The 275,553-nt window shown below is 48.3% G+C and overlaps 8 protein-coding genes across 14 annotated transcripts in view; 4 read left to right on the forward strand and 4 right to left on the reverse strand.

The window, feature by feature from the left end:
• Nucleotides 1-52,680: 52,680 nt before the first annotated feature.
• LOC122391905 (RWD domain-containing protein 1-like) lies at nt 52,681-57,573 on the reverse strand. 3 transcript variants are annotated; one of them, XM_043386240.1, is made up of 6 exons: nt 57,300-57,573; nt 55,800-55,884; nt 55,229-55,428; nt 54,630-54,773; nt 53,877-54,072; nt 52,681-53,406 (listed from the first exon to the last, which is right to left on the reverse strand). In XM_043386240.1, the coding sequence occupies exons 2-6, from the start codon at nt 55,876-55,878 to the stop codon at nt 53,315-53,317; spliced, it is 711 nt and encodes a 236-aa protein (XP_043242175.1). In that variant the 5' UTR covers nt 55,879-55,884; nt 57,300-57,573; the 3' UTR covers nt 52,681-53,314. The 3 variants fall into 3 exon arrangements, with proteins under 3 accessions (XP_043242175.1, XP_043242176.1, XP_043242174.1); XM_043386241.1 differs by lacking the exon at nt 57,300-57,573 and adding an exon at nt 56,414-56,448; XM_043386239.1 differs by lacking the exon at nt 57,300-57,573 and adding an exon at nt 56,179-56,338.
• Nucleotides 57,574-71,720: 14,147 nt separating this feature from the next.
• Nucleotides 71,721-101,329, forward strand: LOC122391914 (gamma-aminobutyric acid receptor subunit rho-2-like). The gene is made up of 9 exons (XM_043386255.1): nt 71,721-71,853; nt 91,394-91,530; nt 94,426-94,496; nt 94,757-94,992; nt 96,035-96,117; nt 96,503-96,649; nt 96,914-97,115; nt 97,708-97,915; nt 101,159-101,329. The coding sequence occupies exons 1-9, from the start codon at nt 71,807-71,809 to the stop codon at nt 101,327-101,329; spliced, it is 1,302 nt and encodes a 433-aa protein (XP_043242190.1). The 5' UTR covers nt 71,721-71,806.
• Nucleotides 101,330-104,275: 2,946 nt separating this feature from the next.
• On the reverse strand, nt 104,276-118,967 carry LOC122391907 (solute carrier family 22 member 5-like). The gene is made up of 13 exons (XM_043386242.1): nt 118,853-118,967; nt 118,302-118,474; nt 117,694-117,919; nt 115,199-115,302; nt 114,304-114,458; nt 113,850-114,018; nt 110,282-110,402; nt 106,889-107,001; nt 106,302-106,436; nt 105,986-106,068; nt 105,614-105,795; nt 105,022-105,158; nt 104,276-104,723 (listed from the first exon to the last, which is right to left on the reverse strand). Exons 2-13 carry the CDS (start codon nt 118,442-118,444, stop codon nt 104,579-104,581), a joined length of 1,713 nt encoding a protein of 570 aa, XP_043242177.1. The 5' UTR covers nt 118,445-118,474; nt 118,853-118,967; the 3' UTR covers nt 104,276-104,578.
• An 874-nt stretch (nt 118,968-119,841) lies between these two features.
• LOC122391908 (organic cation transporter protein-like) lies at nt 119,842-127,082 on the forward strand. Of its 2 annotated transcripts, none has more exons than XM_043386243.1 (13): nt 119,842-120,003; nt 121,678-121,893; nt 122,125-122,350; nt 122,559-122,662; nt 123,164-123,318; nt 123,695-123,863; nt 124,199-124,319; nt 124,501-124,607; nt 124,876-125,010; nt 125,503-125,582; nt 125,784-125,971; nt 126,331-126,467; nt 126,715-127,082. In XM_043386243.1, exons 2-13 carry the CDS (start codon nt 121,751-121,753, stop codon nt 126,857-126,859), a joined length of 1,710 nt encoding a protein of 569 aa, XP_043242178.1. In that variant the 5' UTR covers nt 119,842-120,003; nt 121,678-121,750; the 3' UTR covers nt 126,860-127,082. The 2 variants fall into 2 exon arrangements, with proteins under 2 accessions (XP_043242178.1, XP_043242180.1); XM_043386245.1 differs by having other exon boundaries at nt 119,860-120,003; nt 121,681-121,893.
• Nucleotides 127,083-128,140: 1,058 nt separating this feature from the next.
• LOC122391909 (2-oxoglutarate-dependent dioxygenase citB-like) lies at nt 128,141-132,010 on the reverse strand. The gene is made up of 6 exons (XM_043386246.1): nt 131,533-132,010; nt 131,083-131,204; nt 129,497-129,615; nt 129,071-129,266; nt 128,635-128,857; nt 128,141-128,472 (listed from the first exon to the last, which is right to left on the reverse strand). Exons 1-6 carry the CDS (start codon nt 131,931-131,933, stop codon nt 128,292-128,294), a joined length of 1,242 nt encoding a protein of 413 aa, XP_043242181.1. The 5' UTR covers nt 131,934-132,010; the 3' UTR covers nt 128,141-128,291.
• Nucleotides 132,011-134,582: 2,572 nt separating this feature from the next.
• LOC122391911 (heat shock protein 70 B2-like) lies at nt 134,583-136,976 on the forward strand. Its single transcript, XM_043386251.1, has one exon. It carries the CDS (start codon nt 134,698-134,700, stop codon nt 136,576-136,578), a length of 1,881 nt encoding a protein of 626 aa, XP_043242186.1. The 5' UTR covers nt 134,583-134,697; the 3' UTR covers nt 136,579-136,976.
• A 133-nt stretch (nt 136,977-137,109) lies between these two features.
• Nucleotides 137,110-194,882, reverse strand: LOC122391910 (mucin-5AC-like). Of its 4 annotated transcripts, none has more exons than XM_043386248.1 (18): nt 194,810-194,882; nt 191,667-191,811; nt 159,655-159,826; nt 159,163-159,372; nt 158,390-158,600; nt 155,728-155,822; nt 150,911-151,277; nt 150,464-150,510; nt 148,177-148,404; nt 147,307-147,759; nt 146,866-146,949; nt 145,259-145,362; nt 140,904-141,129; nt 140,099-140,228; nt 139,568-139,730; nt 139,281-139,425; nt 138,911-139,109; nt 137,110-138,597 (listed from the first exon to the last, which is right to left on the reverse strand). In XM_043386248.1, the coding sequence occupies exons 2-18, from the start codon at nt 191,704-191,706 to the stop codon at nt 138,466-138,468; spliced, it is 3,006 nt and encodes a 1,001-aa protein (XP_043242183.1). In that variant the 5' UTR covers nt 191,707-191,811; nt 194,810-194,882; the 3' UTR covers nt 137,110-138,465. The 4 variants fall into 4 exon arrangements, with proteins under 4 accessions (XP_043242183.1, XP_043242182.1, XP_043242184.1 ...); XM_043386247.1 differs by lacking the exon at nt 140,904-141,129 and adding an exon at nt 144,393-144,618 and having other exon boundaries at nt 194,810-194,881; XM_043386249.1 differs by lacking the exon at nt 148,177-148,404 and having other exon boundaries at nt 194,810-194,881.
• A 42,879-nt stretch (nt 194,883-237,761) lies between these two features.
• The window catches only part of LOC122391921, a 68,432-nt gene continuing 30,640 nt past the window's right edge, over nt 237,762-275,553 (forward strand). Inside the window, exons 1-2 of the mRNA XM_043386262.1 lie at nt 237,762-237,914; nt 260,929-261,011. Coding sequence (XP_043242197.1) covers nt 260,960-261,011 — 52 coding nt within the window. The 5' untranslated portion in view covers nt 237,762-237,914; nt 260,929-260,959. The remainder of the gene's footprint in view (nt 237,915-260,928; nt 261,012-275,553) is intronic.

A 275,553-nucleotide genomic window follows, 5' to 3' on the forward strand; every position in this document is an offset into this window, starting at 1 on the left:
GTGCTATGAGGTTATCGGTGGAGCCAACAAATAACTAAATGCACTTACTTTTATTTAAATAAAAGTAAGTGCATTTAGTTATTTGTTGGCTCCACCGATAACCTCATAACACTTGGTGATGCTATACCACCAGGCACAATAGCCGATGAGGCTTCCATGTAGTGATCTGATGGCAACGACTATGCATACGTGGCATCATTGTAAATTCGTCAATTGCTATGCCTAGTTATGGAGTTGTGATCGTACGAGAATAATAAAGCTTAATCCGGCAGGCGGTGGGCCTACCAGCCACCTTCCGCGCGGTGGGGGGGGGGCACTTTTTTGCCCCCCCCCCCGTATCTCCGAAACTACTGGACGGATCCGGAAAATTCAAACGGCGTTCGATAGCCCTGTCAAATTTGTCGAAGGAAACCAAATTTCATTGACCTCGGGGTCACCGATGACGTCACAGGTCAGGTCAAAGATAAAATGTTTCACCGTTCACGGGGCTTCTAAGTAAAGCGCTATAACACAGAGTAAAACGCTTTTTGTCGAAAATCAGCGGTAAGGCGTCAGTTGTCTAGTACATATGTTGCTATTAGAGGTCACTGGTCATACCAGGTCAGGTCACAGGTCAGGTCACCAAAGGTCACCAAAGGTCACCACATGAGCCCAACTTTACTAAGGTTATGCGATGCATGTTTTATGGCCAGTTTTTCATTTCCAACTCAATGGTGTTGGTTATAAGACCATCAGGTACGGTTTACGTCACTTTCTGGTGGAGGTCAGGTCAAGGTCAGGTCAAAAAAGGTCAAATTTCAAAGTTGATATTTTTGCATAAAATGGGTATCGATTCGATGCAGCTCGTCACGGGGAGTCTAATGGTGGTCTTTGTTTTGCGCTACGAGGTCTAGAATTGCTAAAAATTGAGTTTGAAAATTTGACGTCATCAATTTTGGACAGTTTTTTTCGCTATAACTTGGCCAAAAAAAGAGGTATCGATCTCAAATTTGGTATGTAGGTAGAAGGCGGTAGGGGCTATCACATATATTCCGGTTTTGTCGAAATTCAAAAAACTTGTTGGATTTTTTGGCTATTATATTCAAAAAATCTATTTTTGATTTTTGGGGGTCAAAATCCAAAAAATTCGAAAAACCGAAATAGCAGTTTTGTAGCCCTTTTGATTCTACACCTTTTATGTCAACAACATTTTTCTATATCTCTAAAGCTGTAGGCCTGACAGCTCTTCACGCGAAACCTTTTTTGGGGTCGAAAATGGCAAAAATGACGTCACTCTGACGTCATTAGCGGCCAACCTATCATAGCCTTTGGAAAAATTTTTGGTCACCATGTGCGCTAGCTGCTCCCGGGAGGGTACCGAAAGTTTGGTGACGATCGGCGCAGCGGTTCTCGAGATATATCGAAAAAAACTAAAGGGGGGGGGCAAAAAAATGCCCCCCCCCCACCGCCTGGAAGGTTAATGCATATGCGTGCTTCTTTTTACTCGGTTTGCCACTCCACGTCAATTCCGCTCTCCAGAGTTTGTGACAGGCCATTTCACAAACAGCAGTTGGCCCAACGCAAACATTTACATTAGCATGATCCGTCAGAAGGGGATCATCCTGATATCCCAGTCGGTGGCGACCGAAACTCAGCAGCACGCAGCACACACAGGCACATTCAACACGTCAGTAACAGAAGCACAGGACAACACTGTTTGTCCAACTCCAAACCCAACAGTTGCTGGGTAGTGGTGGTGACAGAAAATAGCCCAGTTTATAAAACTGAAACCGCCCACATACCGACGGCCGTTCTGAGTTTTCGCGGTAGTGAGTCACGATCCAAAGCATTAACTAATTAACGTTCATGCATCGGCGTCGTCCGTCGCTGACAATTAGCGGATGCCCGAGTAATTTCCCGAAAGTAACCTTTTAATTACGTCGGCCCGTCTTTACTGCAACGGTGCCGTGCCGTTGCTCCGTCGACTTTGGTGGAGAAGTGGCGCATATTGCGGGCCAGAGCTGCATAATTAACGGACACCATACGGTATGAGTGGCCACTTCGAATAAGTTCGCCGAGCTGCTGCGTAAAACATGCGTTCACGTTCCGTCCTTCATCTATTGCTGTATACCATATTTCCTGTGATCCCTATCCATAACCCCACCTGTCGATGATCTGTATATTAAAACAGTAGCACTCTAAATGAGAAACACACCCTGTCAAGATTTAAAGGTATTATCAGGGTTTTTTCCGAAATTTCGGAGTTACTCAGTGAAACGTGTAGAAGAAGGTGGCTGAGGCCCCAATCCGAAGTCATTCGTCTCAAAATTGCCTAATTTTCAAATGGTGGGCCTCCAAAGTTGATCCGTCTGCCAGCCAGTACCTGGAGGAGGCAGTACCAAGTACTCGGATACATTTCCCTATAAGTCCATAGGCTTAACACTAGCTAGAGACTTCTAGAGATATTTTTTATGCCAGATAAGGCCGTCGCATACCAGATAAGGCCGCAACGGCCGTTCAACGTTACGTGGGGAAATGGGAGAAATCTAAAGACTTTTTTTCTCTGACGTCTCCACTCCAATATCTCTAGCGCAACTGGCAAGCGTTGTTAGCATTGGCTCGTGTCGTCGTAAATAAGATTTGTTTGACGTATATTCCGTAAGTTGAGTGTGTTGTTGCAATTTCTGAGGCTGTATGAGTTGGACGGAATGGCGCCATCCCGCCATGTGCGAAATATGTGCGAAACAAAGCTGTTCCTATTCATATTTGAATGTTCAAGACTTGTGGGCTTTGTAGCCAGTGCGTGTAGCTTCTAGATATCCTGTGGGTTATCAAAATAATTAAAAAATTATGTTGTGTGCTTTCAAACTAAGCTCATCCCGAGTGTAATTCAAGAATGTCTTAGTTCAAGCAATTTAACTTGAAAGTGATATAGCTCCAGCAATGAAGAAGCTTGGATGGAACGTTGAATCAAAGTTACCTATCATTTGTAATGCAAATGTTAATGCTAAGTGCTGAACGTTACCAATAATTCGAGACATCCGTTGTAAGATGTATGACGCAGATCAACTTTGATCAAGTGAAGAAAATAGATTTCAGATGAAATAATGTCAATGTTCAAGGCTGAGCGACTGGCAGATTTCGGAGTGAGCACGAGTGACCTTGAGACATTCTGTTTCTGTAGGTACTCAAAATAAATAAATTATCATGTTGTGTGCTTTGAGGTTAAGTGTTATCAGTGGTGCTTCATGGTTGTGCTTTGTTGGTGGTGTATGGGCATATTTTGAGCACATTGCAGCATGATATTGGTGGTGTGGTGTAAAGCAACTGATCTCCGCAGACTTTGCACTTACTTGCAAAGCCTGCGGACTGACTTTGCAGACTGGCTGACAATGAGCAATGCATTGCTGACTGATATCATTTATTCTGTGTTTGTAGCACAAAGTACAGAAGTGGCACATACATTGTTACTTTGAAAACCTGATATGAATTTGATGTAGAAAATTGGTGGCTGACGTTGAGTCCTTACGTATTGTGAGTAGTGTACAGCTGGTGCATTGAGCACAGACTTGAGACCAGTGACGTTTGTATCAGTAGACTGTGTTTGAGTCTACTTATATGGGTAGTCATAAAGCAGGCGTCACACTTCTTTTTGCAACCAAGGAGAAGCGCTATACCCAGAGTTGCTTTGTCATCCAACCTTACCCAACCAAACCTAACCTTACCTACAACCTAACCTACAGCGCCTCTCTTCGTTCGTTCATGGTTGCAAAAAAAAAAACAAGTGTGACGCCTGCTATACTACTACCCTTATATGGCCTTGGTTTGAGTGTGGTGACCGAGTAAGCTGGTGTGTATAGCCATGCAATAAGTGTTTTGAAATATATTTTTGGGACAGTATTGAAATGGTGTGTTTTGGCCATCTGGCATGGATGATGGAAAGCCACTAACTCAACTTTAGGAACGCTTCTTCATTATGCTCATCTAAGGCACAATCATCTATTTTCTCTTTGCAAGGATTGATTACTAATTCACTGTCAATTATAACCTGGTCCAGAAGGTTTCGCTGGGCCACACGGTTCATACAGATTCATCCACAGTGCTCAGCAGTGCATGTTTTCAGATTTCAACAGACTGTAATTGTTTCTGTATGTACATATGCATCATGCAAGGGTACAACAGATGCGGTATTTGGTAAGCAGTTGGCAGCAAGGTGGTGTTTGTACTTATTGGCAGAACCAGTTGAGCAGGACTAAAACTATCCTAGTTTCTCTCCAATTTACTCAGATCCGTCTCAACATATTGAACATATTGAAAGCGTCCATCCATGAAGATGTCTGCATGTATACTCATTTCCGAGAAGGCACGCTCGTCGCTCATCCATTGCCGAGCAGGCACGTGCGTGCCCATCGCCGGCGCGCATTAGCGCGCGTCCATGGCTGGGGCGCACGCGCGCGGCCATGGCCGGCATGCACGCGCGCGCGCCCATCGTCGGCACGCAAGCGCGCGCGCGTCCATAGCCGGCGCGCGCGCCGCGTCCTTACCCGGCGAGAACGCCGCGTCCGTACCCGGCGCGCACCCGCGCGCGTCCACAGCCGGCACTGACAGACCCTGACCGACGGGCGTGCTGCCGTCGGCGGTCCTGACAGATGGGCGGCGGGCCTGGCTCCCGCAGCTCCGGCAGCGGGCGGCAGCCATGGTCGGCATACACGCGCGCGCGCCCATCGTCGGCACGCAAGCGCGCGCGCGTCCATAGCCGGCGCGCACCCGCGCGCGTCCATAGCCGGCGCGCACCCGCGCGCGTCCATAGCCGGCGCGCACCCGTACCTGGCGCGCACCCGCGCGCGTCCGTACCCGGCCCGCACCCGCGCGCGTCCACTGCCGGCACTGACAGACCCTGACAGACGGGCGTGCTGCCGTCGGCGGTCCTGACAGATGGGCGGCGGGCCCGGCTCCCGCACCTCCGGCAGCGGGCGGCAGCTCCGGTGACTGTTCCGGCAGCTCCGGCAGCGAGCGGCGTCTCCGGCAGCGCTCAGCAGCGGCGCCAAGCAGCAGCAGCGGCTGAGCCAACAGGCGGCCGCGGAGGCACGCCCCCCCCCGCCCCCCCCCCCCCCCTTTGCACATTGTTCGTCCATGGAGATGTCTGCAAGCACGACCATTGTTGAGAAGGCACGTGCATCCATGGCTGAGCACTGAGCAGGCACGTGCGACCCCTTTGCACATTGTTCATCCATACATATCAATATAATTTACCTTATTGATTAGTGTGAGTCTTGCAAAATCTTAAACTCAGAAATACCACAAGGCAGGCTGCCTGGGTGAGTTGCTAATATGAACATAATGAACATTATACATTAGTGCAGTACCTAAAAGTATCCATGCTGTGTGAAGGACTTGGCCCTCACGTTCATTCGTTTGGTGATTGCACATGGTGGCATGTGTACCAATTGTTCTCCCTAACCCTTCTTACAACTTTGACTAGCAAGTAGAAGCTGGCAAAATGCAAGGAGCTTACAAAGCATGCTTATATGTAGATAACTGAGGATGATTCTCTCAATTGAAGCATGATCCACACTCAGCAGCTTCTTCTGTTCTGTTCCACAAACTAAAACTGAAATGACTCAATTTTCCTCAAAATATATTCATTTCTCACTCATAAACAACAAAAATATACATTAAGTAGGTACCAGGGCAATAAAAAACATACAAGTTACATTTTTTTCATGTACAGTCCTTTCACAGCAACAATATGTAGAAACGCACCAAGACGTTCACGGAGAGCCCACCCATAACAAACTATAGTTGAAGCCAGGGCTCTGCTGCAGCAGCAGGGGTGACGTACAGGGCACAGAGGTCATGTCACATCATGTTGTACAACCTGTTGTTCGAAAAAACAGATCAACATTGATTTTGAAAAACTGTAGCGCTTTCTTCAGTCACTTAGGTAAGCTTTCTCGCAAGACGTTACATTAGATTCACCACTCTTGACAAAATAATCAGATTGAAACTTAGCTCTTGTGCCTGATGCACTTACATTTCAATTTATTGAAATAAAACACTCAAATTTACCCTTGAAAATTGTTGACATTTAAATGATATTAACATCAAGATTTTGATGATCAGCAAACAAGCTGTTCAAATCACACCCATATAATAATTTTGGCAATGTTGATAACTCTTGCTGTCTTATTGAAAAGCAAATCTTCAATTTGTTCATATCCAAATCCAATGCCAAGCACTGAAATCTTGTTGCAAGGCCCTAAAAACAACAGACAAAAACAAAACAGTCTTGTGGAAATCGCCAGTGCGGTGCGGCGGCCTTGGCGAAATTTCCCAAGGCTGCTCTTTGTTTACATTTTAGCGATGGGCCAACTTGGCCGCCCAAGTACTTGTTTTGCGTGAGTAAGTACAATTTTGTCAATTTTGAAACGGCTATATCTCGCAAATTTTGGTACCGATTTACATTTTATGCATATCTTTAGAATCGGCAGAGTCTGGGGAGTTCATTGATTGGAAATTTATGCCGATTCCTTTCAATTTTTAAACCCTGATAATCCCTTTAAGCACGCCATGAATTTCGGCCTGCTTTCACCGCTCGTCAGCCGCCGCGCTGCTCCGCCGTTCGGTCGTCCTCGCAGCTCCAGCGCGGAGCGCACCTCTGCAGGCTGCAGCCGCCCGCTATGTTTTGGCGCCACTGAAGGGCAAAAACGCCCATCCGGCCCACAAAAAGGCTGGCGACGGGTCTGGCGGGCAGCTTCCCGTCGAGCGGGGGAGGGGGAGGAGGGGAGGGGAGGGTGTGTACGCGTTGGAGCGCCGGTCACTGGCGGTCTTTGTTCAGCCCCTCCCCTTCAGTTCCCTGCTCTCGAAATTGCAGACACAAGAGCTGCAATATCCCGGCATACTGACTACTTACCAAGAGCTTAGTGCTTCATGGATGCTGTACGGATATTGATGAGGTAAGTGATAACGCAGGAGTGGTGGCTCTGCATATTAGAGTAGGTTCTTATCAATGGGATGATATGCAGGTGTTCTATGGTCAGTGGTGACAAGGGTGAATGACTCCCGTAATTTCTGAATCTTCTTTTGCAAGCCTTCATAATTTTGACTGATTTACCGCACTGCATCACAACACCTCAGAGGCCCGCCGCAACTCTCCTCGCCTGCTCGTTCTATTCAGCCACACTTCTGAGGCTATGAATAACTCGCCTCAGTCGGGGGTGGCGGGGCAGGGGGCGGAGGGCGGGGTGTCTCTGCGTGCCCGTCGGCGCCTCGCCAGCCACCGTACACAAACACTGTCAGTGCACCGACGACAGCGACATACGCGACAGTCGACCTCCGGGGGAGCGGGGGAGGGGGGGGGGAAGTCGAGGACGCCAGCCGCGAACCACCTGACCTCTGGTGACCTCTCACGTGCCCAGCAGCGGCCGGACGTGACCGTCAGACAGTGCCGCGGTACGCCAGAGTCGTGCCCCACGCGGCCTCCGCGCCGGTGCTATCCCCACTGTCACCTGATTGCTGCCAGTTCGGTCACCTTAGACCGTCCCATTGTCGCATAGCTAACAGTCAGGCTGCTCTTGTTTCCTACATTATGACCACGTGACTGGTCCACTTGTGGATTTATTGAACTGGCGCTGATCCCTGCAGCGGCTTGGCTGGGCCGATTCCCGCAATGCCTAATCGTGTCGCAGCTGACTGCAATCCTGATGTTCAGCTGGCAGAGAGACGACCAGAACACTTGAAATCCAGATGGATGGCTTTGTCGGAAGGAGCATGCATTTCTAGCTGAAGCTTGCAGATGTATCAGGAGATAGAGGCGGTAGGCGGTAGAGGAAGCAGCAGCACTCCTGCATGCTAGCGTCAGCAGCAGCATGTGTAGCAGCAGCAGCAGCAGCAGCAGCAGAAGGTGAGCGAGTCACGGCTAAATATTTACAGTACCGTCTGGTTCGACTGCCAAGCGTCGGTCCCGGCCCGTCGGTCCCGGCCCGTCGGCTTCAGGTCAGGTGCGGCTGACACACCAAAGGAGGCTGGGCCGGACTCCAAATAGGCCGGTTTAACCCGCGCCCCGTAGGGCTACCGGCGGACCCTACCACCCGTAGGGGGGGGGGGGCGTTTCGGCCCCCCCCTAAGATCTCGGAAAGTTACCGGCCGATTTTCAAAATTCAAACGGCGTTCGATAGCCCCACGCGGGAACTACCTTGTGACCAAATTTCATTGACCTAGGTCAAACCGATGACGTCACAGGTCAGGTCAAAGGTCAGATTTTCACCGTTCACAGGCAATTCAAGAAATGTGCTGTGAAAGCGAGTAAATTGGTATTTTATTGAAAACCATCGATGGTACATTGTTCGTCAAACACATACTTTGCTATCTGAGGTCACTGATACCAGGTCAGGTCACAGCGAGGTCAGGTCACCGGGGGTCACAATATGAATGTGTCGTGTGATACATGTTTTATGGTCCATTTTACATGACAAATGCGATTATGTGGGTTAGGCAGCCTTTGGGGCCAGCCTAGGTCACGTTTTTGTGAAGGTCAGGTCAAGGTCAGGTCAAATTAGGTCAAATTTCAAAGTTGAAATTTTTGCATAAAATGGGTATCGATTCGATGCAGCTCGTCACGGGAAGTCTAATGGTGGTCTTCGTTTTGCTCTACGAGTTCTAGAATTGCCAAAAATTGAGTTTGAAAATTTGACGTCATCATTTTTGAACAGTTTTTTCGCTATAACTTGGCCAAAAAACGAGGTATCGATCTGAAATTTGGTATGTAGATAGAAGACGGTAGGCACTATCACATATATTCCGGTTTTTTCGAAACTCAAAAAACTTTTTGGATTTTTTGGCGAATAAATCCAAAAAAAAAATGCTTTTTTGATTTTTGGGGGTCAAAACTCAAAAATTTCAAAAATTCGAGATAGCAGTTTTGTAGCCCTGTCAATTCTACACCTTTTATGTCTTGATCATTTTTCTGTATCTTCAAAGCTGTAGTCCTGACAGGTCTTCTCGCGAAGGTCTTTTTTCGGTCGAAAATGACAGAACATGACGTCACTCTGACGTCATTTGTGGCCAACCTATCATAGCCTCTGGAAAATTTTTTGGTCACAATGTGTAAAATTGATGCCCGGAGGAGTCCTGAAAGTTTGGTGGCGATATCTCCAGCCGTTTAGGAGATATCGACCGAAAAGGACAGGGGGGCCGTTTCGGCCCCCCCCCCTACGGGGCGCGGGTTAACGCAAACAGGTAATTAACCAGGAAACGATCGGTATGCCAACTTTTGAAAATGCTTCATTATTGATTTAGGGATGGCGTTGCAAAATGGATGACTGAACGGAAACATCTTCTGTTGCCTGATTATAACTTGAAACAGCATGCAGTTACTGGCATATCCGCAGCAGATTTGCAAAATATGTCCACTATTCGTTGTGTTGGTCATCAAATCTGTTGCTAATTACGAAGAGCAGCCGATAAAGAAAAAAGTGAGGAATCACCTTGCAATTCATTTCTCGTTGAATTTAGATCGGGACAGCTATCTCGGATAAACAACTCCCTGCCCAACTGCAGCAATGGGGAAGCCATGCGAAATGTGCCGTCTTCCACGCAAGCCAAACAGCGCTCTAAACAGCATTTCAGTCACACGTCGCCCTAAATACTCGTTCCGCCAAACAACGGGCCGGTTTACGGCTGAGCTAAACAATTTCCAGGAGCGGCATTCGGCCAAACAAGCCAAGCGGCGGGCGTCGCTCGGCATTGCAGTCACCTCGCCGGCGCGGCGGCCCGGAGGCGATCGGACGGCTTTATCAGGCCCCGACAGGCCCGGCGGCGCGCATATCAGCCCCTTCTGAGGACGACAATCTCCTGGAACTGGCGCATTAGGCAAGCATGAGCCGCTGCGTCGTGATCTGATGCAGCTCAAAACGGAACGAAATATCGCTGACATGTTCTGTGTACCGAGAAGCCCTATTGGACGCGGAGCAGCTGGTAGTGTGGATGGCCGACGCTGCAGCGGCTGTCGACTTGAGGCATTGGCGACCACCAACCGTCATACAGTTGTCCGTGGCCTGAAAGTGGCTTGCAAAAACCCACTAAAACGAGCCGCACTATAATCCTCCCTGCCGACACAGGGCAGCTATACCCAACGGCAATAGTTACGGTATTCACTACTCACGCTGTGATGACACAGACAACAGTGGCTTAGTCTTGATGACGTCAACGCATCATGGCGGAAAAGGAGATTGTGGTTAAACCGCTTGTGGTTTGCGTGTCTCGTTATTGGGCTTACCGCACTGAAGGATTAGGCTCGACCAGGTCTTCGCCACCAGCTAGACCCAGACCACTAGGCAGCCACCAGTTGGAGCCACCAGAGCAGACGGGCTGGCAGTCAGCGCAGGAAGCTCCGAATAGCCACTGCTGAACGCATTAGTACGCGCTGAAAGCGAGATTAAACATTGGCAAACACAAAAACGGCCGGCGCGCGCGGCGCTCGCGGTCGGACGGGTGTGAGGGGTGTGTGAGAAGCTCACCGCCGACTGGTGAATGGATCACCGGCCTGGTTTCCGACGGCAGCAGGGATATTTCACCGGGAGACCTGAGATGAGCCGTATCACTTGCCGGTCTGCCACTGCCTGGTGCACATAACCAACATGTAAGCCATGGCAAAGCGTAATGTGGACGCTACAGACCATGATTCACTGCGCTTGATGATTGCCCGCAAAAACAAAGCGGATGCTCTCATGAGAATACAGTGACACGCAAAAAGGATTTGTGTAAACCTACGTCATCATGCTACCCTTTTGTTTGTGTGATATGATTACGTGACGCTTCCGGCGACTTATTTTGAGACGCTATGAAACGGAAACGACTCAACAGCTGTTCGAAACAAACGTTCAGGAAGAATGGCTAGAACGAAAAAGCGCCGCTAAGAGGGGTGAGCCCGATGAGGGGTGTAGAGGGGTGTAGAGAGGGAGTTAGCTTACAACGGACGGAGTTCCAACGGAATTCCAACAGACAGACAAACAGGAGGCAGACAGGCCAGGCAGTATTCAAATATATGGAACATTGATTGCGAAAATAAGACACTCTCATCCATGCATTTGTCTGGTTCTCTTGTTTCTGTTAACCCGCGCCCTGATGGGGGGGGGGCATTTTGCCCCCCCCCCCTGTGGTTTTTCTTAACCCGCGCCGTGCTGGGGGGGGCGTTTTTACGCCCCCCCCTCAGGTTTTTCGCGAATATCTCAAAAACGGCGGCGCGCAGCGCCGCCGTTTTTGGTACACGTGTTCCTACATCATTTCCGCACATGTTGTGAAAATTTCAGACCTAGGCCGTTCAAGGTCAGGTCACCAGGTCACGTCAAGTGACCTTACCTCAGAAAAAGTTCAAAGGCTCGCTATAGCTACACCGACTGAACGATCACTTTGAAACTTTCAGCGATTGATATGAGTAACAGTATGTATAAAATGTATATCTCGGATTTTTGATATCTGTGACCTAAGGTCAGGTCAATTTTGCGACCTCTCCATTATAAGTCAATGGGAGAAAATTGAAATGCGCCTCTTTTGGACGAATATCGTTCAAAACGCTCTCAAACATCGGTTCATAGGTAAACATGACACACTGAATAGGAAAAATGCACCAGTGACCCCTCTGTGTGCCCCTGAGGTCATCTCAGGTCATGATTGGTCGCCAGCAGTTTTTTGGCTATAACTTTTGATAGAGACGTGCTAGAGCGGTGAAAACACGTCAGATGTGTTCAGCTCGACGATACGGATCGACTGATATGCAACATGACCCTTTTCGGTCAGGTCATGACCTTGACCTGAGGTCAAATTTTCAAAATGACCTTTCAAGGTCAACGAATAGTTCATTCGACGCGTCTCGACGAGAGGAACACGATGCTGGCAAAAGTAATGTCATGGCGCTTATGAGTCAAAAGTTATTGACGAAAAAACGTTTTTCGTAAAAACGGCTATTTTTGGAGTTTTTGCCCTCTGGAGGCTAAACCGTTGACCTGAGGTCAAATCTGAGAACATTATTCAGAAAGGTCTGTAAAAGGGCTATCGAATGCGCTTTTCCGCGGCGCTGTAGCTCTATCGGTTCCCGAGATAGCCGTTGGCAGTTTCCAAAATGTTGAAATAGTCAACATTTTACCTTTGGTGACCTCTGGTGACCTGACCTTTGACCTGACCCAAAAAATGACCGAAGTGTTTTCGTCCTTATTTTTGACGCTCTTTCGATTGCCGCTTACCGCGTGTCGCTACGTGGCCCAGGAGCCGAGTTAGACGGGGGGGCGTGAAAACGCCCCCCCCCCCCAGCACTCGGCGGAAAGTTCAGGCCACCAGCACGGCGCGGGTTAAATAGCGAGAAAACGGCGGCGCACCGCCAAATTTTGGGTTCCTTACCGGGCATCAATTTGACACCTTCACATAAAATTTCAAGTCACAGGTCACCTCAGGTCAGGAGTTATTAAGGTCAAACTGAGGTCATGTTCGAGTAAAAATGAGCAAAAAACATGACATCTTGAAACGCTCACCAATTCTACAGTTAACAAGCAATTTTAAAGTTCTTTATGTGGTTGTGTAGAGAAAAGACGGCGCTATAAAACTGCTATCTCGGATTTTCGAAATTTTGGGATTTTAACCCTCAAAAATAAAAAAAAAATGATTTTTTAAAGAAAAATTCCAAAAAATTTCCAAAAAATTTCGAATTTCGAAAAAACCGGAATATATGTGATAGTCCCTGTGCTCTTCGATATACATACCAAATTTTAGATCGATACCTCTTTTTTTGGCCAAGTTATAGCGAAAAAAAACTGTTAAAAATTGATGACGTCAAATTTTTGAACTCAATTTTTAGCAATTCTAGACCACGTAGCGCAAAACGGAGACCACCATTGAACTCCCCGTGACGAGCTGCATGGAATCGATACCCATTTTATGCAAAAATATCAACTTTGAAATTTGACCTAATTTGACCTGACCTTGACCTGACCTTGACCTGACCTTGACCAAAACGTGACCTAAGCTGGCCCTAAAGTCTGTCTGACCCACATAATCGCATTTGTCATGTAAAATGGACCATAAACATGTATCACACGACATTTTTCATATTGTGACCCCCAGTGACCTGACCTCTGTGACCTGACCTGGTATCAGTGACCTCAAATAGCAAAATATGTGTTTGGAGAACATTTCCCCATCGATGATTTTCAATGAAATGCATTTTACTCGATTTTACAACGCATTTCTTGAAATGCCTGTAAACGGTGAAAATTCGACCTTTGACCTGACCTGTGACGTCATCGGTTTAACCGAGGTCAATGAAATTGGGTCACAAGGTAGTTCCCCGTTGGGGCTATCCAACGCCGTTTACCGCTTGTCGCTATGTTGCGTGGTTCTCGAGATCTTAGGGGGGGGGCAAAATGCCCCCCCCCCCATCAGACCGCGTTGCTCGGCAGACCCCATCTGGGCGCGGGTTAATTGATGATCAGTTCATTTGCCAGCCGAATTCTAACAGATAACACTCCTGTGCTCGAATAAATGCAATGCCTTCTGTGGATTACATGGTATGTCCTGCGGAACAATTGCACACACATGTCTCAGTTGATGCCAAAAACGCATGATGTCTATCGCCAAACGTGTTTCATTTTCCTGCATAACGATTAGCATTCCATCAAACCTATCCGTGCAGAAACGTTGTTCAACTCTCTTCAATCGGTAGCTGTTCTAGCTGCTGATTAAATCCTCAGGATACAGTACAGGTCATTTTGACGTTGCTTTCATAATGCTTTTGGTGGCATCGTGTGACAGCTGATTCATTTGCTTTCGGGTCATAGGGAAACCCGAAAAAGAGACAGTTGACCCGATAAAGCTTCCGATATTGCAGGTTTTTTGACATGCCATTGTTTTGCCATGCATTATCGATGATATTTAAATGCGTTGTCAGTTTGAACAGCTGAAACTACCGATAGCCACTGAGATTCAATGCAATCAAAATAGTGTTTTATTCAGCCGCTAGTAGACACCATCGAGCTTATTTGCTTTTTCTCACAGATATTTTGTCCAAGTGTCCAAGTACCTATACATACAGTCTTAAAGGGCACTTAAATAGAAGTCCCTTTATATAGTCCAATAATTTCACCGGAATTTGCCAAAACAAGCCTGACACAGAACAGAAATGCATTTTTGAATAGGTATATGTACAGGGTTCCAGAATTAAACAGATTCAAATTTATACCTAATAGTACCTATGCGATGAGGAGAGTAGGAAAGCCAACTTTGCTGCCATCACCGTCAAAATAAAACGACGCCCTTCCCCTTCGTGACTACCCCTAGATGCCTCTGCTCCTCCCCGTGGTCATGCGGCGGCTCCTCAACTGATCTGAGTCTGACCATGGCTGCAGACCGCAAGTCGAAAGAGCCGACGCCCAGACGACGACCGCAGATAGCGAAATGCAAATTGGAAGTTGTCGCGGCGGACGTACGACTGTGACTCTTTCGACGGTGTGGTGAGCTGGATCGAAGATGAAAATCTATCCGGAAGCGGCTGGATTGCAGTTTAGATAAGGCGAGACCTGACCAGCCCACACTTACCGCCTGGATATCTAATGCATGCCAAGCTAGCGGAAAATCTATATGATGATGTGAGGCTGGTTTGATTATTACAAAGTCCTAAATTAAGCAGTTGCCGCCAGGACAGCTGATGCATTCACGTATTCGTGGACTTACGTGTATAGGACCATACATATAGGACCATAGAGATCTTGACATGTCTAATAGCTTGACACGAAAATTCTGGTCTTCACGTGGATTGTGGAGACAAGTCAATGTATTGTCTAAGGATGCAATAGGATGCCATAGGATGCAAAGGATACAATAGCTCTAGTGGCGGAACACCTCCAATTAAGGGGAGGGGAGGGGGGGGGGGGCACTGCCGACTTTTGGTCCCATTCTTTCCATGCAACGCCCATAGGGCTAATGTTAAAATGCCAAAATCAAAGGGGGGCACGGTGCCCCGGTGCCCTCCCCGTTCCGTCGCCTATGAAGCCAATGTATTGTCTAAGGATGCAATAGGATGCAGTAGGATACAAAGGATACAATAGCTGTTGGAACTTGGAATTAGGTCATTCTATTCTATATGTTTCCCACTGGCAACTGATCCGGGCTGTGGCTATGTCCAGAAAGGTCTAGCATTTACAGCGCTACTCGTTAATTCTAGTTTCAGCCAGATGAGCGACGAGCCAATAACAATCGGGCCCAATTCATACCGTCCCAGCCTCGACAGCCAGTCTCGTATTGTCGAGCCGCCATTTCCCCTCAATTGAACTCTGACAAACGACATCGAGGCACATTCCTTAAAACTCTCAACGAATCTTGAGAGCTGAGCTCACGGCTCTGGCTGCAATGGACTGGTAGCGCAGATGCGCGGATAAATGTGGCGCATTTTAGCGCCAAAAGACGAGCGCTGATCACCTTCCGAAGCGGCGGCCCACAGCGCTTCAACAGCGTCTAACACAGCCGGGCTGGCACGGCGATAGGCAAGACCTTATGAATGGCTTTCACTTCTCACTGTTACGTAAGACACGCTGTTATAGGTGAGTTTGGTGAGTTGTGGAGTGTGGATGCTGAGCTTCAGCGATCCTCGTTTCGTCAGATGAACTGCGTGAATCAGACGTTAGCGATGGTCTTACTGTATGTGAGCTAAGCTGTGAAAACAGGGCGCTAGCTTTAAAGGCTTGCGATATGATGAATCGAGGAGTCCAGCACTAGCTTACATATGTTCCGAGTGGCTGCCAGATAAGCCGTGTGAACGGTGCCAGTGGCTGTGTGATGAGCTGTGTGAACCAAACACTAGTCATATAGTTGAGTGGCTGGCAGCCGGCGCTCTGGTTTATCTATCGGGCCCCATCGGAGGCAGAGCGGCAGAGATGCGCCTCATTGAACCGGCCAATGGTCGGAGAAGAGGCTTTTTACGGAAACATTCAGTGACTCGCAACGGTTCGTGCTAGCATGGTGTTCGATGGGACTCATTCATTGTGCCAACTGTTATTTTCGGCAAAGGGGACTTAGTGCACATGTAGAAAACGTTATACAACACGGTGTTCGTCAAAATATTTCAGCAGCTTTCCTGCACTTTCGATTCAGCATTTTATGATCATATGATATTGTCTCTTTCCCCTTCGAATGCAACATACATTAGCTACAATAATCCTACAAAGCAAATGGATTGTATTTATATGTGAGCACATAATTGCCATTTTCATCTTTACATCTCCGCTGATCCCACAAGTCCTAGCAGTTTTTCGCCTTCTAGAACTTGGCTATTTCCACCATGATTAGATGTCGGAAAGCATTAATGCTTACTGGAACCTCTTTGCAACGGCGGCCCGAACTTATCGAGACGTTATTTCCATCGTGATTAGAAGTCGAAAAACATCAATGACAAATGCAGCCTCTTTGCAACGGTGCTGGCCTCAGCCTATCGAGATAACTACCAGCGCTCCCGGAACCAGTTGTAAATTGAGTGTTTGCTGTTTACTGCTCCTTGATCAAACACTCTCCGAGTCTCTCGCTAGTGTAGATACTGTCTTGGGACTTGGAGTACCGGCGGATATTCACTCGCCTTTATTGGCACGAGACAGCGATGATTGATTCATTATTGGGTTACAGCGGCTTGTTAGCATGAATTACAGTAGCCAGCTGTGAATTCCCATTAGAGGGGCATCCGAGCGGACAACCCGATAAATTGAAATTAAATCCGACGACTCTGGCTCGTTGCAGGACGCCTGGGACTGCGCGATACAGTATTTAAATCAATAATGCAGCAATGTCTATGAAACAGATGACTTCGTCCATATCGTATTGGTAGATAAGTCGGATCGCTTTGTAAGTTTGTACTTTTCCATATATGTCAAAATTTCAAGATAACTTTTATAGGAATTAATATTTTTATCGTGCATGTCATCGTTGTTGTGTGATGGTTTGTAGCAAACTGAGTGGTTTTTATTTGGTTAAATCGCGCCATTAATCTAGTGATTAACCCTCGCCCATGTAGGGGGGGGGGTTGGTGCAACCCCCCCCCCTGAGGTTTTTCGGAAATAGTGCAAAAACGGCGGCGCGCAGCGCCGCCAAATTTTGGGTACCTTATGGGGCAAACCTTGCGCATCTTTTGATAAAAAATTTGACCGGTTCATGTCAGGTCACGGAGTTATGACGTCACAAAGGGAACAGCCTCCGGCCGGATTTTCACAAACTGAGTGCCAAAGCCCGAGGTTTCCTGCCGGTGGTACGGACATCGGTTGATGGATCGTGATGAAACTTCCCATGCATGTTGGGGCAAGTATTGGCTATCATATGGTATAAGAAACTTGACCGGGTCAGGTCAGGTCACGGAGCTATGACGTCACAAGAGGAACAGCGTCCGGTACTATTTTTGAAAAGCGCCCGAACCACTATTTTGCTAATTCTTGTCACCTCAATGGGAATATGCAGCAATATTAGCTTCTATAGGGAGCAAATGGACCTCCCAAATCCAAAAATACAATCAGATTTCAAAAAATTAAATTTTGATTTTTCGAATTTCTGCCGCCGACTGTGACCTTGCCGACTTCCGGCGCTCCCAACGCGCCATTTTTAGAGCTAGGGAAACGAAATACATACCAAACGATAGAGAATTGATCAAGGAACACGATAGTGAAGGTTTCAAGTCGATATCTCCCACCGTTTTGCCGCAATCGCCGCGGAATGTTGAAAAAAGTCTATTTTTTCGGAAAATTTGACCTTTGACGGGTCATAAGTAGGTCAAATGTTGACCTAGGACCAAAAAATATACCACCAATCGCGAGATCTCGGCGAGAGCAATCCGTTGGTCTTTCCGCTAAGCTCTACGACGCTCCGTTTTCAAACGCCAAGGGGGGGTCGCACCAACCCCCCCCCCTGCATGGGCGAAGGTGGCAGATCGCCGTTTACGGGCGAGGGTTAACCCAAGAGGTACAGAGTCTGCCGTTTTGGCCGTTGATGCCGCTATACCGCCCCTCCCCCGTCTACCAGGCCCGGTGTGTTCGACTCGCACCTTTGACCGTAGTCAGGGGCCGCCGAACGTGCTCAAAGCTCGGCACGGTTCATCACAGCTCTTCCGGCGGTTAGTCAGGCAGTGGGGAGGGGGAGGGGAGTAGAGGGTAGGGCCACCCCACTGAACTCTATAATGTGGAATGCGCATCGGCCGCCAGATGGTGTCCAACGGTGCCGCCATGTTGCGCAGACCAGGAAGCGGCCGCCGCCTGTGTTGGGGAATAGGGAATTCGGGACCTCGATTTACGTTTGCGGTCGCTGCATCCGTTACGTTCAAGCTATGTGGACACGGAACCCGGCATCTTACGCAGAATTGAGTGGAGAACAAGATGAAATCCTAAAATATCCTCAGTTACAAGGAACTAATACGTTAAACCCTTATAAGTCAATGGGGAAATATGAAAAATGCTATTTTGGCGCCGAGAATGATCTGAAACTATCTTAAGCATATAGAATCATGATTTCATGCACTCCTTGCAAGGTTCTATGCTTCATATTTGCATTGTTGCCCTTGCGTGACGTCATTTGTGACGTCACAAGGGTCACAATTTTTCTTCAATAACTCCCGATCAAATTGAGCTAGCGAGTCGGGAAAGCCACCAATGGACTCAGGAAGACCTGCCGAATCGAATGATATGCGACATGACCTCTTTCGACCAACTTTGTGACCTGGTGGTGCTGACCTGACCTTGACCTGAGGTCAACACCCTAAGTTGACCTGACCCGAACAAAAAGTATATCACTCGATGCGCCTGAGCTAGCTGAACACGATGATGCCAAAATCGCGGCTCTACGGCCATTTTTGGCGAAGTTATTTACCAAAAACCGAACCCGTGCCTTAGATCACTTGACCTGACCTCAGAGGTCACCGGTTGACCTGAGACCTTTAAAGCGGGTTCCTACCAGTCACTCTGCATTATACTTTGCCGCATACGACCACTTTACCGCTTAATTCTAGTTAAATTAGCGGCGCATTTGCGAGGTGGGTTGAATCAACCCCCTCGACCGGGGCAAATGGAGGTCTGGCGACTAAATTTGAGGAATTCTGAAGATACGATCGTGTTCCCCACTCAATTCTGCGTAAGATGCCGGGCTCCGTATCAACGTAACTTGATCGTAACGGATACGGCGGCCGCAAACGTAAATCGAGGTCCCGAATTCCCTATTCCTCAACACAGGCGGCAGCCGGTTCCTGGTCTGCGCAATATGGCCGCCACCGTTAGACACTACGGCCAATAGGGTTGAAGCGGCAGTGCTCCCCTGTGGGCCACCCACAGAGGCAGACGCAGACCCGGTAGAACGGACGGAACAGTCAACCGGTTCCTGTAGAGCGATAGATCAAATTGAGGAGCGGAACTTAAATAGGACATGAATGAAAGGGACGGCATGCTTGTCGGAAAGAGGGAGGATAGGTGCAGTCGCGACGTTTACAGTTATATGGTACGTAAACATTCAACGTCTTGATCAAATGATTTACCAAAAATGCTTCTTGGATTTCCTTTCGAATTCCTTGATGGCATCAACCGATGCCCACAAGTCGGTCAGCTAAAGCTTAGTCCAATGCAGTGCTGAGCAGGACAGTTGAGGTCGTGCCACGGCTGACAGTGGATGAGTGGAGCCTCCGTGCCGACCCCCGACCTGCAAACGGTATCGGGGACTAGCGAACACCGGGGCAGCGATGGGGTGATCTGCTGATACTGACATGCAGCAGCTTCGCCTGATCTGCTCATGCAGAGCCTAGGTGTTCAGGTATATGTATGGGGAAAACATAGATGCTTCATACCTGGGACCTTAGTACTGTGCTTAACTGGCAGCGCACGAAAGGCCACCTATTTTCAAGTTAAGGACTTTGGTAATATATGTAGAGCGTGAATAACTCATCCTCGCAAGGAATATTCAGTTGCAATAGTAAATGTCCTCCGTTTCTCTTCGTTGCAGGGGTCGGGCCATTACAACTTAGGGATGAATGAATTGCCTATGACAGACGGAGACTGGGGTCATGAATAGCACAAGGACAGGTTAATTGTCACCTCGGTCACCGCTGGGTCATTGTGTATGGGTGTGGATGATGTAAATGCGCGTCAACTTCGACCGTCGGTACCGCAGTTCGGTAACCGCCTACTTTATTTAAATACAAAGTAAGAATTTCTCCATTTCAGTTGCAGTGGCTAAAGTATGCTTCTATTCAAATCAATGTCAACGCATTAAATTCACAACCGAATTCAGTATAATTATATAAAGACCTTCAAGTCTCTTCCTTATGCATTTATTTTAACAGCAGGCAATGTCCCCTAACGACGCTATAAAATTGGCCAACTCATAGTCAGCCGGTGTCCGGCTGCCTCCCACGTTTTCCGGGCCCAGCACTGCCAAATTGGGCGGCAGGACCGGTTCTGGCCCACCTGGACCGACCGCTGCTGCCGCCTCCGCGCCGCTATCACACATACAGATGACGTCACTGCAGAGGCATCCAGTGACGTCAGACGGTGATGCAGCGCGGTAGAGCGGAAGGAACCAAACAGACAGATTATGATAACTAACTATACCTGCATGGTCACTGGTCAGTCACAATTTCGTTGTCGTCCTTGTGGATTTAGTCTACATAATCGGTCATGCAAATTGCACAATGCACATGCCTCGGATGCAGATGACGTCGATATTGATTGGAAAATCATATTTTTTTCCTCTCCCTATCTCTCCCCCCCCCCCTCTCTCTCTCTCTCTCTCTCTCTCTCTCTCTCTCTCTCTCTCTCTCTCTCTCTCTCTCTCTCTCTCTCTCCCACCCCTCCCTAGGCCGTCAGCACCACTCAACACCCCGCAGTGGCGACCCGCATGCTCGGCCAAGGCCGCGCTCCACTGTCAGCCTACCGCCCTGTCGCCTCGCCCTGCCGCGCTGTCGTTCTCGTTCACAGAGGAATGTGACTGTCCACACAGCACGACACCTACTGCCAACCCCCGCCTGACATAGTGACTGAGACTGTACACCTGCAGGCTGACACAAGGGAGGTGTCTCATCGGGACTCTCGAGCGATGCAGGCCGCGCGGTGAAATGAGAAGGCTGCGGCGAGGTCTGGCGGGATGCAACTGTCAAAAACAGTGACTCTCTTTGATGCATACCGTCCGGCACACCTGTGGTGGTGCCGTAAGGAGTAGCGCCCTCGTACGCCGCCGTGTGTGTGGGGAATGTCAAGGAGGGGAAGGCCGGCAGCGGAGGGTGTGGTCCATTCAGGCGAGCTGTTCAAACCGCCAGTGGTGTTGACATTGCGTGACGTGCCCGCTGATCAGATCCGAAGGCTTTCAGCAGTGACCTTCAGACTGCGAGCGTGCGACGAATGCGCTTCGGGAGGGCGCCGCCGGTAGGTTACTGGTGAACGTAATGATGCAACACTCAGGACTTACGTGTATATCAATGAATTGCTATTGCCAATATAAATTAGGTAAACGTGCATAAACACACTTAATGGAAATAAGCCACGACACCATTAGTGATGTTCGGATACTGTCACCGGCGCTCAGCAGAGAGCAGCATTGCCAGCGTCTCTGCGTTCTCGTCTCTGCCCGCTCGCATCCCAAAGACTCTGCGCCCAGCACCGGGGCACAATTTCACTCAGTTTACGCGCAGTTGGCTACCAATTAACCGACCTAAATCCTATTAGAATACAATTTCGCAACCATTAAATCGCTTCGTTAGCAGACAAATAGGACTGGCGCCTCTGCGAACTGCGGGCCTTAACCTTCCTAACGCATGATTGGACAGCTGCTATGTAACTTTACGGGATTAACGTTCAGATTTGCGATAAATTACCAGCTTCTTGAAAAGCAAGGATTCTTAGTAGGCTCCAGACGGGGTTTAAATTATGTTACGTCCGTACATGCAAATGTTTGTTTGCTACTGGGAAACATGCACTATGCAGGAAGTGGCTTTGAACGTACTTGTTTGACATAAAAAGGAAGCCTTTTCAAGATGGTTAAATCGGACATTTGATTGTTATGTATCTTCAATTTATATGCTTCATTAATCATTACGTCGTCATGAACTTCATAAGAAAATGATGATGTGTGCCAGGACTTGATAAGTTTAGTGCACACTCTTGAATGTTTATTTATATGTAATTTTTTACGAAGAATGAAAGTCGGTTTATATAATTTTCATATTTTCAAACAGTTTGCAACTAATCGTCCCTGCTCGCGAGACATAGAGGAGAAAGATTAGAGGAATGCCTGGTGCTCCACTGCTAGCACACAGCGTCGATCGCCACTATCGCGTTCAATTAACCCGGCTGGGGATGGTGTGTATTGGCCCAGGGCAAACTGCGCCGGGTAAACTACACATTTCCGCCTGGATCGGTCAATCTGCACTCGGCACCAGTCACAATTGCCAATAGGGCGGGCCGCTATCCCTAGGGAAGGGGGGGGGCTCAAGGGGGGCCGTCACAGGGGCTACGATGGGCCCTCATGTTTCCCAGAACCCTCCCGTATTATATTTCCGGGTGTTTGGGCTCGTTTAGATCCACACTTTCCGTAGGCACAACTTCAGAAAGGTTCCAGAAAGGGATCTGCACAACCGTAAGCCTGCAGCTGCCGAACGATTGACTCCTAACATGGAGGTCGAGACTTGTGGCTGTCTGACGTTTGAGTCAGCCGTCAGCCGTCCTTGAGTCTAAAGTGAGCGAGCGCGTCAAGACGCTATGGGAGTGGAAGGGACAGAAAAGGACGTATCCTCATGCGTCATCCGTGTGGTGTTATCCGTCGTTCCCCGCGTTAGTGGGGCAGGAGCGCTGCTCTTCAACTGTCCGAGGGCTGATCCAAGGATTGGGGCCGTTTCAGACTGTTTGAGCCGCGCAGAGCTGGGTCGACTCAGTGTGTGACATCAGCCATCATCACATGGGTCCCGACCAACTCCCAGGCTAGTTTGGCAGTTGGAGGCACTTTAGGCAGCATCAGTGTGCCTTTAAAAAATCATTCGTGCTGTTACTTCGTCACATGTTAGGAACAGCCTGATCACTTTGGCTCGCAAGATGCTTTGGCGAGATAACCTGGCTTTAGAAACTGATTGGTAATATTTTTTGCATAAAGCATCGATTGCAGACTTGTCAGGGAATGGTCACGCTTGTCAGGAACTGTTCGACAGAGCCTGAGATCTAAACAAGTGAAATGGAAATTTGGCATAACTCATCACCATCCCGTAGTGGGATGCATTTGAAATCCATGACCATAAATAGAACAGTCCAATCTATAGAGTCTGAGTCCTCAGAGTGTCCTCATTCACTCACAGCCGACGATGCTACTGAGACAGTTGTGGCAGTTTGACACGACCTCTCAGAAGTTGGCCGACGGGTGTGTCTGCTCTGACCTGCCCGTCGGCTGGTCGGCCCGCCAACAGGGGTCATCCATAACCTGGCCTGTCATGGGGCGCCGTTCTGCCCACATTTCCGACCCTAGATCATGGAGCCGATGACGGTGCAAATCAAACTCTGTCCACCACCCCGTGTATCAGGCGAACTCGTCCATAATGAAGGGGAGACCGAGGGCCGCGCTCTGGGTCACAGCCCGGCCGGCATAGTTGGCTGCGGCGCCGGCAGACGGTAGCACATCGCGGCGTGAAATGGCGCCCCGGAGACCATCAGACCACTTATTGGCACCTCATTAGTTTTGCCGTCTAACAGATGACGCAATTACTGGGTGCCATGAGATGGTTCGGCCGAGCCGGCTCCACTCGATGCATCATTGTGATGCAGCTCGGCACCGTTCTCTGTCGGTCACCGCCGTCAATTTGTAGACCTGTGAACCGGACGATTGCACTCGATACGTCAACAGTAATCTGCGGCGCAGCATTTACTCATTTAATCGGTTCACTGATGACCACCCGGAGAAGCTTCAAATACACTGCGGGAGTTATACGGTATGATTCATTACCTCAATGAAAAAGATACGGCTCGATAAGTTCTAGCTCAATACGGGCCGAGCATCCATTCAATGCTTCAGTTCCCTATACCTACATATAGGACATAGGTACAGGTCCATGTTTCAACCACCGCCTGTCGTACTTACAAGAAATTCGTAAGGGGATCTGTAAAAAGCTGCACACGGACGATGGTTAACTAAATCTAGCATAAATTCACCGAACCGTCCCAGACAATTAGGCACTAAGTACCTATCTCACAAGTTTGGTATCGTAACTATGGCATCAGCGTATTCACATCAATTCCTTCTATTCCATAACCCATCCACCCGCCAGCGGCACCACACACAGTAAACGGACAACTGAACCAGGACATCTGAACCAAGAACAACTGAACCAGTAAAACTGAATTAGAGACAATCGAACGAGGGACAACTGAACCAGTGACAAATGCCAACTGAACCAGTGACAACCAGTGTCAACTGAGCCAGAGAATAACTGAACCAGTGGACACACACGCTGCACTAGCGTGCACGGGTGACGTCAATGATGTCTGCTCATGACGTCACTGGGGGTCATCTCTAATGAACGCCGTCCGTTCGGCTTATGAGTCGGCTCGATACTGTGGCCCAGATTGGGCCGAGATTGGTTCGATTTGTCATCATGTCGATGATGCGGACGGCCGGCTCAGCGACGCACGGCCCTCCTCGGGATCACGGGATAGGGGGCGATACGGGGGGGGGGCGTCCGATGACCGGGGGATATTACTGCGCGGTGCCCCGGTAATTACACGCCAAAGACGCTACACACCACTGATAATTAGCCTCTAGCCAATAATTAGGCTTGCAGTGGACATGGTCTCCGCAAAAATATAATGATTGGATATGATTGAAATAACAGTCTCGAAATAAGTCATATATGACCATGTCTATTATCTAAGCTAAGATGTAATTCAAAACAAATACCCACAAGCCTTCCTACTTAGGTACACATAGCTTTTGTTCACACTTGCACAAATAAATCCTTGTGGATTCTGTCCTATAGGCTATAGCTGCACGAATAATATGAAACAAAATGAATAACCTTAAAAAAAGAACAAAATGCATTTATTCTTCATGAGTGAGGAGGAAGCAATTGCTCAAAAGCGAACCAGCCTAACCGTTGTGAGCACTTCAGGTGGGCCCGCTGACGGCTGCGTCGCGGTCCTGCCGACAGCGGAGCACAATGCAGCTAAATTGCGAAGCCGGCGCGCCGCGGCTCATCAGCGATGCGACTGAAGGCTCCGAGACACTCGCCAGTCGGGCCGGCGGCGCGCACAATGGCGCGTAATGATAATTGTCTCGGCCTCTTTTTGCCCGCGGGCGAACAAAGACCGAGGCGGGCAGGCCGGATGGCCGGCGCCCGATTCAAGTGGAGCGTCCGGACAGTTTGGAAGAGGGCCGCTCCGACGCTCCGAATTCTCAACGGCACAACAATCAGCGGATTTTAATGATGCCGGTATGGTAGAGAAGAAGTCCTTCCAAAGATGATGAGCTTGAAGCACATTGGGAAGAGCACTAATGGTTAGTCACTCACATCGCATTACATAGGCCTTCCTGTCCATTGGTCAATCATTTACGTCTCAAGGGAAGGCCGCACAGTTTGGCCAAATTATAATCAGCGATTCATGTCCCATGATACAGGGCACAAACCCTAATATCCCGTCCCTTCTAATCGTCAACCGTCCTCCGTCCTACGAGGCAGCATTACTCGTTCCATGATCTGGGTCTTCCCTCCACTGAACTGGGTCTGGATTGGATCTATCTGATCCATCCCATGATCCGGGTCTCGCTGTCCCGCTCTCCGGCTCTGGCCGTCGCTCGCGCCGCCCGCAATCCGCCGCCGCCGGTGGCGCGCTCAATTTGTCAGCCTGTCCGACCACCGCGCCGCCGCCAATTTGCCGAATTGGGTCCGAGAGTAAATCAAAGATGGTCCATCCACTATCGGCTGGAAGGCTGCGGTGCCGGCTCCAACGTGGGTCTCATGCGCCCGGACCGCCTCTTCGGCCGGGCTCCGCCGCGACCGTCGGCACTGCGCCGGCTGTTTCGGGGTGCCACGATCGGTAGGTACCGATCGACCTCAGCCAGTGGTCAATGCTCTTGGCAGCACGGCATTGACAGATCGTAGACTAACGGCGGATGACAATTATATGCTGTGAGTCCTATAGCACGACTTACTCTTTAAACGAACTCAACAAAATGGAACTTTAGAAGAACGACGATTTGGATGTACATAGAAGCGGAATTGTCAAAATAAATGCTACGCCCATCACGGGGCTCTTATTGTTGTCTCCCTTCGTGCTGTCACATGATCTTTTATGTATGGTGACCTTGCAGACAGTGGTCAGTGACACTGATTCAAAAAGTTGAGGCAACAGAGAGAACCAAATTCGACCAGTACGCCATCGCCTCCTCGGGTACACCTCCCGGGGTTGCTGTCGCTTCTGCTGCTGATTCAGAGCACAAACTTCGGGACAGGGGTGCAGCCAGCGGTCCTCGCTGCCTCCCTTCTCAGGAGCGCCGGTCAGCGGGCATCTGACAAACGACCGTCATCCATTGCCGCCAGCAATCATGCTGGCACGGACGTTCAGTATTCGAGACGGCGGGGATACCCGGATGGCCCGAAGGAATGTGAGTCGCCTCAGTCATCTGTGAGCCACACGGCAGTCATATGTGAGCCGCACGGCAGTCAAATGTGAGCTGACTGACAGTCATTTGTGAGTAGCCGGACAGTCACATATGAGCTGCATGACAGTGATATGTAAGCACTAAGCTGCCTGACAGTCATATGTGAGCTAGTCCTTGCAGTCGCAGGCCACCAGTTGACTGGAGGCTGTGCCGCTCATTACGCCGAGTTGTCTATCAACGCAAGGAGCGTCAGGGCACAGTGGCAGGGTATGTCACTTAGCGTTTCTGATGGGTGACAAAGCAATGAGCTCACCATTCAAATCCACTGGTGACCTATGAGAAATATAGTTCAATTTTGCGGTCACCTTGACCTATCCGTTCCTACAATAGCACTGTAATAGCATCCCATAATAGCATGTAGCACTGCAATAGCATTCATAGCACTGTATTTTGCATCCGTCATTCCGCAATGAAAGACAGCCAAACTTTGCCTGTTTAAAACGCAAAGCGTTTCTAATTCCATCACATGCAGTGCAAATAAAGCACCAGAACGACTAAAATGCATTATGTAGCAGTTCCAATTTGACCGTTTAGGCGGCGTCATCCATCGTCTTCATCGTCTTTGTGCGGACAGCGACTGCTAATAGCCGTCAGTTTCATCACAGACTGTGTGCGCACTCAGCCCCGGGCCGGAGACGACATTTGTGCCGTACGCACATCTCGAACTGCGCGTGTCACTGCTGCAGGAGAACAGGGTGTCCGGTGCGCCGCGTGTCTTTTTTTTTTGTAGCTACACCCAGCCAAGATAGCTCACGATACCTAGCCTCGATAAAACTGGGGATGGGGATCAAACGAGGCTGGTTATTGATCACCAACTTCTCATCCCGTCGTCTGATTTGTTAAAATAAAGAGTTGAGTTGAGTCCTCCACATTGCCTCCGTCACATACAAGTTGCATAGGTGTTGAAATCCAAGCTCAGCAGTCAAAATCATTAACGTTTTCACTATCGGTGGCGGTCCAGCAAACACGTCTCACAGGGCATAAAGTGCTCCTGTCTCCTCTCATCCCGCCATTTTTACTATACAACACGTTTTTGATGTTTCCCTGGGAAAAGATTCATGAAACGAAATGAATTATGAAACAAAAAGGAGTCACAATACGTTATCCGGATGTAAGTACCTACCGCTTGCAATTTTCTACGAAAAATACATTAGATGAATTACATCACATTAAAAATGTAAATATAGTATGAATTACAAAAAAAAAACATAAACAAAAAATTAGTTAAACTTGAATTACAAGAGCAGTCCATAAAAGAAAAGCAAACGAAATAGATGTCAGCCATACAGCCGACTGGAGTTGGTTGTCTCACGGACGAGCTGAGTTTCAACTAGCAAACTCCCGTCAGAGACCACTAGACCAAGGCCATCTCCGGTGGGACGACGCCCCAGACACCGGGGCTTCTCGACCGCTTTATTCGCTCTGAGGAATGTCCTCGAACGCCACCGTTCATCACCCATGAAGTAATTGACGCGGTGGTGGCGGTCAACGGCCGCTGAACTGTCGAGAGTTCGAGCGAGCAGGGCGGAAATGACAACCGTCCGGGCGGCGGAGCAGTGACGGACGCAACGAGCCACCGAACGCAAATATCTTGATGACCATAGAAAAATCCTCAGGTTAGACATATCCTGTCCTTTGTCTGTGGGTAAACCATACGATTAGTCATTTTATGCTATCTGCTTTGCAGCGGACGATTTTCAACATTATATCTGCCCAGTTAGACGTCAGGAATCGTCTACCATCGTCGGACGTCGTCCCAGTATGTTGCTCAGCAGTTACCCACTCGCCACTCGCCTTCCGTCCACCTTTCCCCATCCGCCTCTTCCGCTCACACCTCCCCAGCTCTCCCTACCTGGCCGGGCTCGCTGTGAATTCCTCACCCACTCCCGAGTCGCCGGGCGCCGCTCACTCGCCGGGTCACCGAAGCCGGCAGCCCCTCAGCGCAGGATTTAATTCGCGGCTGAACGAGAACGCCTCTGATCTCATCTGGGTTACGAGCGGGGATCGATCAGGCCCGCTGCCGTTGGGCCCGGCTCATGGTGAGCAGTCGTCGCTCACCGCTCGGGGACGGCCCGAGGTGACAGCGGCGACCAATGCAAGATGCCTGACTGCACTACGCACGTCCACCGGGAGAAAGGCTTTCTTGTGTACTGCGGATGCAGGCCCAACGACAAAGGTTTACCACTGATCGACAAGCAGGCAAAATACAACACTCACCAAAACGGGATAAGGACAGTCAACGTCACACGCACACCTGTCATCACTCCCCTGGACCACGCACAGTGTCTAGCTCAAATCTTGCCAAGCATACAGCCAAGCATCGAAATTCGAAGCCTTTCCTGCTCTCGAAATGACTTATAGTTAGGTGTAGGCATGTAACTACGAACAAGAAAGAGCGGATTTTACCAACAGTCAGTTTCCACTTTTCACACCCGTCAGAGCATCATTAATAAGCCGTGTCGACCGGGTTGGGTGCCCACCGCCGACAGCTTCGCACGTTTCGCGCTTCTTTTGCCAGCTCCGATACCAAATCAACGGCAGGCAATCTCGTCGGTGCTGCCATCACAAATGGGCCGCATTAATATCGCATCCAGGAAACTACGCCGGCCCGGCACCGCACTCCAAATGTCGTTAGCTCTGCGGAGTGAGAGAAACGGGCTCTTGGCCAAAGGGCAGCTGCACAACGGATATGAGCGTCGAATCAGGCAGACGACTTTCTGGACTCGCTGCCAAACGATTACGAACAACGAGAGACACAGAATGCAGCATTCATGGATATATGCCTGTCAAAATAGTTCATACTAGGGTGACCCGCGTGCTCCGCAACGCGAAGAAGGGTTATTTTTGCCCCGTGGGTATTGGGTTGGTCTGATAATTCAAAAAAAAAATAAAAGTCTGATAAATCTGATTGATAATTCAAGTTTAACTAATTTTTTGTTTATGTTTTTTTTTGTAATTCATACTATATTTACATTTTTAATGTGATGTAATTCATCTAATGTATTTTTCGTAGAAAATTGCAAGCGGTAGGTACTTACATCCGGATAACGTATTGTGACTCCTTTTTGTTTCATAATTCATTTCGTTTCATGAATCTTTTCCCAGGGAAACATCAAAAACGTGTTGTATAGTAAAAATGGCGGGATGAGAGGAGACAGGAGCACTTTATGCCCTGTGAGACGTGTTTGCTGGACCGCCACCGATAGTGAAAACGTTAATGATTTTGACTGCTGAGCTTGGATTTCAACACCTATGCAACTTGTATGTGACGGAGGCAATGTGGAGGACTCAACTCAACTCTTTATTTTAACAAATCAGACGACGGGATGAGAAGTTGGTGATCAATAACCAGCCTCGTTTGATCCCCATCCCCAGTTTTATCGAGGCTAGGTATCGTGAGCTATCTTGGCTGGGTGTAGCTACAAAAAAAAAAGACACGCGGCGCACCGGACACCCTGTTCTCCTGCAGCAGTGACACGCGCAGTTCGAGATGTGCGTACGGCACAAATGTCGTCTCCGGCCCGGGGCTGAGTGCGCACACAGTCTGTGATGAAACTGACGGCTATTAGCAGTCGCTGTCCGCACAAAGACGATGAAGACGATGGATGACGCCGCCTAAACGGTCAAATTGGAACTGCTACATAATGCATTTTAGTCGTTCTGGTGCTTTATTTGCACTGCATGTGATGGAATTAGAAACGCTTTGCGTTTTAAACAGGCAAAGTTTGGCTGTCTTTCATTGCGGAATGACGGATGCAAAATACAGTGCTATGAATGCTATTGCAGTGCTACATGCTATTATGGGATGCTATTACAGTGCTATTGTAGGAACGGATAGGTCAAGGTGACCGCAAAATTGAACTATATTTCTCATAGGTCACCAGTGGATTTGAATGGTGAGCTCATTGCTTTGTCACCCATCAGAAACGCTAAGTGACATACCCTGCCACTGTGCCCTGACGCTCCTTGCGTTGATAGACAACTCGGCGTAATGAGCGGCACAGCCTCCAGTCAACTGGTGGCCTGCGACTGCAAGGACTAGCTCACATATGACTGTCAGGCAGCTTAGTGCTTACATATCACTGTCATGCAGCTCATATGTGACTGTCCGGCTACTCACAAATGACTGTCAGTCAGCTCACATTTGACTGCCGTGCGGCTCACATATGACTGCCGTGTGGCTCACAGATGACTGAGGCGACTCACATTCCTTCGGGCCATCCGGGTATCCCCGCCGTCTCGAATACTGAACGTCCGTGCCAGCATGATTGCTGGCGGCAATGGATGACGGTCGTTTGTCAGATGCCCGCTGACCGGCGCTCCTGAGAAGGGAGGCAGCGAGGACCGCTGGCTGCACCCCTGTCCCGAAGTTTGTGCTCTGAATCAGCAGCAGAAGCGACAGCAACCCCGGGAGGTGTACCCGAGGAGGCGATGGCGTACTGGTCGAATTTGGTTCTCTCTGTTGCCTCAACTTTTTGAATCAGTGTCACTGACCACTGTCTGCAAGGTCACCATACATAAAAGATCATGTGACAGCACGAAGGGAGACAACAATAAGAGCCCCGTGATGGGCGTAGCATTTATTTTGACAATTCCGCTTCTATGTACATCCAAATCGTCGTTCTTCTAAAGTTCCATTTTGTTGAGTTCGTTTAAAGAGTAAGTCGTGCTATAGGACTCACAGCATATAATTGTCATCCGCCGTTAGTCTACGATCTGTCAATGCCGTGCTGCCAAGAGCATTGACCACTGGCTGAGGTCGATCGGTACCTACCGATCGTGGCACCCCGAAACAGCCGGCGCAGTGCCGACGGTCGCGGCGGAGCCCGGCCGAAGAGGCGGTCCGGGCGCATGAGACCCACGTTGGAGCCGGCACCGCAGCCTTCCAGCCGATAGTGGATGGACCATCTTTGATTTACTCTCGGACCCAATTCGGCAAATTGGCGGCGGCGCGGTGGTCGGACAGGCTGACAAATTGAGCGCGCCACCGGCGGCGGCGGATTGCGGGCGGCGCGAGCGACGGCCAGAGCCGGAGAGCGGGACAGCGAGACCCGGATCATGGGATGGATCAGATAGATCCAATCCAGACCCAGTTCAGTGGAGGGAAGACCCAGATCATGGAACGAGTAATGCTGCCTCGTAGGACGGAGGACGGTTGACGATTAGAAGGGACGGGATATTAGGGTTTGTGCCCTGTATCATGGGACATGAATCGCTGATTATAATTTGGCCAAACTGTGCGGCCTTCCCTTGAGACGTAAATGATTGACCAATGGACAGGAAGGCCTATGTAATGCGATGTGAGTGACTAACCATTAGTGCTCTTCCCAATGTGCTTCAAGCTCATCATCTTTGGAAGGACTTCTTCTCTACCATACCGGCATCATTAAAATCCGCTGATTGTTGTGCCGTTGAGAATTCGGAGCGTCGGAGCGGCCCTCTTCCAAACTGTCCGGACGCTCCACTTGAATCGGGCGCCGGCCATCCGGCCTGCCCGCCTCGGTCTTTGTTCGCCCGCGGGCAAAAAGAGGCCGAGACAATTATCATTACGCGCCATTGTGCGCGCCGCCGGCCCGACTGGCGAGTGTCTCGGAGCCTTCAGTCGCATCGCTGATGAGCCGCGGCGCGCCGGCTTCGCAATTTAGCTGCATTGTGCTCCGCTGTCGGCAGGACCGCGACGCAGCCGTCAGCGGGCCCACCTGAAGTGCTCACAACGGTTAGGCTGGTTCGCTTTTGAGCAATTGCTTCCTCCTCACTCATGAAGAATAAATGCATTTTGTTCTTTTTTTAAGGTTATTCATTTTGTTTCATATTATTCGTGCAGCTATAGCCTATAGGACAGAATCCACAAGGATTTATTTGTGCAAGTGTGAACAAAAGCTATGTGTACCTAAGTAGGAAGGCTTGTGGGTATTTGTTTTGAATTACATCTTAGCTTAGATAATAGACATGGTCATATATGACTTATTTCGAGACTGTTATTTCAATCATATCCAATCATTATATTTTTGCGGAGACCATGTCCACTGCAAGCCTAATTATTGGCTAGAGGCTAATTATCAGTGGTGTGTAGCGTCTTTGGCGTGTAATTACCGGGGCACCGCGCAGTAATATCCCCCGGTCATCGGACGCCCCCCCCCCCCGTATCGCCCCCTATCCCGTGATCCCGAGGAGGGCCGTGCGTCGCTGAGCCGGCCGTCCGCATCATCGACATGATGACAAATCGAACCAATCTCGGCCCAATCTGGGCCACAGTATCGAGCCGACTCATAAGCCGAACGGACGGCGTTCATTAGAGATGACCCCCAGTGACGTCATGAGCAGACATCATTGACGTCACCCGTGCACGCTAGTGCAGCGTGTGTGTCCACTGGTTCAGTTATTCTCTGGCTCAGTTGACACTGGTTGTCACTGGTTCAGTTGGCATTTGTCACTGGTTCAGTTGTCCCTCGTTCGATTGTCTCTAATTCAGTTTTACTGGTTCAGTTGTTCTTGGTTCAGATGTCCTGGTTCAGTTGTCCGTTTACTGTGTGTGGTGCCGCTGGCGGGTGGATGGGTTATGGAATAGAAGGAATTGATGTGAATACGCTGATGCCATAGTTACGATACCAAACTTGTGAGATAGGTACTTAGTGCCTAATTGTCTGGGACGGTTCGGTGAATTTATGCTAGATTTAGTTAACCATCGTCCGTGTGCAGCTTTTTACAGATCCCCTTACGAATTTCTTGTAAGTACGACAGGCGGTGGTTGAAACATGGACCTGTACCTATGTCCTATATGTAGGTATAGGGAACTGAAGCATTGAATGGATGCTCGGCCCGTATTGAGCTAGAACTTATCGAGCCGTATCTTTTTCATTGAGGTAATGAATCATACCGTATAACTCCCGCAGTGTATTTGAAGCTTCTCCGGGTGGTCATCAGTGAACCGATTAAATGAGTAAATGCTGCGCCGCAGATTACTGTTGACGTATCGAGTGCAATCGTCCGGTTCACAGGTCTACAAATTGACGGCGGTGACCGACAGAGAACGGTGCCGAGCTGCATCACAATGATGCATCGAGTGGAGCCGGCTCGGCCGAACCATCTCATGGCACCCAGTAATTGCGTCATCTGTTAGACGGCAAAACTAATGAGGTGCCAATAAGTGGTCTGATGGTCTCCGGGGCGCCATTTCACGCCGCGATGTGCTACCGTCTGCCGGCGCCGCAGCCAACTATGCCGGCCGGGCTGTGACCCAGAGCGCGGCCCTCGGTCTCCCCTTCATTATGGACGAGTTCGCCTGATACACGGGGTGGTGGACAGAGTTTGATTTGCACCGTCATCGGCTCCATGATCTAGGGTCGGAAATGTGGGCAGAACGGCGCCTCATGACAGGCCAGGTTATGGATGACCCCTGTTGGCGGGCCGACCAGCCGACGGGCAGGTCAGAGCAGACACACCCGTCGGCCAACTTCTGAGAGGTCGTGTCAAACTGCCACAACTGTCTCAGTAGCATCGTCCGCGGGAAAGTGAATGAGGACACTCTGAGGACTCAGACTCTATATATTGGACCGTTCTATTTATGGTCATGGATTTCAAATGCATCCCACTACGGGATGGTGATGAGTTATGCCAAATTTCCATTTCACTTGTTTAGATCTCAGGCTCTGTCGAACAGTTCCTGACAAGCGTGACCATTCCCTGGCAAGTCTACAATCGATACTTTATGCAAAAAATATTACCAATCAGTTTCTAAAGCCAGCTTATCTCGCCAAAGCATCTTGCGAGCCAAAGTGATCAGGCCGTTCCTAACATGTGACGAAGTAACAGCACAAATGATTTTTTAAAGGCACACTGATGCTGCTAAAGTGCCTCCAACTGCCAAGCTAGCCTGGGAGTTGGTCGGGACCCATGTGATGATGGCTGATGTCACACACTGGGTCGACCCAGCTCTGCGCGGCTCTGACAGTCTGAAACGGCCCCAATTTCCTTGGATCAGCCCTCGGGACAGTTGAAGAGCAGCGCTCCTACCCCACTAACGCGGGGAACGACGGATAACACCACACGGATGACGCATGAGGATACAGGGTGTCCCATAACTTCCTTCTCACCTAAATTTTTCTTTAAGAGGCTCTCTTATTTAAAGCCTCGCTTAATTTATTTTGTAACTGAGCTTTTGGGGTTGCCATGGCAACTGTGAATGTGCTCCACGGTAACTAATTCGTCTAGACAAAATATTTTTTGCCAGAGAGTTCACTTCCTTTGGAGACGGCTTACGCCGCAACATAGAGGTGTCTGATACGGGAACGTCTCGGTATTTAGACCGCACTGGGCCATTCACGACGGTTGAGGGTGATTGAGGCCATCCAGTATGTAGCCAATGTCTGTCGCTAACTGGACGCACAGTCAACAAGTGACGCCGATGATTTGTCGGGAGTCAATCGCTGCAAGTTTATGCTCTTTTTTGTCAGCTTTCACGAGTGAGCCATGTGGCCAAAACTGTGTGGCGCCAAAATGGCCGTCAAAAAGGTCTTAGCGTTAGAAAGTTGGTAAACAGGCTTTTCAGGATGTATTACCAGCTGTCTAAGAGTATCATTTCGGGGTACCTAACTCAAGGTGACTTAAGCTCTACTTACCGGAGGGCTCAAAACAGTCAAAAACGTCTTAAAATGGCCAAACATGTGTTTCGTTATGCCTGAGGCTAAAAAACTGGAGGGTCGATGACATCAATGTGGTCATCTGGACTACCTAGTCCGTGCTCGAGATAAAACACCCGTCCAAACCCCAAAACGGTCCCATATGGGCGACGGAAAAGGCCTTTGTGTCATCCAGCTTTATTCCTATGCAAAAGGCCAGGGTCACGGTAATGTGGGGTAATATGCGTCCAGACACTGATCACGTTGCGAATGATGCTCTAGAAACAGTCTTGGGACGCAGAATGCTTCTCCAAGAAGATCTAGGAGGAGTTTCAGCTTTCTAGCTTAACTTGAACCGCAAGTATGACCACATTTTTTAGTAGAAAATGGCATCCGGGAGGTCGTAGGCCCATCTTCAAGCCAGACAGTGCATCAGTGCAGGGGTCAAGCAAAGCATAAAAGCAGTGCCAGGAGACTGTGATAGGCGTGTGTGGCAAGATCACATCCCAGGCAACTCATCGGATCCAAATTTCATAAAAATGTGTTGGGAATATTGAAATCGAGGCTCGTCGAAGCGAAGCGGTGTTCCAGCATTGAGGAGCTCACGGCGCATGCCAAGTCAGTCTGGGCTAACTTCAAGCCTGCTATGCTGCCAAACATGCCGGTTGGCATGTCGCAGCATGTATTCATGTGTTTGCTTATGAAATGGGGAGCACATTGAGGGGTTATAAACATATCAAAACGCAATGTACTATGTTTTACATGCAAACAAAAGGTGAGAACGAACTTATGGGACACCCTGTACGTCCTTTTCTGTCCCTTCCACTCCCATAGCGTCTTGACCAGACATATGCTTGGATCCGGAAAAATGGATCTGAGATCCGATCTCATGGATCCCGATCCGAGATCCATTCAGATCATAGATCCAACCCCTCAATTTTGTCGAGAGATCTACTGGGATCATAGATCTGACCCTTTAATTTTGTCGCTATAATAGATCCACTCGGATCATAGATCTGGCTCCCCAATTTTGTCGTGAGATCCATTGGGATCATAGCTCATAGGTGCTCGAAATGTTAACAACTTTCTTTCATAAGAAGTTATGAATACCAAAGTATGGTTAGAAACAAACAATCTTATACAAAGGCCATATTAGTAAAGGCATCCAGTTACATTATACAGAATACAAAATAAAGGAGGCTCATGATGGTCACAACTTGAGAGAATTGAGTGACATGAAGATTGTTCACATACCAACAGAAAAGTTTGCATTAACAATTAACCCGCGCCCCACTGGGGTCTGCGTATAACACGCCCTACTGGGGGGGGGGGGGGCTATTCATAGCCCCCCCCCTCCTAACTCCGAAACTACTGGGCCGATCGTCAAAATTCAAACGGCGTCTGATAGCCCCGGAAAAACTGTCGAGCGAAACCTAATTTCATTGACCTCGAGGTCACCTATGACGTCACAGGTCAGGTAAACGTAAAAATTATTAGCATTTTGGCTTCTTCACGTTTTGGGCTCTGGCCGCCGTCTTACAAGTCAGATCAGGCTCATTTTTGGTTCACGCACTCGTGAACAGATGCTCTAGATACTCTGAGGGTACCAAACTTGTACTTTGATTTTCAGGTCAAGGTCAGGTCATCACAGGTCACGAAAATGTTATATCATCCGTCGGTCACGTGACACATGTTTTATGGTCCATTTAGGCCAAACATTTCGAATTTGATGTCGTCTGTGTCATTCGAGATCATTGTGAGTCAAATTTAGCTTAGGTCAGATCACTTTCAGGTCAAAAAAGGTCAAATTTTGAAGTTAAAATTTTTCAACAAAAAAGGTGTCTATTGGATGCAGTTCGAGCTCCGGAACACGACGGTGCTATTTATATTGGCGTACGATGTCAAATTCGTGCTGAAAAATTGATTTGAAAAATTAATAATTGTTATTTTTTTGCAATAATGCGTATAACTTGGCCATTTTTGAAGATATTTAGCTAAAACTTGCTAGAGTTAGTCATAATAATACGTTCTATCACATATATTCCGTTTTTTTCGAAAAGTCAAAAATTTTTTGAAAAAAAGTAAAAATATAATTTTTGAATTTTATTATATAAAATTTTCAAAATTTTCAAAATTTCGAAAATCCGAGATAGCAGTTTGATAGCGCAGTCTATTCTAAGTCCTCTCATGCAAAGAAATTGGATCTAGCTTAAAAACTGAGCTCTTGGGAGCGATTGCCGTGGTTCAATGTCTTGCGTCGAAATCGGCCGAACATGACGTCACTCTGACGTCATTTCCTGCCGACGTATGGTAGGTACGAAGTTCAAATTTTGACACAAGGTGTCAAATTGATGCAGCCGAACGTACTGAAAGTTTGGCGTCGATACGTCAAGCGGTTTGGAAGTTATTGCAGAAAAACGGGAGGGGGCTATAAATAGCCCCCCCCCCCCAGTGGGGCGCGGGTTAACATAGAGGTAAGTCAAAGTAATGACTAAAGAACAATGCATTACTAGGTAGTAGGTACCTAGGTACCACATCACAATTCATGTTAGAATCTACATAATGATAAGACAATCTTGCATTAGACAACCATGAGGCTTTCCAGTTTCCAGCTAACACAATTGATTGATAAACAATAAAAGATGATACTGACACATGTGGCTTGGTTAGGTAAAGGTATTTCAATCCATTGAAAGAAATATTTGATAAAATAAACTGAGATATAAACAAAAGTATAAAAATATTCAACAGCATGCGGAAGCGATGGGAAGCGAAATATCAATTGGAATGGCCTTGGATATTTACCGTAAAATGATTATTCAGTATCTAAATAGAAGTCGTGACGTCATTTCAAGTAACAAATGAGCTAAGCGTTCTTCCTTCGAGTATAATGAAAATAAATAAAAAATGAAACTGGAAATTCAAAAGTCTGAAGTTTTTTTTCCAAAAGAATGTTCTTTTTTTCTGCCTCACATAATTTTACGATACGATTGTTTGTGAATATCATCTTTGTAGCGATGAATTTTATGACGTAAACGTAAGCTGAAAGCGAGTGTGTACCTTGCATCTTTATTTTATTCACTTTTCAAAAGAATCACAATATCTTACGTCATCAGTTTAAAGGGCCTATTACGGGGAATCTTTTGGAATCATTACGGTTTTAGTCAAATTAAGATTTTTCATTGGTCAAACGATAATGACGTAATAAAACAATATTACCAAAACGTGAGCTGTGAATTTCGTTTGTCTTTTTTGGGAGGCTCTCTCATAACGACAGCACGGCATGGCGCCACACGTGGCACGATGCCAAAAGTAGGTAATCTGAAGAATTTGATGCCATTTTTGAACTTGTAATTTTATTAGGAAAGTATTAGAGGTTGGTTGCTATTCTTACTGAATCGAAATTGTGTTGCACATACTAATAGCTCATACGAACATTCTAGATTGGGTTTTCATACCTGTTAGAAGTGGATTGCTGGATTATTTTAAGCAAAACTGACCTATTTGGCTTCCAGATTTGATTTCATAACATCTGTCCATAGGCGGCGGAACAGGGGGGGGGGGGGTGGCACCAGGGTACAGTGCCCCCCATAGATTTTGGCATTTTAACATTAGCCCTACTGGCGTTGCATGGAAAGAATGGGACCAAAATGAAAATCTGCAGTGCCCCGCTGCCACTGCATCTGTCTGTACTGTTTGTTCATTGAAGTAAAGTGGCTGTAGCTTGTTGATAAGATTGTCATCAGTGCTGTCATGAAAAAGTTACAATTGGTCACAAAGGCCGTTTTCACGACGGAATAGCAGGCATCTATTTGATGCCTGTTTGATCCTTTGGTTCCTCAGGAATTTTAGTAGTTCTTTTTAGTAGGTTTCCCAGCTTTCGAATGAATGGTGCGTTAGTTTGCTATTTTTCTATTAAATATCTTATCGATTTACTTTATCTAAGGATTTATCACTAATCTCAACATAAAGCGTAAGCACAATTATAAAATTATGAAATTATTAAATACTAGTATAATAGTTAAAAAAAGATACTGAGTTGCCACGCTACAAAGAATATATTCATTTATGGCGCACGACAGACATTTAGAAAGCAGCGCCCTGTTTTATTGCACGCTGCTAGCCGCTTCCATTGGGTTTTGCAGGCCGACGTCATTGGTTGTTTCACGTATGATGTCACGCGACTTGTGGCCTATCACGGCTCTTTAATGATCTCCACTAAATGAATGCAACAATGGCCTTTTACGTTGATCTCTGTGGCCATCTGTCTATGGAGCGACCAATATGAAAGTTGGGTGAATTTACCGGGGTTACATGACTATGAGCAAGCAAATGTGTATCAGGAATGGATTTAGGTGGAGAATTGCGCTGGACCATGAGTGCTCGGGCGCTCCCAATTCCACGCCGGTTTGGCTTTTTAGCCGAGACAGACGATGCGGGTCAAGGTCACCGCTGGGGTAACGGTGGATTGGCTGCGCCCGAGCACCCGTAACGCGGCACAATTCTCCATCTATGGATTTTTCTATTCGCTCAGCATTGTGATAGGCGTTCGTAATAGCATTTACTCTGCTCATGTACCTATCCCCGGTTATTTAAAAGAAGTTTTTGTGGGGGGATATCACGGCTATAGGTACTCAGTGGCCCTATTCACGACTTTCAAAGAATGCTCTGATAACTAAATACCGCACAGACCTACTGCATTAGTGAATCTGACAAAAGGTCTGTGGAATTACATACCCCCTCACCACACCCCTAAAAACTCATCCAGTATCCAAAACCACTTTTATCGACTCGCAAAAAAAAAAACACACACACACAAAGCATGGGGCATGTCAGCTCTCAGTTCATTTATCATTGTCTTTACCATGGTTCAATTGCATTGCGCGATTCAAAGCACGTGAGTACCTATATAGTATATGTGTAGAAAATAATACCTACAGCAAAACATCCAAAATTACAAAGGCTACAATGCTTAAAAAGTAGGTTCATCAAGGAAGCCCATTTTAGCTTGCGTGGTGTTGCCAACCATGCGATTCCAACGCGGGCTATTCACAACGTCTGCAAAGGCACGTTAAAAACTGACAAGCCGCCACCGCTGCCACTTATTCAAGATGGTTGATATCGCAGCTTGGGCGTCAGCAGCGCGGCCCACAACGCGTCGGCGCCAGCGCACGCAGCTGTTGGCACTCGGCAGCCGGTGTTTAACGGCCGGCCGGCCCCATGAAGGAGAAGCTCTTGTTGAAGCTTTGTGATCGCCTCATAGCCGCCTTGGATGCCATCTTTCTTGGCAGATCCATCCGTTCAGATGGTACGGTGCAGTCTGGATAAAGGACGAAGTCCAACGCCGCTAACCCCGCGACCGCCACCCCAGAACGTGGCCGCAGACCGAACGGGCGTGAGGGCCGTAAGGGCCACCCCGCCATCCGGTAGGTGGCTGAGCAGCCGGGCGCAGCGGCGCCTGGGCGGCGGCCGCGCTGAGATGAAGTCCCAAACCACCATGTCGCCATCACCGCCATCACCATTGCTGCAGCTGTTCCCAACCGCCTCCATTGCCGCCGTTGTCAGGTGTTGCCAGCAGCGCGCCGCGGGATGGCAGAAGCTCCAGAGTAGCCTCCAGCGCCCCTCTCCGCACGTGTGCAGGTGCTCTGCGGCCGCCGGGTCCGACGTCCAGGCAGAACATGATATTTCCATGCTGCTCCGACGGTGGGCTGGTTTTGTTTGGGCGTTCCTCCACTGTGACGTCGGTCACGCCTGCCCCGGCCAGGGCGCAGAGGCCGACGTCTCACCATCCGGTTGCGGTCCTCAGTCGGGTCGCAACGTGTACCTCTACCGCAGCGTGGAGCGCGCTCCCTCTGGGCAGCGATACAGCCAAACGTAACATGCGGGCGGCTAGCGCTGCGCCGGGCAGCGGACCCATGCCGGGGGTATGCTGGTCTCGGCCATTAGCGGGGTCGTCGGGGCCGAGGCTGTACATACAGCTGGTGACCGCGTGAGCCGCCAATCGAAGCTCACGGCTTATAAGCTCGACGCGGGCATCACACGCCGTCCCGATGGGAGCTCCACGACGCCGCCGCGAACTCCAGCAGCGCGGCTCGCAGCGCGAAGACCGGTACGGACGGCCGGGGCGCAAACGGCGTGCGGGAGTCGCAGGCGACGGAAGACGTTCTGCGGACAGAAAGGGTTGGGCATAAGCTGGTCGGCAGGACACTCTTGAGCCGAGCCTTTGATGTAATTACAGATGATCCAGAAGCATGCACAAAAATTCATGACACACCATTCTCATTTATGTATTTGCTACATATGATATGATATACCAGCTCATGATCAGTGACGCATTCTGGACAATATGTTCTAAAGTGAAGTAACTGAAGTTACAATTGACAGCTTAAAAAAAAACACACGCACACACATTCGATAGCTTATGAGAATAACATGCCTTGTCTGCTTAATGCAGGAAAATATTTTTCACTTTTTTAGAAACAGCAAAACAGTTGCCAACAAGCCATGTCAACTATATAAACAATTTTTATGGAAACTGCTCTAGCTAGCTTAAAGTTTCACAACGTTTCCGGAGCACTGTACCAAAATCAGTTCATGTTACAAGAAAAAAAAAACAGTAATAATGCCTCCTAATTTTGAATGAAATATAGGTATAAGTAATTTGATTTGGGAAGCAACAAATTACCGCACATCATTTTAGCAAAATCACTATTTTCTTCAGCCACCAGATTTTATACAAAACTATAGTAAACTTTATAATCTAGTTTACACAAAACCAAAGCCCCGATTTTAACAAATGTAGATTAAATTTTAACAATTTTAACAAATGTATCGTGGAGAAAATAAAAAGTGTAGATTTGTAAAGCCGGGATATTTCACGGATTATGCACTTTAAGAAATATCTTCACCTTTCTTTGAGCCACCAGCGTTCACCCAAGTTTTACACGAATGTAGTGAACCAGACAATGTGGCAACTCAAAATTGTGGTGGTTTGAGATAATTATGACGGTAAAAGAAAAAGCAACACAAGGTTCCTTACCCTCCCTTTTTCACATGAGTTCAGATGAGGCTTCAACTGTTGCCGACAGCCGACCTGAGGAGCTATAGGGACTTGAGCTTTCCAAAACTCAATTTCTAAGGGCACCGAGCAGTGTTTGGGTTTCACACGTATGCGATCGTAAGTTATATTAAGTTGACAAAGCAAGCAAAGCAAAGCATGATGCCCCGCGCGTCCGCCCGCGACCACGACCCGCGTCCGACTCCCGACCGCCGCGTGACCCGAGGCCCCCGGCGGTCACGTGACCTACCGGCCGGGACTGCAAACGGCCTTCAACACCATTCTTGTATGACGTCATATCCTACTGAGGTGCTGATTGGTCGGAATTAGATACCTGAAGGTAATTATCCCCCGTAGTTATTTTTGTTTCATTGTTTTGCGTGTTTTCTTACATGAAATGTAATTAAAAAAATTGCCATATTCTAATCACCATTAAAACATAACTGAATAGGTATAAAAGAGAACTCGATATATACTTTCCTTGTTTTTAAGAATTCCGGAATTAGATACCCGAGGGAGCAAAGAGGGAGCAAGTTGCCACGCTGATTTGATACCTCATAGTCGAAAGGTGGGCTACTAGAACCGAAATTTGCTGTGTTTGTAAATAAATAGGTGATTTGAGGGCAAAGAATGCCCGGATTTAAACTCCTAAAATTATTTTGAACATAAAATATTTCAGTTTGAGGGATGTTAAGGCCTCAAAGAGTAGGTACTTTTCAGGTACCAAATAGGTTCCTCTGCGAAAGTTCCGTCGTGAAAACGGCTAAAAAGTAGCAATGTGCATGTTCTTGGTTTATTTTAAATGTAGTACAAATGTTGTTCATTTAAATTCAAATTTAATGATGATACCTAATGATTACAACAACCATGTCCACAAGTGACAATTCTCAATTGTATTGCACTGTAAGGTGTACAATTATGTAGGATAAGGGTTTCATTGGCTACATGTTGTCGTGAGATCCATACAGATCATAGGTCCTCCACAAATTTTTGCCCGCTGGATCCACAGAGATCATAGATCCGACCCCTAAATTTTGTCGAGAGATCCATTCAGATCATAGATCCAACCCCTGAATTTTGTCGAGAGATCCACTCGGATCATAGATCCGACCCTTCTATTTTGTCGAGAGATCCACTGAGATCATAGATCCAGCTCTCGGATCCATGCACATGTCTGGTCTTGACGCGCTCGCTCACTTTAGACTCAAGGACGGCTGACGGCTGACTCAAACGTCAGACAGCCACAAGTCTCGACCTCCATGTTAGGAGTCAATCCTTCGGCAGCTGCAGGCTTACGGTTGTGCAGATCCCTTTCTGGAACCTTTCTGAAGTTGTGCCTACGGAAAGTGTGGATCTAAACCAGCCCAAACACCCGGAAATATAATACGGGAGGGTTCTGGGAAACATGAGGGCCCATCGTAGCCCCTGTGACGGCCCCCCTTGAGCCCCCCCCCCTTCCCTAGGGATAGCGGCCCGCCCTATTGGCAATTGTGACTGGTGCCGAGTGCAGATTGACCGATCCAGGCGGAAATGTGTAGTTTACCCGGCGCAGTTTGCCCTGGGCCAATACACACCATCCCCAGCCGGGTTAATTGAACGCGATAGTGGCGATCGACGCTGTGTGATAGCAGTGGAGCACCAGGCATTCCTCTAATCTTTCTCCTCTATGTATGTCTCGTGAGCAGGGACAATTAGTAGCAAACTGTTTGAAAATATGAAAATTATATAAACCGACTTTCATTCTTCGTAAAAAATTACATATAAATAAACATTCAAGAGTGTGCACTAAACTTATCAAGTCCTGGCACACATCATCATTTTCTTATGAAGTTCATGACGACGTAATGATTAATGAAGCATATAAATTGAAGATACATAACAATCAAATGTCCGATTTAACCATCTTGAAAAGGCTTCCTTTTTATGTCAAACAAGTACGTTCAAAGCCACTTCCTGCATAGTGCTTGTTTCCCAGTAGCAAACAAACATTTGCATGTACGGACGTAACATAATTTAAACCCCGTCTGGAGCCTACTAAGAATCCTTGCTTTTCAAGAAGCTGGTAATTTATCGCAAATCTGAACGTTAATCCCGTAAAGTTACATAGCAGCTGTCCAATCATGCGTTAGGAAGGTTAAGGCCCGCAGTTCGCAGAGGCGCCAGTCCTATTTGTCTGCTAACGAAGCGATTTAATGGTTACGAAATTGTATTTTAATAGGATTTAGGTCGGTTAATTGGTAGCCAACTGCGCGTAAACTGAGTGAAATTGTGCCCCGGTGCTGGGCGCAGAGTCTTTGGGATGCGAGCGGGCAGAGACGAGAACGCAGAGACGCTGGCAATGCTGCTGTCTGCTGAGCGCCGGTGACAGTATCCGAACATCACTAATGGTGTCGTAGCTTATTTCCATCAAGTGTGTTTATGCACGTTTACCTAATGTATATTGGCAATAGCAATTCATTGATATACACGTAAGTCCTGATTGTTGCATCATTACGTTCACCAGTAACCTACCGGCGGCGCCCTCCCGAAGCTCAGTCGTCGCACGCTGGCGGTCTGAAGGTCACTGCTGAAAGCCCTCGGATTTTATTTTTAGGTGACCGTTAAACGGAGCGAGTTGAAACAACGCCTATCGGCAAGAGAAATGTACCGCCTCTCATGGAAAAATTGTGAAAAGCTGATTGATCCAAATCAATTGGCTCAACTGATAAATTTTTAATTTATCTCAACACTGCAGGGCTCAACACTGCTGCTAGTGTGCCGGTCGCCGCTTTGGCTGTCCCCACGCGCGTCCCACGTGTGTCAACTAGTGGTTTCGATGTCAGCACAATCGACCTGGATACTTTGTGTGCCACGCTCGCGGTGATGAAACCGTCCAATTCAACAGGAATTGACGGTATTAGCGTGATGATGCTGCAAAAGTTTTTCTTGGGTGTGAGACATGCTCTGCTTGACGTTGTAAACTCGAGCCTTGTCACCGGTACAGTGCCGCACGCCTGGAAGCATGCGCTGGTCACACCCATTCCTAAAGCCGGAATTGCCACCGAACCGTCCGATACTCGACCCATCTCGATTCTGCCAGCAATAATGAAAATTGTCGAGCGCGTTGTACAGGCGCAGCTCATTGCTTATCTCGAGGACAATTGCCTGCTCTCCGATTGTCAACACGGGTACCGTAAATTCCGTTCCACTGAAACCGCACTGCACGTGATCACCGATCTGGCGCTTCACGCTATGGACAACGGCGAGATAAGTATTCTGGTACTTCTCGATTTATCTAAATGTTTTGACGTTGTTCCGCATGACAAGCTGCTAGAAAAGCTGTCTCTCTACGGCATCACTACCAAATGGTTCCGTGACTATTTGGCCGACCACGCGCAGCAGGTGCAGGTACGGTGCGCAGACGGAAGGATGCTACTTTCCGATGAAAAGAGCAATGTGATCGGTGTATACCAGGGCGGCGCCCTCAGTTGTATTCTGTACATGCTGTTTGCGAACGACCTTAGCTTGCATGTGCCGGACGGTGTTAGTGTCGTCCAGTATGCGGACGACACACAACTGATAGTGACAGGCAGAAAGTGTGACTTACCGCAGCTCGTCGCCCGTATGGAGCACGCACTCGACATGTTGTACCAGTGGTTTTGCTTCAACCGGATGAAGCTCAACTCCAAGAAGACGCAGATGTTAGTGCTAGGTACCCCCTCAATGCTGCGCAATGTACCACCTGTGACGTTGACCTTCAATGGAGATGTCATTCCAGACTCAGGAGTAGTTAAAAACCTCGGTGTTCAACTTGACAGGTATCTAAATTTTGAGGCTCAGATAGACAATATGTCCCATAAGTGCGCCGGTATTCTGATAGCCCTAAGTCACGCACGTCACGTCATACCTAGACCTGTGTTAAAGGGCATCACAGAAGCTCTAGTGTTATCCATTGTGCGCTACTGCATGTCGGTGTATGGGTCTTGTACTAGCACACAGCTGCACCGTGTACAGAAGACCATCAATTTCTGCGCACGTGTCGTGACCGGGAAAAGGCGATGTGATCACATCTCGGGTGCCATATCGAGCCTCGGCTGGCTCACGGCCGAACAGTTGGTGGCCTACCATACCTTGTGTGCAGTCGAGCGGACGATGAAGTCAGGTCATCCTGACTTTCTTCTTAAGACTTTCGGACAGCGAGCCCACCAGCGGCATGATCATAACACCAGGCGAGCGGACTCGTTTACCCTTCCGGCCATCCGTGTGGAGGCCGGCAGGCGGCGACTCTGTTACCGCGGTGTGTCGCTGCTGAACGACAGCGGCATTGAGCCTGGCACTTTGTCTTTCCGGGCAGATGCCAGGCTGTTCGCTGGATCTCTCTGATTCACGATATCGTTTCTGGTGCGAGTGTATGCATGGTATGCGAATGTTTGTAGTCATTTCCGTGTGTCTGTTCCAACTTCCCATTGTATTACCATTCAGACGCGAGTAAGTGAAAAGCCATGTAATCGTGGATCTTATTCAAATAAATCTGTTCTGTGTCGATTTGGTCGGTGTCCATTTCGTTCGATTGCTTTTTGACGGCCTAGCATTTTGTAATAAAACAAAAAAGATACACCGCATCGAGGTGCCCGTGTCGTATTATCATGCGTTCTACTTTATAATGATTGGAAAACTGGCTTGATTTTGAGGACCAACGATGAATTTCGCTAAAAATGACAATGTAATGGTTTGGAACATTTACATTTTTAAGAACACTTGATCATCATGCAAAAATGAAGACTGAACCTTGGACAGAATTGAATGCTCTTTCCAACGGTGCCATCTTTAATTGCCAGAGATTTCAGATCATTTAGCAAAACCCGTGTGACTAATAAAGTGGCACAAAATTGACAAACACCATTCTCTCCTGTGATTTGTACCACCTTGATTTGGATCAATCAGCTTTTCACAATTTTTCCATGAGAGGCGGTACATTTCTCTTGCCGATAGGCGTTGTTTCAACTCGCTCCGTTTAACGGTCACCTAAAAATAAAATTAATTCCAAATTCCGTCAAAAACCGCAATTTTTCCCAGAAAAGTATCCTCACGGGTGCACGTGGCACGTGCCATCCTCTGCATCGTACACCATTCGACAGCCCGCTCAATTATCTACACGATGCTGTTTTCCCCGTGCCGGTCGGACCCCTGGTCACCAAGATATTGCACCGGGACCGGAACCGTGTCGGCCAAAATTAGCCGTTTTCGCCCGATTTCGCAAGCCGATTTATACATGTAAAGTCTATGACGCGAATTTGCACTTTTTGAGCCAGCGCCACGCGCTCCCTATCGACCCGATCGAGCCCAGACCCCTCAAAGGCACGTCGCGCATCCTTGATCTATGAGTTGTGCAACTTTCACCGGGCTAGGTGCAACGGCCTGACCTGTAGTCCACGCTGTAGTCCACGCAAAGCACCACCAAGTCGGGACCTCGGTAACGGACAGACGCACCCTCCTCAAATAGTAATATTGATTCAGTCCGCATTCCCAGTATCAGTACACCATCGATCGACTTGAAACCTGCTTACAACAGAACCCCCAGGGCAAGAATCAGTGGCCAGAAACATTCGGGGGGACTCCCAGTCAAAGAATAAAAGTGTCATCTACGGTAGCGATGGACATAATCGCAGCATAAGAAAGGATAGCACATTAACAATAGCCGTTTTGAACTGTAGAAGTATTAGATCGGAAGAAAGGTCAAGAGAGTTTCAAATGTTTGTAAGGGAGCATAATCCTGACGTTATTATGGGGACTGAATCCTGGCTGTCATCGGATATTAGTAACGCTGAAGTGTTCCCACAAATATATGTCACTTACAGAAAGGACCGCTTAGAAAAGGGAGGGGGAGGAGTGTTCATATGCATCAGGGATAACATTGCCAGCTACAGGGAAGATATCAATAATGACGACCAGTGCGAAGCACTTTGGTGTCATATAACTGATAAGTTCCAAAAGCATTACTTACTTTGCTGTTTTTATGACCCACCTAGTGATAGTGATTTATCGTTGTCCCAACTTTTGTGTGCCCTTGAAGAAAAGGCCCGAGAACAAAACACGCGAATCATTATTGGAGGCGATTTCAACCTCCCAGATATAAACTGGAGCCAAATGACGTCGAGGAGTGGAGGCAGGTATCATGCCAAAAGTAATATTTTACTTGACACTCTCAATAACTGTGGATTGGAGCAGTTAGTTCTAGCACCAACCAGGATATCTGAAAACTGTAACTCCACATTAGATTTAGTAATAACAAACGTACCGCAACTAGTGAGTGACATCACAACCTGTATCGGTATTAGTGATCACTTGGCAGTTCTTTTCCAAGTTGATGATGTTTGTCGAAGGCGAAAGGCTAGGAGAGAGGTCAAGCTGTTTGATAAGGCAAATTTTGATCTGATTAATTATCAGTTATATCAGTTATACCTAGGCTTCTGCGATAATGCACCAGGAAGAACGGTAGACGAAAACTGGCTCGAGTTTAAAGCATCTATAAAGCAAGTAGAAAAATGTATCCCAAGTCGTAAAGCCAACACTAGTGCTGACCCCCCGTGGTATAGCCCCGAACTCAGGCGCCTTGATGACAAACAGCGAAAGCTACATCAAAAGGCTAAGGCGTGTAGGCAAGAGGAGTTTTGGCGTAAATACAAAGAACTGAAAAGGGTCGTAAAACGAGCCCATAGGCAAGCAGAAATGAACTATAAAAGGAAGCTTGGTTCCCTGATTAAAGAAAATAGTAAGTGCTTTTGGAAATACGTAAAAACTATGCGCGGTCAAAAAACAGGAATCTCCTCTATTCGGTCTCAAAGTGGTGAACTAGTGGTAGATCCCAGAGGAATAGCCAATGTGTTAAATATGCAGTACAAAAAAGTGTTTTGTGGCTTGAGTGATGCACCTGAAACTGTTCCATCGAACTATCGTGTAACTGAGTCAATGGGGTCTATGCTGCCCGTAGAAATAGACTATAACGGTGTTGTAGGTCTATTAAAGAACATAAACGTAACCAAGGCCCCTGGACCTGACGGCATCTCTGGCGCTATTCTGAAGTATTGTGCCAGGGTTGCTGCAATGTTTTTAAAGATTATATTTGAACAGTCCTTAAGTGCGGGGGATGTGCCCCAAGACTGGCGCAGGGCATCAGTTCACCCAGTTTTTAAAGGTGGTAATTCAAAGCAGCCCGAGAATTACCGTCCAATATCCCTTACTTGCATCTGCTGTAAATTGATGGAGCGCATTTTAACTTGTGCAATCACAACTTATTTAGAAGAAACAAACCTATTTTCGCGGTTTCAGTTTGGATTCCGAAAGCACTTATCGTGTGAGTCACAATTAATAATGTTGTGTCAAGATACTTTCTCGTCACTTGACCAAAAACATAGTGTAGATCTTGCATTTATCGACTTCAGCAAAGCTTTTGACAAAGTGTCACATTACCACCTCTTAAAGAAGCTTGAAACGTACAAGTTAGATAAAAAAGTAATTGATTGGATTAAAGCATTCCTATGTAACAGAAAACAAAGTGTTGTGTTAGATAATTGCCATTCTGACGAGATACAGGTAACGTCAGGAGTTCCGCAGGGAAGTGTACTCGGGCCAATTTTGTTTCTCTTATATATAAATGACTTGCCTGATAGAATTGATTGCTCGATACGCATGTACGCTGATGATGTTGTACTATACACAGATGTTGTAAGTAACATAGACTCTACTCATAAGTTGCAGACAAACCTAGATGCATTATTGCAATGGTGTAAGGATTGGAAAATGTCAGTAAATGTAAATAAATGTGCTATAATGAGAATGTCAAGAAACAAGCGTGCGGCAGTCCCAAAGTACTTTTTCAATAACTCAGCAATTCCAGTAGTAGAAGAGTTCAAATACTTAGGAGTGTTCATTTCGAATACTTGTAGCTGGCAAAGACATATACAGTATGTGGCTAGTAGAGGTAACCAAATGTTAAGATTTGTGAAAAGAAATTTTAAAGGCTGTCCACAAGTAGTAAAAGAAACAGTGTATACATCTTTAGTTAGGCCATTAATAGAATATGCAAGTTGTGTTTGGGATCCCAACGCAGAAGGAATGAAACACAATTTAGAGATGATACAGAGGCGTGCAGCTCGTTTTACCTTGAACGATTACAGTAGGGATAGCAGCGTCACAGATATGTTGTCATCAATTGGCTGGGACACGCTGGAAGCACGACGCAAAGTTGCCAGATTGTGTTTTTTGTTCAAATTGTACCATGGCGAGAGTAGACATGACACTGATAATATTATTCTTAGGCCTAACTACATAGGGAGGAACGATCATCCCAAAAAGATAAGGCGGATACAATCGCGACTACTATCATACCACAATTCGTTCTTTCCTAAAACTATCCGAGAATGGAACCAACTTGATGTAAATTTAGCCGCAATAGAGACGCTTTCTGACTTCAAAGCGATGTTGTAATGTGTGTACTTGTAGTGTATAATGTTGTGTTCGATGTGTATTTGAAAGAGGAGACTCATGCTACGACCAATCCAGACGAATCGAATTTAGTACGATCCGCCGACCATCACCAGGACCTACCAATGGTATTTGTGATGTTTTTCTATGAATACAAATGAATGAATACAGACGTTGACATGTGTCAACAAAGGTCGTGTACCTCAAAGTGTCCCAGTGGAGCTGGAGCACTAAAATGGCACCACAAGACAGGCAGACCCGAAAATATTTCACCATGAACAATTCAATTTATAAAGGTCACGCCATTACTTAGGTAAATTCGTTAACCCGCGCCCCGTAGGGCTACCGGCGGACCCTACCACCCGTAGGGGGGGGGGGGCCGTTTCGCCCCCCCCCCCCTAAGATCTCGGAAAGTTACTGGCCGATTTTCAAAATTCAAACAGCGTACGATAGCCCCACCCGGGAACTACCTTGTGACCAAATTTCATTGACCTAGGTCAAACCGATGACGTCACAGGTCAGGTCAAAGGTCAGATTTTCACCGTTCACAGGCATTTCAAGAAATGTGTTGTTAAATCGAGTAAATTGGTAATTTATTGAAAACCATTGATGGTACATTGTTCGTCAAACACATACTTTGCTATCTGAGGTCACTGATACCAGGTCAGGTCACAGCGAGGTCAGGTCACCGGGGGTCACAATATGAAAGTGTCGTGTGATACATGTTTTATGGTCCATTTTACATGACAAATGCGATTGTGTGGGTTAGGCAGTCTTTGGGGCCAGCCTAGGTCACGTTTTGGTGAAGGTCAGGTCAAGGTCAGGTCAAATTAGGTCAAATTTCAAAGTTGATATTTTTGCATAAAATGGGTATCCATTCGATGCAGCTCGTCGCGGGGAGTCTAATGGTGGTCTTTGTTTTGCTCTACGAGGTCTAGAATTGCCAGAAATTGAGTTTGAAAATTTGACGTCATCATTTTCGAACAGTTTTTTCGCTATAACTTGGCCAAAAAACGAGGTATCGATCTGAAATTTGGTATGTAGATAGTAGACGGTAGTTACTATCACATATATTCCGGTTTTTTCGAAACTCAAAAAAGTTTTTGGATTTTTTGGCTAATATATCCAAAAACTTACTTTTTTTATTTTTGGGGGTCAAAACTAACAAATTTCAAAAATCCGAGATAGCAGTTTTGTAGCCCTGTCAATTCTACACCTTTTATGTCCTGATCATTTTTCTGTATCTTCAAAGCTGTAGGCCTGACAGGTCTTCTCGCGAAGGTCTTTTTTCGGTCGAAAATGACAGAACATGACGTCATTCTGACGTCATTTGTGGTCAACCTATCATAGCCTCTGGAAAATTTTTTGGTCACAATGTGTAAAATTGATGCCCGGAGGGGTCCTGAAAGTTTGGTGGCGATATCTCCAGCCGTTTAGGAGATATCGACTGAAAAGGACAGGGGGGGGGGCGTTTCGCCCCCCCCCCCCTACGGGGCGCGGGTTATTAATTAAATGTTCAGGTACAATACCACGCACAGAACATCAGACATCTTGAACATTGGAGCATGTATCATGCTAAATGCTGAAGGGCCATTGTCAGTAAAAGTAAGTAAGCAAGTAGTATAGAGGTCGAGTAAAAGCAAGTAAATAAGTGGAGTAAAAGGTTCAGTGAACTGTGAAATGCGATATCATCAGCATGCAATGTCAAGAGCTATATAGGTAATGTTACATCACTTTGATTAGACTTTAACTGAAAGCATGGGTGTTATTTTAATTGTCAACTCTTACTTGCATTTGCTAATGAAAGTCATTTGATACGCCAAACCGAAAACACATGAAAAAAGCTGGAAAAAGGTCTGCAATAAAAATACGAGCTCTCGAAAGGATTTCACAAAAATGTATTGAACACTTGAAAATAGCTTTCTGACTCACACAGGTGTCCTACCTAATAGAAAATTATGGAGGATTTACTCCAGCGTGTTCGCTATCGGTGTCCCCCTTCCTCTTACGCGCCACACTCAGCACAAACCATGGTAGACTTTAACCAAAAACAACATCACAAAACGCCGCTGTTACCTTGACGTGAAGCTCCCATGGCCATGAGCTCCTTGACACAGCGACAGCATCGTTCACACACGATAAGGTTCCAAAAATTCAGTGGAACAATCACCCATGTGAAACGTCACCTACAATTACACGGCGGTGCTCAAAACTAAAGCTTCGCTGCACCGCCACCAGGGCGAAATCACAAGGCAGAAACGTACCGAGCAGTCACAGATTTAGACGTCCGCTCTCGTGCATTCGCCGCAGATGTTTATCACTCTGGGATCGATTTCTTGTGTCAGCAGCGGAGCCATTTTTATCAGGTGCAACTGGCTCATTTAACACCGCGGAACAGACATTCGAACGGCATGTTTGGGGCGAAGGAGCTCACCTCCCTTTCCGGCAGAGCAACATGCCGAGCCCAGCTGTAGTTCATAACCTATTGCGTGCACTTACCAAAAGTAAATCACGAATCACTCAACTCGGCCAGTTCGTCGTCCAGGTCCAGATCATCCAGGTCTTGGAAGAGCGACTCGTCGACCTTGACATCTTCCCCAGCTGTAACAGCGACAGTGCGATCGTCAGTACGGGTACACTAAAGTGGCTCTCAGCCGTGGTATTCAGCTTAGGAAATAATAGGCACTACCAAACACAGTGACAAATTACGATCACACAGGAAAACCTGCCTAGTGCCTATGTCAGATTAAGGAAGTGTAATTTGCGTAGCTGAGTGTTTCATATGACATAATGATCACGTAAAAGCTCGTTCATGTATAAGAGTAGCCCAAAAAAGCGCAGGGAAGCTTCGCTGCATTTTTTTTTTTTTTAATTTGAAATAGAAAATATCCTTGTCAATCAAGCAAAAAAGGAAAAAAACTAAGTCTAGCTTGCCAATGATCACCCACGAGTCATATGAATCGACCAGTCATAATGCATACAGCTAGTAAAACATTCACCGGGAATCAATATCCAGCTGCCCGTATCCCAGAGCATCTCAGCGATCAACTGCATCCCATCCTTCCACTTACCGTCCTCAAGGAACTTGATGTCGGAGTTGTCGAGCGTGTTGTCCTTCTGGAAGAGCTCGCGGCCGGACAGCTTGCTGCGCCGCGCCGCCTCCAGTTGGCGCGCCTTCTCGGCCCGTAGCGCGTTTATCTCGCGCTCAAAGTTCTCTTTCCACACGAGAAATGACTCCACCGTCACACGCGTACCCTCGAACCGTTTCTGCAGCAGAGGAAGGGTGTCAGACGGACGGCGGCGACTCAGATGGTCAGACGGCATCTCTTCCCTTATTGGCATTCGAATCCAATGACATTGCCTTGAGTTCATAGCCACTTTAGTGTCACAGCATCGCTGTACAATTCATATTGTAACTTATTTTGTCAGACAACTTAACAGGGCCAAACCGTGGGCATAGCAAGGCAATGGAAACAGCCCAGTCGACTCTGGCCTAAAAAAGAGGCATTAATTGCTACATGGTAAGTGCGAAATAAAACATATTGTACATACTTTATTTCAACAGGTAATATGCTAAATAGTGTACTTAATTGAAGTATACTATACGTATAGGTACACTTTATGGCGTAAATAGTTGACTAACGAAAATAGTTGACTGGCTGCATGCACATCAAATAAGTGTTGAAAACGCTATAACAAAGTGGCACAAATGATATGCAATCTTCCCACTCAATCCTGGGAGGGGGAGCGGAGGCGAAGATGGATTGAGAGCAGAAGTGATGTGGGGTTGGTAGGAGTAAAAGAAATAGGAGGCAAGCACTGACCCGTTCGGCCTCCTCGACCTCGCGCTTAATCCGCTCCGCCTCCTCCTCCTTCCTGCGCTGCAGCTCGTCGCAGTGGCAGTTGAGCCACTCACCAGCCGCCGACACGATTGTGAAGATCATTACCATGCCCACGTTGGCCTCGGCCTAACAACAGACGGCAGTGGGCGGTCAGATACTACGGAATGAACAGCATAGATGAGAGCAAAGTTCGGACCAGTCATAAAGTCATTTGATTTGATGACTGACATTAAGTCATTCGATATTAGTGTGGCATAATAAGGCGTCCGTCTCGTAGCTCGGTGGCAGCGAGTTCGTGGCCAGCGAGTGTCATGTCGCTCGACCCGTTTTTCTATATCGAGCCGGCTGGTCACTCGTGAGAGAGGACCACGCAAGACCGAAGAGGACCCAAGATATTATTTGGTAGAAGCTGTATGTATATTCAACCACTTCTTGAAGACCATTTATTTTACTGAAGTATTTGCATTTGATCAACTATAAAGAAGGTATGGTGATCACTGCTTCAAGGAGCCATGGCCATTTCTTGAACTGAAATAACATGCTGCACCCAAAGGGATATCAACTGCATAGACAATACATACCTCTGCCTGCATCATCTCCATGAGTTGTTCCACCTCCAGAGGTGTACAGTTTTCTGGCTCCTCTAGGATCTCGAGCTGCGGCACCTCGTCTGGGTAGCGTTCTGGACAGGAGATGGCCAACAAACATCGGCAGCCATTCTCTGGTGCCAGGTCATAGTCCTGGCTCTTCACAGTGATCTGGAACTGGCCGGGACCCACCACTGGCAGCGGATTGGTGTCACAGCTATGTCGACTAAAAGATCAACCGAGTACATAGATAACGTTATTGCTGGTGTGCACACATAACTGTAAGCTCAACAGCATGGGCAACAGTCATGAATGGTATCAAATAGGCACCTAAATGCAATGGGATAGGTATACCCAATAGCATGTGTCAAACTTGCGATATTATGTGCAGCATACTAGTGCTAATGTAGCATGAAATGTTTGGCTGTTTGCTAATGTTTGGTCACTCTGCCATTGCACACTTTTCAGCTTATTTTACTGTGATATCTTTTCTCTACTTGCATGTAATGGCATGAGCTATGAGTGACTAGTGGCTAAAAATGCAAGTCATCACAGTATCACTTACCTTCAAGCTCATCTGGATACATTGACTGGAGAACTTCCAGCTCATTAGCCTGTTCTTCGGCATAATTCAAATCCATCATTGAAACCTGCAACGGAAATTGGAAGTGGAGGTGTTTGTGCCAGGTGTGTGCACATATATTGCAAAGACACTGTAGGACTGTAGTCACAACATAAATCACATTTTTTACAAACGCATCATTCAATGGGAAATATATAGTCAGATTTAGGCAGTTCTTCATCCTAAATACCATGGAAACCATTTCTTATTCTAGAAAGGAAAGAAAACTTAGCAACTTCTATGAGAAAAAGGTTTGTTTTAATGGTAACTGTGAAGATGAAGTCCAACTAGTCCAAGTTCATGAAAAAAAAAACAATCTTACCTGACCTAACCTCATGGGTGTCAACTTCCTCAGAGTTGCGGGGGCCCGCTGCAAGGCAACTCCGCCGCTGCCCTTGTGGTGACCTTGACCGGCGCGCCATCTGTTGCAGCTCCAAAGCCAAGCCGGCTGAACCGGTGTGGCATTTGGAAAGCTTGGACACCCACAACTTGGCAGAAATTGACACCTATGCCTAACCTTACCTACTAACCTAAAAACCTTAAACATAGCTACCAACCTACAACCCACACACTTCCCAAGTTCCAACCAACCAACCAACCTTGAACCTACTACCTACCAAGCTACAACCTACCAACTTACAGCCTACCAACCTACAACCTTGAACCTACCATACCACTTGGACTTCATTTTCACATATTCCACTTTAAATGCCTGCCTACCTACACAACTGACAACAGTGTATCTGAAATTTTGGAAGTTAGAGAAGCTTTCTAGAGGTAATGACCCCCGCAGCATCACAAACCGCCTTAATTCTGGACCTGCCTACACTTCTAAGGGCTAAGGCGCTAAGCACTTCCTCATATCAGATTATGGATCATATCTAATTTGAATTCATAAAAATCATCAGCATGTAGGTTCTTAAATAATTAATGATGATTAGTGCCATATCATATGGTTGTCAAATTAATAAAAAACAACAAAACAAAATGTGCCATTTCTGGATTGGAACTCGACATTAACATGCTTTACCTTGGAAAAAGGCAAATTTAAAATTTACTTTAGAACTATAAAGTACAGCCTGAGCTCTGTTCGCACCCTGTTTATTTATCAGCAGGGTGCGACCATGCTACTGCTTCTTGGTTCCTCATTGGTCGAATTCAAGTTGTCTATTCGTTAGACCAATGAGAGGCCAAGCCGCACCAGCAATAACTTCCTTATATGGGGAAAACTGACAGCACGCTGATATAAAAACAGCGACCGAACAGGGCCCTGAATTCTGGAAAGCAATTCCAAGGACACATTTGCTTCCTTATTTCACACTAGGTACCATTCAGCTACTGCTGTTACTTATAGTTACGGCTTATTGAAAGGAAAAAAATCTGCACATTTACTCAGGGAGGTGAGCACGCATGAAGCCAAATAATAACCAGACGTTTACATACCAATCAAAATGAAGCTGAAGCTGACTTTCGAAGCTCTGCTTGCTTGCTTGCTGCCTGCTGGGTTAGGACCGTTAGGACGCTCAGCCCAAGGCCCTATATACCGCTCAGCCTTGAGACCCAGGCGTCCAACGATATACTGCCTTGCGTCCAACAAACTTTCAAAGCCGTAAAAACTGGTAAAAACGATAACAAAATTTTTAAGTTTACTCGCTGCGCTGGTCCGCCTTTTCACACTAAAAACACATGCTAGACGTTCTTGGAGGATCACCGACAATTCCTGTTCAATCGCTATGCCTGTATTAAGCTTTAGCGGGTAAACGAGAATCAACAAATCAGAGCTCAGAAACGGCATGACACTGACAAACGCTGATACCGTCAATCTAGCAGCAGATTTATTCCTCACATACATATATATATATATATATACCTATTTCTATTTACCTATTTAATAGTAGGTGTACTGGAATAGCTATTGTGTATTCCTAGCTGGAATACCTATTTCTCGAGGCCATGTCTAGCCGCAGTGGCGGATCCAGGGGGGGGGGGGGGGGGGAATGGGTATTTGCCCCTCCCAAACGGCATAATTTCAACATTACGCCTATGGACGAGGCATGGAAAGAATTGATAAATTGTTATGGTTTGCCCCCCCCCGCCCCCAAAAAACTCTGAGCTGGATCCGCCTCTGTCTAGCCGTAATCGCGATTCGGCGTATGTCGGCTCACATTAGCCGCGCGTTTGCAAGCTTTTCGTGGTTTCAAACATTCAAACATGTGAATCGATGTTGCTCCCATGCATTAGGGTGGATGTCAAGGTCACCTGAAGGTCAGGTCAGGTCATTGACCTTTGGTGACCTCGGTTCACTTTCTCGAGTTTTACATGTTTCTAGGCTAGTTTTTGGAGCTGAATTCGAATTTAGAAACCATTTGAGCATTTACGAAGTAGTTTTGGTGCCTTTGTAGCATGTTACGAAGCTGTCAGAGCCGGTTGACACCTACTACGAATACCCGTCACGACCCCTACTGGCTGGCCTGACCTGACCTGACCCGACCTGGTCTAAATACTTAAAAACATCATCTGTGATCAAAACTAACACGATATTCGTGATCACCACCCCGAAAACCCCATAGCAGCCACACTTTACGGCTTTCTGACAGGTCCCGATTTTGCGGACTTTTGAGTCATTGACCTGACCTGGAAGGTCAACCAATGACCTACGACCTTGACCCGCGCCCCACTGGGGTCTGCGTATAACGCGCCCTACTGGGGGAGCTCTTCGTAGCCCCCCCCCCCCTCTCCTAGCTCCGAAACTACTGGGCCGATCGTCAAAAGTCAAACGGTGCCCTGGAAAAACTTTCGAGCAAAACCTAATTTCATTGACCTCGAGGTCACCGATGACGTCACAGGTCAGGTCAAAGTAAAAATTATTAGCATTTTGGCTTGTTCAGATTTTGGGCTCTGGCCGCCGTCTTACAAGTCAGATCAGGCTCATTTTTTGTTTACACACTCGTGAACAGATGCTTTAGGGTACCAAACTTGAACTTTGATTTTCAGGTCAGGGTCAGGTCATCACAGTTCATGGAAATCCCCCCCCCCCATGTGGGGGGATGGCATTTGCATTTCCTAGGATGGGAAATGGCATTTGCGGGCGTGGGTTAACCCGCGCGCGCGCCCCTCTGGGCTATTCACTATTCAGCCAGTGGCGGATCCAGGTGGGGGGGGGGGGCAAAATGCGCATTTGCCCCTCCCAAACGGCATAATTTTAACATTACGCCCATGGACGAGGCATGGAAAGAATCAATAAATTGTTATGGTTTGCCCCCCCCCCTAAAAAAAAGATTCTGAGCTGGATCCGCCACTGTATTCAGCCATACGCGCCCTGCTGGGGGGGGGGGGGGCGCCCTCTTGTCTAACTTCCGAGCCGATGGTCGTAGAAAGACGGAGAAAACGGCAATCGAAAGCTCTCAACAAGGCGGATCTTAACCCGCGCCGGGTCGGTGCTCTGAGATTCCGCGCCGGGCCGGGGGCCGGGGACCGGTGTCCGAACACCCCCCTTCTAACTCGGCTCCTGGGCCACGTAGCGACACGCGGTAAGCGGCAATCGAAAGAACGTCCAAAATAAGGACGAAAACACTTGGATCATTTTTTGGGTCAGGTCAAAGGTCAGGTCACCTGAGGTCACCAAAGGTAAAATGTTGACTATTTCAACATTTTGGACACTGCCAATCATGGATGCGGAGTCGGAGCCGGAGCCGGAGCCGGAGCCGCCGGAGCCGGCATATTTTGCCCGGAGCCGGAGCCGGAGCCGGAGCCGTCAAAAAAGGGGGCGACTCCGGCTCCTTTTCTTAAGAGGAAACATAGATAACAGTAGAACAGGAAACAATTATTTACCTAGTTCGGTTTGACAGTACAAGGCGTAAAACAATGTGGTATTCAAAATAGCCTTGTTATACAAATACAGAAGCAACGTGTACCAATCCCATCGCCTTTTTTCTTCCACCCGTATTTAATTGATCTCATGGGGGATGTACTGGGTAGAAGCCGGAGCCGGAGCCGCCGGAGCCGGAGCCGCCGGAGCCGGATCATTTTACTCGGAGCCGGAGCCGGAGCCGGAGCCGCCATGACATTTCACCCGGAGCCGGAGCCGGAGCCGATTTTTTTCTCCGGAGCCGGAGCCGGAGCCGGAGCCGTCTGAAATTTCCACGGCTCCGCATCCCTGCTGCCAATGGCTATCTCGGGAACCGATAAAGCCACAGCGCCGCGGAAAAGCGCATTCGATAGCCCTTTTACAAAACCTTCTGAAGATGTTCTCTGATTTAACCTCAGGTCAACGGTTTAGCCTCCAGAGGGCAAACACTCCAAAAATAGCCGTTTATACGAAAAACGTTCTTTGGGAAATAACTTTTGACTCAAAAGAGCCATGACATTACTTTTGCCAGCATCGTGTTCCTCTCGTCGAGACGCGTCGAATGAACTATAATTTGACTTTGAAAGGTCAACTTAAAAATTTGACCTCCGGTCAAGGTCATGACCTGACCGGAAAAGGTCACGTTGCATATCAGCCGATCCGCAACGTCGAGCCGAACACATCTAAGGTGTTTTCAGCGCTCTAGCACGCCTCTATCAGAAGCTATTAGCGAAAAACTGTTAGATTCTGTTCGTGACCTGAGATGACCTCGGGGACATAACGAGGGGTCACAGTTGCCATTTTCCGGTTCAGTGTGTCAATTTTACATACATCTCGATGTTTGAGAGTGTCTAGAATAGCGTTCGTGGAAAACAGACGCTTTTCAATTTTCTCCCATTGACTTTATAATGGAGAGGCCGCAAAATTGACCTGACCTTAGGTCACCGGTATCAAAATTCCTAGATATAGATTTTATAGATAATGCTGCTCTTATCAATCGCTGAAAGTTTCAAGGCAATCGATCAGTCGGTGTAGCTATGACGAGCATTCTTATTTTTTTCTGAGGTGAGGTCACTTGGCGTGACCTGGTGACCTGACCTAAGGCGACCTGGGTCTGAAATTTTCAAAACACGTGCGGAAAAGATGCACAAACAGGTGTGCCAAAAACGGCGAGATATCAGCGAAAAACCGCAAGGGGGTGTTCAAACACCCCCCCCCCCCGGCCCGGCGCGGGTTAACCCTCGCCCGTATTGGTGTTTTTCCAGCCGCGAACGTATAAGGGCGGGGGGTCCGTTGCCCCCCCCCCCCCACTCCTTGCCGTTTCGCCCCTGATCGAGCTAGAGCTTCGCGGAAAAAAACGAGCGTGTTGCCCGTGACGAGAGGAAGCCGATGATACCCAATTTTAACCCGCGCCCGGCTGGGGTCCTGGATTTCCACGCCCTGCTTGGGGGGGGGGGTGTTTGAACACCCCCCTTCTAACTCGGCTCCTGGACCACGTAGCGATACGCGGAAGGCGGTGTTCGAAAGAGCGTCAAAAATAATGACGAAATCACTTCGGTCAATTTTTTGGTCAGGTCAAAGGTCAGGTCACCAGAGGTCATTGAAGGCAAAATTTCGCCGATTTCCAGGTCGAATGTCGAAAATTTCCAAGAAGCCAACGCAAAACTCGGGAACCAATAGAGCTACAGCGCCGCGGAAAAGCGCATTCGATAGCCCTATTAACGCCCTTTCTGAATGATTCTCTCAGATTTGACCTAACGTCAACGGTTTTGCCTGCAGGGGGCAAAAACTGCAAAAATAGCCGATTTTTTTTCGGAAACAGTTTTTCTGCAATAACTTTTGACCCAAGCCTTGTACGAGCTTACTTTTACCGGCATCGTGTTCCTCTCGTCAAGACCCATCGAATGAACTATAACTTGACCTTGAAAGGTCAACATAAAAATTTGACCTTAGGTCAAGGTCATGACCTGACCGGAAAGGGTCATGTTGCATATCAGTCGATCCGTATCGTCGAGCTGAACACATCTAAGGCGTTTTCATCGCTCTAGCATGCCTCTATCAAAAGTTATTTGCGAAAAACTGTTGGATACCATTCGTGACCTAAGATGACCTCAGGGCATAAACAGGGGTCACGGACACCCTTTTAATGTTCAGTGTGTCTAGGCAACTTGTAATTCAGCGTTTGGGAGTGTTTATAATGTCTTTCGTCCAAAAGAGGCGCATTTCAATTTTCTCCCATTGACTTATAATGGGGAGGTCGCAAAATTGACCTGACCTTAGGTCATCGATATCAAAATTCTGATATATACATTTTGTACATGCTATTGCTCTTAGCAACCGCTGAAAGTTTCAAAGCGATCGGTCATTCGGTGTAGTTATGACAGACATTGAAACTTTTTATGAGGTGAGGTCACTTCAAGTGACCTGGTGACCTGACCTTGAATGACCTTGGTCTGAAGTTTTCACAACATGTGTAGAATTGATGTATGATAAGGTGTACCAAAAACGGTGGCGCTCCGCGCCGCCGTTTTTGGGATATTCGCGAAAAATCACAAGGGGGGGGGTGTTCAAACACCCCCCCCCCAGCAGGGCGCGGGTTAAGGTCCTAGGTCATCGGTTGACCTTCCAGGTCAGGTCAATGACCCAAAAGTCGGGTAAATCGGGACCTGTTAGAAAGTCGTAAAGGGTTGTTGCTCTGGGGTTTTTCGGGGTGCTGATCACGAATATCATGCTAGCTTGGATCACAGATGATGTCTTCATGCATTTAGGCCAGGTCGGGTCAGGTCAGGTCAGGTTAACCAGTACCTAAGGGTATTCGTAGTAGGTGGCAACCGCCTCTGACAGCTTCGTAACATGTTACGAAGGTGCCAAAACTATTTCGTTAATGTTCATATGGTTGCTAAATTCGAATTCAGTTCCAAAAACTGGCCTAGAAACATGTTAAACTCGAAAAAGTGAACCGAGGTCATCAAAGGTTAATGACCTGACCTGACCTTCCGGTGACCTTGACACCCACCCTAACCCGCGCCCCACTGGGGGGGGGGGGGCTATTCATAGCCCCCCTCCCGTTTTTCTGCAATAACTTCCAAACCACTTGACGTATCGACGCCAAACTTTAAGTACATTTGGCTGCATCAATTTGACACCTTGTGTTAAAATTTGAACTTCGTAGCTACCATAGGTCGGCCGGAAATGACGTCAGAGTGACGTCATGTTCGGCAGATTTTGACGCAAAACATTGAACCACGGCAATCGCTCCCAAGAGCTCAGTTTTTAAGCTAGATCCAATTACTTTGCATGAAAGGACTCAGAATTGACTGCACTATCAAACTGCTATCTCGGATTTTAAAAATTTTGAATATTTCGAAAATTTTATATAATAATATTCAAAATTTATATTTTTATATTGTTTTCAATTTTTTTTTGACTTTTCGAAAAAAAACGGAATATATGTGACAGAACGCATGCTTATGACTAACTCTAGCAAGTTTTAGCTAAATATCTTCAAAAATGGCCAAGTTGTACGCATTATTGCAAAAAAAAATCACAATTATTTATTTTTCAAATCAATTTTTCAGTACGTATTTGACATCGTACACCAATATAAATAGCACTATCGTGTTCCTGAGCTCAAACTGCATCCAATAGACACCTTTTTTGTTGAAAAATTTTAACTTCAAAATTTGACCTTTTTTACCTGAAAGTGACCTGACCTAAGCTAAATTCGACTCAAAATGACCTCAAATGACACAGACGACATCAAATTCGAAATCTATGGCTTAATGGACCATAAAACATGTGTCACGTGACCGACGCATGATATAATATTTCCGTGACCTGTGATGACCTGACCCTGACCTGAAAATCAAAGTACAAGTTTGGTACCCTCAGGGTATCTAGAGCATCTATTCACGAGTGTGTAAACCAAAAATGAGCCTGATCTGACTTGTAAGACGGCGGCCAGAGCCCAAAATGTGAACAAGCCGAAATGCTAATAATTTTTACTTTGACCTGACCTGTGGGCTCTGACGTCATCGGTGACCTCGAGGTCAATGAAATTAGGTTTCGCTCGACAGTTTTTCCGGGGCTATCAGACGCCGTTTGAATTTTGACGATCGGCCCAGTAGTTTCGGAGTTGGGAGGGGGGCTATGGAGAGCCCCCCCCCCCCCAGTAGGGCGTGTTATACGCAGACCCCAGTGGGGCGCGGGGTAATGCATGGGAGAAACATCATATCCCATGTTTGAACGCTTAAAACCACGAAAAGACTGCAAACGCGCGGCTAATGCGAGCCGACATAGGTAGTAGGTACGCCGAATCGCGATTCCGGCCAAACATGGTCTCGAAAAGTAGGTCACAGGTCAAAGGTCATTAGGGTCAGGGTCATGACAATTTCAGGGTAGGTGTAAAATTGATTAACCCGCGTGGGGCTGGGGGGGGGGTAAATTCCCCCCCTCTCGCGAATTTTTGCAATATCTCAAAAACGGCGGCCAGTACATTTTCTTACATCAATTTGACACGTTCCCTGAGAACTTGAGCGAAATCCTTCGGATTTTTTTTTTGAGAGAATGACGTTTTAGTGACGTCATGTTCGCCATTTTCGCCTCAAAAACGGCAAAATTTCAAACGCCGCTAACATCTTCATTTTTAAGGGAATCAAGACGTAACAAAAAGGTTACACGTGACTCTACTTTGTCTATCAAAGGGCTATCTCGGTTCTTTGAAAATTTTTGATTTGGGGCCAATTTTTTTCCTAAAAAAAACTGACTTTTTTGGAAAAATAATTATAAATTTAAAATTTTGCGTGTATCGAAAAAACCGGAAAATGTGTCAGGGAAGTGGTCCATGTGCACCTACATAACAATTTTTAGAAGAATCGGTTCAAAAATGTGGGAGTTATTCAAAATTTTATGACGTCACGACACACAAAAATTTTGATGATTTTTTTTTTCGGAAGTTCTAGACCTCGTACGGAAACAAAAATAGCACCATTCGATTCGCCGTGAAAAAACTGCATCACTTAGGCACCTTTTTAGGCCTTAACAACCAATTTCAAAATTTGACCTCACTTGACCTGACCTTGACTTGACCTCGACCTGAAATTCATCCAGATGTGGTCCATATCACCTATTGAGTGTGCCTATTGAATTCTATCAATAAAATGACCCATAAAACATGTGTCGCACATGCCCTTTTCTATATTTTGTTTTTGGTGACCTGACCTGACCTGACCTGACCTGACCTTGACCTTGACCTCTGAATGTTAATGAAATGGGTATCATATGCAAGGAATATTGTCTTGGTAGCCTAAGAACACGTTTTGGACAATCAGTCTCAGTCCATGACTCTATTCTTCGTCAACTACGGTGCAAGGCCGCACTGAAAACTTTTTTACCATTTCCTGAAGGGTAAACCCGCCATAGCATGGTAGCTTGACACACAGACGTTTTTTACCACCTTCCAGATGGTAAATTTTACTCTTTCATGAAGAGTAAACTCGCCAGGGAGGGGTAACATGACACACAGACGTTTTTTACCATCTTCTGAATGGTAAACTCTTTTGATTTACTCTTGTCTAGAGTGTAACATTTTTTGGGTTACACTCTTTGAAAGGGTAAATCTTTAACGGAACCCTTTTTTAGGGAGTAACGCATCATTTACTCTGTGCTTTACCCTCCTACAGAGAGTATATTCTTATGGCCTACCCTTTGTCACATGGTAATGTTTACTCTCTCCTTTAGTGTAAACCCCCCAGAGGATGGTAACAGACCCACAGACGCTTCCTTCAGAAGCTTCACGAAGCTTCTGTTAACCGGAGCTCACCAACTAAAAAAAAAAATGCTTCAAGAGCAACAATGTAGGTATATTTGGCTTCCGTACAAACAATACGAGGGGCACACCAACCATGAACACTGAGAAAAATCCTGACTCCGCATGACACCCCCAGGGGGAGTTCACCAAAACGACACCCCAAAACTCCCAGGTGGTACTCCTCATTACACCCCCTCTAAAATTCTCCATTACACCCCAAAATTTCCCTCGAGAAACTCTGTGTAACTCTCCCTACCGTTTTAGAAAACTCTTCATTACTCTCCTTTACCCTATCAAAACAAACAACATACTCCCTGAAACTCCCTTCCATTACTCTCAATGACTCTCCTACTGCCTCATAATTACTCCCGATTACTCCATTCCATTATTCCCCAAAACTCCGTTTACAGCTTCATGGTATACCTCTTGTTACTCCCCATCAAACTCACCCAAACTTCCCATCACTCCACTCCAGCCCCCCCCCCCGAAAATAAATATTGGACGAATAGCGTAACCACCCAAAGCTCGTGTACCGAAGCACAGATAAAAAATATATTTCAAGAAATGTGTATTCATAGTCCGGGGCGGTGGGAGGCTTAACAAATTGACAAACGCTTTCGACATCCCGCCGCGGCACGCGGATCTCACTCCATATGCTTCACGGTCGCGAGTTTTGATGTTAAGAATCCAAAAGGCGGCCTACCAAAGCAGGAATGCTTGGTCTGGTGGTGCCGCTACCCTACCACCTCCTGGGCCTCGACGAATACTGCGTCTTCTTCGTCCGGCTCTCCTTTCACGATGGTGGGATGGATATTTTGCTGGCCTCCGTTGGCTTCCGACGTGTCTTGCGGGATGCGCTGCAGCCTCTCCAGCTCATCCCCTGCAAAATGTTAATAACCATGAAATTATAGGTAGGGGAAGGAGGGTGAATTGCGCCACCTTAACCCTATTAGTGGCAGGGGGGGGGGTTGTTTTTATCCACCCCTCAGGTTTTTCGGGAATATCTCTGAAACCGCTGAAGCTACGATGCTGAAATTTTCTGACTTTTCCTAAAACTAAATTGGGCACATTCCCTGAAAATTTCAAGTTCATAACTTTACCAGGGGCGGCTCCAGAACACTGGGAATTGGGGGGTCCTATTCGTGAAGCGAGTCATTTGGGCGAAGATCACGATGCTGCACCAGTTTTACGAACAGTGAATGAAAGGTATCATGTGATAACATATACAAAGTTATTGTGCATCCTCTTTTGACACGTTTTTGCTATAATAGGCGGATCCAGGCGTCCAAAAAGGGGGTTATTTTTTACCTCCCAACATAGGTGCCCTGACACCGCCTATGCATGACCAATACAATTTTAGTCGTTCTCTCATAAGAAAATTGTAACATAACAAGACCATTGCCACCCTTTTTAGAAACAGTACCAACAAAAACCTTATTTACTATACTTTTTGTGTACCCCCAATCTCAATGATCTGTATCCGCCTATGATTTTTGAAAATGCATATTTTTAGGATCCATGTGAATTCCTGGTTCATTCTCTATCGATCGGCAAAAGTTGCGTTAAGATTGGTTCAGAAACCTGGCCGTGATAAACAGTCTAAAATGTATCTGCAATTTGCCTTTTTTTACCCCCCTCTACCCCCTATTGACATTTTTTAATTTTTTTTTTTTAGAAATGTAGATCTCGTTGAGCCAAATCAAATGCCGTTTGAATTTTGAAAATCGGCCCGTTAGATCTCGAGATATCAAGGGGGGGGTCGTAAACAGCCCCCCCCCCCTGCCACTAATATGGGGTAGCCAGGAGCCTGCCACTAATAGGGTTAAGAAAAAACGCTAATTGTAAGAAAACCGCTGGATATATAAGCATGCACTGGTAACCACTTCAAAGAGGAACTCATTAGCTACAATTTAAGAGCCTCCCGATCAATTAAGAATGTTTCGTTTGCTTCCGACAGCTGCTTTTTCAGAAACATGCAAAAGGGCGCATTTACCGACAACTGCTGTAAATTGCGCCAGGGGGATGGCGCAATTAGAATCCAATTGCGCCCTATACTTAAACATGGCTAAGCGAATGAGACGGAATGCATACACCCCGGCAGTGTAATGTCATTGCGGCTTACTTAAACATCTATAATGTTAATCAGGCTGGGTAAATAATAAATGTAGATATAAATCGCGATGTTTTTTGCCCAGGTAAATAACTTTACATGTGTCCGTATGTTTGTAAAAGTGCAACGAAAACGTTTTATGTAACCGACGAGATATATGTGAAAGTATGCACCTATACGGTTAAATTTTCAATCGTTTCTCTCAAAATTATTCATTTTCATCGTTTCGACAACTTGTTGACATCAGTTTTTACTTTTTGATCATAGCTGTCACCCCTCACGCCCGAGTCAATGTTGAAAATGCCATATTTTGTCAATTATATCACAAGTTCGCAGCCTAAATGGCAGCTGCATTATAAGTTTGACGAGAGAAATAATTTGCGGACTGGCGACAGCGGGCTGCTCCCCTGCCTGGCATTAAACTTCTTCTTTATTGCAATCAGTTAATGATGCATTCATACTGTCGTGATACAATAGCTACACCATTATTCTATTTGCGCCCCCATGGCGCAATTGCCATGGGCGCAATTAGAATTGAGGTACTTTTCAATAAAAGCGTAGAAGTTTTCATAAATATGCTGAAGGAAGTTTACTGTTTAAGTGAAATATAATGAAAAAATGGTCTTTCTTTCTAAATATCACTCTGAAAATCACACACGTATCACATATTTTTATAGCCAACGGTTCAAAATACTGCAAAAAAGCTAAGAAAACGCCGTAATATCTTTGATGGCGTAATTGAGCCCTGCTGATTGGCTTCGTCGGAGAGCTTGGGCCATAAAATGAACTATCAGGTGATGAAAATGTTGTTTTCGAACACAAAATTATAAACATGCCATTGAATTCGTGGGAATGTTGGTGGGCGCAATTGGTTAGGAGGGCGCAATACACCCACTTTCCCCTACACTTAACATTGCGTGGGAGGAAATGGAGGAGAAAGAAAAAAAGAGAAGGAGGGAAATAATGAAGGAGAAAGGGAGGGAAGGAGGAGAGGGATGAAGGAAGGAAGGAAGGAAAGAAGGAAGGAAGGGAGGAAGAGAGGGAGAAAGAAAGGGAGAGAGAGAGAGGAGGTAAAGAGGGAGTGAGGAAGGAAGCGAGGAAATATGGAAGGAAGAAATGAGGGAGGAGACTGACAGGTAGGCAAATGAGACAAGATGGACGAGACGAGACATACGCGACCTGACGTGTTGGCACTGATACTGCATTTCGGCACATGATGTCAAACTAATGAAAGCAAGAGATTGCAAAGTTAGCATACATTTTTTTAGCACTACAATTTTGATAAAGTTAAGTTTCAGTGAAAGTCTAAAGGGCAAGTTAACAGCCCCCATCTTAGCTGCAGACACAGTAGGGCAATGCTATAAAACGTACCTACTTGAACGCTCAAAAAGTTGAGCAGGTCGCTAAAAATAAGCTAAGGACGTTATACGCTGCATAGGTACCCATGTTAACATTAAAGAACGAAATTCAATTATGGACACTTTCTAAAAACATACAACAATTTAGACAAAATTTATTTAAACATGCTGGTTTGTCGGTGGTTTTCATCATTCATGGGCAGTGGCAGTGGTAGGTAACTGATCTTTTTTATATATAGGGGCTAGGAAAATCAAGGCTTTTATGCCAAGATAGTTTAATTTTCTGGTTCTGCTTTGAAAGCCCTTCAAATTTGATATTTGTCATTGGTATGGATATTAAAATAATTGGGCAATAACAATAGGATCCATGACGTGTAAAGCTTGTGTAATCCTAACTTTCCAATTTATTCGAGGGAAATAATGTATGATATTTGCCAATACCTAGAAACTCAGAGCATGCTGTTTCCGATCTTTATCTCACTCAGGAACAAAACAAATCAATTACCTATCCTTACAGAGACCATTCCAGCCCATCAAGAACATGGGGTTACCATATGTTCTCATCACAGCATTATAACACTTTGCACTATAAAAGCATGATGGAAAATACAGCTAAGCTTACCTTTAAATCCAAAGTAAGGTCCAATTATCCGTCACTGTATAGGTCAGGTCCGTCTAAGTCAACACGCTCTTCACTAACACCTCGCCCGCCGCCCCGCACAACGTGCTGTGTACTACGCGCAAAAGATGGCGGCCACCGCGGCAGCCTCGCGACGTATGCTAAAACCCCTTCGTAACTCCCCTTTTACTCCTGTCGGAACGTTCGGGAAAAGTTTTTCGGGAGTAATGGAGAGTTGCGTCACAGAGTTATGGGGTGTCACACATGGAGTCATTTCGCCATCCATTAAGAACTCTTGAAAACTCTTTCGCAAAATGAGGAAGGCTCGAAGTTACCCTAGAACACACTCAATAACTCTGCTGGAAAGGGAGTTATCAATGGTTTTAAGGAGTTTTCAGGGGAGCATTTTCAAGAGTTTTGACCCATATGGAGTCAATTTTTTTCTCAGTGAACATTGTGAGACTCTTCACTTATTCATACAAATTTATACAAAGCGTTCAGCAATGCACAAGCGGTAAATAAACACCACGATACAACTTGAATGCAATTTGAATATGAATACAAGACATTCAGCGCCCTCATATTGGATTAGGCAGAGCGCACAATATTTGAAGTGAGCGACGGCGTTCCTGGGTGGTCGCCCGTCTGCGTGAGATAATGAGACTGGATCACTACAGTGCAAGGCTTTTTCAAAGTCACCAAAAAAATGCATAAACTTGTAGCATCACAACAAAATTAATGTACGTACTCACAACACTAGGCCACGTGGCCGTGCACGGGGTCCTGTTAACCAGGTCAAATTAGCACCACTCAACGGCACGCAATGCTCTAGCACATCGGTACTTACAATAAAATGTCCACAGAGGCTCTATAGGCGATGAACAACACACAAGCACAATCACCAACGGCCACGCCGCGCGGCACCGACACTGCTCACATCCGCTCTCGGAGACCAACGGCCGAAAACTGACAGATGCGCGCGGCCTTCAAACCGCAAACGGCCGATCTCGTTTCTGATTGGCTGATTGTTTCCATTTCAAATATCATCTTCACGAGGGTAAACAAGATCCACGCATGAAACGACTATCTGTACCCGAGTCACGATACCCAGGAGGAAAGAGTTTTCGTGATGTTCTGGATCGCGAGAGTAATATTGATATTTACATGGTAATAATACTCTTCGCTGGCGAATAAGTTCATATTAACCACGTACCGTTACTATGCACATAATGGTAGCAGCGAGTTACCCTTTCAATATACTATTATCTTGCGGGTTTGATGAAAATGAACTCTCCAGGAGGTAGTAAAAAAGTTTTGAGTGCGATACTGTAGAAACTTGCAATTTGTATCATTGACCTGACCTTGACCTTGACCTTAAACTTTAAATTAAGTACATGTTTTTAGTTGTTCGTGATGAGATCTTTCGATTGGCGTTTGAATTTTCCAAATAGGACCATTAGTTCGGGAGATAACAGGGGGCTAAAATTTACCCCCCCCCCCCCAGCCCCGCGCGTTCGGCTGGAGACCCCAGCCCCGCGCGGGTTAACGCGATGGTACTGAATCTGAAAGTTTCGTCGCGATCTGCCGCTTTTTACGCGAGTTATTCGCGAAAAACCGAGGGGGGGGGGGTCCGTTCGACCCCCCCCCCCCTATACGGGCGAGAGTTAATATGGCCTGCCCTGTACGCATTGCGTAATATGAACATATAGGCCATAGGGCCGAACCAACTCAGGTTCGGCGGTGCTGTAATGCTGCCTAAGGCACACACACATACATGCCCACATCCGCATTGCACGTTTAGGCCGAGTCGGTGTCAGCCAATGGGGTGGCCGACCCCCCCCCCCTTCCCTCCACCGACGCCGTCGCTGACTTGGGCTACTGACCAGGCGACAGGCACCGCCGAGGCAGTGGCTACGCCAGTCCGCGTGCTGCTGCCGACGGCGAGGCGGGACCGGCTGCGACGGGAAGCCCGAGGACGGCGCTGGGACGATCAGCAACAGGGCTGAGGGCACAGCTCTGACGAACAGCGACGGTATCGACGGGCACTGCGAGGAAGGACAACGGACGGCGACGAGAAGAATGTGAACGCCGAGAGCAGTGCACAGCGGATATAACTTAGGCCAGCCTGTTTGATCCAAAAGAGACACAGCAAGCTAGCCTCTTTCCTGCCTAAGGGTGGCGAAGGTGATCGCCTGTCTTAGGTCGCAATGGCGTTCGTCGTTCGCTGTGCCTTCTTGGTGGTTGTTTGGCTCAGGTAGGTGGGGAAGGAGAGGCGTGCCAACGCCACAAATGTGATTTTTTGCCTACGCCGTGCCCCGATGCTGGTAAATGATCATTTAATGATGTGGGAAAACACTTCCTGAACACGCAAGACATATACCTATCGATGGAAGCTATAAGCCCATTCCAAGGCTGCCGAACGTGTCATTAACCCGCGCCGGGCCGGTGCTCCGAGATTCCGCGCCGGGCCGGGGGGGGGGGGTGTCTGAACACCCCCCCCCCCCTTCTAACTCGGCTCCTGGGCCACGTAGCGACACGCAGTAAGCGGCAATAGAAAGAACGTCCAAAATAAGGACGATAACACTTCAGTCATTTTTGGGTCAGGTCAAAGGTCAGGTCACCAGAGGTCACCAGAGGTAAAATGTTGTGAACATTTCAACATTTTGGAAACTGCCGACGGCTATCTCGGGAACCGATAGAGATACAGCGCCGCGGAAAAGCACATTCGATAGCCCTTTTACCGACCTTTCTGAACATTGCTCTCAGATTTGACCTCAGGACAACGGTTTAGCCTCCAGAGGGCAAAAACTCCAAAAATAGCCGTTTTTACGTCGTGTTTTTTCGGCAATAACTTTTGACTCAAAAAGCCATGACATTACTTTTGCCAGCATCGTGTTCATCTCGTCGAGACGCTCGAATGAAGTATAATTTGACCTTGAAAGGTCAACTTGAAAATTTGACCTCAGGTCAAGGTCATGACCTGACCGGAAAAGGACATGCTGCATATCAGTCGATCCGCAACGTCGAGCCCAACACATCTAAGGCGTTTTCAGCGCTCTAGCACGCCTCTATCAGACGTTATTAGCGAAAAACTGTTACATTCTGTTCGTGACCTGATATGACCTCGGGGACATAACGAGGGGTCACAGTTGCCATTTTCCGGTTCAGTGTGTCAGTTTTACCTACATCTCGATGTTTGAGAGTGTCTAGAATAGCGTTCGTGCAAAACAGACGCTGATCAATTTTCTCCCATTGACCTAATGGAGAGGCCGCAAAATTGACCTGACCTTAGGTCACCGATAGCAAAATTCCGAGATATACATTTTATAGATAATGTTGCTCTAATTAATTGCTGAAAGTTTCAAGGCAATCGTTCAGTCGGCGCAGCTATGACGAGCATTCTTTTTTTTTCTGAGGTGAGGTCACTTGGCGTGACCTGGTGACCTGACCTAAGGCGACCTGGGTCTGAACTTTTCACAACATGTGCGGAAAAGATGCACAAGCGCCGCCGTTTTTGATATATCTGCGAAAAACCGCAGAGGGGTGTTCAAACACCCCCCGGACCGGCGCGGGTTAACCCGCGCCCCGTTGGGGTCTGCCGAGCAACGCGCCCTGTTGGGGGGGGGGGGGGGCAATTTGCACCCACCCCCTAAGATCTCGAGAACCACGCAACATAGCGACAAGCAGCACACAGTGTTGGATAGCCCCAACAGGGAACTACTTTGTGACCAAATTTCATTGACCTAGGTTAAACCGATGACGTCACAGGTCAGGTCAGATGTCGAATTTTAGCCATTTACAGGCATTTCAAAAAATGCGTTGTAAAATCGAGTAAAATGCATTTTATTTAAAAATCATCGATGGGGAATTGTTTGTCAAACACATATTTTGCTATTTGAGGTCACTGATACCAGGTTAGGTCACAGAGGTAAGGTCACTGAGGGTCACAATATGAAAATATCATGTGATGCATGTTTTATGGCCCATTTTATATGCCAAATGTGATAATATGGGTCAGGCAGCCTTTTTGGCCTGTTTAGATTATGTTTTGGTGAAGTTTAGGTCAAGGTCAAGTCAAATTAGGTCAAATTTCGAAGTTGATATTTTTGCATAAAATTGGTATCGATTCGATGCAACTCGTAACGGAGCGTTCAATGGGGGTCTTTGTTTCGCGCTGGGTGGTCTAGAACTGATAAAAATGAGTTAAAAAATTTGACGTCATCAATTTTGAACATTTTTTTCGCTATATAACTTGGCCAAAAAGGGAGGTATCGATCTAAAATTTGGTATGTAGATAGAAGAGCGCAGGGAATATTACATGTATTCTGTTTTGTTTTTGTTTTTTTAATTCAAAAAACAACTTTTGGCATTTCTTAGCGTTAAAAAAACATTTTTTTTTACAATTTTGTATTTAAACAAACAATTTTTTTATTTGTGTGAGATAGCAGTTTTGTAGTGCCGTCTTTTCTCTACATGACCATATCATGAACTTTGAAATTACTTTGTGACTGTAGCTTTTGTGAGCGTTTCAAGATTTCATGTTTTTTTCTCATTTTTGCACGAACATGACCTAAGTTTGTCCTCAACAACTCCTGACCTAAGTTGCTCTTCTTATCGTAAATTTCGAGGTGTTTTAGTATAATCATAAAATGCACTTGGAACTTATTGTATCCCTGATGCAATACACGTAGTATTCATTTAGGTATACAACTATACGACTTGAAGTCTCAAAATTTTATTTCCTCGAAATTTCTCATTATCCTCTAAAAAGAAAACATAGCAACAGCGTTCTTTTTTTATTTGAAATGCGTCACTCCTGGGTCAGGCATCACAATGTGCTATTAAATACCAAATTGCCCAAGTGGGCGGTGTTACCCAAGGAGCTGCATTTTTCTTTTTTTAAATCCTTCAATATGGCAGCACGATACAAATTACAAATAGCGCTCGAGCAGAAGCACGAAATGTTTGGATGAGTCCTAATTATGACAAAAAATATTACTTCAGGACTATTGTCTTTCAAATAAGATAATTTTTCTTCTGCTAATTATGCTACAAAATGTAAAAAACGTATTCACGAAACGTAAAATTCGGAATTTCTCACAAATTACCTAAAACACGCGGTGCACTGTCCATACCTGCACATCTGTTGACGTCACGCTGTCAAAAGACAGTCAGCTGTCGCCCAAGGCCTGTTCATATTTCTGATATCGGGTTGGGCGGTGTTCCCCAAAGGGCGGTGCTCCCCCATCTTCCCCTATTCATAGCATGCAACTATTCAGTCGATAGTTGCATGATGGCTTAGGCTTTTCTAAACTGTTATTTGAGATGGATATTTTTTCATTTGGTACGTTCAGTTTTGGTGAGTTTTATCGGGCTGAAAAGAATCAGAAAAGAAAAGAGTTGAAATGGCCCCAGAAAAATGACCAAAACATATTTTCTTAAAAATGAAACTTTGCTTTACATTTATAAGCGACAATTATGACTTTATTGAAAGGATATTGGGGAAAAATAATGGGGAAAGATGTCATCGTGCTTGTCTGTGTTGCAGTAGAAGGAAAGCTTTTGGTTCGTGTCTAGATAAAACCAGACCGGGAGTGGGGCTCGAACTCACGACATCGCATTCAGCTCAGAGGTTACCCAACCTCGACGCTACGAGCACCTATCGCCCCGCGCAGCTTGCTCAGTGTTTCGCGCTTAAGTTCGGCCAAAGTGTCTGACGTCTGTCAAGTCAATGTCAAGAGGCGAAACCCAGAGGTGAATGTCCGTCCCGGTGACTCAGTTGGTAGAGCGTTGGACTCCGTGTGTTGAGAGCGCACGTCCCGGTTGTAGAAGTCCGCGTTCGAAACGCGACGTGTGCTTGACGTTTTTCGGCTTCCTGACGGGTATGGTTGTGGTTGGTGGCAGGCCGCTGTCAGGCGAAGTCAGTGAGGGAACCGGCCGTGCGCGGCTATGGGCGCACGTTAAAATTTTGACTCTAAATTCTGCCATAGACCAGCAATTGCTTGATCGGAGGGTAGAGGGCAGGGCCAACGCAATCGGCTCAGCTTAGCGGGGACTGTGTCCTTGTGATTCCTTCCATTCAAAATGTTCGGGCCAAATTTATGATAAAAAAGGGGGAGCCGAACCAGGGTGGACCGGAGTCTTACACACAATCATGGTCCGACAAAACAGAAGCTAATTTCGGGTCAAATATTTTCATCAACTGATCTTATTGTGTTTTTTTTAGCTTACACGTGTAATTACATTTAGCTTTTTTAATTCGAGACTTCCCGCACAAAATGTGGCATTCGTCCACTTTTCCTCGTCTTCTCTTAGCTACTTGATTTGACCTTATTTACCAGCAACAAAAAAATCTACTGCGTGATAATTATTTGCCCAAGGGCGCCCTACGCAAGAAACGCCAGCCGGTCAAAAAAAAAAAAAAAAACTGGCGAACGATACGATCTTTCTAGTGCTTGAATTATATTCAATGAAAATTTCAGGAGACATAAATAATCTTAATCCTTATAGCTGCTGGTCGCTTGGAGCATTCGCTAGCATTCCATTGCCAGCTGCAATACCAACATCGCATTTGCATTACTTTGGGTGCATCATAGTTGACAGTAGATGATCCGGCCACAGAAAGCCCATGCATCATTATCCTTTCCTTCCAAGCAGCCAAGCTAACCGGCCGCCCGGCCCACCACCGCGATATCAATATGGAACAACGCTGGAGTGCGCCATTTGCCTGCGGCAGTGCCCCACCGCGCCATGGCTGTTTGACAGGTCACCCGCGCCGTGACCTCTCCATCCCCCCCCCCGCCCACTTCCCCATCGGGCCTGCAGCTCGTTAGTGACCTCTCTTTGAATTTGACATGGACTCGACTAAGGCTCAACGCCATCTAGTTACGTCTGGAGATCCTTACTACTGTTAACGCCAGACCCCTTGAGACCCTAATTTTTCGCGATTACTTTTAAATGCGTGAAGGAATTTCAACCAAGCTCAGGACATGGCCGTTTCAAGACAGGCCGAAACTTTTACAATTTAGATATTTTATCGCCATTTCAATATTTCAGGCACTTGTCATTGACTCGTAATGTTAAATTTCGAGCAAGATTTTCATCCGGTGTGTAGAGGCTATCACCAGTCAGTCTGTGATACGTTATGACGTCACAGCTAAGCCCCGCCTCTGTGGTCTTGGCCTGCGGCGGTTTCGGGCCGGCGCGCGGTCACTCTCGCTGTGGCGGGGAGCGGGGACGGGCGACGGTCGAGCGGTGCCGAAAGCCGGCGGAGTTGTGCGTAGCGTCTTGGCTGACAGTGCCCAGAGAGCGACATGATGACTAGGGAGTCATAAATGCTCAATGCGCATTGCTTCTACAATGCTGATATGTTCGCTGATATATTTTTTTATAAGCTGCATATGACGGGCAGATGGCATATAACTGACATAAGGTTAGGAAATATTCACCTGTATTTAAAGCCTATGGCGTTGCAGATAATGCGATAATGGGATGTCGGATGTCACCAAGTAGCTGCCGATTTGTACATCGCTATGCAACCATCGAACAACGCAATAATAAGTTAATTGCCTGAGCTTCACATCATACGGCTCGCTCGTATTTCAAACAGATACCCTACATCGAAAATCGTATTTGTTAGGAATCGTTAACGTTTGTTCGAAGCACGACTGAGTAGTAGGTTGAGGAGTGATGGTCCTCTTGGTCCTATATACAAGAGTCAACAAGAGCCTAACATTTACTTGACCGTCTGCTGCAATTGACTCATAGCACGTGAAGCGTCAGCGAAATTCATAGTCCTTCACAGATGGCAGGGGTGTCGTTTGTACAGAGGCCGCTGATGGGCACGGGTCAATGCCGCAGTCGTGGGCGGAGCCTAATGTCATATGACGTAGAAAGCCTCTATCCAGGATGGAAAAACAGTTAACATTACGAGTCAATGACAAGTGCCTGAAATATTGAAATGGCGATAAAATATCTAAATTGTAAAAGTTTCGGCCTGTCTTGAAACGGCCATGTCCTGAGCTTGGTTGAAATTCCTCCACGCATTTAAAAATAATCGCGAAAAATTAGGGTCTCAAGGGATCTGGCGTTAACAGTAGATCCACTGTGTACGTCAGAAGAACCATGGAGATCGAACACAGCAGCCTACTAAAGGCTCTGGATCGCCGAGCTTATCACGAAGGCCCGAGTCTCCGAGAGCGCATCAACGATTTGCTTGGTACGGCTGCCAATAACGTTTTAATCAAGGCCGTACAGGGTGTCCGGAAATTATTTGCCCTCCATCAACTCGCCGCCATAATTAATAAACAAAGAGCCCCCGGGTCATGGTTTATTTACCGATTTATCCCCTAACCTGTCCCACCCATCCCCTCATCCACTTTGGCATTTCATAGATCAAGATGTCCAGTGTATCCGCGCTGATGTTCAGCCACACCTTTCACAGGTTCCTCTATAGTCCGTTATCTGTGGGAGCTGGCTCAATCTTGCTGAACTCCTCCTTCATGATTTCCCCATAGGATTTCGATTGGCATTAGGACAGAGGATTCGATTTGACTTCCTACTTCATTTCAGTCTTCACTATAACTTCAGCGCGATGACGCTTTGTCAAAGAGTTTCTTCGGTCATAGTAGACACCACGTTCAGGTGCGAGTTATGCCTGCCAAACACTGGGCGGCCCCTGGCGCCTCGCAAGTGTCAAGGTCAGGTGACCGGGTTAGGTCATCTGGCTAACCGACAGAGCTGTGGATAGCCTGAGGCACGGTCTTAGCAAATTTTCAACAGTTTTTAAAGCGCATAGCGGGATTTAGCTGAATGAACAAGGTGCAAATAATTTCCGGACACCCTGTATGTAGGAGGTAGAATGGTTAGCCGTTTGTTTACATCAGTGACCTTGACAGATGACGTCAGCGGGTGTCTACCAATCTTCGCCAATATTAATCTTCCGAGGATTTTATACCCTAAGGCAGTTTGATATTAACCTTTAGGCTCCCTTAGAGCCTAAAAAGATAATTTACTGCACAGCAAAGTCTTAAAAATCGACAAAACCTTGACACCCCGTTAATTAAGTCTGTCTTTGTGTAAAGAAAAGGGCACTCGGGTACCGAATGGAATGTGTTAGATCAGAGTCAGATGACTTTGGGGGGGAAAGGGACTGCCGGTCCGTTACCTTGCATTGTTAGTGCCCCTTGGCCTATACACTTATACAGTAACACAGAAACGTCAGCCAAGGCCCTATGTAGGTAGAGGTACCACTTCAACAACAGCCATATTCCATACTGTCATACCTATGCACAAGGCGCTTCTGAATCTTACGTCCTAACCAATTAACAATCATACCTTCACCTTCAAGGTGTTCGGGTTAAAGAAGGCCACTGGGCCTGAGGATCCCGCTCTCATCGAGCTCGTGAGGATGTACATACTGGACTCTTAGGGGAAGGGGATGTCATACATCTTGTTCTTCCAGTGTTTGTCCAGTCGCGCCTTGAATTGGTTTACCGACGTCGCTGACACCACGGAGTCTGGGAGAGCGTTCCAGTCATTGACTATTCTGGTGCTGAAGGTGTTTCTGCGCACGAGTTTTCTAGCTTGTGGTTTGTCCAGTTTCCAGCGGTGTCCTCTTTTCCGGTCAGACTCGTTCCGTGTCAGAAACTCCTCCGGTGTCAGCGCCATGCCTCCGTGCAGCAGCTGGTACACGGTGATCATGTCTCCTCGGCGGCGGCGATAGAACAGTGAAGGCATTCCGAGGCTATGTAGTCTTTCTGGGTATGGCAAGTGTCTCACGGACGGGACCATTCGGGTCGCCCGGCGCTGAACTCGTTCCAGCCTCTTCTGGTTGCCAATACTGAATGGTCCCCATATCGTGTTTCCGTATTCCAACAACGGCCTGACCATAGCATTAAAAAGCAATGGTAGCGTGGACTCGTTGATGTTCGCAAAAGAGCGTCTCAGTACAGCCAGGGTTTGACGAGCTTTTGACACGGCCACTGATGCCTGTTTCTTGAAGTTCAGGTCGCTGTCGATCACGATCCCAAGGTCCTTTTCCTCGTCGGTCGCTTCAATCGGGGTACCGTGCAGCGTGTAGGTCAGGTTTGGATTTTGGCGGCCAATGTGCATTACCTTGCATTTCGCGACATTGAGCGGAAGCATCCATTTCCGAGACCACTCACCAAGCGCATCGATGTCGGTTTGCAGGCCCACGTCATCCTGGTTGCCCATCATCCGACGGTAAACCTTCGTGTCGTCGGCGAAGAGCTTGATGTGGCTGGAGACTTCCAGGGGCACGTCGTTCACGAAGATCGTGAAGAGGACTGGCCCGAGGACTGAGCCCTGTGGTATGCCGCTGAGGACACTCGTCCATTGCGATTTTGAGCCTTGGATCACGGCCCTTTGTCGACGATCGAGCAAAAAGGCCTTGATCCAGTCAAGAAGTTTGCCTCTGATGCCGTACGCTTGAAGCTTGTGGATCAGTCGACGGTGGGGCACAGAATCGAACGCTTTGGCAAAGTCGAGGTAGGCCACGTCTACCGGGTCGCCGTTCTCCATGGATGCGCTCAGGTGCTCCATCACCTCCATGAGTTGGGAGGTACACGACCTTCGTGGGAGGAATCCATGTTGGGAGCTGTGCAGTATACCGTTTCCACAGAAGTGTTGCAAGAGACTGTCTCGGATAACCGACTCCAGTATTTTCACAGGAATAGCAGTGAGGCTTACAGGACGGTAATTCTCTGGTTTTTGACGGTCTCCCTTTTTAAAGATTGGGATTACCTCACCCGATTTCCAGTCCGGAGGGAGCTCTCCCGCGTCTAGGGAGTTGCCTGGTCTAGGGAGTTGGGTCAGTTGCCTGGTCGCGGCGCCGGTGGCCGCACGCGCCGGTGTACTCTCCGTCTCTGAGCCCCCGTGTGCCTTACTGCCCGTGTTGAGGGTGATTTAGTGTGAGCGAGAGTGAGAGCGAAGGGAGAGCGAGTTAGTGAGTGACTGAGTGTGTTCTCATCGCGCTGGGACTTTATCGACATGCATAGTGATATTCTCCGTCACCTGGTGCTACTTGTGACAACTCGTGCCAGAACCCAAGCGGGCGAAAGGCGCATTTCGAACGTAGGTGCCCGAAAATATAACAACTTACCGCGCGATGTGAGGGGAACTGTGACCATGGCCGGTTTTAAGCGCGCACTGAGGTCCACACTCAGTGACAAATTAACGTGTGATGTGTAGCTGTGCATGTGTTCATCTTGTCACTGTATGAATGTTTCTTTTGTCTTTTACTCACCTTTTATCTTTTACCTTTGACGTGACTCATGAAAAGCCTTATATGCATTGAGGATGCTGTTGAATACATGAGACTGAGACTGAGACTTAGGGACTTTCGAAAAATCGTGCTGAGTGGGCTACTCATAGCGTGTGATGAATCCCGGAGCACGCGAGGGTGGATGGCGTCTGGTCCTGGGGAGCTGTCGGGTCGAAGAGCTGCTAGTTTTTTTTCTCCACTAGCTGAGGAGAGACGTCGACATCTTCCAAAGTGGGTCCTCCCCAGCGGTTCCGCATTGTCGGCGTTGGTTCGTCTCCTTCCTTGGTATAGATGCTCCCGTAGAAGGCACTCAGGACCTCAGCCTTTTCTTGGTTGGTAGAGACGAGCACTCCACGGTCATCCAGGAGGCAGGGCCTCGGCTAGGGAATTTTGACTACTGGGGCAAATCGTCAGTGTGTTGGCGCCCTGCTGGGGGGGGGGGGGGTGTTTGAACACCTGCGGTTTTTCCTGCGTTTTTTTCGCGGATATCTCAAAAAACGGCGGCGCTCCATCATCCATCAATTCTACACGTGTTGTAAAAATTTCAGACCAAGGTCACTCAAGACCAGGACACCAGGTCACTTCAAGTGACCTCACTTCATAAAATGTTTCAATGTATGCCGTAGCTACACCGAGTGACCGATCGCTTTGAAACTTTCAGCGATTGATAAGGGCAACAGCATGTGCAACATTTATATCTCGGAATTTTCATAGCGGTGACCTAAGGTCAGCTCAATTTTGCGACCTCTATTATGGGTCAATGGGAGAAAATTCAAAACCACCTCTTTTGGACGAAAGTCATTCTAAACACTATAAAACACTGTAAGTGACTTTGACACACTGAACATGAAAATAGCACCCGTGACCCTTGTTTATGCCCCTGAGGTCATCTCAGTTCACGAATGGTATCTAGCAGTTTTTCGCGAATAACTTTTGAAAGAGGCATGCTAGAGCGATGAAAACGCCTTAGTTGTGTTTGGCTCAACGATGCAGATCGACTGATATGCAACATGACAATTTCCGGTCAGATCATGACCTTGACCTGAGGTCGAATTTTCAAGTTGACCTTCAAGGTCAAATTGTAGTTAATTTGATGCGTCTTGACGAGAGGAACACGATGTCTGTAAAAGAAAGCTCGTGCAAGGCATGAGTCAAAAGTTATTGTAGAAAAACTGTTCCCGGAAATATCGTATATTTTGTTAGTTTTTGCCCCTTGCAGGCAAAACCGTTTACGTTAGGTCAAATCTAAGAGAAATAACCAGAAAACATGCTAATATGGCTATCAAATGCGCTTTTCCGCGGTGCTGTAGCTCTAATTGGTTCCCGAGTTATGCGTCGGCATCTTGTAAACTGTCGATATTCGACCTGAAAATCGGCGAAATTTGGCATTCACCATGACCTGACCTTTGATCTGACCAAAAAAGTGGCCGAAGTAATTTCGTCATTATTTTTGACGTTTTTTTTCGAACGAAGATGGATTATGGGGTGCAAAAAGATATGTTTGCCAATGCACGCCTATGTTTTTGGGTGGAAATTGAGGGTGCAGCTGCACACCGTGCACTCACTCTTCCGCTGCCCCTGATTTCTTGCCACAAACGTCTTCAACCGCTCCCGAATGAAAGAATGTACGTTAATATTGATATATTCTCATTTTGTGGAGGCTGGGCAAAGCCTGACTACTGCTGGGGCATTCCTCGACTCTACTGGGGCATTTGCCCCAGTAGTTAACCCGCGCCCTGCTGGGGGGTGTTTGAACACCCCCCCTTGTGGTTTTTCGCGAATATCTCAGCGCCGCCGTTTTTTGTACACCTTATCATACATCGATTCTACACATGTTGTGAAAATTTCAGACCAAGGTCATTCAAGGTCAGGTCACCAGGTCACTTGAGGTGACCTCACCTCATAAAAAGTTTCAATGCCTGTCATAGCTACACCGAGTGACTGATCGCTTTGAAACTTTCAGTGATTGCTAAGAGCAATAGCATGTACAAAATGTATATCTCAGAATTTTGATATCGATGACCTAAGGTCAGGTCAATTTTGCGACCTCCCCATTATAAGTCAATGGGAGAAAATTGAAATGCGCCTCTTTTGGACGAAAGACATTATAAACACTCCCAAACACCGAATTACAAGTGGCTTAGACATACTGAACATGAAAATGGTGTCCGTGACCCTTGTATATGCCCTGAGGTCATCTTAGGTCACGAATGGTATCTAACAGTTTTTCGCAAATAATTTTTGATAGAGGCATGCTAGAGCAATGAAAACGCCTTAGATGTGTTCAGCTAGACGATACGGATCGACTGATATGCAACATGACCCTTTCCGGTCAGGTCATGACCTTGACCTGAGGTCAAATTTTCAAGTTGACCTTTCAAGGTCAAGTTATAGTTCATTCGATGCGTCTTGACGAGAGGAACACGATGCCGGTGAAAGTAAGCTCGTACAAGGCTTGGGTCAAAAGTTATTGCAGAAAAACTGTTTCCGAAAAAATCGGCTATTTTTGCAGTTTTTGCCCCCTGCAGGCAAAACCGTTGACGTTAGTGTAGTGTTCACCGCCGTCTCCGGATTCCGATGTATTCTCACAAACTCGCGGTGCAAAACACTAAGGCACTGCCGTGCTGTGCGGCCGGGCGGAGCCTCTCGACTACTGGCTCTGACTGGAGCCGAGCAGGGTGCGGCCGCCTCACACTCGTATTACCGGGGGCCCGATGCCGACGGACACCCGATGCACTAGGTACTCGATACACTACACATTCCCCCCTCTGGCAAAAAAAAAAGGAACAGCATCACTGCGACACGTAGTAGTCCGGTCGTCTACAGGCACGGTCGCTTCGCCTGGGACGCTGCACGCTCACATCGGCGGCGTCCGGCGACGGCTCGCAAGCTGTCTCGGTCGACGGGCGAGAAGCAGCGGCGAGCGAGGTCAGCGGGCCAGCGGCGTCGGCCTCGGAAGTCGTGGCGGTCGACGTGGTCTCGCCGGGCCCAGCGGGGGGAGATGCTGAGGGAGACGCCGGCGCGTATGGGAGACGGGCCAGATGGGCGGCGTTCCAGGTCCGGCCGTCAGCCAGACGGTACGTTGCGGGACCGACGCGCCCAGTGACTCGCACCGGAGACGTGAACCGACAGGACGTCTTCGAGCGGTGTCCCTGCCGTCTCACGCAGACGTAGTCGCCCTCAGTGATGCGCGGCGTCGTCACGCCACGGCGGCGGTCGTAGGACCTCTTGTTGGACTGCTGTCGGCGTCGAACTCGAGACGCCACACTGTCGGCTCCTGGTGTTGATGGCTGAATGACAGGCAGGTTCAGCCTCATCTGTCGTCCATGCAGGAGCTCTGACGGTGACTTCCCAGTTGTCGTGTGTGGGGTGGCTCGATACACCGCCAGGCTCTTGCGTACCTCGTCAATGAACGCTGCTGGTGGACAGTCAGTGATCCACGACTTGAACGTTTTGTTGAAGCGCTCTACGGCGGAGTTGCCTCTAGGCCAGTAGACGGACGATTTGGTGTGCTTCACCCCTCGGGCGGCCAGATACGCAGTGAACTCCCTGCTCGTGAACTGGGGCCCATTGTCCGTCACGATCTCGTCAGGATAGCCCTCTTTGGCCCACACAGTTGACAAGAACTTGATGACGTCTTCAGTCTCAGTCGATGACGTCAGGCAGACTTCCGCCCATTCGCTTCTGTAGTCAATCAGAGTGATGGCGTAACGGGCAGTCGCTGGTGCTCCGTTGATTGGACCAACGATATCCATTCCCAGTTTCGACCAGGCGCGGTCCGGCAGGTCGACTGGCTGCATGGGCGCAGGGCGTGCGCGCTGGGAGAGGACTGCGTCGCTGTGCTGGCAGCGCTCGCAACTTCGGCACAGCTCCTCCACCTCACGGTTGATGCCGGGCCACCACGCCAGATTCCGCAGCGCCTGTTTCATGCGGACGATTCCGTCGTGCGCGCTGTGCGCCAGCTCCAGGTATCTGCGGCGGAGCTGAACGGGCACAACAACTTGTTGGGCTCCTCTCAGGATGACGTCGTCGTTGCGCACCCACAACTCGTGTCTCATCTTGAAGTACGGCTGGACTTCAGCCGGGCAGGCCTTGGCGCTGCTCGGCCAGCCGCGCTTGATCTGATGACGCAGCTGCTGCAGCTCAGGATCAGCAGCTGATGCGGTGCGGACGTCTTGCTCGGTCAGCACGCTCTCTTCATCTGTCAGACGAGCGATCACCTCTTCTTCAGCGGAGCTGTCTCCATGCAGGTCCGCTTCTTCGGGGTGGCCACGGACCATTGTCAGTGAGCATATCTCGCCAGGGTCGGGCTGAGACGGTGGCGGTTCCGGGACTTCTGCGCTCCCAGTGACCGCCAGCTGATCGATTGCCCCACTCGCGGGGTGCAGGTTTACGTCCAACTGCTTCAGCAGGTCCAGTCCCATGACGGCTTCTTCACCGTCGGAATCTATGATGAAGAACTCTGTGTTGGCTCGCCGTCCACGGTAGGTCACCAGCGCTGGCAGCGTGCCAAGCACTTGAAGCTGGTGTCGACCAAAACCGAACAGACGAGCAGACGTTCTATTGAGATGACTGCCTTTGAAGAGACGTCTGGCGATGCCGAGTCCTAAAGCGGACACCGTGGCACCCGTGTCAACTTGCAGATTCACGGTCTGCGTGATACCTGGTACCTCCATCTGTACTTCGCACATCATCTTGTCAGTATTTGGTACGGCGCAGCAGAGAACAGTCAGCTCGTGACACCTTCTGTCGTCGTTCCGTTCACCAGACCAGCAGACCACGGCAAAGTGACCCGTCCGCCCACACTGCCTGCACGTGGCCCCGGTAGCGGGACACCGACCGCGCTCATTGTGCTGGCGCCGACCGCAGCTGGGGCACGTGTCCGGTTGCAGCTGGGCAGGTCCGGGGCGACGGTCGGCTTGCAACTGGGCAGGGGCGGGGCGGCGGTCGTCTTGCCGCCGGGCGGGTCGCCAGGGCCGGCGCCCGCGGCGCTGACGAGCGTCAGATATCTGATGCAGTGACTGCGCTCCGTCGGCGGCGGGCCGCGCCGGCCCGGCCATGGCGGTCGCCTCGCGTCGGGATCGCTCGAATGCCTCGGCGATCTCCAGAACGCGGTCCAAGGTCAGGCCCTTATCCTGCAGAAAACGCTCGCGGAGAATCGGATGCACTGTTGCTTCCACGACTTGGTCACGTATCATTGCGTCTGTCATTTGTCCAAACGAGCAGTTTACTGCCAGGCGGCGCAGCGCCGCCACGTAGTCGGCCGTCGGCTCGTGCGACTCTTGCCGTCGCTGCCGGAAGAAGAACCGCTCCGCGATCACGTTGACCTGAGGTTCAAAAAACTCGGCGAGCTGCCGCTCAGCCGCATGGAACTCGTCTTCGTCTTCTCTCCTCGGCTGGACCGGTAGGGTACGGTACACCCGTTGCGCCTCGGCGCCGACACAGTGCAGAAGGAGAGCCGTCTTCCTCTCCGTGCTGTAGGCCTCACCTCCCAGGGCAGTCAGGTAGTTGTGGAAACTGAAAATCCAGTCACTCCAGGGCAGTGCTGGTTTTCCTGGTCTCGCCAGGAACGGAGTTGGCGGCGACACCCCCTCGACGTTCATCGTCGGTAGTATTGAGGATCTCATCCTCGTCGCCAGATATAGTGTTCACCGCCGTCTCCGGATTCCGATGTATTCTCACAAACTCGCGGTGCAAAACACTAAGGCACTGCCGTGCTGTGCGGCCGGGCGGAGCCTCTCGACTACTGGCTCTGACTGGAGCCGAGCAGGGTGCGGCCGCCTCACACTCGTATTACCGGGGGCCCGATGCCGACGGACACCCGATGCACTAGGTACTCGATACACTACAGTTAGGTCAAATCTGAGAGAATTATTCAGAAAGGGCGTTAATAGGGCTATCGAATGCGCTTTTCCGCGGTGCTGTAGCTCTATTGGTTCCCGAGTTATGCGTTGGCTTCTTGGAAATTTTCGACATTCGACCTGGAAATTGGCGAAATTTTGCCTTCAATGACCTCTGGTGACCTGACCTTTAAACTGACCAAAAAATTGACCGAAGTGATTTCGTCATTATTTTTGACGCTCTTTCGAACACCGCCTTCCGCGTATCGCTACGTGGCCCAGGAGCCGAGTTACAAGGGGGGGGGGGGGGTTCAAACACCCCCCCCCCCCTAGCAGGGCGTGGAAATCCAGGACCCCCAGCCGGGCGCGGGTTAACATGTTAGCCGAGGCCCTGCCAGGAGGTCCTCGACTCGGCACTTTGTTCGGAGTCTAGAACTTGCGTACCCCCAGAACGCCTTGGGGTTCTGCTTCAGGTTTTTGGCCAAGCTGGACTCAAAGCTTTTTCTGAGTTTCCGTGTCAGACTTCTCAGTTCGTTTCTACATCGGGTGAATCTGGCATGATCGATAGGGTCCAGTGTGGTGCAGTATACACCCCACAGTGATTTCTTCTTTTTCCTTGGTTGCATTGCATGACGGTTCATGTAGATGTTTTTGTGGCGCGTTTTTCTGGTTTTGGAGCATTTCTCAGTAGCTTTGGATATAGTGGACTTAACCAGGTATTAGTGGCAGGGGGGGGGGGGTTGTTTTCATCCACCCCTCAGGTTTTTCGGGAATATCTCCGAAACCGCTGAAGCTACGATGCTGAAATTTTCTGACTTTTCCTAAAACTAAATTGGGCACATTCCCTGAAAATTTCAAGTTCATAACTTTACCAGGGGCGGCTCCAGAGCACTGGGAATTGGGGGGTCCTATTCGTGAAGCGAGTCATTTGGGCAAAGATCACGATGCTGATGTATTATAACTGTATGCACCAGTTTAACGAACAGTGAATGAAAGGTATCATGTGATAACATATACAAAGTTATTGTGCATCCTCTTTTGACACGTTTTTGCTATAATAGGCGGATCCAGGCGTCCAAAAAGGGGGGTTATGTTTTACCTCCCAACATAGGTGCCCTGACACCGCCTATGCATGACCAATACAATTGTAGTCGTTCTCTCATAAGAAAATTGTAACATAACAAGACCATTACCACCCTTTTTAGAGACAGTACCAACAAAAACCTTATTTACTATACTTTTTGTGTACCCCCAGTCTCAATGATCTGTATCCGCCTATGATTTTTGAAAATGCATATTTTTAGGATCCATGTGAATTCCTGGTTCATTCTCTATCGATCGGCAAAAGTTGCGTTAAGATTGGTTCAGAAACCTGGCCGTGATAAACAGTCTAAAATGTATCTGCAATTTGCCCGTTTTTACCCCCCTCTACCCCCCTATTGACATTTTTTAATTTTTATTTTTTAGAAATGTAGATCACGTTGAGCGAAATCGAATGCCGTTTGAGTTCTGAAAATCGGCCCGTTAGATCTCGAGATATCGGGGGGGGGGGGTCGTAAACAGCCCCCCCCTGCCACTAATAGGGGTAGCCAGGAGCCTGCCACTAATAGGGTTAAATGCAGTGTAGGCTTCGTCAAGGTGCATTGTATTCAGCTGGCTCCAGTCGTGTGCCTCAAGCATACCCGCCAGGCGGGTATAGTCAGTAACCTTGTGTGGAGGTGGGAGTGACACATCTGAGTAGCATGCCAGGTTGAATCTTAAAGGGACCCTCCCACCTTCAAAAAAGTTTATGAATTGGAATGAAAGTGATGTCGCTCGGTTCAGAAAGAGCGAAAACGAATATCTACCAAATTTCACCGAAAAATATTCACCGGTTTTCAAGATATTAGACTTTTACTTTTGTTTACTTTTTGGGATCTCCGCTGTTCCTAGCGACTTTATTTAAAAGTGCGGCATTTGTTGCGCGCAACGCAGCATATACCACCGCGTGCTACAAAACGTTTTAGTCAAACATTTAACGGACGTTCGAAAGCCTGATGACGTCATCAGATCCCCGTAATGGTTAAGAGATAGGGACCACGCTGGTCCCACCCTGCAAGTAAAGGGAAGAAATTTCTTGAACACCATAAAGCTGCGGGGGTTGCGACCAGGATAAATGGTGGTTTCTGAGCCTGGCCGCAAACTTGGCTATCTCAACTCAAAACTAATGTTAAGGTGGGAGGGTCCCTTTAAAGGTAGTGTGCCAGCTTTCCTGGACCGTATGGAGTTAATGGCCCAGATAAGAAGAACCGGATTTTTAGAACTTATCCATACCTTCAAAACTCATGGAAACGTCTTAAATTCTTCAAATTTTGAGTACCTCAGTGCGAAATTCGCCCCGACGGGTTGTCGGTCGTACCCCAACCACATTTCACACCACTATGAACAATAAATGCACACACTGAAATCGCTATTACCGATAGGCTCATCCAATCAAGTTTCGATAAACCCGTTCATCATCATCTCCTGCGGTTTCGAACACGCCTGTTAGGTGGTGCGGTAGACCGCGCCCAAAGCCAGGGCCCCGGTAACGTGAGGTAGCCGAGTCGGGGCAGCGTGCGCTGACCCAAGCCGGGGCCGCGCGTCCTCCCGGTGTCATGTGATAGCCCGGGGATGCGGTAGACCGCGCCCAAAGCCGCGGCCCCGGCTTGGGTCAGCGCACGCTGCCCCGACTCGGCTACCTCACGTTACCGGGGCCCTGGCTTTGGGCGCGGTCTACCGCAGGTGGCTTCTGCTCATACTTTGTGGTGCGGTGGTGGTGCGTCGGGCCGCGCGCTCTGACTTCGGCCAAGAAAAATGCGTCAGCTGATCATTGTCATTTCTGCCACTTCCATGTGGTGAGATGGGGTCATAACATTAGAGACGGCTGTTTCATATCAATTATTTTACCTAAAATGATATTACAAACCATAAATTAATGTTTGACAGCCAAATTAAAGAAACAATACCAATACAGGCTTACAGTTTAAATTCGACATTGTGTTGTCTACGATTAGACAGCTGATAACTCATTCCCGTACGTCGTAACCCTATAATGACCTTTGCTTATTGTCACATGTGCGCCGCATTCGCGATTGTTGCCGACGCCTGTTTGCAGGTCAGCCCACTACAGTTGTTATACATATCGAAAAACCGATAAACTTTTAGGCGAAAAAAGCACTATTTTAGGCCCATTTTTGATTTTTTTGCGATATTAGGTAAAAACAGAAGCTTCTTATCCTAGGAAAAATAAAATGGGAAATCATTGGAAGGTGGCACACTACCTTTAAGACCACATGGTCACTTCTGTCCAATCCTGGCTGGTATTGGATGTTCCTCACCATACCTTCCTCATTGGTGAAAATGAGATGTAGCACATTTGGTGATTCGCGCAATCGGTATCGAGTTGGATGGTGCACATGCTGGTACAGCAAGCAGTCTTGGACTGTTTCAATGAACTGTTCTACATTCCTACATCCCCAGCGTTGTCCAAAGCAGCGAAGTTATAAATTGATGGGAATTTAAAGCCTGTTGCCAGCCATACCATTGATGGAACAAGGTGGAAAATCGGCGTGACAACCGCCACGCCCACTAAATGGCTGGCTGTAGCCGGACCATATTCTTATGTCCAGACAATGGTCAAACCAATGGAACACCGAGCCGGTCTCCGGCGGGCGGTGATGGTGGCGTTAAGCACCATTTCAGCAGGCCGTTAGCGGACGAACCGGCCCGCCTCGGCTCATTGTACCCCAACCGCCGGAGGGTGCAGTCGACACGGCATGCGCATCGATTGTCGCCACCGCGCCAAGCATGCAGGGCGTCAGGTCATTGGGGGTTTATGGCCGCGGCCGGCGGCCACCGGCACAGTGGACGGTGGCACAAACGAGCGGCGTGCGCTGCCTCTGTCTGCACCGCGCCGCCGCGGACGGATTTTACCGGCCCGCCCCCGGTCGATACTCGAGTGGCTTACCGACAAACTCATGGCACTAATTACCGGCTGCGATTGTCGCACCGTGGATGAGCTAGCTGCAGGATTGCAGGCTGCCACGGACGTCGGTCACACAGTTGCCCGGTGCGTGCGCGCCAATGCTGGCGACGCACGGAATGTCGCGTTCCATGTGTATGAGAGGAAATTGTCACATTTGGACAACAGCGAATACTCACTGAAATACGCACGCCACTGTGGCCTCAGGCACGGACATATGTGCTACAATGCTTCTGACGACTCAGTACATACTTGTTACATCGGTCCGACGTAAAAGGTGATTAAATCCTGAACAATATCCAAGTTCGACATTGGCATAAATGTATCTATAACAGGCCGATGGAACTCCAAAAAGCACAACTTGTCCAGACGGCCACAACAGCCCTGTTATATGACTGATCGGATTTATTTCCTTGTTGTTAGTTTGATTTTGGCCTCATCTGAGTGATAAACCCAGCCAAATCTATAATGAATCTCTTACTAAAACGATAGCAAGTCCGGATGAGATCCCTCGCCTGCCCGGAGCACGTAATCCTGAACACATCCTGTTCAATCCCACGGTGCTAGAAAAATTGCCGCAATCTGGGCTGAATTATCAATATAGGTTAGGGCATGGATAACGACTGCTAGGAATTAACTGGCCCATTGCCCCGTGCCTTCATTTCAGTGGAATGGCATTCAGCTCAACAGCAAGCGACGAATCCCAGCCGGACATCTTCAAGTCATTTCCAACCATCCGGATTAAAAACGCATCGGAAATATTTCCACCAGATTACGATAAAACTGCATTTCCAACGCCTTCAGGTAAGCTCAACGCGTCATGTGGGCAACGCACTTATATTTTTCTATACAATATGCCTAATTTGACCGTACTTAACCCGCGCGGGGCTGGGGGGGTAAATTTTACCCCCCCTCGCGAATTTTTGCAATATCTCAAAAACGGCGGCACGCAGCGCCGCCAAACTTTCAGTACCTTTTCTTACATCAATTTGACACGTTCCCTGAAAATTTGAGCGAAATCGGTCGGAAATTTTTTGAGAAATTAACGTTTTAGTGACGTCATGTTCGCCATTTTCGCCTCAAAAACGGCAAAATTTCAAACGCCGCTAACATCTTCATTTTTAAAGGAATCAAGACGTAACAAAAAAGGTTATACGTAATTCTACTTTGTTTATCCAATGGCAATCTCGGTTTTTTGAAAATTTTGGATTTTTGCCCAAATTTTTCCAAAAAACTGACTTTTTTTGGAAAATAACTATAAAATCCAAAATTTTGAGTGTATCGTAAAAACCGGAATATATAACCCGGTTTACATAGGGTTTGTTGCAAGCTTATATCTCCGTCCGTGATGTTGCAAAAGATGCCAATGGTGCTTAACAATTTACAAAATGATCCCCTCTAAATATTTGAAGACCACTGCAACGAAATTATCGCCAAATTAACGAGCTAGAGCCTCGTCAAATATGCTATGTAAACCGGGTTTATGTCAGAGAAGTGGTCTATGTGCACCCACATGCCAATTTTTAGAAGAATCGGTTCAAAAATGTGGCAGTTATTAAACATTTTATGACGTCACGACACACAAAAATTTTGAAAAATGATTTTTTTTTGGAAGTTGTAGACCTCGTACGGACACAAAAATAGCACCATTCGATTGGCCGTGAAAAACTGCATCAGATAGACACCTTTTTAGGCCTTAAAAAAACCAACTTCAAAATTTGACCTCACTTGACCTGACCTTGACCTGAACTCGACCTGAAATTCATCCAGAGGTGGTCCATATCACTTATTGAGTGTGCCTATTGAATTCTATGAGTAAAATGGCCCATGAAACATGTGTCGCACATGCCCTTTTCTATATTTTGTTTTTGGTGACCTGACCTGACCTGACCTGGCCTTGACCTTGACCTTTGAATGACATTGTATGCAACGAATATTGTCTTGGCAGTCTAAGAAAGAACACGTTTTGGGCAATCAGTCTCAGTCCATTCTTCGGCAACTACGGTGCAGGGCCGATACTGTAGAAACTTGCATTTTGTACCCTTGACCTGACCTTGACCTGACCTCTGACCTACTTAAGCAAAAAAAAAATTGGGCTCTTAAGATCCGCCTTGTTGAGAGCTTTCGATTGCCGTTTTCCCCGTCTTTCTACGACCATTGGTTCGGAATTTAGACAGGGGGGGCAGAATCTGCCCCCCCCCCCCCCCAGCAGGGCGCGTATGGCTGAATAGCCCAGCGGGGCGCGGGTTAACCTTCGGATATGTCAAGCCTCTGATAGCCTGATACTATGCTGACGCAGAAGTGGCAGATGTTTTCTCGTAATGGCATCTTGACGAAATGTTCACTGGAAAAGTCACATGTCCTCTTACGTAGGTAAAGCGTCAACTAAGAAGGCTCCATTATTTTAGTTTCGTGGCATTATCTGCCCATTCTTACCCGAAACATGTTGATAAATTATGAAATGCATTTAAATATATTCGTTTGACTACAAAGACAAGGAAATCTTACATTTTGCAACGTGCAATGGGTATCACTTTTAACATCAAAATACGAGTTATTGTTGTAAGCGTTAACTACCTATTGCCAAATGACTTCCATGTCCTTCGACTTCCTTGGCGCTGCGACTGGCGTTTCTATTTTATAAATTGGACCAGTAGTACTTGAGATCTGCGGGGAGGGGTGAGGGGGTGAGGTGCAGTGGATCACGCGCCACCCCGTTACTCGTAGGGTATCTACTATACATGAGCCTGCTACTAATAGGTTTGACATTCTTCGGCAACTACGGTGCAGGGCCGATACTGTAGAAACTTGCATTTTGTACCCTTGACCTGACCTTGACCTGACCTCTGACCTACTTAAGCAAAAAAAATTGGGCTCTTAAGATCCGCCTTGTTGAGAGCTTTCGATTGCCGTTTTCCCCGTCTTTCTACAACCATTGGTTCGGAATTTAGACAGGGGGGGCAGAATCTGCCCCCCCCCCCCCCCAGCAGGGCGCGTATGGCTGAATAGCCCAGCGGGGCGCGGGTTAACCTTCGGATATGTCAAGCCTCTGATAGCCTGATACTATGCTGACGCAGAAGTGGCAGATGTTTTCTCGTAATGGCATCTTGACGAAATGTTCACTGGAAAAGTCACATGTCCTCTTATGTAGGTAAAGCGTCAACTAAGAAGGCTCCATTATTTTAGTTTCGTGGCATTATCTGCCCATTCTTACTCGAAACATGTTGATAAATTATGAAATGCATTTAAATATATTCGTTTGACTACAAAGACAAGGAAATCTTACATTTTGCAACGTGCAATGGGTATCACTTTTAACATCAAAATACGAGTTATTGTTGTAAGCGTTAACTACCTATTGCCAAATGACTTCCATGTCCTTCGACTTCCTTGGCGCTGCGACTGGCGTTTCTATTTTATAAATTGGACCAGTAGTAGGTACTTGAGATCTGCGGGGAGGGGTGAGGGGGTGAGGTGCAGTGGATCACGCGCCACCCCGTTACTCGTAGGGTATCTACTATACATGAGCCTGCTACTAATAGGTTTGACATATTTTCATGTCTAGCTTATTTTTCTTTCGAGGCATTTTGCAGCTCTTGCAGTTTGTAGCTGCATGTGATAATTTTAATTTTGTTGTCATGTGAAAGCGCTATGTTCATTGAATGCGACAGTGTAACTTACCATCATGTGTCGTTTCAGATGGGAAGCCGATGGTCATCTACTTTCGCTTTAGCTTGGCCAACATCGTCGAGATTGATGAAGCTCGCGGCGTAAGTTGAAAAACTTAGATAGCTGTCCTAATAGCTGAAGTACTCTTTTTAAGAAAATGGTCGTGGTCGGTTCTATGTATAGTAAAAACGAACTTCAAGCTTCACGATGCGCTCTCTTCCTAGTCAATCACACGTAAGCATGTTTCTTAGAATTTAAATACAACTTATTCGAGAAAAAATCCACAATCATGCGTGGTACATTGTGCATACGATTCTATCATGCTCACGGCTGTTCTAAGCCCACCGGTTTGTGCCGCCAGTTCGTGGTGTACCAGGCGTACATGTCTCTGTACTGGAGGGACGAGCGTCTGGTGATGCCGCCGCTGCCGCCCGGCTCCAATGCCTCCAGCGTGCAGCTGGACACGCTGATCCAGCAGCGGCTCTGGGTGCCGGACGTCATGGTCTACAACCTCGAGGAGATGACGCAGTTGGAGATGCTGGGGAAGCTCGGGATGCTCCGGCTGCTCACATCGGGCTATGTCCAGTACGGCATCTAGTGAGTAGTCCACTACAAGGGATGGGGGAATACTGTACACTCATGAGAGACATTCGGAAGAGTTTGGAGTTAGAAAACTCGCTGCGGTAGGTATGTACTAGGTAGGTAGCGGAATGAGAAGGCAGCACTGGCCATAGGCGGCGGAACGGGGAGGGCACCTGGGCACCGAGCCCCCCTTAGATTTTGGCATTTCAACATTAGCCCTATGGGCGTTGCATGGAAAGAATGGGACCAAAAGTCGGCAGTGCCCCCCCCCCCCTTAATTGAAGGTGTTCCGCCGCTACTGGCACCGGCGACAAGGGAGAGAGGATAAAATAGGGGAAGAGCTCGTAGATATCGTCTAGGTGAAAAGAAGATAACATATAACGGGATCAACATGCATAACATATAGATATATAAACAGATATGCACAATACAGATAACGCCTGAAAAGAATTTGGTTAAAGGATGAAAAAGGACGAATGAAAAATAAAAGTATGAACAAATAATGGGAGGGATAAAGTTGTTAGGATAGCAGGTTCAAATTTCGAGGAGAAATATCCTCTTTATTGGCATGGGGTCCAAGTGAAGATGCTGAGGAAGGCTGAAAAACTATAAAGATGGACACGATAAGTTATTGACCGCTTACATTACGTGCTGTGGCCCGTGTATTGTCAATGCTATCAACTTTATTAAGTGGGTGACATCGACGATTAAGTATGTTTGCTTGGTGTTTCACTGAAAGTACACTATACGCTGGTCGCGATATTACCCTTGGCTTCGCTCTAGGTAGCTGCAAGTTCGATTAGAAAGATGTTGTTTATTTCGCTACTTGCAAATGATACCTATGATAACAAGCGCCATAGATGTGCCATAGATAACAGAAAACCCATATATACCAAACGTTATGTAGGGTATAATGTTTTATATTCATTCAGGCTGGCTAGTGCAAATGACATGAACTATATAATTTAGCGTGTCAGCGTGTTATTATAATCAAACGTTATAATTACATAATTTTTTTTAACGGTCTGCTTTGCATTTGACCTGAGCGACCTTTCAGCGCCCGATTGTCAGTGGCCTGCCATATGGACTTCTCTACCTATCCGTTCGACACACAACACTGCTCGCTGAAATTTGGAAGCTGTAAGTGCATCTACCGCTATGTTCGTCCTATCTCGTGATACGTTAGGTAAAACTTTTTTTTGTGCCGTTGGACTGCTTATTATTTCTGATTAGTCATGACTAAGAAACCTGTGATGTACTGGAAGCTAAGATGCAATGGTAATGCTAGCGAACTCCGTGAGACTTTCACCGCTGATGCCATAATGACGAAGCGTATCAAGAAAAAAATCATTGCAATGATTCCAGGATGAACATGTTGAACCATTCGCAAGGGATGGGAGGCAAGTTAGCCACAAGAGGCGAGGGATCTTATTTTCCGAAGCACCGTTTTTCTCTTAGATTAAAACGAAATGCTAGACGCTGGCTAACAAGGCTTACCAATTTTGACCTATACCTACTGTTTCAGACGGTAGTGAACATGAATACATGGAGTACAGGTGGTCTCCCCCGCATACAATGCTGTTCTCTAAGGATACTATGGAGCTCCAGACGTACTACATATCTGTAGCGCGCTCCGGTCCCGAGCTGGGCTGCTCCTCAGCTGGCGGCCAGCGTAAGAAAGGAAAACATTGGGAAGCGGGGGGATGACGGTTGGAGGACAGAGGGTTTAATACATAAAATGGGAACATGAGTATAGCCTAACGGAACGTTATGCACTACATGCAGTACAAAGAAAGAACAGTGTAATTAAATGCAAAGGCATGAAATCCGTATGCATTTCGGTGTCCTAAAGCTTTGTGCTTAGTTTTGTGTATTACTCGTTTGACATCTGAGACACACCCGCCTCACTGTACCGTTGCTCCCTGGCTTCCGGCAGAGTTCTGCTACTCGAACGTTGTGGTGAACGTGACGATGCAGCGCCGCAAGAGCCTGTTCGTGTGGCACATCTTCGTGCCGTGCATCCTGCTGGTGGCCACCTCGTGGCTGAGCATGCTGCTGCCGCCCGACATCATCCCGGGGCGGATGGTGCTCTGCATCACATCCATGCTCGCCATGCTGACCCTCTTCACGTCCAGTCTGTAAGTCAAACGGACTATTGTCCAGTCTGTTAGTCAAGCGGATTGACTCCATGTCCAGTCCGTGAGTGAAACGGACAAACTTATCGTCTAGCCCATAAATGCAGCGGACAGGCTTCTTGTTAGGTCTGTGAGTGAAACAGACTAGACTTTTGTTCAGTATGGGCGTGGGTTGTGTCAGACTTAGCGTCGATGTCAGACTTAGGTTGGCAGGATGTGTGTGGGTGGCGGACGGACTTCACGCCGTATTGACGAGCGTTGACATCGGCGCCGCATTGTGGTCATGTGGCGCTGTTCGCACGGGGCTTTGTTCATGGCGAATGCCGCTGAAGTGGGCACTGGAACAGCGGCCCGGCTATCTGATGACCTCCAGCACGGCAGGTTCGTTGCGTGCCCCATTAGCCGTGGCGCCGCATTTGAACAGGACGCCACACCGCCCAAGCGGATATTTACATGAACCGTGCATTAACCTCGGACCCTTGCCAATCGATTTCCGTGCATAATAGCGAGTTGCGCGAATGAGGGCATGGGACACTGCACTTAGTTGGCAGGGCGTCACACTCTGCTAACGCCGCTGTCTGTCTCCCGTCTCCAGGAAGACGATGGGCGTCTCGTACCTGCGTGCCAGCGACGTGTGGTACGTGGCGTGTCTGCTGTTCGACTTCCTCATCATCCTCGAGTACTCTGTGCTGCTGTGGCTGCAGCGCCGCCGCGAGGAGGGCGAGGCCAAGTGGGGCCAGGTGCAGCCCTTCCCGGCCACGGACGGCACAAAGCTGGTGCGACCCAGCCCCGTCAAACCAAAGGTCAGATTCAAGGGACAGGACAGGGTCACTGCCGCAGTGTGGCCAAATTGGTTTAGCGTTAGGGGGAGGATGTAAAAAAAGTCGTATGAGGATGTCACTATTTTCAAAAAAACTTGTCTTCAGTGTCATTTTAGGTGCAGTTTTTACAAGTTATGTGGAAAAACTATACCTGACGACAAGCTCTGGTGGAAAGTAAAAAAAAAAAAATCAAATATTGTCATCAAAGATGTAAAAAAAAAAAAAACAGCAAGCGCGACAGTACGAGTATGACGGTGCGAATCGTACATTGGAATATTTTTAGTCTTTATTCCTACACTAGGTATGCTTTCACAACAAAAACGTTGTGATAATGTAATTTTAAAATTTCTGAGGATGTCATACTTTTCATTGGGGGTGACTTCCCCCGCAACATCACCAATTTGGCCACACTGGTCACTGGTCAGGGTCGCCACCGACTCTGGGTTCAAGGTCAATGGTCATTAGGAGGTATGTACTGTTGCGAGCTGTACCGCCGCGAGCCTGCTGTCAAAGGTTAGCCTTTCCTATTTCTGTCGTTACAGTTACCATCCGACTTGTCACCTTGAATTTGTAATTTCAGTGTAGCAGTTTCGTTCTCTGTCACAAAACTAGGGCCATTTCCGACGATATTTCCCATTTCACACGCACACGAGGCCACGGTTGCTCCTTTGTCGTCACCAAATGCAGACAAGTCATGACAAGCGAGCATGCATGCTCAAGCGCTTCCACGCACGTACTACTGCTAGCCATGGCTCACTCAAATGCAGTTAGCAGTAGCACGCATGACAATGCTACCACTTGGGACTTAGCTGCCGCTGTTGAGAAGTTGGAGGGACATAGGCGTCAACGGTCCGGTTAATGCCTTTCACAAGGCACTGACGAGTAGAATATTATATCGATCGATCGATACATCAGCTCCGGTTGGCTTTACGTAAGAGTTTGATGATGTTGTCTGGTGTTTACAACCCTCTCATGCATACCGTCCTGGTATGTATGTTGGTAGTTACCAAGTCTAGGACAGCACACCGCCAATTCCCAGTGGTGCAGGGCCATTACCATGGGTTGTGCGCGCTTGTAAGGCACCATTATCTCCCAAATGACCAGACCCGGACTGCAGTATACTGCAATGGCTCGTTTGTCCGAAGTGTGCATTGCAAGCAGAGCTGTCATAGGAACATAACCGTTTTATGGTTCTTTATGGTTTGTAAGGAATGATTGGACTTTCACGAGCCATTTAAATATGCATAAGCTGCCATGGGGTTTCTGCTTCTTTGTATCTAGGTGCTGTTATGGCGGTAAGCAAGGATTCGGCATTTTGATATTTATTTCCGGCCCCGTCCTTCATCAAAGTGTAAGATAGCTATGTTAAGCGAAACAAATGCAACAACACCTTCCCTTTCAATATTTTTTTTTTCTAGCGTTCTAGTTCAGCTTATAATTTGTAACTTGATTCAATGGGAATAGGTCATAACCTCCACTGTTGTCTTCAATTTGACTTTTCAAATCAAAGTGGCTATATATTGCTGGAACATGTCTTTCGGAGGAGTGAAGCAGTTCTCATAGCTACAACACCCAAGAGTTGTAAAAAAATACGTTATCTGAAAATTTGAACGTTTCGGAAGCTGTGACTTTCATTTACGGTCTGCTATCAACCTGAGTGTGGCCTCACGACGATCCTTGTTTGCACATGAGTAGCGTAATGTCGTTTGTATTTGGGTGCGATGAGTGATGACCCACATTAGAGGTCTATAATGGTTATGCATTTTTCTTAGTTTTAATTAGACATCTCATCGAAACACTAAAACAGTTGTCTGGATGTTGAGTTTTATTCGATGCCGCCTCCACACGGCGACGAATTCACCGCTCATTTTTCTACAGAAATGTCTTGCTAATTTAAAAATGTGTCTTTGCCATGTGTGGCCTGAGGGAGGCTATCATACTGCCTTTGTAAACCTTTAATGCCACCACCTTTAGGACCATCAATGCATGTGGTAATGAGCCGACCCTGGGGCGATGTCATGTGCAGTACACGATGGGCGGTAATATTTCAGAGCATGTAAACATGGCCCTCGTCAAAACAGCCCAAAGGTCTGTACATATTATGATACTAATCAGAAGCATGTTGAGCGGAATAGTATTAATTTTATATTATTTCCATGGAATATATTGTGTGTGTGTTGTGTTCATCGTACAGTAGCAGGACAAAACCAATTAGTTTCGTCATATAGAAAAGTGTCTTGACATGAGCATTTGCGTTTTACAAACACGTTTTAAAATTAAATAACAAATTTAATTATATAAACCTATAATGTGTATGTGTAGGATGGTTTTTAGGTAAATGGAATGTTTAACTATTCATATTTTGTATTCGTAGCGGCGATCAACGTGCCTGCATCCGTAAACTGGTGAACGCTCCCGCAGTCTCTGTCTCTGTGTTTTGCGCTTCTTCAGTTTAGTGTCTGTGTTTTTTCTCGCACCCTCAGTCTCGAGCCTATGTGTTACTGCACTCCTTCAGATTCGCGCCTCTGTGGTTGCGCTCTCTCACTCTCGTGTCTCTGTGCTACACCGCTCTCTCACTCTCGTGTCTGTGTTTCTGCGCTTCCTCAGTCCAATGGTGCTATACATATTAGCCGTTTTCACGACGGCCATCTGGTACACATTTGGTGCACATTTGGTGCAGATTAGGTGCAGAACTGGTCAAATTAGGTTCAGTGTAGCCGTTTTCACGACGGCCATCTGGTACACATTTGGTGCACATTTGGTGCAGATTAGGTGCAGAGCTGGTCAGATTAGGTTCAGTGTGTTTCTTAGTAGCTATCAGCTAAGGTTTCACTTATTGCTTAGGTATATGCCTGCTTTGTCATATTATCAGAGAGTATCATCGATTAAAACACTGAAATAAATTCATAAAATAAAGATATTTGCTGTAAAGAGACTAAGTGCAGATTTGGTCAAATTAGGTGCACTCGCCGGATATCCACTGAAAACGGCTATTATAAAGCTCCCTCAGTCTCGTGTTTTCATGTTATCCCGCTCCCTCAGTCTCGTGTCTCTGTGTTATCTCGCTCCCTCAGTCTCGTGTCTCTGTGTTATCCCGCTCCCTGAGTCTCCTGTCTCTGTGTTATCCCGCTCCCTCAGTCTCCTGTCTCTGTGTTATCCCGCTCCCTCAGTCTCGTGTCTCTGTGTTATCCCGCTCCCTCAGTCTCCTGTCTCGTGTGTCCGCAGACGTCGAAGCGGGAGGCGCGCCAGTCGGCTCGGAGTCTGTGGGAGGACCTCCAGGAGCCATCGTACATGGACGAGATCAGTCGCTGGGTGCTGGCCGTCTTCTTCATCATATTTACCATCATCTTCTGGAGCTACTACGCCGCCTCGAAAAGGGAACACAGTGAGCAGTGAGAGCGACTGGCTATGCCAAGTATTTGGAAACACAAGGACAGTATGAAGGCTCTATCGTATTTTCAGCTGCCTGCTTGTCATGCTGATTCGTGATACTATGTAATATGGCTTTAGTGGCTTGCCTTTAACCCTATTAGTGGCAGGGGGGGTTGTTTTTATCCACCCCTCAGGTTTTTCGGGAATATCTCCGAAACCGCTGAAGCTACGATGCTGAAATTTTCTGACTTTTCCTAAAACTAAATTGGGCACATTCCCTGAAAATTTCAAGTTCATAACTTTACCAGGGGCGGCTCCAGAGCACTGGGAATTGGGGGGTCCTATTCGTGAAGCGAGTCATTTGGGCGAAGATCACGATGCTGCACCAGTTTTACGAACAGTGAATGAAAGGTATCATGTGATAACATACATATACAAAGTTATTGTGCATCCTCTTTTGACACGTTTTTGCTATAATAGGCGGATCCAGGCGTCCAAAAAGGGGGGTTATTTTTTACCTCCCAACATAGGTGCCCTGACACCGCCTATGCATGACCAATACAATTTTAGTCGTTCTCTCATAAGAAAATTGTAACATAACAAGACCATTGCCACCCTTTTTAGAAACAGTACCAACAAAAACCTTATTTACTATACTTTTTGTGTACCCCCAATCTCAATGATCTGTATCCGCCTATAATTTTTGAAAATGCATATTTTTAGGATCCATGTGAATTCCTGGTTCATTCTCTATCGATCGGCAAAAGTTGCGTTAAGATTGGTTCAGAAACCTGGCCGTGATAAACAGTCTAAAATGTATCTGCAATTTGCCCTTTTTTACCCCCCTCTACCCCCCTATTGACATTTTTTAAGTTTTTTTTTTTAGAAATGTAGATCTCGTTGAGCCAAATCGAATGCCGTTTGAATTTTGAAAATTGGCCCGTTAGATCTCGAGATATCAAGGGGGGTCGTAAACAGCCCCCCCCCCCTGCCACTAATATGGGGTAGCCAGGAGCCTGCCACTAATAGGGTTAAATGGATCTCAATTGTAATGTGCTGTACATATGATTATTCCATGATTGAAAGATAACCGTGTGTGCTCATGGTAAATTGTTTCACCAGTACTACTACCCTCATGATTCATTCTACATATTTAAATCCAGTTTTAGGCATTAAGAGAAGCATCAGTGTACTTTCATATGCCATTAATTTTTTGATTGTATCAGAAATGTATTTATGAAATGTCAGAATAATATTCTGCCATTGACATGATGTTGTGTATCGCTGTCTATACATGCCAACCCATCGTGCGTTTAATCAGCACCAATCAGGTGCTTAGAGCAGGCATGCATGCCTCGTGCTGTTACTGCACACAGTTATATTCGTGTAAACTGCCACCTCTAAAGAGTTCGTTCTTTATTCGGTGAAGTTTGTACTATCCAAGTTTAGATAATAAATTTCATCAGCATTTTAGCATGCAATTATGAATCTGAAAAATGTTGTTTACCTATAGTCGGCTTGTTGTCACAAATCTATATAAAATAAGGCTTAAACATCTCGTTCTTGCACGTAGGGGCAGTACTGGACCCATTTGCAGGAGCATCCGTACAACAATGGTGCAATTAAGGAGTGTACCTAATGTTCGTATCTGCAAATACCTGTCAAATTGAGATCTACATTCAACACGAAACAGGTGTCCGACATGGTACCATATAGGCACATTGTCAGCCTGATTTCGAACAGTAGTGTTACTGCCATGGTGTCGACTCAACAGCAAGGACATAAAATGTGGCGTGGTTATGAAGCTTAGGCCATATATGAAGCTGGAATGGTTAGTATTTCAGGCGGATGCTGCTTCATAAACGATGAGCCTACTCTCTGAAATATGAATTATTAATATTTTATCGTTACCCATGAAGTTAAATATTTTCAACTGTTTTTTTTTTTTATCAGTGTAAATCAACAAATTGGCGAATGTCCTTTATTTCTACACTTAACTTTGATATAATTTTTATCCTTTTTTTCACTGATGAAGACCTGTGGTTGATATATTTGAAAACTATTCAAATTAATGCATCAAAAACATTATATATCTTGGGAAGGCCATCATATTTAAAATGAATCAGCATTTCTTTACACTAGAAATAATGCCATCCTCTAAAAAACCCTTGACTTTCAGCTAGTATTGCTATGAAGATTTGTATCATTCCCGTGACAGGAAGACCATGTCTGTTTTTTTTTCATGACAGACGGTCTAGCTGCATGGGGTTGCAGTATTACCAAATCTAAAATGATTATTGAAATTAACAAGTATTGCATTACTGTAATAAGATGCTCGACACTGTAGGACGTGTACACATCTATGTTCGACAGATTATATAGTTGCGCTTTTGTGACGCTAGAGTTCAGTGCTGTCGACTCTTGTATGCGGTGTGTGACAACCACCTTTGGAGGACGACCCAGCGAGCACGCAGTCGCCTTTCGCACAGCCGCCTGTATGGAAGCGCTCAACAGGTCCACTGTTTCCGCAGTCCACTGTTTCCGCCTGTGTGTGCCAGCTCGTAACGGGCTCATTGAGAGTGTCGGGCGGCGCGTTTGGTATGTCTATATGACCAGGTCGGACGGCGTAGGGAGCTGTAGAGCCGCCGGCAGCCGGCCGTGGCGACAAAGACCGGCAGTTTGTGACCGGTCACGGTGGCTGGGGCCTCGTGAGCAGCCATTGGACGGCGCCCGCTGGCAGGACCGGCGCACTGGACCGGGCGCCCAGGGTGCAGTTCTGAGAGGCGCACATTGACCCAGTGTGGGCGGCCGGTCGCACTGGGGGCGGCCTGTGAAGGGGCGCGGTCCCGGTGGCGTGATGCTCACCGTGACGCAAACATCGAGCGGTGTCTCCCAGTAATTGGTTCGCCGGGCAGTCCAAACACGGCCGGCCGGCCGAACAATGTGGACACTCCGCGGCACGCTGTCATAGTAATTGCTTCGCTCCTGTATTCAGGCGCGACGTGACGAAGGCGGGAATAATTGTGGTGCAATTTGTCACCACTGGGACCTCTAGGGCGGCACGAGGCGTGCTGCAAACGACTCATTTGCAGACAACGTCCTTATTGAGCCAGCGATGCCTCAGCGAGAACCGCAATAGACCTAACAACACGATTGTTCCTGGCCTAGACAAAGACAAGGGCTCGACCGTCACTGGATGAAGACGTCACAAACAAGGTTCGTGATTAATGAATGCAAGACACTGAATACCAAATTTGTCACTTGGGCCATGTGTCAGACTGTCTTTGAATGTCCTTGGTCGTGGGCGTATCCTTCCGTGTCTGGCAGCTGTATCTGGGGTCCGTCGAACCCTCTGAGCTGTTCCCGTTTTCTCTGCCGACGGGCCACCAGGCACGGGACTGGCAGCAGCGGCTGGCCCCTGCGATGCACATCACATGGGTCACACATGTGGATATGGGTTAGAGTGATTCGGATGGGTAACACTTTTCAATTGCGGATTGCTGAATGCGTGGTGTTCTCGAAAGGAATATCGTAAGATATGGATGCATGATTAAATGAATGTTTTCGCAAATCAAAATGTTAGATATCTCTGGCTCTAACGGCATATCAAGAATAATGAGAAATGAACACCGGATGCAGTTGTGCAGCCGCTTTCGCGCATTATACACCACTCACTGTGAGCGTCCGGGCTCTGACGTATTCAGGCTGTCACTCACCTTCCGAACTGGATGGCCTCGTCGATACTGGTCGGCAGGTCCTGACCACTGGTCTCCGGCAGCAGCATGGTCAGTGCAGCGGCCACCAGACCGGCTACGCCAAATATACACAGAGGAAGGGTGGTGTCGCCCTGACCCTGCAAAAACGGAAAAAAACACGGCCAAATGGTGTGAGTGCCTAAAGCCGCTATCAGCAATCTCGCCCATACATATGCGACTTTTCCGCTCCATATTACCTGTTGACTTACATCGATGAGCTCGCTCACGATTATCAGACAGTAATATAGAAACTTTAAAAGCACGAAGTTACATAACAGCAAAAAATTCCGTCCAAATAAAGCGCGGGTTTCATTTAAGCATTGATGGTATCAAAGCACGAAGTTGTATGTCAGCCAAAAATTCAGCCCAAATTAAGCGCGTTTTTCACTAGCAATGATGGTATCATCTTATTAATTTAGTTGCACGTTTTCATGCCACAAACCTTGGCGTGGTTGATTCCTGCTCCTAAGTGTTTCAGTTATCACCATGTATAAAATATTCAATTAAATGTCCTCCATGGTTATCATTATTTATAAATTCACTGTAAACTTACCAGGTCGGCGATGAAGGGAGCCAGGATGGAGCCGACCCGGCCCGTCGCCGAGGCCACGCCCACCCCGAGCGCGCGCAGGGAGTCGGGGTACAGCTCCGCCGTGTACACGTAGGCCAGCGAGAAGGCTCCCGAGGCGCCGAACTTGCCCAGCAGAGCCAGTGTGGTGGTCAGCCACTCCAACTCTGCCGACATGAACCGGTGGGGAACCATGATCCTCAGATCATACATAGGGTGGATTTTTGAATGGAAATGGGCCTAAACCATTTACAAATGTGACTAAATATGAGCGTTCCTACAGAGACAGGACACCCTACCTAGCACCAAGAAGTCCTGTCACCGACCTGCACAGGCCCGGGCACGGGGCCCACTCACCGTTGCTCGATATGAGGCCGGCGCCGATTGTCCCCAGGCCGCTTAGCGCAAACGAGGAGACAAACATCAGCTTACGACCGAGACTGGCGGCGAGACGGGTAGTTTGTCGGGTCGGAATGTCGCCGGGGTTTTAGCACGACGGGTGAATGTCGGCTGTGGTTTAGCAAGGCAAGAACGGTACCTATCAAAATAATATGAAAACTAAAGCATCTATAAAAATTAATTGTCAAGATTTCCACAGCTACGCTGATGTATGAGATAATTGATGACTGAAGTTATGCATGTTTAGGCCATCAGAGGACACTTATCGACTCACGGGTTGATGAATAGTGAGCAGACTATGTAGGCCGGTATTTCAATGAGCATGGTCAGGATGAAGTTGAGGTAGACGTCGCCAGCCAGGTCGGTGGACACCAGACCCACTCCGTAGTACACCATAGCCACGACCGCCCTATCCAAACCGACACAACAGAAACATCATCTATTGTGAATGTCCAGCAACACTCAAAAGCACAGTTTGTCAGAGCACCATGACAACGGCTCCGCTGCCCTAAGTGCAGTCGTGAGGCCCCGCCACACTCGAGGTGTTGATTCTTGTGACACAACTTCATGGTTACACGCACGTGGTGACAGCTTCATTCTACAAAACATCGCTAGGTCGCTGGGAAGTGCCTTTTCGAGTAAATGCACCGAAGCATCATGGTACACAATGTCGTTGTCGAACACGCACCAACTATCCCTTCGACATTGTTTGAGCTGTCAGCCCTGCACGATATCAGCTTTCCTGGTAGACACAAAGGAATCGGATTACCTATTCCTTTGGGCGCTGCCGTCTGCCGGATTTGGATTGCTGCCCAGAATTACATCGTCCAGTGACTGAAAATTACCATTACGAGTAATTACCATTGCACGGAGAGGATGCAGGCCCGTTTGAGCAGAACTGGTGATTTCAGCACCCTCATGAAGTCAGCCGACGTACCAGAAGGGCGACTGGTGGCGGTTTCGACCTTACTTTCCTGAAAGACAAGCGATCAGATCCAAAACTTGGAGGTTTGTAAATGGATCTCTTATGATGTTTTACGTTCAGAAGCCAAGCATCGGACCTAGCAACGATGTAGGCACTATATAACCCGCGAGTTGCTGGGGGGGGGGCGTTAAACGCCCCCACTTTTTTCGCCGGGCCATAGCATAAAAACGGCGCGCCGCAGGCGCGCCAAATTTTGACTACCTGTAAGGAATTGATTTTAAGTTTATTGTGAGAAAGTTTAAAAAAAAAACGGTTGGAAATTTTTTGAGATATCGAGGTTTTAGTGACGTCATGATTTTTGAGTTTTCGACCAAAAACGGCATATGTTCAAAAAATCATATAAAATCACAGAATAGACATACAGACATGCCGTAAACGTCATTAGACTGCCAATACCATGAACAATCAAATGGCTATCTTCGATTATTGATTATCGTTCCGCATGTTCCAAAATCTTGAACTGAATCTTGGAAATTTCTCGTGACTACTTCACGACCATGATACATGCATTTCTTTAATTGAACTTTTTGAGCCAAACACGTACACATATGATCAAATGAATGTCACCATCGCGTTCTACGCCACAAATTACCCATAAAACATGTGTCACAGGCTGCGAATATCAGTTTTGATTTTCGGGGATGTGTGCCTACCCGGTTGACCTGACCTTGACCCTGACCTATGCTTGACTGACCCCTACATGGAGCTTACACTCTTGTAGGCCTTATATGATGGATTGTGCACCGTTTTGACAGAGTTTATGACGAGAAGCGCCCATTGCGAAGTCCTGAAGTCCATGCTACTGAAAGCCCGATTTCAGGTGTTTGACCTGACCTTGACCCGACCTATGACCTCAAAATTCAACTTAAAAGTACTCATCTGAAGCGTCTCGTTGCGTTCTTTCGTTTGCCGCCTCGTGCGTTTCGCTGCGCCTATTGGTTCTCGAGATATCGGCTGGGGGCGTTTAACGCCCCCCCCCCCTCAGCAAACGGTGTGTGGCGAAATACCCCAGCAACTGCCGGGATAAAGCTGAGACCCTACGCAGCATCTCCCCCGTATCAGGGCTGACACTGACCTGTCTAGTGTCTACTCTGCCTTTGCTGGCACTGATGACACTTGCCCTCACTGGCACGGGTGACACCTATAGAACTGTCGTGGCCGACACCTTATACGGCAGCTCACAGGCCCAACGCCTCACCTGGAATAAGCATTTGTGCGCATAGACGGCGGAACGGGGAGGGCACCGGGGCACCGTGTCCCCTTTGATTTTGGCATTTTAACATTAGCCCTATGGGCGTTGCATGGAAAGAATGGGACCAAAAGTCGGCAGTGCCCCCTCCCCCCCCCCCTTGAAGGTGTTACGCCGCTACTATTTGTGCGATGGCAACAGGGCATGTAACAACACAAAAATTAGTAGACTGCAATGCAAGTAACTGATTAACACAATAATTGTTTTGTCCTAGTAAACGCTTGCGTGTTTATCTTGGTTTTTGATAACGCCAAAGCTAACTGCTCTGCTAATCAAATTCATCAGCGGGCTGCACGTACGGACATAACAAATTGGAAGCCGCTAGCAAACGCTTTCGTAAGCGATCTGCGCAGTTCAAACAATGAAATGTAGCTTGCTTAAAGTTATTTATGGTGTCAAATATGATTGACTGCAATGGGCTTTCTGCAAGCCTCCATTGGATCTATGCTAATTTACCTTGAGAGAAAAGTTTGCTAAGCAATACATATTCCTAATTCCTTGCACTTTTTGTTGGCGGTGATTAGATCAATAATATGTACATCGACTGAATACAATATGGTGCATGCATTATTATGCTGATGATTTTCAACTTGTCCGTATAAGAGAAGTTTGAATAAAAGCGATGTAACACCAATGCAAAACAAGGAGGGGGCTCTGTAAAGGCCCCCATCCCAGTAGTCGCGTTACGGAATAGTCATCCTCATAGCCAATCTGAATACTGAATAGTCAATAGTCAGCCCAGTCATCCTCGGGTTAACCCGCGCCCCAGGGCTATCGGCGGACCCTACCACCCGTAGGGGGGGGGGGGGCGTTTCGGCCCCCCCTAAGATCTCGGAAATTTACCGGCCGATTTTCAAAATTCAAACGGCGTTCGATAGCCCCACCGAAGAACTACCTTGTGACCAAATTTCATTGACCTAGGTCAAACCGATGACGTCACAGGTCAGGTCAAATGTCGGATTTTCACCGTTCACAGGCATTTCAAGAAATGTGTTGTGAACTCGAGTAAATTGGTACGTTATTGAAAACCATCGATGGTACATTGTTCGTCAAACACATACTTCGCTATCTGAGGTCACTGATACCAGGTCAGGTCACAGAGGTCAGGTCACTGGGGGTCACCTGGGGGTCACAATTTGAAAGTATCGTGTGATACATGTTTTATGGTCCATTTTACATGACAAATGCGATTATGTGGATCAGGCAGCCTTTGGGGCCAGCTTTTAAGTTTTAGGTCACGTTTTGGTGAAGGTCAAATTAGGTCAAATTTCAAAGTTGTTATTTTTGCATATAATGGGTATCGATTCGATGCAGCTCGTCACGGGGAGTCTAATAGTGGTCTTTGTTTTGCTCTACGTGGTCTAGAATTGCCACAAATTGAGTTCGAAAATTTGACGTCATCATTTTTGAACAGTTTTTTCGCTATAACTTGGCCAAAAAACAAGATATTGATCTGAAATTTGGTATGTAGATAGAAGACGGTAGGTACTATCACATATATTCCGGGTTTTTTCGAAACTCAAAAAACCGTTTGGATTTTTTGGCAAATATATCCAAACAATTGCTTTTTTGATTTTGGGGGATCAAAACTCAAAAATTCTAAAACTCCGAGATAGCAGTTTGTAGCCCTGTCAATTCTACACCTTTTATGTTCTAATCATTTTTTTTTTTGTATCTCCAAAGCTGTAGGCCTGACAGCTCTTCTCGCGAAGGTCGTTTTTCGGTCGAAAATGGCAGAACATGACGTCATTCTGACGTCATTTGTGGCCAACATATCATAGCTTCTGGAAAAAATTTTTGATCACAATGTGTACAATTGATGCCCGGAGGGATCCTGAAAGTTTAGTGCCGATATCTCTAGCCGTTTAGGAGATATCGACGGAAAAGAAGAGGGGGCCGTTTCGGCCCCCCTCCCCCTACGGGGTGCGGGGTTACTGACTACCTTGTCATGTTCACTGGCATCACAAATAAGTTCACGATGAATTGGGATATAAATCACTTACCTTTCATTTTGAATTACCTGTGCTACAAGATCCTCCGGGAAATCGGTTTTATTCCACTTGGCGATGTTCCTCAGAACGTCTTCAGCCTTCTGTGGCTGGCTGACCGTCAAAAGCCATCGAGGGGACTCTGGGAAAAAGCTGAAAACATGAAAGGTAGATATTGTAGTCTTAAACTGATATCTCTATTTCTAAGCTACATCATTTTGCATATCACCCACCGCAAGTCCGCTCTTTCAGTTATGCATGCTTCCGAACGTGCTTCCGAACGTACCACTCGAGTTGTCTGTTTTTATACGACTACAAGCAAATGGATAGTTGTAGCATCTGAGTCACACCATGCTTCAAAAATTGAGCCTCAAAAACAAGCAGGTGAAATAATGTTACAGGTGGGATACAGATATGACGTTGGCCACATCGTGCCCGGCACCTTTCATATCAAATCGCAAATGACTGACGGTAAGTACTTTTTATAGTTTTGTACTACAAGTAGCTCAATCACTCTTTTTTACCTACCCAAGAAACATCATACCTCTCACGCATTATAGGCCATGGCAAATACGCAATCAGTGGCGGATCCAAGGGGGGGGGGGGTCACATGGGTCATGGCCCCCCCTTGAGGCCCGGGGGCCCAAAGACCTGCCAGGGGCACCACCGGCCTATCAGGGGTATCACAGTCCTGACAGGGGCACCACAGGACCGCCAGGGGCACCACAGGCCTAGCAGGGACACCACGGGCCTGGTGCCCCTGGGCCCTGACAGGACTGTAACGCCCCTGACAAGCCTGAAGTGTCCCCGGCAGGCACGTGGTGCCCCTGACAGGCCTGAGGCGCCCCTGCAAGGCCGGTGGTGCCCCTGGCAGGTATGTGGTGTCCATGGCAGGCCTGTGGTGCCCTTGCTAGGCCTCTGGTGCCCCTGACAGGCTTGTAATGCCCCTGGAAGGACTGTGGTGCCCCTGGGCCCTGACAAGCCTGAGGTGCCCCTGACAGGCCAGTGGTGCCCTTGCTAGGCCTGTGGTGCCCCTGGCAGGCCTCTGGTGTCCCTGACAGGCTTGCGGTGCCCTTGGAAGGACTGTGGTGTCCCTGGGCCCTGACAAGCCTGAGGTGCCCCTGACAGGCCCGTGGTGCCCTTGTTAGGCCTGTGGTGCCCTTGGCAGGTCTCTGGTGCCCTTGCTAGGCCGCTGGTACCCCTGCGCCCGGAGAGGACTGGTGCCCCTGAAAAGTCTGAAGTGCCCCTCGGCAGGCCCGTGGTGCCCCTGACAGGCCCAATGTGTCCCTGCGAGGCCGGTGGTGCCCCTGGCAGACCTCTGGTGCCCCTGGCAGGTCTGTTGTGCCCCTGGCAGGTCTGTGGCGCCCCTGGCAGACCTGTGTTGACTGGTGCCCCTGCTAGGTCGCTGGTGCCCCTCACAGACCTGTGGTGCCCCTGGGCCTTGACAAGCCTGAGATGCCTGGCTATGACAGGCTCGTGGTGCCCCTGATAGACCAGTGGTGCCCTTGCTAGGCCTGTAGTGCCCCTGGCAGGCCTCTGGTGCCCCTGCTACCCCTGCGCCCGGAGAGGACTATGGTGCCCCTGAAAAGCCTGAAGTGCCTCTCGACAACCCCGTGGTGCCCCTGGGCCCTGACAGGCCCAAGTTACCCCTGCGAGGTCGGTGGTGCTCCTGGCAGGCCTCTGGTGCCCCTGGCAGGTCTGTGGTGCCCCTGGCAGGCCTGTGTTGACTGGTGCCCCTGCTAGGCCGCTGGTGCCCCTCACAGGCCTGCGGTGCCCCTGGAAGGACTGTAGTGCCCCTGCCCCTAGAGGTGCTCATGGGCCCAACAGGCCCGTTGTGCCCCTGACAGGCCTGTCGTGTATACTTGCTAGACCTGTGGTGCCCCTGCTTCCTGGCAGGCCTGTGGTGCCCCTGGCGGGCCTGTGGCGCCCCTACAAGGCCATAGGTGCCCCTGACAGGTTTGCGGTGTCCCTGGAAGGACTTTGGTGCCCCTGACAAGCCTGAAGTGTCAAGGACAGACCCTTTAGACGCCAGGGTCAAGTTCGTCGGACTGACAACGATTTGCTTACCTGATAACGTTCCTGGTAAGTACTCACTACTCAGCGTCCACAACATATATACACATAGCACATTCATATATACTTGCTTACAATTGGTAAATGTGGTTGTGGCTAAGAGTTAGCCCGGCAGGCGGTGGGCCTACCAGCCACCTTCCGCGCGGTGGGGGGGGGGGGATTTTTTTGCCCCCCCCCCGTATCTCCGAAACTACTGGACGGATCCGGAAAATTCAAACGGCGTTCGATAGCCCTGTCAAATTTGTCGAAGGAAACCAAATTTCATTGACCTCGGGGTCACCGATGACGTCACAGGTCAGGTCAAAGATAAAATGTTTCACCGTTCACGGGGCTTCTAGGGAAAGCGCTATAACACCGAGTAAAACGCATTTTGTCGAAAATCAGCGATACGGCGTCAGTTGTCTAGTACATATGTTGCTATTAGAGGTCACTGGTCATACCAGGTCAGGTCACAGGTCAGGTCACCAAAGGTCACCAAGGGTCACCACATGAGCCCAACTTTACTAAGGTTATGCGATGCATGTTTTATGGCCAGTTTTTCATTTCCAACTCAATGGTGTTGGTTATAAGACCATCAGGTACGGTTTAGGCCACTTGCTGGTGGAGGTCAGGTCAAGGTCAGGTAAAAAAAGGTCAAATTTCAAAGTTGATATTTTTGCATAAAATGGGTATCGATTCGATGCAGCTCGTCACGGGGAGTCTAATGGTGGTCTTTGTTTTGCGATACGAGGTCAAGAATTGCTAAAAATTGAGTTTGAAAATTTGACATCATCAATTTTGAACAGTTTTTTCGCTATAACTTGGCCAAAAAAAGAGGTATCGATCTCAAATTTGGTATGTGAATAGAAGGCGGTAGGGACTATCACATAGGTTCCGTTTTTTCGAAATTCGAAAACCTTTTTGGATTTTTTGGCTATTATATTCAAAAAATCTATTTTTTTATTTTTTGGGGTCAAGATCCAAAAAATTCGAAAAACCGAAATAGCAGTTTTGTAGCCCTTTTCGATTCCACACCTTTTATATCTGAAACATTTTTCTGTATCTCTAAAGCTGTAGGCCTGACAGCTCCTCCCGCGAAACCTTTTTTTGGGTCGAAAATGGCAAAAATGACGTCACTCTGACGTCATTAGCGGCCAACCTATGATAGCCTTTGGAAAAAATTTTTGTCACCATGTGCGCTAGCTGCTCCCGGGAGGGTACTGAAAGTTTGGTGACGATCGGCGCAGCGGTTCTCGAGATATATTGAAAAAACTAAGGGGGGGGGCAAAAAAATGCCCCTTCCCCACCGCCTGGAAGGTTAAGATACTGACTAAAAATAAAAAATAAAAAGAAAAAAAACTGAAAATGGGGGTACCACCAAAATGAAGTGGACGAAATCCGTTGAGTTTTTAATTTTGGGTATAGGTAGGGGCACCACCTCGATTCATGACCCTCCCCTTGGAGTTTTCCTGGATCCGCCCCTGTACGCAATGCATTTCAATACTAAAGGCGATGCCTTCTTCCCTCTGGGCGAGTCAAATAACTTACAACCAGTAGGAACAGAAGACGAGGATCGGTATGGAGAAGATGAGCTGCATTGTGCTCCAGTCCTTCTCGAAGATCGGAATGACACCAGCCAGCGCCTCGCCGATGGCGAAGAAGGCGTTCATCATGATGCCGCAGGCCGCCCTCATTTCGACGGACGTTATCTCAGTGCCTGAACACATGCGAGAGTGAGGGATGAAACTGACGATATTGAATACAACGCAGGACTTTGAATCATTGAGAATATTGACAGATCTTTTGGAAAGTTGATCCGGTGATATACATAATTGCTGTTTACGTATCGTGCTGAAAGAAGCCCGAATTCAATGAATGTCGTCGATCCATCAAACCATCTGTTTCATATTATGCTCGTCACATCACCCTATGTATCCTGCCGACTCCAATCGCTTGAAACTCATGCTAAGCGGCCGGCGGTGGGTTGCGGCTGAGAACTCACTGAGGACAAACGGGGCCGCAAACAACGGGTACTGGAAGACGGCCACGAAGAAGCGCAGCGTGGCGAAGGTGCCGTAGTTGGGAGAGAAGGCGCCGGCCGTGCTTGCCGCGGCCGTCAGAACCACACAGAGCAGCAGCGTGAAGCGACGTCCGTACCTGACGGGGCGCAGGGCAACGGAGGAAGTGCAGGTGTTCTATGCCACGTGTGATATAAGGTGTGGTGGATCTAAACATTACTCATTCCGCATTACTTAGAGACTGAAGAGCAGTTTGAGTTATTGCGTCTCAAAATACGTTATTTTGGGCTGAAGACCTCTTGACTATGCCCTTGACGAGTTGACATTGAGTGAAACGCTGCTAATAAGGCTTTGACTGTTCTTTGATAGCGTACATTATCAGAGACCGAAGTAGCAGTATGACACGTTTATCTTCCTAGAAAAAAGGGCTCTTTCAGATGAGATAATTGCTCCAGAGCACGTGCTCTTCGTGGCACGTGGGATTTCAAAGGACACCCGAACATGAGCAGAGTGTGGCTGTGCATTACCGGAATGCGTCCGTATCTATCCCCATGGCCCATCAGTGTATATCCAACGGATGTCGCAATATTTTGGTACTCAATCTCAGCTGGATACCTTCCTATCAGACGTGAAACAGGAAGTTCAACGACAGTTGTGGCAACGGCTCAACAACTAAGCATGCTGCGCTGATATGTGCCTACAGATTGTAATGCAAGTACATTGTGCAATGTGCGTAATGTACAAGTTCAGTGGGCGATACTTATAACACTTTGCAGTAAGCGATGGGATTTTGGTTTCACTGAGAGCTCAATGATGCTCACTGGTCAACAGTGGCTCATTGAGGAGATAAGATATGATGCAGAATAAAAGAGAACTCACCGGTCAGCGAGCGCACCACCCAGCACCGAGCCAACGGCCACGCCGACAAAGTAAAGGCTGTTTTCCAGCGGCCACAGGGTTTCACGGTCACAGACCAAGTTAAACTGAAAACACAATAACGTAGTTTTGTAGATAAGATGCAAATGACACTCTGAGATCATTAACCCTCGCCGGCACAGGCCATTTTGCGTCCTTCGACGGCACAAGGGGGGGGGGGGGGGTTGGTACGACCCCCCTCGCGTTTGGCCCCTGATCGAGCTAGAGCTTCGCGGAAAAAACAAGCGTGTTGTCCGTCACGAGAGGAAGCCGATGATACCAAATTTTAAGGTCCTAGGTCATCGGGTGACCTTCCAGGTCAGGTCAATGACCCGAAAACCGGGAAAATCGGGACCTGTTAGAAAGTCGTAAAGTGTGGCTGCTATGTGGTTTTCCGGGGTGCTGATCACGAATATCGTGTTAGTTTTGATCAGAGATGATGTCTTTAAGCATTTAGACCAGGTCGGGTCAGGTCAGGTCAGGTCAACCGGTAGGGGTTGTGACGGGTATTCGTAATACGTGTCAACCGCCTCTGACAGCTTCGTAACATGTTACGAAGGCACCAAAACTACTTCGTAAATGTTCAAATGGTTGCTAAATTCGAATTCAGCTCCAAAAACTAGCCTAAAAACATGTAAAACTCGAAACAGTGAGCCGAGGTTACCCGAGGTCACCAAAGGTCAATGACCTGACCTGACCTTCAGGTGACCTTGACACCCACCCTAATGTATGGAAGCAACATTAACCCGCGCCCCACTGGGTGGGGGGGGGGGGGCTATTCATAGCCCCCCTCCCGTTTTTCTGCAATAACTTCCAAACCGCTTGACGTATCGACGCCAAACTTTCAGTACCTTGGGCTGCATCAATTTGACACCTTGTGTCAAAATATGAACGTCTTAGCTACCATAGATCGGCCGAAAATGACGTCAAAGTGACGTCATGTTCTACCGATTTCGACGCAAAACATTGAACCACAGCAATCGCTCCCAAGAGCTCAGTTTTTAAGCTAGATCCAATTTCTTTCCATGAGAGGACTCTGAATAGACTGCGCCATCAAACTGCTATCTCGGATTTTCGAAATTTTGAAAATGTCGAAAATTTAATATAATAAAATTCAAAATTTATATTTTTACATTTTTTTTCAAAAAGTTTTTGATTTTTAGAAAAAAACGGAATATATGTGATAGAACGCATTATTATGACTAACTCTAGCAAGTTTTAGCTAAATATATTCAAAAATGGCCAAGTTATACGCATTATTGCAAAAAAAAATTCACAATTATTTATTTCTCAAATCAATTTTTCAGCACGTATTTGACATCGTACGCCAATACAAATAGCACCATCGTGTTCCTGAGCTCAAAATGCATCCAATAGATACCTTTTTTGTTGAAAAATTTTAGCTTCAAAATTTGACCTTTTTTATCTGAAAGTGACCTGAACTAAGCTACATTCGACTCAGAATGACCTCGAATGAAACAGACGACATCAAATTCGAAATCTTTGGCCTAAATGGACCATAAAACATGTGTCACGTGACCGACGCATGATATAATATTTTGGTGACCTGTGATGACCTGACCTTGAACTGAAAATCAAAGTACAAGTTTGGTACCCTCAGGGTATCTAGAGCATCTGTTCACGAGTGTGTGAACCAAAAATGAGCCTGATCTGACTTGTAAGACGGCGGCCAGAGCCCAAAACGTGAACAAGCCAAAATGCTAATAATTTTTGCTTTGACCTGACCTGTGACGTCATCGGTGACCTCGAGGTCAATGACATTAGGTTTCGCTCGACAGTTTTTCCGGGGCTATCAGACACCGTTTGAATTTTGACGATCGGCCCAGTAGTTTCGGAGTTAGGAAGGGGGCTATGAAGACCCCCCCCCCCCAGTAGGGCGTGTTATACGCAGACCCCAGTGGGGCGCGGGTTAAATCACATGTTTGAACGTTTGAAACCACGAAAAGCTTGCAAACGCGCGGCTAATGCGAGCCGACATATGCCGAATCGCGATTCCGGCCAAACATGGTCTCGGAAAAGAGGTCACAGGTCAAAGGTCATTTGGGTCAGGGTCATGAAATTTTCAGGGTATGTGTAAAATTGATCAATGCAAGGGTACTGAAAGTTTCGTCACGATCGGCCGCTTTTTACGCGAGTTATTCGCGAAAAACCTTAGGGGGGGTTGCATCACCCCCCCCCCCCTGTGCCGGCGAGGGTTAAAATAAACTGCGCTAGTGGTAAGGGTGCATACTGCTTCCAGACATAAAATTCCTGATTAGCTAGAGGACGTGATGTTTTCTGCTCTGAGAAAGCTAAGACCAAGAACATCCGGAAAACGCACCACATCTGAAAAAACGTCAACGGCAAGAAACAACCCCGTTGGATCAGTACTTTCTTGCAACGATTTATTTATGTTTTTGCAGCGGTGAGAATCGTTTTTTTTTTCATTAACGCCCCACCTCGGACACCACGGTGCTCTCCATGACGGACTTGTCGTACACCCAGCGGGAGCACGACTCTGTCTGGTTGGTGAAGAAGCTGGTGTTGGTGCAGCCCCCGGCAGAAGTGGGCCGGTACCTCTGACAGCGGCTCCACGTGTGGTCGGCGTCCGCCGGCGTGGACCAGCGCAGGAACGGCGCGTCGTAGGTGGCATTGCTGGGGTCCTCGCACTCTTCCACCAGACATCTGCATCATGCATGACACGGCGCGGGTGATATGTTTGAAAGGCAGGCACTGGATCGTATAAGTATATTTGAGCCGGCATGTGTCTCACAGTAATGCATTTCAAATGTATAAGCGCGAAACGCTTGCAAGATTAGGCTGGTGAATCACAACCGTTTCCCACTCTTATTACTCTTACTCTTATCGAATTTCATTACTTTGGCACCCTTCGTAACTACTAACTACTATCTCGTTAGCGGCACACACTGTGCTTTGGTGAGCAAATTAATCTCACTGAAAGGTGTGGAGTATGACCAGAACTTTACAGAGCATATATGTAAATGAAATACACAGAGTGACCGCAGGGCCCTATCTGTCGGCTGCGTTATGTCAACCGTGCCATCACCTGTGCTCCATGAAGAAGGCCGTCCACGAGTAGGCCAAGGTGACCATGCCGCCGACGATGGAAGGCAGGGCGGCCAGCACGTACAACACCTTCTGGTAGCGACCCCAGCCGCCGATCCGCTCCAAAATGGCGTCCACGTCCATCGTGGCGAGCAGCTCGATATATCCAGCAGCCTGGTATATGTAGGCATGGGAGTCGTTGGAACAGAATATACACTGCTCATGTTTTCTTTACGCCTAAATACACTTTGTACATATGAATATGCGTGTATATGGATAGATGCGGCCAAACGTGTATCTATTATGTATGCATGTGCCTGTGTTCGTTCTTAGGTACCTATTTCTTAGGTATATAGAAAACTTTTTATATTTAAAACATTTCCTCTTCGGAAAGATTGAATATATGCTGTGATTTTTACTTCAGTTATGCCTTGGTGCATGCATAATCCTTCGTTTATTTTGGATACCTTGACTATCGTTTTTTTTTCTACAACTTTGACGATGTTACGCTTACCTATACGTCAGCCCCGGTTCCTTTTGAAAGCCGCTTACCTGATTAAGCCCAAGACCATGGACAGTGCAATATCAAACCGCGCTATACCTATGCTATCCTCTTACACCTAAACAGCCAAGGAGCCTCCCGCCACGGCGGTCAACCGAAGAACACTGACCAAACGCTGTGTCAACAGCGCGGCACTACTTGGCGTTCTCGGCCATGTCTTTGACGTAACCGCAGATAGGATAGGAGCCTACGATATTATCGCGAGAAGTATGATGAATGAATGGTCGGCTGTAGGTCATGTGTGTATGCAGTCAGTGTGTGCTGTATAAGTAGGTACAGGGCTCGCCTCTTACTGTGTGGCAGGCATTTTTTTGACAAAACCGAGAACAACTCAAAGGTTAGTCCATCGGTAACTCGGAAATCATAACACTAGGATACACGTGGCCTCAACCTTTGAATTGGTCTCATTATCATACATCCTTTCCCACACCTTTTTCCGTTTCCGATCCGTTTCCGGTTCGTCTTCAGTCCATTTCCGGTCCGTTTTCTGTCCGAACCCGGCCTTTATTATCCTGGTCCTTTTCCTATATCCGCTTCAGCTCCGTTCTTTATTTCGTTTCCGCTCTCTCCGCTCCCTTTCATCTTTGTCCCCGTTCTGTTTCTCGTTTGTATTTGAACAAAATCCTTGTTATTGAAGGGGTTTTATAATTTCTTGCTGTGGTAAATTTGAAAATGTACAATATAGGGGAATTGTACACACTGTTGTACAATTGCGATATTGTAATATTATATTACTGATCTAAACATTACTATTGAACGATTGCGGTTCAAGAACAATACAATAGAACTATAAAATAGGCAATCAATAGAAGTACCTTTCGCGTAAGTAAATCAATTATTAAGTACATAGGTATTAGCAGAGCTAAACACTATTGATCCATCACAATCGTATCAGGCCGTATCTGTAAGCTGCCGTCCTTGTGACGTAGCTGATAAAACCATATGAGCATGACCATTGACCATGCTCTAGAGGTGGCAGATGCCTTGATAAGACCAGCAGTTTGAGGTGGCTTTCGGCTCTATCATGTGACAGTGAATCCTTGTGATATAGCGTCGCGGTGTTTCTAGACGATTGATCGCTTGTTTCGACAATTTGGCCGAAATTGTTATGCTCCTATGCTGCTGGAGACTCATTGAGAAGGTGAGGATCTTATGAATAAGTTTGTAATGTACTTCAATCGATTTTGGCGTCTATATATGTTTTACATTTCCGAGTAAAATGGTTATTTTACGTATATAAAAGCTATCAGACTTCACCCGTTTTCACGACGGTTATCTGATACACATTTGGTCACATTTAATGCGATTTGGTCAAATTGGGTTCATGGGTGCTTCATAGTTATTTTCAGCATGGGTAGAAAATTGGAATAGTTGCTTATATACCGTATTTATTAAATCATCAGACATACTTTCCGATCAAAACATTAACATAACTTCAAACTGTAAAGATATTTGCTCTAAAACGAATTTGGTTAGATTTGGTCTGGCTAAGTGCAATCGCCAGATAGACCGTCGTGAAAATGGCTATTATGATTAGGTTCTGACGGATGCTGCTCATTTCCTTCATTTTTGATGATTTCTTAACACGCGCACCGACGGGGGGGCGGATATCCGCCCCCCTGAGGTTTTTCGCGGATAGCGAGAAAACCGCGGCGCGTAGCGCCGCGAAATTTGGTACGACTATTCTCTCATCAATTTTACACATGGTGTGCAAGTTTAAATCTCCTAACTTTGAAGGTCAGGTCACCAGGTCACTTTGAATGACCCAACCTCAAGTCACTTTTTGCAACTTTGTCACCGTGCCAGAGCTACAGTAGATGTCGGAGGCCTTTGAAAGTCGCAGGATGTTATTAGGTCATTAGTAGCTACAATTTGTGTATCTCGGAATTTTGATGTCGGTGACCTAAGGTCAGGTCAATTTCGCGACCTCCCCATTATAAGTCAATGGGGGAAAAATCAACTTCCTGTTTTTACCACTAAAACGGGTCGGAATGGCCCCATTTACCATACATGACTTCATATACGATCAACCTTCACTACCTTGAGGTCTGTTTTGCTGTTGGGCAGCTGTAAGGTCATGTGACGTCACCAAAGGTTTTTTGCCAATAACTCCGTACAGGAACAAGATACAGCCGCGCAGATGGTTCCATTGTGTTCAGCTCGTCAAGACGCATCGAATGATATGCATGATGACCTCGAGGTCACGTGACCTGAGGTCAACCTTTGACCTTGACCTTTCGAGGTCAACATATATATCATTCGATGCGGATTGACGAGAGGATCACGATGATGCCCTTAGTTTGTTCCTATTATGACTAATTCGAAAGTTATTCGAGAAAAACTCTCTCCTTATCTAGCGCCGCCATTTTGACTTTTTCGACCACTGTGACGTCATCTTTGACCTGACCTGAAAATGACTTTGTAAAAATTGTAGACCTTGTCCGTGCGTACCCGATGCCGTTTACCGCTTGTCGCTATCTTGCTTCGTTCTCGAGATCTCAGGGGGGGGGCGGTCATCCGCCCCCCCCCCCGTCGGTACGAAGTTGGCGCAGACCCCCGTCGGTGCGCGGGTTAAGAGACAATATCCGATAAGGATATTTAACATTACAGAGGATAAGGATGTTATAAAATATGTGCCTGGTATTGTTTGTGCTATGAGTAGTACCTAAGTGGATGTTTGTAGAACAACGTGGCTGCTTTTTAGCAATCGTTCAATGTCGCCATGAAGTTATTGCGGGGCTAGAAATATTCATTCATTCATTTATTCATATTTAATCACCATCGCTCGTTACCTGCTCCGCTGTCCTTACGACAGTAGGGAGGTTGCAGCCGCACTCCCAGCACCAGTCTGCAGGAGTATACCATAACGTGGTCAGCGAGAGTCGACGATGGACGTCGAGGAGGTTTTGGAGAGGATCAACGGCTGGGGCCGCTACCAGAAGGCCGTCTACCTGCTGGCCTGCCTGACGCCCATTTTCGCGGCCACCGTCACTGTCGGCTACTCGTGGACGGGATACATCAGCGACCACAGGTGACGCCCGCTGAACTGCCGAACCGCTGCACTGAACTGGTAAACCGACGCCCGCGCCAGTTTATGTTCAATGCTGTATCGAAATGTATTGTAAAATGTTTTAGGAAAAGTCTTAGCGTCGCAGTGTTCTCCACATTCTATCGATGAAACCAGAATGCCTAAATTTGGTATTGACCATATATTCCAATCCCAACACTCCCCCCCCCCCCCCCCGGTGCTTCCATTGTACAGGTGTCTGGTGGAAGAGTGCGAGGACCCCAGCAATGCCACCTACGACGCGCCGTTCCTGCGCTGGTCCACGCCGGCGGACGCCGACCACACGTGGAGCCGCTGTCAGAGGTACCGGCCCACCTCAGTCGGAGGCTGCACCAACACCAGCTTCTTCACCAACCAGACCGAGTCGTGCTCCCGCTGGGTGTACGACAAGTCCGTCATGGAGAGCACCGTGGTGTCAGAGGTGGGATACTGCAGCTATTTTGAAAGCCCCATTTGGCCTCGTTCTGTTTAAAACTAACATTGGTTGCTAGCTTTTCTGTCTCTATCTATCCTCTGTGTTTTGTGTTTCCAGTCTGACTTGTTCTGTGTGTTTCCAGTTTGGCTGGTGTGTGTTTCCAGTTTGACCTGGAGCGTGTGTTCCCAGTTTGACATGTTCCTTGTGTTTGCAGTTTGACCTGGTCTGCGACAGTGCCAAGCTGCAGCCACTGGTCAGCAGTCTGTTCTTCGTGGGCACAGCGCTCGGCTCCGTCATAAGTGGCTTCGTGGCCGATCGGTGGGTCCACTGTAAAACGGATAAAATCACCTGGATTAAATATGCAACAGTTTTCAGCATGATGCTTTTTCTTCGTTTCTTTTTATTTCGTTTTCCAGTCTTTTTCCTTGATCATTCACTTTTGTTCTCCCGATATCAATCCTGATCGGAGATGGAGAGAAGGAACTCTCCAATTCTGAATCATTTATATCTTATCCGATAGTTCACTGAATATGTAACTATGCATTTATAAATAGGCCTATGCACCTCTTTATGCTATCATTCCACGACACTTGGACAGAAAGTGTCTAAACCAAAACCACACATAAATACTTCTTACCTATATAGTGCTGTATGTGGTACTTTGTGTAGCATGGCCTCAGATACGATTCCTGACTGATGCATGCACATCGTCGTAGCTCAAGTAGCCCCTGTGTTACCTGATGTATGTAGACAGTTCATCCATTTCCAGGTACATACAGCCGTATGTCGTCTGATGTAGCTACTCCATCCCCGCTCCAGGTACGGCCGTATGATAGCTCTGATGTGCAGCATCGTCGGCACGGGTCTGTTCGGCGGCCTCGGCGCCCTGGCCTCCAGCTACGGCACATTCACGGCCATGAGGTTTCTGAGCTCCATTTGTCAGTACGGACTGTTCGGAGTCGCCTTTGTCTGGTGTAAGCGTTCCTCCAATCCAAGAGTTTGTTTTTCTTCTTTAAAGAAAATGTCAGCACTGTTTCTTCTTTGATGGTGTTATCCATAATAGTATTTTAGATTATATTTTATATCAATGACATGAATAAGCCCTATGTGACCTATGATACCTGGCATTTCGATTTTGGACCCTCCAATAGGCTAAGCAAAACATAAAAAAATGAATAACGTTACGTATAAGTAAGAATAGTGCATTGACCGCTAAAATAGAAGTGGAAGATTAATTCTTAGTAATTGCTAGCAACAGGATTTTTGTTTCTCTCTCATTTTCTCAAAAGGTATAGCAATATAGAGAATACATGCAATTATGAAAAAATGTCTGCTGATGGCATCTTCCAGGTACAGAATTCACGTCGATAGAAGTCCGTGCCTTTTGCGGCATTATCATCAACATATTCTTCGCCATCGGCGAGGCTCTGTCTGGAGTGTTCCCGATATTTGTCAAGGACTGGACGTCACTGCAGCTCATCTACTCGGTCCCCGTACTCATCTTTGTCTCATACTGGTTGTAAGTTATTGGGATACCAGTTACCACATTGGGGTGGCACTTCCGTAACGGCCTGCAAAAAAAAAAAAACGGGACCGAGCGGAACGGTCACCTGGATGTGATACTTGAACGTCGTGCAAGAGTGTCGGTGTGGCTAGATGAGGACAAATACGCCGTCATGATCGATGCATAGCAGCCAACAAAAGGCGGGATAGACGTTTGTGCGTGGGTGCTGCGATCGTGTCTCGGATGTCATTTTGGTCCATGAAATGAAAAATGACAAATATTATGGTCGATGTTACAGTGTCCAAGAAATGGTGAATAATGTAATTCTGCAGTGCATTTGGTTGTTTCAGCCTTGTTCCTGAGTCTCCTCGATGGCTGATGGCTACAAATCAACCGAAGAAGGCAGAGCAAGTGCTGAGGAAGATTGCGAAATGGAACGGGACTACATTCCCTGAAGAGCTGCTTAAAAGGGTGATAATTAATCGTGCAGCTGACCTGAAGTCAGTTATTCAGTTTGACTTTGAACTGGTCCACTCACATGACGCTCGGCGCGCCGCATGATGAAAATAAAATGTCACAACCGATGAAGTATTTTAGAAAACTTCTGCGGAACGGAACTGTTTAACAACATCTTGCATTTCTTTTTTTTCAGAATAACGTCGAAAGCACGGAAGAGTCTCCTTCTACTACTGAAAGCTTCCTAGACGCAATGAAATCTCCTGTACTTCGTCTCCGAGCAATTATCCTTTGCCTGCAATGGTAACATCTTGATGCGGTTTATCTTTGCGTTTTACGCATTCTTCTTCGCTCATAAGTACTTTTCTGTATTTGATCTATACGTCAAATGGTGTTTCATAATGGATTAATGCAACGAATTCGCGCAATGATTCATGTAATGAAATATTGAGATAAATTCATAACGTGAAGACTGAAGATATTTGCCGTATAAGAGATTCATTTGGTTGAGTTTGGTGCAAACACCAGATAACCAGTTGTGAAAAAGGCTCACTAACAAACGCGTCCTCAGGTTCGTCGTCACTCTGGTTTACTACGGCATCGGCATGGTGTCTACCGAGTTCGGCGGCGACGTCTACGTCAACTTCATCCTGACGATGCTCATCGAGATCCCCTCCTACCTCTTCTGCGCCTTCACCATCAACCCGTGAGCAGGCACCCGTCTTCATATCTTGTGTGCTTCTTCACCAAAAGCGGTTTTGATTAAAGTGATAATTGCTGTAAGAAAAGGACTAAAAGTTTATGTTTTTCTCACAAATCCTACCGATTTCTGCCTGAGTAAACACGTCTTAGATGTCGAGGCCTGCGGAACGATAGCCATTGCAATTGCGTGCCTACCCTCTTGGCGGATGGTTCATAAATCGTATTTTTTCTAGTCATGCTTCATGAGAGCTGCAAGCAATCTCTGAACATGACCAGAACTTGCTGTGTTGATGAATATCAGGTGTATAAATAAGCATCCATATTGAATAAGTCATGTACCACGTCACCCCTCCAGTATCAAACTGGACACAACCGGCTGTAACTTGTCATTACCGCTCGCCTCTGAGCCGTCACATGGCTTCCATCAGACTCGTGTCACGCTGATGGGAGCGGCACTTTATGATCGGTGACAGCAGCGGGTGCTGTGTCGTTTCAGACTGGGACGAAAGCTGGTGATTGGCGGCGCGTTTGCACTGACAGGACTGGGAACGATCCTCTGCGCCGTGGTGCCAGATGGTGAGGGGGTGGGGCGCCCAGAGTGTCACTGGGTACATGGTGTTCATAGCTGCTGAGGTTGACATTTTCTCATAAAGAACAACATTAAATTATCACGTAGGTACTCTAAGCAAAACCATCACCTCTCTGGACCTTAGGCAGCGAGACCATGAAAAGACCCAGTCTGTTTCTTCACATCTTCGCTGTCGGTTTTTGCCACAGATGCCGACCTGGAGTGGCTGATAACCACGCTGGCTCTGCTGGGAAAGTTCGGCGCCGCCTCGGCCTTCTCCACCATGTATCTGTACACGGCCGAGCTGTACCCGGACGCGCTGCGGGCCAAGGGCGTCGGGTTCGCCTCCACCTCCGGTCGACTAGGCGCCATCATCGCACCCTTCATCGCCGACCTGGTGAGCGCTGCGCCATCGGCGATGCGACCGCAGGGCAGCTGCGGCTCCGGCTGACGAGCGGCAGAACGCATTAGAACGATTAATGAGTGGCTCTCTTTCATTGACAACTCAAGGCGTTTTGTATATGTCGTTAGAGCTAGCGTGTTTTTAGTTTAGGAGGGACTAGTGTTTAAAAAGGACTGGCGCGTGAAAAATAGCTCAGGCCAATGCTTTCTAACAACTGCAGATCATAATCTGCGTGGATATGCCTTCCGTAATTTGCAAACAACAATCATAAAGAACTTATGCAACATCAGCGCGATTCCATTTTTATATAATGAATGTGCGCTTTTGACCAATCTCATGTACTATTTATACAGGGTCAGGGTGACACCACCCTTCCACTGTGTATATTCGGCGTGACCGGTCTGGTGTCTGCTGGACTGACCATGCTGTTGCCGGAGACCAGTGGTCAGGACCTGCCAGTCACCATAGCCGAAGCGATCGATTTCGGAAAGTAAGTGCCAGGTGTAGGTAAGTACCTATCCATCACCGGCAAAGTGGTAAATATTTCTGCATTTTGCTGCCCAAAACTGAAATTATTGTAGGTACAGGTAGTTAGCAAAAATAGTTTATTTGTGGTGCGCAGTGCCTCACTAAACCCACTTGAAAGTCAGCTAACCAATTTTTTTCATTTACCGGGCATGTTTCTCCTAATTTCCTGTACGGAAAGAAACTTGATGACATATGTTACTTTGTCGCAGGGGCCAGTCGCTGCTGCCAATTCCGTGTCTGGTGGCCCGTCGGCAGAGAAAACGGGAGCACCTCAGAGGGTTCGACGGACCCCAGATACAGCTGCCAGACACAGAAGGAAACGCAGAGGACCAGGGACACACAAAGGCAGTCTGACTTACTTCTCAAAATTACTACACAATACACATATATGAACAAACATAAATAGTTTTTTAATGTGCTGTGTTGTGTCCTCGCTGCCGAAGACGCGTTGTGAATTATCACTGGATGATGATGACGGTAGAAAATGGAGGAGGCAAAACAAGGATTACAAAACAAGGATTAAAACATTAAACAAGGATCACATAGGTATGATGTGATGTAGATTGAAATATCATGCAGTAGGGGCTAGGGCGCACAGCAGGTCATCAGAAAGCTTTAAATCAACAACCACGCTCTTTAGGAAAATGGCAAAAGAACTGCATGGATGCTATTTTGTCGGAACTAACTAATGTGTCAATATTTCATTAAATACAGGCATATGTCATGAGCAACGGGATGTAAAAGGACAGGGGAAACTGAAGCTTACACCAATGCCCACTGCATAATATCTGGTTCCGTCACGTCACCTCCGAACAGACGGCTGTAGGTCGTGACGATCTCGTCCGGAGTCACATGCCTCGCGTGCCGACCCCGCGGCCCGCGCCATGGCGTAATTGTGGTCCGATGAGGAGCAACGTTCAAGTATGCGCAAATAAACCTTGTACTTTGGCTGCTGTGACCTGTCGACCAAAGGTGCACTTAGGGAGCATCAGCTGCGATTCAGAAACGTGCTCTGATAACGTAAATAGAAGTGGTGTGATAGGAAATAACACCAAATGGCACGGTCGGCATCTTGCGTGACGTCCACCAAATATCATAGGCTTAAAGGTCAAAGTCCAATGACGATATCAGTGGTTTTAAGTGCATGTACCTGAGTACCCTTAGTATATGCGCGTTTTCGTTCTTCCTAAGCAGTGTTATTTAGTGCGTCGCTATGGAAAAAAGTTGTTTCCAGCTCAGGATATCTAGTTTGCACATGTCAGTCTATAGATTTGGATTTGGATCTTTCTGACAATATCCATAGCACGATGTAGGTATTCTGTACCTCTTACCGGATCTGTAAATGTTTGAAATGATGGGTGCAGTTTGCATATTATTTCGAATATAATGAGCTACTAGATGAAAATTTTATGTGGGTAATACAAAGGAAACATAAAATAAATACTATTCATTTAAAAATTCCTGGTACTCTGCTTACGCGTGGGTGCAGCTAATCTAAATTCGAAGAAGTAAGGAAGATAAAAGACGAGTAGACGCTGGCATGCTTCTACTCGTATGCCTCAGTAAATGCTCAAAATGCTTTGTAAGAACTTCTGAATTCACTGAACTACCACTTGCAGACAAACCGCCAACAACTTATATCTTGATGTACATATTTTACCATTACTTGATTACCTCCAACAAGCAGGTAATATTGCACGTGTATAGTTACTTCATTGTCACTTTCCATCATAATGGCCCTTTAGTTTTCACTAACAAAAGAGCACATCACTTATTGAAGCCTGATTCATTCGGCCACCAGCGACTTGGGGTACGGAATGTCCTTGAACTCGTAGAAGTTGTTGATCATCTTTGTGATGGCCCAGGGTCCGTAGCTGACCTCTGCCGGCTCCGCCTGACCAGAGCACGGCAGGCGCACCGACATGTTGGCCGTGTAGCGCGGCTCCAGGAAGAACGGCACCGAGAACCTGCCAGTATGTAGAAGGATAATGTCGAGAACCTGTGCGCATGTCGAGTAATTTTACTGAGAACCTGCATCATTGTATAATAATGCACCTGTCTAAAACAATCGACAGCCATGATTATGTTCCAGAAGAAAACGACCATAGCGGCTGACGGCGCTAACTGACCTGTTGACGCCGTGGTCAATGACGCGATGGTTGGTGGCCTTCCACTTGCCGCCGGAGATGGTGGAGAGCATGTCACCGATGTTGACGACCACGGCGCCGCTCCTGCACGGCACCGGCATCCAGGAGCCGTCGGCGCGCTGCAGCTCCAGACCCTCGTACTCGAACGTGGAGACCATGGTGACGAAGCCGGAGTCGTGGTGCGCCGCGCACAGCAGAACGGCGTCTGATCGAACCGGGGGTCAGCCCGGTCAGGGTCGAACCAGGCTGGATATCAGGACGTAGCGCTATTGCTAAAAATGTCAGAACAGCTCACGAGGCATCAGGTGCGGGAATCGACTACATATTGTAAGCCGAGCGCCTCTATCAAATTAATGTGGATATAGTCACTCCATATGTTAATTAACCTTCTGTGGGGCCACTGTTACCAGTGACTCACCGTCTGTGGGGTCGCGGGCCGAGGCCGGGATGTCGCCCTGCCGGGGCGGGTAGTGCAGGTAGCGCAGCGTGGAGACCGGGTCCGGCCGGAACAGGTTGACCAGCTTGTCGGAGGGGGCGCCGCAGCCCTCGGCGGCCAGCTCCAGCAGCGTCATACCCGCGGCCGTCATCAGACCGTAGAACCGCACACTAAACTCCTGGCGGACGGCAGTACAGTCATCAGAGACGCGCCCTGAACTGAGACAGAAGGTAGAACCGCACACTGAACTACAAACGGCGGACAGACAGCAGGCACGTGCATTAAACTCATGACATGCGGTAGCGCGAAATCATTAATTAAATGACAGAAACATAAAATGCTACTGAGAAGACGGCTGTAGACTCATGAGTGTGTAAGCGTAAACACATGCTGAAGTTCCGAACGAACCTGAAACTTTCGCAGTCCCTCGGTGTCGCTGGTCTCAGGCCAGGGAGTAGGCTCGTAGAATATATTCCCCTTGACCTTCTCTGGGTCGCTTAGTGGCTCCAAAGATGCCAGATCGTATCCTGCAACCGTGTTTTGCAGCTACACTACAAATATTTACAATGGGCACGTTGTCCGTCAGAGGTAGTCAACTTTATCATAGGTAGTGTTTGGTAAATTAACAACATATACAACTAAATTACAACTTACAAGGTGCTATGCATAAACCATCTAATTTGGTTGGTAAGTTTCATATAAGAACGTCGCTTCTCAATGCTACGAAGCTGAGCGTGGGAATGGGGTTTGGAAACTCTCAAAGTGACGGGACTCGTGACACGACTGTCCCGTGGGCGTGGCCTGTCGCATATCTGCGTAGCTCAGTAAAGTGACAACATAATTACGCACCAGGGAGCCTTATCTCTCAGTATAACGAGACCCGAAGCACTGAATCGCGGAGCAATCTTGAATTGCGGTGCAGCCACCTAGGGCCGCGATATTATTACTCGATGTTGGCGCGCACACAAATACATTGACACATGCTTTTCAGGTAGCCTTTTAGTATCTTGCCTTACCCTTCACCCTTATAGGGGGAGGGGGAGGGGGAGGGGGAGAGGGGTCGAAAGGGGCCCTCGGTTTTTCCCAAATAACTCGCGCAAAAAGCGGTCGATCGCGACGAATCTTTCAGTTCCCTCGCGTTAATCAATTTTACACCGGCCCTTTAAATTTCATGACCCTGACCTAAATGACCTTTGACCTGCAACCTACCTTTCAAGACCATGTTTGGCCGGAATCGCGATTCGGCGTATCTCGGCTCGCATAAGCCGCGCGTTTGCAGTCTTTTCGTGGTTTCAAGCGTTCAAACATGTGATTTGATGTTGGTCTCATGAATCAATGTGGGTGTCAAGGTCACCTGAAGGTCAGGTCAGGTCAATAAACTTTGATGACCTCGGTTCACTTTTTCGAGCTTTACGTGTTTCAAGGCTAGTTTTTAGAGCTGAATTTGAATTTAGCAACCCTTTGCACATTGTCAAAGTAGTTCTGGTGTCTTCGTAACATGTAACGAAGCTGTCAGAGGCGGTTGACACCTACTACGAATTGACCTGACCTGACCTGACCTGACCCGACCTGGCCTAAATGTATATAGACATCATCGGTGATCAAAGCTCAAATGATATTCGTCATCAGCGCCCCGAAAAACCGCGTTGCAACCACACTTTAGGACGTTCAAACAGGTCCCGATTTTCACGACTTTTGGGTCATTGACCTGATCTGGAAGGGCAACCAATGACCCAGGACCTTAAAATTGGGTATCAACGGCTTTCTCTTGTCACGGACAACACACTCGTTTTTTTTTCGCGAAGCTCTAGCTCGATCAGGGGCGAAACGGCAAGGGGTGTCCAGCGGACCCCCCCCCCTTCCCTTATGCGCCCGCGGCTGGCAAAACACCATTTCAGGCGAGGGTTATTACAGCAATCGGTATTTTATCGTAAAGATTTTGATACATTATGCAAACATTCTAGTTAAATCAATACTTTTCACAATTTCCCTACCTTCCTTGTGAGACGAGTCTGTTTTATCCACGGGAAAATATCCACGATAGAGGAAGTTCGTCTTTTCATTGAATTTCTTGCGAGCTATTCCCATCTTGACATCATCTGGTAGGTTGAAGAACCTGAGGAATGGTGTGTTATGACCATGAGTTACGACCGACCGTTCGGAAGGTATAGTCAGCCCCTGGCTAAGCAAGTACACAACAGACTTGCTGAATACATAAATATGCAGAGCCCTTTTTCTATATTCCCGTAAGTGCAGTATATACGTGAAACAGAGTATACGCTATGGCCGCTAAGGGCATGTGATCAGATGAAAGCAATTGATTGTTAAAAGGAAATAAAGAGACCGATCACAGCGCGTAATCTTATCGATATTTCATATATCTAACATATTGTGAGTCAGGTAAATCTCCTAGAAATTCTTATCCATTCCGTGCCCTCCCTCACCATCTGGTGTACGACATGAGCTCGTGCTCGTCGTAACCGTCGATGCCTTCCACGTAGAAGAAGCCGTCCGTCTCCAGAGCGGCGACGAGTCGGCTGGCCAGCCGGGCTCGGCCCGGCCCGGCCGCCTGACGCAGGTCGATCACCGGCAGCGGGTCACAGGACATGGTCACTGTCGGGGGAGGGACCATGGCTCCGACAGGCCGTCTGCTTGTGACTGGAACTGGGGACCGGCGGTCCGTCCGCGAGAGGTGCCGGCCGGCGACTGGCCAGTCTGTCCAGACGCGATGTGTCCGCCCCTGGTTTACGGAGTTTAGCTCGCAGACGGCTCCAGGCTGACTCAGCCCCAGCCCGCCGGGCAATTTGAACGGCGTCAGCACGCCGCATTCTTGTAGTGCACACATTCGTTCCTATGAGAATGCAGCCTATATGCCTTGATTTGCAAGCTATATGGGTTTTCCATGCATTTTGTTGACATTGGCTTTTAGCTTAAAGGGACCCTCCCACCTTCTAAAAAGTTAATGAATTGGCATGAAAGTGATGTCGCTCGGTTCAGAAAGAGCGAAAACCAATATCTACCAAATTTCATCGAAAAATATTCACCGGTTTTCTAGATATTAGACTTTTACTTTTGTTTACTTTTTGGGATCTCCGCTGTTACTAGCGACTTTATTTGAAAGTGCGGCATTTGTTGCGCGCAAAGCAGCATATACCACCGCGTGCTACCAAACGTTTTAGTGAAAGATTTAAAAATCGTTAGATCTCTGCTGACGTCACAAATTCTAAGGGGGCATACCAATGCTTTAGCCCCTTAGAATCCGAAAACTGCAAGTTTGAAATTCCATATCTCCGAATTAAAGCATTTTTCGATGTTGTGAGTGCCCAAACCGGTATTTTCAGGCCATGGCCACCAATTTGGCTATCTCAGCTAAAAACTAATGTTAAGGTGGGATGGTCACTTTAAGTAATAAATAGGAACATTATAATTAATTTCTTGTCCATTGAGAAAAGAGTAGAGCCACAAGCCCCACGTATCTTTTGCTTTCACTATGTATAGCGCAATGCAATATACAATGTATTATATGTATTGTATACTTTAGATGTATTAGACATGCATTTATTTCACTAACCTGGCCGGGCCCGGGGGGTAATCCCAACCACCACAGCCCGGGGGGGGGGCGTTTTTCGCCCCCCCCCCCCTGTCTAACTCCGTAAATAAGGGAGCTACGGAAACAAAAGCGATACCAAACGAAAGGTCCTTACGTGACGATTCTAAAGCACCTAAAATTTTTTACCTCAGGTCAATTTTCAAGGTCAGAGGTCAAGGTCAAATGCAAAAACCGGCACATGTGTAGTGATCTCAAAATAAGCCTTCTAGAGGACGGCAGGCTGCATCAAACCGGGCCAAATTGGGTGTCAAACGAAAGAAGAGAATCTGAGGATTCCGAAAATGTGCTTAAAATTAAAGGTCAAGGTCAAGGTCACGCTCAAAATTGACCTCAAACTTGGCACTTTTTCGCCCATCTTGCGTGCTAGCTTCCAAGATGTTTTGAAATGTTTTGAGGCTAATCAGTTCACTATTTGTGGCTCATCTTACGATACAGGGCTGCTCAAAGGTCAAGGTCACAGAAGAGTATCCCTGCTAGAGGCTATTTCACTGATTCAAGGTAGTAATAATAAATAAGACAATTTTGCCGTCCAGAAGCTCTAAATGAAGGCTTAGAGAAAAATAGATGCCAGATTCGTGATCAGCGGGTACAAATACATCATAATTGACCTCTCATGTGTCAAGGTCAACCAGAGGTCATTCGAGGTCACATGAGGTCAACATAAAACTTGACCTTTTACGAACAAAATATACATCATTCGACGCGGCTTGACAAGGCGAATGCGATGGTTCCATTGCCGTAGCTCTAGGACCTTTTTTTGTCGAAGTTATTTGCGAAAAACTAAAACCACATTTCGGGGTCGTTGACCTGACCTCTGACCTCAGGTCGCCAAAACTATTTTTCTATTTTTCTCTAGGTCAAACGCTACACAACCGTGCTCGTAATTTGTCTTTATCTCTAAAACTCTATTTTTAGCAGCTATTTGAAGTTTGCGTCTGTGACGCCGAAGTTTGCCGTGCAGGGGTCTAGCAAATTGGACCTTCTGACGTCATCAATGGGACTAGGTCCAAATTTTTTACTTCAGAAGATGTCAAATTGATGGGAGAAAAGGTACTGAAAGTTTCGCTTTCCTATCCCTAAGCGTTCGGGAGCTATCGCAAATATTCGCCAGGGGGGGGCGAAAAACTACGGGGGGCCCGGGGGGCCCCCCGGGCCCGCGAGGGCTAATGTTTGGTCTTTCAAAATAAAAGGCGGCTTTTGATGCACATTCATTTTTTACGTTGTCATAAAAGCACAGTTTTCATCAGCAGCCGAAATTTCAGACTATTAGCTCATTTTCCTTGCACTCTCTTGATGGCCAATTTCGAAATTGCGCAATCCGAATATCGTACGCAGAAAATATATAGATCCCGCATTACAACTGAAGCTGCTCTGTTCTTTAATGTATATACCTACCAAGTTTCTAAAAGTACAGTGCAGTCCAATCATATTGCATTATTACATGAAAAGAAGTATCGTAAGGTTTTGAAGACAAGTGCATCCAATTAATAAATTCATCTCCAAACGCAGGGCACGTTGCAAGACGGCGGCAGTTCTATGTAGGGGGTGTAGCGTGGAAGCTTCTTTTCCCTATATGGCGAGCGACCGGCGGTGTCTTGTTGATGCTTCCAGATTCCACGTCACTCACGTGTGCTCCGTCTCCGTCTGACTCAGCGCGGCACGGACACCCCTTGGCACGCCCACCCGTCCCCAACCGAACGGTCGAGCACAGAAATAGCCACCAGAGATCCAGGCGGCCGGAGGATGACGTCACACCCACCGGACGGCAGCCAATGAGAAATCGGATAAGTCGGTACGTCATCGGTGAACCTGCTAGAATCTGGACGTCACTGTTCCAAAACGGTGGTGAGGTATAAACTAGCGCTTGTTGAAACCGACGAGCGTCAGTAGGTCTAGTGAGCTGCACCTGAGTGCTACCTTCGTCTGAGTGTGTACTGCAGCGTGCTTCGGGTAGCTTGATTGGAAAGTTGAGTAGTCTAACGACGCACAGTCTTTCACAATGGCAAAATCGACGGCGATTGGTATTGACCTGGGCACCACTTACTCATGTGTGGCAGTGTTTCAACATGGCAAGGTGGAGATCATCGCGAACGACCAGGGCAACCGCACCACGCCCAGCTACGTGGGCTTCACAGACACGGAGCGGCTGATCGGAGACGCCGCCAAGGGTCAGGTGGCCATGAACCCCAAGAACACCGTGTTCGACGCTAAGCGGCTTATCGGCCGCCGCTACGACGACCCCAAGATCCAGCAGGATATGAAGAACTGGCCTTTCAAGGTCGTCAACGAGACTGGTAAGCCCAAGATTGAGGTAGAGTACAAAGGAGAGATGAAGCGGTTCACGCCCGAGGAGATCAGCTCGATGGTGCTAACCAAGATGAAGGAGACGGCCGAGGCGTATCTTGGCACGTCCATCAAAGACGCTGTCATCACGGTGCCGGCCTATTTTAACGACTCCCAGCGCCAGGCCACCAAAGACGCCGGCATGATCACTGGTCTGAATGTCATCCGCATCATCAACGAGCCGACGGCGGCCGCGCTCGCCTACGGCCTTGACAAGAAGCTCAGCGGCGAGAAGAACGTCCTTATCTATGACCTGGGCGGCGGCACGTTCGACGTCTCCATCCTAAGCATCGCCGACGGCTCCATGTTTGAGGTCAAGTCAACGGCTGGAGACACGCACTTAGGCGGCGAGGACTTTGATAACAAGCTTGTTGACCATCTCGTGCAAGAGTTCAAGCGGAAGCACAAAAAAGACATGTCGGGCAACGCACGTGCCATTCGCCGCCTGCGTACCGCCTGTGAACGGGCGAAACGCACCCTTTCCAGCAGCACCGAGGCCAACATCGAGATCGATGCGCTCTTCGAGGGCATCGACTTCTACACCAAGGTGACGAGGGCGCGATTCGAAGAGCTGAACAGTGAGCTCTTCCGCAGCACACTGGAGCCAGTGGAGAAGTCGCTGCGGGACGCCAAGCTGGATAAGTCAGCCATCCACGAGATTGTCATGGTTGGTGGCTCGACACGCATTCCCAAGATCCAGAAGCTTCTTCAGGACTTCTTCAACGGTAAGCAGCTAAACCTCAGCATCAACCCGGACGAGGCTGTGGCGTACGGCGCTGCCGTGCAGGCAGCCATCCTGTCTGGAGACACCAGCTCTGCCATCCAGGACGTGCTGCTGGTGGACGTGGCGCCACTCTCGCTCGGCATCGAGACGGCCGGCGGCGTCATGACCAAGCTGATCGAGCGCAACAGTCGCATCCCGTGCAAGCAGCAACAGACGTTCACCACGTACTCCGACAACCAGCCGGCAGTCAGCATTCAGGTATACGAGGGCGAACGCGCCATGACCAAGGACAACAACCTGCTGGGAAAGTTTGAGCTCACCGGCATCCCGCCGGCGCCTCGTGGAGTGCCTCAGATCGAGGTCACCTTCGACATCGACTCCAATGGTATTCTGAACGTCTCCGCCGAAGACAAGTCCACCGGACGCACCAACAAGATCACCATCACCAACGACAAGGGCCGCCTCAGCAAGGCCGAGATCGAGCGGATGCTTGCCGAGGCGGAGAAGTACCGCGAAGAGGACGAGAAGCAGAGGGAGCGTGTCGCCGCACGCAACCGTCTCGAGGCGTACGCGTTCTCGGTCCGCCAGGCTGTGGACGAGGCTGGCGCCAAGGTCAGCGACGCGGACCGTCAGCTGGTGAAGGACGCCGTGGCCGCCACGCTCAAGTGGCTCGACGAGAACTCGCTGGCCGAGAAGGACGAGTTCGAGCACCAGTACAAGGAGCTGGAGGACAAGTGTCGTCCGATCATGACCAAGCTGGCGCAGGGCGGCGGACAGCAGGCGGCCGGGCCCACCGTGGAGGAGACCGACTAGGCGCTTGTCGTCCCTGTATCGCGAGAATCTGGCCTATTTCATTTCTCCTAGGGAGATTAGCTGAACTGATAAGAACTACAGAAGCACATCAATATCCAGCGTGGAGCATATGTTTCGACGGTTCATATGAATGTCTCACTAACGCGGTACTGAGGTCGTCCTGTCTGCTGGAAGGCTGTGCCTTTATGACGTTATACGCAATCTGTGCAATGCTGCTGGTAGGTTGATTCTTATTTGTTTAAAATAATTAGACACATGCGCTTCAGCTCATCGTGGGGACAGATAGCGCTCGCTATTGTTTTACGATATTGTATGCATTGTGTGAGACTTGGTTGCGTTCTCTTTGAGGTGCTAAACAAAATGTTTCTGCATAAATAATACAATACTGAGACTAGTCAGCAGACTCTACGCTCTGAGCAAGTCTCAGCATATTCGTTACATTTTCTGAATGATTACCAGGCATATTGACATAACGAACGTGGCGAGTTTGAGGTTTGGTAGCATAACTGGCGAAATTATCTAAAAGACACATTCACTATCATTCTGGTTTATTTACAATACCTCGATCAATAATCGATTCTACTATTGTAGAATGTATGCACACAATGATGAACACACATTTCCGTTTTATTCTACACAACACACCATGTGAAGTCGATAGGTAATAGAAACGGAGTTTCCGTTACCGACGTGCCACACACATTCGTAATGTCGCTGATCGCCACCCACGGCCCGAGGGCGTGAGCACGAGTCACGCCGTCCCGGGCTCAGGTAACAACAGCGTCCTGCACTGCCGTCCCGTCTCGAGTGGACAGTATCACGAATATTGGCACGCTAACTTTGAACACCGCGCGGTCTGTCGCTCCTACAATGAGAGCAGCTGTCAGTTCCAGTGTTCAGTTCCCCTAATACTCTGGTGCAGGCGCTTCGCAGCGTGTTGCGAATCCTCGGTGCACAGGTTGGCAACTGCAGCCGGTGAACAAACGATGATCACTGCCGGGCTGTGGCTTCAAACAGTTTGGCGTTGTGGCATCATAGCTTTCGTCGCTACAGACAAAAACTCGCCTGGTGCATATTTAAAGCGAATTACTCATTCGACCACTGTCAAGGTCCAGCCTCTAATAGCCACGTCACTCGTCAAGAAGATCTTGTCAAGTGCATTAAAATTGGCCTGCGACGCACGTTTAAATCGTAGGCCATGTCATGTAAGGAACGCATTGGTGAATTATAAACGAATGCGTCAAAATAATACGCCGCGGACTGTTTTGTTACCCTGCTCAAGCTCCCGCTGCAGAACCTGATACCTTCCTCGACTGCCCGCGAGACCAGCGCAAACAACAGTGATGCCAAGTCGCGTTCACCGTCTGGCACTAGACCTCGCAAACAGTACACCGGTCTCAATTTTGGCGGGAGGAAGGCACACAAATACAAATACACAAGGTGAACCCTTCGATCGCCCTGTTCGCAAATTTTTCCACGGTACAGCACCAGCAGAATCGCAAGCCGGCGACCGGACTGCGTTTCCGGCGGCGCTGGACATTCGAGCCGTGCAAGCGCGAAGGCTCATGGCATTGACACCGTTGTGTAGCCTCCGTCAGTACATTGTGCAAAATGGTTGCTCCCCCCAGACGAAGAACGCTGGATCAGGACACCGGTGGCACTCGTCAAACGTCAAACCCCCTAAAGGAGGCTTTGGTCCTAACTCACCCACGAACTCGGGCTTCGACAGTCACTAAGTCGCAACGGCATATACATTATTGAAAGAAGTTTTGTCCTGAAATAGGTCTGTGTCCAGTCGGATCCGGTATTGATGTCTCAGCAGGTAAAAGCATCAATTTCACCTGCTGTCTGACTCGGATCGACTCTGCACCGAGACTCAGAGCCGACTCAGGACTGGCTGACGCCGGTGGCACCAGTCCAGGGATATTTGTCCGGACAGGGCTGGCACGTGCTCATGTATCGGACCCCAGACTTGTGCCACAGGTTGCACTTCTTTGCTTTGTTGCATCGCTGACGCTCCTGCAGCAGAGAGGCAAATCTGTTAGAAAAGAAATCAAGGATCCAGTTGAAGATAAAATAATCGAAGCAATTAAGCACGCGTCATGGAAGCAAATGGCCTCGAAAGCAAGCAACTTAGGAAAAACGTAGTTCCGCACCTTATCGTACTAGCTGAGGAGGTATCGAGCTATATATGCTTCTTCTATGGAATATCGTTCACGACTTTTTCCAGCATGCAACAGGTTTTCAATGCGTCAAAGTACAACAGTGGTAATTCTTGGCAGTAAGTGACGCTGAAGACCTGTGTACACGCTTCTCACTAGCTCGCACTTACGGGATGGTCGCAGGCGAACGGTTTGAAGTTGTTGACGGTGCTGAGCGGCTGAGGGTCGCGCATCCACTGGATGGCCTGCCAACTGGTTACCAGCCACACGTCGTCCATCTTGGAGAGCGTGTCCAGGAAGGCCATGAAGCCCTCCTTGTGGTGCTCAGTGGTCATCCAGGCCGCGTGGAAGTACAGCGGGAAAATGGCCCTGGAAGAGATGACAACAACTAGTCGTGATCGGTATATAAGGGACATACGTGCGACGGATTTTATCAGAATCATTGATGAGGTAAGTGGACACTGGACAGTGGACATCTGCATGCTACCTTGTTTCATACAACCAACGTGTTAACAACCACTGAAACTGCTCGCTGCTCACCTGTTGGACGTGTAGTGACGCTCGAAGTTCTTGATCATCATCTTGTAGACTTCCTCGGCCGTCTCTGGGGCCGTACAGGCATCCACCATGGAGCACCGTCCTCCGTTGAGATCTTGCCACATGGACATGGGCACCTCCCACACGCCTGTCACGAAGAACAGCGGTCAGAGCTCAGATAGAGGGTCAGAGCTGCTCGTACAAAACAACGATAAACAATGACAAGATGTAAAGCAAGGAGAGAACTGTCTGAAATATAGGACCGGGTGATGTCTGGGAAAGTCACTGACCCGGGTAGGAGTTGCCGGGGCAGGGCGGGATCATGCAGTCGTGGTGGATCTTGTAGTCGAGCGTGTACGGCCAGCTGGGCGGGTTGTTCTCGTACACCGGCATCGACGAGTCGTACGTGAAGTTGTTGTTGTACAACATCTTGAACATGCGGTTACCGCCGATCTGAGGACGAGAATAGCCGTCAACATCCTGGGCTGCTGGATGCTGTACGCTGATTGTTATTGCTCAGCCCTATCTTGCTTGCAACGAATCTTTAAAATGCATGTGATAGTCTTTGTAAGCGAATTATGCAATGCAGGCACGGTAGTTATCGATCGGATGCCTTATGGACAAGCACTATCCTATACTATCGCCACTCTAAACGAAAAACATTGACGGACATGACCAGCTATGTTGGCCCGTTTACAACACGCCACCTGCCGCTTCATTCAGCGCGTGTAGCATCACACCATTATCCTTGTCAGATGACCGAATACCAGTGGAGCTAGACGTGAGCCCTGCGGTACTACGCGGCTGGGCTGTGTACTCACCGAGAGGAAGGGCGCGCGCATGCCGCGGACCTCCTCGACGGGCACACCGCCGTAGGCGGAGATGATCTCGCGCTGTCCGTTGATCTCCGCCTCCCATTTAGACGTGGAGAACTGCTCACCAAAACTGTGACTGGATAACGGCACGGGTGAGGTCAGACATTTGAGCTTACCACATTTTAAGCTGGAAACTACAGGGTTAGTAGTTACTTTTAAGATACGATTTATGCATAATCAAAACATTCACGGAACTCAAAAAAATGTTGGGAAGTTCAGTTTATTTCAGTTAAGTGCCTACATTAACATTTATTTCAATATTTCCAGCGAAGGTCTAAAAAACGTTATTTAAATTTGTGTGATCTCAAAACAAATATAGACCTAATGTTTTAACAGATATCACTTTCGATTAGTTATATCATAGTTCATTTAGCAGGCATTCAGAAAAGGTTATCCGAAAAGAACGGCCATGCACAATCTACGCAAGACAACTAATGAAATTTAGGTTCATGCGATTAGAGATCGCACCGTTTCATTGAACGTGCCATGCATCTGAGGCTCAGATTGTACCCACCCAATTTATTTAGTTTTGAAAAGCATATGATAAGCATTTGTACTGTTTTCTTTCATCAGCAATGCTCATCCCTGAAACTGTTTTTCCAACGCGTTGGCGAGGAAATGGTTGTCGATGTGCCATTCGAGCATATCTCCAGATTTAGCACACTCCAAACGCAACGTCAGCGAAGACGCGATGCACACTACCAGTTCAGCCGTCTGTGTGCTGTGCCGAGTGTGAGACTGCGACGCTCACCTGATGGAGTGTGACGCGATCTCGTGTCCATCTGCCCACAGGTTCTGCACCTGTCTGTAGTCGGTCCACTCGTGCGATACGTAGAATGTGGCCGAGATCGGGCAGCCGTTGGGGTTCTTGCGACCCGTCTCAAACATTTCCTTGTACAGCTCGTGGTTAATATCGTTGATCGAGTCGTCAAAGGTAAGCAGCACCAACTGAGGAGTGGACTTGGCCTCGAGGTCGCCTGGATGGACCGCCATCCCGTCAGTGAAGTCTCAGATAGACAGACAGACAGACAGACAGACAGACAGACAGACAGACAGACAGACAGACATGCAGGCAGACAGGCACACGTACAGGCATACAGTCTCTCTTGAAAGTACCGCGCATTTGTACGGTGGATCCACCAAGTCCGGCCGAGGAAGGGCTGCTAAGTTTGACAGTCACGGAAGCAATTGACATGAGGGTTGGATGGGGATGTCCATTGGTTCGATGCCCTTCAAATTTAGCAACCCTTCCTCACTCGGCCCAACCGCTCTGATACGTGGTACTTCAAAAGAGACTGTTATACAGACAGAAAAAAAAACAAAAAAAAAACAGGAAGACAGACAGACGGACAGACGACAGACGGACAACGGACAAACAGTTATGGAGAACGCGGGTAGAGCAGAAAGCGAAACTGTTTCACAGAAAACGTTCAGGAAGCAAATAAACAAAAACGTTAGAAGCGAAATAACCATGAAAAGAAACAACAGAAATCTACCCAATGAAAAATTATCTTTTGATCTATTAACACGCGCAGTGGAAGGGGGGGGGGGATTTCGCCCACCCCTCCTGTTTTTCGCCAATAACTCGCGCCGCAAACATAATATAAATGTGAAATGTTGGCTACCTGTCCAGAATTGAATTGCGGATCTTCCCGTGCAAGAAATAAGAAAATCGGTTCACAACTTTTCTAGAAATAGCGGTGTAAAGTCAAACATCCTGCCGCGGCGGCGGCGCGGCGGCGCGGCGTCCGGCGCTAGCCGTTACGCGCCGCCTGAATTGTAGACGGTGCCGGGGCGGGACGGTTCCGTCTTTACATCGCGCTCCATACCGCTGATTACATTAGATTCGCGTCAAATTTGGTGAGAAGACTGAGAAATGTACAGGCAATCATATGGTCAAATAATTTTGAAAATCGGCCAGTAACAACTTGAGTTATGAGTGTGTAAACACAAAATTGTGATTGCCGCGTTTCCCGCGTCGGCCGATCCCGCTTCAGCCGGCGACATCTTACCCTTAGCAGGCTTCTAACTGCCATATTTATTGTTGGATTAACTAGAAATTCACCATACATACTCACAAATGTTTGGTCTTACGTATAGTGAAAGAAAAAAGAAAATCAGCCGGTAACTTTTTGAGTTATCGGCGTGTAAACGCAAAAAAGTCGCAAATATGGCAGACTTGACCACATTTGACCTCATTTGACCTTGAAGATATTGACCTAGGGTCATGACATTCACACACAACAGAGTTCCCAATAGCCCCCACCTACCCTCCAAATTTCGTTTTTCTAGCTCCAGTAGGAGCTGAGATCTTAGGGGGGGCGACATCCGCCCCCCTTCCACTGGGCGTAGTACTCGCAACCCTTCCACTGCGCGTGTTAATCCACTAAATCATCGTATAAGGTGTGAGACAAGTGACTAGTGACAAGTGAGGAAAAAGACAGATGGAATCGCTTTGCCAAATGCCGATGCTGGTGATGATAGTGACGACCGACGATACTCCACTTCCTCGCGCGCCATTGCATTCGAATCAGTTGCTTCTTCATGCTTCACCACGTCGACATTTCATCTTTTACTTCAGATGGTTTGTTTTCAATCACTTCTGACCCTTTTGTTTTTGGTCGGATCGAGAAGTATGGGCATATGATCCGGCTTTCAGGAACACTTCTTCTCTATCAACAGCTTCCAGTATTCACGAAACGTTGGAGTAAATATTTGTACACGATGTGACCGGTCCATTAGTTTCTTTTTTCCGGATGCTACTTTGTGCTACATCAATCAAACGTGATAGGACAGGGGCGTTCTATTTGCCCAACTGGATTTGGAATGGCCGTCTAGGTGTCCCTGTCATTGGATAACAAATAATAAAAGGAAACGTTTCATTTAGAGCCGAATAAAAGGGCAAGGTAAAACTTTCTTAATAGTTATTTAAGTGTTGAGGAGAGAATCATGCTTAAGAAATTGTTACGCCTAAATATCAATTCATGCAATCGGAAAGATTAACCCTCGCCCGCACATGCCATTTTCCCATCCTAGAACGCACATGGGGGGGGGGGGTTGCCACCCCCGCGCCATTTCGTTCCTGTTGGAGATAGAGCTTAGCGGTAAAGACCAAAAAGATTCTTTGGGAAGAGACAAATCCAATGATACCCAGTTTTACCTTCTCAGGTCAGTCATTGACCTTCCAGGTCAGGTCAAACTAAAAAATGTTGCTGTTTTAGGTCACCGTTGGATATCAAGCGCGCTGCTTGTCATATACCGATGACGATGCCGTTTTCTGGTGCCAAGCCAGCTAGAACCTCTTTGTAACACTACCCGACCAGGTTTTTGCTGCTGAGGTCATCTCAGGTCAAGTTAGGTCAAGGTCAATAATATGTGTTTGTATGTCTGTGTGTGTCTGTGTGTATACTGATGTGTGCACCGATTGTTTATGTGTCCATATTACATGAAATCATGATCTGAGAAGCTTTTACCAAAAATGTAATCAAAAAATTTCAAAAAAAGTAAATTCAGCTTGCCTAAAACGCAATTATCTTAGATGACCTAGGTTGACCTTGACCCTGACCTTGACCTCTGTACATCGTCGAACAACATGTTTCATGATAGGTGGGAGGTAGGATTGGCATAAAAGGCCGAAATCAAGGTGTTAAAAGCTCACAAGGCCCATAGCCAACGCAAGATGTTGAGAATTGGCCATTTGGGTCATGACATGACCTGAAAAACAAGGTCATATCTCCGAAACCAAAAACCACAGAAACTTGAAATTTTCAGTGGACATCAAGAAAAGATAGAGGAGCAGCTATACGAAAAATCAGCCTTCTAGCTCTAAAAATGTTGAGTGCAGAGCAGAAAGACTACCTGGGGGGGTGGCAACCCCCCCCCCCCCCATGTGCGGGCGAGGGTTAAACGAAGAATTTAAGTTAGCGGACGGACAAACAAAGAAAAGTATCTTGCGAGGGAAGCACGCGAAGGTAAAAGGTTTAACCATCCAGGCTCGGGTAGAAACTAGAGGACGAGCTCCATGCCACCATGAACTCTTCGAAATACCAGGCAGTAGGTAAAGCAGGGACGGAGGTTCGGAGGGCGCCAAGCGGTCACATCTCGGCAAGACACCAACAGGCGATGGTGTTGCCTTTTCTCCACCATCTTGGTGGGGTCGTAGCGGCGTCCAGGACGCCCAGATGCACATGCGTTCAGGACCGCCGTGGCAGTCCGGCAGGCGGCGCTCGGGCCGACTTACGATACGGAGTGCGAGGCGATCTCGTGGCCGTCGGCCCACAGGTTCTGCACGTGCGCGTAGTCGGTCCACTCGTGGGAGAGATAGAACGTGGCCGAGATCGGGCACCCGTTGGGGTTCTTGCGACCCTCCTCGAACATCTCCTTGTACAGTCGGCGGTTTATTTCGCTGACGGCGTCGTCGAAAGTCAGCAGCACGAGTTGCGGTATTTCCTCGGGATACAGACCTCCTAGAATGGCCAGCAGGGTCAGACCAAAGGCCGAAACTCGTTCAGAAAGCTCCCGATTACTTGGGGAAAATTTCCAGCCCCTTGGATATGTGTCATTTACAGCTAACCAATGAGGGAAGGGTAGCTCTGAAGGCTGTGCGGACGGTGTCAACTGCCGAACATACATGAGGCATGTCCATTGTACAATCGTACACATGTTTACATGGCATTTACATGCATACGCCTGAGCAAATAAAAGAGGACAGCTGGAGCAGGGGCGGGATGGCGGGGTCTGCCCCCCCCCCCCCATCAACGATAAACACCGGTGAGCCGGCGGCAGTTTCAGTCGGGAATCGACGGCGTCCGCACGGCGGTAGCCAACTGCCCCATCTCTCCCCACACAGACGGTGTTTGTTTTGGCTCGATGGGGGCCGCCGTCGGCATCGAATCCTGCCGCTCTCCGCCAGCGGGGCACGGCCGATAGTACAGCCGGGCGAGAACGGGTCAGCCGCCCACGTATGTACCTATATCTGAGGTGGACACTGCCCGTGCCAACTGGGTCACCGACAGCCTGTGACACAATTCCGGCCGGGGGCATCGGCTTTGATAGTGGGAAGTGGATAGACAAATGTTGCCCTGGCCTGGTTTTGAACCCACAAACCTGGAGTGGCGGTTCCGCCGCACGAGCAGTCGGGCAGTTTGCAGCGCGCGTCGCACCGCTCTGCAGGCTGGTCAGGCAGCGGCTGGGGGTACAAGGGCGCTGGCCTGCCGGACACGAGGGCAATAGAATCACTGAGCGCTCAGAGCCAGACAATATTGAGTTATGTGTGAACACAGGGCAACGAATCAGTCACTAAGGCGGATAGTTAAAACCCGCGCCCCACTGGGGTCTGCGTATAACACGCCCTACTGGGGGGGGGCTATTCATAGCCCCCCCTCCTAACTCCGAAACTACTGGGCCGATCGTAAAAATTCAAACGGCGTCTGATAGCCCCGGAAAAACTGTCGAGCGAAACCTAATTTCATTGACCTCGAGGTCACCGATGACGTCACAGGTCAGGTCAAAGTAAAAATTATTAGCATTTTGGCTTGTTCACGTTTTGGGCTCTGGCCGCCGTCTTACAAGTCAGATCAGGCTCATTTTTGGTTCACACACTCGTGAACAGATGCTCTAGATACCCTGAGGGTACCAAACTTGTACTTTGATTTTCAGGTCAAGGTCAGGTCATCACAGGTCACGAAAATATTATATCATGCGTCGGTCACGTGACACATGTTTTATGGTCCATTTAGGCCAAAGATTTCGAATTTGATGTCGTCTGTGTCATTCGAGGTCATTTTGAGTCGAATTTAGCTTAGTTAAGGTCACTTTCAGGTCAAAAAAGGTCAAATTTTGAAGTTATAATTTTTCAAGAGAAAATGTGTCTATTGGATGCAGTTTGAGCTCAGGAACACGATGGTGCTATTTATATTGGCGTACGATGTCAAATACGTGGTGAAAAATTGATTTGAAAAATTAATAATTGTGAATTTTTTGCAATAATGCGTAAAACTTAGCCATTTTTGAAGATATTTAGCTAAAACTTGCTAGAGTGAGTCATAATCACCCGTATTATCACATATATTCCGGTTTTTTCGAAAAGTCAAAAACTTTTTGAAAAAAATGTAAAAATGTAAATTTTGAATTTTATTATATAAATTTTTCAAAATTTTCAAAATTTCGAAAATCCGAGATAGCAGTTTGATAGCGCAGTCTATTCTGAGTCCTCTCATGCAAAGAAATTGGATCTAGCTTAAAAACTGAGCCCTTGGGAGCGATTGCCGTGGTTCAATGTTTTGCGTCGAAAACGGCCGAACATGACGTCACTCTGACGTCATTTCCGGCCGACCTATGGTAGCTACGAAGTTCAAATTTTGACACAAGGTGTCAAATTGATGCAGCCGAAGGAACTGAAAGTTTGGCGTCGATACGTCAAGCGGTTTGGAAGTTATTGCAGAAAAACGGGAGGGGGGGCTATAAATAGCCCCCCCCCAGTGGGGCGCGGGTTAAATGTGGTGGAAAAAGAAACGTGCGTCAGAATACAATTTCTGACAATCATGCATTCTGCATAATCTGCATACATATCCACTGTACAATGCCAGTCTATCAGGGAGAACAGAAACCCTAATTAGACAACGCAAAACAGCATTTTAAGGAAAGGTATCTTTGCAGTTGCAGGTATCTTCCACACCGTATGTACATTGTGCGACCTGCCGTGGCCGACCTACCTGCTGGGAGGCGGTCCAACTACAGTAATTTTCTTAGGCGTATGATCAACCACAGTGTTCTTGCTCTTCTTCGGGAACACCAGGCTGAAAAAGAAAAAATAACCAGTAGCATGACGTAACGAAATCAGAGTCACATCGCCTTGTCCATTTTATATCAGCAATGTGGCCTAAATAACAATGCTGTGAAACGAAAGCACCCAACCTCGTTTATAATTACACGGGAACAAACATTCAACAAAGTTTGGCTCACCACCCATCTTATGGCCCGAATGGCTCGAAGAACCTCGAATGGCCTTGGCCACTCGAGGTCCTAGCTTTGAGGTCCTAAATCTTTCAAATGTTTGCTTCCCGCCACGGTAAATCATATTCTAGCTGCTGACATAAATCGTGCGTCAACACACGATTGCTTCCATCTCCCACTTCGGCTGCCTATTCTCTCACCTGGAGGTGCGTCGCGGAGTGCTGGGCGACTCGATGGACTTGAGACCGGTGCTGGGGGTGCGTCGACTGCTGGTCACAGGTGCCGCCGAGGCGCTCGGCCGCACGAAGGTCTGCCGGCCTCGGGAGGTGGTCGGCTTCTCAGTGGCCTCGGTGGTGTCCTTTTCCTCCTTGCCACGGCCAGAGTTGGGCACAAACGTGGATGGGAAGGCGATCCGGCTGGAGGAGCGCGTGGAGCCCAGCGTGGAGGAACGCGTGGAGCCCAGCGTTGAGGAACGCGTGGAACCCAGCGTGGAGAAGGGCCTGGACGGCCGCGTGGAGCCGAGGGTGGAGGATCGCGTGGATCCGAGGGTGGAGGATCGGGTGGAGCTAAGAGTGGAGGATCTGGTGGAGCTGAGAGTGGAGCCACGAGAGGAAGTGAGCTCAGACGGCTCCGTCTTCCCGAGCGCTGTCGCACTGAAACGAGAAAATATCGGTGGTCAGATGAGGACTAACACAGGGAAATCGTTCTACTGATGAATGAACACAGGTGAAAATGGATTGGCCATTGAGGAAGTTAGTAGATTCGAATCCAGCGTTATGCTGTCCCACTCAATGGACCTCATTTTCACTCAGACCTACACCCAATTTTCCTCACACATGCGAGAAGCAAGTCTTTAATCCCAGTTTCCCGTTAGTGTTGTTGTTCTGTCACCAAATAAACCAATATAGGTACCCGAAACCATTGCATTTGGATCTGTCCGTGTGATTCCTTAGTCTGAAAAATGGTTTGCAAGCAAGAACTTTCTTTACGTTGAGCGGCTGACAGTTGGCCTATACGAGTGACGTAAGGTCACTGACCTCTGGGTATGTCAGGAGGTCACTGCCACTGACCTTGGCCGGACGATGTTTCGCAGTGCGAAGACTGGTCTTTCGGTGGTGGTGGTGGTGGTGGTTGAGGTGGTGGTAGTGCTGGCTGTCGTGGTAGTGGTAGTAGTAGTGGTAGTAGTAGTGGTAGTGGTGGTGGTGGGATCCGCTGCCTCCGTGCTCCGTTCGTCCTGTTCCCGAGGCACCAGCGAGGGGCGCAGCCGACTGGCCGGACGATCAGCCGACAGCCAGCCGCTAGAAAGGCAGGCGCATGCACGGACCCCTCAGTGGGACGTCCCGTAACCGAGCACAAGCCGACGACCAGGCAGACGGACAGACACAGACAGACACAAACAGAGACCACGCACGGACTGTGTCCCGTCAAAACGAGCCACGGGACAAAAACGCAGGTCTGGACGAGCACACGACAGCAGACAAACAGTAATGTCATTAATAAAGGTAAGGATAAGTTGAGCGTAAACAAACAGTGTTTATCGTATTAGTAAAGTATTTCAAACACCGAAAGTATGCACCTGTAAGACCATGATGTTATCCTGGACCATAGTCATGACACCATTTCCATACCTGTCAGTTAAATGATAAAATTAATCCGATGGCAGACAAGCAAATGTTGGGCGCTGCTTGCAATAAGCCTTTTCTATTATCTGACTGGGTATACGACACGCTTCAAACTTGTGCTTCAACGGGAACTATTTGGCGGCCTGATGCATCCCAATATCATCGGAATAAATGCGCGAATTTAGAATGAACACGTGCACCAGCTTGCATGCAGCATGCAGATCGGTCAAAACCTGATTGGTTTCTGACAAATGATCGTGAACAACTGGAAAGTGATAGAGGGTGGGAAGTGTGGCATCCTAAAATTGACGAGTGATGCGTATTGGCACCTCACTCTGTAGAGAGCCAGAAGTGCCAATCCATTACTGTTGACCATGAAGTGTGCACAAGCGTGGCTGTGCACTGTGGCAGGCGGACGTGCTTCAGACGATGTGGTCAATGGTATATAGTTGAAGGACAATCTAAAAACACGTTAGCCGCGATTATCTCTAAGCTGTGCTATGATGCCGAACCCCATAGGCCAGTCATTAGGTGCACAGTTTCAAGAGGAACTTTATGTTGCTATTGGCTAAAAAGAACCGTGTATACGCCCATTACGAAGTGCGGGTGGGTTCGCGGCTGGCTATTTTCGTCTGCGAGTGCTGTGGGCTCGGCACACCAGCACCTCAGTGAGCCTTCTCTACTGCCGCGTGCCGCGGCCGCTACCTGAGCTGTTCTCTGGTGGCTGAGGGCGCTGACGGACGCCGCAGCCGGCGCCGATTGGTGGAGACGGCCCCGGCTCTGCCAACGTCCGCGCGCTGTCTGGGCCGCACTCGAGCCACGCTAAAAGTAGCCCCGCGGTTGGAAACACAGACACGGACAGCCGGGATGGCGTCACACAGGTGTCCGGCGCTGGGACAGGCCGGTCGGCGCTTATCAGATACCTAACATCTAACTAAGAGCACCCGCCTGTGCAGGATAATAGATGTTTACGTGAGGATGGGAGTCAAAACAGCGCGACAAGCTCATCCTGTAGCCAAGAGTTATTGGATTCCATGGCCAGAGCCAGCCTATTTTTAACGGAGTCGCGCTAGGTGATGGATGTTTAGGAGCTGGAGAGCAAATAAATTAGGAGGTGCTTATACACATGGCATACAGTCTGATGAAAGAATGCGGATGATTATGCATAATAAAATGAACACATTCGGAATACGATTTGGAATCTCAGCAACCTGCGTAATGCGTATATGTCTACTGTTTTCAGCTCTGGGAATAACATCTAACGGCATGTACTTATGCTGTGTAATGCATATGCCTGAATCATATATATTTACGTGCTTATTAACAGCGAATATTATGTATTTCATAATTTCGCCAAATTTTCCAGGGTCTTTCGTGAGATATGGCATTCTTATTCTTCTAAGCTATCCTGTTTGTCTGAAATCCTAATATTTTGAGATACTGACGCAGTTTGAAGTGAACCGCCTCTAATAAATTACCTTTCATAAATTGACGTGAGCCATAGACATCTGGCCGATTTAAAAGCCTGACGCTGTCCTACAAGCAAACACGGCATCCGAGGGGTGAAGGTCAGCCGGGGTGGGTCTCAGAGGGTGTGCCGCGGCGCCAGTATAGACAATGGGCGCCACCACGCTCCCAGGAGTGTGACCGCATTCTCCACTGTCATACTGTCTACTGTCTACAGTCTACTGTCCACTGTCCACTGTCCACTGTCCACTGTCTACTGGGCACCTACCGTCGGGTGGCGGGCGCTGTTGGGCGGCTGGTAGGCTCGGCGACCGTCTGAAATGAAAACACCAATCGCCGTCAAGAAACAAAAAAAAATACACACACAAAAAAAAAAAACAGACAAAGCTGAAGTTCAGACAGACAGCAGCCCGAGAGAGGCTACCAACATCCCAGCTGAGACGGAAACTCGCAGTCCAAATCGAACGACTCAGTTCTCACCGCCATCGTATCTTCAATCAATCGAACACCTTTAATCTGTGCACACTATCACTGTCTGATATCCAGCTTCCACATCTAAGATTGTTAGAAATTCGATACATTTAGGCTAGCACGTTGTGGACCACAATTTTTCTGGCCGTAATACGGTCGCCACTGTTTCCTCCCAATATCCCGGTAAAACTCCCCAGTTACTCCACGACAGACCGGTCGACAGACAGACATATCGTCCACTTACCGTTCTACGCGTCGTTGTGTCCACCGCATTGGCAGACTCCTCAGTGGTGGACGACGCGACGTCGTAGTCGTCATACACCAGATCATCGTCGTCGTAGATGTAGTAGACGTCGTAGACGGTGTCGTTGACGTAGGCCACGTAGGCGGGCTCGGTGGGCGCCGTCGGCGTCGACGTTACCTCCACCGTCCGACGGGTCGTCGGCTCCGACGAGGAGGGGAACACCGGCCGACGCGTCGACGAGACGAACGTCGACGGCGATGAGGGCGCCCGCGGAGGGAACCGGGTGCCCGTGTCGCCGAACGAGAACGACGAGAGGGTGGCCAGACGCACCGGTGCGTCCGTGCCCTTGGAGAGAGCGCCGCGGTCACTGCGGAGAGAGGGAGGAGAGAAGGGTGGGTGGTTGGCATGAGACCAGATCATAATGATCTGCTGAAAAGCAGTTTAAGCATTCGAACTAGGCTGGAAGATGTGACAAACCTAACATTTATCCGGTTAAAATCACGTAAACACAACATTTCGCAGCATGCCGGTAATCACGTAATCGTAGTTGATTATCTTAATGGGCTGCTAACTTCGCTCGGTGAAAGCCACTATCAATGGTTCCGCAGCCGAGAAACCGTTCAAGGCGACATCTATTCGGTGTCAGCGATTTTGCATAGACACTAGGTGTCTCTAAGTCAGGACATCGTGGCTGGCAAGACCACGGCATAGCTTGACGTAAAATTACTGATGCGGTTCGAACCAGGCTCCATTACTCGAGGTGCGTCAACTCCATTTGAAGGCCATCCAGAACCACTAGCCGGTAATGTGAATAACCTCATGTCTTAAGGTCAGAGTCCGTGAATCCTACACATCGGTGACCAGACGGCCACAAGAAACCCATACCTACCTACCTATACCTAACTTTTTACCATAACTCAACCATCAAATAGGCCAGTGCTGTCAACCGGCTACCAACAAAAGGTAATAAACAAAAAAGTAACTAAGCATGTCTCATTGTCGTCTAGACTCTTAAAGTGACCGTTTATCATCAGAGATGCTTCACCTGTGGTAAGAGTAATGCCTTTAAGTGTTAAACTTGAATCAAGATAGGACAAAGTACCGTTACTTTAACATTCATTGCAAGTAATTAGCAATTTATGGACGCAAGCGTTAGTGTCATACAGGCCACTTAAACTGAGGGTTAGGTATCTAGACTAATCAATCATGAATCAAGGTCTGAGTTACAGTTAGCACAGGTGCTGACGGGAAGTGTATCTATCAAGCTACGCTTCTGTTGCAGCTTGGCCTTCATTCTGTCGTCTCTCCGGCCGTGTGCAGGTATCATCCGGCTGCTCCTAAATCGTCCGACCTCGCCCGTCCCTGCCCGGCGGCGGTGTGGGAAGGGAGACTTCGTGAGAACGCCGTAAATCAGCTGCTGCCCTCGTGAGCTCTGAGCCGCCGCCCCTGCTCGGCCCTGCCCGGCCCGCCCCTCTCAGGGTCGGGCGTGAGACCCCACCCGCCGTGGGACACCGCCTGCACCGGGCGGATCGTGCTCACCGCAGGGTGGCCACGCCCCCTCTGCGGTTCCGGAACCCCCTCTGCAGATGAGAGCGGCCCCCAGCTGCACCCAATTTAGCACGCCACGAGGAAGGATGGATGGTTCGGTGATTGGCATTGAGACATTGGCTGTAGCCTGTAACAAGCATGCTCGTACCAAATAATGTATTTACTTCGTTCGGGCCTTTCCTATATTTAGGAGCATTCTGGCGTTTTTAAAAGAACCAAACGCAAATCTCTTTCATTTGGTTATGAATATTTGTGTTTGTTTTACATGGAGTAAATTTATAAATCGTCATTGTCATTATGAATAAAGAAACAATATTTTCTCACCTTACTCGTAAGAGAAACAGATAGTGTAGCTTTTTAGTCACGATTTGGTCTTTCTTCAATGCTAGGCTACATTTGATGAATGGGTGATGGTCAAAAACCATCGGTGATGTTATCCACTCAGCAAAGGCACCCACATCGAACTTTGTGCGTCGTTTCCAAGCTCTTTACCTATCACTCCCGTAGCTTTCTGTTTCGCTGCGCTACCGCGGCTATTCAATTACAGGCTTGTAGGCACCGACAGTGGCGGTTACCGCCGCTGTGGTCTGTCGATTCCGCTTTGTATGATCGAGTGTCAATTGTGTTAATGAGCTAGTGACAGGGAGAAGGGTAATGGGAATGTACATACCTATAGCGGAAGTGTCTATGTTAACCTAACTACAAACAATTGACCAACTTTGGACAGGTTAGCCCGCGCCCGGCTGGGGGTCCTGGATTTCCACGCCCTGCTGGGGGGGGGGGTGTTTGAACACCCCCCCTTCTAACTCGGCTCCTGGGCCACGTAGCGACACGCGGAAGGCGGCGTTCGAAAGAGCGTCAAAAATAATGAGGAAATCACTTCGGTCAATTTTTTGGTCAGGTCAAAGGTCAGGTCACCAGAGGTCATTGAAGGCAAAATTTCGCCGATTTCAAGGTCGAATGTCGACAATTTCCAAGAAGCCAACGCATAACTCGGGAACCAATAGAGCTACAGCGCCGCGGAAAAGCGCATTCGATAGCCCTATTAACGCCCTTTCTGAGTAATTTCCTCAGATTTGACCTAACGTCAACGGTTTTGCCTGCAGGGGGCAAAAACTGCAAAAATAGCCGATTTTTTCGGAAACAGTTTTTCTGCAATAACTTTTGACTCAAGCCTTGTACGAGCTTACTTTTACCGGCATCGTGTTCCTCTCGTCAAGACGCATCGAATGAACTATAACTTGACCTTGAAAGGTCAACTTGAAAATTTGACCTCAGGTCAAGGTCATGACCTGACCGGAAAGGGTCATGTTGCATATCAGTCGATCCGTATCGTCGAGCTGAACACATCTAAGGCGTTTTCATCGCTCTAGCATGCCTCTATCAAAAGTTATTTGCGAAAAACTGTTAGATACTATTCGTGACCTAAGATGACCTCAGGGCATAAACAGGGGTCACGGACACCATTTTCATGTTCAGTGTGTCTAAACCACTTGTAATTCAGTGTTTGGGAGTGTTTATAATGTCTTTCGTCCAAAAGAGGCGCATTTCAATTTTCTCCCATTGACTTATAATGGGGAGGTCGCAAAATTGACCTGACCTTAGGTCATCGATATCAAAATTCTGAGATATACATTTTGTACATGCTATTGCTCTTAGCAATCGCTGAAAGTTTCAAAGCGATCGGTCACTCGGTGTAGCTATGACAGACATTGAAACTTTTTATGAGGTGAGGTCACTTCAAGTGACCTGGTGACCTGACCTTGAATGACCTTGGTCTGAAATTTTCACAACATGTGTAGAATTGATGTATGATAAGGTATACCAAAAACGGCGGCGCTCCGCGCCGCCGTTTTTGAGATATTCGCGAAAAACCACAGGGGGGGGGTGTTCAAACACCCCCCCCAGCAGGGCGCGGGTTAGGACATAAGAGTGCATGGTATCTGACGAGCGACACGCATGCATGACAGGATCAGCGAATCTGCATTGGCAGCCTTTCACTTGAAGTCAGTGACGGTTAGCGCCTCCCACAATGTGCGGTCCTCGGGTCCAGCATTGGGCTAGCGACCGTGGCTATAGAGGCCAATGTCAACTGTCAGGGAAGGGCTGAATGTCCGAGGCCGCTCACGATCATTTTGAAGCTAGGGTTCGTCAGACTGACCACTTGTCCGTTTCTCCTTCTCTTTGACAGCTTGTCGGCGCTGTCCGATTGTCCGCGTCTTCTCGCGACTGCCTGTCAGCCTATACACGTCTCTGTGTGTTTGTGAGTCTGCCGCTCATAACCAGACTGGCACGTGCGAGACACTTGGATCCGTCTCGTCGCAAGGTCGCTCGTAAAAACCGAGGCCGTCGCACACCGGATGCGCGACACCCGTGGACGTGAGCCGTCATCGTCCGGGAGGGTTGGGGGGTTCGGAGCGTAGACAGATAGACGTGACTGCGCGGCCATCGGAGCACAGGAGGGATGGGGTGGGACCGGGAGAGCCCATTGCTAGAGATTCGACTCGGTTCATTGCGATGGTACCCGAGGATGAGTCGAAAATTAACGAGACGATTCTGCTACCGATGGCGAAAGAATCGTGAATATTCGAGTCGGTATGTTTGATAGTTTGTGCATGGTCTCCTATTCATCAGCGGCTGAATGATCTTTGGAGCGTTCTGTAACGAATCAGCTTTTCGCAATGGCGCCCTGATTAGCGGCTGCATGCAGGGTCATCTTCATTGAATGCATTGGCGTCTGGTTCACAAACGCAGCCAGCAAGTCCATTTTAGTGTTAGTTGCAGCTTGTTATGACTTGAGTGTTAAGGTCATGAGGGCAATTTTTACATGACGCTGATGAATATCAATCAGCTTCTCACCGGTATTTAGCAATAACGTATCTCAATGGTTGAGGGCTAGCTCACTTTGCTATGATAACTTGTTTAGATCGTAAGCTCTAATGTGTCAGTCTCTCCAAGTCTATAATCAGGCGACCACTTGAGCCTCAGCACCAATAGCCATTGAGCCGTTTTGATACGATCAAAAAGGAGTGCTCTCAGTCGACCTTTCACTGAGTCAACCACTTAACGACACGCTGTGGATTAGCAGCCCCGATAGGATGTTCCACTGACCGGACAATCAGAGTGTATCACAAAGCACGCCCAGCCGGGCGACACTCGAGCTGTCAACCCCAGTACCCCATGGTAACACACATGGCTGGGCTGCCATATGGCTAAATGTGTGAACCACCACGGCACGGCCAGCATTGTCTACAGACGTCGGTACTCACTGCACGCTCTGGACGGCCGGCTCCTCCTGGAAGCGTCCGCGGCCGCTGCTCGAGCTCGGACTGAGCAGCTTGTGCTGGCGACGAGTCACAATTTTCTGCCGGTCAGATAGCGCAGGTCAGGTCAGGTCAGGTCAGGTTAGGTGAGGTGTGGGTCACCGAGTGAGCTAGAGACTGAAAAGAGCGTCAGTGGTTTTCTAAAAGGAAGTTTTCTTCCAGCTCAAGCCATATAGTTACTGTAAAGCTCAAATAATGGTCGCATGGCGGTCTTGAGACGATACTCAATTGTAATAAACTCAAGTCTAAATAGAATCGATAAATTAATATCGTTCACCATGTGACGAATTACAAGCTGCGTGCGGCGTTATGTCTGTTCGTTGCAATGTCTCGACATCGCGTTCTTTTATAAGTTTTGCGCGTCCGCGTCCGTGCGGTGTCCGTATCGGTGTCCGTCACATCCAACAAAAAGGCGCCCAGATAACATGTATAGTATATCTGTGAACCAGACTGGGACCGTCCCAGTAAATGATGCGCCGTCTTCGCGAACATGACATCTCTACGTTTTGTAACCTGCAAGAACGGAGTGCAAGGTGCAAGAGCAAGGGCCTTGTTTCTTGTTGGACTTCCAAAGGTGCCAGCAAGGAAAGATGGAGACGTTTGAACTTGACAGAGCGTCGGCTCCCAGTGGTGGATAGCTCTGCAGCGGGACATGACCTCCAAAGTCAGCGGTGCAGCCTAAGGTGTGCTCGGTCACACTTTTTGCTGCTGGCTATGTCACGCCAGCTGGAGAGGAAAAACCAAACAATGGCGAGAATGTGTTTGTGTACCGAGCCCTAACAACGTTCACCATTGTGCAATAAAATTCCAGAGATTGTCATTGAACTTAATCTACAACATGGATTACATCGAACACATATTTTGCAGACGTCTAACGGAAAGGGAGCAGTGAACAAGGATACGAACACAGCGAACGATGCTGGTCACCCAAGCAGTGGCAACAGCATTGCGCCAACAGAACGGTTGGACGACAACCACACCGACCACCACACAGCACGACGCGACAGGCAGCCGCCGCATCGACCCGTGCATCCTGCTTGGCGACCAGCGGTGGAGAAGGATATCGTTCGGCAATCAGAGGACGTTGCGGGACACCCAGCGTAATGTTCGTCGACCAGCGGATGGGGAACTTGCTCAGCGACCATCGGAGATGGGATATTGTCTGACGACCAGCGGAAAGTGGACATTGCTAGGAGACCATCGCCCACACAGGTAATTGGTGCAGCTGGCAGGTCGCCAGCCGGTGGCCCTGGTCCAGTTGTCACGGCCGCCAGGCCCTGCGCCGATTGTCCGCCTGTCTGCACCGCCGGGGTGGACCCGACAAGGCCAGGCCCAAATGTGTAAGTTTATACGCGCCTGGCGTGGAACGACGTAAGCGGATACGACGCATGGGTTGATTGCCTGTCGCGACCACTCATGATGGTTTGCATAGCATCAACTAAATAGGTCATCCGGAAATTGGTAAGGCGACTCGCAATCTGTATCTCAAACCCGAGCTTTGAATTTGTACGGCACCAAACTGCGACTTGAAATTATCACGATCGGAAGCTTCATTCAATGTTCCTTATCCTGGTATTCCCATTTCACTTGAAATATAACAAGGAAAGCAGCCAGCAGGGTCATCCAAATCCCCATGCTTCCACTACATTCTATATGCCCTGAATCTGTCAGATATCACATTTGCATCTGTACGATATAGCCTTAGCGTCCGCGAAGTGGCGAGGCCAGGAACCAAAGTATAACCCGAGGTCACCGGCACACCAAGGTCCCTCGTGCCGCTATTGACCAGCAAGCAAACGCCCAAACGGAGCGGCTGCTGCCGACAATGCCGGCTGCATTTGGAAAGGTTTGGTGGGCGTTTGAAGAGACGATAGAAGCGCTGAGAATCATCCGCTGAGAAGCGACGGCATCGCGGCCTTGGCGCCTCCCACGAATCTTTCCGCTTGAATGGCCGTCTTCCCCGCGACGGGATATTTGTTGAATGTGAAAAGCGGATTTATTCTGAGTTTTTATTTCTTAGAAATGCTTCCGTTTGGCTCTAACGCTTCCGCCAGTTGAACACAAATACTTTTGAAGGTCCCTTACACGGTAGTTTTGTAGTGAAGCATTGGTCAGTTGTTTGCTTGGTCATTTCCCCCGTTACGCTTCGGGGAAATTCAGGTGCATGGACGCATGGCTGGCCAAGTGTAAGTGGGCGCTACTGGCTCCCGAACGTGATGCAAGATTGATACATTGCATTGAGGTGCTTCCGCTTTCTCACAGGAAACCACTGGCAGCCAAACAGATGCGGAGACTGAAGGTGAAGAGATATTGCCTTTTGTTCAGCCTCGATGGTATGTCTTCAATTTATTTCTAAGAATTGTTTCACTTTCAACGTCTCGCAAACATTTATTTAGCAAGAAAACATTGCACGACACTGAAACTGAGTAGGTTTTCGTGCTTTACCGTTGACTTCACAGCTTGCTTTTTCCGTCTTGAATGTCATCGAACCGCTAATTGTAATTTGCTGGTCCCCAAATCTACCGCAACATCAACTCTATACGACCCGGCTGCTTCCCCTGTGCCATACCAGCAGCCCCCACCCTGCGTTCCGTGTCGCTGGACTCACGTTGTTGTCGCCCTCGAAGCCGAGGTCGCGGTCGGCCGGACTCTGGTCCAGGTTATCCAGCAGTCTCAGCCGGTCGGCGATGGACGGACCGGTGCTGGAGCTGGAGCTGCTGGAGCTGGAGCTGGAGCTGAGCCTGGGCCGCACCGGACCCCGACGGGTCGAGGCTGAGGCGCGTGTCGTCTCTGCCAGACTGTTGGGCACCGGCCGTCGCCTGCGGCCACGTCAGGGGTCACGGTCAGAGGGTCAGGGGTCAGCAGTTGTGCGGTCCGCAGTGGTGGTCCGCTGAGGCCTCGAATCACAGGGTGCGATTGTGCGAGACGGCTGGGATGACGATCATTTGTGTAGGGTGGAGATTAGGAGCAGTCTCGGTGAAAAGGAGATGCGTAACAGTGTCATCTCTGCTGAAAGAGCACGGCATTCTGCAAATTGTGAATAACTGATAGCTATTGCTTGAAAGTAGAAAGTGAAAGGAAGGTTCCTGACTTGGGCTTAGCATGTATGCCAATGACAATATACGCAATGCGTTATGCATCTATTTCTCCTGAAAAAAAAATCAATTTGCCTTTTTATTCGTTGAGGGGTTTTCGGTAAAATAAGACATAAAAAAGATATTTTTAATAGCTGGGGAACCCGACAATTCATTTTGAAATTTCATTAATCGAAATGTGCTTGTGACGTTCCACAAATAGCTAGCAAGAACCCTCCAAACTTCAGCAGCATTAAAACACAACACCGTCACCAGCCACACACTTGTGGACGAAAGCGGACCATACCTGCTGGGCTGGCGGCGGCGGGAGGCGGCGGAGCGACCGCGCGCCACCGGCACCGTCGCCTCTGTGGGTGCCGTCAGCGGCTCGGTGGTGCGCCGCGCGCTCGTGCGCGGGTCCGTGATCTTCACGGTGGTGAAGCGCGGTCGTGGTGTGTTCGTGGTCGGATCGCACGTCTGTACGTTTCTCGGCCAGTCACAGGTCAGCAGCTCGTCACTGAGGGCAGAGTAATGTCATTGGTAGGGAAGGGTGACGTCATCTGCGGGTCAGTGACAATTGCTAATGGCGTAGAGAATTTGGCGTTGGGTATGCTTCTTGACAGAACTATTAGATCTCGGCAAACTAAAACTCCATTCCACAATAATGTTCTACAACATTGTTTAAGTTCCCATTCCATATTTGCCCATTTTTATCTTAAAGGCAGGTATGTATACGAATCTTAACAAAAATGTTATCAAGTGACCATAATAACACGAGCTAGCTTTCATTGGAACTGACCTGTAGACGAGTCCCGGAGTGCAGACTTCCTCCAGGGCGCCTCCGAACACGCAGACATAATACTTGGAGCAGTCGGTGGGATGGGCGTAGTAGCCAAAGTCCTCGGGACAGTCGAAGTCCTCGGAGGCCTTTCTGCCTCCGGGGAAGGCGCGGAACTGAGCGGCCGCCGAGCCTGAGGAGCCGAGATGCGGAGGTCAGACAGGGACTGAGCACAGAGGTGTGAGCTTTAGGCAAACAGCGCATATGAGAAATGCTAGACGCCACTGGCGTTCAACGCAAGCGACAGGTAGGTATGCGAGACGCTCTCCCTTGGTCACGGGTGCACTGCACATGGGCAATGAGGCACCTTTTCCACATTTTGAATTGCTTCTTTTTTGCGTCTCTTGATTTAGAACGTTGTGGTAATGCAAGTTCACCGTCATAACATAAAACGCTAGCCATCGGCTGACGAAGGCGTTACGTCATTAGCAATTCAGTTTCATAATTCATCACCACCAAGTTAAAATCGTTGCTTGGTCGAAGCCCGAAGGCCCAACAGAACAACCGGTTTCCTTCATTAGCATTGATCAATATTAGAATAACCAAGAAACCGGTTTGCATGTTCACAAAAGCATTATCTACAAAACAAGAGCGAAAGGGATATGATCTAATGATCCAGTTGATAATGTTTTTACTCGGATCATATCTGTCTTCCTCTGCAGCATGCCAGCTAGCCACGCCAGACCGATTGCTTGCTGCCTAACCGTGTAGCCTTGGGATTGATTCACGACTGCAAGACACCTCATCTCGTGTTTTGATCGCGTTTGCATGCGGCAAAGCATATGTTGCTCGCTCGAACAGGACATCAATGCCTTTTCCAAAGTCATGGTTCGCGCCTGCCTGTCGACGTTTACGATGGATGGTCCGTTTGGCCTTCGTTGTCTGTGGTGGGTTGGGCCGCGCTAGGACGTATATGGAGACTCGCTGAGGCTGCTCGCTCGGGCTCATCGCCTGCCCGCTCGGCAGCTGAGAGGAAACGTTGAGGAAAGAGCCGTCCCGGAGAGCGTTTACCTCATTCATGCAATCACGTCTACGCAGACACAGGTCTAAAAATGGCCAACAGTACCAGAATAGCAGTGGCAGATGCATATCAGTGCCGGACGCCTAGAAGTCATTTGCTCCACGCACCCTCTCCCCCTCAAGGTCCAGTCTCCACCCCCACAAACATCCGGGGCCGCCATAGCCACGGCGGGTGGGCTAATTGCACCCAGGGCCGGGACGTCGAGGCATTACTTAGACACGCAGCTCTCACAAGCATCGCTCGCCGGCAGGCAACTGGCCTCTGCAAAGCGCTGTGAACCGACGCTCCTGTCATTTCGTAAAAATCAGTCCCTTTCAGAGCTCTGTTCCTCCGCTAAATATGGAAGAGCATCAACAGGGACCCGTTATTCGCTCTTCCGGTGGATGTTTGGCAAGCTGTGTCACAGTGTTCAACAATCCCATTCACGTCATGCAAGTCGCTGTTCATTCGAATCGGAAAGACATGGAGCTTTACGTTGCATGATCGCATTAGAAACCAAAACGCGCAGTGGTAGTTTCGGCGTTTCGGCTGCCTACATGTGAAACCACTTTGCAAAGTCTTCACATATCTGATGTCACGCGCTAACGTTTTCTTCACGTTTCCCGCATAGACAAAAGACCAAAGGTTAGTCAGCCACATTCCAACTACCCTGTCCGTACCTGAGAGCATTTCAGCGAGACTTGTGGACCACTCACATTGGCAAGTACAGCAATGGCCAGAGCTCACGGTGCAGTTTCTGATTATTTCTGCTTATAACAGGTCCAAGCCATCGTGCCAACACTTCAATTGTTACTTCCTAACTCACAGGTGAATACAAAGACGGCTACTCTATGTAAGTACAGGAACTAATTACCATCATAGTATGATAATAGCGGCAGAGACCTATTTTGCCTCTTGAGACCGATTTTTCCTCTTATTCTTTGAGACCTATTGGCCTTTTAGGCCTCAGTAGAGGCCTATTTTGACCTCGGTACCTATTGCTGATTGGTTAGTGTGTTAATCCACCAGCCATGAATGTGGAGATGACATGTATGTATTTGAAGCTATTGCCATTGGTTGATATTGTAGTGATTAAAGGTATCTCCTTGTATAATTAGAATGGTCATCAGTCCTTATGACCATGGTTATTATCACTACTCTGGACACAAATATGCCCGCGTCGATACAACTATAGGTAGGTGCTGATGTTGATGTAGTTAAGACGTCAGCTTGTGTTCGTAAGAGTAGATTGACTGCATGGTCTCTAAATCGTAGCGATAATCATTAGTTGAATTCGCTCGGCTACCACTGTTGTTAGCACAACCACTTGTTCAAGCTAATTTCCATGGACAATGAATGCCTCTGTCTATTTTCAAGACAGAAATAGCATAGCACGGCCAGCCAAACTGTGTCAAACCTCCTATCATTCCCAAGACTGACCTTGCCCGTACATTTACCTGTCCTAACAGCCCGATAAGGGCCTCCATTTGGAGGACCAATGTCTGGAAGCTGTCCGGTCCCGGGTGTTGTGGGATTCGTTTGGGGGCCTGTCGCCACCTTACAAAATACCGGGTGACGACGCAACACTCCGGACAGCGGACCGTTATACCGAACTGGACCAAACCGGACAGGACAAACTCCACCCCCATGCGTAAGTGTGCTGTCCGGCGAAGGCCGTCATTGGCAGCCGCTGTCAGTCCACGAGGTCCGGCTCAGGTGGGGGCGGTTTTTCTGTGAGCGCCTGGCGGCTTTAGGCTGGGGCAGCGCGGCCGTGCGGCGGCCGCCCGGCGGCGCAGCGTTTCGTCACAGCTGAGGACGTCGTCGCCGCGCCGGGTCGATGCAGGCAGTGCCGCAACTGGAGCGACCTCCGCCGACCCCTGACCGCTGTGACCCCGCGGCGGTCGAGCTGACCTCCGCGACCGCCCGTGTCACGGACCCTGGCCCGAGAAACAGTATCGCCTACCCTGCGCCGACGCGCAGGGAGCCCCGCTGTGCTTAGGATCGTCTCTCAAGCGCTCAAGGATCGTCAGGTGGCGTTCGATCAGGCCGAACCACCTCAGGTCGCGGTTGATCAGGTTGAAGAGCCGAGATCTCGGCTCGGTCAGGAGTTTCTGTGTTTGACTGACTGCAGGCTAGCACTCATGGTGACCTGGCGGGTCACGAGGCGGTCGCCCGGAGGGATCCCCGATCCAGCGTGGCGACCGGAGCGGCGCTGGAACGCCTGGCGTTCGGCTCGGGCGGGCCCTTCACTAATTACCCGTCGCGGGCGCCGTGTTGCGGCACCGACAGCCACAGCCGAGCGGCCCCGGTTTTTGCCACGCGCTGATACCATCGAAAAACGCGGTCAGTTTACGGCGAGAGGCCCACTTAGGAGTGGCATGCGGGTAATGACAGCGAGCTTCGGCGTTCGGCGTGCGTTAGAGCACGCTGCTGAGGCTGGGCGGACAGTAATGAGCGGCGCAGGATCGGGCGTGGGCGGGGGCGGGGCAGCAAACACCCCGCTGAATCAGCCTCAGGCGTCCTGGGTACGTTCAACGATCGCCGTCTGCACTGCTGAGACTGAAACCGACACCTGAACTGATTGGGTACAGGTCTTCACAAACTTGAGCAACAGGTAGCTGACAGAGCTGACAGAGCTGACAAAGGAGTACCTAATAGAAGAGCAAGTATGGTCTTGTTTGGAGTTGCCCGCATCCATAAGACCACGACAGCGCATTGCACACTGTGCAGTGTGCAAAGCTCAAAATCAATATATGCAGTTTTCACACCGGCGTCAATTTTTCCATACCTCAAGCCACCAACATCGACCACGGCGATATCTCCTAAGCCATATCCTAACCTCGGCGGCACATCACACCGCTGACCGTGACGTCACGAGCCGCGTGCCGCGCGTGAGATCGTGACACGCGTCACGCGGAGCTCCGTGCCACCGGAAGCCGGGGCCGAGTGTGTCGGCGCCTGCAGGGCGGCAGCGTGCGACCCCGCCAGGAAGGTGGGAACTCTCCGGCGGCGGGCCGCTGGAAAGTGCACCCACCAGGCACGCTGGGCGTCTCGCGGGGCGCCTCAGAGCGGGCCAGAGGAAACCGGCGCTGACGGGTGTCAGTGGGTGAAGGAAACCGCCGGAGACAGCGGCGACAGCAGGGTTCGATCGCCGAGCAGATGACAGAGCTGTCGCTGTGAGAGCAGGAGATGTGGGTGAAACTGTTCACTACTCACAGCAGCTCAATCTCAATAAAGGTATCATATTTAGTTACCACTTGGACTTGTCATGTGTATTGCAACGTTATTGGGAATTGTGATTAAAATGCGATACATTTCTTGCAATGTGGTGTGCGCTAATAAATCTTGTTTTAAGAAATGGTTGCTCATCGTCAGACGTTAGTTTTGACAATGAACAATGAATAGGGACAACAGAAAATAAGGAAACTCTGACTATTCATGTTGGTGCTAAAGAATGTTACGTGCAATCTGAGCCACGATTAGTTTATGTACACCAGCAATGTGTAAAGCATAACTTCGAGCTGAAGAAACAGCGAGAACAAATCGTTCGCTAGGTCCCGCGTGGCTCGTTAAAATTCATGCTCCATTTTTCATGGTGGCCGATGTCTATCTGGTTGGCGTTTATCACGGGACAGGCGCGGACAGGGTCTGTTTCAACACTGATCGCCATCGCTCACGCAGTCGGGGCAGACAGGACGGCGACCGGATGGGATGGATGAGGTCGTGCGCGCAGAGGTGTCCCGTGAAACAGTTCTTCGACTAAAGGTGTTTCAACTGGAGGTGCAGTTAGAGGTGCTAGAGGTGCAGCTAGAGGTGCCAGCTAGAGGTGCTACAGCACGCAGCAGCAGCGCTGACTGTTCGCAGCTCTCCCGGAGGTCTCGTTGAAAGCCGTCCGAACTACGCTGCCAAAATAGGCTACCGACCCTCAATTTCGAGGTTTTAAGCTTTAGTTTAAATTTTAACGAATCAAATCCGGCAATTTGTGACATGTCACTAACACATCATTAAAATCACCCGTCTGTTGGTTGCAAATGTCATGAGATTCCTTTCTCGTTTCAGCAATCAACAGGTGATCCATTTTCATTACCAAATGAACATCGCAGGTCAGATAAATCATCAACATGCGGAGCTAGCTCTTAGCGTAAGAGCCACAGCTACCAGTCTGAGTTCCGTTCAGCCCCAACAGATAGGCCATTGTCCAAAAACCGACATGATAATTTAATCTCATAATCTGCGTGTTACAAACGTGACGCCGTTTGGGCGTGCGTCTGATGGAGCGGCGGCGGTGGCGCGCGCCGTCGATTGCCGCTGCCCATTCGGAACTGTCGCCGTCGGCGGCGCGGCGATGGATGGTCACTGGTCAGTCAGTCGGGCGTTACGTCACCGGCCACCGGGAGAGGGGCGTGTTCGGAGGACCAGCCCTCCGCACCCGACTCTGGTCTGACGGAGTCTGGACCACTCCCACCCCTTCCACATTCTCCAGCACCGGTGTGAGGGGAGGCTAGGTCCCCACCCCACGCTCCACTCAGAGCCCCCAACTGTGGGCGCCGAGAGGACTTGTGTCTGAGGAGCACACGTCCTCCGACACTGGCCATTCATCCTCTGGTACTTAGGACTCAATGCTGCCTTTTGGGCCAAGTGGTGGGTGGACCTCCAATGGCCTAGAATGACGTTAGAATGGCCGCAAAAGACTTGAGAATGAGATCGAAATGAAGTGAAAACAAACATTTCGCTACGGGAGGCCTTGGATGATGAATGACTATAGGCATTGTGAATCACACCCCAGTTGGTGGGTGTTTGAACAAATAGACTCTGTGAACTTATCTAGGACAAACGCTGACGAAAGAATGCCACTGTGTGTCATTAGGCCAAGGCAGTTTTGAGGTATTGGTTTTCTGATTGTGTCATTTTACAGCATTTTCTGATTGCCTAATCATTTGGATACCTAGCACCTACAACAAAAATATTCGGCAAGTTCTTGCTTGCGGGAAGCTTACGATCGGTTTCTCTAACATGGCAACGTTCGTGATAAAAATACAACAGCAATTTGTTTCACGAACATATGCAAAGATCATGTCTCCGACTTGCTATTCTACCTTCCATTCCTACAATTATCAAGGGCAAACTTTATAGAAAAAAACTATTTCATGTCAAAAGCTATCAGATCGACACTGGTGAAACAGCTGGAGAGCGCGCAGCCACACAGGTCAGCTCTGTCCAGTAAAAGTGAGCGTGGACCCTCCTTCCTGGGACCACCGAAAATAGCCGGTCATCCCGCCAACAATGCATCACGACTAATTACACTGGGCGAGCGCCTTATCAAATAATGATTGCCCAACGCCCGCGCCGTGGCTGCACATTGAAGTCCGCCCATGTCGCGCTAGCGAGGATAGTCGCTGGCTCTTTCAGAGGATCAGGATGAATTTTAATCTAAAAGCCTGTAAGCTTCTCTGAAATGATGGCACTATTACGGTAATGGCAGAGCAATCACTCCTGTACGAAGGGATGTTGGGCGTTACTATTAGCGAGTGAGGCAATCACATAGAGTCTCCTGCCCTCTACTCTTCCAGAATGCAGACGTATGTTCGTTTTGTGTTGAGAGTCATCCGTGATAAGGAATTTTTAGTACAAAAGGGGCCTATCTTATTTGTTACTTTGCTCATTTCTTTTTAAAGAAAACGAATCGTTCATTCGTTACCGGCTATTGCTGTCCAAAAGAACGTATGGATTACATGGTTGTGACAATGTGTGCACGATGGGTAAGTACTCAATGCTGGTGGCTGCTTACTGATAGCGTTACACGAATAAAGCCTACTGTTAACGCCAGACCCCTTGAGACCCTAATTTTTCGCGATTATTTTTAAATGCGTGGAGGAATTTCAACCAAGCTCAGGACATGGCCGTTTCAAGACAGGCCGAAACTTTAACAATTTAGATATTTTATCGCCATTTCAATAGTTCAGGCACTTGTCATTGACTCGTAATGTTAACTGTTTTTCCATCCTGGATAGAGGCTTTCTACGTCATATGACATTAGGCTCCGCCCACGACTGCGGCATTGACCCGTGCCCATCAGCGACCTCTGTACAAACGACACCCCTGCCATCTGTGAAGGACTATGAATTTCGCTGACGCTTCACGTGCTATGAGTCAATTGCAGCAGACGGTCAAGTAAATGTTAGGCTCTTGTTGACTCTTGTATATAGGACCAAGAGGACCATCACTCCTCAACCTACTAGGTACTCAGTCGTGCTTCGAACAAACGTTAACGATTACTAACAAATGCGATTTTCGATGTAGGGTATCTGTTTGAAATACGAGCGAGCCGTATGATGTGAAGCTCAGGCAATTAACTTATTATTGCGTTGTTCGATGGTTGCATAGCGATGTACAAATCGGCAGCTACTTGGTAACATCCGACATCCCATTATCGCATTATCTGCAACGCCATGGGCTTTAAAGGAAATAGTTCACTTTCACGAAATTATTTTTTTTTGCAATGGATTTATGATTTTTTATGTTCAAAATGATCAGCAAAGAAAATAAAACCTATTTATAACAAAAGATTATTTTCTATATTTTGATATAAGAAGAACTTTTCAGTTTCTGTAAGGCACAGGCGATCCAGTATGAAAAGAGCATGGGTTCCGAAAATTCTTCAGAAACTAGAGAAATTATCGCGGCCACCGGCATTTGGGCGATCTGCTGCTGCTGAATGTCCTTATTGATCAGTACGAGAATTTCTCTAGAGTTCTCGTAGATGATTTCTCTAGTTTCTGAAGAATATTCGGTACCCATGCTCTTTTCATACTGGATGCAAATATATGCAAGGCACACATCCTCAACGCAAGACACCTTTTTCGGGACGAGAAATAGAATATCTTTGCCTAGGGTGATCGCTGGGCTGTAAAAGCTCCTGATTTATGCTCGTCTCAGCCCAGGCTACGGAACTGCTATTCCAGTTCAAAACCCATGTTAAAAAGTGAACTATTTCCTTTAAATACAGGTGAATATTTTCTAACCTTATGTCAGTTATATGCCATCTGCCCGTCATATGCAGCTTATATAAAAAAAAATATATCAGCGAACATATCAGCATTGTAGAAGCAATGCGCATTGAGCATTTATGACTCCTTAGTCATCATGTCGCTCTCTGGGCACTGTCAGCCAAGACGCTACGCACAACTCCGCCGGCTTTCGGCACCGCTCGACCGTCGCCCGTCCCTGCTCCCCGCCACAGCGAGAGTGACCGCGCGCCGGCCCGAAACCGCCGCAGGCCAAGACCACAGAGGCGGGGCTTAGCTGTGACGTCATAACGTATCGCAGACTGACTGGTGATAGCCTCTACACACCGGATGAAAATCTTGCTCGAAATTTAACATTACGAGTCAATGACAAGTGCCTGAAATATTAAAATGGCGATAAAATATCTAAATTGTAAAAGTTTCGGCCTGTCTTGAAACGGCCATGTCCTGAGTTTGGTTGAAATTCCTTCACGCATTTAAAAGTAATCGCGAAAAAATAGGGTCTCAAGGGGTCTGGCGTTAACAGTAGTGCTTACATGCACTATTCTATGGTGTAAAATGTGCGTGCAATCGGATGCACGTTTTCAGTGGACTTAAAAGCCACAGCGGAAACAGATTGCTCCGCAACCATGCCATGAGATAAAACTCTCCCATACGGATGGATAATACCAAAAAAGGAGACAGGGCGCAGCACACACCTGCACCTGACCAATATACGCCCACCACAGCACGGCGCACAACCACAACAGCACGCCGCAGGCATACGTGACAGATAAACCGCTCAAAACGCGCCTCAGACATCCACACGAACTAGGCCGAAAGCCGTACCGACAGCGGCTGCCTTTCACATTGCCGGGCCGTAGCGCTGATAAAGCCTGCCGTAAATCAGTTGCCCGGGGAACGGCCGTGATCACGGCTCCGACCAGCGCCGCTGACCCGACTGTTAGTCACCCCACTGCACACGCTGTCAGCACAGGTAAATGTTCTGTCCGACCTGGTCACCGAGCCATTACAGCTGGCCGTGGCTGAGCAGCGCGCTGGGAGTAGTCACAATCTGGCGTCAGCTCTGCCCGGGCTGAGTTACGTGCGACCCAATCAGCGCCTGTGGGTGTGTGTCTGTCGCGCTGGGTGCCACTTTTGTCGCGTCACGGGCCCATTAGCGCCATGATTGGCGACATCTCTAGTCATGAGCGCGCCTCTATCTGATCTCAGAGTGCCCAGAGGCGGCCGGTGACGCTGCGACGTGGCGTTTTCAGGGCTAGTCAGAGAAGGTAGCTCCACAGCACATCCACTGCCCCTGTCGCTAGCTGTGGACTTTGACTGCCGGACTGCTACTCCTGCTGTTGGATACCGGACTCCGCCCTCATGAAGCAGACGGGACCAGTGGCCTTTTACCTCCCTCAAGTCGTGTTTGGGCGGAGCTCGCACGCCCACTCCCAGACACGAACAGAGTGTTCTACACAAACCAGCAGGACAGTTGCGACCACAGAGTCCATGTACGCACGGCGTTTACAGCACTTGTGAATCATGAAGACAGTAGTCGCTTCTGTCTGCATTTTTAACGCTTGCGGCATGCAAGTCATTCCGAAATTCATGGGCAATGAAGATAAAAATGTTGCTGGTCGCTTCTAGTCCAAGCAGCCATTGCCCGCTATTCTTACATATTTTGCTGTGTTGTTTACATGGGCTTCGCTTTTATCTTCCTGAGCTGTCCGTTCATGTTTGATGTCTCCTCTATCGGAGAGGAAGCGACGTCAGAAGGTCGGCATCTCCACTGGTGTCTGCTCCCGATACCGGCCTTGGGGACGACCAACAGGGGTGCGTCGCACCTTCCGGGGTGGCGCGGCGCATACCAAAGCTGAGGCTGTTTTTATGATAGGGAGAGAGCCAAGCGAGTCAAGCTGCTTCTCGGTACTTAGACCGCGCAACACATATTTGTTTGGGAATTAAATAGATTAGTGTGGGAATAGCCTAGTCGCCGCTTACATGAAATGTCATATATGTACCAGTATAGTTACAGTTATGCTGTTCTCACCAATTAAAGTACAAGGTTGAGACACAAGGACTTCCGCCAAATGATGGCAGCAATGCATCACTTGGCAGCACAGATTGCGACAGCTAAATAGCTGACATGCGAATTGAGTTACGACATTGGTCGGCACCTGCCCACCACCACTTTATTATAAAAGCACACTGCATTAACTGCTAGCCGTCAGACGGTGAATTACTGTGAAAATGTCGTAGTAGCAAATGTCTGTACTTTTGAAGAAATGTTGAAGCTGTCATCATACAAAAAAGTATTGTCAACGATTTGCTGTATTTTGTCATGTTGCATTTTCATCCACATCAAAATTTGGTCAAACCATACCCTTATTAATACTAAGCTGAACGCATCAAACTTCAAACCACTTCAAACTGCTTAATGTTCTAACGACTGAGCACTTTACTCGTGCTTTACTCGGGGCTTGCGCCGATGCAATTACAAAACAATGACGACCCGAAAGTGTGTGCAGTGTGCTTACTAAATGAGGAGATACCAGAATCCAGGGTCAAGTGGTGCTTATATTCCTCGACCCGCCCGTAGCGCCCAACATAAACGATTTGAGCCGGTAAGTTGTTTGTTTTGTGTTAGTTGCGCAATGAAATGCGCCGACAGTGCTAAGGTCGCTCGACATTGAAAGCAGCGGCTAATTAGCTGCATTACAGGGCGTAGGCTCACTAAGCAAGGTAGGAAAAACGAATGGTTCTTTTGTGCGGAGTGTAACCTCGGACCGTATGGTCGGGTCCAAATTGGTTGAATCTCGGTGAGGTATCCAGGTCAAGATCTAAGTCAGATCCTAGCAACCGGCCACTAAACCACTCGCTGAGGCAGCAAACCTCTCGTGGACCCTCCACCACCACTTCAGCTCCCGCACGGTGAGTGTGCGTGTGTGACAGACGGTCCTCAGCGGCCGCACCTGCTGTCGCGCAGCGTCGGTCCCAGACGCGGCCGGTCGACGCCTGAGGGAGGGCCATTAGTGGCCGCGCCCGTGCACTGCAGTGTCGTGTCAGGAGACTGGCAATCACACACGGACCGGGCCGGCCGGCGGCAGTCTCCTCAATAGGCGGCCTTCATACCGCGGCCGGCGGGGGCGGGTGCAGGGAGGCACGGGCAGCGTGTGGACGAAGCACGGCCGTCGCCACCCGGACCAACGCGGCCGGTGGAGCGCAGCGAGAGAGCCGGCTCAGAGCAGGTGGCTGCTGATCCCATCTGGCCACTGCTGGGCACAAACACAGCTGATATTGGAGCGCACCGCACTAATGAGCAGGGCGGTCGTCTGGACGGCAAGATGAAGTGGAGCTCCAGCCGGTCTTATCTCCAAGCTCGGCTCGTCCCTGCTCCATCTTCCAACGAATACCGCTAGGCGCTAACTTTCTATGAGCAAAACAACCTAAGCATTCGAAACAAAATGGACGCGAGAGGCGTGAAGTGTAATGTAAAGGTAGGTAGGTAGTCGGCGGGGTAGTTTTCCATGAACAAACGTCTTTTACCCAAGTATGAAAGAAAGACTGTCCACTTTTGCTCTCTGTGCTTCTGGGAGCAGCGTTTTCGCCCCTAAAAATGTCATGATGTCCTTGCAGGCAATTGCTCGTTTGTGGGAGAGGCTAATAAAATCACGTCGTCGACCACCCTGCGGAACTGGCTATTGCAGAGACCCATTGTCTTCTGCCAGAAGTAAGTGGTGCTGCTGCAACTCTCAAGAGACATGATCTGACAATTGACATTTACGGCAGTGGCCCCTGCTAATGGCTATTGCGAACTACCCAGACTTTGAAAAGATGCGGACAATGCCAGGCGCACGTGGGTGAAATACCACATATCATACTTTTGTCCAACGATCGCATTGAAATTCTCTCATCATCTTCAGGTTCTGCAGAACAATTGTTTAAAACTATCCACCGAATTTCAGAACATTAGAGAACATTCCTTCAGACGCACCCATCGCTGCACATCCCATAAAAACGTCACCACAATGGCTAACGCTCCCGCTACGGTTACGTTCTACGGTCGCGTTTTTGGGTCAGCCGGCGCGGCGGCCGATGCAGTTGTGCAGTGCCCCGCCCGCGAGCTGGGTGACGCCACCCCTGTCCTTGGGGACGTGCAGAGCGCCGAACGCGGAGCCGCAGACGTGCCGCCGCTCCGCCGGCGGTGGCGAAACAGGAACAATGCGCGCACTCTGCGAGGCACTGTGTAGAAACGCTCTCCGGCCCGAGAGTGCCTTCTGCTGCGCTTCTGACGGCAGCTTCGATCGGACTTTGGGTGCCACGGAGGTGATTGTTGCCAGTGGCGTGACCGAGCAGCGGCGTCACTCTAAGGCCAGGTGTGCGCTGTGTGGAGCAGGATAGAATACAGGGGAGGTGTGCAGCGGCCTAGGAGCTCATCTCTTTGTTTTGAGTGCTCCATGTGTTCATGCGATATCTTGGAAATGGTAGAGACGACAAATTAGTCCCCAAAGCTAAAGTCTGCAGTTTGCAGTTCAACAAGTGGCGCTGTCTGAAGGCGGACGTGCAATAGTGCCCGCTAGTGCGTGACCAGCCTCCCTATGAGCATGGCGCTGCCAGTCTGAGAAATGCCCGCAGTCACTCGGACTTACAAGGGACAGCTATTGCATCTGAAAACCTCGCCTCGGGCCTGGACGATAACTGATAGCAAATATATTTAGACAATGTGATGGACACGACAGATGTACACAAATGTCACGGCTCACGCACTAGGAATGTTGCCTGCTATGTGGACCCCTGCAGTGCATAAGCCCATGCGTCGCTGAGTGGATTACATGCGATAAGTTGCTACGTTTTATATCAAACGAGTCAAATTAATGACTGAATGAGTGTTGATGGCTATTGGCCTGATTATCAAAGCATAGCCTGAAAGATTAAACGAAATTTCATCCGTCTGCGAAGTGATCCAGTTTTAATATCATTGCTTTCAAACAGGTCGAATGAGCAGTTCCGAAACCTGTTTTACTCTAAGCCTTCGACCGTCCTATTTATCCGGTCGTTGTCTGTCTCAAGCTGTACTACTGTCAAATATATGCAGCGCGGCACTTCTTGCAGGCTGCCTGGAGCACTTGGCCGACCATTGTCGTCGGTTTAGTGTGCATCTAACTGAGAGACTCTCAGACTAAGTGGGCTATTACGCTGCCGTCGGAAACCCCCTCCCCACCAAGGCTGCCAGACGAACAGAACCTTGCCTGCAACCCACACCCCGTTCCCGCGCCAGTACCCACTGTCTGACACCCACGCGGCACCCACCGGGCACCCTCAGACACCCCGCGCGAGTCGGGCGCTCCTGATGTTGACCCAACAATTGGCCTTCAGTAGCGCGCTCGCCGTCTGCCTCCGACCTTCAACTCCCGCTCGCCGTATCCCTTCTGACAGTCTGTGTCGCCACCTCCGCCACCTCAGCTGCAGCTGTTCTGGGAGCTGCGAAGTTCGCTGTTTCTGCTGTCCTCTGCAGGCGCTGTTTGCCGCTGCTGCGTTGACGACGCGGCGGTAGCGACAGACTGTCCCCACGCTTGTAGATCCGGCTCCGCGTGCTCCTGCAGCTCGGGCGTGGTCACCGCCGACTCCAGCCCGGCCCGTGACTCCTGTCCGCCTCCATGTTCCCCGCGCGCCCCGGCGACCAGCCTTGTTTGGCCGGGAGCGAGCAGGACCCTCTCCCGACGGCACGCCTGATCGGGGGTGACGTCATCCGGTACCCGGCAGGCGTGCCGGGCGTGCGCTATTGTTGCCGCTCACTAATTGCCAGCCTGACCTCGAACCTGCATAACAGTTTGTCAGTGGAGAAGTTTCCGGAACGACGCAAGGCGTTGAAGCTAAAGAGGGACGACTGTGGTCCACGCTAAACCGGGGCCCAGCGATAGAGTGGTGCGAACGAACTTGAACCATCTGTTTCGTGAACATGAATTGAGATGAAAGCTACCCCGCGCGTAGTTTTCGATCATGCGTCCTTTGTCATAGTTTTACTGCAATATTTATGAGTTTTATTTGGCTATTTAACCCTATTCCTGGCGGGCTCCGCCGGGACAAGAAACTGGCGGGGGGGGGCCGATTCGGCCCCCCCCCTGAGATCTCGAGAACGAAACAAGATAGCGACTAGCGGTAAACGGCATCGGATACGCACGGCCAAGATCTACAATTTTTACTAAGGTCATTTTCAGGTCAGGTCAAAGATGACGTCACAGGGGTCGAAAAAGCCAAAATGGCGGCACTAGATATGGAGAGAGTTTTTCTCGAATAACTTTCGAATTAGTCAAGATAGGAACAAACTAAGGGCATCATCGTGATCCTCTCGTCAATCCGCATCGAATGATATATATGTTGACCTCGAAAGGTCAAGGTCAAAGGTTGACCTCAGGTCACGTGACCTCGAGGTCATCATGTATATCATTCGATGCGTCTTGACGAGCTGAACACAATGAGACCATCCACGCGTCTGTATCTTGTTCCTGTACGGAGTTATTGGCCAAAAACCTTTGGTGACCTTTGATGACGTCACATGACCTCACAGCTGCCCAACCGCAAAACAGACCTCAAGGTAGTGAAGGTTGATCGTATATGAAGTCATGTATGGTATATGGGGCCATTCCGACCCGTTTTAGTGGTAAAAACAGGGAGTTGATTTTTCCCCCATTGACTTATAATGGGGAGGTCGCGAAATTGACCTGACCTTAGGTCACCGATATCAAAATTCCGAGATATACAAATTGCACATACTGGTACCCTAACTAAACCCTGAAGAGAAGAAATTGATCGGTCAAAAACTCTAGCTCTGGCGTGATTGCAAACTTTTCTGAGGTAGCGTCACCAAACCGCCTCTGGTGACCTGACCTGAGGTCAGATCAACTCAAAATTTTCAGACATGTTGCGTAGAAGCCTTTGAGGAAAAGTCAGAAAATTTGAGCTTCCTAGCTCAACGCGTTTGGGAGATATAACCAAAAAACCTCAGGGGGGGGCTCCTGAGCCCCCCCCCGCCAGGAATAGGGTTAAATGCACTTTTAGCAGAATAGAACCTTTCCTATACGGAAAGCAAATTGTCGTGTATAGGTTTGAATGCCCGGTAGCCGAAACCATAATCCGGTGAAAATAACGGAAGCTCGTTTAGCTAGTTTGTTCAGTCGGATGACTCAGGCTAATCCACTGAGGATTGGCTATTCCCTGACGTAACAGCCTGCCGACCGTTGCACAGTGGCCCTTTTTCAGAATTAGCACGCATTAATTCCCACATTACCTGCAAGTGGTGCAAGACATCACCACGTGATCAAGGACGTATTTCCTGCCAATGCAAAGAGAAGAAACGAAACGAACTGCCCAAGGAGATTCTGCCCAACAGCGACAGGCCGCTCGGCCCAAGATTTGGCGCACGTTCCCACGGCTCGCCCGCCGGCCTAGGCCGCTCCGAACGCAAGTGTGGCGAGCCCGCCAGCCGACCGCGCTGCACTGACCGCCAGGACGCCCCAGGGCGTCACGTGACCGCATCTACAGCTGTTGCCAGCCACCGTTAGTCGGCCCCGGCCGGGCAGCAACTAAGGTCAGCGCGACGCGAACAATACAAACACATAGGCGCTTTTGACGTTAGATCAGCCACATTTAGGCGCACACCAGGTGACACCAGCTTCGTGCCAGGTCAATGAGCTTAGTCGTATCGAACAGGAGCCACAGCCGCTCGCGGACTGAACGGGCTCACGTTATCCACCGTAGAAGCAAAATGGCGCAAAATGGCGCGATGCCCTTTGGTGGACATGGTCAGAAGAGATCGGCGATTCGAACGATGCATAATACGATATGTCCCAGAGTGTGCTACTTAACATAAAGCTTCATATGTATGCCGCCATCTCCAGTTAATAATTGTCCTGTTATTGTGTTAACAATATTCGGCAAAAGTGGTCAATTTAAGTTTATACAATGGAAATTGTGGTTTCTAGGGCTTCTACGTAGACTCAGCTTCACAGCCATGCCACTAATTTTTAATATTTTCTCACCGAAAGCCTTACAAATTGATGTTCATCTCACCCTACTTTTTAGGGTCCGCCGGTGGTGTCCGCGCGCCTCTCGACAAACTTCGATTTTGCGGTCAGTTTTACCAAAGATAATTATTTTTTAGGAGGTAAAAATGGCACCATCGGATAGTTTGGAATGTTTTGCACACGATTAGACTGCTTTTTACTCAAAAGAAGAGAAAAAATATTTTGAATTTATGCGTGCTAATTCTGAAAAAGGGCCACTGTGCGTTGGCTGTAGCCCCGTCCAACTGGCTGGTCCGGTCGACAGGTCGGCAACAGCAGCAGCGGCAGCGGTCAGCCGGTCACAGGTTTTCACTTTCTGCTCCCAGGCCGACCGGCGCCCAGCTGCAGCGCATGCGCGGTGGAGCGGGACCACGCCCGGCTGGCCGGCCCCACCCAAGGTCGGGTCGCCGGACCGGACCTCGGTCAGCCGGCTCCTCCCGGCGCAGCTGCCTCTCTCCCCTCTCCTCTCCTCTGCCCAGCTGGCCGCCGGCGGCTGGTGGTCTAATCACACCGAGCGACACGGGTTGGTCCTCCCTGCTGAGAGTGCTGCAGCAATGGGCGGGGCCGAGCCACACGAGCGAAGGACGCCGATCCAGCAGGATCGACTGTACTCCATGATTGAACCACGGGTAATGAGGGCTTTACTGACCGCCACGAGGGAGGGCCATTATGAAACAAATGCACTCGTCCGTTTGCATGAATGGGAACGTGAGCGCTCCAGGTGCTGTCTGAGATGCTGAATGATATCGGATACCTGATGCAAGCTGCGTCTGAGATGTGTTACGGCACTATTTCCGGCGCTTTTGAACCATGAATATTACGAGATTACAGACCGCAGAGGAGGTAGTTTCCCGGCCAATGTCGGCACTGTCCATTATCGGCAGGGCGGACGCTTCATGACTCTCGGGTGCTGGAGAGATAGAGCGGGATTCGGTTCAATGGGTCTCTAACCACCCACCACCGAGGCACATTTTACATCAGTGAGGACTGGGCTGAGCTTAGATTCAGTAAAGAAGAAACGTTCCGTCGACAGCAACAGCAAATAAACCGCCAAGGCTACCACCGTTCCATGCCTGTTACACAACCGCTATCCTCGTGTGAAAGAAAGCCCTGATAACATCACCTAACGATGATTCAGAGCACTCTTCAGGCATACCACGGCATCCAGTTTTCGCCCGAATCCACTCCAAAACGGGCGGTGTCATTACTTGACCTCGAAGGACAAGAGGCGGTTGTACAGACAGCCGCGTCTCAGGGTCGGTCGGGCCAAATGAGCTCTGGATGGATAATTACGGTGGGGATTTCGTCACCCTGTGCCGGGTATAAATTATTTGCCCTCCCTATAACGTATGCGCCGCCAGAACTGGAGCAGTGGGCCACGTTGCAGAAGTGCACTGTCTGCTTGAGTGGTGGCGATATAATGGTGGGCTTGTGACGTCACGGGGACAATACTGGCGCGTCACCGGGCTGTGGAACACCGAACAACGGCAGCGGCAGCGATCTCAACAGCAGTGACGGTATGGCAGTGGCCCTAAATTTTCAAAACTTTTTAATTGCATCAAAGAGATTCACTCCAGTGTAAGTTTTTCACCTTTTCCTCGGCCTGTAGCTTCTGTTTCGATCTCCGGAGAGGAACGGCGGGCGAGCGGCGACTTCAACTGCTGGTGAGCTGTGCCGTGGCGGCGGCCGCAGCCGTGTTTACATTTGTTTATGTATGTCATTCAGACAAGGCGCTTTGAGTTAAGCTTTTGCTTTTGCGCCTGTCTTATATTTTGTACAAGTTCAGCCCGTATTTTTTGTTTAATAAACTTGGTTATGATGATGATGATGATGATGATGATGAACAAAATAATTATGTCCCGAGCGGGAGCATGGCTTCATGTGTAGCTTACATACATATAAACCTCTACGGAATGCTTTAAAGAAATTCTGGATGTGTGGATCAGACATTTACCAACTGAGATGGATTATATAAATTACATAGTTTTATCACCGGAGAGTAATGCAACAATGTAACGGAAATTACCCATTTGTAAAGTAAGTTCACAAAACATTGAAGCGAAGCTTCACAAACAAGTAAGCAATGCTTGCTCTAACGACTTAGCTAACATGGAAATCCCTCAACCAAAACCTGCGAAACTCCGGCTATCGGTATCGAATAGTGATATCGATCGAGCAGATGATGACCTCGGCACTCCATATAAGGCCCGGACAGAGGGCGCTTTTTGTCAGGGCGAGAACAAAGGCGACGAGGCAAAATCGACCATAAAACATTCTGATAAAATAGCTTTGTGCGTGAATGGAATTTGTAGGCATACATGAGAAGGAAACCGTCACATAGGAAGACCTAATATTTTTTTAATTTTACCTAATATCGTCAGATATATAGATGGACATGACAAAGGGAAAGATATAAAAACCTGGGTAAGCCCACCAATGCCGAGCACATCGACGCAAAGAATAGCCAGTAGGTTCCTTATGCAAGTGGCTCCTTTCGCAGACTGCTTGTAAGTCTAGCTGAATTGGACGAGACAGAAAAAAAATGACATCGGATCTATCCTTTTGCAAGATGACCGTTCCAAGGATATGGGCCAGGACTTGCTAAATGCGCTATCTGGATACACTCCACTCTATTTTACGATACCGAATGAATCTCAAACTTGAAACTTGTTACAAATCCAGGTTAGCAATCAGTTGCTTGGTAAACAATTTTAGACAATCAATCAACACCAGACTGATGAGTGGCGTTTCTATCGGTCTTAATGAGCTCTTCCACCAGCAGTCTTGCTCTAGCAGCGTTTCCTGTAATGTCGAATGCAGCATCACAATAAGCTGCTCCGAAATGACAACTGCGTCGCAGAGAACTGAGTACGCGTCGACCGCATTTCGCCATGCGTCGGTCGTTCTGAGTTCCCACGCCAGCTCAATGTTCAGACCCGATACGAGTGGTGTGAATGCCAGGAGGGCGGGCCTCTGGAGACTTCAATGTCAGGACTGCGACGTGAACCAGCTTAGAAGCATGCCGGACCGAAACAACAGTATTGTTCGCCCATGGCAAGCGCTAAAAAAAAAAAACTGACCGAGAGCGGCATTGTGGAGAACAGAGTGAACGGAAACCCGCCCCCGCCTCTCAGCTGCAGAGCATTGCTCCGCACGGACTCCTGGGGTGGCCTTCAGGGGGGCTGAATGACAACAAAAATAAACCTGGAACTGGCCGGTGAGCTGGGACATGGCACAGACATGTAGCATGTCGTCCAACACCCGGATGTAGAACGATCTCTGAATTGTGTTGTGGCACCAGTCTAGCATTTTGTCACTCACTAAACGAGTGTGTAGCTTCTGAATTTGTTTGGATTCGAAACCAGCTACAATTCAAGCGCTTCGTCGTAAATTTCCTCATTTTCGCATACCAATTATTCAATCATAAGGATCGTTGGATGTCATTAGTTAACCCATTAAACATAATTAGCGCACATCTACCTTTTATTTCGGAACAGTCTGACTTCATTTCATTGAAAAGGGTGCGTCACATTCTGATTAATTACAGACAGGGAGCCATCAGACTGACAGGTAGAAGGACGGAAGAATCACTCATGACTCTGTGTCGCTCTGATAATGAGCTTCAGGATCGGTTAGTTGCCCTTAGCAGTTCTAGCCCGCTATTTATGACACTTGGATATCATCGTCTGCTATCGTGAAAAACTGACTGAGGCGAGTGCCACTCCACGTTGATCTGTCCCTGGCCGAGTGCTTACCCTGGACCCCGTCTCTCCATCTCTCCTCCCCAACTGTCGACGGGGCGCCGCCAATCGCGCCTTGCCGTACCCATTGGAGGCCATGCAAGCACATAGGTCACCCTGTTTGGCATTGGAACGTCTCACTCCTCCCCCGCGGCCACTGCATTCAATTGTGATGGCATTCTCGATGCCTATAAACGGCCTTGTTGGATGCAAAATAGTCACATCAATCGTTTCCAGACAATCAACAGATCAGAGCCACTTGATGCCGATGCGATAATTAATTCTGCCGCTGTATCAGTGACATTCTGAAGGCTGCACCTCGGGGAGGGGCGGTGATATACGTGGTCTCGCGTCCTTCCTAGCTAGACCGCGCTGCGGCCAGTGTGCGGCGGCCGGCGCCCTGACCTGATTGTGCTCAGAGCCCGCCAGGTAAATCACGGGTCTTCGCCGAGCGGCCTTACGCTAATGACAGCAGCGTTATGAATATGAAACGATGCGGCGATTTGTGTGCGCGCACCTAGCCCGGCGGCGAGCATCCTTGGGACTGACAAAATGTCTCTGTTAGAGAGACTCGCCATTAGGTCGCCATGCTTCGCTAGTTCCGCGATGGCGAAATTGGCATTCAGTGCGCGTGAGTAGTGTTGTTATGGCAATGTTACGGGCGGGCACGCGGCGACGCGACAAAAACCAGTACAACAGAGAGGGTAGTGTGTTGATTGAGTTTTAACGCATACAATATACTGATGCTGAGAGTTACTCATATCAGCAGCACTGATGAAATGTTATTTAAAAGCTCAAAAAATGTTTTCCTGTGCCATGACGTCCAATTTAAAGCCAAGTTCAAACTCAAATGTCATGAGCGTTCATAGCTTTGCTTCTTTATGTGCCGCTTGGCCTTTGCTTTCGTATATTCTGAATATACTAAATGGCAAAATTTAATATTGATCAATCTATAGATCATGTCCTGCATGGTAGGCAGATTAATAAATTAAACCTGTCTCATATTACCGACGAAACTATGAATGCATCAATATGTCATGCCCATAATGCACTTAGACGTACAAACGGCAAAATAGATTGCAAATGGTATCTCGGCTATACCTGGGCTACCAGCTCCCTCCTGAGCAAGACAATGGCTCACGCGGCCAATTTAGCATTCATGGAGTGAACCAATGACATGCGCGTGACCGAAACGCACTGACCCTGACACGTGAAGAAGGTGACCTCCAGAATCTTTTGAACTATGCGGAACGCTAAAGCAAAGACCATGCTTGTTATCCGTGCTATAAAAGAATGAGATGCGCCTCGTTAATTTGATCACATTCATTCATTGTAACGGCTGGAGCATGCGTTAGCTGAGCTGAAAGTTGGAAATAAGATAACATTTTAACCCACGAGCCGCTGGGGGGGGGGGGGGGGGGGGGGGGGCATAAAGTTGCCCCCCCCTTTACGTTTTGTGAAATATCTCCGAAACCTGATGAGCTACGAACGTGAAACTTGGCATAGCTTCAAATGAATACCTAGGCAATGTTTGAGGAAAGTTTGGTGGTTGTAGTAACTAAGATGACGTCACAGTGACGTCATAAAGTTTTGTCGTTTTCCGATATGGACCGTTTCTGATGACGCTGAGCATGAAACTCAACTGTAAATGAACTAGACAGCACCTGCTGTCATCCTAAAACATCTTACTACACTTCCATCTAGTTTCTGACCAATAATCGACCCTTTATATTCGGTCCCATATATCTGATGTATCGTGAGGAATATGAGAGTCGCAAATCTATAATTTCACTTATGACGTCACTGTGACGTCATTTTAAATGGGATCGACACCAAATTTAAACACAACCTCGGCTAGATATTCAGGAAGATGTGTGCAAAGTTTCGCTTCTCTATCTCCTCGCGTTGCGACGATATCGTCGCAGAAGTAAAGGGGGGGCAACTATATGCCCCCCCCCCCAGCGGCCGGCGGGTGGCGCGGAGGCCCAGCGGCCGCCGGGTTAAAGGTAGTGTGCCACCTTTGAAAGATTTCCCATTCTATTTTTCCTAGGATAAGAAGCTTCTGTTTTTACCTAATATCGCAAAAAAAAATCAAAAATGGGCCTGGAATAGTGCCTTTTTTGCCTAAAAGTTTATCGGTTTTTAGATATGTATAACAACTGTAGTGGGCTCACCTGCAAACAGGCGTCGGGCAACAATCGCGAATGCGGCGCACTTGTGACAATAAGCAAAGGTCATTATAGTGTTACGACCATACGACGTACGGGAATGAGTTATCAGCTGTCTAATCGTAGACAACACAATGTCGAGCCTTAAACTGTAAGCCCGTATTGGTACTGTTTCTTTTATTTGGCTGTCGAACATTATTTATGGTTTGAAATATGATTTTATGTAAAATAATTGATATGAAAAAGCCGTCTTATAAGTTATGACCCCATTTCACCACACGCAAGTGGCAGAAATGACAATGATCAGCTGACGCATTTTTATTGGCCGAAGTCAGAGCGCGCGGCCCGACGCACCACGCGTATTTGGAAATTCCGACCTCGACGAGCATCAGAAGCCACCTACCAGGCGTGTTCGAAACCGCAGGAGATGATGATGAACGGGTTTATCGAAACTTGATTGGATGAGCATATCGGTAATAGCGATTTCAGTGTGTGCATTTATTGTTCATAGTGGTGTGAAATGTGGTTGGGGTACGACCGACAACCCGTCGGGGCGAATTTCGCACTGGGGTACTCAAAATTTGAAGAATTTAAGACGTTTCCATGAGTTTTGAAGGTATGGATAAGTTCTAAAAATCCGGTTCTCCTTATCTGGGCCATTAACTCCATACGGTCCAAGAAAGCTGGCACACTACCTTTAAATGCAAACGTGCGCTCACATTTTTCCTTGTACTCGATCTGTCAACACTTCATCATATTTCTCTATTCTGTTTTATCTTTTCCTCCGAGGTCGTCAATCCTCCCCACGCGCCATTGTGATCCGCTGACGTCTGATGGTTACCCGATATCCCCATTTGTCTGACAGTCGGCCCTCGGGCCCTGTGCCCGTCCCCTGCCGTCCGTCTCTACCGACCCGTGATCGTGACCGTCAGCCGCCAGCACCAAGTGACTGCTGACACCACCACTCTACTGCGGCACATCTGTATTCAGCCCCTCTGCCGGGAAGCCCGGCTCACTTAGCAGTGTCGCAAGCCGCCAGCTGGCCGGCCCAATAGCCGCCGATGAGCGAGTCGACCGGTGTGCGACTGTTGATTAACTCAGCTGAGCTAGCGCTGGCCGGGCGGTAGCGGCGGTAGCGGCGGTAGCGCGTTAAAGAGCCGGCGCACAGTGGGCGCAGCATCCGTGTCGTGTTGTCATGCCCGCCGGCAGCTGCTGCCGCGCGACTGCAGGTGTCAGCGAGGTGCGAGTTATTATTATCGGAGGCAGCAGAGGTCGCTAGAGGGAAAGCCGGCACCCAGGCGGGGCTGTCGTAAACGCTGCCGTCGACGCTGTCTGAATGGTTGATCGACACCTGCCGTGAGCTGTTCGTAGCGCAATACTTGTAACCGGGAAGTACGGAGAGCTCGAAAGATGAGGCTTGCTGGCGAATGCTGAGCTTAATCCATAGCACAAATATTGGGTGGGGCAAGTGCTTGGATTCGAGACATCACTCAATTGCTACATACCGCACGCCGCTGCAGCCACCAGCGAAGCATGCCCCGTATACCATTTCCTGAACAGTATCCCACTGATACATATTTTCTTTGACCCTGAAATTGAGTTTTATAACTTAAGGGATTTAGCAAATGGAATCAAGCTATGGTATTGAGCAAATCGTATGGGAGGAGCATTGTGTTGCAATCAAGCAATGCAAGGTGACAGAACAGAGCACAACTAAATGAACAGCTCAAGTGTTGTCATACTAACCTAACTAACTGTCTAATAGAGTAGTGCGCATATGACACAACCATAGCTATGTAGCTTTGTGCAGCCATGTGCATGATTTATACGCATGCATTTGCAAGGAAAACAGATATATCGCAGTAGGAGAAACTGCGATACGTTCTGAGCACTGTTGGGGTCACAGTTTCAGCTCACATAAAGCCCACAGACTGACGATAAACGTCTAATCAAATAGTGCCGCCACGACTGTATCTAACGGCATTGCAGAAACGTGCAATGTTGCTGACATTCCATGTCTCTCGCCTTTTCTGTGGTTATCTGAGCGGCGCAATCTCACGGGCGAGTGGCCTGCACGGATCAGTGACACGCCCAAATGCTGCAGCCACAGTGACAGTTCGGTGTCCGAGATTTGGACTGATGGAATGCGACAGCGGGTGGTGGCATTTACACTTCATGAAATGCGTTTCTTGTTTTTACAGACTTTCAAATTCGTGAAGAATTAAACCCAATTTGTTTAAAAGTTTTTGTTCGTGCAAGAATGTATTTGTCGTCATAGATTGATCTATGAAAAAAACGCAACAATAAATTGGATATCGGTGATGTCTTAGCTCTGAAAGTGATTTGTCGCCAGCTCTCAAGTCGGATTATCGTCTAGATGGCCGAGCTCTCCACTCACGTCACCATAGGTATGGATCCCCAATCCCCATTGACTTAGCCCGCCGGTCGACCGGCCGGGCGGCGCGGGCGATGCAGACAGTTTCTGAGGTGACAGCCCCGCCAGCATGCGCCGTTTGCGCCGACAGTGAAAGGAGTCTGTGCGGCGCGGCCACGGCCCGGGGTCGACAGCGACCGCCAGCCGGTGACGGTGACGTCACAGAGGGAAGGGTGACGTCACTGCGGGCGCAGTCGTGGAAAGACGAGGCCCGTGGGAAGTGTGCGCGGCTACGTCTGTTGTGACTGCCGATTGGGACATAATGAGACAGCGCTGACGCCTCCGGCATAAAGTGAAAGAAAACACAGATGCAGCTTATCATAGGCTTTCGACAAGCGGCTGGTGGGTGACGGCGAGCCGGAACTTAAAGCTACACGTTAACCCGCGCACCGACGGGGGTCTGCGCCAACTTAGTACCGACGGGGGGGGGGCGGATGACCGCCCCCCCCTGAGATCTCGAGAACGAAGCAAGATAGCGACAAGCGGTAAACGGCATCGGATACGCACGGTCAAGATCTACAATTTTTACTAAGGTCATTTTCAGGTCAGGTCAAAGATGACGTCACAGGGGTCGAAAAAGTCAAAATGGCGGCGCTAAATATGGAGAGAGTTTTTCTCGAATAACTTTCGAATTAGTCAAGATAGGAACAAACCAAGGGCATCATCGTGATCCTCTCGTCAATCCGCATCGAATGATATATATGTTGACCTCGAAAGGTCAAGGTCAAAGGTTGACCTCAGGTCACGTGACCTCGAGGTCATCATGTATATCATTCGATGCGTCTTGACGAGCTGAACACAATGAGACCATCCACGCGTCTGTATCTTGTTCCTGTACGGAGTTATTGGCCAAAAACCTTTGGTGACCTTTGATGACGTCACATGACCTCACAGCTGCCCAACAGCAAAACAGACCTCAAGGTAGTGAAGGTTGATCGTATATGAAGTCATGTATGGTATATGGGGCCATTCCGACCCGTTTTAGTGGTAAAAACAGGGAGTTGATTTTTCCCCCATTGACTTATAATGGGGAGGTCGCGAAATTGACCTGACCTTAGGTCACCGATATCAAAATTCCGAGATATACAAATTGTAGCTACTAATGACCTAATAACATCCTGCGACTTTCAAAGGCCTCCGACATCTACTGTAGCTCTGGCACGGTGACAAAGTTGCAAAAAAGTGACTTGAGGTTGGGTCATTCAAAGTGACCTGGTGACCTGACCTTGAAAGGTAGGAGGTTCAAACTTGCACACCATGTGTAAAATTGATAAGGGAATAGTCATACCAAATTTCGCGGCGCTACGCGCCGCGGTTTTCCCGCTATTCGCGAAAAACCTCAGGGGGGGGCGGATATCCGCCCCCCCCCGTCGGTGCGCGGGTTAAGATTATTTACTTTGTCCCGGTAAGGCCAGTCTGAATGGCTAGCTCAGAAGGTCCCGAGCGCAACGACCGGCCATCTTGAAAGTCAAATGCAGCAGGCCACTCTGAAGTAGGGTGATGGTTGTTTTGCTGTGCGTCCAACTGAAGGTCGCAGCTTATAATATCGCCGCTTTTGACTGCCTTAATTGACCCATTGACCCATAAATTACTCATTGATTGGGTACGCATTAACATAATCATTATGGACCGATGCAGGCAAATGTAACAGTCATTCTGCCAAATGCGTCACGATCTTGGCGATTGGGGCCCAGCCCTGGGACAGTTTGGTCCAGCCGTCTAGGATCTCGCTCCAGCTCCCTGGGAACGTCACTGGGGAATCACATTGGACTCCAACCACAGACCAGTTGGACTCGGGGCCAATATAGTTAGGTCTGATTTGGTCTTTGACGTCGTGAATCTGGGACACAAGTCGACCGTAAAAAACACACAATTCTTTAACTGTACTACGTGGACTGTACTACGTGGTGCGTGGACTGTACTACTTGGCTCATTTATTTTTTAGAAACTTTTGATGCAATGTTTTCAGCGTGCATTCTGCCGAAGTGCCTGTGTTGGCTGTAAAGGCAGCAATTGTGCTCATTCATAAAACCCGATCGCACGCTTACGTTCATTTAGCCCCATTTCACTTTTGAATTACCGTCAGCACCAGTCTCGTTTTTTGTCGCTGTCGGAGTGAGCGCGTGCTCCCGGCGCCCGCTGACCCCACGGCTCGCCGGCCGATCTCTGCGACCCTGGTGGGGGGTCAGAGGTCACCGATCTGCCGTCGCACCCTCCTTCCCTCTCCCTGCTCCTTTCCTCTCCCCAACATTGGGACGAGGACGCTGGCAGAGGTTTCCACGCGAGGCCGCGCATCTCCTCTTTAAAACTCAGAACGGCCATAGGTCAGCAGGCTGGGGAAGGGAGAGAGAGAGAGAGAGAGAGAGAGAGAGAGAGAGAGAGAGAGAGAGAGAGAGAGAGAGAGAGAGAGAGAGAGAGAGAGAGAGAGAGAGAGAGAGAGAGAGAGAGGAGCTGATCGCAGGGATAAGATGTGGACGCTAAAGATCGAAGCTGGACCATGTCATGCTTTCACCAATTAAAATGGCTGGTCATTCGTTCCCCCAGATCCCACTCGCAGGATTTGAGCGTTGGAATATCGCAAGCGTGGTATTGAGCGAATGAGACTTCAGTCTGATTTGCATGGGTAACAAGTGGGTGATCGATAGAGTGTTGTAATACCACAGGTCGAATGGTCTAGCAAGTCACCATCATTTGTTTGGCTCATTTCGCTGGTTGATGCAAAGTTCAAGCAGAAAATCGTTTAGCTATTAAATCATGAAATTAGCTAAACGATTTTAAAAAATCGTTTAGCTATTTTGTTTCGAGATTCTTAGATCTTTCAGTATGACCACGTTGTTCAACCAAGAATGAAAGAAACAGTCAGAACATTTGCGATTTCATGGAGGAAATCAACTTGAAAGAAAGATCACTATGCATAGATGGCCAATTACACATCTGCTTGGATCACCATTCACCAAAACAAATTTTATGATCGCCTTTAAACGATATTGCAGAGCTAAGAAGCTGCAAAGCGCATGTGTTTCAACACTTTTCACTAACTATAAGCTAGCTGGCCACATTGTTTATAAAGTCCCCAGCATTTCAGCAAAAGCATCAGCATGCAGGGGCTCTGAATTCATACTGCTCAAGTAGACCGTTCCAGAAAGCCCCCACACAGCCCCCGCGTACTCAGTAAACCCCAGCTCGATCGTCCCAGCCTGACCCCGACCCGGTGAATCGACTCGGTGCGGCATTTCCGCCGCGGCTCGCGCCGATCAGTCTCCCCAGCCCAGAGCGGACCGTTCGCGTGTTCCCGGCGGCTGCATACGGGATGGGACGGCTGACCGATGCTCATGCCGGGGCCAAGGACGCGGCCAACGGCGCAACCTTTACCTGACCAGGCAACTACAAATGAATCAGTCTGAGGGTGCAGCGCTATACACGGAATGTTCAATTGCTGAATCTCATCGGATGCATTGACTGGCGGCTTCTTCGTTCATGATTGCTTTGTATATGCGAACAACACGAATAATTTAATGCATCTGTTGTCGTAAGTGTTTTACCAGTTTTTCTTTTATTTGGGAGTTTCTACTTCTTCAGTTTCTACTTCCCTTTTGAAAAGTAACATGTTTTATTCCTTTCCAGGCCTCTCGCTGCTGCTGAAGACCATATAAATAAGAACACCGATTTCTCGGAAACCGATGAAGTCTGACCACTAACAGCTGACCACTGACGTCAGATTCCGTCTGGGAGCGCGTCACCTCTCTCGTGTTGACCTCGCGGTCAGCTGATGTGCCGCCTGGTACGGGATGCTCCGTTCTGGGGCGGTCCAGTGAGTCACTGCTCCTCTGCTGCACCCACAGCTACATGGAGAATACTCCTCGCAGAAGGAGCTGAGATGGGAAGCTGACACTGTGACCCTGACACGGTCGATACCTGAGGTCACCATTTTCAGAAAGTTTCTTGATAATTGATGGTCTTTGTTAGACAGCTTGCAGGCTGTATCACTATATTACAAAATATTCCCAAAAGATTATGTGGTTCGACCCAGGTTCGACCTCCTTGCAGTCCCAGCGAGGGTACCCAACTTATATGTCGTCTGCAGACCCAGTGTAGCTAATGACAGACTCTTTCCTATCCCAGCAACGGGAACACTGTGGTTTCAGCCGGAGACCAGACGAGAAAGTTCTCCGACCGGAGACGACGGGTGCCGCAGCAGTCCAATCTGAGCACACAGACGCCTACGGTCGCCCACAGAACTCCGACGCTGAGAAGATGGATCACCTGCAGGTGGGAGTAGGCCGGTAGGCCCGGTAGGCAGACCGGTAGGCAGGCCAGATGGGTCAACACGGCGATGGGTGGGCTTAAAGACTCACAACCTCCTTGGAAACTGGTAGGGTGGTGCAGACCAGCTGGGCTCGGTTGCTGTGTACCAATGCGTGCCACATCTATTGAGTAGCGCAAGATACGTCAGGATTTCAGAAAGGGACGATACAGGAATGCGTCCATGATAGAAACGTCGAAGTGACAGCTTCGGCGTTGAATCTTACTTTGAAGGAGCGCGCGCTTGGGTAATGCTTTCCGCAAAGTTGTAGACTCAACAGCGTTGCACAATGAAGCGTAATTCGAGCAGTTTCTTCGAGAGTATGACTGGTCTGGAATCAATTGACAGGAACTTGTCCGTTAAAAAGGCCGGTATATTTTCGCAATAATGTCCCGCTGCATTACGCACGATCAGCACACAAGCGGCGCTAAGCTTGTCCAGTTGCCTTCTGAGAATCTTGACCAGCGTGGCCAACAGAAAGGAAACGATTGTTACTTGTGACAGTGAAACTATTAACACAACCTAAAAATTACGTGTCTACGCTTAATTTTATCAGTAACAGCTGTCAGTTGCGCGGGTTTGACAGCCCATGACAGTTAACGCCCGAATTGGAAACCGGGGAATTTCGTCAACAGTGACTAATCGCCTAGCTAAGCGCGGTGCAAACGCCGCTATTACGTCGGCTGAGCATCACGGCGGCTGGGTTTCCGGCGCTCTCGGTGATAATGTCTCACATCGCTCCGAGCTCCGGTGGCGCAGTCACGGACCATGAGGCCGAGTGCCGATATTGTGCCGTGTAATTACCCGGTGTCGGTCAGAGTACAGACCCAGTCTCTGTACCTGATACCGTTTCACAACCTGCCTGTGAGCGGGCCGGCAGCTCGCCTGCACACGACAATGCCGATATTGTTTGCCGAAGGTCGTTTGTATCTGGAGCAGCCGAGTGGAGAGTCGATTCACACCGGCGAACATGGAGTCGGTCCCGAGCGTTTCCAAACGCCGGGCTGTGCCAACTCCATCAGTGCCGGCGTGACATGTTGGCTCGCCCGCGGCGCCGCTCGGTCGTGCCACTAAGGGCGTCGGGCCCACAGCGTGCCGATCGATAATCGCCTCTAATAGCCGGCCTGTGCCGGTGTCCGCCGTTCGCAATCGCCGCCACCGCGTCACTATCGCGCGAATCAGCGGCGCCAGCACAGTTTACGCTGCAACGCTGCAATGTTGCAGCCGACTTTGGAAAGACACGACCTGGAAATAGGCGATCGCCGATCGCGCTCCAGCGTGTCACGAGTTGGACTGAACCTCAAATATTTGTGAAATGGAACGAACAAATGGAGACTTATATGTATATCTCTGCGACAAAACTGCAACGATGTAAATGGCAAGCTGACAATGCGTAACGATTGTGGACTCTCAGCGACACTTCATTTAGGATGAAGTATACAGACACAGTGAAAGCAATGCATAGAAGATCGATTAAGGACAAGTTACGGCCACGCTTTGATTGCTTCAAGGCGGCTGATCGATAAAAAGTGGTCCGTTGCATGCGTTATGACGGCTTTGGTGTCCGTTACCTAATCTCCCGTTGAGCGGGGAGTGCCACCGCCGAATGTGTGTCACGCAGTGCTCAGTCGTCCAACGATGCCATTGTTCGCAGTTACCCAACCGCCGATCGAACCCGCGAGGTAGCCAGCAAGGAAACGGCAATGGGCATCTCAATCAGAAAACCTGTTCTTATCCGAGCCAAGTATCGACCATCTGATCGCGGATAAACCACAGGTGGAAGTTATGTCTGTTTTAATATCCGCAACACCGGCTGTTGTCGTTAGTAGTTGGTATCAACTGTGACAATTGTCATCTTTATCACCATAAAATAGCTCTGATGCGACTAGGTGCAGGCTGGTCCCGGTAGGATTTCAACACTGCTAGAACGGCTGCGTTGCCCAATGTCTACTATTCATAAATCAACTAATAACTTTCATTTTCCTTCCTACCTTTTGATGCCTACGGAAATCATACCAATCAAATATAGATGTTTTTGTGATTACGTTTTTTTTTGCGATTGCACTTTTACTAATTTGGACAAACGCTATATATATATTGTAAGCCACAGCCCAAGATGGTAGGAAGCAATGCCATACTAAAACCGAAATTCATTGACATATGATTTGAAGAAGCATATGTCCAGTATCAGTGGACATAAGAATCATCTGTCCCAGACAAACCATCACCAGTCATGCAGTGCATCATCATTAATCAGTGCAGTACGGCAGAGTGCACCAGCAGAGTCTGAGTTTGCTTCACCTTCGGAGATAATTGAATCGCCGCTCGGTCCACAGACTACCCACTTCCGGCTATGGTCGTCTGCACTATCCATTACCACGATAGGCTAACGGTATTCTCCTCCCACATCCCGCGTTTTGCGCACGCAACCCTTCCCCTCTTCCCCGCTCCTCCACCCCGCGCGGCCATCGGAGACTGCAGCGCCTGGCGTAACGCTAGCACCGGAGACTGCAGCGCCGGCTGGGGCGCTAGCACCAGCGCGCCGCCGCAGGGATGGTCACCGCGCCTCGGCCGTGTCGGGCGCGTCACGCGTGCTTATGCAACCGTCACCGCCGCCACCGCCGCCGCCGCCGCGGGCGGATACAGCGACGCCGGCTGTCGATCACCAATGTCATCGCCGCGGGCGGCGGCGGCGGCGGCGGCGGCGGAGCCTCGGAACTGGCGGCGCGCGCGTGAGCAGGCCGTGCGACGTTATGTGGCGCAACGGGCACGATCGGTGGCGCGCTGCAACGGGAGCAGGCGGCGCGGCGTTTGTCTATCGCCGGCTGGTGTGGTTTATTGTCGATGGATGAGCGCCCCGGGCTGCCGGCCGGCCGGTGGGGTTCCGGCGGGTTACTACACCGGCGGCAGCCCCCCGCTGAGATGTGTGGGACGCCGCCGCCGCGGTTGGGCACGAGCGGCCAGTCGGGGTGCCTGATTGAAACGCGAGTGACCGGCGCCGCGGCTAGGAGAGAGGGTGACCGGAAAACGGGCCGCTCATTGGAAACGGGCCACGTCGGCGTGAGGCCCGCGGTGTTTTTGTACAGGCCAGTGCGTTACAACACCACTGTTAGTCTAATTTATAGCTTTGGATTGTGTTCTTATCATGGCAATTTGTTGTTGGTATTTAAAAACTCAAACCCGCAGTCCATTTAGTATTTTCAGTGGCATTCAAGAGTGCAGAGAATTAATCACAGTTGGGATAGCGGTACTCACCAAAGATGGCCAGCAGAAGAGCAAATTTAGCCAACTCCATGGTCGTTCACAAATCCGAGTTCCTTTCGGAACTCAGCACCGCGGCACTGTCGTAAAAGTCACTCCAGCTTGTTACTTTGGTGAATTGGTATTCAGTCGAGTCGTTCTGAAAAAGCAGACACAGTTTCATTCAATACGTCACGCAGCGTAGCAGCAGAATGGCTTAGTGTAGTCGTAATGGTACTGGTGATAAAGTACCCAAATAAAGCGAAACTGGTTATTCCGTCTAGTTTTTCACCGCATTGCAAACCTCACACTCGGATAGAATAAAATGATGCCTCATCTACGAAATCACTAGCTATGCTTGCACCACACGTATCATGCAGCGATTTTTACTAACACTAATTCTCAAACAGAGCCCTTTCACAGGTGTCACAGGTGCAACCCCGCGGCATCAGACATCAGTCGGACGGTCTCGTTACGTGTTCTCGTTCACGCTAGCAAGCACGGTAATAGCTTCCTGCAGTAATAAACGTAATTCTCACTTCAGCACTGCACTCATTGGTAACGCGTCACGGGCAGCGGCGCGCACGCTGCGGCGCGCTGCCAGTCTGCTGTATCCATATGACCCCCTCGCCCCGCCCTGACACCTCCCCGTTGAACTGAGGCACTGTCGGTAACATGTTGTAGTCAGGAGCTGGTGCGGTGCTTCAGCAGTAACGCGCAGTCGGCCGGAGCCGCGTGGAAAGTGCTGTCGACACGGAACAGCGATACAATGCCGCCGGAGGCCGGTTGCGCTCGGACTCATCAGCCGTAAAAACAATCTGATGACGCCTGGTTAACAGGGCCCCGTGGTATCAGCCGGCGCGTGCCGCGGCCGCCGGAGGGCCTGACTGCCCGCAGGCGGACGAGACTTATTGGAGCAGCTAACTCTTGGCCAGAGAGGGATATCATACCGCCTCGATTGGTTCCCGGTGACTGGCCAGATGAGTACTAAGAACAAACTCGAATTGGAGAGATATGAAATGCTCTACGTGATTAGATGCTAGCGTAACAAGTGCAGAGACCTTTAAGCTCTCTCGATCTTTATGTTCCAAGATAATTTTTAGACATTCAAAATCGCGCCACATCGGGACTATGCCGTAAGCATTTAACATTGGCGTTCAGATCGTCATAAGTTAACAGTGTTGAAACTTGAAGCGTCTATTTAGTTCAACGTTTCAGCAAAGCTAATATATGTGTCGTCATCAAGTGACAGGACTTAACCCGGCAGTTGCTGGGGTATTTCGCCACCCACCGTTTGCTGGGGAGGGGCGTTAAACGCCCCCAGCCGATAACTCGAGAACCAATAGGCGCAGCGAAACGCACGAGGCGGCAAACGAAAGAACGCGACGAGACGCTTCAGATGAGTACTTTAAAGTTGAATTTTGAGGTCACAGGTCGGGTCAAGGTCAGGTCAAACACCTGAAATCGGGCTTTCAATAGCATGGACTTCAGGACTTCGCAATGAGCGCCTCTCGTCATAAACTCTGTCAAAACGGTGCACAATCCATCATATAAGGCCTACAAGAGTGTCAGCCCCATGTAGGGGTCAGTCAAGCATAGGTCAGGGTCAAGGTCAGGTCAACCGGGTAGGCACATATCCCCAAAAATCAAAACTGATATTCGCAGCCTGTGACACATGTTTTATGGGTAATTTGGGGCGTAGAACACGATGGTGACATTCATTTTATCATATGTGTACGTGTTTGGCTCAAAAAGTTCAATTTAAGAAATGCATGTATCATGGTCGTGAAGTAGTCACGAGAAATTGCCAAGATTCAGATCAAAATTTTGGCAAATGTGAAACGATAATCAATAATCGAAGATAGCCATTGGATTGTTCATGGTATTGGCAGTCTAATGCCGTTTACGGCATGTCTGTATGTCTATTCTGTGATTTTATATGATTTTTTGAACATATACCGTTTTTGGTCGAAAACTCAGAAATCATGACGTCACTAAAACCTCGATAACTCAAAAATTTTCCGACCGATTTTTTTAAATTTTGTCACAATAGACTTCAATCAATTCCCCACAGGTACCCAAAATTTGGCGCGCCTGCGGCGCGCCGTTTTTATGCTATGGCCCGGCGAAAAAAGTGGGGGCGTTTAACGCCCCCCCCCCCCCCAGCAACTCGCGGGTTAATTGAAAAACAAAATAATGATCAACCAAAAGAACTATTGTAGAAAGCATACTCTTTGTTTGTTTAGATCAGATTACTTGCTTCAAAGTAAATTTCACTAGTGAGAGCCCTGTTCGAGCCTCTGCTGCGCTCGCTTTTTGACGCACTCTATCTACCCATGTCATTTGTTTTTTATACTAATCAGAATCGGCCCGGGTCACTGGCTGTAGTCGCGTTACGGATCATATGGAAGTTGGCAAGCGCGGCAGCTCTTGATATGTTTATAAGAAAATTAGCTGCTTTGAGTCTCCCATCTTCTAAAGCTATATTCAGTTTGCTGTTACAAATAAAAAGCATTCAAGTAGTTATTATGTAGTTTTTTTTAGGTGTTATTAAATAAAAACAACCTACTGAAAACGATTTAATTCCATTGATAGGCCACATCAAATAGCACTTACACAACTTCGCTAGATCAATGCTCCATAATATTCAAAGTCTTGTAGTCAGTCAGTGTAAGTCAGAATACTGCCATAGCATTGCATATGTGCTAGCAGTAGCAGTACTTAACCGTCTTGACCATTGTTTTTACAAATGCTAAAAAAGTTGTCAGTGTGCAACGTGCATACCTATAGCTTGGATAATTATAGTGCAATTGATGCTAAGTAAAACATTCCCTAAAAACACGCTGAATACTGACGCGGGCTCCGAGCTTCATCTGACTCACACCATATCCAGAACATTAGCATGCAAACTAATTTGCAAAATAATATAAGCAACATTCAATATAGTTGCACAGACACGAGAAGAGCGAACAATTATAATATTTTACTACATCTCCTACTGGCAATAACAGACTTCACTGCTCACTCGTTTCACTCAATCCACCGTACCGCCACCGCTGTGGACACACTCCTCCCCCTTCCCCTCCGCCCATCCCTCCCGGACCCCACACCAGCGCTGCGCTGCGGCGGCGCGGCTGTCGCTCGCGGTGTTTCCTCACCTTGCCTGGCTCCTGGCGCGCGGGCGGGGCGCCCTCTCCAGCCTCCTGTCACAGTGGCAGCCAGCGCTCGACTGGCGGCGCCGCGCGCGGAGAAAGGCCGCCTCGGCTCCACCTCAGCCTCGACCTTGGTCCGCCGCGCTGCCAAGGTCAGAAACCGAGGCAAGGTCAGCCCCGGGCACCCCCGAGGCGGTGTGCCCGCTGACCGCCCCCAGGGAACTCCTAGAAGACGCCGCTGGGATGTCAGGTGTCCTGTCCGGTGTGTTGAATTTCGGAGCGGTTGATCGGTCAGCTGTGTGCTGAGAGTGATTTGGAAGTCTAATCAAATGTCTGGGGCAGCCCAGCAATGGTTTATACCAGACCGTGAGGTAAGGACGTGCCTGGCAGGACCAGTGATTGGCCATTGCTTTATTTATGAAGTCAGTGTGTACGTTGGTTCCAGGTGGCTCTACGTGCTGTTATTTATAACGCCCACGAGAACAGACCAATATGATGAACGTTCGTATAAAAAAAAAAAATGATGAATGAATGAGACAAAAGAATTGTGTGGATCATTTTATGTTGAACGTTTCATGTTTGAATTCACTCCTTTAGTCTTCACATATGTTTAAAGATGCTTGGTTTTGCATTTCTACTGTTTTTAATAGGTATTATAACAAATTTGAGACAATTCATAAGATAGCACTCATGACAATACGAAAGTATAAACCACTAGCCAAGTGACGCTTTGACGAAAACAAAAGAACTTTAACCCTCCGCCGGCCGAGGGGGGGGGGGGGGCGGGTGCCGCCCCCAATAGGGTTTTTTCGCGATAGCTCCGAACACGCTGGCGATAGAGAGCTGAAACTTGGCATACCTGACCTTTGATCCAATCCGCATCTTCTGACACCAACCGCATTGACGTCATAAGTGAACCTCTGCACGGTCTTCAGACGTCGCAACTTCGCAACGCCCTTACTGCCAGAGAAGATGTCACAGGGAAATGAAACTTGCAGGATCTAGTATCCATTATGAGTCCCACAACTTGTATATCTCGGATTTTTCCTAAAGGTCATATGAGGTCAGGTCATTTTCGTGACCTCACCATTATAAGTCAATGGGGAAAAATGAAAACTGCTATTCTGGCGCCGGGAACGATCTCCAACTATCTCAAGCACACAGAATCGTGATTTGATGCACTCCTTGCAAGGTTAGATGCGTCACTTTTGCAATGTTGACCTTGCGTGACGTCATTTATGACGTCATCAAGGTCATATTAGTTTTTCGCCAATAACTCTTGATCAAATTGAGCTAGCGAGTCGGGAAAGCCACCAATGGACTCAGGAAGGCCTGCCGAATCGAATGATATGCGACATGACCTCTTTCGACCAACTTCGTGACCTGGGGGTGCTGACCTGACCTTGACCTGAGGTCAACACCCCAAGTTGACCTGACCCGGACAAAAAGTATACCATTCGACGCGCCTGAGCGAGGCGAACACGATGCTGCCAAAATCGGCGCTCTACGGCCATTTTTTTTGCGAAGTTATTCACCAAAAACTGAACCGTACCTTGGGGCACTTGACCTGACCTCAGAGGTCACCGGTTGACCTAGGACCTTAAAATCGGGTACCAATCTCTGCGTCTCGTAACGGCGCACACGCTCGTTTTTTCCGCGACGCGCTAGCTCCACCAGGGGCGAAACGGCGAGGGGGGGGGTCGTACCCGCCCCCCCCCCTCGGCCGGCGCGTATGTAGAAAACCAATAGGTCCGGCGAGGGTTAATCAAAACCTGTTAAATTTTGTGTGGCTTCTCTCGGGCTCCATAATAGTTAAATGCAGGGTTGTGCGCGACTCAAAGAAATTTGCCGACTCGACTCATCATTTAACTTCAGAAAGTCCTGACTCAACTCTGACTCAAAGAAGGAGCTGATTTTTTCCCTTGACTCGACTCATGACTTAAGCGGCACAATAAACATATGAGTCGACTCAAACTTGACTCAAATTTTCTGTTGAGTCAAGTGAGTTGACTCAAAATTGACTCAGATAAAAAGTTGTTGAGCGGGGGGGTGAAAAAAAATCCGGCAGCAGGCCAGGGCTAAGCTGTTAACACGCGCACCGACGGGGGGGGGCGGATATCCGCCCCCTGAGGTTTTTCGCGAATGCGCCGCGAAATTTAGTACGACTATTTTCTCATCAATTTTACACATGGTGTGCAAGTTTGAACCTCCTAACTTTTAAGGGGACGCCATTTAATTGCATCCCAGAAAAGCTATTTCTGGCACCTAAAAGCTGACTCGCCCCAAAATTGGTCCTCAGCACCTATTTGGTGGATACCAGCACCAATCATGGAAAATGACCTTAATTAGCTGTTTCTGGCACCTATTCATCGGTACGCCTTACTCTTTTTTCTGAATCTGGCACCTAAATGCTGAGAGTAGCACCAATCTAGTAGAGAAATGAGCTACTGGCTGGTAGAATCATGTTGTTATTACGGAGCGAGCGAAGCGAGCGGAGTCTTACGTAGAATAATGGTCTTTTCACGTCAGTTCCGTGCAAAATACATTAACGCTTGGCGTTAGAGGTGCAACCGGCCCCCCGTTTCCTGGAGGTGCCCGGCATATGAGGGAGCCGGCCACAGAGGGTGCGGGCGCCAATTGGAGGCTAGATAAGCGCCAGCGGTCGGGTAAGCAAACACAGTCCGCCCGGCCTGGCGAGGACACTGCGCCGGCCGCCGGGCGCCTCCAGTGCGTGAGTGGCACGTCAGACGGCGGCCGCTCATGTTTTTCGTGCGTGCGCGCTCAAGCCGCTGCGATCATCCCCCGGAGATGGGACGCTCCACACGCGAAAGGGCATCCGGTAAGTCACGCCTTTGCTTGCTGGCGTCTCCCCATTGTGTCCAGGCTGTCACGAGCGACCCACTACCAGCAATCTTAGGCCCGCGGGCGCTCCGTGCCGGCGTACCTACCGCCCCCTCGTATTGTTGTGTTGAACATTTCAGAGTGGTCCACGTTCCACTTGTGTGTCGATTACTGCCGTGGCGATCACGTGGCGATTACTGCTCCTTTGCTTGTCTTACCGCCGACACGTCCCGCGCCGTCACGCCGCAGCTGACATCCCATGCTTATGTCATTTTCTCGGTTCTCGGACGGCCAGTCCGCCCTGCCCTACTATAACGCCCATCTCACCCGTCGCCGGTGAGATTTCCCGTCGGCTATTAGGCCGTCACGCCGCCGCTAGCATGGCTTCTATCGTCAGTCGCCTGGACTGTGCCGTCTTATACGCTGTCACGCCGCCGCTGACAATCAACTATCTCGCCCGTTGCTCGGCCTGTCCCGTCTGTCATACGTTGTCAAGCCGCTGCTGACTACCTCTCCTGTCACACGGACTGTTCGTCTGTCATTTACACCGTCACGCCGCCGCCAGACCTCGGTCTTGCCGCCGCCGCCCCTGCCTCGCCCGTCACCCAACATGTCACGCCGCCGCTGACACACCCAACCGTCACGCCCGCTACGTTCGTCGTCACCGCTGTCATGCCGCCGCCGACAGCCCACCGTCGCACCTGACGCTTCCGCTGGCTGTCCTGCCGTTTGCCACGACCCGCCCGCCGCCTGGCCGCCCCGCCGGCCGCCGCCCGGCAACCCCTTCCCCCCCCCCCCGCCGGCCGCCGCCCGGCCGACCGCCGCCGCGGCAACCCCTCCCCCCCCCCCCCCCCCCCCCCGCCGGCCGCCGCCGGGCCGCCCGGCCGCCCGCCGCCCAGCCGCCCCGCCGACCGCCGCTCGGCCACCCCGCCGCGCCGGACGCCGCGCTGTCTCTCCGAGCCGGACTGTCACCTGCCACCGCCTGAGGCCGCCGGCCGTGCCTTTGTCTCCCGGCGGCACCTCCTTCCCGCCAGCCCCGCCCCGCCGCGCGCACCCCGGCCTGACCACCCTCCCATCCCGGGCCGCCGCCCGCGGCCCCTAGCCGCCCGTCTGTTTGCTTAGCGCTGCCTTTCCCACCGGTGCCCATTCTATCGCGCTCGCCCGGCTCATATACTCGCGTCCCTCTCTTACACTGACGACAAAACAACTCGCTATAACAACAACACTAACTAGCTATAACCTTTCCGAGATCAGCTGATCTTTCATGTCATACCAAACTGTCATGCCCGCCGCGCTCTTCATCACCGCTATCACCGCCGGCCGTCTCTCCCGTTTGCCATTTTCCACCTAAGCATGAGGGCTGTTCACGGGCCCTGTGTGCGGTCGGACCGTCCACAGCCTCCAAGCTCCGCCCACTGCGTCCCCACGTCAGCCTTCCGTCACCGCACAGCGCGACCGCTGTGGCCGGTCGGACTGGCCACAGCGGACCGTCCACCATGACGTCATGACGCAGCCATGACGTCAGAGCCGTCTACCCATCCCCCTGGTCACCCTGCCAGTCACTGCGGCGCCTCTCTGGACCGGGACCGGGCTGTCTCCGGCCACCGCCGCGCCAGCCGCACGTTTGTTTGCTGGCGTCCCCCCTTAGCTCTGGTGCACTTGTCTCGCCGCGCTCACCGCCGCGACCGGCCCCTGGCCACCCTATCAGTATCGGGCCGGTGGCCCCCAGCCGTAAGTCTGTTTGCTTAGCGCCGCCTTCCTCACCAGCGCTCGTTGTTTTGCGCTCATCTGTCGCAGAACGCTGCGTCCTAGTTGTGTGGTGGTTAGCGTGACGGATCCGTTTGTGTGCCGTTAGGACTATCGCCAGGGTGTCCCGGTTCGATCCCAGGTGGCGCCGGACCTTTGCGCTGCGTTAGGCAATGTATCTTCAGCACAGGGGGCTGCGCGCCTGCGCATCGCGCCTTTGTTGCCACCTACGCTGCCACGTCACGAGCCGTCACGCTGCTGCCGGTCATGCCCGTTACACGGTCACCGCGTCTGTCATATGCTGCTGTCAAGCCACCACCACCGGCCGATCTGTCAGGTTCATCGCACGAGCTGCCTATCCGTCACATACCGCTACCACGCCGATGCCGTCACGCCGCTGCCGACAACCTGGCACTGTCACGCCGCTGCGGACAATCATCTATCATCCCCGCCGCACAGGCTGTCCGCCTGTCACGAACCACTGCCACGCCGCCGCTGACACTTCTGTCATGTCCAACGCACTGAGTGTCCGTCCGCCATATATGTAGGTACTGCTATCACGCTGCTTCCGACCGTTCACGATCATGTCTAGCCCAAGCGCCCGGACCGACACGTCTCCCACATACCGCCGCCATGCTGACACTCCAGTTCTACCCATCCCGGCCGCCGCCCGGACCACCCCGTACGTCTTAACCGCTGCCGCGCCGCCGCGCCGCCAACGGCACCGGGCACACCTACCACGGCAATCGCCAGGCCCACCCCCTCTGTCACATACCACCATCCCGCCGTTACGACAAGCACTCCTATCATCTACCCAGCCACCCCGGCTGTCATGCCGCCGCCGACAGACCCTTCGTCATGCCAGCGCTCTAGCCGCAGGCCTGTCACACGTCAACGTCACTCCGCCGCTGACAGAGCAACGGTCATGTCCGACGCCGACAGCGGCCCGTGTACCACGCCGTCCCCCACCCGCCGCCTAGACCGCCCGCCGACAGCACTCGTTCTGCCGCGCCCGCCGCCGCGGCCGGCCTGATAACCCTCTAGTCTCGGGCCGTTGCTCGTAGGCGCCTGTTTGCTCAGCGCCCCCCCCCCCCCCCCCCCCCCACCTACCGCGTTCGCTCGCCGCGGACAAGCGCAGCCTCGTGTTGTGTTGGTTAGAGTGCGGGAAACCGCCGGTGTGACAATTCGGGCCAAATCGCCCGGTGACCAGCTTGATTCCAGGAATCGGCGGACTTGTACGCATCGTTGTGAGATATCCGTCCCTACCAGGAATAATTTTGTCTACCTGAATGTTAGGAGACAATAAAGACAAACAAGACCCCTCCCGACACATGATTGTGAGACAGTCACAAGCTACCTAGGTGGCGCATCCTATCCACCATTGCACATCTGTTGCATCTGTATTTCAGTTATATTCTATTATCATTTACATTAACAGCGCTTCTCGCCGGATCACTTCAAAGACGACGGTTCTCACTTGACTTTGCCCCATAACTGTGCCAAACTGACTAGGCGTCCCTCCCATCTCACGTCAGTCCAACAACTCCACTTACACTGTCGATTGTCGAACACGCCTCAACAATGTCCCACCGCTGCTGTCATGCCTCTCCGGACAACCCGTGCCGTGCCCGACACGGGCGTCTTACCCGTTGCCTATACTACTGTCATGTCCTGCCGACAGCCCTCAGCCCTGAGCCCAGCGCAGCGGTATACGCACGCCGCGGCTAACAGCCGCACCGTACCGTTTCGCAATTACCGTACGACCGTCACGTATGTACTGACACCATGCCCTGCGCTGTCACTGACCGGCTCACCGCACATAGTCCTATAGCGACAGCCGCCATGCCGCCGCTAGAAAACGCACCGACTCACGCTGCCTTGCCATCTAACACATCAGTCGTGCCGCCGCTGACCGCACCGCCCCGCCCGTTCGCCATGTCGTTCCCACCGCCACCTAACCCGCTGTCGGAGGCCGCGCCGTCCCTCGGGCTCGGACTGCGGCCAGCCACCGCCGGCGATCGCCAACCGCGCGCTTGTTTGCTAGGCGCCCACTCTCCTCCCTGCCCGCACTCGTATGGGCGACGCCGTTATCCGCCGGCCTCCCACCCGCTCTTGGCAGCCCTCGCGGCTCAGTGGTTTGCCCGGGCGGCATGTGCGCCGTGTGTCTCTGGGATCCCAGTGACCAGGCTCAGTCCCAGAGAGCTATGGATGTTTGTACAGCGATACCGGGCGCGAAATCCAGCGCTGCGCCCCTGCTACGCCCCGTTTCCACTCACTTTCTACCCAGCGTGGCCGGTTGGTGACGCATTAAACGTTGCTAATGCTATCCCGTGACCTCACAGCGGCCGTCACCGAGCTCGTTTATTCCACCCCAAAAGTCCCGGGGTACTTATGATCCCCCCGCGCCCGCTTGGCATACCTCATGCCGCCCCTTGCCGGCATCGTGCCCATACATTTGGGCAAATTTTGGCGTCTTTCAGCTAGGGAGAGCTGGAACACACGCAATAGGAGCTGGCGGAGGTCGAGGCCGCACTACGCCAAATCCTCCCGGATACCGAGGTAAGAGACGGGTAGGTCCGGCCCCTCAGTTCAGGCTCATCACACCACGCAGGCACCGGCGACGCCAACGTTAATGGTCTTTTCACGTCAGTTCCGTGCAAAATACATTAACGCTTGGCGTTAGAGGTGCAACCGGCCCCCCGTTTCCTGGAGGTGCCCGGCATATGAGGGAGCCGGCCACAGAGGGTGCGGGCGCCAATTGGAGGCTAGATAAGCGCCAGCGGTCGGGTAAGCAAACACAGTCCGCCCGGCCTGGCGAGGACACTGCGCCGGCCGCCGGGCGCCTCCAGTGCGTGAGTGGCACGTCAGACGGCGGCCGCTCATGTTTTTCGTTTTTTTTTTCTTTCTTATTTTTCCTTTGTCTCCTTCCGTCAACTCCGGCGTCTTTCAGCTAGGGAGAGCTGGAACACACGCAATAGGAGCTGGCGGAGGTCGAGGCCGCACTACGCCAAATCCTCCCGGATACCGAGGTAAGAGACGGGTAGGTCCGGCCCCTCAGTTCAGGCTCATCACACCACGCAGGCACCGGCGACGCCAACGTTAACGGAAATTTCTGAGTATGAGCGGCCGGCCGGCCGGCCGTGCGGACGCTTTTGCGAGGCTTATATCTCAGCAACCACTTGACCGATTTACACGCGGTAATTTTTATAGGGTAGCTTCATTCCTTCTACCAAGTATTGGACTATTCCCGATGCATGTGGGTGACCCCTTATGCACGTGCCACGTGCAAAACGAAGAGGTGTCAGTTTTGCAATTGTTGCAATATTTCGGTAACTACTTGGCCGATTGCGCTGAAAGTTGGCATGTAGGTAGGCACCCACTAGGCACTGCATATCCATGTGCCAGAGTTGGGGTGCTGCTGCACGTGCGCACGTGCAGGGGTCGTTTCCAGATCTCGAGAACGGCTGGACCGATTGCGCTCAAATTTGGTACACAGTTAGGGACCGGTTAGTAGGGTGCCGTGCAAAAGCCAGTCGGGACCCATTTTGCACGTGCGCACGTGCAGGGTGCCGCTCCCAGATCTCGAGAACGGCTGGGCCGATTGTGCTCAAATTTGGCACATCGCTAGAAACCGGTCAGTAGGGTGCCGTGCACAAGTCAGTTGGAGGTACCCCCTCGAAATTTCGCACGTGCAAGGCTCACCCTCTCGCTCGCTCCGTTAGTCGCCCCAAAAGGCGCTATACTGGTGGTATAATGACCCCTGGAGTCTAGCCTAAAGGTTGCCAGTGCAGCTACACTCTAAGACAGCCCCGTAGTGATCTCAGAATTGTATATGACGTTTAAGTAAGCAAATAATATTGATTTGTTTGAAAAAAAACAATGTCATTTAAATAGTTAAAAGTATTTATTTGTAATGCTTAAAGGGAAACATTTTTTGTGAGTAATTGTCTCGATTTTGACCATTAAAACGGGTATTGTATTTTTTGACGTCATCAAATAGCTCCAAAAAAGAAATGTTATGTTTTCATTCCGTTCAAGGCCGCTGAAGAAACGCGGGATCTTGCGTGGGACATTGTCCGTTGTTTGCCGCGCAGAGTTGTGCCGTGGTTGTGCCTTTTTCATCCGTTTCTTACTTATGTGTGCATCATGCATGAAGCTTTGATTTTGTTTTTGGTTATTGTGTGGCCGGTCAGTCAAACGCCCCTGTAGAAACCGGATGCTGCGTTTGATCGAGATGGAGTCAGACGATGATTGCAGAAAGCTAATGATATTGAAAAGAGGGCCGGTTGCGTGGCATATGTCTGTTCAGAGTTGACATTTTGCTTTACTCCAGTTTATGACCTGAGAGCCTGGCTGGAAGTGACGGATCCAAACTTTTCACGTTAACCCTCGCCCGTAAACGGCGATCTGCCACCTTCGCCCATGCAGGGGGGGGGGGGTTGGTGCGACCCCCCCCTTGGCGTTTGAAAACGGAGCGTCGTAGAGCTTAGCGGAAAAGACCAACGGATTGCTCTCGCCGAGATCTCGCGATTGGTGGTATATTTTTTGGTCCTAGGTCAACATTTGACCTACTTTTGACCGGTCAAAGGTCAAATTTTCGGAAAAATAGACTTTTTTCAACTTTCGGCGGCGATTGCGGCAAAACGGTGGGAGATATCGACTTGAAACCTTCACTATCGTGTTCCTTGATCAATTCTCTATCGTTTGGTATGTATTTCGTTTCCCTAGCTCTAAAAATGGCGCGTTGGGAGCGCCGGAAGTCGGCAAGGTCACAGTCGGCGGCAGAAATTCGAAAAATCAAAATTTAAATTTTTGAAATCTGATTATATTTTTGGATTTGGGAGGTCCATTTGCTCCCTATAGAAGCTAATATTGCTGCATATTCCCATTGAGGTGACAAGAATTAGCAAAATTGTGGTTCGGGCGCTTTTCAAAAATAGTACCGGACGCTGTTCCTCTTGTGACGTCATAGCTCCGTGACCTGACCTGACCCGGTCAAGTTTCTTATACCATATGATAGCCAATACTTGCCCCAACATGCATGGGAAGTTTCATCACGATCCATCAACCGATCTCCGTACCACCGGCAGGAAACCTCGGGCGTTGGCACTCAGTTTGTGAAAATCCGGCCGGAGGCTGTTCCCTTTGTGACGTCATAACTCCGTGACCTGACATGACCCGGTCAAATTTTTTTTTTATCAAAAGATGCGCAAGGTTTGCCCCATAAGGTACCCAAAATTTGGCGGCGCTGCGCGCCGCCGTTTTTGCACTATTTCCGAAAAACCTCAGGGGGGGGTTGCACCAACCCCCCCCCCTACATGGGCGAGGGTTAATTAAAATGGCTGAGGGTGCAATAATCTCTACATAGCGGGCTGGTATAGGAGCGTCTTGCTATGCTGCACCATAGCTGGCTAGTGATTCTCTTTTGGCTAGAAATGGCATTAATCATTATCTCCACTGGCGAAAATGGCACTTGACATCACCGAATGCAACGTTCATGTTTGTTAGGATACATAAAATCAGGAAGATTACGCGAATTAGGTAGGCAAACGTGGAATAAAATAGGTGCTGGATGTTTTGGTTTTGGTGCTGAATCAGCAAACAGCAAATACGGAGTTCAACTAGACGATCTGGCAGCTTTAGGCTGTGTGGAAGCAATTAGGTGCCAGATTCAGATATTAGGGTCGAATAAGCATTTTGGGGCTGATCAGCAATTAGGTGCCAGAAACAGCTTTTTAGGGACCAGAAACAAATATTCCCCCTTTTAAGGTCAGGTCACCAGGTCACTTTGAATGACCCAACCTCAAGTCACTTTTTTGCAACTTTGTCACCGTGCCAGAGCTACAGTAGATGGATCTGGGATCAGATCCCAGATCCATTTTTTCGGATCCATGCACATGTCTGGCTGTAAGGTCATGTGACGTCATCAAAGGTCACCAAAGGTTTTTGCCAATAACTCCGTATAGGAACAAGATACAGCCGCGCGGATGGTATCATTGTGTTCAGCTCGTCAAGACGCATCGAATGATATACACGACCTCGAGGTCACGTGACCTGAGGTCAACCTTTGATCTTGACCTTTCGAGGTCAACATATATATCCCGCGCGGGGCTGGGGTCTCCAGCCGAACGCGCGGGGCTGGGGGGGGTAAATTTTACCCCCCTGTTATCTCCCGAACTAATGGTCCGATTTGGAAAATTCAAACACCAATCGAAAGATCTCATCACGAACAACTAAAAACATGTACTTAATTTTAAGTTTGAGGTCAAGGTCAAGGTCAGGTCAAGGGTACAAATTGCAAGTTCCTACAGTATCGGCCTTGCACCGCAGTTGCCGAAGAATGGAGTCATGGACTGAGACTGATCGCCCAAAACGTGTTCTTAGGCTACCAAGACAATATTCGTTGCATACAATATCATTCAGAGGTCAAGGTCAAGGTCAGGTCAGGTCAGGTCAGGTCACCAAAAACAAAATATAGAAAAGGGCATGTGCGACACATGTTTTATGGGTCATTTTACTCATAGAATTCAATAGGCACACTCAATAAGTGATATGGACCACCTCTGGATGAATTTCAGGTCGAGGTCAGGTCAAGGTCAGGTCAAGTGAGGTCAAATTTTGAAGTTGGTTGTTAAGGCCTAAAAAGGTGTCTATCTGATGCAGTTTTTCACGGCGAATCGAATGGTGCTATTTTTGTTTCCGTACGAGGTCTAGAAGTTCCAAAAAACTCATTTGTCAAAATTTTTGTGTGTCGTGACGTCATACAATTTTGAATAACTCCCACATTTTTGAACCGATTCTTCTAAAACTTGGTATGTAGGTGCACATAGACCACTTCTCTGACATATATTCCGGTTTTTTCGATACACCCAAAATTTTGGATTTTATAGCTATTTTTCCAAAAAAGTCAGTTTTTTGAAAAAATTTGGGCCAAAATCCAAAATTTTCAAAAATCCGAGATAGCCATTTGATAGACAAAGTAGAATTACGTATATCGTTTTTTGTTACATCTTGATTCCTTTAAAAATGAAGATGTTAGCGGCGTTTGAACTTTTGCCGTTTTTGAGGCGAAAATGGCGAACATGACGTCACTAAAACGTCAATTTCTCAAAAATTTTCCGACGGATTTCGCTCAAATTTTCAGGGAACGTGTCAAATTGATGTAAGAAAAGGTACTGAAAGTTTGGCGGCGCTGCGCGCCGCCGTTTTTGAGATATTGCAAATATTCGCGAGGGGGGTAAAATTTACCCCCCCCCCCAGCCCCGCGCGGGATATCATTCGATGCGGATTGACGAGAGGATCACGACACGATGATGCCCTTAGTTTGTTCCTATCTTGACTAATTCGAAAGTTATTCGAGAAAAACTCTCTCCATATCTAGCGCCGCCATTTTGACTTTTTGACCCCTGTGACGCCATCTTTGACCTGACCTGAAAATAGCCTTTGTAAAAATTGCAGACCTTGTCCGTGCATATCCGATGCCGTTTACCGCTTGTCGCTATCTTGCTTCGTTCTCGAGATCTTAGGGGGGGGGGCGGTCATCCGCCCCCTCGTCGGTACTAAGTTGGCGCAGACCCCCGTCGGTGCGCGTGTTAAGCAGGGGGGGGGGGGGGGGGAGGGAATGAAAAGCTTATATATATATACCTATATATAATATTGTTTCTAGAAAGTTGAGTCAGCTGACTCGTGTTCCTTAATGTTTGACTCAGCTCAATGTCAAAAGTTATTTTACTGACTCAACTCTGACTCAACTCAACGCCTTAATATTTTTGTCCGACTTAACTCTGACTCAACTCAACGGCTCGACACTTAATCCGACTCGACTCAAATCTGACTCACCTGAGTCAGAGTTGAGTCAAATTTCTGACTCGACTCATGAGTCAAGCACAACCCTGGTTAAATGACCTGTAAGACGAGAACAGCGACATACTTCCGTTTATTGTGGTGATTATTGTTCCAGATTACTCTGATTGTAACCAGGCATGCAACAAGTGTGCCACCTTGCGCGAATGGTCTTTGTTTATAGGAGCTAAACCACATCCCTGGTAGACACACAAAGTGAAGCTGATATCCAAGGAAATTATGTAAACTGATAAGTAGCAAGATCTTTCACTATTGATCAGTGGCGGCGGAAGGTAATTTTGGATGGGGGTGCAAAGTTTTCTCAAGGGGCCCCTCTGGAAGTTTTGGGCCTCCCTTTATTTATTTATTTCTTTTTTGAGTGATTATTATTGATATATGAAAAACGAAGATTTTGGAAAACTATCCCCATGCACACAAGTTCTGTAAAACGTTTGAAATTGCAGTGTACATACCTATCTCAAATAATGAAAGCATAAAGAAGCAAATGCAGCTAGTTTTTTATCGGCTTATCTTTTAGTCTAGCCACCACCCGCAGCGTCTCAAACCACTTTTCTGGATCCGCAGTGGACCATTGAGGGCCCTACGAGACCGTTCCAAGAAGACCGTGTTTAGAAGCCCCTTGGAAACCGACCACATAGAGACTCCTCCAGAGACCTACATGACTCCCCAGACTGAAAGAGCCCTCCGATCAGGGTCGGTCCCTTGAAAGTTGCTGAAAGGTTTCAGAAGGCAGTATAGGCTCGAAAGTCTTTTGAGGGCTCTCAGAAACCGGCATCGGACCCCCAAAAAAGCCTATATGGAGGCCCTCCAAAGCCGGGATGGAGGCCACAAGAGCCGATGTTTAGCCTAAGGAGCCGGTATGGAGGACTGAATAGAGGAAAGGGGTCTCAGTGGGGCCTTCAGGGGCAAGCGTTTGAGCCCCAAAAGTATGTCTGGGATCTTAGAGGCAGGTAGACCCCTGGAATATGCACGGGGTCCCAGGAGCTCGCGTGTGAGCCAAAATATTCGGCTGGCGGCTACTAGAACCAGCATGGGGATTCTTAGGACTTAGAAGCCGCTTAGACCCACATTTCATGGGTCATGAGTCCCAAGAGTCGATGAAGGGGCCATAAAAGCCGGTGTAGGGCCCATGGCCCCATAAGTTCCGACATTGAGACTCTCAGAGGCCAGCGACGGGGCACCAAGAGCAGATAAAGTGCCGCAACAAGCCGACATGGGGCCTGAGAATCAGTGTGGAATTCCAGGAGCCTGCGTGAGCTCTCGGAGACCTTCGTATTTCGTAAGGTCCACAAAGTTCGTTGGGTCCTCTGAATCTGAACTCTGCGGGGCCCTCAGAGGCCAGCATGTCTCATGGCACCTGCCTGCGTTGAGGTGAGACCCTCCGAGGCCGTCGTAGGGTTCTTCAGAGGCCAGCGTTGGCCCTTGAAGCCTTCGTTAGGCCCTAGAAGCCGTCAAGAGGGCCCTCAGAGGTCAGCATGGCCCCTGGAGCCTGCCTACGTCGAGGCCCTCAGAGGCCGTCGTGGAACCCTTAGACGCCTGCGTGGGCCTTTGGAGCTTGCGTTGGGTCTTAGAGACCATTGTGAGGGCCCAGAGAGGTCGTCGTCAGGGCCCTCAACCCCTCAGGGACCATCCTTGGGTCCTCAGAAGTTGTTGTGACGCCCCTTAGAAGCCTTCGAGAGGATCATCAAAGGTCGTCATGAGGGTCCTTGGCCATAGTGAGGGTCTTCATGGGCCCCCAGATACCTTTGCAGGGCTCTCAGAGGCCTTGGTAAGACCACTAGAGGCCATCGTTAGGGCCCTCAATAGACCGTTGCAGGGCCCTCAGATGCCAGCATAGCCCCTGCAGCCTGGTTGTGTTGGGGCCCTCAGAGGCCGTCGCTGGGCCGTCTGAAGCCGCTTAGACCCAGACTTGAGTTGGGTCTAGGGCCGTCACGAGGGCCCTCAGAGGCCAGCGGGGCCCCTGGAGTCCTGTGGGACCCTCAGCGGTCGTCATGAGGGCCCTTAGTGGTCGTTATAGGGCCCCAGGGGACAGAGGTCGTCGTGAGAGCCCTCAGAGATCGTAAGGGCCCTCAGAGGCCGTGCCGTCATAGGGCCCTCAGAGGCCGTCATAGGGCCCTCAGAGGCCAGCGTGGCCTCTGGAGTCTCCTTGGGGCCCTAGAGTCTCTGTGGGACCCTCAGCGGTCGTCATGAGGGCCCTTAGTGGCCGTTGTAGGGCCCCAGGGGACAGAGGTCGTCGTGGGAGCCCTCAGAGATCGTCATAAAAGGGCCCTCTGAGGCCGTCGTGGGGGCCCTCAGATGCCGCATGGAGCACCAAACGCGGCTCGGAACACTTCTAGTCGGCGTGGGGGCCCCAAAGACTAGCATGGGGCGCCCCTGACCATAACTGGACATCCCGGATGATTCCACATCAATGTTCGTTTCTCGATCACTGGTTTTCAGGAGAAAATGTATTGGATTGTGCGACGGGCCCCTTGTACGGATTTTGGGGGTGCAAAAAGATATGTTTGCACCCCCATGTTTTTCGATGGGGGTGCAGCTGCACCCCCTGCACCCCCTATTCCGCCGCCACTGCTATTGATCAAGTAAGAGAAGTTACTTTTATGATTTTATGATATGATCCTATGGGTAGTTTTGTCAAATCATGAAGTGTGGTAATCATCCCTAAAGCCCTGCCCGTTCAATAAATAGGGTGTTTACCATCTGAGCAGGAGGGGACGACTGGCTGTAAAGTGTAAACTGCCGGGGTCCGGTCTGCCGAGCTGCTGAGGAAATACTCCCTGCTGCGCCGCCGACAGAAAACAGTGGTAACACGCTCCTTCGCCTTCCTACTAGAAGGCGCCTTCCTACGCCTTCCTTCCTACTAGACGCTCCTTCGCCTAGTCTGTCACCGGTGCACCACATTGAGCAACGAGTGCGCCGCGCCGCGCCGCGTCTGTCGCACCGCGCCACCGTTTGTCACAGGACGGCAGTGACGGAGCTGGGTGGGGCGAGACCAGGTCACCGGGACCCGTCATAGTGACCTGCAGGCAGGAGACAAACAACATCCACCCGCCCCCGGTATGAAGCAAACAACGCTCACCGCTACTGCCTGGTATGGGCGCCACTCGGAGGGAGGTAAACAGTTCGCCACCTGCCGACCCTGCCACTATGTATACAGCCACTGCAGGGACCAATGAAAACGTCAGACAAAACCGTTGGCACCTGTATCCGAGTCTACTGTTGTCGTATCTGCTGCTGCCGCTGCCGTTTTTGGCGTGCACTGCCACCGGCTCGCTATTTCTGCAACTGTTATCTAATATTTTTTTCTAGCCTTTCCAGACTCTTCCACTTGTTGGTATTGGTAAGCGGGTTAAAAAAAAAACACTCAAAACCGCAAAGCTCTATGTGCATACCTTCAACTGTAAACTCAACTTTCCGACCACGACGCGAGAGTCGAGATGGCAAATTTCCTTCCTGTCCGGACTCGAGAGTCGGCCCTGGCCCTGGCATTCGTGCCAGCAGCAAGACGGGAGCAGCGCCGACAGACAGGAAGTTTAGCCCGTTCGCGATTATATCAGTCCTCTATTAACGTCGAAATAACGCACGACAGCGCCTTAGCAGTTGCTAGTTGGCCACAGTTTGTCAATTATCGTGACTGATTATGTTTACACTGCAGTTGGCAAACGTACTGATACGGTCGTTCACAGAGAGAAAAGACAGGCGCAGCTCATATCAATGTTTGCGGCGTTGTTGCTAGATGCTAGGGAACAAACGAAGCAAATCCATGGATGCAGAATATCCCTATAAACTATCCATGAATGCGAACAACTCTATGTACTATGCTTAGGATGGGCATTTCTCGACCCGCAAATCTTACTTCGAACCTTGTGCTACGCATACGGCATAGCTACAGTGCGTAAAAAAAATAATTGAGACCCAAATCATAAAGTCCATTTTAATAATAATTTTCAAACGAACAATAAAACCAACTCATAATACCAAGACCATTGCGTCGTTCTCATTTACATGGACCTGTCCGAGTGTCAATGAATCGCAGAAACTGCCCCAGAAACTACCAAAAATGGTTTAAGTTGTGCACTACATCTTTCGTCCCTATAAATGTGATGAATGAGTGCCAACTAAAACCTTTGTGCACTGATAATAAATTTCACCAAAATCCGACAGCGTCACAGCGGGAAAACAGTGATCCAAATGCATCACTCTCACTTTCCCCGCTCGTGTCGTACGAGGTTCCAGCTCACACGCCCGTTCTATCACTGTTTATCGGCGGGGTGAGGCCCCGTTCGGCGTTCCGGACAGCTCGCTCTTTCCTGTCTGCCCGGCTGTTGACTCCGTCCTTGGTGTCTCGGCGGCCCATGTTCGGCGGCGCGGTGGTGTGTTCGCGATCCATCAGATGCCGACCTTGTCCGAAATGGACGCCTCACGCGCCAAAAATGCCGCGCGCGCCGACTCCGGCATGAACAGTGGTTCTTTGGTGAGGTTTGAAGGGTCAGGCCCGCGCGTCACGACCACGCCCTTTCAAATGTCACTTGAGTGTCAGTCTCTCTGGAAGCTAACCCTTTTTATAGTCCAAGCCATTATCGATCTCATGTGTGCATTTTTGTTTTGTCATGTGTTTTAGTTAAAAGCTTTAGGAATGAATGAGTTATCGAGGTATGCTACATGATGAGGAACTTCCTATCAACAGTTCCTTCTGGAAAAATTGACTGGCTTCCTTTCCGTTGACCATGTCAAAGTTATTGCGCACTATTCATGATTTAACCCTATTAGTGGCAGGGGGGGGGGGTGTTTTTATCCACCCCTCAGGTTTTTCGGGAATATCTCCGAAACCGCTGAAGCTACGATGCTGAAATTTTCTGACTTTTCCTAAAACTAAATTGGGCACATTCCCTGAAAATTTCAAGTTCATAACTTTACCAGGGGCGGCTCCAGAGCACTGGGAATTGGGGGGTCCTATTCGTGAAGCGAGTCATTTGGGCGAAGATCACGATGCTGCACCAGTTTTACGAACAGTGAATGAAAGGTATTATGTGATAACATATACAGTTATTGTGCATCCTCTTTTGACACGTTTTTGCTATAATAGGCGGATCCAGGCGTCCAAAAAGGGGGGTTATGTTTTACCTCCCAACATAGGTGCCCTGACACCGCCTATGCATGACCAATACAATTATAGTCGTTCTCTCATAAGAAAATTGTACCATAACAAGACCATTACCACCCTTTTTAGAAACAGTACCAACAAAACCCTTATTTACTATACTTTTTGTGTACCCCCAATCTCAATGATCTGTATCCGCCTATGATTTTTGAAAATGCATATTTTTAGGATCCATGTGAATTCCTGGTTCATTCTCTATCGATCGGCAAAAGTTGCGTTAAGATTGGTTCAGAAACCTGGCCGTGATAAACAGTCTAAAATGTATCTGCAATTTGCACGTTTTTACCCCCCTCTACCCCCCCTATTGACATTTTTTAATTTTTATTTTTTAGAAATGTAGATCACGTTGAGCGAAATCGAATGCCGCTTGAATTTTGAAAATCGGCCCGTTAGATCTCGAGATATCAAGGGGGGGGTCGTAAACAGCCCCCCCCCCTGCCACTAATAGGGGGTAGCCAGGAGCCTGCCACTAATAGGGTTAATAAGATCAATAATTAAAAACATAACTGAGGCAAACGTTAGAGCTTCATATATATGTATGTCACCAGCATCTAGTTACTCTGCCTGTCCAGTGTGCAGCGCAGTGAATGAGCGTCACTCACTTATCACTAAAAGCGTCTAATCCTTCCTCAGCAGACGATGTGTCTGGAAAAGCAGTCTGTAATCCCCTCTGATGGCCGGCTAAGAAGGATCATCCACAATTCCACAGTATATTAGCGGTCACTGACAGTTCACAGCCATGATTTGAATGGGACGGCACGAGTCACTTCCAACATAGTAAGAGAAGAAGACGCCGGTAGCTAATGAAAGAAAAACTATTTTCTGGCATCTTTGAAAATCTGTAAGCGAGAAAAAATCGTGACACAGGCAGTGGATGGGTCAAGCCACAAACTATGTATGTAGAAGTTTGTCGCCATGCTGTTTTGCCGCGAAACTTACCTGGCTTTGGCGTACACACCAACATTTCGCACATCAAACAGATGCAAAAGCGCTTAAAACGGAAAGCACCACAGATTGTCTGTAAATGGGCCTATGCCATTTTAGTCACCATTTGAGTGACACTATCAGAAGACAAAGCCGACAAGCACGTGGTCGCATGGATCGACGGACTCTGAAAACAATACGGGATCCATTGAACTTGAATGATTGATCGCACATTTCGGAAACTCTCAGCCACATCATTCACATTTTGTGGAGGCACATCCAAGACGTACAGCGAGAACAGTTGAGCAAAAGCGAGTCTGTCGAGGCGACAAGTAGCGATCTCCAGGCCTAAAACTGTTATGAATGTTCACCTTGTAGATGACTTTATCCACTACATGCATTAGGTCAGAAGATCGAATGTCTATTTCAAGTCAACATTGCCTATGCAGAAGTTAGATTGGAGATGCGGCACTTTTATCCAGATATGACACCATTGCTTCATAAATAGCACACTCTCGCAGTGCTGGTATGGATGTTCGTCTATGAACACACATTGCCAGTCGTGAGACCGCTTGCTGAGGCCCTAATAACGCAATGTCAGTCTCTAATTGTGTGACGTCGGCTGTGGAGGTCGGCACGAGGCAGTGGGGCAGGTATATGGAGCCACTTCCCACTTGACTGGGCACACAACACACATGCCCCGGCACATAACGTCACTTGTGTGGCACAAGACGGCACTGGAATGGCACACGGCTCACCTGTACTGCACAATGCACAGTGCTCAATGCACATATCACCTGGCAGTTGTCACGTTAGCGGATTTTCGTGGCACCCTAGCAGCTACCGGAAAGGAATAGGCTGAACAGCATCAATCGAGGTTAAGGCCGCAGGAAAATGTGTTTGGGTGATTCTACATATGTCCCCATTTTCAGGCATAAAACATAGGAAGAGCACGACGTGAGGCATGGGTGGGAAATGCCGGTGAAGGTTTCAAATTGGCAAGTCACACAATGGGGGAGCATGTTTGATATGACGCTGGAAGTGATTTATGAAGATCTTTATCGATGGCGTTCCAGGTCAAACAATGATATAGTACTGCAATCATTGTTGCCTTGTGCGAGTTCTTGTGAGATAGATCGCTATCTTTGTCTTTGAAACCTGTCTGCTCCGCTAGCTTTGTGCGGAACTGCAATGACCATTTTATTTCGACTGAAGGAAGAGATAGGCTGCTGAAAATAAAATACATTATTTAATCCAACATGCTTTCTAATAAAATTGGGTTCATTTGTGCCTAAGTGTCACTCTAGCTTTCCCTGTGTTTGTTTGGTATTATTTAATTTTTCCATTAGAATTCCTTTGGGCTGGTTATCGGCTCTACGAGGCACACACTGAAGCATGAGTTTTAAATCGCTTATGCATGCCTTGTGCATTGTTTCTTGTCTTTCTTTCTTTTTTGTTATCGAAATCGCTGCTGCTTCCTTTTTCCTACCTGCTCAATGCAGCACTTCCTCCTTTCTTACACATACATTTTTATCGTACCACTCGTTAAAAGCTGACTGATTTGACGAATTGATTCTGATTTGAGCATCAGTATCTGTTGTTGGTCATAGGTACCCGATCTGGTATTGGTTATTCAATATTCAACTTTCAGGCCATGAAAGTTGAATCTATCATGGTATCTATCATGGTGCCAACTGCCAATCTACCATGAATCTATCATGGTTCATTGTCCTGTTGAGTGTTCAGCGTCCAAGGTTTCCTGTTCAGCGCTAAAATTAGCAGAGCCGGCGTCACCTCCCCCATCGACGATCGTTGCCGGTCGGTTGTAACGCCACGGGTCACGTCTCCGTGACCCGTCAGAGCGTCACATCGCTGTCGGCCGCCGGGACCCGTCTGACCCCTGTGACCCGGCGGTCCCATTTGAGACATCTGCCCGGGCGGCGGGTCACGGTCCCGGCCGGTGCCGCCATTGTGCCGCTGCAGCCAGTTCCCACGTGGGACGGTCCCAGATCACAGGACTGCCGGCCCGAGAAGGCGGCCAGTCGATACAGACTCATTGATGAGAAGGACGTAGTTTTAGATCGATGTGAGCCTAGCAAGTCAACGCAAACCATGTGAGAAGTAGCAAGTCGGTGATAGGCAGAGGGAGAGGGGGTGTGCAATCAGCTGATATATCAACTTCCTGGCATATATGTACACCTTGCTATATGTGGATGTGGATAAGGGCAGATGATGATAGCTGGTCATACCCAGCATTTGCCTAAGGTTGCTTAAAAATACGCTTTGCACATTTTGTGCAGTCTACTTACAAAAGCATTAACATTTGCGATGCAGTAACACCGATAGCATCGTTGTTAATATTTCACAGAAATGGACTTTACTGGACACCAGTTATTAGAACTGGTGTATTGGTCTTTCTTTAGTCTTTGGCCATTGCAACCTCGTGCGCTTGACCTGTGCACCATGATGGGGATCGGAAACTCTAGCCTTATCAACGGCAGAACGGTTCACCACGCCTACCTATGCGTGTTCATGTGACAGTGTGTCGTAAGCGGGTACAGCGAATACTACAGCCAGGTGATGGCTAAATTTGGCATTCGGGCCTCACCGTGTTACCTTGTGCGGGATATGAGAAACATTACTGTGATTCCAAAGCCGAAGCTATGCAGTGGCCTATCATTCGCAGTCGTTGTGGGCGGCCATGTCGAATTACAATCCAGGCTCGTAGACACGGAGTTGGCCAAAGCAACTGAATACAAACTGGCATAAACCCAGCTAATTACATGCACACGTATAGACGCTACTGGCCGGACGGTCGCCGTAATGTTGGAACAATGGTATGACCCAGTCGTTTTCACTATCCGGACAAAAACTCTGTATTCCTGTCACGTTTCCGCGGACCCTGACCGCTGCGGACCGCTGCGCTCTGCGCCGACCGGGGTGCACCGGCCGGCGGCCGGGACTAGGGGCCGCACGTGCGAATTGCCTCCCTCCCCTCCCCGGTTCGGGGAACCGTCTCAGAACTGACGGGTCGCGTGTCGGATAGACGAGATACAATGGGAGATAAGGGTCGTCTCGCGACGGGCGGGCGGGACACAGGGAATTGAAGAGGGTGGCTCAGCAGTTGAAGCTGTTAGGGATGGGTCTGAGCACTTAGCAGAACAACAGGCGGCTATTCAGATCGTCGATCGAAATTGGTGCTTGACGTGTGCTGGATACATTTTTTTCACCGTTTATGCAATTTTTAAGGTTAAAAGTTGTTTAGGCGTTGCATATCATCTCCTGAATAACATGTAATGCGACACAAAATAGCAACCTAGATCGCATTTGCAACCGAAAGAACTTCTCTCATTAACTATTTTTGGATAAAATAAACCGTCAAATAATGAAGATAAACACAGTCCCTGGACCCAGACATCAAATGGCCAGTTGTCAGCGGAGGTGGCTGATTGGAGGAGGGCGCGGGCCGGCCGGGAAGGGCGCGGGCCGGCTGCAGGGTCAAGGTGGCCAGCGTGACAGGTCTCAGTCACGACTGGTCACCAGCCGGCGCTCAGCTAATGGAGCCGACCTCAGCTGAACGCCGTGTCGGGGCGAACGTGTTTGTCCGCCACCGCCCCAAGGTCCGCACTGCGCAGAGGAACGGGAACGAGTGGGAACGGTCCGCTGTCATGGGGGAACGAATTGGGAGTAATGAATTATCAGGAATGCAAATGTTACAGGAGCTAAATATACATAAGTTGTCTTGCAGCTGGAATGATCGGAAGGGATTGGCGATATTGTAATGTGCAGTCTCATATCAATTCCTACAAATCCCAAAACTATTTTAGCTTCCAACGCAGCAATGGCTCCAAATGTTCGGGGTCAATTTTCCACCCAGCACTAATCCGAACACCTCCGTCCAGTTAGGAGCCCTGTCGGTGATTAATAACCACCCCTACCCTCATCGCCACGCCATTATCCTGTGCCTCTGTCAGCCTCAGGTGCTGATAACCAGCTATGTAACCCGTATAACTACCGTGCCGATAGCCGGGGCAGTACATTACCCAGTCCTGGATCTATCAGCCCGGCACGGGGTCTGCTGACGACAGTGCGTGCCGGGCGCCGGCCGCCGATCAGTATTCAGGTCGGTCCGCCCCGGGCAGTTTTCACACCGACCTGGCTCCGGTGGTAATGTGACCCTCCTCGCCTTGCCGCCAGCTATCGACATCGCAAGTACAGCCGTCTGTACTGAAGATATCGTTTTACGAAGAGTGGGTACTGGGTAAGAGACGATTGAAGTGTCTCAGTCTGCACCTGTGTGATGTTATTGTTGCCCGAGAGGATGATGATGATCCCACCAGCTTCCAGGTTCTCAATCAGTAACAGCTATTAGTTCCGAGATACTTTGCGTGCTGTTTTCTTTGAGTGGTATCTTTGGTCAGTTTGCCCGAGGTTCAATATTGCGCTAAGCTGCAGAAACCACACTGTGTCCCACGCTCACCCGGCCACAGTGCACCCGGGGCTGCAGGTCGGACCCTGGGCCCACCAGCCACGCGCAGACACAGGCCGAGATCGGCTCCGATACTCCACACTTTATGACGTCATCACGTGGCCGCCAGTCGGCACTAACTAAAGTGGTGTGTCGCCATAGGGCCAATATTTGCGTAATTGAGAGCACAATACCGTCCAATCAGTGTATTGCAATAGTAGGTATTAATTATTAGCAGATCATTTGATCGGATACAAACCATTCTCGTTATTGGCGTGGTATCTACTCAATCGCTGACGGAGTCACGTAGGTGGGAGAAGGTATGCTTTTCGGCGTCTTTGAAGCACTGGCTGCTGCCCCAGATATTTAGCCTCGGTCGATAATGGATCTCCGGACTTAAAAAGATCAAACATTTCAAGCTGTGACTTCAAATAGAGACAAGCGATCCATCATAGTGCTTCGGCACCCAGAGTTAACTTTTTACAACTAAAGTGAAGCGTCGAATTCATGTTATTGCATGAGAAAAAGCCAAAATTAGTCAGTGTATGAGAAATTGTTGGAAACAACAATTGTATGGAAAAGTGAATGACCGGCCACAAAAATTAATCACGTCACGTCACCAAAGATAAGTGAGTGACAGATCGTGGAAAACTGAAACAGAGTATTGTGGGACAAAAAAAGAGCTCATTCCGGCGACTCTGGGCTGTGTCTACCGGTCACATGGTCCCCCCAGCCACCCTCCATTAGGCACTCAGTGCCATCATAAAACGGCGTTATGGTAGCCCGTCTGTCACCTGCAATGCTTAGAATACCAAACACCTTCGTAGCTTTAAACACGTGCGTGAATGGCCCACTTCCAAACGCACAGCGGTAAATGAAAAACATCACGCTTAATTGCGGTAACCGGTCACTTATGCATGGTGATAAAGTAAAATACACCCTCCATCTCCCAAATTATGCCACATTACCAGGCCATTAGGTGACCTCTGAGACTAGCATTCATCTGACACGTAGCACACTGCAGCGGCCATATGGTGACCCTAGTCCCGGCCGACCCGACCCGACCTTGCAGCTATGTCATTAATTGACGGTCGATCGAATACAGTCGGCCTTTGATGAAGCTGATGGCAGACGTCGGCTCAGACAGCGGCGGGGAGCTGCTATAAACATGGGCCTGGTGATGCGCGGGATACGATCTGCCGAAAAACGAATGGCAGGAGGCGATGGGAACCGAGGGCTGGACAAAATAGAGGAGGGGAGGGATGGCGGCATTCGGGCTATTCGAAGCAGTCCAAGCGTTCGGCGTATCTATGCATTCAAAAATACGCTTTTTATCAAGTGGCACACCACCAGACATACAACATGTTTGAAGTTTATATCGATTTTCCTAAGTTACTGCGTTGGTGTAAAATTTACCTCTCTAATCAAATTGCCACACTTTATGGTAGTCATTTGGTTTAGTTATTCTTGCAATTTTGCTTCGTACTATGATATCATAAAGTCTTTCTTTTGATGGAATCAAAAGTAATATAAAGTTTAATGTTAGGCATGACACCAGAGTAGCTCAGCACTTAGGCAAGTCACATCGTACAGGTCAACTACTGTCATCTCCCTCAGCATCATCCATCAGAGACCATGCCTTGTCATGTCAATCATCACGAGGGATAGACGACTTTCAAATTTTGAGTAGAAGCAGTACATTCCCTGATTTAAGAATTCTGGAATCGTTGTATATTCATCGTCTGAGGCCGCAAATCAACGACATGTCCTCGGCGTATCCACTACATATCACTGCTTAGCTGGGTACTTTTATGTAGCTGTTTCGTTGTGTACGTCATTGTACTTTTAATTGCATTAGGCAGTTTTCTAATTCGAAGCTGAACTCGAACTATTGCATGTGCGTGTGCGATATATTTTATGATCAAAGGTGTGTTTGAATATGCGTCCTGTATCAATTTGAAAAGAGTTTTGTCACTGAAGATGAATCTTGTGATTCGAAACCGGTCTGAATTTAATTATTAATACATGAATGTCGTGTCATGCCTAACATTAAACTTTATATTACTTTTGCTTCCGTGGTACGTGCTATTGCGTACATATTTTAAACCGTTACACCGAATAACGGTCCAGTTGCTATTGTTGAAGATGTTAAGAAATGCATTGTCAAATGAACTACTGTGGGTCTCCATTCAACCCGTATTCAAAATGCATTTGAACAATGGACACATCATGACATTTTTGGATTATAAGGCCATACAACGCGCTACAGCCATTTTGCTGGTGCGGACCTGTATGGGATGACTGCAAAATTGAAGAGATGTACATTCTGCAAATGAGTAACTGAGCCATATGACGAGAAAAAAAAAACAGCTCCAAGAATTGAGCAGCCTTCAGCTACACAATGGTCAAGCAATTAGCATTGAAAAATGCATTACATAAAGTACTTATCAAGATCACAATTTTCTTTAGAGGACAGCTTGCGCGCCATCAGTTCGCCAGTCTGCGCATTTGATCAGGAGACACTCGTTATAATGAGCTACCCCCCGCGCGGTCACATCTAGCGGCACAATTTACACGCGCGGAGCCGCGGAATGCAGTCTCGGCTAGCGCTGTCAGTCTGTCCGGCCCGGCCCGGCCCCACCCTCGCTCGCAGGCGGATCACTGTCCAACACGCACCCATGATGTATTCACGGGCTGTTTGTTGGCGGCCGGTCGGTAAAAAACCTCCGAGGCGCGGCTGCGTCTCCGGTGCTCTGCCTCCATCACAGGCGCCCGCTGCAGGTCTGTCCTTGGCAGGGCGGGGCGGCGCGGCGGCACTGTTAACCAGCGGCCCTGAGGCGCTGCTCTACGACCCAGCTGCTCCGGAATGCCGCCTCGGATGCTGACAGACTGACCACGCCACGGGCGGCTCGGCCCCGCTCCGGAGGCTGGCACGGCCAGATTGGGGCAGGGCGCATTCGTGAGGTCAGATTTTACTATCGTCACTCACACTATCTATCACCTCAGACTGGTCATCAACTGAGGGGGAAAGTATGGGCTATCTCTATTTCTCTCAGAATACATGGCCTATAAAGTCAGACGACCAACAACAGTTTGTGGTCTCCGTCCAACAGATAGTTTCCTGTTTATCATGCATTATGTTCTGAATGCAAACTGTGCTCTCTATGCAATGGGAGCGTTTAATAAGCACCGCCTAGAGAGACTAGCTCGATAATTCGTCTGACGATGGCGGCTAAGAAGGACGGTGGGCGGAAGGTGCAGCGGCTCAAGGAACTGAACTGTTCCGGGTGATGGAAATGGGCGAGGGCGGCACGCACTGCACTCGTTAGGAGGGGAGAAAATGCCCTGGAACGAGCCAAGTGCCCATGCAGGTGCTAATCAGAGTCCAGCCACTGATTGCTGTTGGAATAGCTGGATAGCTGGTCACGTGTACCCATTTCAAACAGGATGCGGCTCTGTCATTCAACTGCCAGTGCTCCTAACTTATAACGATATATCTGGTATTCAAGTTTGAGTTGTGAATGAAGAAATGAGACCTTCGTATGAAAATGTGCTGGTTCTTGGTGTGTTTGGTCTGGTCAGTTGGAAGGTTGGTTCATATCTGAGAAAAGAAATCAAACAATTTCGATCGACAAAGCGAAGCGCAATCCATATAAAGCTTTGTATCCCAGCCATTTAACCAGAAGGCAGCATGGGGCTCGTCTCAGTCGGTCTGCTGCACTACTGAGCAGACTTGTAAGCGATTCAAAAAAATTCAATCAATTCAATCACGACTCACTTGATGAAATGACCGATTCAATCATAACTCAATCAAACAGTCTGATTTTCCAAGCGATTCAATCACGACTCATGGACCTTGTGATTCAACTCAATCGCGACTCATCCCATTATCAGTGATTCAGGGAATGACTCAACTCATGATTCAGCTCAACGCGATTCAATCAACATGTTATATATAATATATACATATGTGATATCAATTTAAGAAATTTTTGGAAACTGATACCAAACTGATACCAACCAAATACACTGGGAGAATACCAAAAAACATAGAAAAGTACTAAGTCTATACTGAACTCAACAAAATTGTAGGTATTGATATAAATATGGTGTAAAGATGATAATTTAAGTACAGAATACACAAGTTCTGTTACAAATGAAGCTACCAGAGGACTTATAAATTTATTCATCTGCCTGACGCTTGCAAAAGGAAACATATGCAAAATTTCACAGAACTCTTACAACATATTATTATCAGCATCTTCGAAAAGGACCAAAATTTGCAAATCAACTGTGATACCCAAACTAAAATAGCTGGTGATCAGCCATATCAAAAAAATATTGATTGATACTTTATGAAGCAGTGGTAAAGCCGGTAAAGTATTACACAGGACCAGACATTTTCGGCGCGCTACAAGTTTTCGTTACTAGGTATCAAGACTACGGATTATGGACACTTACGAAGCTATTCAGTAGTTACGTAATATAAATTTGAATGCTCTCATGATAAAACTACCTCAACCATCCATATCTTCAAGGACAAAAAACAATTCCCAGCCCCCCACGACACCAAACTTCATACGAGGCGGAGCTTTGTAATGGCCTGGCTACACTATGCGTTTTTTGCGTGATTTTTTTGCTTTTGAGAGTTTGCATGATTTGCGTAATGTGGTTCTAGAAAGAAACGATATTACGTTTTTGTTATATTTTTTTATAAAAACTATTAATTATCATAAAGGCTTTATTAAGTTTTATATAATATACGCAAAACACGCAAACTCGCAAAAAAAAAAACACGCAGAAAACGCATAGTGTAGCTAGGCCTTTCTACGCATGCGTTAAGTGGGCAGCCATCTTTTATTCAGCAGCAGACCTATATAAAATGCATAGTTTATATTTTTAGATTCAATTAAGCATATTTATGTATGCGTGTAAGTGTAAAACAGTTTTTTATTCTGTCCAATCTATTAAAGAAAAAATTATCGAACCCAGTACTAGGTAGTTGCAGCGTATATTGACGCAGCTGCGACATAAAAGCATATTCTGCGTGGTTTGCATGTGGCAAATATTGCGAGCAGTCTGGCAAATCTCAAATCCAAATTTAGCATCGAATGCAAAACTGTTAGCGGTCCTCAAAATTAGAAGGCGAAGAACATCAAACGGATCAAGATTGTTTGTTCAGCTATGAAAACAATAGTTTTGGGGACTAATACTTCGGCAGACCAAAACCGGGGTTTCTACAAGGCCGTATAAGTTGGTTTCTACACCAAATCTGTGATTGCTGTCTCACCAAATATCGGTATGTGTTGCACCAAATAAATTACAGGTTATTTGAATTTTGAACCAAAACCAGAATTTCTGCACCAATCTAGTCTTTTCTACTAAATTCTGGAAGGTTGCCAGGTATTTACGTTTACGTGTGGATATCTGCACAAAAAAGCGTAACAATGCACCAAATGTAATTTCGCCGCTCCTGAACAGTTTCCTGAACATTCCTGTTTTGGTGATCAATTTTGCTTATTTTGGTAAAACAAATTCCTTATTTGGTGCTAACCAACCCATTTTGGTAAAAGATGTCACATTTGATGAATATTTACCAAATTTGGTGCAATTTTACAGTTTTTGGATCTGACAAAAAATGTAAGCCAATAGTTTTTGGGTGATAGTGGAAGTGAAGTGAAGGTGGTTGAGTTTTTAATACCTAGTAGGGTATGTATCTACTTTTCGCCATTGTATCTTTACTTTTGTGTAATTGAGAGCCATGGCAGTATGTGACAGATCCATTAATGCTCGTAAGCCAAGGTATTCCAATTATTTATGTTGATAGGTAAACGCTGATTCTGCTGGGAAATGTAAGGTGAGTTAGAAGACCATGGGTTAGATCAAGCAATTTGTGACCCTTAGCCCAAAATCAAATCAATAACTAAGGTTACCAAATTATAATGTGAACATGCATTGTGTATTCATCAATATGCTTTGCCTGCTCACAAATGTCCTGATGAAACAGGGTATTGAAAATATAAAGATTAACATGATATCTTAAACATGTGTGTTGAGCAATGTGCGCCTGCTTACTGCTATTGTTAACTTGATTACTATACTGATTTTAGGGCAATTGAAAAAACATGCATTTTTCATCTTCATGCATTGACATATATGTATAATTTTGTGTTTACAGTTTGATTAAAAACTTTAAACAAAATTTTTATGTTTTTTCAATTATGATAGCGGTGCGCATTTATAATACTGACAAAATACCTAAAAATATTGCAGTGCATTGTGTGTGTCTATAATGCAAATGCCACATATATTTCTACATAATGTAGTACTAAATATGGTCATAGCTTCAATTTCCAGTACATGCTGATTGAATCATTTTGTTGATTCAATCAACTTGAATACATGAGTTGCCGACTCAATCACTTGTAGTTGCCATGTGTGACCGATTCAATCACAACTCATATGGTGACAAGCGGTGATTCAACCGACTCAATCACAGTGAGTCGGCATTTTCAATCGATTCATAAGAATCGATTCAATCAGAGTTGAATCGCTTACAAGTCTGCTACTGAGAACCTATCGAGTCGCAAGTGACGAGCTCCAACCGCTCTAAGTGGTCAGCACGCATGTGACAGGGCATCTACAGTGGGTGAGGTCTGACGGACTCAGACGTTGATAAAGCTCGATCTATCAGAACAGCTTGACCAGTTTTTGTGAACGTGAAATTCTCTGTCAGTCAATTACCACCGGTTTGCTGACGGGGCGCTAGATCCGCGTTTTTCTTCTATCTTGCCGTTAATTACTGAGATTCCAATGTCTGAATTTGATAATTTGGCATTATATATGCAATATGCATTCAAAAGATTATCACAACTTGAAACCTGTGGGTCCCTGGCTCATTCACACTTGTAAAAAGAGCTAAGTTAACAGCTATACGATTAATTGCATTAAACATTCACGATAAACGAATTGAGCATGATTAACATGCAGCACCTAAATGCCGACTTAACAGAAGTGTTCCCTTTCATTCGCTGACATGTGTGTCTGTGACGTAACGTTCTAAGAGTCTGTAATATATCTTTTATCTTTGTTCCTTTTTTCTGTGTCCGTGTCCGTGGCCATTTTATGTCCGCGTCCGATCGTGGCGTGTTGCAGTACCGGCCGCACTGTTGCAGTGTCAGTGCAGTGTACCGTTTCTGGAGCATGTCCAAGACAATGGGAGGTCATGCAGCGCTGGCCGGCTAGCTAGCTGTGATATGATCTGCACCTGACCGGCTGCTGGCCGGCCGGGGGTGGTCCAGATATAGATCTCAGGCGAGCCACGCTGGACCGACCACGCCCGCCCCCTCACTGAAACCCCCTGAACACACCGCGCTGCAACAACCCAGTGACCGGGATAATGCACAGAACGCACTACTGGGACCGCATGATACGCCGAAACTGTCAGCAGATCCGAGGGCAAACGGAAAACTCATTTGCTCAAAAATTGTTTGTTATGCTTCTGAGAACATCAATCAATAATTGCATTAGAAGTCTAGGATGTCATATTTGAACCGACTAATGTACTGATGCTGAAGCATGAGTGGTAGTACATACATCAATCGAACAACTGCATGACCACGACCTCACGTCAAGGTGAACTAAACGGCTGTTGAACAAAATGAACGTTGTTGTTTCCAAATGTTTCGGAAAACCTAGACGGGTAAAGAAAAGAACCAATCGTAGGCTGGAGAATGGAGACTGTTCCATATCTGTGGTAGCACTGAACCCATGTGATGAAGACACTAGCTCTGGTGGATGTAAATGCTAGGAGCGAGTCCCGGTGTCTCGGTCGAGGTGGTAGTCTCTAATGTTCAGTGAGCCACGGGCTCTGGAGGTGGTGGTGACGGCGATAACAGGCTGTAGCGCTCAAAAGACGCTGCCGGCGGTACACTGTTTCGCTGGAATGATCTCAATCAAGCTCAGGACAGCCTGCTCTTTAAAACGCTGTAGTGAGGCATTGGGCACGCTCCACCGGGCACCGGCCAGCCCGCAGGCTTGCGGCTGACTTCATGGTATGGTCTCTGGTCACCAAAAACATCCCCTCCAGTTGACTTTCTTTTTTCTCTCTCTCTCCCTCTCTCTCTCTCTCTCTCTCTCTCTCTCTCTCTCTCTCTCTCTCTCTCTCTCTCTCTCTCTCTCTCTCTCTCTCTCACTCTTTTGCTCATCTTTCGCCCTCTTCTTCCTCCTTCCTGCTTTCCCTTTCCAGTGTCCATGTTTCCTTTGTTGCCTCTGCTCGTGTCCCTCTTCCTGCCCTTCTCCAGCCCCCTATATTTTCCTCTTCCTCCCTCTCGGTTTTCGCCTCTATAACTCTCATTTCCAACACTGCGTCACGCTCTGTTTCGTCCCAGCCATCGTCTTTTTCGCCTCACAGACGCTTAGATCGCGCGTTTCTCCTCTTCCCACGACGACGACGTGACCCTTCAGTGAGTACCTGGATAACACGCTGGTGAGATCAGGAGCAATGATGCTGTGACTGAAAAGGATTTTAATTTGTGGTAGCTGGCTTATTGTTTTGGTAAATGCTAAATGCTACTAAGTCACGATGGCATATTACAATAGGTATAGTGATATAGTGTAACAAAGTAGGCCTCTCTACGATTGCCAATAAGAATCCTTTAATTGGGATGCTTGAGACACAAGACTTTAATTGTGAGAAAAACAGTTCCTAACAAAAAGGCATAAATTAATTTAGAGATCACACTGATCGGTCAGACGTAACGTCACAGGGGCGAGCCGTGATGTCACGGCCGGGCGGATCCGTGACGTCACGGTCAGGCGGATCCCTGACGTCACGGTCAGATGGATCCGTGAGAGAAGGCGAGCGAAGCCGCCCGCCGTGGTGACCACTGACCAGCGTCTGTGAGTGCCACACCCGTCCACAGCTCACAGTTCACACCCCACCACACCATGACTCCATTGGCTCCCATTAGTCGGCGTTAGGCAATCAGTACTTATCCCCCCGCCATGGCCAAGGTGGCAATGGATCACTCACTCGAGCATATACAGAGCGTGGGATAATTGACAGTCTAGGTGATCTTTTTTAGCCAAAAGTTATACCTCTGTCGAGATCCGGAGCAGATCCAGAGTGCACTCTGCACAAGCCATGGTCTCCCTGGCACGTCACATGCATATGCATATGACTACTTATAGAGCAAATTGTAACAGTATCCTCCTGCCTGTTGCTTCATTGCCCCCATTCGCGACCGCTATTATTTTGCATACTGCGCTATGTATATTCTGGGTCGATCTGATAGTGTGCCAAGGGCGTGGCCGGACCCCTGAAGAGTGCAAAATCCATGCCAGATGCGCGGCGTGTGGTGACCGAGCCGTATCTAATGTCTGGACGTCTTCTAACTGCCAGCTTATCAGTGACCTCCAGATCCAGCAGTTACGCCTCACAAAGTGCCTAAAACTCTTCCACCATCAACTGTGTCCGGCGGTGACCGTCACCGTCTCAAACCGTTCTGTCCCGCTCTGTCAGACACGCAGCTGTCACCATGCCCGGTAACTGTCCTAGGCTCGCGGTATTTTCCTCCGTACTGGACCCACCCCGGATGCACGGTACCTGGGAGTCGGTCCGGCGGGACATGCTGCACCCCCCGAGCTGATAAATCCGAGAGCACAATGCCGGTAATGCGGTAAAGCAGCGTATCTGCAGGGTTTCCGACACATGGCAAACGGTAACGGTTCCCCTGAGAACGGCTAGCACACGGTGTATAAGGATATCGAGGAGAGATGCAGTCGTTATCGTCCTTGCGGCAGTGTTTTCTCGTCAGTTGCATATTCCTACCTGTTTACAAGTATGTAATATGTAATCTGTTATGAATATTGTTTGTTAGGACGACTGATACATAACTTCGCAATGTTGATGGTTATTGCTGGTGATATCTGCTCAAATATAAAAACCAGACCGCATTTTCTGACTCATTTTCACTATATTCAATTCGTCGGGTAGGAGTTCGTTTGATATTGACTGTTGCTCACATAGCATCTTTTTCAAATGATAAAATGAACATCAAACATGAAGGAAATGCAATGCACCGCAGGTACTAATCGAGCTGATCGATACTTAGAATGACACATCAGTCAGCAGTATTATATTTCGCCGTATTGTTCAGTAAAAGCACTTGACATGTTTGCTGCCATGCCAGACAGATTTGCTATTTCAGCAAACTTCTTTCAGTAGAGTTGTAAGAATGATAAGACCCGCAGTGGCTTGTCCGGTTTCTATTAACTTCTGACAGATGATATTTCAGCCGGCAATTTACTGGAAATGCAGAAATGCCAATGCACGCTTTAGCGAGCCTGACTGCGGGATCACGAGCCTGACTACAGTCTCACGAGATCAATGTTCTCGTGAGAAAACGACTATTGTGCGGGCACGCCGAAGGTCGCGCTACTGTCTAAGGTGGCTGAGACCGACCGTACACTACCTTTGGACAGGTTCGTGACATGTGACAAACTCGAAGGAGCCGACAAAAAAAAAACTTATAAAATCAAAATAGGCATGCGACGAGCTGGCGGGAGTTTTATTTCGGACTGAAACAACTCTAGCTTCTTATGTGACTTGGAAGAATAAAGGCTCGTCTGAGAGACAACCACTTATGTAACCCATGCGGTGGTCGTTGGGAAGCGGATCCTTCCATAGCGCTACCTTCCTCGCGCTACCTTAGATCATTTGTAGATGGTCTATTTCAGATGGATAAGCAATCAGATCTCAATTACAGTCCATCAATCACTGCGCCCCAATCTCTGGGCCTGCCGCTCCTCCCAGTGGGCGGTCTCGTCCGATACCTGCTCCGCATCCCTGTGAGATGGCCTCGCCAGTTCCGGGAGAATCCCCTCCGCAGGCCGCGTGAGGCCCCGACCGGACCCACCACCCTGCCGCTGCCACTGCCCCCCCCCCCCCCCCCCGGCGGTACCCCAGAGGACGGCCGATCAGAGCCCGGGGGTAGCACTGGCCAGCAGCTCCTAAAGAGCAGTGACATCCCCCCTCCCCATCCCTCCTTGTCACCCTAGGCGCCCAGAGACGGTGGAGACCCCCCCCCCCCGGAGATGTTACCTGAAGGGGGCTGTGACGTCATAGACGAGGAGCCGCCGCCTCGCCCGCCGCCGGGCACGGCGCGGCACCTAACGCCGAAGGACTCAAGGCTTTCGTGGGCGCAATGGCCGGGAAAATAGCACAACAAGCGGCCCTAGGTGTGGGCTGGAGATATGCATAAACCAGTTGCTTATATGAATAGCTAGGCACTCATGCATGTAGCATGTTATGGTGTTATAAAAATACGTCACCTTTTAATGTTGATTTTACGGGAGGCTAAGTAACGGTGTGCTTATTTTCTGCTTTTATGTCGTTAGAATTGAATTGCATGCCGTCGTCCGCCTCCACCCAAAGTATTCTCCCCATAGAACCTATAAGCTGGATAAGCTAGTGACTTTTTATAACGCTCTTCCGGTAGATTAGTAACTTACTAAATACGCTGGCCACGAATGACAGCGATAACAGAAGCAACGAACTTATATATGAAAAAAAAATTAACTTTTCCGCTTTCCTATTGTTAGGGGAAGTTGGGGGAACGCCGAAGACTTTTTTTCTGACGCCCGTAGCACGCAAGGTAGACAACATAAGCTATTCTTGTTGGCGTCATTCGAGAGGCCAGTCTTTTGCCTTTCAAACATACCAGGCGCATTTGATGAATTCGCGTACCGTTAAGCGCACAAACTAAAAATATCAAAGAAGTGACTTTTTCGGCGTTGCCCCGGACTGCGGGGAAAGCCGAAAATGGGAGAAATGATCTACGGGGAATGCCGACATTGATGTTTTGCCATTTTATCTCAAACTTTATCCAGAATTGATCAAAGCTGACACGCGTTTTAAGAGCTTGAGGACGCGGTGCACACTGGAGGTTATAATTGTGTGATATAATAAGAACATGCCAGGTAATTCATTTCTTATAGGTAACAGGCCGTTGTGTCGGTTGAAAGTGTAATTTGTGTGACTAAAAATACGCGTTGCTATTCTACAGCAGTAAAGTCCACGTAGCGTGCTTTTAACACGTGCGTAATTGCACGTTTTCGGCATTACCCCAGCCTGCCATACTTTCATTTGCAGGCCCATAACTTTTCAACGTGCTGTATAAATTTCAAATAGGCAGCACACTTATGCAAAGACATGCTAAAGATTACTTGACCGAATTGGCCAGACAAACGGTAGCATAATGAGTAAGAAATGCAGCTTCAAAGGCGCATGTAGTACAAGGGAAACGTACCTTGAAAACGCTCTTGGCGCCCTCACAGTCGAAGTATTCCGAATGACGACTCGTAACAAACATGCGATAATTGTAGTCACTTAAGCTTCAGAGCATCACTGACAGGTGGCATCCATGTCTTACGGTTTTCGAAATATCTCGAATTTCGGCTTTGCCCCAACTCCGGCATTGCCCCAACTTCCCCTATGTTATGCCAACGACCACACATAGCAGCGGGCACAGCCGGATGGTCGACATAGAAATTATCGTTTTTTTGTTTTACTTTAATGACCTCCTTACAATGATAATGAAACTTTCATCTCAATTCGTTTATTTTTTATATGAATTTTCGGCCACGGGCCATGATCACATATACATATAGTCAAAAGCAAAGTCAAAAGTGTAAAAAGAGAATGCCAAAGAAACAACATTTTCGTCAGTTTTCCTCATCCTATGGTTACACGTGACTATTATATGGGACACACTTTAGTGACCCTACACAGAGATAATATGAATATAGTGAGTACAATACAACAGGTGATAAGCTAGTGTAAAGGCGGTCATTGTGTTGGCCTAAACATTCAGGATCTTACATATACCTAGTTACACATTTTATCACATTTTTTACCTCTCCCACCATCACTATTCACTACACTCTATACCTTTCTCACAAACGCAATCACACTATCACACACAGTCGGTCTCACATTATGTACCAGGATGATACATTTCGGTTCAGTAGCGGTCTATACTTTCGAATGAGGAGGGATTCGCATATTTTTCGGTGTGGGTGGTCACCCGTCTTCTGCAGAATTTGTACAGTTAATGGTATTTCTCTCCTTTGAACTTCGTAGTCATGATGAGTGGCTATAAAGTGGTCCCCAATTGGGGTATCCGGAGTTTTGTTCCTAGCGCTTAGGACATGTTCATTGAATCTCAGCCTGATGGGCCGTTTTGTTTCACCAATGTACGTTATGTCTTGTCCCCTGCCCTGACATATGACACACGTTACCATGTACACGACTCCCGAGGTTAAGCACCTCCCCTTTAGTCCTGATTCGCACGCATTACAGACTCGTGTACCCGCCGGACACCCCGGCTGCGAGAAGGCCGAGCGAGTTAGGTGACTCTTTAAAGTGTGTGTGTTTTGCCAAGCCACTCTCAAATTGAGGTCGCACTTTCGAACGATAGAGTTAACTTTGGCGCACAGTCCCTCGTCGACATATGGAAGAGTTAGATACCCGTCTACGTGTTTTGTGCGTCGGGCTTGTTTGGGCTGCTGGTCAAAGCATGCCGTTATACGAGCTGAGTTTCGCCGAGCCATCAGACTGTCGTCTGGCGCAGATGCTCGAGCTCGCTCCTGCCAGAAGATCCAGCAGCTGTTTGAAGAAAACGGCTACAGAAAACAGCTGATACGGAGGCTGCAGCGAGAAGCCACCCAGTCACATCAGCATCCCGACAAGAACCAGCAGCCCAAACAAGCCCGACGCACAAAACACGTAGACGGGTATCTAACTCTTCCATATGTCGACGAGGGACTGTGCGCCAAAGTTAACTCTATCGTTCGAAAGTGCGACCTCAATTTGAGAGTGGCTTGGCAAAACACACACACTTTAAAGAGTCACCTAACTCGCTCGGCCTTCTCGCAGCCGGGGTGTCCGGCGGGTACACGAGTCTGTAATGCGTGCGAATCAGGACTAAAGGGGAGGTGCTTAACCTCGGGAGTCGTGTACATGGTAACGTGTGTCATATGTCAGGGCAGGGGACAAGACATAACGTACATTGGTGAAACAAAACGGCCCATCAGGCTGAGATTCAATGAACATGTCCTAAGCGCTAGGAACAAAACTCCGGATACCCCAATTGGGGACCACTTTATAGCCACTCATCATGACTACGAAGTTCAAAGGAGAGAAATACCATTAACTGTACAAATTCTGCAGAAGACGGGTGACCACCCACACCGAAAAATATGCGAATCCCTCCTCATTCGAAAGTATAGACCGCTACTGAACCGAAATGTATCATCCTGGTACATAATGTGAGACCGACTGTGTGTGATAGTGTGATTGCGTTTGTGAGAAAGGTATAGAGTGTAGTGAATAGTGATGGTGGGAGAGGTAAAAAATGTGATAAAATGTGTAACTAGGTATATGTAAGATCCTGAATGTTTAGGCCAACACAATGACCGCCTTTACACTAGCTTATCACCTGTTGTATTGTACTCACTATATTCATATTATCTCTGTGTAGGGTCACTAAAGTGTGTCCCACATAATAGTCACGTGTAACCATAGGATGAGGAAAACTGACGAAAATGTTGTTTCTTTGGCATTCTCTTTTTACACTTTTGACTTTGCTTTTGACTATATGTATATGTGATCATGGCCCGTGGCCGAAAATTCATATAAAAAATAAACGAATTGAGATGAAAGTTTCATTATCATTGTAAGGAGGTCATTAAAGTAAAACAAAAAAACGATATCATCAAATGCCTTACATACAACGAGCCTTAAAAGACATAGAAATTACATTAAAGGGACTATCCCACCTTCTAAAATGTTGTTAAAACCAGTTAAATTGTGCCCGACTTTATAGATTGGATGACCAGGAACACGGTTCTGGCATTTATTTTTCATTAAACATCTTAGGCTTCCCATATTCCAAACACAAACTTTCAAATATGTGACGTCACAGCCCAAAATTACCTCCTTCCCCAGGCCACATTACTGTCATAAAGCTGATTCTTTTTACTATGTAGGCACCACAACAAAGTTCAGACTAAGTTTTAAGCGATTTTTCAACGAACAAACCCATTTAAATCAGAATGACTAAACGAGGTGACGTCACACTAACGGTCGCTCTATGTTGAAAATAGGGCCTTGTACAAGGCCCATTTTCAAATGAAGGGAACGAATTTCTTCAACACCAAGAGGCCGCGGGGGTTGCAACCTAGATAGATAGTGGTTTCTGAACCTCGCCGCAAACTTGGCTATCTCAACTCAAACCCCATGTTAAAGGTGGGATAGTCCCTTTAATGCTAAAGCCTATGAATATCGGCATGCATTCTCTAAGCGACAATGCCCGCCACCAAAACATCAGTCCCCGGCGAAGCAGACTTGACCACCCCTTCGTGTTTCCACCCGCATTTGTAGCACCGTCATTTTAGGACCTGCGGGCCACCCCTCACAGTTCGCCGTTTGTCGGGCGGAGATATGGTAACCCAGCTCCGATCCTGTGCTGGCCCGCCCTCCTCACCCCCCGCCCCGCCCCCGCCCCCTGCCCCGCGGCGCTCGGGGCGGCCACCCCATAGCTAGAGCACAACGGTCGGCTGACCCAGATGGCCGCCCCGCCCCACCCCGCCCCGCCCCGGCGGGTCGGCAGGGTGTGGTCAGCCCCCACTGAACCCCCCCCCCCCCTCCCTCTCGGTCAGCCCAGAGCTAGCGGCGGCCGCCTGCCGCTCAGAGTCGTATTTCACTATCAAGGTTGCTCGGACGCGTGTCAGCCACGGGGAAGTGAGGTCGGCGACGGGCGCAGAGCTGCGTGGGTCGAGGCTCTACAGTGCGGCCTGTCCCTGTGCGTGATTGATGAAGAGGAGGTATTCGGTACTCGGAAGCTCTTACTCATGGGAGCAGATATATCCCCCGTTGGTGATGCCAGTGTCCTGTTCGTTGTCCTCAGCGGATAACGTCCCCTGACCGGCTCCGTCGGTCCGTCTATGGTCAGCTGCTATCATTCCGTCTGTGGTCGCTGGTCAGCTCCGTGTCGGTCCGTCTATGGTCACTGGTCAGTTCCATGTCGGTCCGTCTGTGGTCACTGGTGTCTGTCCGTCTGTGATCGGCTGGTAATGGTCCGTCTGTGATCAGCTGCTTCAGTCCGTCTGTGGTTAGCTGGTGTCGGTCCGCCTGTGGTCGGTCCGTCGGTCCACCTTTGGTCCGTCCGTCTGTGATCAGTCCGTCTGGTCTGTGGTCAGTCCGTTTGTGGCCTGCCGATGTCGGCCCGTCTGTGGTCAGTCCGTCTGTGGTCACTGGTCAGCTGGAGTCTGTTCGTAGGTCCGTATGTGGTCGGTCCGTCTGTGGTCTGTGGTCCCAGTCCGTCTGTGGTCTGCCGACCCCGATGGTCGCCACCGAGGTGACCGGATGACGCCGCTGGATTGGCGCTGTTAAAATTACGCCACCTCCTGGCGCCGTTAGTAGATCAAGGCTCAGTCATCAGCGCGGTATGTGGACGCCTGGATCAGATCGGCACAAACCACGGCCGGCCAACATCATAAACACCGAGCTAAATACTCAGATGTCCGATATTCCCACACATTATATCGGAACTGTGCCAGCAGATCGATAGCATAGCTCAGTAAATTGGCCGCCGCTAAAACCGGTTGGTGGTAACTCAGTCACAAACAGGCATGTGCACTGTGCAGGGGGCGGCCGGGGGAGGCGTTCTCATTCTAACTTCTAACTCAGCAGTCAGCTCATGAAACTTTAAATGGCAAACGGCGGAAATAGGCCACCTGTTGAAAATGTCACTGAAAAACCAAGTACGATAATATACCTTTTTTTGGTCTTTTTTAATTAATTTCTCCGATATTATGAGCATAACGTCAATTTTACCACGTTTATTGAAACTGGACCGGCAGCTACTGCGCCGCTGCAGCTGGGCTGATGTGTATAGTCGACTACAGAATGATGTTCCACTTTTCACAGGCAATTATTTGCCTGGAGTGGTAGGCTGTGCCGCATCACACGGGCTGAGTTCACAAATTATAGCTTTGTCCCAATGCTCACAATCGACACGCTTGCGTGATAAACGGCACAACTTGGCGCTCCAGTCAACTGATAGCTTCTGAGGAGTGGAACATCATTCTGTAGTCGACTATACCTACCAATGAGACACTGAAACTGACTGGCCACTTCCGAAACAGGTTACCGGCCACTCAATCACCCTGGACTCGGCCTCGGAGAGGCAGCCCCTATGGTGTTCAAATCTTCCATTGAATAGACAAAGCAATGTGCATTTACTCCGATAAGGAGCATGTGTTCAAGTAATTACAATTCGGCTGTCCTGAAGGCAGGCTGGATGAACCAAACTGTACGTGTAGTCTCAAAGTTTCTGCCCCTTCAAGTATAGGTATTTGTTTTGTCGCGTTAGGCTTTTCAGTAAAGAACGCATGGAATGTTATTTTTCGTCTTGACCCAGGCAGCGGACACTTCTTAGCCTCTTTTATACTACCTATCGGGCAGGAAACGCATAGCTCTTTTATAAGCCCTACATATAACAGCAGAACGTTTCACCGATGCGGCATCACATACCGGCGGTGACGGCTCGGTCCGATACTGTGGTGGCGGGCGACACCTGGCGGGCAGTGGTACTCCTGACTCGAGCGCCACCTTCACATGAAGCACAGCACTCTGATGCTCCATGCTGAACTACTGCACGATCAGCAAACTCGACCCTAGCTGGGGTCGAGCCTGGGAAAACAAGTATGGCTTAGTTGCGCTCAGGGAATACTTCTATGGACCTGCAGGTCCAAAGCTCATCCGAGATCCATGAGCTCCGTGCGGTAACAGAGCCCGGTCCTCACACCTCAATTTTGACTAAAACAGAATACCTACGTGCTTGTTTGTTTGTTTTGTATGGCTCAGTTCTCTCAGTCTAACGAGACTTTTTCAGGGTCTGAAGGATATTAGGATTTCATGGGTAAAAAAAAAAATCATCTGGGCGGTCACTCTGGTGGGCCACCGGGGCTGAGTCCGTCACGATGGACAGGTCACCCAGCCCGCAATAACAGTCAGTCCACTGCACTTGAGCCTGCTCCTGAGGAGAAAAAGCAGCTTCTTACATCAGAGGAAGGTGACAGTACCGTCCGACCCCGATCAGGACGTTAGAGACGTGGAGGAGGAGGATTTGTCATTTGGGCGTCCTTATAGAAAAAGGAACGGCGCGTATATACTGTATATCTGGGCTCAGCGAGTTACTTCATGAGAATGTTGTATCGATTAGTTCGCTGGCAGTGGCGCTGCTGCCAGAAGAGACGATCGCAGAGGACGCACTGGTCGCGAGCCACCCAGCTTTTGCTTGTTATGAACGACGCACTTTGTGTGGTATTGCGTTGTCTGCATTTTGAGATTGTCATGCAAGGTTTAGAAAACCGTTCATACATCACATATCATATATGATATGCACGATGCACGATGCATACATACGAGCATGGGTGACATACGAGCATATGCATGCGCGATGCATGCATATGCTCGTATGCACGAATAAATGCATGAAAAGATGGCGAGGCTCAGCGCCGCCTTTTCCTGGATGCTTGCAGAAAGCTACACTTGATAACCTTACACCCTCCCCTCCCCATACACACACGCACACGAAGGCCCGGCGCGTGTTGAGACGATAAATTATAATTTAACAGTTTCAGAAGCGTTTAACTTATGCTATCTCTGAAGCGATTGATAAATAAATCAAATGTTTTGAGGAAGGTGAGACACTGCTCTAAATGCTGAGCAAAAACAGAAGCGGTCGGGCACACTTGCTTCTTAGTTATTCAGTAGCTGGAGGATTGATCAATAAGTATCAAGCGTTCGTGGAAATTTGTTAGCTATAAAGCAATACTGCGGTAACGTCTGAACAAAGTTTGTGCATGAGCGTGAATCATTGAAACGCGCCGCTCGCGCACCGCTCTGAACCCGTCGTCGGAAAGAAAAAAGTGGGTGCAGTTCTGCGCGGAGCAGCCAAAGTGTCTCGGCTGATCTAGCCGCCAGCCTGCCGCGGGATAGTTGGAACGATGGGCGGCTTCCGGGTATAGGGCCTGCAGGTACCAGCAGCTGTGGGAGGCGTTTATCTGATACATGATGATGGTCAGAGCGCCTCCGTGCCGAGAATTTGTCCGCATAGAGTAGGGACAGGGAAAGAATGAGTGCTTGAAGATATGGCCCGAGATAAAACTTAGCAAATGACATCCCATGAACGTGTAGCGCGATGTGCCGCGTTTTCGTATCTGTGAAAATGGAAAGAATTAGACGAACGTAGCGATACGTCGGGCTGCACGTGGGAATAAGCCATCCCTCGATCATCCCTCAGGGGTATACTGAATAACCGGTTCCCAGAAGCACGGTATCAGGCCAGGTCAACCACTCGCAGCGCACGGCTCGACTGGGCTCCACCGGGCATAGGGCGCAGGGGGGATTACACGTCATGACAAGGCTGCCAGCTTCACATTCCACGGAGCTGACATTTCGGCCAGCCCACCCAGTGAAATCGCTTCACGTGATGATGAGAACTGACACACAGGATTTAAGGGATAATTGGAAACAGACCTGCAGTGCGAGCACTGTCGCTTCAGGTGCAGAGAATATCGGCACCCCATTAGAAAATGACTGTCATCCTGTGCAAAAATTGCAGCGCTCTTCCAGAGTTGGCATATGCGAAAATTTATTATGTTTATTTTTTATGCCTGTCTATGAAGAACGATGAATCACATGAAAGTTTTATATACCAAAATAAGTTCAGGAAAATTGGAAACTTCTTTGAAAATGTGGTGTTAGGTTAAGTTCGGTGCGTACCGCCCCGGCAAGCTGCCTGGGAGCGCCCGTGCGCAGCCCCGAGACCCGTGCGTCGCCCGGGGCGGGACGTGACCGGTCGGTCGCGCGGCGCGCGGCCCGCGCCAGTGGGCTGGCGGAGTGTGCGGGACGCGGGCGGAGTGAGCGTGACGGACTCGGACTCTGAGACGGACCGATCGCAGACGGACTGGACGGGGCCCGTCTGCAGGAGACGACTACACGTGTGCCGGTGCGTCTACATTAGACTTCACTCCAAGTAAGTCCCACTACTTGCGATTACAGAAAATCATCGCCAGGCAACTTCATAGTCCCGTGCAGCTCCGACTCTTCTGTTCTGTCCGTCGGCCAGCTGCAATAATCTCCTGTTATTGTCTGACGCAGCCTCCCGAACCCTGTGCGCCAGTGACCGCTCCTTGCCCTCGACCTCGTCCGTGCCCTCGACGACACCCGCTGTCCGCTAACCTTTAGCGTCTTTGGCCTGTCAGTTACGGGTCATCGCTCGACGATTACCCAGGCTCGGGAGGGATCTGGACGGGATCTGGGCAAATTTTAGACTGACGGAGGGCGATCCACGCAGGAACTAAATGAGAGTTCTATGACATCTTGGATATGATGGGATCCAGATTGGATCCTGGTGATTGGGCATAGACCATGGAATATCTATGAGCTCTGAGCTAAATTCAGAGACCCCGGACGCTCCTGATCGAAGGCAGCTGGCCAGGCTCGGTACATTGTTACGTGGCGTTCTACCCCAGGCCCGGGTGTTGACCCTCAGCTCCTCACGGGATTGTCTCAGCTACGGTGTTAGAGAGCAGCAGATTAGGAACAGACTTCCCGCGAGACGTGAGCGGAGTGTCAGCGGCCACCAGTTCCGGGGGTGACGATGGAGTGGGCCGCTTTTCCCAGCGCCTCTCACTCCGTCACCAAGACCATCACCTTCTCTCACAGCTCTGAGGCACTCAGCCGCCTTTGTCCGCGCTTCTTGCTTATATTACGGTAATGATGCCGGCAACTGAGACGAGCTCATATTTCATCGTGCGCTCATTTTTCATTCTGCTAAGTTGGCGGACCGGCTCACCTGACCGTGGTAATTTTCAAAGGCACAGCCGAGCGCTCATCGCACAAATGAATAGCCGTCAGGGTATAACTGGGCGCGTCCTCACTCAATCCAGAACACCTCACATTGGTGATCACTTTGACAAATAATAAGGCATCGTTTTCATTAGCTCAGTTACTTTGTGTCATTTTGGATATGAGGATAAAGTGAAATAAATTGGTGGTATGAGCACCACTTAGGCTAGTTATCCTGTATGAAACCACATCACTAATCGCGTGGTTAGAAATACACCAGGCTTCGAACGTGTGCTAAAAGCTGACACGTGGGCAGCGGCTTTCAAGAAGCTCGAGCTCAGCTCCCCTGGGAGGAACACGACATTACTAAGGTCTCCCATTATAGCGAATAGATAAAGGATGCCACGAATAGCTGCCGATTTGAAGTAGTTTCCTTCGCTGCATGAAATGGACAATATTATCCTGATGAAGATCGATGTCCCATTGTGCTGACATTTGTTGAGGGAGCGCGAATAGCCTTATGCGCTCGACCAAGATGGGGTTATTTATGGATTTCAATGAAATGTTGATGCTATATTGGGGATGCCAAAGATTAGACTCTGTCTTTGTCATTGGTTAAAACCTCCACGCTTTAGATCCACAGCATGTGGTGGCTACCAGCTCCGCGCTGAGGCAGTTTTAAACGACAGGGTGGAAGACGTGTAAAAGCACTAAGAAGAAAATGTGTGTTTGCCTAATTTTCAAGCTAAGTATTGACGCATTGTGTCAGAGACAGCCAACGGTCAAAGGTTTATCAATGTCACGCCTTTCAGATGTCAAGAACGGCAAAAATGATGCCGAAGCAGTTGCGCTGGAGCTAGAGTAGCCTTGCTCGCGTTGTTCAATAGACCACGTGAATTGAAGGGTGCCGATTGCTGTACTCGTCAGTCCCCAGTGTGACGCTGCTTCCCCAGACAGCAGCGTTACCCAGCACGTAGTGACTGGGAATGGCCCTTAGCTGATACCTACCTTTCAGTCCTCCACGTAAGCTGTACGCTTGCAAAAAAGCCGAAAATCCACTGGTCAGAAGACAGCTACTGGCCCTTCTCGGACACGTCGTTAGCCCACTATCGGAGCCCACCTTGTCATGTTTAACGACTGACAGATGAGCTGTCAGAGGTCATCTGTCAAAGACAACTGGGCTGCCAAGCCGCCGCGCGGCCGGCCGAGACACCGCTAACAGGACAGGCGGTCCACCCGGGTCATGTGACGTGACCCGGTCAGCCAACAGCCGGTCGCGTTTCCGTCAGAAGACGGACAGACTGACGCCGCGCTATGCGCGTCTTTGTGATATTGCGTCCGCGGACGGTGCCACCGGCGACGTTGGTGGGCACGAGCGGTAGTGACGGCGACGACGCGCGACGACAGCGACGCAGCGGCGGCGGTAGCGGCGGCGGCAGCGGTGGCGGCAGTGTCGGCGGCGGCGATATCCCGCAGTCCCGTGTCGGTCGGCTGGCGGTGAGGGCAGGCGCGCGCGGCTAAAAATACGGCCGCTGGGCGAGCTGCAGTGAGAGTAACCCTGCGGGATTAGCCCCTGATATCTGACCACACCTGTGACTGTGACCATCTCGAGATCCGGGATATTCGTGTGGAGAGGTGGCTGCGTTGGAAGGCGTTTGACATTGCAGACTGCTCCGTCGGAACGAATACCGACCTCACTGAGACACATCCAGAACATTCAAACGGATCCAAACGGTTGAAAAAGGTAGGTGCATCGACTTATATGGATCTCTCTCAAATAATTGCATGCCTGAAGGTGTAGCATGGCATTGCTTGTGTGAAATGCTAGGATGGTCTAAACTTTTCCGCGTCATAATGGTATCATTGCATTGCAAAGATGTGTTTATTTGACCGTTGACTGTTTTGAATAGGTTTTACTCTTTTTTACATAGCGCGGCATTTCTTTTTGTATTACAAATGCTTGGACGCTTAATTGAAAAGTTCACAAAAATGGCGTACAAGAATGCTGAAAGCAATTGCAGTAAACAAATGGGGCCTTGAGCCAATGACCAAGTGTTCTCACTTCTCATTACTAAATGACGATAAGCCCTTAGTGGGAAATTATGGATATTATCATAACCTATATGTTGTCATTGATGCCAAGCTTTCTTTACATATGAAATTCCAAATAACAAACTATCACATTATCTGTAAGTAATATAGATTTTGTGAAGGTGATGGTTTTGCAAATGAATCAATGGAAGGAGACTGCTACTCGGGCGTTTGGCACAGTGCTGCTGCAAGTACTGACGTTTCAGTGAGGTCTATTATTAATCCTGCGTTACGCTGCTACTTTGGTTGTTGCTCGGTCGACCGAGACAGGAATGACGGACATGCGCGCCTTATGAATCATTTCCGCTCCGTGAGGCCGGGACCTCAATAAATCAAGCACACTACAAAGGCTCTGAGTGTGCCCCATCTCCAGCAATGCATGCAGCAGCTAATAGATTGATGTGGCACACCAATTATTTTTCCGAAAATATGAATTCGTACTTCCTTCATTTCGATGTCAACTTAGTGCATTTAACCCATCTAGGGAAAAAAATAATTGACACTTCCTTTAGCTCGATGTCAACCAAAGACATTTCACCTATGTCATTATCCTCGTCGATCCATGGATTGTTCACCAAAGAATTTGATTTATACCAAAGGCACCCATTTTAGGCACCCATTCCACTCTGTAGATGGTCGTCGTAGTTGTTCTTTTGTCTCAGTTTAACCCGCGCCCTGCTGGGGGGGGGTGTTTGAACACCCCCCCCCCTGTGGTTTTTCGCGAGGTCAGGTCACCAGGTCACTTGAAGTGACCTCACCTCATAAAAACTTTCAATGTCTGTCATAGCTACACCGAGTGACCGATCGCTTTGAAACTTTCAGCGATTGCTAAGAGCAATAGCATGTACAAAATGTATATCTCAGAATTTTAATATCGATGACCTAAGGTCAGGTCAATTTTGCGACCTCCCCATTATAAGTCAATGGGAGAAAATTGAAATGCGCCTCTTTTGGACGAAAGACATTATAAACACTCCCAAACACTGAATTACAAGTGGTTTAGACACACTGAACATGAAAATGGTGTCCGTGACCCCTATTTATGCCCTGAGGTCATCTTAGGTCACGAATGGTATCTAACAGTTTTTCGCAAGTAACTTTTGATAGAGGCATGCTAGAGCAATGAAAACGCCTTAGATGTGTTCAGCTCGACGATACGGATCGACTGATATGCAACATGACCCTTTCCGGTCAGGTCATGACCTTGACCTGAGGTCAAATTTTCAAGTTGACCTTTCAAGGTCATATTATAGTTCATTCGATGCGTCTTGACGAGAGGAACACGATGCCGGTAAAAGTAAGCTCGTACAAGGCTTGGGTCAAAAGTTATTGCAGAAAAACTGTTTCCGAAAAAATCGGCTATTTTTGCCGTTTTTGCCCCCTGCAGGCAAAACCGTTGACGTTAGGTCAAATCTGAGAGAATTACTCAGAAAGGGCGTTAATAGGGCTATCGAATGCGCTTTTCCGCGGCGCTGTAGCTCTATTGGTTCCCGAGTTATGCGTTGGCTTCTTGGAAATTTTCGACATTCGACCTGGAAATCGGCGAAATTTTGCCTTCAATGACCTCTGGTGACCTGACCTTTGACCTGACCAAAAAATTGACCGAAGTGATTTCCTCATTATTTTTGACGCTCTTTCGAACGCCGCCTTCTGCGTATCGCTACGTGGCCCAGGAGCCGAGTTAGAAGGGGGGGTGTTCAAACACCCCCCCCCCCCAGCAGGGCGTGGAAATCCAGGACCCCCAGCCGGGCGCGGGTTAATTAAAGCCAAAACGGGGAGAGTTTGTCAATCAGTCACGGAATCGTACACACAAGGAAGAACAGTATAATAATTAATATTTATCTTCCTCGCCTCATGGCCCTTAGTTCAGTTCTCCTTCTCCCTCTTCCGTAGTGGCGGAACATCTTCAATTAAAGGGCGGGGGGGGGGGCACTGCCGACTTTTGGTCTCGTTCTTTCCATGCAACGCCCATAGGGCTAATGCTAAAATGCAAAATCAAAGGGGCCCCGGTGCCCCGGTGCCCTCCCCGTTCCACCGCTTATGTTCCTGCCATCATTCTTATCCCTCTCCCTCTCCTTTCCCTCTCCTTCTCTCTCTCTCTCTCTCTCTCTCTCTCTCTCTCTCTCTCTCTCTCTCTCTCTCTCTCTCTCTCTCTCTCTCTCTCTCTCTCTCTCTCTCTCTCTCTCTCTCTCTCTCTCTTCTTTTTCTTCCTATCTTTCACCTCTCTCCCTTTTCCAATAGAGCGTGCACCTGGTCCTCCCACCTGTATCCGTTCGCCCACCTGACCCCCGTTTCCTTTCAGTGCGGTGCCCGCCGGGCGGGCGACCCTCAGCTGTCTCTCGCTGGCAGGCCGCCAGCGGGGTCAAATAGCGGGGCGGCCCGGCCGTGGCCTGGGGGCAGACCGCGGCCGCGGGGTTGGACGTCGGCGGCCGCGGCTCGGCGGAGATGTTGTGTCAGGATAAGGGCTGTTCTGACAGCTGCTGCCGCTAACTGCTAACTGACAGCAGGGCGCCGCACAGCACAGGGTCACCGAGGCGCGCTGGGTTAGTGGTTGTGGACACACGCACGCATTTTAGAGCGTGCAACATAATTCAATTGAAAGATTAAAGGACTTTTATAATGAATTATATAGCCCTCGCCCTGGCAGGGCATTTTTCATAACACGGCCTGGCAGGGGGGGGGGGGGGTCGATGCGACCCCCCCCCTCGCGATTGGCTCCTATGGCACCTAGAAACACCAAATTTGGTAGGTAGGTGGACCCCCTGGAGTTCTCGCCCCTGTGCAAATTTGGTTGCTCTAGGTCAATATTTAGGGGGGTTTTGGGGGGTATAAATGTAAAAATTTCGCTAAAAAACGGTCAAAAGTTTTTCGCTTATAACTTTTGATCTAATTAAGATAGAGCAAAAAGAAAAGCACCAGTGAACTCAGCACGTCAAGGCGCGTCGAATGATATACTTTTTAACTTGCTTAAGTGTACTTAAAGTTTTTCTTAACCCGGCAGTTGCTGGGGTATTTCGCCACCCACCGTTTGCTGGGGGGGGGGGGCGTTAAACGCCCCCAGCTGATAACTCGAGAACCAATAGGCGCAGCGAAACGCACTAGGCGGCAAACGAAAGAGCGCGACGAGACGCTTCAGATGAGTACTTTAAAGTTGAATTTTGAGGTCACAGGTCGGGTCAAGGTCAGGTCAAACACCTGAAATCGGGCTTTCAGTAGCATGGACTTCAGGACTTCGCAATGGGCGCCTCTCGCCATAAACTCTGTCAAAACGGTGCACAATCCATCTTATAAGGCCTACAAGAGTGTCAGCTCCATGTAGGGGTCAGTCAAGCATAGGTCAGGGTCAAGGTCAGGTCAACCGGGTAGGCACATATCCCCGAAAATCAAAACTGATATTCGCAGCCTGTGACACATGTTTTATAGGTAATTTGGGGTGTAGAACACGATGGTGACATTCATTTTATTATATGTGTACGTGTTTGGCTCAAAAAGTTCAATTTAAGAAATTCATGTATAATGGTCGTGAAGTAGTCACGAAAAATTGCCAAGATTCAGTTCAATATTATGGAAAATGCGGAACGATAATCAATAATCGAAGATAGCCATTTGATTGCCCATGGTATTGGCAGTCTAATGGCGTTTACGGCATGTCTGTATGTCTATTCTGCGATTTTATATGATTTTTTGAACATATGCCGTTTTTGGTCAAAAACTCAGAAATCATGACGTCACTAAAACCTCGATATCTCAAAAATTTTCCGACCGATTTTTTTGAAACTTTGTCACAATAAACTTCAATCAATTCCCTACAGGTACCCGCCATTTTTATGCTATGGCCCGGTGAAAAAAGTGGGGGCGTTTAACGCCCCCCCCCCCCAGCAACTCGCGGGTTAAATTTTAAGTAAACTTAAATTAATAAATTAAGTTCAAGTTAACCAAATTGCATCATATCGCATATCATTAGATTCGGCTGATCACCAGGAACACAATGATACCATTTTTTAAGCTCTAGCGTCATTATGTGCCAAGTTATTGGCAATAACGTCATTTGACCTCAGTTGACCTCATTTGACCTGACCCATGGATAAGTACACCAAACAAAGAAGCACCAAGTGACCTGCTGTTAAGTACCGTGGTTTCAAAGCACAAAAGTGATAGAACGAAGCGGATATCTCCAGTATTTTCCGAATTTAGTATTTTCCCATAGGCTTAACATTACGACGTAATGACCTCTAACTGACCTCAGGTCAGTGACCTAAAAAAAGCCGGACTATATGTTATACAACTCGGTGAACTTAGCACATCCTGAAAGTTTGAAGGAAATCAGTCCAAAACTGTGAGTTGGACAGGTGCATAAAGAAAATTGAAATTTGACCATGACCTTGTACCGGTTTTTCTGACCTGGTGACCTGACCCAAGGTCACCCGGACCTGAAATTTTTAGGTCATATGTAAAAAGGTTGCCCCATAGGCTGTGCCAAATTTGGCGGCGCTGCGCGCCGCCGTTTTTACGCTATCTTCGAAAAACCTTAGGGGGGGGTCGCATCGACCCCCCTGCCAGAGCGAGGGATAGACCATTCCCGGGATACCTGTAATGCAGAACACATTGTTAATTATCAGGTAATATCAGGTGTCAGAAGCGATATTGTTTTAGTCCATTTCACAATTCAGACTGATTATTTAATTACGTCAGCTGGTACAGGGTCGACCGCTATACACTTCGACCGCTATAAATGTCCCGTCTAGTTGATATAAAGCAAGTTAATTAACTCGATGTCTCCTATTTATTTGGGTAACACACGTACTATGTTATCTAAGCGACTCACTCTAAAACAGACGGCCATATTTCTGTGGCCTGTTGACCTCCCAACTGTTGGTGGTGTGGTTGTTGGCACCGCGCGCCGGTCTGGCTCTTTGTTAACCGGGCAGCGCGTTCCGCTCCTACCTGAGCCGCCAGTCATATGACGGAGTCCCCAGTCGAGCGCACACAATACCATCGATGAACGGCTGTTTTTCCGCTTCCAGAAAGAACGGTCAACAAGAGGCAAACATTTTTTATCATTTCCCTCGGCAGACATTTTACCGGAGTGAGCCGCCGGATGGATTCGAATTCGTTTTTCTGCAATAGTATGTTTGCTTGACTTGATTACGTTTGGACTTGTTTGGAGCTTCAAATATCCCGACCATATTTCAGTAGATTAAACCCAGAGTTTGCTCCCATTGAGAGCATATGCCTCAATTTCAGAGATATTGCCGAGCGTGGGCGGGTGTACTGAAAAAGGACGTCTAGAAGGTCACAGAGATGACATTTGTTTGGCGTATTTGAAACCGCCTCGGCCTCTAAACCCGCGTCCTATACATGTAGATTTTCAATGAAGGGGAGACTCCAGCGTTAGCCTCGCAGTTGTTCCTACGTGCACTATTATCCTCATTTTTTACTACTCCACCCTATTAAAGTTACGGTAATGCACATCTGGTGCACATCATTGAGCACATCTTTTAAAACGGCTAATGCTGTATTTATTCATTCAGGTTTTTTTGTGATTTGCGAACCGATAATCACAGCTTAACTTGTATATGCATACAACTTGTATACTCGTATGCTTGAGTATCTATATGCATCATGATATCGACCATACACAACGGAGTTGTCGATCCTGCTTTGTACGAACTACGAAATGCCTACGTCCTCATTCGTAGAAGTAATCGATCAGTCCACATCAGCAGTGCACTTCCATGTCAGTTTCACAACAGCTAGAACAAGATTCATGACAGTGTATTAGCTACTTACCAATGAGTGCCAGGTCATAATATGTCATTTCAATTCGATGAGGAATGCCATCAAAAACGGATGAACGTCAGGGCAGCACGCTTTGTCAGTTTGTCTGTACGCTTGCCTCTGTGACCATTCAATTTCTGAAAGTTTGATTCGCGTATGCTAAAACCTCACTCTGAAACCCTGTACCGTGTCTCTGCTGCTTCCTGTGCCCACTGCCCACCCCTTCACCCCTCTTCCCGCTGACATGTCGCGCTCACAACTGCTCCGTTGGGGGTCTTAGGGGGAGGGGAGGGGCAGGAGGGGGTCCACACCTGCCGACGTATCGCGTGACCCCATTGACGAGCGCTCGAGTCGTGCGCTCTGTTTGCCAATGCTATTACGGCAGCGACATGTTGACACGAGCCATTAGAGACAGCCGGCAGGTCTCATGAAGTCGATCCTCGCGGACTAGGGAAGCGGTGGTGGTCGGCTGTAGGCTCCTTCACTGGACTGAGGAGCAGTCGAGAGCTGAGGGAAGGGAGAGGAAGAGCGACGAGTGACTAAGAGGATAGGTGATAGCAGAGAGAAATGTAACGAGAGGTGAATTGTTACAGTGGTGTAGGTGACGGATAATATGTGAAGCACGCATAGTTGCATGGGCGAAAAAAAGAGTTTTGCACCAGATAATAACTTCCACAGTCGTATACCTCTCAAATGCATACAAATCACAGTCCTCCTTGGTAATAAAAAAGTGCATAGATCGATGATGACACCGTTGTTACGTAAGCGGAAAGGTTGACGGGCTGCTATGACAGAACACTAGCCACAAAGACTGACACAGACGGCATTCACGTTCACATGGCTGCAGCTATAGTTGTCACTGAAGAGTTATTCGGCGCTGCGGAACCCAGCCCGGCGTCGGGGAGGAAGGCTTTGATGTGATTTTGTGGACGGCTTTGAGGCTAATGGGTGCGCCGGCTTCGGTTTCCGGCTGACTGGTCTGTGGCGCGCCCGTAGCCCCGACGGCACAGCAGCGCATCGACATCGCCGCGCTGCGCCGCGCTGCGCCGCTCCTGGGTGCGTTGGAGACAGTACATAAACTATAGCTGTATAGACAGTACATAAACTATAGCTGTATAGATACCCTCCAATAAACAAAACATATCATCGACGAAGCGATGGCGCTGCTGCTTAGAATACCTACATTCTTTTCTCAGGTGGTCAGGCCGCTCACTCATCTTGGTCATTCTATTTAAAACAGCTGCTATAGTGACGGGCCTCTAGCCTTTATATTCGATGCAGTCGTATAATGCCACAGAACATATTCAAATTGTACCAGATCGCAATTAGTTAGACAGGGAAGCATTGATCCCAATTGGATAAAGATCCGTCTTTTTCATGCATCGATCGCACATGGGCTATATGACATCGACGCTTCACTAATGACAGATCTCTATGCACACAAAAAAACTAAATATTGTGCTTGCAATAGGCCAGACTAGAATTTCATAAACACTTCCGGTTACCAAACAACTAGAATAAAGTCCAAGAAATATTTATGTCATAATGAGACAAGTAGCTAAAAGGGGTGGCATTCGGATAGAAAAAGTGACGTTATAGGTTCCCGAGCACACAATCCACCCCTCACTGTTACCGGTCCTTGTTTCACCATCGTTTTTAATTAATTTAAGAGCATTAGTGTGTTGACCGGCACAAGTCTTCAATGACAGTTTCGTGCGAATATTCTTAGCATACCTATGGCATTTTTGGCATTTTGAATTTTTCGGTTCAGGAAAGTCTAAAAATACGCCTGCGTGACTGAATAACAGGTTCTAGTCTATCTAACCAGGTTGTCATCCTGTTATTCCTAGCGGACATGACTCTAAAATAGAACAGGGTAGGATTTTTGGCGTCAACCGGCTTGGGACATGTGCAGACACAGGACATTTCGTCTAACAATCAATTATTAATTTTGATAACATAACAATCAATAACAATCATGCAGTCGATCAAAGAACTCTGTGGAAAGCTTTAGACACCGATGGATTCGGGCTTGTATAACGAACACAAAATTGAATTCCGGCCGGGATCACTTTTTCATATGTTTTCTGTCGCGGCTCCCTTTTGACGGACCACCATTCTCTCCGCCGCTGCGGGGAGAGATGTCCCGTGAATCCCCTCAGTGCAGTGGTGGGCGTCCCACCTTCCTCCACTGCAGGATCTACATATATCTGTCCGCCCTGGCCGGCACTCGGCACTCGGCACTCGGCACTCGGCACTCGGCAGCCGCCAGCAGATGGCTGCGTGATGCCACCGTAAATGTCACTCCTGCTTACATTATGATCCGTTCGTGGAATGGCTCGAATGGCGAGGAACATTTTGTGCAGGCGCCAGCTGCCAAAAGCCACCTATATCCATGGGATATTGACGCATGAAAATTTGGACGATGGCTTGGGCGCTTGGTCGCAACATAACACTTGTTAATTCAGTTAACTGAATGACTGATTGGTTGCTACGGTTAACTAATTAACGTTTTACTTATTTATTGGCCTTGCCATCTTATGCTGCCGCTTCAGACACAGCAAATGGTGAATGCAGTTCGAGGCAGACTGCATCATGTTTCATGGTGCTGTTATTTGTGCAAAAAAAAGAATCCGTCATGAAGGTGTTGAGTGACATCGGTATGAGGTAAACAGACATTTAATGTTGTCAATGCTTTCACTCGTTGGTATAATTAGCAAATACGTACTGCAATATGTTCGTAATTAATATGCATATTTCTCTTATTTTTCCATCGTTTTTAGGGTGGTTCTCGACGCGAAAGTGAACACGCATGCATCCAGCGCTCTCCATACCACAGTTAACTGGGCATTAAGCACCGCCTCGACTGAAAAGTACAGCTCTGCCAGTTCTATTTGAAGCCTGTTTATAAATTCACGGTCACAGCCATACACAGGTCTACCGGGCTGTGCATAACGTCAGCTCACACACGCGGCGGCAGTGTAACTTGTTCAGTCTGTTGTCAACATCCGGGTCCTTCTGATGACAGTTGTGTTTAGGTTCAAACTGATGCGATCACCCTACGCCCCGAGGTGTGTTAAAAGCCAGTGGGTGCTTTAGTGGCGACTTAACCCGCGCCCTGCTGGGGGGGGGGGTGTTTGAACACCCCCCCTTGTGGTTTTTCGCGAATATCTAAAAAACGGCGGCGCTCCGCGCCGCCGTTTTTGGTACACCTTATCATACATCAATTCTACACATGTTGTGAAAATTTCAGACCAAGGTCATTCAAGGTCAGGTCACCAGGTCACTTGAAGTGACCTCACCTCATAAAAACTTTCAATGTCTGTCATAGCTACACCGAGTGACCGATCGCTTTGAAACTTTCAGCGATTGCTAAGAGCAATAGCATGTACAAAATGTATATCTCAGAATTTTGATATCGATGACCTAAGGTCAGGTCAATTTTGCGACCTCCCCATTATAAGTCAATGGGAGAAAATTGAAATGCGCCTCTTTTGGATGAAAGACATTTTAAACACTCCCAAACACCGAATTACAAGTGGTTTAGACACAACGAACTTGAAAATGGTGTCCGTGACCCTTGTTTATGCCCTGAGGTCATCTTAGGTCACGAATGGTATCTAACAGTTTTTCGCAAATAACTTTTGATAGAGGCATGCTAGAGCGCTGAAAACGCCTTAGATGTGTTCAGCTCGACGATACGGATCGACTGATATGCAACATGACCCTTTCCGGTCAGGTCATGACCTTGACCTGAGGTCAAATTTTCAAGTTGACCTTTCAAGGTCAAGTCATAGTTCATTCGATGCGTCTTGACGAGAGGAACACGATGCCGGTAAAAATAAGCTCGTACAAGGCTTGGGTCAAAAGTTATTGCAGAAAAACTGTTTCCGAAAAAATCGGCTATTTTTGCAGTTTTTGCCCCCTGCAGGCAAAACCGTTGACGTTAGGTCAAATCTGAGAGAATTACTCAGAAAGGGCGTTAATAGGGCTATCGAATGCGCTTTTCCGCGGCGCTGTAGCTCTATTGGTTCCCGAGTTATGCGTTGGCTTCTTGGAAATTTTCGACATTCGACCTGGAAATCGGCGAAATTTTGCCTTCAATGACCTCTGGTGACCTGACCTTTGACCTGACCAAAAAATTGACCGAAGTGATTTCGTCATTATTTTTGACGCTCTTTCGAACGCCGCCTTCCGCGTATCGCTACGTGGCCCAGGAGCCGAGTTACAAGGGGGGGTGTTCAAACACCCCCCCCCCCCCAGCAGGGCGTGGAAATCCAGGACCCCCAGCAGGGCGCGGGTTAAAACGCAGCGCAACTGGCCTTTGAAGCATACATTGGTAAAGCTCTGCCCCTCCCTTCTCTATGTTGATGGTTCACACTGAAATGTGTGCAGTTGGGCTATGGGAACCGGTGTTAACCCGCGCACCGACGGGGGGGCGGATATCCGCCCCCCCTGAGGTTTTTCGCGAATAGCGGGAAAACCGCGGCGCGTAGCGCCGCGAAATTTGGTATGACTATAACCTCATCAATTTTACACATGGTGTGCAAATTTGAATCTCCTACCTTTTAAGGTCAGGTCACCAGGTCACTTTGAATGACCCAACCTCAAGTCACTTTTTTGCAACTTTGTCACCGTGCCAGAGCTACAGTAGATGTCGGAGGCCTTTGAAAGTCGCAGGATATTATTAGATCATTAGTAGCTACAATTTGTATATCTCGGAATTTTGATATCGGTGACCTAAGGTCAGGTCAATTTCGCGACCTCCCCATTATAAGTCAATGGGGGAAAAATCAACTCCCTGTTTTTACCACTAAAACGGGTCGGAATGGCCCCATATACCATACATGACTTCATATACGATCAACCTTCACTACCTTGAGGTCTGTTTTGCTGTTGGGCAGCTGTAAGGTCATGTGACGTCATCAAAGGTCACCAAAGGTTTTTGGCCAATAACTCCGTACAGTAACAAGATACAGACGCGTGGATGGTCTCATTGTGTTCAGCTCGTCAAGACGCATCGAATGATATACATGATGACCTCGAGGTCACGTGACCTGAGGTCAACCTTTGACCTTGACCTTTCGAGGTCAGCATATATATCATTCGATGCGGATTGACGAGAGGATCACGATGATGCCCTTAGTTTGTTCCTATCTTGACTAATTCGAAAGTTATTCGAGAAAAACTCTCTCCATATCTAGCGCCGCCATTTTGACTTTTTCGACCCCTGTGACGTCATCTTTGACCTGACCTGAAAATGACCTAAGTAAAAATTGTAGATCTTGGCCGTGCGTATCCGATGCCGTTTACCGCTTGTCGCTATCTTGCTTCGTTCTCGAGATCTCAGGGGGGGCGGTCATCCCCCCCCCCCCGTCGGTGCGAAGTTGGCGGAGACCCCCGTCGGTGCGCGGGTTAAACAAATGATAAGAACCTTTATCTTGCATTCTTTGTTTGGCTATATTGTTTTTGTAATGTAAACAAACACATTTTACTGGCAAACATCGACACTTTGCTACCAATATCAACATAGTCTAGCGATTCAGAGTCAAAGTATACAAAAATAACAGACATTTGTTCTGGAATAAGCCAAAAATCTTACTGCATTTTCAATGGATATACATCTGAGCGCCTGCTGGATGCTTTGATAAGCTATGTAGATGGCATCGACTCGCAACAGCGACAGTAGCCGTCAACACCATCAAATAAATGTTGTCTCATCAAGACACGGTAGGTACTGTAGGTAAGTATCAAAATAGTGACGGCACTTACAAAGTGGTCTGATGAGATAAACGGGGTAGTTTTATCTGAAATGGGGCTAAAGTTGTAAGAATTAAAAGCCGCATCTTCATGATGGCCTACCTGTCCTCTTGAGTCCCGCCAATTCGCCCATGAATGGAGAGCAACGAAACTTTTTTGGCTGAGAGCTTTGGTGCCAATAATGACCAGATTGGTGACATTTCAGCCGTGAAGGTCATCGCGCATGCGCAGTGACATGTATACTGGGATATACAAAAATACTCAAAGCCTATAAAATCTGACTGAAATGCAATCCATGAAAGCTTCCATACAAACACCAAAGTGTATTTTTTCGTTTGTTTAGGACGTAAAATGGCTAAAAGTATTGACACGTTTAATTATCAACACCACTCGCCCTTAACTTCAGCTTCTTCTGCCCCTTGCCCACTGCTCTTAGGTCTTAAGTTGCCATTTCCTTTGAAGATATAGAACTTGTAGCACCTGTTGCGAATCGATAAACAGTAGAGGAAGACCTTGCAGCATTATCTGAAGCGACATCTCTAAAAAAATTCGCCGTATGGTGTGTTTTAGAGAGGTGCTTGCCTATGTCATTGTGCTTAGGGGTCGGATTCTAATTCATCGGGCGATTTATCAAACTTTGAGTGAGGATCTACGGTCATTGAGGTCGCCAACGATTCGAAGAATGTTAACGCTCAACCACAGAGCCATTTGAAGGCATAATGTTGTTTGTGAGCCACAAAAAATGGCTTTAACTGACCCAGCAACCATGTATACTACAGTATACATGACTAGTCCTAGGCACAGTCCGTTGTATACTGACGTTTACATTTCTCCGTCGTGCAGGATCCCGTTGGTCACTCGGGTGTACATTTATTTTTTCAGAGGTCAATTCCTTTGAATAATTGTAGTGCTACTTCTTAAGCACGTCCCAAAATTTTTCGGGCCAAGGACATTTGTATACCTTAGTATACATGAACTTTAATTCTTTCTGGAAAAGTTCCAAACACACAATTTTGTTTACAAAACCTGCAAGCAATGATCAACAACGAATGGTTATGTTAGCAAAACAACAGTTTTCGATGAGTCATTCTCTTAAAAAGAAATAACAGGAAAATAATTAGGAGACGTACCTCTATGCTGCGACCGCCGGGATACCGGGAAGATTGAAACGCTGAGGCGTCAACAAATTCAACTTGAGGATATAAATTCAGCCACCAGGTGGCGGACCATGGCATGAAGAATGCAACGCATGGCCATGAAATAGCCTAGCCATTAGTGAATTCCGTAGAGATCGACTTAAGACGATGTATACCCTAGTATACAAAAAGAACCAAGAGGCTATTGTCCTTAGTGGTAAACACTATGCAAGCTGATGCTAAATGCAATAATAAACCTAATAAATTGATCAATTCAAGCGTTTTGGTCAAGAAGTTGCCCTGGCATTATGGCCTACACGGCATAGACAGTCTTAACACGTGTACGTCGTTTGCTGTAAGTGCTAAACGACTCTCAGTATGCCGAGATGAGCTATCTGTCGTCATCAGTATCGCATCATGACAGAAACCAATGAAGGTCCAGCTGCACTTTCACGAGACTGTAGAGATGGGCCTGATTGATAGATTGCATGTGTTCTAATGCAGCGACTACACGCGACGCCGATCATCGCTCAAATCTCGCCGGCATAAGCGATCGGAAACAACTTGGCTGTATGCTGACGGTCTGAGAGAATATCCGTCAAAATGCCGAGAGTATAAATTGCATCTCAATAAATGTAGTTAATCACGACATGAAAGCCCCTACGTAGAATGGGTGGTTTTGAAGTGTGATTGCAAGGGAGTAAAACATTGACGCTCAATCTTGGGGGATTTCATAACAACCCTTTTGACTGTCATTTCATAGCACTGTTCACATTTGCTGTTCGCATCAATTGAGCGGATGCATCATCAGAATCGCATCATATACCTACATAACATACACCTACATACGAGTGCATCTACCGGTCGCCCCCTGACCCATCGTCTGACACCATTGTTTCGGTAATCGATGGCCATTGGCCCACTGAGGCGCTCGTTACCGGCGGTCAGCACCAGAGGCCGATTTCCGCGGCCGTCTGAGGGCAGACTCTCGATCATCGCCCTGCAGAGCCGCCGTGATGGGATTGATCAGCTCTCTCTCCCCGAACAGTCGGCCGCGGATCCCGCCCCGAGGCGGCGGCGGCGCTGAATACCGGGTGGTGGTAGCGGAGATTTGTACTGTTTCTGAAGGCTCTGGATAGGTAGGGTAAGGCATTTTTTAGCATCACTGAAGTTAATTGTGTGAATAGGATAAACCTGCGTACCGACGGGGATCAGGGTCAATTGACAACACAGACGGGGGGAGGTGGATCTTCTTTATCCACCCTCCCCCTACTTCCTACACTGAAAACAATTTAACCCAAGGCTGGCGAGTAAACCGGTGTTTTACGGGTACAGGGACCCGCAGTTGCTACTGTACACATATATTACCAATTTAGAATTGCGCTATTATTTGCTAAGTGCTGGCCATTGGAGAAAGGAAATGTAGTGCAAAGTATGGAGGAATAACACATGTTTGCTCCTAGGACGTATGTTTTGTATAATTCCTCTTACCGCAACAGATATTCTTCCAAAACTACAATCGTGCTATTTTTCCGCGCCGGTTGCCTCCCCAGAGCCCGTCCTTGGTATCGCCTATAGTTTCCGTTCCCGCTACGTGAATGAAAGTCACGTGACTACTACAGGTTTGCGCTCAGTACTAACACACCTAGCCCGAGGGCCGGTCCGTAGCGGGGAGGGGTAGAACGCCAGAGCTCCAGCGCAGTGGAGGTGGTGGTGGCCCGTATCATAAAGAGGCAACCGTAAGCAGAACTACAATTGCCGCAGTATAAGATTATGATCAAGTTTTCTTTAGATGTATTGATTGACAAGAAATTGCAATGCTTATCCGATATAATAAAACGGTGTCCAAGGCCTTGGAAGAACTATAAAACATATTCAGCAACGTATAAATTTCTGATACAGGACATGACCTTTCACCTTGCCTCCGGGGAGGACCGCTCAGGAAGCCACATACCGAACGAATCGAGGCCTCGCAGCGCGGCGGCAGAGGAGGTGGATAAACCATCGCCAGATCTTTCGGTTACTATGTTTCCAGAAGAAGGAGGGGGGGGGGGTGGAGGGTAAGGGCTGTTTTCAACCCATTCACCAATCCTTTCCTTATTAACTTATAGCTTACCGAAAAATGCAACACAATGGTGGCCGTCACGAGATGTTGCGAAGAGTGCCTCAGCCACACCGGTTTTGAGTAAACTTTAAGCATTGGAATTCAGGCCAGTGATCCTGAAGCATTATTTTATTTTTGTCGTGCATAAGCTGGGATGACGTGGTTCAAGTTAATTGCGAAGAAACGGTTTTAGTTTCAGAACATTTATGAGGCTAGTCGCGCCAAATAGTATACGTTTGTTGCAAAATGTCAAATAGAATGTTGACGTGCTATCCAGATGATGGAATTTATTTGACACAAGAAGTCAAAAAGTGGCATCGTTAGTCATCCTGCATACCTATAAATCGATTCGTCATCTTGGTTTGAGCTCAATAGTTCTTTTCTCGGATGATCGGTTTCGTTTTCTTTCTTTTTTTTTGGGGGGGGGGGGACAGATTATGAGCCAGTAACCACCCTCCCCAGCCCCCCAAACAACAATTGTTGACAAATACTGTGATGGCCTAAAAAAATGCCCTCAATTGTGTTACGTAGGGGAAAATGAGGTAAGTTGAGCCGCTTTTTGTTTTCGTAAGCTACAGGCTAACCTGATCATTTTTCTGCGTTTACGGGTTGGACGGACAGATTGGTGATTTGCGCATGTAATGGTGGCCAGAAATGTTTCATACCGCTTATTTTTGTACTGAAAAGGCTACGTCAAAAATCATCTTGCACGTTGCTCATCTTACCCCATGGGCGGGGTAAGCTGAGACACGTCGTGGGGAAAGTTGAGCATGGATAGAAAAAGCGAACCTTTTCTTTTCCCGGGCGCGGCGAAGAGTGGGCTCTTTTATTTACTCCATGGCATTAGATACTTATGGCAAAGTTTTTTTCCTCCATCAAAAAGTGACTGTTTTAAGCCTTCCAATAGCTCGTCAATTTTCTATCACGGAAGAAATCATTTTATCCTTCAGATAATCTGCAAATCACTTACAACTTGTGTAATCAACAAAGAAAAACAATTTGCTACCATTTTTATTCAGCAGAAACAAGCGCAGCTCAGTTTGGTTTTCGACAGCGGAGACAACAATGGCTTATCCGGCTCATCTTCCCCCAGGTGAAAATGGCTCATCTTGCCCCACCCATGGCCATTTTCGATTAATGACACCCGCTAAGGAAAATAACCATGCACCGCAGATAACAACCATCTCATTTTAAAGGCAAAACATGTCTTAGTTATCAGGGGCGATACCACATGTTACCGGGTGCTGAGCGTGAGAACGTTGCCGTCTCACGTGAAAGACTGCAGCATCGTAAGCGAACGGCACATGGAAGCTCAACTCAATTAGCGCCATAGGAGCTGAGAAACAAATGGTGGCTAAACTTGCCCCTTGGCTCATCTTACCTCACTCTCCCCTATTTGGGGCTCTCAACTTTGATTTGTTAAAATTGTTTGTCTGTTCGTTATAAAAGCTGTCAAATTTGCCGTATCATTAAACTTTTATTGAGTTTGTATTTCACACTTATCTAAAATGAACAATTTTGTCACTGGCTTCTTTTATGAATGGAATTGGATGGACGCATGAATGACGAATGAATAGCTCCATTTGAGCATCAGCTTAAATCAATCCTAAAATTTAATCTACCAGTCTGCAACGAAAAGGTTGAAAAACCAGTGCAAGTTAGGTGCAGTTTCTAATCTATGCCGTTTTTTTATTAAGTGTCTCATAGCTCCTTAATCTTGAGCCGCTTCTCTTACGATTCATTTTATGTGGTGCTTACATTGTTCAAGAAGTAGTATTCGAGCTCGTTGGTCTTAAAAACTGCTATCGAAGTAAATTTAAGTGTTTCGGGCTTCGGCACTTAAAAACCAATCGATATTTAACCCTCACCCACTTAGGCATTTCTTTTCAGCGTCTTATATGTAGCGGAGGGGCGTAGAAACCCTCAGCCATTCATGAATAGCCAGAGCTTCGCTGAAAAATAAAAAAGAGCGAGCTGCTCGTGACGAGAGAAATCCGATGATTTGAGGGCCCTGGTCATCGCTGACGAGAGAAAGCCAATTATTTTTATGTCCTGGTCAATGCTGAGATCCTAGGTCACTGGTTGACCTCCCAGATCAGGTTAATAACCCAAAAGCACGGAAAATTGGGTCCTGCTAGAATTTCTACAAGTGAAGTTTGCTGGGACTTGGCTTGCTTCTGACTAGTGGTGTCAGTTTCAGAAAATGTTTGTCCAATGTCCGTCCAATTTCCAATGCTTACGTCGATTGTCCGTCCAAAAATGTCCAAGCCAGCCATTTGTCCAAAGATGTCCGAAACCTACGCAATAGTTTACACTCAACACTGTTATTTAATTTGTTTTAAATGTACTATTACCAGAATATTTGTATGTTGGTGACCTTAAGCCCTAGTGTAAAGACGAAGAAACCAGACTGACCTCCAGATGATGTTGAAGACGATGCTGTAGTCGACGATGATGAGAAGAAGATGACGAAGAGAAGTTGTGCACCACAACTTCTCTTCGTCATCTTCTTCTCATCATCGTCGACTACAGCATCGTCTTCAACATCATCTGGAGGTCAGTCTGGTTTCTTCGTCTTTACACTATGGCTTAAGGTCACCAACATACAAATATTCAAGTAGAAACAATGCCCTACATCCAAGAGGCGTTCCGACAATTAAACAAGTACTATTACCAGCTTTAATGTGTTAATCATCTCAAAAGCTGAGCTTTCTATTCGCCAATCAGTGTTAAACACGATTGCTTTATAAAAATGCTGAGGTGTAGCAAGTGATTGTCCAAAGATGTCCAACGCCTGCCGTCATTGTCCAACCGAATTCCGAGTTGGACATTGGACAAAATCGGAATTCCGAAGATTCAAGTTCCGATTGACACCAGTACTTCTGACTCCGAATTTGCACTTGCTTTGATCAAAGATGATGTATCAAAGCATTTGGGGTAGGACGGGTCACGCACGATCACCCATTAGGCGTTCTGCCGGCTATCCATAGAATGTTAACCAGCACTTACAGCCTTGCAACATATTGCATAGGCACTATAACTGATACCTAAGTATGCCTAGTTTTCAAATGCTAAAATGAGTGCTAAATTTCAAACCAACACTTCCTAAAAACCACAGTAAAAAGGTGTAAATTTAAGGAAGTTAACCGAGATCATTTCAAGTAAATGACCTTAACCTGAGTTTCACGTGACCTTGGCACCCACAACAATCAATGAGACAAACATTAGATAGTATATTTCACATGTTGTCACGTTGCTAATCACGAAACGACTATAGAAACACACAGATGTGCGCTGACTTTCAATTGCTATTCTGGCCTGACATGATCTTGAGAAAAATAATCACAGGTGAAAGGTAATTTGGTTCAGGGATATAAAATTCTCAGACAAGATGCAAAAATGATCAGGGCTATTTAATTTTCCGGGAAGTTGTAAAATTGATTAACTCCAGGGCACCAAAGAATCGTCGCAATCCTTCGCTTTGCCGCGATTTATTGGTGAAAAACAGGGGGTGCGGTCTACCTACCTCTACTTATATGTGTGGTGAGGGCTAATATTCATTTTATCTGTGTTATTAATATGCAACAATTACTACATGAACTGAGACCAGTCCATATGGGTACGTTTTTCTCACGGACAATGACAATATAAAAACAATGCGAATAAAACCAAACGTTTCGGACAACAACGTGCCTTCGTCAGTGGAGAAAAATAAGTGTATAGGTTTAACATCGATGAGAACTATATGCGGCACCGTCTCGGTCTGGCCAGCCGGGTTGTCGATAAAATACACAAATGTTTATAAGCTTCCATGATGTGCTTAAAAAAACTGCTGAAAATATATCTCTAAAAATAAAACAAAAATAACTACTTCATCGATTTTATCGAAAGAAAACATATATGCCTAATTACTTATTTCTTGCCACTGACGGAGGCACTTTTTTGTGCGAAACGTCTGTTTTATTCGTATTATTATTGTATTGTCATTCCCTGTGAGAAAAAAGGATAACTCATCAGTTAGTAACCATAACAGCGAAACGGCTTAATGTAACACAATTCACATGTGTATACGAAACCTATAAGTCCCTAAAAATAATCCTATTTACAAATTTTAAACAGATACAGCTTATACAGCTTAGGATTATAATTTTTTTCTGCATTAAGATAATATTCATTTATCTCCACAGAATATGGTAAATTAGTGCTGCTGAAGTTCGCTTTCGAAGCGTCTCCTCCAGGAATTCCACAGCTCTCGTGCCATTTTGGATCACGGAACATGGCTGGGCGCAGGACAGGCCGTCTGCGAGCTTGGACGGACCACGTGACCACCTCCTCCCCTCCCCCTCACTCCCGTCCCCTTCCCCAGCAGGGCGTCCGATCTAACCGCGCCCCAGGCAGTCGGCTCGGTCCGACCCTCCCCTGGTCGAGCCACGGCCCGGTGCCGCCTGAGTTTGTGCCGGGTGCAAAACTGGAGCAGTAACTAGCGCCGGAACTAGTAGTCAGCACGACCATCGTCAGATGGCAGGAGTAAACGGAATAAGCGGTTCCAGGTTTCAGAAGGAATGGGGCAGGAAAAAGCGCTGAAAACAATGTTTTGCTGATATAGCCATAAAAAGTTCACTGAATTAGGAGAGCAGCACATCAGTTTAAAGCCCTTCAGATGGTGGTTTTAATAAGCACACAATCATTTCCCAATTCGCCTCCAACGGTGTCACAGGCAAAGAATACGCTGAAATACTAGTGTGTACAGAAGCAACTGCGGGTCCCTGTACCCCTATCCGCAACCATTTTTAACCACCCTCCCAGGAGAAGTGCTAGGTCCCGTTGCGGTGTAGTCGTACTTGCTCTGAGCGGATATAACCGCTGTCAGCGAATAAGTCCGCTGAGAGCAGGGACGACTACACTGCAATGGGACCTTACTGTACTCCAGGGAGTGTGGTTAAAAATGGTTGCGGATAGGGGTGCCCGCAAAACACCGGTTTACTCGCGGGCCTTGGGTTAAATTGTTTTCAGTGTAAGACCTCGAAAATGAATCAGTCTTGCGGCAAGCGGTACCTAAATGATTTTGGAAATAGGTAGGAAAGGCTACAATTTTTTCAAAGGTCGTGCTCAGGTCAGGTCAATTATGACGTCAAAGAGATCAACTCAGTCAAGTTAGGGGCAGCATTGTATGATTTTTTTTTTTTGGCAAGAAACGTTTGAAATCATCAAGCTCAAGTTCAGTCAAGTCAAAATTATTGAATCATTTTGCCAACAGATTTCAGAAATGGCATTGGTGAATAATTAGTCCTTGGTTGCCGGCTGACACTGGTGTCTCTGCCTGTTTGCAGCTGGTCGGGCGGTGCTGGGCCGCCAGTCAACATGTACCCGGCCGCTGCCAGACTCCAGGGACCCTGCATCCTGCTGGTCCTCGGTGAGTTCACGACGAGGTGTTTGTGCTGTCCGTTTTACTGATACATATGTATTCATGTAGATTGTAAAGTATCCTAATTGTCATCAAGTATCACGCCTGCCTTTGAATATGGACCTGTAAAGGCTTCTATATTCGTTATCTTGCAATAACGATTTGGTTACTTTTACACAAACCATTAACTAAACCTGACGCAGCAATTATCAAAACATCGAAATCAGCCTGTTAAAGTCTATGTGTGGGACGAATAATTTCCAACTACGTGAATTCACCCACACTGTAAACCAAATCTACAAGTTGGCTCCTTGTTACAAGTTTGGTTCCAATTCGCATAGGCGTCACCTTGTCGATTCACCAGCCCCAGGCTTGTTGGCTAACAAACTAACAGTTTGTCTACAAGTTTGGTTCTAATTCGCATAGGCGTCACCTTGTCGATTCACCAGCCCCAGGCTTGTTGGCCAACAAACTAACAGTTTGTCTACAAGTTTGGTTCCAATTCGCATAGGCGTCACCTTGTCGATTCACCAACCCCAGGCGTGTTGGCCAACAAACTAACAGTTTGTCTACAAGTTTGGTTCCAATTCGCATAGGCGTCACCTTGTTGAGTACTAGTCTGGGCCTTGTGAACCTACCAACTTCTGGATAGGCATAGCCGTTTCCTTGTCGGTTCAACAACCCCTGGTTTGTTGATGAACTAGCCTTTGACTGGGCATTGCTAGTTTACAAATTGTCAACAAGTAAGTGTACTAACGCTCAGTTCGAACTTGTTCTTCCTTACAATCGCTTTGTTTGCGTTGATAACCTTAAGAACTTACGATTCGCGTTCGTTTTCAATTGCCACGATACTGATTCAGGAAATATTTTCTATACGGACAGGTCATTTTTTGGCTGGAAGTGGTGCACAAAATCATGACTGGCATCAGTTATTGCTCAAAGGCTTGCGCTGACAAGAAACGAAATACTGATGGGTTATATAATCGATGAATGCATACACCACATCCATTCGGAAGTTTCTGGAATCATTAGTATTTATTACGGTCACGTACCTACATCACGTAGTATGTAATTAATACTATTGACTGGAGACAATTCCAAGTGCATATTTTCGAATGGATGTGGTAAATGCATGAGGTATAAGGTATACCTATCGTGCACCGTCAGCATATAAGTCTTTGAAGCAAGAACTGCTGCGTATGTGGAAGAACATGGTTTTGTGCATCGCATCAAGCCAGAAGTATAACATGCCCGTATGACGAATATTTCCACATTGACCATAACAATCATGGCAGTTGCACGATCACGCAGATAATTCGAATAAAGCATGATCGCCAACCAGATTAGCTTTTACAGCCCATATATGTCCATCAGTTAAGTTAAAAATACAAAGAGTTGAATTAAAGGCAAATAAATGTATTTATATATAAAAAAACACCGACCGCAAAACATCTGCTCACATGTGCATGCAAAGGTCTGGCCCACTTACATTGCGCGCGCAGGGGAAGGGAGGCGTCTCGACCGCGGGTATAGGCACGATTAGTGCGTCCCGCAGGCCAGAGCGGGCCTCACTCACAGCACGAACACCACAGTTCACAGATTTCACTTTTTACTGCACAAATGCTGGAACAGCCCTCGTCGCTGATCCATGCTGCTCGGCGGCCGCGCGACAACTGCTGGTTTGAACGGTTTGAAACCGCCGCGCCGGGGCCGGACGGCGACCGCTGATTGGTCCGCCAAGTCTGACGTCACGGGCGCAGCTGACCATGTGTATGCTGACCAGCTGACCAGTACAAGTTAGGTGCCGGTTAAATAACCATGCGGCAACAAGTTTCCAAAACTGGTTAAGAAACAAACGTTGAAACAAATGTAGAGTTGGTCTGGATACTGAGAAGCTGGTGTGCATAGTAACTATTGACTCGTAGTTGTCATCTGACAAGCAATGCACCAGACAACGGCTTGTTTGAAAAGTATCAGTTGGTAAACATACCAAGAGATGATTGGTTATATTACACAAGACTTGTCAATTTGGTTTACAGTGCAACTTTGACTTCAGAATTACCCGACGGACTGGAAGCTGCCAATCAGTTAGTTGAGTGTAAAATAGTCTCCTCTGATTCTCACCAAATCCGACTACTTCAACAATCAGCCCATTCAAAACTTGCCAATGAATTATACACTGCTTTACCCAAAACTTCAATTATACGATCCGCTTGAATAAAACAATACGTTGACGACACAAGGATCCACGAATAATAGGTACCTAACTCGCTGCAAAGTTCACAGTCTTACATCCTTGCTAGTACCATATTATACGCACGCCGAAAGCGTCGCTGGTTCCAAGACAACCAAATCTCCAAGTCTCTCGAGCCCACCTTCCGCTCCGGGAGTGTCTGACCAAATCCCAGCTGCACTGGCTGCGCTCCTCTCGTTTGTCCGGTCACGCACAGGCAGTAACTATCTGTTATGCCAGCCGGAGAACTGGGTTAGAGAGTGGCCAGCCGGGCGGAAACGGTCGCACATTGTGCCCGACGGCCGCCGTCTCATTAGCAGATTCTTCAGCCGCTTTATCGCCGGAAGCTGAGATTTAGGAAAACATGTGGAATGTAGGTTGTAAGACTGAAAGGAGGCCATTTAAAACGGCCAAATAACGTATGTCTTGGCCATTCATGAGGCTGATGTTTTTATTGGAATTTGTGTTGACTAAGCAGCCGGAAACGTTGGGGTTTTAACATTTTTAACAACTATTTATAGTGAACACATATCAGCCACCACTTTGAGAAACTTATATCCAAAACATTGACGTCAAAATAGCTAGCATTACAAATTTTGAATTGAACACACCTGCAATTAGTAGTATTTTATTGATTTCATGGACTTCTTGTTGAGCAAATTATTCTTTTAGGTATATCATACAATAAAGCTAAAAAACATTCCTTTATTAGAGCTTCCACTCATTCTGATAAATTTCAAATTGTTTTAGTACAAATAAGTAAACAACAAAGCAAATGCTGCCAGACGCTGAGGCCATATGAGTCCGAGAACTCTGCACTGGTTTTCTGGCCACCGGACTGCCATATTTCCGTGTAATTGGGCCCCCGGGTGAAGAAGTGTTAACACCAACGCCAGTTGTGGTCACACAGCACTGCAGAGAGCCCTGGCGGCGGATTGGGCCGAGCAGGCCTATTTTTCATCTACGGATGAGCAACGTCCATATTTAGGGCCGAATTTCGTGTGCGGTAGCGGTGCCCCAAAAATATTTGGATTTCATTTCAGTGACAGAAATAGCAGCTAATAAATGGACGCCACTTGTTCTAAGATGTGGGCAGTGGTTAGCTCCTTGTCAAATGACCAGTTGACTGAATCGACTTCCAGCGCCCTTAAAAACTAAAGAATGGTGACTTGGTCGGGAATCATTGCTTTGCTACACAAGTACACATTAAACTTTTCCCCCGATTTTAGCTGCAATATAGATATGTTAAATCAATTTTAGCTTGTTTATCATGTTCTACGAACTATGATTTATTACAACATAGAATGTTGTACCACATGTCGTCTACGTTGCTTATGATCTGCATAGCCATCGACATTCTGAACTTTAGTGTTGGATAATGTTAGGTATGTATAAGAAAACTGCAAACCACCCAGAAAAAACAGCCTGTGTTGGAGCACAGACGTGTTACCAGCAGCGATAGATGACCTTGTTTTCAAAATGAAATGGTCTCACACTCAACACTAAGTGCCTGTGCTGAATGTTCTATGTGTTTTGGAGTAAAGCAATTTCAAAGGATTTTAAGGTCATTTCCGGGAGCCATTTTCGGTAAGGCATGTTTGCAGTGCAGTTGAGTGGTCAGTTCTAATCCTCAGCAGTTCTGTTCAGTTGTCCACAAGAATAATCTTCTGGCAGTGTAGCCCACCCACGAGCCCTCGGTCCGATCAGTCTGCGTCGTCCGCCACCCGGCTCGCTCCTAGCTGGCGAGTCGGGTCCTGCGGCACAGTATCACCGCAGGCGCTCCAGACTCCAGAGGAAGGCTCGAGTCCTGCGGTACAGTATCACTCCAGGCGGCTCCAGCTGACGGCTCGAGTCCTGCGGCACAGTATCACTCCAGGCGGCTCCAGCTGACTGCTCGGACTCTGCGGCACAGCATCACCGCAGGCGCCGGATGACAGAGCCATCTACCGGCAGGAGAGGAGTTATTATCGGTGACTGGTCCTCGGCTCAGAATCAATAGCCATGGTTCCGGGGATGTTTCACAGAAATACCACGGCAATAAATTGAATATCGCGGGGCCCGGGGCACAACTACCAGTAAAACCGTTGTTCTTCATACCGTCTGATCCAGTGCATGCCTTTCAGCCTCACACAGGAATGCGTATTGCGCATTCCACCTCGGCCAGCTCATGTTCGCTGTTGTTCATCCTCTGTCGCAGGTTATGATCCACCCATCATCTCCCTCTCTTCTTCATCTTCCCTCCGTTCGTCAACACAAGCTCTCCGGTGGCGGCATCACGCTCAGCTGAGACCGCAGTGGGGCGGAAACTCGGCTCGTATACACCATAAATAGCCATCCGACCGGACAGTAGCTGAGGCGCTGTGTCTCGCCACATCCCCCTCAAATAATGGCCTGCACATAGAGCCGCCCGCCGGACTTGGCACGAAGATAATACTGTGGACGGCAGTGGCTGCATCCTGACATAGCGTGGGTAGGTAACAAATGATGGCGTATGTATGTTACGGCCCGTTTGAAAACCCGGCCCGTATTAATGCTGCCCGGCCCGCATTAATACTGACCGGAGACCTGGCCCGTATTAATACGGCCCCCGGTCAGCATTAATGCGGGCCGCCTGGCGGTCAGCATTAATACGGGCCGGGCAGTATTAATACAGCCCACTTTTTTCCTCACGGCCATATGAAAACTCGGGCCATATCAAAACTAGCCAACTAGTCTCTATTCCATGTCTTAGCAAATGCTGCGTAGGCTTGCAGTGGTCTTAACCCTCGCATGTGTAGGGGGGGGGGTCGGATGGACCCCCCCATGGTTTTTCGTGAATAACTCGCGTAAAAAGCGGCCGATCGCGACGAAACTTTCAGTACCCTCGCATTGATCAATTTTACATCTACCCTGAAAATTTCATGACCCTGACCCAAATGACCTTTGACCTGTGACCTCTTTTCCGAGACCATGTTTGGCCGGAATCGCGATTTCGCGTACGTCGGCTCGCACTAGCCGCGTGTTTGCAAGCTTTTCGTGGTTTCAAACGTTCAAACATGTGATTTGATGTTACTCCCGTGTGTGTCAAGGTCACCTGAAGGTCAGGTCAGGTCATTGACCTTTGGTGACCTCGGGTGACCTCGGGTCACTTTTTCGAGTTTTACATGTTTCTAGGCTAGTTTTTGGAGCTGAATTCGAATTTAGCAACCATTTGAACATTTACTAAGTAGTTTTGGTGACTTCGTAACATGTTACGAAGCTGTCAGAGGCGGTTGACACGTACTACGAATACCCGTCACGACGCCTACTGGTTGACCTGACCTGACCTGACCCGACCTGGTCTAAATGCTTCAAGACATCATCTGTGATCAAAACTAACACGATATTCGTGATCAGCACCCCGAAAAACCCCTTAGCAGCCACACTTTACGACTTTCTAAAAGGTCCCGATTTTCCCGACTTTGGGTCATTGACCTGACCTGGAAGGTCAACCAATGACCTAGGACCTTAAAATTGGGTATCATCGGCTTCCTCTCGTCACGGGCAACACGCTCGTTTTTTCCGCGAAGCTCTAGCTCGATCAGGGGCCAAACGGCAAGGGGGGGGGGTCCAACCGACCCCCCCCCCCTACACATTAGAAGCTGGCAAACGCCGCACACATGCGAGGGTTAAATGTCTTTTATACTTTTTGACTGTTGGCTAGTAAATGTTTGTTTCGTGGTATCTTCAGCGTATAGACCCACCATACCTTGACCTTACTTACACCATACATGACCTTGACACCCACCATAATGCATTGGTACAACATCATTTTACATGTTCCAGTGTTTAAAACCACAACAAGACTAGAAACACGCAGATAATATGAGCCAACATACGCTGAATTGCGATTCCGGCCAAACATGGTCTCGAGGATCAGGTCACAGGTCAAAGGTCATTTGGGTCAGGGTCATGAAATTTTAGAGCAGGTGTAAAATTGAATAACTCGAGGGTACTGAAAGTTTCGTCGCGATCGGCCGTTTTTACGCGAGTTATTCGCAAAAAAAAACGAGGGGGGGGGGGTCCGTTCGACCCCCCCCCTATAAGTGCGAGGGTTAAGTGGAAATCAGTGCTAAAGTCCTCGAATTATGACATTTTCAAAATGAAGTTGCCATACTCTTTATGATCACTAGTTATTAAGATCAGATAATGAAACAGATGCGTGATACACTGATATTCACTGTCGGTCCTCCAGCGGTAATGGAAGAAATGGGCGCGCGGCAGTGTCGGCACTCCCTGAGGTGACCTTGGGCGATGTGTTAGACCTGCTCTTATTACCCTGGGCAACGTCTAGATGAATATTGCTGGTTGTCTCTACAAAATTATGATAAACCCTCGTTTGTTTTCTCTAAATGGTGTTTTGAACTATTTTAACCCGCGCACCGACGGGGGTCTGCGCCAACTTAGTACCGACGGGGGGGGGGGGGGCGGATGACCGCCCCCCCCCCCCTGAGATCTCGAGAACGAAGCAAGATAGCGACAAGCGGTAAACGGCATCGGATACGCACGGTCAAGATCTACAATTTTTACTAGGTCATTTTCAGATCAGGTCAAAGATGACGTCACAGGGGTCGAAAAAGTCAAAATGGCAGCGCTAAATATGGAGAGAGTTTTTCTCGAATAACTTTCAAATTAGTCAAGATAGGAACAAACTAAGGGCATCATCGTGATCCTCTCGTCAATCCGCATCAAATGATATATATGTTGACCTCGAAAGGTCAAGGTCAAAGGTTGACCTCAGGTCACGTGACCTCGAGGTCATCATGTATATCATTCGATGCGTCTTGACGAGCTGAACACAATGAGACCATCCACGCGTCTGTATCTTGTTCCTGTACGGAGTTATTGGCCAAAAACCTTTGGTGACCTTTGATGACGTCACATGACCTCACAGCTGCCCAACAGCAAAACAGACCTCAAGGTAGTGAAGGTTGATCGTATATGAAGTCATGTATGGTATATGGGGCCATTCCGACCCGTTTTAGTGGTAAAAACAGGGAGTTGATTTTTCCCCCATTGACTTATAATGGGGAGGTCGCGAAATTGACCTGACCTTAGGTCACCGATATCAAAATTCCGAGATATACAAATTGTAGCTACTAATGACCTAATAACATCCTGCGACTTTCAAAGGCCTCCGACATCTACTGTAGCTCTGGCACGGTGACAAAGTTGCAAAAAAGTGACTTGAGGTTGGGTCATTCAAAGTGACCTGGTGACCTGACCTTGAAAGGTAGGAGGTTCAAACTTGCACACCATGTGTAAAATTGATAAGGGAATAGTCATACCAAATTTCGCGTTCGCGAAAAAACCTCAGGGGGGGGGGCGGATATCCGCCCCCCGTCGGTGCGCGGGTTAACCCGCGCCCCGCTGGGCTATTCAGCCATACGCGCCCTGCTGGGGGGGCAGATTCTGCCCCCCCCCCCTGTCTAACTTCCGAACCGATGGTCGTAGAAAGACGGGGAAAACGGCAATCGAAAGCTCTCAACAAGGCGGATCTTAAGAGCTCAAATTTGTTTGCTTAAGTAGGTCAGAGGTCAGGTCAAGGTCAGGCCAAGGGTACAAAATGCAAGTTTCTACAGTATCGGCCTTGCACCGTAGTTGCCGAAGAATGGACTGAGACTGATTGTCCAAAACGTGTTCTTAGACTACCAAGACAATATTCGTTGCATACAATGTCATTCAAAGGTCAAGGTCAAGGTCACATCAGGTCAGGTCAGGTCACCAAAAACAAAATATAGTAAAGGGCATGTGCAACAAATGTTTTATGGGTCACTTTACTCATAGAATTCAATAGGCACACTCAATAAGTGATATGGACCACCTCTGGATGAATTTCAGGTCGAGGTCAGGTCAAGGTCAGGTCAAGTGAGGTCAAATTTTGAAGTTGGTTTTTAAGGCCTAAAAAAGTGTCTATCTGATAAAGTTTGTCACGTCGAATCGAATGGTGCTATTTTTGTTTCCCTACGAGGTCTAAAACTTCCAAAAAATTCATTTTTCAAAATTTTTGTGTGTCGTGACGTCATAAAATTTTGAATAACTCCCACATTTTTTAGCCGATTCTTCTAAAAATTGTGATGTAGGTGCACATAGACCACTTCTCTGACATATATCCCGGTTTTTTCGATACACTCAAAATTTTGGATTTTATAATTATTTTCCCAAAAAAGTCAGTTTTTTAAAAAAATTGGGCCAAAATCCAAAATTTTCAAAAAACCGAGATAGCCATTTGATAGACAAAGTGGAATCACGCATAACCTTTTTTGTTACGTCTTGATTCTTTTAAAAATGAAGATGTTAGCGGCGTTTGAAATTTTGCTGTTTTTGAGGCAAAAATGGCGAACATGACGTCACTAAAACGTCAATTTCTCAACAATTTTCCGACGGAGGTCGCTCAAATTTTCAGGGAACGTGTCAAATTGATGTATGATAAGGTACCGAAAGTTTGATGTTGCTGGCGTAACGCGTTTAGAAGTTATTGGCGAAAAACGGGAGGGGGGGCAGATTCTGCCCCCCCCCCCCCAGCGGGGCGCGGTTAATCACGTATAATAGCATCTATTTTCTCGAGCACGTTTTGTTCCATATCATTGCCGAGCACTAGTTTGAACTGCTTGCCCAATTCACTGCCTTTCGATCTGTCCGCTAGTCTCGGGGTATATGTTCCGGTCTTGTAATCGAATGGTTGTGGGTTCGAGGCGGGGTTGGCGAATATTTACACATGGCGTTCAACTTTTATCAGTAAGCCGCCGTCTATAAAGACATGCTAATGTAATTGATTTTGCAGCAGACGGATAAGTTTTGAAATAAAAGGTGGGCAGCATTAATACTGCCCACCTAAATCGGCCGCATTAATACAGACCGGCAAGGCGGCCCGCATTAATGCTGACCGGCCCGTATTAATACGGGCCAGGTCTCCGGTCAGTATTAATGCGGGCCGGGCAGCATTAATACGGGCCGGGTTTTCAAACGGGCCGTAACATGTATACAGTCCATGGGCTGAGATGGGTGTGTTATTATCGGTAATGTGAGGAGAACTGCAAATGATCATGGGTTGGTGACTTATGAAGAGAGAGAGAGAGAGAGAGAGAGAGAGAGAGAGAGAGAGAGGGAGAGAGAGAGAGAGAGAGAGAGAGAGAGAGAGAGAGAGAGAGAGAGAGAGAGAGAGAGAGAGAGAGAGAGAGAGAGAGAGAGAGAGAGAGAGAGAGAGAGAGAGAGAGAGAGAGAGAGAGAGAGAGAGAGAGAGAGAGAGAGAGAGAGAGAGAGAGAGAGAGAGAGAGAGAGATAAAACATGCGGCCCTGGTGGCGCAGTCGGTTAACCCGCGCCCCACTGGGGTCTGCGTATAACACGCCCTACTGGGGGGGGGGCTATTCATAGCCCCCCCTCCTAACTCCGAAACTACTGGGCCGATCGTCAAAATTCAAACGGCGTCTGATAGCCCCGGAAAAACTGTCGAGCGAAACCTAATTTCATTGACCTCGAGGTCACTGATGACGTCACAGGTCAGGTCAAAGTAAAAATTATTAGCATTTTGGCTTCTTCACGTTTTGGGCTCTGGCCGCCGTCTTACAAGTCAGATCAGGCTCATTTTTGGTTCACACACTCGTAAACAGATGCTCTAGATACTCTGAGGGTACCAAACTTGTACTTTGATTTTCAGGTCAAGGTCAGGTCATCACAGGTCACGAAAATATTATATCATCCGTCGGTCACGTGACACATGTTTTATGGTCCATTTAGGCCAAACATTTCGAATTTGATGTCGTCGGTGTCATTCGAGGTCATTTTGAGTCAAATTTAGCTTAGGTCAGGTCACTTTCAGGTCAAAAAAGGTCAAATTTTGAAGTTAAAATTTTTCAACAAAAAAGGTGTCTATTGGATGCCGTTTGAGCTCCGGAACACGATGGTGCTATTTATATTGGCGTACGATGTCGAATTCGTGCTGAAAAATTAATTTGAAAAATTAATAATTGTTAATTTTTTGCAATAATGCGTATAACTTGGCCATTTTTGAAGATATTTAGCTACAACTTGCTAGAGTTAGTCATAATAATGCGTTCTATCACATATATTCCGGTTTTTTTTCGAAAAGTCAAAGTTTTTTTGAAAACAATGTAAAAATATAAATTTTGAATTTTATTATATGAAATTTTCGAAATTTTCAAAATTTCGAACATCCGAGATAGCAGTTTGATAGCGCAGTCTATTCTGAGTCCTCTCATGCAAAGAAATTGGATCTAGCTTAAAAACTGAGCTTTTGGGAGCGATTGCCGTGGTTCAATGTTTTGCGTCGAAATCGGCCGAACATGACGTCACTCTGACGTCATTTCCGGCCGACCTATGGTAGTTACGAAGTTCAAATTTTGACACAAGGTGTCAAATTGATGCAGCCGAAGGTACTGAAAGTTTGGCGTCGATACGTCAAGCGGTTCGGAAGTTATTGCAGAAAAACGGGAGGGGGGGGCTATAAATAGCCCCCTGGCTGGGGGTATAAATATAGCCCCCTGGCTGGGGGTATAAATAGCTGGGGGGGGGGGGGCTATAAATAGCCCCCCCCAGTGGGGCGCGGGTTTTAAGGCGTCGACCCGCGGTGCGGGCGGTGCCGGGTTTCGGGTTCGATTCCCGGTTCCGCCCGTTCCGCGGGCGTCGTCCCCGTCTGCGTCACCAGGTGTGGGGTAGGCTCCCACTTCAGCCGTAGCCTGGGGGGTGGGGAATAGGACGGCGGGAGGAGCAGGTGCTCTCTCCTATAATTGGGACAAGAGCCCGTTGGAGAGAGGTCCGACTAAAAAAAAAAATGCAGACAGACTGACAGACAGACAGACAGACAGACAGACAGACAGACAGACAGACAGACAGACAGACACAGACAGACAGACATATTTATTCTGAGTCAGACAAACGGACAGATTAGGGCGAGGTCTCGTACATCATGCATGCTCCTTTTGATTTGTTAGTTGACGGATGGTGCCTCCTTTATTCACCAGGCTTGTTAGTCTGACAGTTCTCCCCAGTGTGGCTGGGTGACACCGCCTGATTAACGGCTGCGTCATTAGTTGGCTCTGTGACCGGGTCTGGCACCGGCCGGCGCGGATCAGACGCCTCACCTGATCGCACGCCCACAGCCGTGCGACTGCATCCAGTCATTAGGTGCTGAATGACACCCCAACTGTGTCGGCCGCCAGTCCACCTGTGGTCCCGAACTGCAGCGGACCGCGCAAATACGCACTGCGCTGGGGCAGGCGGGGGCCGGTTCTATCCATTGCTTTGGGGCAGGCCGAGTCCAACTCTGCTAACTGTATCTGGGTAGACGCGTTCCATTCCTGCCCACCTTTTAACCCTCGCCCGCACATGGGGGGGGGGGGGTGGTGGTTGCCACCCCCCAGGTAGTCTTTCTGCTCTGCACTCATCATTTTTAAAGCTAGAAGGCTGATGTTTCGTATAGCTGCTCCTCTATCCTTTCTTGATGTCCACTGAAAATTTCAAGTTTCTGTGACCTTTGGTTTCGGAGATATGACCTTGTTATTCAGGTCATGTCATGACCCAAATGGCCAATTCTCGACATCTTGCGTTGGCTATGGGCCTTGTGAGCTTTTGACACCTTGATTTCGGCCTTTTTTACCAGTCTTACCTCCCACCCATCATGGAACATGTTGTTCGACGATGTACAGATGTCAAGGTCAAGGTCAAGGTCAACCTAGGTCATCTAAGATAATTGCGTTTTAGGCAAGCGGAATTTACTTTTCGTGAAGTTTTTTTTTACTGCATTTTTGGTAAAAGCTTCTCAGATCATGATTTCATGTAATATGGACACATAAACAATCGGTGCACACATCAGTTTACACACAGACACACACAGACATACAAACACATATAATTGACCTTGACCTAACTTGACCTGAAATGACCTCAGCAGCAAAAACCTGGTCGGGTAGTGTGAGAAAGAGGTTCTAGCTGGCTTGGCACCAGAAAACAGCATCGTTATCGGTATATGATAAGCAGCGCACTTGATATCCAACGGTGACCCAAAACAGCAACATTTTTTAGTTTGACCTGACCTGGAAGGTCAATGACTGACCTGAGAAGGTAAAACTGGGTATCATTGGATTCGTCTCTTCCCAAAGAATCTTTTTGGTCTTTACCGCTAAGCTCTATCTCCAACAGGAACGAAATGGCGCGGGGGGGTGGCAACCACCCCCCCCCCCCCCCATGTGCGTTCTAGGATGGGAAAATGGCATGTGCGGGCGAGGGTTAAGGGCAGCCGGTGTCGGGTACTATTCACAGTGTCTGTCTGATGTAAGGATAGATGTGGTTTGGTCCCTCCGACTATACAGTACGCGTCAGGCTCCGGTCCTGTCAACAAAAGACTCCAGTTCTTGACCATTGTGCTACAGCAAACGGAACCTAGACGTTGCCAGCCTACCGCCGATCAATGCAAATGGTCTGGATTTCACTGGATGTACTGCAACAGGTTTTGAATTGCACACTGGTCTACCGTTGTTGCACGTAGACGCCAGCCGTGGCGAGGTATTGCCGTGGAGCATCATACGGCCTGAGTGTCTAGACCGTCAATATTGATGTCAAAAGCTGCAATAAATAATCCAGAAAATAACTGGCCAGCAGAAATGCAGCAGACTAGCTGTCTGTTTGATGGTGTTGAGGCACATGCTTCTAGAATGCTGCTAAGCGACAGCCATGGCACTTGGCAGTATATAATCGCCGGCAGGGATGCGGAGTCGATGGATTTTTGGTGACTAGTCCGACTCCTATACTCCGACTTCGGCTATCAAAAACCAGCTCCGACTCTGACTCCGGGCAGAACTGTTGACTCTGACCGACCCCAGCTCCGACTCCGCAGACTTGGCAGAGCTGCGGAGGCAATGGAGTTTTCGGTGACTCCGACTCCGGCCCCGGCTCCGGTTTCCAAAATCGACTCCGACTCTGACTCCGACTCCGGTGAGAACTGTCGACTCCGACCAACTCCGACCTCGACTCCGCAGCCCTGAATTCACCGGTCACTTTATTAACGTTGCAATGCTTTTTGGGTTGGCACGGTACTAGATAAACTGCCAGAGCGACGCCAGCCTGTCCGACCTGACCCGGTGGCTCAGATGTCTGAGCGCGGTAACACGGCCCGACAGGCCACGACGACAGCTGTCTGCGAGAGGTTCTGTTCCCTGTCCGCAATACGCGACACAGTGACACACCCACCGCGAAGACTGCTGTCGACCGGGCCCGGAGGGCGGGCAGTGGGCCAATGTGAGACGCGGGTGAAAAGTGACGGCTGCACGTGGGAGGCAGCTGCAGAAGGGGCAGTTATCACTGCCAATGCGAGGTGCTAAGTCTTGACTCTTGACATGCTTCATAGTGAACTGCAGACGAGATATGGCTCTGTCAGTTTTGCATCAGGTGATTTAGTAGAAAATATATGGCATTAAGGAACACCATATTCGCCATACTATTTGCTATCGACCTTTTTCGAAAAGTATACGGGGCATATTTGGGACACCGGTAAGCCATGTGATTCCAGGCACAATGCAGGACTCGTTACGACGTAAAAATGCCGGCGGTGTCCAGGGCAGCGCGTTGTGTGTCGGCGTTCGATTTGAGTGACGCTATTGTGTCGACCGCCCTCCGCACTGCCACCCTCCCCGCGATCCCCTGCTGTTCAACAGCGTCACAATGCCAGGAGGATAGAGGTTGTTATACGGAGGAAAATGAGGGGCATTTAGAGCCGTTCTTAGTGAATCCATGGGTGTAACGATCGCCTGTCGCTCAAGCTAATGATTAGAAACAACGTCAAGCACAAATATAACGAGTAAGTGCAAATGTAATTTCCGAAGCATAAGATAGGTGATTCAAAAATTATTAGGTGCTCTTTCATTTGAAAATAGGCGTAAATGCGGAATAACGTTAATCCTACTTGCTTTGAGAAAATCTCCACATAATTGAAGAACACATCTTGTATGCCAAATCGTACCCTTTAATCGTAGTTGCTGAAATTAACTCAGCCGTCAGCTCAACAAGTCAGGTTGATTTTGAGCATCAATCTGACTAACTGTCGGCGGCAAGGGAACTTGAAGCCATATCCTTATTGTCCCTTCCAGTTTCGATTTTTGACAAGATATCTATTGTCAAAAGCAAATAATGAACAGCATTAAAAATGAATAGTAGCTTTGTCAGTCCCTTCTTTCAGTCTGTAAACATGTGTCAAGTAGGTGCCACAGAGACGCCATGATTTTTTTTCTATCCTTAACTTTGTATTTTATCCAGCCTTGAATATGAACATATGTAATTGTTCTAGA

This window comes from Amphibalanus amphitrite, unplaced genomic scaffold, assembly GCF_019059575.1.
Source record: "Amphibalanus amphitrite isolate SeventyFive unplaced genomic scaffold, NRLGWU_Aamphi_draft 000461F_arrow, whole genome shotgun sequence".
Taxonomy (NCBI): domain Eukaryota; kingdom Metazoa; phylum Arthropoda; class Thecostraca; order Balanomorpha; family Balanidae; genus Amphibalanus; species Amphibalanus amphitrite.

Bases quoted from the DNA above. Each gene is read 5' to 3' on its own strand.
- LOC122391905 (XM_043386239.1), bottom strand. The intron at 55,429-55,799 runs GTAAGTGATACT...ATCCGCTGCCAG, and splicing joins GTATCCAGATGAGCTTGAAG to TGGTGGGTCCCGGCCAGTTC. The intron at 53,407-53,876 runs GTAAGTGGAAGG...TCGCTGTTACAG, and splicing joins CATCAAGTTCCTTGAGGACG to CTGGGGAAGATGTCAAGGTC.
- LOC122391914 (XM_043386255.1), top strand. From the start codon at position 71,807: ATGGCGTTCGTCGTTCGCTGTGCCTTCTTGGTGGTTGTTTGGCTCAG. The intron at 96,118-96,502 runs GTAAGTGCATCT...CTACTGTTTCAG, and splicing joins CTCGCTGAAATTTGGAAGCT to ACGGTAGTGAACATGAATAC. The intron at 97,916-101,158 runs GTCAGATTCAAG...GTGTGTCCGCAG, and splicing joins CCAGCCCCGTCAAACCAAAG to ACGTCGAAGCGGGAGGCGCG.
- LOC122391907 (XM_043386242.1), bottom strand. From the start codon at position 118,444: ATGGACGTGGACGCCATTTTGGAGCGGATCGGCGGCTGGGGTCGCTAC. The intron at 106,069-106,301 runs GTGAGTCGATAA...TCTCGCCGCCAG, and splicing joins TGCTCACTATTCATCAACCC to TCTCGGTCGTAAGCTGATGT. The intron at 105,159-105,613 runs GTAAGTTTACAG...CCGTTTTTGCAG, and splicing joins CTCCCTTCATCGCCGACCTG to GGTCAGGGCGACACCACCCT.
- LOC122391908 (XM_043386243.1), top strand. From the start codon at position 121,751: ATGGACGTCGAGGAGGTTTTGGAGAGGATCAACGGCTGGGGCCGCTAC. The intron at 123,864-124,198 runs GTAAGTTATTGG...TGGTTGTTTCAG, and splicing joins ATCTTTGTCTCATACTGGTT to CCTTGTTCCTGAGTCTCCTC. The intron at 124,320-124,500 runs GTGATAATTAAT...CTTTTTTTTCAG, and splicing joins CTGAAGAGCTGCTTAAAAGG to AATAACGTCGAAAGCACGGA.
- LOC122391909 (XM_043386246.1), bottom strand. From the start codon at position 131,933: ATGTGTGCACTACAAGAATGCGGCGTGCTGACGCCGTTCAAATTGCCC. The intron at 131,205-131,532 runs GTGAGGGAGGGC...ACCATTCCTCAG, and splicing joins CTCATGTCGTACACCAGATG to GTTCTTCAACCTACCAGATG. The intron at 128,473-128,634 runs GTCAGTTAGCGC...ACATACTGGCAG, and splicing joins ATTGACCACGGCGTCAACAG to GTTCTCGGTGCCGTTCTTCC.
- LOC122391911 (XM_043386251.1), top strand. From the start codon at position 134,698: ATGGCAAAATCGACGGCGATTGGTATTGACCTGGGCACCACTTACTCA.
- LOC122391910 (XM_043386248.1), bottom strand. From the start codon at position 191,706: ATGGAGTTGGCTAAATTTGCTCTTCTGCTGGCCATCTTTG. The intron at 148,405-150,463 runs GTAGGTGCCCAG...CTGCCTTTCTAG, and splicing joins ACAGCGCCCGCCACCCGACG to CGGCTGGCTGTCGGCTGATC. The intron at 139,426-139,567 runs GTCAGTGACTTT...TCTTCGTGACAG, and splicing joins CCCCGGCAACTCCTACCCGG to GCGTGTGGGAGGTGCCCATG.